This window comes from Cupressus sempervirens, chromosome 10 (genome assembly GCF_028749045.1).
Source record: "Cupressus sempervirens isolate cs-2001-9-10 chromosome 10, ASM2874904v1, whole genome shotgun sequence".
NCBI classification, from domain to species: domain Eukaryota; kingdom Viridiplantae; phylum Streptophyta; class Pinopsida; order Cupressales; family Cupressaceae; genus Cupressus; species Cupressus sempervirens.
In genome coordinates this window covers 869,794,175-870,082,532 of record NC_143127.1, presented here as the reverse complement: position 1 = coordinate 870,082,532, position 288,358 = coordinate 869,794,175, and the positions used below count along the sequence as shown (strand labels likewise).

Here is a 288,358-nt window from a genome sequence, read left to right as displayed (position 1 = left end):
CTTGCATAAAATCTACCTTTGAATTTATTCCTTACTTCTTTAGGTGATTCAGCTTGCTCAAGTTGCTTAGATATAAATACTAGCTCAACTTGCTTAGGTATTACTTTAGATTGACTTGACTCGTTCTTGTTTTGATTATCTTCCTTGTGTTTAGGTTGATGAATCACAAGATATGGTTCCTTTCTAGCTTTAGATTTTTTTAGCTAACTTTTCTCCAATCAAATATCCAAGACCATTTTTATCGTAAGAGGGTCTCTGTATAAAGAATTTATCATCAAGATTTCGAGTAGTAGAATACAACTTCTCAAGTTATAGCTTGGACTGATTTAACTCTCCTTTCACAATAGTATTGTACTTTTCAATTTTTGCATACTCCAACTTTGTAAACTTAAGATCAAATGTTACTTTGGTAAGGTTGGATCTCATATCTGTATTTTTAGCTTTCAAATATGATTCAATCTTTCTATCACCATCCTTTAATCTCAACCTTAGATCTATAATATTAAGTTCATGCTTTAGGAGCTCTCTTTTTTTTCTTCAATCTTGAAACTTAATCACTTGCCTGGATCTAATATTTAGGCTCTTTCTCAGACTTAAGATAATCTATATTATCTTTCAACTTCCCAATGTAGTCTTTGTTGGAACTACAATTGGAACAATTATTATGTTGTCATTGATGTCAAACCTTATTGGTGAGATAGTTTATACCTAAGTAGAGTTTCATATTAATATGATTGATAAAGAGGATTTGAGAAGAAGAGATAACAAGAGAACCTAGTGAAAAGGTTGAGTTATGTGAAATTACAATAGGCACTTGATTAGTTAGACTATGGCAAGGTAATGTGTTGTTTAACCATAGCACTAAGTGGAAAAGATAGTTGTTTTAAAGCCTAGAAGATATTATCAATAAAGAAAAAATTCTTAGGCTTAACTAAGCTTCAAATTAGAAGATTGGGGAACTTATAGTTGAAGCTAATCTATGTTAGTGTTGATCGAGTAAATAGTAGAAATCAAGAAAATTTAGTGTTGATCGAGTGCCAGTAAGAAATAGAGTAACAGAGAAGTTGGACCGATTGCTAGAAAATGGACCAAGTGAAGGTAATATAAATTTACTGAGAGAAGATAGTGATGATCAAGTGATCTAGTGATGACCAAGGTCGAGGAACATTGTGTTGGCCAGGTGACAAAATTTTATAGTTTGTGAAGGAATCTCAATTCCTGACTGACATAGTTGAATTCTTAGAATATGGAAAGCATATTAATTCAAGGGAAATCATGTTTGAGAATTTTTTTAACGCCCTGCCAGGGAACCCAAAAGAAGTTAACCTAAAGTTTTACTAAGTTTTCCAAACTTTTTTTTTGAAAGATAATAACTTAAGATAAAGATACAACAACAGTTATGGACTAGTGAAAGCAATTAACATACACTCATACATCAACAACACATAAATAGGTTACAACTCTTAAGGGTCCCATGATGATGAATCATGTTTAATTTTAATTAACACTAGACCCAATATATAATAAATCCACATAAAATAATAATATACATGTATGAATAATATACAGTCATCTTGAATGCCACCTGGCAATAATCATAATGCACCATCATCCACTGTATAGGTCACAGGGTATGAAGGGTTGAAAGAATATACAACATAAAAATAGATCACAACAACATCTCATAAGATTCATGAAAAGAATATAATGCAACAGGTATAACCATCCATCATAGTATACAAGAATAGAATGAAAGAGATATAGAATAGGGAACCCCAGCCATAGTAATCGAAGTGTCAGATCTCAATGGTAAAAGTAAATAGCACTACCGCCTGATCTCATGGTAACCCAAAAAGGTCCACTCCCGCTGCGCTAAGGAGATAGTCTCAAGTCCCAAATAGGATAACAAACTCAAAAGTCAAATTCAACATCTAAGTCAAGGAAAACCTAAAAGAAATCTAACTCTAAAGGTACCAAGATACAAATAACATCTAAACCTAGAGGCAATAATGACACATAGGAAATCTATTATGCAAGTGGACAAGTGTCATGACAAGAGCCAACTCTAAGGTTACCTTGCTAGTCTTTTAATCCTTCGGCTCCCTAGTGACTCTATGTAGCACTAGTATCCTTTTGTATTGACAAGGCATGCTAACAATGCAAGGTCACAACCAAGCATCCTCTCTACTCCCATCCTAGCTTGTACTAGCACTCGAGGCATGGGTGAGGAAAGACAAATACTTTTGTTAATTCATTTTACTCTCATTTAATGTAGTGTTATCACTTATTAAAAAACTTACAATGGGTTACCCACACAACCACTTAGGGCTCTAACCTCCATTGCAAGCCACTTCCCGACATCACATATAGATTACCTACCCTAGGCTCATCAAATTACAAATCAAAGAATCACAATTTTCACCAATACAATCATTCTAACATGGTTGATTGAAAATCAAGTACACATAAACCAATCCACATCATAACATGACATCACCAAGAAAAAATCATACAAAAATCTCAGTCCTATACAAGTGACTCGAAAGACATCCAAAAATAACTAATCAAAGACTCAAAGGTTAAATCAAATAGGTCACACCATTCACCTCAATTTCATACAAGAACACTAGAAAGCAATAACAATCAATAGATCAAAACTCCTCAGAGAGCATACAAGACACATTGCCATGGTTGAGTATAAAAGATTGAGATCAAAACATCATCATGACATCACAAAATAGAACTCTTGAACCTCTGGTAAACATCATGATTTGGTCAAAGTACTAAGTCAACCCAAAACCCAACATAGAAGTAAACATACAATAGACAGTGTAGTTTCATAGTTATGTTTGGTTTTGATAGCACATAGTTCGATTTAATAGTAAGGTTGATGTTGTTGTTTCTAAGTTTTTGACATTTATAAATTCCCCTTACAACTTAACCCATTTCACTTTTAAAAACTTTCGCAGATCTACCACTAACTCACAAAATTATCGTCTCTACTAGGATCATCTATATTAAATAATAAAATGAATTTATTAAAAATAATTCCCATTAATATCCAATTAACAAATTAATTAATTAATAATAATATCAATTCATTTAATTACTACTAATTTAAACTTTAATTAAGAGTATTTAATAAATTATAACACTTTAATAATAATAACTATTAATAAAAATATTAATAATTAAATTAAAATTTAAACATATAAAAAAATTAAATTTTAAATCAAACAAAATTTAAATAAACTTTTTTTAAAAATTATTAAATTCCCATGTGTTTTAAGGGTCGTCCGCCTATCACTCTTGACAACCACCATAGCAGCTTCATTTTTATCGTAGTAGAGTACTGTTGCATCAACAATAGTACTTGTTGCTATCATAGCAGATTTTGCTGCATGCGCAATAAGGCATCGGCGGCAGGAGTAAAGAGAGGAGGGGGAGGTGGGCTGTGGTGACCCACCTCCCACTCACAAAATTAAATTCTTTTTTATTAATTTAATTTGCTTATAAAAATAATAAATTCACCCCTTCCCCCAATAATTTTTTTTTTTATATTTTTTTAATAAAAATTTTGGATTTAATTTGATAGGCAATATCCAATAAACGAATCAATTTTTTTTTCATTCTATAAATTAATTTCTTTTGAAAACCCTTTTCGATTAAAACATGCAACTAATTAAAATTCATAGAACGAGGGTTCTAAAGACTCAATTTCTTAAATACAAATAAATTCGATACAAATATCAATAAAAATATACAGTGAAATATTCATCTTAAATAAAACTCTGAAAATAGATTTATCAGACACGAAGAAGACAAGAATTCGAAGAACAAAAATCACTATGCCAATAAACCACAAGATTCTACCTGAACCTTATGCTAATATGCAAATGCACGAAGCACACGAGAAATCATCTTTCTTCTAAAACCCTTCTTCCCAAAAATTGCTCCTTTAAAACCCAGTAGTTGAAAAATGAACTCCCCATCTCTAGTAAAGAGTTCTCCCCTAAATTTTGGGCTCTAATTGTGCAATCTCGAGAGGAAATTCATTGATCAATATCTTTTAATATTTTATTACTTTTTAAATATTCATGCACACTTTTTGCAATTTAAAATATCTTTATTAAATTAATTTCTCTTTCTTTCTTTAATTAATCTTCAAAGTGTTTTTCATAAAAATATTTATTAAGTAATAATATTTAGCATTTATTTAAAAATAATCTCCTAGATATATTATTATTAAATTACATAAATATTACCATGCTCCAAAATTTGAACTATAACTTTATCTTTAGATTTAATTCTTTTATTTAATTAATTTCTCAATTAATTAAATATTGAATTATCTTAATAATTTTCCATTAAATATTCTTTTAATTTGATTTAATTAATAAAGAAATCACCATAGACCCACAAGATGAACTATGAAAACACATAATAAATATACAACATACAAGATCAAACTCAAGGGTTATAATCATGAATTTATGTCATATGAAAAATTTGAAAGGTAGACAACTCATATTCTTGCCCTACTTTTTAGGACAAATGGTTTAAGGATAGGATTCAGAATCAAGAGTTATCTACTCTTTCTTACCATTGAGATATTGTGATAGGGTATGCTCATCCTGGCAATTCAGGGAAGTCGATACCTGGTACTTGCAATCTGCATAAAATCCATGCATGTACAAACACATGTATTCTATACTAAATAGGCAATGGCAAGAAGTGGTGCATCGTGTAGATTTCTACTAGCAGGTGACTACGACTCCCTTCCTCAACCACATCAGAAATGTCAAACAAAGAAAACATACACATACACCATAGACATGCAATTATTGGGTAAGTATCCATAAAAAATGCATATAAATCATTCATCTAACTAACATCATTAAATAACTAAAAGTCACTACATGAACATATATATCATCATCGAACAACCATGAGATAACTGAAATAACTAAGTAACTCGATATATTTATTTATTTATTTATTAACTAAATGTGAAACAATATCCAACAATCTAGAAAATAAATGTCACTGATCATCAAGCATAAACATAAAGCTGGCCTAAAAGAGTTTGGCAATAAAATCAAAATAGTTAGCTAGGGGTAGGCATTACAATTTCTACACATGGATATAAAGACAATTTTGGAGAAGTTTCTAGAAGAGGGGGGAGGAATTGAGAAAAATGGAAGGATCCAATGAATCTGACCTAACCCTAAGATCTATAGTGGTGTTTAAGAAATAAAAGATCAAAGCTGCCTATTTAAGGAGGCATAAGGGTAACCTTGAAAATTTTGGGGTGTTTTTTGATGCTATCGACTAGAGAACTTGAATAGGAGGTTGAGAAGAGATGTGAAGAGGTGAAGTGTGATTGGTTGAAGGGTTGCCAAGCATATCAGAGACAAAGATGATAATGGAGATCAGTTAGTGGATTAGAATATGAGCTACATTATTATCTATATTTTCAAAGTGAGTTGTATTTATTTAGGCCAACTTGTTGTTACTTTCGAACCATTTTATCAATTTGAAATCCTTTAATCAAGTTTTATCTAACAATCATTTGTAAATCCTTTAATCAAGGTGATATTCTAATGGAATGTTATTAAGTCATCTAATAAGGCCACTCCTAATAGGGTGATTAAATCCTTTAACAGTGTCACACCTAACAGTGTATATTGTAACCTTTAACAGGGTTGGCTCCCAATAGAGCTCACTTTAGAAGAGTGAAAATATTGCTGACATGTTTCTAATGACTTTTTCCAAATTAGGTTTCTACATTAAATCATGGTGTCATACTTGTGTGGATGTTATTTGAGATATTTTACTATTAATGTTTTACATTTTGTAAGTTTCAAAGATTACTTTAGCAACGAATCTTCATCATTTGGCGATCTTATCTCATGGGTTGATTGTAATTTGGTGAATAGCACATGTAACATAAGGCAACTAAATCACTAGATATTTATCAAATTTGGGTCGAACGCTCGTGGTAGTCGCCTATCACATGATTGGTCAAAAATATCGGTCTAATTGCCAATGCAATATACATTTTGGACACATTTATTTTAAACATTTCCCCATCCTTTGCATGTTGTTTCATATTGGACAACGTTCTTTCACCATTACTACAACCAAATAATTTTCCCTTAGCTTGGGCATCGCCTACCATTTCCCCAATGTGTGTCAACCACCAGCCTTGTTTAGCCAACTATTTCCTATTGTGGGCTTGCATAGGAAGGTGCATGTTGCCTACATTTGACATTCCCACTTGTTAATCCTGCGTAATTCACCAACCTAGATTAGACTATAAGATATTATTATTCTACACAATTCACTCTTTTCTAGTCTGGAGACTGACATTTCTTATTGTTGTCAAAGTTTCAGAGTGTTGAGTGCATTGCCCATTAACTCATGGATTGTGGTTTTCATAAATGGCAAGTTATTTTTAAGTTATTTTTTATGTGGATAGTGGTACTGGTATTGATTTTTTTTTTTTTTTACTATCCAGTGTCCACTAGTGACTGGACATCTCACATGCTAAGATAGCCTATAGGTTTGCAAATTTTATTAGATAGTACCGTAGACTATAGTACTATAGTAGTAGTGCTCTTTTTATGAGAATGAATCATATTATTGTTATTATATGTAGTCTAAGTAATCTATTGTCACTGTTCACAATTTTTGACTCATCACTATTTGAGTCTTTTGTTTAACAAATAAGTTGATTTATTTTTTGTGGCCTTTATCAGTTTGCAATGTCAAACAAGAGGGGTAACAGGGGTTCCGGTAGGATCCCTGAAAGCCAAGAGAGGCCACCATTACCAAAATGTAGAACCATATTGGCAGATTTTGGTGGTAGAAATGTTGGCAACTTACAAGATTCGCAAGTTAGATCTCCAGCACTTATTGAAAAATGAGATTCATCACAAGTTGGAGACCATATTAAAGAAGTTCAAGTTGGTGAACCAGATATCTCAGTCGAGGACAGACTTGAACATGATTTGGAGGCACTTCCTTTGAGTAGGGAGTCACAAATTGGTATTATAGAGTTGGAGTCAGTTAATGACCAGTTGGGTGAGAAAACCAAAAGTAAATCCATAAATCATGTTCATACATAAAAGGGGAAAAGAAAATTGGAATTAAAAAAAGATCAATCTTGCTAGGATCTGTCCAAAAGGAAATTTCAATTAGAATGGGTAGAAAAGTACTAGTTCATTGAACTAGTGGCCAATCTAATTGATGGTGAGCCTCCTATAGAATGCAGATGTAAGATTTGCATAAAGATAACAAAGAAGGAGGAGAGGTTGCAGCTTAAACTTGATACCATAGAAAAGCATGTTGGTAAAGTTTACAAAAAGGAAACTATAGATGGAGTTGAAAAACTTGTGCTAACTTGAAAAATAAAGGACAATTTTTTGCATATCAAGAATGCCAAAATATACAAGTTACACAAGCAATTATGGGAGAAGTGTTTTGTAGTAAAAGGTTCCATTGAAAATTTCATTGGGAAAGCAATGGAAGTGCAAAATATGGAAAAGGTAGTTCAATTAAGTGTGGTCTTTTATATTTTGAGTAGAGGACATCCTATGATGGACTACCCTTCAATTACTACCTTATTGCACTTTTTAAAGTTCAAAACTATTTGAATAATCACTAGTCAATAAACAGCAGGTGGAAATGAGCTAGTTGTCTTGGACAGGTTGAAAAAGAAGATATGAAGGAAAAAATAAAACACTCAAATTTCATTGCATTGTCTCTACCTAAAGTTACAGCAATTGATATTACTTCCTGGGTGTGCATGCATGTTTATACTGTAAACAATCTTTGTCATCAACCCTTTCTACTATTTGTTGCTAAATTGAATTGTACTGTGACAGCTGAAAATTTATATGATTTATTAAAGAGTACTCTAATTGAATGTGGAGGTTTGGATAACATGGAGATTGCAAAAAAAATTGGTGTGTGTTGGAGTGGATGGAGCTTCGATTATGCAAGGTCATAAAGGTGGTCTTTGCAAAAAGATTAAGGATGATTTGACACCCTATGCTATTCTCATTCATTGCATGACCATTGAATGAATCTAGCTTTTGGAATTGTTAGTGATTTTGGTTGTGTAAATAAAGTGCAATCTCTAATCGAAGAGATTTACCAATTCTTTTGTCGAAGTCCAAAACGAGCCTGGGAGTTTCAACACTTTGCTCAAGGACTTACTGATGGGAAGAAGCTTCTTAAAGACAATGATACCAAATGGATCTCTTTGGATGGACCAGTGCATCGAGTATTCTCTAAATATCCATCATTGCTTGGACTAATCCACTCTGTGAAAGACAGATTCCTTTAGCTATATTCAAGTCTAACTAACATTAAGATACTTTTAACTTTAGCAGCTATTCTCCCCATGCTATAGGACATGAGAAATATTATAAAAAATGTTCAACAAAGAGCTATGTACATTGCAGAATATAATAAGTTGCGTAAAATGACAAGTAGTAGCCTAGATACTTTGTATTGATTACTACCATTAGATGAATCAAAGTTTGCAAAGTGGATAGAGATCATAGATTTCAACAATCTTGGTAACTTTTTATGTATTGGTGCAAATGATGAGGCATGTTCCATGGTATGTAGAGTTGACATACCTATGCAGTACTATGCTCGCATCAACCCTAACTCCAACCCTAATGAAGCAAGAAGTGAAGTAGAATTAGAACCAGAAAAGGTACTTTCACATGTTACAAGTGAAGACTTCAAGAAGACTAAAGACTCTGTGATTGACTTTGTCAGGCCAGATTGCTACAATCTTTCGTCACAAATTAGATTCAAATTCCCTCTAGAGGAATTGCTCGAAGCAATGTCTATTGTTTTTCCTCAATATTGGTCTCTAAGCTATTCGACTGATTTTTGAAGAAGGATGAGGACTTTGATTTAGCATTTTTGTAAACCTAAAGTAATCAATGGAGTAACTATATATGGAATTTTAAATGAATCTCAACTGAGAGATCAATTATATTCTTTTGCAAACATAATGAGGGAACAATATGATCTTATGGAGAATCCAAATGAAGAGTGAGCAGTAATAAAGCTTTGGAAAAACCTTGGTCAGAGAAATCAGTTGAGAGAGTCAATACCAAAATACATCAAGCTTACCAGTTTATGTTTGACAATGATTTTGAGTTTAGTGGAGAATGAGAGAGTTTTCAGTACTTTGGGTTTCCTGAAGTCAAAGGATAGAAACAATGATCCAGGTGGATCCAGAAGGCCTAAATATTTTATAGTCTCATAATCTCTCAAATCTAGCATCACTACAAAGAGCTCAGAGAATGGAACCCGATGCAACTCGAACGAGTGAAAAAGGATCTCACATGCAGAAGTTATGCTCAGTCAAAGGTTTGGTGAAATTGGCAAATCAGAGGGCTCAGAAAAAGGTTTAAAAAAATATAAAGTTATGAAAAATAGTCCATATTGGTATCATTGCAAAGAGTTTTTTAAGAGCTTTCCAATGGTGTTTATTTCATCAAAATCTAAGATAAAATGTGGAAGATATTGTAGAATTACTTTTACCTCAAAAAAAGGAGCTCCCTATTTTCAAGTGCCCCTATTTTTGTGAGTTTATATTTTCTAACAAAATGGCCACAAAATTATTAGAAAACAAAAATCAAAACATATGTTGTTTAGTAAAGGCTTATGAATAAACCCCTATAAAATAGCAAGATCTCTCAAAATATATCTTCCCTATAATTAAGGATGCAAATGCTAATGCTAAGTAGAGCCAAATAATATTAAAATTATAGATCATTCATTTTTGGGAACTATATTATTTTGTAAGAATTTGTTGTAACGGAGGGATTGTTGTGTAAAAATAGGAGATTTGTCAAATATTATGGTTTTAACCATAATAGGCAAATAAGCTTGTATAAAAGGGGGTTATTTCTCTCTTGTAAGGACAATGAGTATTAGAGAATTTTTTGTAAGTTCTTGGGGAGAAATTTTGTAATTCTTGAGATGGAAATTAGTCCTTGAGAAAAAAAAAAAGTCTTGGAGAATTTTTGTAGAGAGAGTTTTGTAAAGGAAGGAATAGTTTTTCCTTGTGAGAGAATTTGTAAGCACGAAAGCGTTGTCTGGTGCATTCAAGTGCATAGAAGAGACTATGAATGTTCAAAGCTTGGATTCTATAAAAAAGTGTTTTGCTTGGTAGAATTAATAGAACGGTCCCCCGATTGAGAAGTAGACCCGAAGACGTAGTCCTACCCAGATGAACTCCATATCAAATTGTTTGTGTCTCTTTATTCTCTTTCTTATTCTCTCAATTCTTTAAGTTTTTATTGTTATTAAACACATAGTTGATTAATTGTATTTAAAGCATAAATTTTCTTGTAATTTCAACGGTTTAAAATACATACCATGTAATTACTGCCTAGATCGAGAAAGTATATCTAATTTTTGGGATTAAGTCATAAATTTATAGATCCTAAATCAGATAAAACAAATTAGACAAAAATTTGGATAATTGTTTGAGGCTCTATAATTATAGGTATGAGGTAGATGGTTTCACTTGTGATAGAGCTCTCAAAATTTGAGGAAACAAATGTGGAAGAAGAGGGATGGCCAACATTTCAAACCCAAGTGGCAGTAGCAGTGGTGGTGGCAGTGGTTCATGTCCTAATATTGGAAGCAATGAAGATGATGTTGACTTTGGCATGAATACTGACACTGATAGTAAATCTAAAGAAAACACAATGAACAATGAAATTTTATATGTAATAAATGAAGAGGATTCTGATGATAGTGATGCTAAGTCAGTCCAAGTAGAGTGGCAACTATAGCAGCTTCTCAACTTCAAGTTCTAACTTCTACGTGAATCAAGTAGCAGGCTAGTGGCTCTGATCTAAGAGTTTATCTACTAATTAATTATGTTTGTAGAAGTTTATTTATATCCTTCATTCACTATCCTTTTATAGATGATTAAAAAAAAAATTAAACATGTTGATGTTACAAACTTACATGTTGAGATTTTCATTGAAACTGGTTTTTACTTTATAGTCTACACATGTTGAGATTTTCATTGAAACTGGTTTTTACTTTATAGTTTACACATGTTGAGATTTTCATTGATTGTATTTTTTAAACATGTTTAGATTTTCATTAATTCTAGTTTTAATACAATAATACATGTTGAACTTAAGATTTTCATTCATTCTAGTTTTTAGACATTTTTACTTTTAGATTTTCATTGATTTTAGTTTCTTTAAGAAATTGTAACATAATGCATTTAACAGAATAAGCTTTATATATATATATATATATATATATATATATATATATATATATATATATATATATATATATATATATATATATATATATATATATATATATATATATATATATATATATATATATATATATATATATATATATATATATATATATATATATATCAGCATGTAACATAATACATTTAACAATTACAAACAATTGCAATCCTTTGCAAATGACTCAATGTCAAATGACCCTAAATTCTCTTTTATAGATACAAGGGAGAAACAATAGTTGTAGGTCAGTTTGTAATTGTATATAGAATCAGATTATTACTACATAATACATTATGTGTGTACAATCACATTGTCAATTGTACAAATTTTTCAAATAGGAGTAGGGAATTTTTTTCCAACTACTCTATGTAGTAATAGTAAGCCAATGCCTAGCTATCCAGCTATCCTAATATGCTAGCTCTTGATTCCTATAACAATTAACATTAAAAAAAGTTGAAATTAAATCCAAATTTTGAAATTAAAGAGCAACAAGTAACACAATGATTATAGTACTATCACTTACTAAGTTGTTACTTCTTAGTGCTATCGGCTATGACTATCACTAACAGTAATAGTAACAGTTTGAGAAGATGACACAGCTCCAATGATGTTCTTTAGGGTGCTCTATTCAGCATCATTTCGAAGCCTTTTTTTTTGAGGTTGTAGCTAAATAGTTATAACCTTGTCAAAAATGAATACTTTAAAGAAATATTTTTACATGAATTGAAGAATTTATCTATAACTACATTCATTGTTGATAGTGGTTTGATGCAACTTGCAATTCTTTCTAGAGTGGTTTCCTAAGGCAAGTTGCCTAAATCAAAATTCATGGTGTTGTGCAACTTTTTCATGTAATATTCTTTTCCAATGAATTTTTCATCTGAGTATGTTGGATTTGGTAATCCAACATTTAGCAAGTTCAGTATGTTGTGATTCATCTTCATCAAGTCTATGGAAGCAGATTTGAGAGCTTCATCTATTTCCATTACTTTTTCACAATTGTGACAGATAGCAAAGGTCATTACAGAGGCATCCTAGCGGTTATTTATTCCTTGGTTTGCCAAATCCCTGTCACTAAATCTCTATACTTTATTCAAAAAAAATTAGTAAGATTTTTAATGAATTGGTGAAGATACTTCTTTTACCCTCAACATCTTTTTTTACATTTTCAAAGACAAGTCTGAGATTGCTATTTAAATCAAGCCATTCAAACAAACTATCATTGTTCTTTATTATTTTGTTCCAATTTTCTTGTTTGATAAGCTTAACCATGTTTATTATAGTATCCTTGAAATGATGATCTTTGGAAGATGTCATCATATTTTGTGCAATTACATTCTCCATCTTTTTCTTCATTTCAGACATCTCTATTTCACTTGTTTTCTGTATTTCCTCTAGCTGCCCTTACCAATTAGTTGCTCTCTTCCTCTCATCCTCCAATTTCTTCTTCAAATCTTGGATTATCTTTGTAGTAGTTACCTCTTTTTTCTTCTCATCCTCGAGTTCCCTTTTCAAATCATGCATTGCCTTCACAGTGGACTCATCCTTTTTCTTCACATTGTCCAATTCCTTCTTCAAATCATGGAGTGTTTGAGTAGACTCCTGCCTCATCACGTTCTCCACTTCCTTCTTCAAATCTAGGATTTTCTTTGCAGTTGACTCCTCTTTTTTCTTTGCATTCTCCAATTCCTTCTTCATATGGTGGATTGTGTTACTATTTGCAGTAGCACTAGACTCTATTTTCTTTGCATTCTCCAATTCCTTATTTAAATCAAGGATTGTTTTTGCAGTTGACTCTTCTTTTTTCTTCATATTCTCCAAATGTTTCTTGAAATTATGGATTATATTTGTACTAGACTCATCTTTTTTCTTCTCATTCCCTAATTTCTTCTGTAAATTATCAATCATCCTTTCCTTAGACTCCTCTTTTTTCTTTTCATTCTCCAATTCAATCTTCAAATTATTATTTTTCTTGAAAGCAGAGTCCAGGTTGGTTTTCAATTTATTGTTGACCTGTGCACTACTCTCTACAGACTTGAACAACTATGTAGTAGAGGATTTTTCATGTTGAATTCTTTTTTTGTACGCATCTAATTCTTTAGTCAAATTTTTCAATTGTTCATTCATCTTTTCATGCTAGACAATTGCCTCTGTAGGAGAAGAATTCTTTATCCTATTTTGCAATTCTTTGAACCTATTGTCTGTTGCTTTCTCCTTGGCCTTTCCAATATCAAGGCATGCCTGTAACTTTTCTATTTTCTTTGTAAGCCTTTTTTTCCCTCTCTACTTTCAGAAGTGTAGAGTAGAACATTTTGTCAGTCTCTTTTGGTATATTGATTTTGTCAATATTTTTTACTTTTGAGAAATCCATTTGAAGACTAGTAACTTGTACATCGTTACAATTTATTACATTTTCTGATGGATTATCATCTCTAGCCAGGGGCATAATAGCCATAAAGTTCATCATTTTGTTATTTGGATCATATGTTGGAAATACACCGTTAGTAGATCCCTTCAAAGTCTTCATAATTTGCCTATTTCTTTTACTTGTCTAATCAAACTTTGATGCAAACTCCTTCAAACTAAAATTTGGGTTTTTTAACACAATTGAGTGTTTGAAAGGTGAATTATCAGTTGTATTGTTGTATGTTCCTCCAACTCCTATTAAACTTACTCCACCTACAATTGTATTTTGAGGATTGCCAACATACTGAAGATGGACCATTCCAAATCCTAGCATTTTAGGACTATTTTCAGGGTTTTGTATAGAAGCTACTAGTGCATACATTGGTGAAGTAACTACTGACATTGCTTGTGGTGTAATTGTCATAACTTTTTGTTTTTTTTCACAATATTCATCCATGCTAGTGCCAGTGCCAATGGGATCAACTACAACTGGATTTGAATATTTAGCAAATAATGTGTTGAGATGACCTTCAAAAGAAAAAGTATAATGTTTTTTGTCTTTTCTAGATGAATCATCTTCAATCCTATTGGAGAGTCCAATAATTGGTTTACTTCCTCTTTTGGGTGGGTCTGTACTAGAATTGAATTTCAAATCCCTTCACTACTTGCACCAATGGGCCCTATACCTGCATAACCCATTTTTTATATCATAGTTTCCCCTTTACAATATGTTTGTTTAATAAAATCACTCATTTTAAAATTAATGATATTTTTGCTCCTAGTTGACCCAGAATCTTGAATACCTTGAATTTCTCCATCAAACTCAAGGTCATTCTATCTTTGAATATTGCTATCATTGTAACTGCCAAAATCATATAGTACAGTTGGATGCTCTTTATTCCAATAATTGCTAAAAAGTTCATCCTCCTCAATTTCCTCAAAACTTGCTGATGTCTTTGGTTCACCCAAATTTTGCCTCATTTTTCAAAAATCAATCATCTTGGTTTGACACCACAATTCGAATGTGCATGCCTCTTTAATTTCTTTCAACATAGACCTCTTAGAAGGTTGAGATGATTTCATGTAGAAATTTAAGTATGTCAAAAGATTTGATTTGTGTGACTCTGATATGTGCAATATCATAATTTGGGATGACAATTCTTGCATTGAAATATTATTCTCTATTGCATGTTTCTCCATCTCTTTCTTAACCTCATCCCACAAATTCTTGTTTTTAACTTTTCTATCAATGGCATCTCCTGATGTTTATATTTTCTCACAGAGTTCCCATTGGCAATTAGTCTTGTTTTTATTATGTTCATTGGATCATAATTCTAGTAACTGACAAAATCAAAGACAAAAAAATTACCAAGTCATTTTCCACTTTGAAAGCCTTTCTCTCAAATGTGAGGCCTCCAATTACAAAAGGTAAGGAAGGAAATATTGTTTTATTTTGTTGTCTATTGAAAAGTTCATCTGTGCTCTTCATCTATCGTACATATTCCAGTGCAAAAACCCTTTCTATAATATGCATTGGAAGTTTGCATGGTTCAACCGTTGAACTGTAAAATTTTAAGACAATGTACTCTTCGATGAAGAACTAGTTAGCCAATTGAATTTGACTTCCTAATTGAATGCAATCTTTACAAGACATGGGCAATCTAGGCATTGAAGTACCTATGATTTTTTGATAAATAGGTGCCAAAAAGAAGTCTACAAAATGGTTGTAGTTATTATTGTTAGCATTCATCCTCATCTTATGTTTTCACTCATATATTGGACTTGGAGTCTCTAATTTCTTCTAGGTTTTCTCATCAAACTTATAGGCCTCGATATCAAGCTTGTTGTTCTCTATCTCAAATATTGGGCAATTCTTTGCTAAAAGAAGTTAGCACAAATAACTTGTGAACCTAAATGTCTTTGTCTCACATGTAGTTGTACTTTGTTTAATCATTAGTAATTGTTGTTCCATAGATTCAACAATGTGCTGAACAAAATTATATCTTACATCTGTTGGTATCAAATTGGTTTTGACAATTGAGTGTCAACACACTTAACCAATTTTCATATAAAAGTCGAGTACACTATATATGTCGAGCCATAGTATGTGCTGAGCTAGAATTCCAATAGGTGCCAAGTGACTTCAGGTGTCGAGCATGATACAGGTGCTGAGTAACTTTAGGTGTTGAGTGATCTATATGTGTCAAGTCACAATTGATGTCGAGAAAGCTAGAATGCTACATGTGTCGAGCAAGCCAGAATGCTCCATGTGTTGAGCAAGCCAGAATGCTACATGTGCTAAGCAAGCTAGAATGCTACATTTTTCGAGCAAGCCAGAATGCTACATGTGTCGAGCAAGCCAAAATCATACATGTGTCAAGCACCAGTAATCCAGTATGTGCCCGAGTAACACAAATTGGACATAGTTGTTTGTAATTGCATAAACTCCTATGTAAACCATTTTTTGAGCTAACATAGAAGAATCTTGAAGGATATTAAGGATAAGAATGAATCTTTTGCATTACCTATGCAATCAGCATGCAACCAATAAGAAAAATGGAGAAGGCATGCAACCAATAAGAAAAGTGCATGAATTGAGCGAGAAATAAAGATTTAATATGGATCATAGATTCATACCTAACCCTAAGTCTTCAAAATTGTATGTATAGATGAATGAAGTATATGGGTGAACTATAGAAAAATTCAGAGGGAAGTGTGAAAAGACTTAGAGGAACAGAGTAGCATTGCAGTATTCAGTTGATCAGAATAGAGCAAGGGCATCGAACAAATATCAGATCTCAGAGGATCAAGATCAGAGAGCAGATCAAGTGCCTAAATTCAAAAATCAAGGATAGTAAGCTATCAGGTTTATTAATCTAATACTCTCAAGAAATTGTATTAGAAAGAAAATTCTATGTTGATAGGTTAGCTTAACAGCTAGGTTGTAGAACCTTTGACAAGGTGATAAAATCCTTTAACAGGGTGACACTTCATGTAAAGTGTTTGTAAATCCTTCAAATAGGTCACTATTGATATAGTGTAAAGCCTTTAACAGGGTAGAGCATCAGAAGTGGTCAAACATTATTGTTGCAGCGATATTTTGTGGGTATCATCCCCACCCCAGTTTTACCTTCTCATTTTTGAGGGTTTTTGGGCTACCAAATTTGGTGTTATGTGTTTACTTTATGCTTAACTGGTATGTTTACATACATGCAATTTATATTTAGTTAAAAAGTTTTTAAGGTTAAAGTGTGATACTTCTGATTCACACACCCCCCCCCCCCCCCCCCCTTCTCAAAAATATTCTTCCCATTTGATTATTCCAAAAACATCTACCTTCTCAACTGACTAACCTCAAAAATGGACATTATAAATCATTTCAAGAAAACTAGCCCCCACTTCCTTGTTACTCTCCAATCCCAAACAAAATGATAACAAAGAAATAGTATTCTGAACCCATAGCACAAAAATATCATACTGATAAGGAGGCTTATGGTCTATGTCCAATGTAATGCTAGCAGACGACTCTAAGTTTATTAAACTCTTAATATATGAATCTTGAAAAACTCTTTCCAGTTTGTCATAAGCATGTGCTAGTTTATCCAAGTCAATGCACTCGTTAAAGTTTTCTAGTTTAAACCTAGCCCTAGGTCTAACAGAGTGAAAAATTCACTCTCAATTATGGATAAAATTTCCTCCTAAGTGTTTTGGTTTACAATTGTCTTTCTATTTTCATCATAATTTTGAGCATATAGTATTACAATTTCAAGACAAGAAAATACTTCGGGTACAACAAGATTTGTTGATCCAATAACTAAAGCAGCTAGTTTATTTGTATGTGCACAAATATTGTTGTTATATTTGTAATAAATTCTCCCCTTTTGTGCATCTTTCCACTTATTAAACAATGAATGTCTAATTCCCATAATTCCCAAATCTCCATGGGTAACAGGATAAAAAAAATATCATGACATTCATCAATGAAACTTAGGGTTTGTAGCACTTGCCTGAGTTCTATAATGTCTTTCTTTTCCTTTATGCTTGCACTTGTACTAGAGGTTTTTGACTTTTTTTTTGCCCATGCCTACTACTGGTTATTACACAAAATTCTTCTTCAAACTCTATTTAAAAAAATTGTAAAGTGTAAACCTAAGACAATAAGAATCAAGATTTCTATTGTTGCAAATTGCACTAAATTTTTAAAATTTAAAAAAAAAAAAAAAAAATTTAAAATCGAGATTCAAGATTCGACAATACTAGTGCTAGCAGATACTCAGATAATTGGTGTTGTCCTGTGATACTCAAGTTTCACACTTTCAGTCTTTAGAACACAAAATGGAATTCAAATAGTCTTTGAAAAGTTGAAATTTGAAAACCCTATTGTATTGGACTCTCAGCTTGGAGAACTCTAAACTTCATACTCTAAAAACATAAAAGGTTAATAGTTAAAAGTTAAAATATAAGTATTAAGTAATTAATGGTTTTAGGTACTTTACTAATATTATGTACAATGTACATGTAAATGAAATAAAGACTCAATAATGTGCATAACTATAATAATAAAAAGTAAAAATTTATTACATTAATATACATTTGAATTTTGAAATTTGTTCATTTTAAATAAATTAATTAATAAAAATTGAAATTAATAATCGATATGATTTTTGGGTCAATTTGTGGAATGCTATCATTGTTGTCAAGAGTCATCTAGAATCGTGACATTTGTGAAGGACACGTGTCATGATTCTGGATGACTCTTTGACAAGTGTCATGATTTCGGATGACACTTGACAACAGTGATAGCATTTCCAAAATTTACCCAAAATTCATCTCGAGCCGTTGATCTGTCTTTTACTTACCAATCACGGCATCGTCGAGTCAAGATTAAGTAATAAAAATTTTAAAAGACTAAACATAATTATTATTAATTATTAATTAGCTATCATTAAAAGACTAATTTTCGTTTCATTCCACTTTTAACTTTTTTTAATATATTTATTTTATTTAATTAGCTATCATCTACACTATTAACTATTGTTTTTTTCTTATTTATTTGACTTAGTTAGCTATTGTTAACTCTTATTTTTAAATTTAGTTATTTAACTTTAAAAATTATTAGTAATTTTTTAACTTTTTAAATAAATATTATTTAATTTTAATTATAAATTATTTATAATTTAATTTATTGAGATGTGATTTTATTTTATTTATAATTTATAATTTATCTCTAATTTTAACTCTTTCTTTTTTTCTTATTTATTTAGAAACTTAATTCACTGTTATATCCACTTTTAACTTACATTTTTCTTCCTTTTATTTAACATTTGATTTTTAAAATTGATTTAAACTTCAGATTTTTAATTTATTTAATTTATTTTTAAAATCAATTTAGCTAATAGGATATTTGTGGGAGGAGTTACTTTTTTTAATATATTTTTTATATTTCTCATATTAATTTTTCATAATAATTTTTTGATGGAGATTTTTTTAATTATTATTTTATTTATATATTTAAGTTAAAGACTTTAAAAGTTCAGTTTTTAATTTTTATAATTATTTTAGTTTATCTTTTTACTATTCACTTTATATGTGCTATTTTTTTAGATGATAATTTATTAGTATATGATGAATTCAATAAATAAATAATATTTATTTTGTTTATTAAAAAAATCTTATTTTACTTAAATTAAAAATTAATTTTAATTTAATTTATGCACATTAAATTATAGTTTTAAAAAATATTTATAAAAATATATCAGTTGATCGTTGCAAGCACAAAAGCTTGGAACTACTAGTATTAACTGAGTCCTAACACTTAATTGAGCTTTGCAATGATCGAAAACGTGTCATGATTCTAGATGGATCTGAACACATGGGAAAATATTCCCCTAGTTGGCCCGAAATTCATCTTGGGTTGTCAATCTTTCTTTTAGTCAACAATCGGGAGTCGGGAGTCGAACATAAATATAATTTATAAAAAAGAATCTTTGACTACACATGTCCCAATTTTAGGTAGAAATAGAATTTAACTTCAATCTTTTAAAATTTGGCCTAAAATAGAGCTGCGGGTGTTGATCTATTGTTCATTGAACGGTCCAGATCTAATTGTGAATCGTTAAACCTTTCGCATAACTAATATTAATTATTTAAACAAGGTTGCATAGAAAATAAGTTCGTGCCAAAAAAATTGATAAAATTAGTAAACGTTTTGATTTTTTTTTAAAATTAGCATGAAAAGAATTTAAATAGCATATTAATTAATATAGAGAAAAATTTTGAAATAATATTGTTAAATAAATTGTTATTAATTATTATTATTTTATTTTTAAGTTTGAGCATGTCAAAATCATGATGTTAATTTAATTATTTATATAAAATATTATATATATAATATAATTTATATTTATTATTATAATAGTTATAATATAATATAAATAAAGGATTTTCTCTTCTATTATAGAAATGATTTTCTTTTCTATCATAAACTTTTTATTGTAAAGATGGTATGAAAAATTCAATGAAGATAGATTAAATTTTATAAAATAAAATTGATGCAAGATATGAAATAATAATGACAATAGTTTAATTTAACTAAAATAATTAAAATTTAAAAATATAATTACAAATGATATATTTTTATTCATATTTATTAATTAGTTTCAAAATTGAAATATAATATGGTTTAATTATTTATAAATTATTAATATATATTGAAAATGTGCATGTGATAATTGTTTATAAACTATTCTTCATCATTTAAAATATTTCATAATAAACTAATGGTCCCTTTTGTGTTGGTTATAGGTTGTATTTTATATAATAATGTGTTATTTTTATAAGAACAAATAATATTTTTTTTGTTGAAGTATTTGTCATTTTGTGTTATATATATAACAAATATTTGTGATTAATAGTAACTATTTGGTTCATTTAAGTTACATATATGTTACATTTCATATAGTTATACAATATTATATTAACAACAAATAATAATTTTAAATTTAATTATTATGTAGTGCCTCTCGTGTTTGCATTCTGTACCTTGTTGTTTATTTTGATTCGAGAGATACTTGATACTCTTATTTTGTACCTTGTGATGACCCGAGGGTCGAATCTTATACTTTGATTCAGTACCATAGATGCATTACTGCTATGCTACTCAGTTTATCATATTTGCATGTTGACATTATTTTGAGATGACAATAGATCTATGATGATATCTGGTTATATGGTTTATTTGGACATATTTGTTGAGTATGTTATGAGATGGATTCTATGTTATAGCTATCTACTTCATTTTTGTATCTTTACGCTTTCTGCGAACGTGAGTGATGTAAATGGATTAAATAGGCATTTTAATACATTTTGGTTCAGCTATGACATTATATGCAAATTGCACTTGATCGTGTGTTTTAGTGTGCAGGAATTATATCCCTAGTAGTGGCACATGGAGTTAGTGATTCAACTGTTCATATTTTTGTCAATGTCGTCCCTATATGGTCGACGTACCCTTATTTAGTTGTTTAAATCTAAACCTTTTAGTGATTAGTAAATCCGAACTCATCTGCATTATGTGATTAGACCAATGAGTGTGTTTGTGCATTTAGAAGTTCGCATTTGTCACGAAAGTGTTGAGTGATTTTCTGTGATTTTGGGTTTTGGGGTTTTAAATCTTTTCGGATTTAATTTCTGGCAACTTTTCCTTCGGTGAATTTCCATTATAGATAATAACCTATTTTCATTTGGATTGATTTGAAGTTTAGCTACTCTAGCTGGCTAATTTCCAAAATTGACTATTCACTCGAAAAGTGAATAAGTATTGGAAAAGTGAATTCATTATTCACTTGTCACTTTTTAGAAATAGAATTTTGAGAGCAAATTTGTAAATCCTCTTCTAAAGGATTCTTGTTTTGTTCATTCTAGGAGCTGTGAGCATGGGATCTTCGCGAGGTTGGTCTCGTTGGATTCAGCTCGAGTAGTTTATACTTTTTCATCATTTTTAGCAGATTCGACAGGTGATTTATTCTATTGGGCAAGTTACTGTTTTGGCCCCTTTTTCTATTAGATAGGGCTTTCTCATTTTGTTTTTTTCGCTCTGTTTTAGCTTTCGTTTCTTGTAGCAGTATGTTAGGAGGTTGAGAATTAGTGTTCCCCTTCGTTTTTGTTTGTTGGTTCTGCCCGGTTGGTCAAGTATGAATTTTTTCTTGTTTTTAAAATGGGAGTTTGGGTTTTTGAGCCATTATACTAGTCATTCTTGCATACGGTGTCTGATTTCAATTATTTTTGGATTTTCAAGGTTTTTGCACCCAAAGGCCAAATGGTTTTAATTTTGAAATTTTTTTAAAATTTGATGTTTTGCCTCATTTTGCATGCCATCTTGTTTTCTCCAATTTTCTTGGCACAATATTTTGATATATGCAACGATTCATTTGAGATGGGTTTCAAACCTCTATGGGCTAAGATAAATATTTTAGGAAATTTCAGGGCTTTAGAAATCCAGACTTAGCCAAATTTCAAGGCTTCAGGATTTCAAACTTAGCCAGTTTTCAGGATTCAGCATTTCTCTATCAGCTTGGTTGATCCTGTATGTTTTCTTATTTATATTTTAGTTAGTAGTGGCGTTTGGAGATCCATTGGTGTTGGTTGATTGTCTGTCTTCCGTTGCAATCTTTATGATCTATGTAGGTTGTTATCATGTGCACTTACACTTGTTTAAATATATATATATTGATTGTATTTCATCCTTGTTCCAAGGATCTCTGGGCGGGGCATTACATATTAGATATTTTTAGATTAAGCTTTGGTCGAATGTTTAAAAAGTCATTTTTTGGACACATCTCATTAGGTGCACTATTTTAAAGAGTTGTGTGATAACTTATTTTAAATTTAAATAAATGTGGCATTTTTCATTTAATACAAAATATGATAAAAAGTTAAAAATATTATGATGATTATGATATTTAAATAAATTTACATTTTAAAATAGGAAGAAGTGAATAAATTAATTAATATTCAATATTTTGCATGAACATATATAAAAGATATAATTTGAACTTTTTATTTTTAAATTAAATTTCAATATTATCTATACAATTTAAATTGCATGATCATTGATCAGGATTCAGGATTCATGATTCATGATGTTACATGTATCATAAGTTTAACTTTTTTTTTAAAAAAATTATTTATTTAATATTTTTAAATTAATTAATAATAACTAAGACTATTATAACTATTAACTTGCATGGGCTTTGCCCATGCATTCATATATTATTGAATTTTATAGGTTTTCAAATTTAAATGACATGCATATACATATTATAAATTTACAAATTTTCATTGGATAATTTTCAATTGAACAAGTTTTTACTATAAATCGTTAATGAAATGTGAAACCATAAAGGGATTGTTGAAACCCTTTTTTTGTTTCTAACTTTATAACTATTAACAATTATTTTTTTATAACAGAGTCGCAAACTAACATTTCAACAATGCATTGAGATGCCAAAAACAAAGTTGTAGACTAATAGGAACAACGATTTGAGAAGCCAAAAACTATTGTTTTTATTGATAATATTTTAGAGTGTACAATGTACATAATACTAATTCTTAGCATAGATATTCAAAATAGCTGATTAAATCAGCCTAGTTTTACTGTTTTGTAATTTGCATTAAAGGGCAAGGCCCAATCCAAAGAAAAAATAGATATCTTAAAAATATTTTTTTGTCCAAAGAGCAAGGGTCAAGGAAATAGGGTTACAGGATTCCAAAAATATGGAATAGGGAACCAGGGAATAAGGAGGCTAGAAGCATCAGCGGACTGAGGGGTCAAGGGCTTGAAGCCTTCAATCAGAAAGGTCTTCAAGTCCCTCTAATCTATTGGAGAAGATGATGTCACTGACATTGTCCAACAACAACCACTTCCATAGAAAATCCCTTCTGAGCTACGCCCACTTCTAATGGTGAGTCAATTATCATTCACTCATGTCAAGCAGGAAGGGATATTTCTATACAATGCTCCCTATGCCTTGCTTGCAATACTTGTCTACTATGTCTACAAAAGGGATGCCAATTCTCGGCCCTAATACCTGCTCGACCAATACAATAATTTTGATGTCGTATTCTAAAAATGTTTCCTTAAAAATGTTATGCAGAAGCATCAGAATGTATACTTCATTGCCTCCAAGGTCGAGAAGAGACACGAGGAAGGGGAGGTAATATCTATGGACACACGGTACCTCTTATCATTTCTTAAGAATTCATGGCCGAGGACCATGAATTGAGCATGGTGAATAAAAGGACCTTGGGCATTTTCCTTGCAAACCATGGCTAGGACATCATCAGGTTATGCCCAAAAAGGGCTTTTACAGAGCCATTATAGTGCATTTTAGGTGAATTAGCATATCCATGACTAAAAAACTCTACAAACTAAATTCAGATTCAAGAATTTGAGAAATGATAATGAAAGAGGAATTGAAGAGGCTATTTAATGGTAGTTGCATTAAATTTTTTGGTGTTCACGATCTTTCATATCTTTTTTTTTCATATTCCTATTAATTTTCAAGTGTGCAAAATGTACGTGCATTAATGTTGGACAATCGAAAGTGCCTGCCAAGGTCACTGTAAATAGAATGCAACAATTGTAACTGTCAGTACCACATTTATGATTTTAATCTTGATGTGATGTTCACTACATTGAGTACATTCCAGTTAATGGTTTTCGTGCAAAACTTTCCACGTGTCTCCATTCTAGATAATTTCATGTGACTCCAAGTCTTTTCAATCGACTAGGCCTAAAATGCATCTTCTGTCATTATTCTCTAATTAATCAACGGTCAATAAAACTATTGTATTAACAATACAAAAGTGATGGTAGCTGGCTTGGAAATAGTGACAATGACGTAACAACACTATTAATAATAGACCTAAGATAGTACACAAGTTGAAACTTGAAGTGACTACTCAGTAGTTAGTACAATCACTAGCCAATACATGTGCAAATCAGCTTTCAGATTAAACAATTTTTCAGTTTACCACTAAAGATTAGCCAAGACCATTATTATTCATTTTCTTATAAAACAAGTAATTCACTTCTAACATTAGTAATTCATTTTTGGCAAGGGAAAAAATAGCCATCATTTATTTATCTATCAGCAAGGGAAAACATTAATTCACCACATTTAAAATGATTTTTGCTAGGGAAAGAAAAAAATTGCCAACATATAATATTTTATTTCCCTATATGGAACAAAAAAATCACCCTCGACATTAAAATTTTCCCACCCACAAAATGTTGGATTCGCTAACATTTTAAACATTTTTTTCAAGAGGGTTTTCTTAAAGTTATCCCTGGTAAGTTTTTTATTATTGGGATAGTGGACTCCAAGTTTTATGTTATTGATATATTGCTTGATAGTTTTGTAAGTATAACTACCAATATTTTATCTTCATGATCTGCCCACTTTATATGATTGATATGTTTCTATAAAGGATAACATCAAAATTTCTGACCTAACCAAATTATCAACAATCTCCCCCTTTGGCATTGATGGCAACATATGGGAAATTGGCTAAGTACCAAAATGACAAACTTCAAAATTTGACCTTTCCAAAAAATCAAAATTGTGGATCATTACATGTTAACAATATTTCCTTATATCTCCTAATTACTATAACTCCCCCTTTGATTATGACTCTAACTATTAAATTACTCCTCCTTACTTGTACTATATCTTTCCTCTTTTACATATCTATATACAATTCTCCTTATTACTCCCCCTTTAAGATCAATAATAAAGGTGTCAAAACTTGTGTACAAGTCAAAATTTGTTGCATTACCTTCAAGGTTGTTACAAGCTAGTGATTTTCAAGATACAATTATCAAATTTCTATATTAACATTGTAAATTACATGTCCCACTTGTCTTTTTCTACATTTTCTACACTCAAAATTGTACATGGAGCATAAGATGTTATCTCTACTAAATCTAAATCTATATAGGAAAACTTGTCATAACATACCTTCACTGCCAAGAATTCTTCCAATTGTCTATGTACTAGATCAATATTTAATGCAAGGTGTTCTCTTAGCAATGAAAATCCTTTTAGCTTCATTTCCTTCTGAAGCTCTAAAACCTTGATATCACCATTCACTTTGTTGACTCTGTTTTCAAGATATACAATCTTGATTAATGGATCATACACTTCATTCATCGATGCTTCTAGTTCTCTAACTTTTTCGTTTAATTCATTTATGATATCCCTAATTTTTGTGTGTGTGTATAGACACACTTTCCATAGACTATCTCTCCTTTAGTTAGAAAGTGTCTCAATTCCTTCATCTTCTCATCAACGTTCTTCAAGTCATTTATGATATTGTCACATATCTTTTTGAATATATCTGCATCATGTAGAGTTTGTGCCTTTACTATTTCTATATCAGACAAATCTATAAACTCAACATCAAAAGCTTAAACAACATCTTTTTCTCTATCTTGAGGATCTGCCTTTGTCATTTGTACGAATATTGTGTTATGTAGTATATTAGTCACTTCCATCAGTGAACTCTATAGACTCTTAAATTTTCCAGTTCTTCTCAATTATTTTGTTGAGTAATGAGATCAATTTAGTCTGATCATCATCATCATATGCTATTAGCGTTGCTAGTGTAAGGGGTCTCCTAGAAGAACTAGGTACACTTTCCTTCTTTTCTTCTTCCTGCTTTTTCTTCTTATCTTCTTCCTCATTTTTCTTTTTATCTTCTTCTCCTCTTCCTCCTTTCTCATATTTTCTTCTACAATCTTTTTATCCTCTTCTTCCTTCTTCTTGATTTCTTCCTCTTTCTTCTTCATTTCTTCTTCTCTTCTTTTAATTTGTTCTTCTTCTTTCCTCTTTTTTTCTTTTTCTTCTAATTTATTATTCTTTTCATCTTCTTTTAAATTCTTAGCTACCTCTTCATTTCTTTTATTTTCTTCTTCTAACTTTCTTTTATTTTCTACTTATTTTCTTTTCTTTTGTTGCACTCTTATTCTCTTCTTCTTCCTTTCTTTTCTCTTCCTTGTCATCAAAACTTGTATAAGTAGACAAATTGTCAACATTTGTACCATAATCCTTAAATGGATCTTCTATTGTTAGTGATGGAACATACATGATATCTTGTTGACCACTTTGCTTCATTCCAACAATTGTTTGTTTAACTGCTACTACTTCTGGGATCATTTGTTCTTCCTCCATGATCTTTCTCATGGTTGTCTCTACATTTTTCTTTGATGACTTCTCAAGATGAGCTTGATTATTCATTTTAATAATCTCTTCATAGGTTTCAAACCTATTGAATTCTCCATATTGGGCTGATTTGAGTATGACTTCTACATATCTTTCAATTTTCTCCTCAGTGACTTCATAACCAAGAGGTTCAACATACAACATTCTAGGTTCAACTAGCTCTAAGTAAGTAAAGTTAGTTTCCACCATAAAACATATGCCATTTCTATACTTTCTTAAAATTATAGGTGGGATCATGTACCTCTATTTCATTTCACCTTGAAAGATCTTCACAACTAGGCCCACACTACTCCCAATCTTGTCAATAGGATATCTTTTGTACAAATCATTTATCTTTTCAATAGTGTACTTATCATTGTTAAGCAATTCAATCACAGATAAGAATAAAAATCTATTAATCAAGAGGAAAAACAAGTAAGTTATTAGTGTCCTAAATCTGAATTTTAAAGTTTTTAACTTTATTGTTGTCATTTATGGTAACATATCAGTCATATAAAGTGGGCAGATCATGAAGATGAAGTATTGGTAGTTATACTTAGAAAATTGTCTAAGTATCATATAGTTTATCTGGAAAAACATATAGAGTTTTGGTTGGCAAGCTTTATATGCATATCATGAACACGTGCAAAGTTAGGTATAGATACTTGATACTATGATGATGATGTATGCAAGAGCATAGGTTAGTATGAACAAGACAGATAGAGTTATGGGTATATTAGAGAAATGAGTATTTTGGGTTAAGGAATTTTTCTTTTACGAAATAATTACTTAACTAATTAGGGATGACATCCTAGATGTTAAACCTAAGTCAATGAAAGATAATTTTGTATTTTTTAAAGTGTATAAAGACATGAAGGCTGATTGGGAAGTAATTTTTAAATTAGCAAGGTATAAAGGAAAGATTGTTAATGTGAAGTTTTGTGTAGTAGTATTATATATCACGTGATATGCAAATTATGATATATGATCAAAGGAATGTACACTCAGATAAAAGTTTTTTGATGAGCAGCATGTTGGAATTCTTTAGAATAACTAAGAGGGAGGGTGAATCAGTTATCCAAGGTCCAAATGTACAATTAAATTTTTTCTTAACTTAGTGAACCCATATCCATAAATCATGTTCATCATGCATGCATCCATTAGATCATACAATCACTTAAACTTGTAGGTTACTGTCAAATCAACTTTACAGAAATGTAAGCATGAAACATAACAAGTTCAATAAAACATTTGACACCATGATTTAATGTGGAAACCCAATTTGGCAAAAAACCACCAGTAACATGCTACTCATTCTCACTCTTTTGAAGTGATGCCCTATGAAAGGCCAACCATTTTAAAGGTTACAATGCACACTGTAAAATGTGACCTAGTTAAAGGATTTCAATCACCCTATTAGGAGTAAACCTTGTTAGAAGACTTTAGATCATTCACTTGGAACATCACCTGGTTAAATGATTTACAAATGCCTGTTAGGTCAACCTTAATCAAAAGGATTTATCCTAGACCAGTACAATAATTTGAAATTAATGGTAAGGTTTGATCTAATAACAACTTACAACACACTTACAGATTATAGATCTTTGTTTTAGTCCTCCATTCTACTTGACTTTCACACACTTCAACTCTCACAACTTGTTCACCCTTCAAGAATCCATACCCTTAAGCCTTCGTTCTTTTCTTTCCAATGAAGTCTCTTCTCTTAGGTCACTGAATGAAGCAATACCCTAGACTCCTTGTCTTCCTTAGGTTCTTGCACATGGAAACCTTTGCTTTTGACTAGCCATCTCTATTAATAGAAAATTAATATCTTTTCTCATTCATCCTCCTTCATCCATTTTAGGGTTAGGTTGGATTAGGTAGGATTCAATGAATCTACCCATCATTTCATTTCATTCCCTTCTAGTAACTTCTCCTTTAATTCTCTTTGAATTCACCTCAAAATGGTTCATCTTGAATTTTGTGCCACCAGCTCATCAAGCTTATCTTCTATATGGTTCACACAATCCAAGAAATCAAACTTGTCAACTCAAATTCATCAAATTCATGATCTTTCTCATAATGTTGACACTTGCCATTAACTTTCTTCTAATTCTTGGCACATACTATGTTGCTCAGTATCCACTATCAAAATGCTCGGCATGAACTAAAATTTACTGGTACTCAGCATCAGCTAAACTTTACTATGTTTATATTGTATCACTTGGCTTACACTAAAATTGACTTTTCTCAACTTCAACTAATTCTCTTCTTGGCTTACACTAACTTTGATCAGCACTTGTTGTACAGATTGTTAAGCTTAGCAGACATACTTTGTTTAACTTGTTCTTCTGAACTTAGTCAGTGTATCCATCCTTTGCAACCTTAAGTAGATTATCAATGCACTATAATATCACTATCTTCACTGATCCTTGTACTCATTTTCCATATCACAACTCAACCTTTCCTCTAGGTGCTATTTTTAGCTCATTTGATCAAATCCTCTCCATCAATCAAACAAATGATAGTGCTCAAATCATCTAAAAAATTGTCTTACCAGCAAGTAGCAAGTTTGACATCAGTGACAAAACAATGATTGAAACACTTGTATCAATCTGTTTTCAATAGTCTCCCTCTTTAGCATTAATGGAAAACCAAATTGGCCAAACTTAATTAGTATAACTAACAAAATACCAAAAAGAAAATAGTTCTTTGTATTGAAATCTCTCCCTCTATCAGCAACTTTTCATCTTCTGAATAGGTTATAAAATTTTGTTATGATCAACAAGCAATCAATCAACTCATCCTTATGACTCCCTTTGGATCATTTCTTATATCTTCTTTGACATTAGGTCCCTCTTACTAGGTATATTATGTTTCTTCTATGTTTTCTTTCATCTCCCTCTTGGACAATAATATCTCATATCTCCCTCAGCAGTCAGGATTTCTCCCTCAACAAGATTTCTCCCTTCAACAAGATTTCTCCCTCTTTGACAATAATGCCAAAGACTTGTCATCTTAATATTCAAATATGAACATTTTCAGTTTCTCCTTTGGTCGCCTAGCTTGTGACTGATTTGTAACTCCAGCTTTTTTATTACTTTAGGCAACTCCTAAAGTAGGATCCACTACATCAATGTGTTGTTGGAAATATAGGATAGGCTAGGTTTCTGAGAGGGGAGGGGTGAATCAAGAATGAATAAAACTTATTCTTATTTCACCAATTAATCCTTCATATATATTTTGATTTAATTGCATGCATGAAAAACTAAAAGCATTAAAACATTCATAACACTTTGACACAAGATATGGTGATCTAGCAACCTTCCAAATAGAAAGTAAAACTGGGGTGAGGATGATGCCCACAAGCTTTGGTATTGTAGTATAAAGTTGGTCAGTTAAGGCTTACAATGGATCACTTCTAATGATCTACCCTATTAAGAGCAATAAGGACTACTAGGTCCACCTTGCTAAATGATTTACAAAACATACAATGAAGTATGCACTCGGTAAAGAGATTTGCAAAAGACTATTAAGTCTACCTTGTGAAAGGATTTAACTATTCTGCCTATTAGGATGAACTAGTGGTTGATCTCTTAGCTACAACTTTGATTTGTTGGTTGAGATTCTTATGGAGTGTAATGATCACCTTGTTGTGATAGATAAATCTTTGTTGCTCCTTATACAGCTTGTAGCCTTATTACTTCTCACTTCTACTCTTATTATATTTGCATCATATGTTCTTCTATATCATACTTAGATGTGATACAATACATTATATATATACCAATCTAAATCACAATTCATCAAAGTCAGCTATAATACAAGTTTCACCAAAATATACAAAGTTGACCCAATTGTTGGTACTCGAGTTCTGAAGACAAACTTGGTGAGGTTCTAATACTTAGAAACCATTATCAATACTTGTCATCATCATGCTCTTGATAGACATAGAAATTTGGTTCATACTAATCACTTCCAAGAAGTCAAAACTCAGTTAGCATTGATGACTCAGTGAACACTATGAAACTCGACATATAAACTAAATCACTTAGTTGACATTGCATGACTCAGTCAAGACTAATACTGTGAGTTTGGTATAAACTAAATCACTTAGTTGACACTTCATAGCTCAGTCAACACTAGATTCACATCACTGATGTTGTCAACAAGATAAACACTGGAGACCATAGTTTGTACTATTCAACTCGATAAATACTATGAAGCTTAGTTTGTACTAATATTCAACTCGATATATACTACTTGGTGTGAACTAAATACTGATTCTAGAACTTAGTAGCAACTATAGAACCTGGTAGAACTAGTATTACTCAATTAACACTGTAAACTGCAAGATAAGCTCGATAGTTGCTAACCATTTGACTAATTGTGAGTCACTAATAAACAAACTTGACCATAATGTCAACATGTGTAACATATGTCAATCAACTTGCTTGATGTAGGGCACTTCTCATGCTTCTTAGATAGCCTTTAATAGGGGTATCACCCTTAGTTTACCTCTAAGATACTCATGAGCATCCTTAGGTAATGATTTTAAGAAGATATCAACTATTTTCTCTTTTATGTTAACATATTCCATCTTCATCTCTTTATCTTGAACTAACTCTCACAATTAGTGATACTTGATTACAATGTGCTTAGTCTTTGTATGCATCACAAGATTCTTTGATATATTTATAGCACTTGTATTATCACAATAAAGTATCATAGTTTTAGTGATTTGCTCCTTCATATGTTTGAGTAGTTGTTTGATCATAAAATGTTTGTACAATTTACTACAGCAGCAACATCTTCAGCTTTAGTAGTAAATTGAGAGATACAGTTTTGTTTCTTGCTAGTCCATGTACCCAGCCTTTTGCCTTAAAAAAAAGCTCCTCCACTAGTGCTCTTTCTATCATCAATATTTCCATCCCAATCAACATCAATGTAGGGTCTCAATTCAAATTTTTCATTTTTCTTATAGTATAGATCATAGTCTTATGTTCCTTTCAGATATCTCATTATTCTCTTAATAGCCATCAAATGATTCTCCCTAGGATTAGTAGAGAATCTTGAAACTATCCCAACATATAATGCAATATTAGTTATGTTTTGTACTACATATTATACTTTGCCAATCATAGACCTATATAATGTTTGATTCACCTCATCTAAATCATCATCCTTTTACAATGTATGGCCTATCACCATAGGTGTGCTTACTGGCTTTGAATGCTCCAATCCAAAAGTTTTCAATATCTCATTTACATACTTTGACTAAGTGATGTATATATCATATTTGATATGATGTACTTGCAAACCCACAAAAAAACTCGACCTCTCCAAACATAGACATTTCAAATTCTTTCTTCATTTCATTTGCAAAAACCTTACATAAAGTATCTTAACCTCCAAATATGATATCATCAACAAAAATTTTAGGTAATAAAATACCTTTTCCTTTCTCTATCTTCAAGTATAGATTGTTGTTATCATCATTCCTTTCAAATCCAATCTTTACAAGATAATTATGAAGCCTTTCATACCATACTCTTGGTGCTTTCTTAAAACCATATAAAGCTTTTTGTAGTCTACATACCATGTTTTGTTGTTAGCATCAACAAATCCTTCTAGTTGTTCTATATAAACCTCTTCCTCCAATATACCATTTAAAAATGTAGACTTAACATCCATTTGATAAACTTTGAAACCTTTGTATGCAAAGTAAGCAAGAAAAGTTCTTGCTCCTTCCAATCTTGCAATAGGAGCAAATGTTTCTCCATAGTCTATCTCTTCTTCTTGTGCATATCCTTTACAAAGTAATCTTTCCTTGTTCCTTGTGACTTCACCATTTTCATCTAACTTGTTTTTGTATACCCACTTGGTGTCAATCATATTTTTATCTTTTGGTCTAGGAACTAGAGTCCATGTCTTATTTTTCTCAATTTTTTCAATCTATTTTTTCATGGCTTTACTCCAGTCCACATCTTCTAAGGCATCTTTCATTGTTTTAGGTTCTTACATGCTAATCACACATGTATCATTTCTCAACTTGTTCCTTGTCATTGGTCTAGCATTTTTATCTATAATAATTTGTGCATCAGGGTGATGTCTCTTGACATACTTAGACAATCTTGGTTCTACTTTATTTTCCTCATTTGGTCTCTCAACTTCTAAATCACTATGTACATCTCTATTAGGTAGTTCAGCATCTCTTTCATGTACACTAATCTTAGAATCAAAATGTGCCTCAACTTCATTCTGTAACTAGGCACCTAAATATAGCTTGGTTCATGAATGCAACTTGGCATTCATAGTATGTGACTTGGTAGTCACTAAAACTTGTTGTTGATTTGCAACTTGATTTACAACATCTTCATCCATAGGCATACTTTCATAAAATTATACAAATGATCTGTATTCTTCTAGTTCCTTCATTGGTTTAGCCTCATGTACTTTTGTATATTTATCAACTTTCACATTTGCACTTTCCACGACTTTGTTAGTGTTAGTATTTAAACACTTATAAGCTTTACTTCTTGTGGAATAACCAAGGAATATACCTTCTTCACTTTTTGCATCTAATTTACCATTCCTAAAATCTTTGAGAATATAACACTTGCTTCCAAATACCTTAGAATATTTTACTTTGGGTGAGTATCCATACCATAGTTCAAAAGATAAATGAGTACCTTTCTTGACTTGTACATGGTTTGAGGTATAGACAATTGTACTTACAGCTTCTCTCCAATATTTTAAAGCAAAAAATTTCTACATCATGAGTGTCCTAGCACAATCCATTATAGATTTGTTCTTCCTTTCAGCAATTCCATTTTGTGGAGGGGTCCTAGGAGCAAATGTCTATCTTTTAATTCCTATGTCATTACAAAACATCTTAAACTCATTTGATGTAAATTCTCCTCCTCTGTTAGATCTCAAACATTTTAGACTTTTACCTATTTTCTTCTCAACTCTTGCTAAGTATCACTTAAACATTTGGAAAGCATCATATTTCTATTTCAGAAACATAACTATCGTCATTCTAGAATAATCATCAACAAATAGCATAATGTACTTATCTTCTTTATATCTTTGCACATTAGTTGGTCCACACAAGTCAGTATGAACAATCTATAATATTCCTTTAGAGGTATGAGTCTTACTCTTAAAACTTGACTTCGGCATTTTGTCTAACTATCATTGTTTGCAAATTATATTGTCAGGCTTCTTCAATTTAGGAAAACCTCTGACTCTTTCATGTTATTGATACTAACCAAGTTATCAAAATTAGCATGACATAACCTCTTGTTCCATAGCCACACATCGTCAAATTCAACAACAAAACAAGTAGCAGCCTCTATATCAAGGTAGAATAGATAACCTCTAGTTTGATCACCTTTTCCAATTAGTTTTCCATCAATATCATATATATTAGTAATCTTGTTCTCAAACTCAACCTTACAACTTGAATTATTTAGTTGTGACACACTCAACAAATTATAGTTAAGTTCTTCAACATAATAATCATTGCCACATAAGATCTTGTTTGTGAGTTTGATAGAACCTTTTCCTTTTATCAGACAAGGTACATTATTACCAAACCTTACATTATTTCCACCATAATAATTCAAGGTAATGAACTTACTTTTATCTCCAGTCATGATGTGAACACCCACTGTCAATGATCCATCTGTCATTTTTGTTCACACAAGACACTAGTGCAATTGCATCATCCTCGTTAGATTCATCCTTCATTTCAACATACACCACTTCATCATCATGATCATCAAATCCATCTTTTGTTTCTTCTTCAACAATGTAGCAAGACTTCTTGCCTTTGACTTTGTAATATTTGTTGTCTTCATCTCTTCTACTTTTTCTCTTGTCTCCACCTTTGTAATTATTCTTCTCTAGACATCTAGCAACAATATGACCAACCTCATTGCAATTGAAACATATGATAGGTGACTTACCTTTGAACTTGCCTTTACCTCTGTGAAATCTCCTTGCTTGTAGTGCTTCAAGTTGTTCTATATCCTCCTCATTTGTATCACTATCACTAGACACATATTTTACCTTTTTATTCTTCTTCTCATTAGGGTTCTTCAATGATATCTTGGCTTTGAAAGAAGATTCAACATTTTCAGGTTTGAAATTATCAAAATTAGATAGCTTAAAAGTAGTGAGCCTACCTAGCAAACCTTCAAGACTCAGATTAGAACCTGGTACACATCTCAGTTCTTGTATTGCAGAAACTCTAATAGCATAAATGGGTAGCAATGTTCTCAAAAAAATTCTTACTATAGTTTAATCATCTATTTTACTATTAGCTCCTCTTATTGCATTAACATCGTTTATCCTAGAGCAATATTGAGCAATATTCTCACCTTCTCACATTCTCATATCATCAAACTTACCTCTAAGACTTTTAGATTTGGCTCTTAGAACATTTGTGTCTCCTCCATAGATAGTGTGAAAAGCATCCCACATTTTTTTTGCATTGTCATACCCCTTGATATCATCAAACTGGGCATAACTTAGGGCAGAGGCAATCCCCAAAATCGCCTGGTTGTGTTCTTTCTTCTTTTTCAAATCTTCAGCAGTTAGGGCTCCAGTAGGATCAACATGCTCAATGGTGATGGTAGATTATGCATGATCTCCAAGACCTCTTAGGTGTAGCTTCATCAGAAATTTCCATTCAGGAAAGTTATCTCTATTAAACTTGGGTACCTCTCGTTTTGACATCTTCATCTTTTTGTTTCTATTACCTTCAAACTAGTCATCTTAAGCAGATGGCTCTGATACCAATTGTTGAAATTTTTTAGAATAACTGAGAGGGGGGTTGAATAAATTATCCAAGGTCTAGATGTAAAATTAATACTTCTCACAACTTAGTAAACCCATATCCATAAATCATTTTCATCATGCATGCATGCATCCATTAGATCATACAATCATTTAAACTTGTAGGTTACAAGTCAAATCAACTTTGAATAAATGTAAGCATGAAACATAACAGATTCAATAACACATTTGACACCATGATTTAACATGGAAACCTAATTTGGAGAAAACCACTAGTAACATGCTACTCATTCTCACTCTTCTAAAGTGATGCCCTGTGAAAGGCCAACCCTGTTAAAGGTTACAATGCACACTGTTAAATGTGACATGGTTAAAGGATTTCAATCACCCTGTTAGGAGTGAGCCTTGTTAGAAAACTTTAGATCATTCCCTTGGAATGTCACCTAGTTAAAGGATTTACAAATTATCGTTGGGTCAACCTTAATCCAAAGGATTTATCTTAGACTAGTACAATGATTAGAAAGTAACAGTAAGATTTGATCTGATAACAACTTACAACACACTTGTAGATTACAGATCTCTATTTTAGTCCTCCATTTTGCTTGGCTTTCACACACTTCAGCTCTAACAGCATGTTCACCCTTCAAGCATCCATACCCTTAATCCTTCTAGCTTTGCTTGCTAATGCAATCTCTTCTCTTAGGTCACTAAATGAAGCAATACCCTAAACTCCATGTCTTCCTTAGGTTCTCGCACATGACAACCTTTGCTTCTGACCAACCATCTCTATGAATAGAAAATAAAGATCTTTTTTCATTAATCCTCCTTCATCCATTTTAGGGTTAGGCTGGATTTAGTAGGATTCAATGAATCTGCCCATCATTTCATTTCGTTCCCTTATATTAAATTCTCCTTTAATCATTTTTGAATTCACCTCAAAATGATTCATCTTCAATTCTATGCCACCAACTCATCAATCTTATCTTCCACACGGTTCACACAATCCAAGAAATCAAACTTGTCGGCTCAAATTTATTGAATTCATGATCTTTATCATAATGCTGACACTTGGCATTAACTTTCTTCTGATGCTCGACACATACTGTGTTGCTCGGCATCCACTATCAAAACACTAGGCATGAACTAAAGTTTACTAGTGCTCGGCATCAACTAAACTTTACTTGGCTTACACTATATCACTCAACTTACACTAAAATTGACTTTGCTCAACTCCAACTAATTTTCTGCTTGGCTTACACTAACTTTGCTCAGCACCTACTGTGCAGATTGTTAAGCTTGGTAACCATACTTCATTCAACTTGTTCTTCTGAACTTAATGAATGTATCCATCCTTTGCAACATTAAGTAGATTATCAATGCACTATAATATCATTGTCTTAATAGATTCTTGTACTCCTTTTCCATATCATAACTCAGCCTTTCCTCTAGGTACTATTGTTACCTCATTTGATAAAATCCTCTTCATTAATCAAACAAATGATAATACTCAAATCATCTAAGCAATTATCTTACCAACAAGTAGTAGGTTTGACATCAGTGACAAAACAATGATTGAAACTCATATTCATACTTGTATCAATCTATTTTCAACATAGCAAAGACAAAATCAAATTTTGAAGATATCAACAATTGTGTAAAAGAGGTTTTTGTATCTATCTCTTTATATTGAAGAACTACATTGTATATTGCATGTTTAGGCAGTGGGCTCATCTTGCATACATTTTTTATTTGTATATTACAACTTGTAAGAGGTTTGAGGCTTCTAACAAGGCCTAGTCCTCTAACAAGGACCAGGATACTATACAGATGTAATAGACTCTTAACAAGGTCAATATATTTCATAATATACTTCTGGTTAGTGGATCATTTTGTGGGTACCATCCCCATTGGGGTTTTCCCATGGTCAAGGTTTCCATAGTTTTAAAAATATGGTGTTATGAGTTCTCTTATTGCATGGTTATGTTTACTATTCAACATAGTTAGTTTACTTTCATTTGCAAGTTACAAGATTGTTAATGATATCCAATTTTGGGCTAAAATTTGTAAAATATTGATTCACCCCCTCTCCCTCTTAGTATTTCCTATTTCTAACATTTCCATAGAGACTGGGCTCCTTAATTAATAGAGTTAAGTTGGTTGAAGTGTCTAAAGGTTTAATTGGTACATCCAGACCTGAGGATAATTGATTCATTACCCCCCCTCTCAATTATTGTAAATCATTCTAACAATTGGTATCAGAGCATTGGTGCTTGTAGAAGGAAAATTTTGAAGGGATTTAGAGCTAAAGATCAAGATGTATAGTAGTGTTAGTGAATAGATTGTCCTTTGAATAAATGTGTGCAAATCTGACCTTGAATGCCCAAGTGAGAGGACAAACTAACACCAACAGTTGGATAGGTTATCATGGGATTGATAACCTTCCTCTAAATTTTATCAGGTATAGCTCCACGTACAAGATATTCAATCAATTAAACATGGGTACTTTTACCAGAAAGCACGAAAGGATATCAAGCATCTACCTGTAAACAAAGAGTAGACACGTAGACTTAATAATTGAAAAGAAAGAAAACATAATAAAGCATATTACACAAAGTTAATTTGTTGTACACTGCATTACATACTATAAATGAAAATATATCCTCCATCCTCTTGAGAGGATTAAAAACTCAGAGCTTTAAAAGATGTTTTGAAAAGATGGTGCAACAAGAAAATAGTGACATTAGTACGTATTTCAGAGAAAACTAAATGCCAAGATCATGATCAATGGAAGGAAAATACACCATAATCACAATTATGATATAATTACCTCTAGTCTCCCTTCTCTGAATGTAAAAGACTACAAAGACCCTTTTACATATTACAACCAAATCACTATTTTTTAAGAAGGACGGAAACTTGTCTCACAATATTACATCAACCATCAAAATCCTATCTCTAACTCAGACACACAGTTCTGAAAAGAAAGAAAGTTTGCTAATGCTCTGCCTTTATTGTATTCATAGTTCTCCAATCTTACTGTCACTCAAAGTCTCCCAAAAAACTCAGAAAAGTGGAACCCCTGATTACTTTGTTGTTGGCTTATTTATTCCTTCTCCCATCAGTTTTGATTCAATTTTGATAACTGATCCTTTGCAAAAATTCTTCTTTTTATCTTCCTCCAGGGCATAAGATTATTTACATTCCCTATGACTTAACATCTTCTTTCCATTTTTTAGGAAGGTTGCTTTTCAGCTAAGCAAATTGTATATGTCAATATATAAAGATAAGACATCTTTATAAGAAAATATTTATACTAAGACCGATGGTGCCTAATATACTTGCACGGGGATGAAAGATTCTCCTATATTGGACACGTGCAACCCAAATATGTTTGAGCTCCTTCAAAATTATATGTAACCAAATGGTATAGCCTTTGGGTAGCTTGGTTTGAATGTGGATTCGACACAACTACAAGCTTAGCATGATTGTATTTGAATATTTGCATAAGGATAGTGTATATTACTTATATTCTATCTAATACATGTAGATATGAATATAACTAAAGGGAGCTCCTTACTCACTCAAGGCCACATGGATCCAAACTTAGATACCAGTTCCTTACCATCATACCTTCTTCAACTAAATGTAATGTGTACCACATGTTGAATGCATATCCATTATGATATTATATGGTGTTATGTATATTCACACCTATTCCATGATGAAGCCAATTACTCCTTCCTGTCGTTTGTCACCAAACCATTAACCTCCATACACATGGCACTCAAATTTTACAACCTGCTCAATGACCGCTCGGATTGGCACCATTGTCTTAGAAGGCTACACCATCTAAAGATCATCTATAAGATAGAAAGCAAGAAGAGCCTGTGACTTTGATGACTCTCGGCACTTCCACCTGAAAATATTTTCTTTGTAATTATGAATTTTGCTATGGGGAGCATGTGGGTTCCAAGGTGACCAAGCCTCTCAGCCTTTTGACTAGAATTTATCCCTTATCATTGCCTTCCAGGGATCAACTAGTTACATCACATATGACCATTGCCACTTAATGAAGATCTAACAAGAATCGATTCATGTTCCTTTATCAAACTATTATCGAGCTTGGAGAGAATGTAGGACCTCTATTTGCGATTTATATTACTATTCTTGTTATCATTTTACCAAATAGACATGTGGACTACCACAGCTCACCATTTTCTTTGATATAAACCTTCCACACATATATATCTACACCTCATGTATCCTATTGTTATCGGCATCTATCATTATACTTTGTAAATTTTTTACCAAATGAGTGGAGTATCCCTTCAACATATATATTGCGCCTATCCGAGATACACTGGGTACTCCCATACACACCTCCTTGCTATAATTTTATCAATGTTTCCATGCCAAAGGATGTCTAATGTGAATGTGCAAGCATGGGTATTAATATCCTTAGTTTCATCTGAACTGTTGCTATGTGACTGTAGATAGACCTGCGGCCTTCCAAACTTATCATAATGCTATTGCCTATGAAAAGCTAATAGGTTGCACATCTGACATATTGGATTCTCCATTGGTGGTTTTCCCTAGGCAGTGCTTTCTCTTCCATTGGTCATCGAGCTGCCTTCATGACAATAGGATGGGTCTTCACTTTGATCTACAGCTCGAGCATCTTCAACAAACAACAAATCCATAGTTTACACATTAGGCATCAACTTCCTCCATATTCAGTTTCTCCCTACTTTGCACTCGACTGCTCTATTTCCACTATCGGCTTTCTCCATGCACAATATTTTGTATTGCGCCAGCTTATATCCCATCTGCATTTTTTCCTTTGGAGTATTATAACCATGATACTGACTTCTCATGTTGTTAGCTACAGTGAGTTCTCAAGGAATTCGATGGTCTTGAAGGTCTACAAGCTTCAAATATAGCCTCCGTTGGTGCTTCAAACTGCATCATATATTAAAAACTAAATCTTCACATTTGTGCTTTGACTCAACATTTGTGAGAACTGATGAAGCTCGATTGCCTTCGATCTCTTCCCCTTTGATGAATAGATTTTCTTGAATGTAATGCCTCAACATTGCAAATCTGACAACTCCATGGGAAAAATCCAAATTAGGCTTTTTTACTAGAGTAATGATACATTGAGCTAATTGTGAATTCCCATATCATGTGTGAGGGCTCTACACTTTTAATGGTGTATCTTGATATTACCAAACATCCAAACTGAATTCTGAGTCTGTGGAACCTCCCATGTAGATTGACGTTAAATATAATATTTTTTGCACTTTTAAAGTTTTGCAATTGAATCCATCAAACTAGGTCTTCATCTTGATCTGCACTTTTGCATCTTCTAAAACTGTTGAACTGACTGAGATTGAATCATGAGCAAAGACTCGGTTTGGGTACTGAGCTGAACACAAATTTTGAACTATTCTGAATTAACCAATTTGCATCTTTGAACCTATTTAAACCACTTTGAACTACTTTGAACTTCAGTTTGAAGTGGTTCAAGAACTCTACACTTGAAGTTTTAAAATTGTGTCCATATCAGGTGCTAATAGGGGCTCTAACTGCGGGACTGATTTTGATACAAAATCAGAGAACTCCAACAATCTCTAGGAAAGAACAGTGCCTTATCCATTGGGAAAATAGAGTCAGCAAGAAAGGAAGACCGGGAGCTACTTGCAGAGAGGGTGGAGGGGAGCAAGGCAAAACCAACAAACTCAAACCAACAACACACACCTAAACTACCAGCAAGCACGAGGCTTGCACATTATTCAGACTACACTATGCACAACAAAAACTTATTTACAATATTTACAAAGGTAGGAAAGAACCTACCATAAGAATCGGAAGAAAGAAGAAGTCATACAAATCCATTTATTGGTTGAGAGAAATAGGAGCCTTTCCGAATCAACAAAGCGTACCTCAATGGAACAGCTCCAAACCATTGTTTGATGAAAACTCTTTTAATACCCCACTTCAGACTGACAGTGTGCATGCACATGCTGATCCAACTCTCTTTTCCAAATAGCCATAACTCATCACAGTATTCATCTCCACTTAAGAATTGATCCTTCACACTGTCAAAAGTAGACTCCACTTCAAACTGAAAAATATAAAATGAAAATGCCTCACCAAATGATGATGAGTAATCTTTAAGGATGTTGTCATGTAGGTTCAATTCTTGTGCCTGGTCATGATCATTTTGCAGCCATAATGATGCCTCCTTCAGCATAGGATCAACTTTCAGATATATGTCTTCTTCATTTCTTTCAAGGAACCAATTGTCATCAAATATATCATAAATTCCATTCCCTTCTCTTCTCAGAGTGTCATCACACATCTTAGCATTACTTTCACAATCCAAATCAACAAGATTATGCATAGGTGGATGAGAAGAAAAGTTTTCAATAAAGGTCTCATTCTGAAATTGATTTGAATAGGTGTCTAAGGCAATGTCAAAGAAATGATCCAGCTTGAGTGATGACAAAAATGTACCTATGATTTCTTCTTCTTCATTGAAAAATTCTTTCCCCAACTCATCAGCTAAATCACCAATAGATTGGAAGATAGCTTCATATTTCTTTGTCTCAACTAGGAATTCAGCAGGGGCATCTTTGTCTAGAGGCATCTTTGTCTCACCTCCATTAAGGAATGAATCACCATCAAAAGGCCTATTTTGAGAGAGATCCTTAGGCTGAAAACATAGCAAAAATTCAGCAATGACCTTTTGTTGTTGATCAAATGATATTTCCTTCCATGCTTCAGCTGGACAATTTACAGCTGAGTGTTGATTTCATCATTTCCAGAATGAGAAAGGAACTCTTCTTCATGCACTTTCACCTTGTCATAGTTACATATTTCATCATCAAATGTAAAAAGTCTTTGCAAGGGCTCGTCACTAGTTTGTAAGAATAAGGAATCATCTTCGTTCTTCATGTCAATGGGAAATTCATCTTTAGATTGCATGTTATTCTGAATCTTACCATGAAGAAGATTTTCCAAAGAAATATGATCTATATCAAAGGTGAAAAATTAGAAATCTAGAGGTGAGTTGTTTACTTTCTCATCAATAAGAACTTTTGAAACAGGGAGACTATCAACATAGTTAAAACTAAAACTCTTAGGATGTGTAGAAAAAGATTTGAATACACCTCCATTAAAATCAGCATCATCTACAAGGTTTGTTGTTGCAACATATTCAGGATGAAAAGATTCAAGTAAAGACTCTTTTTCTACATTCTCCTTCAAAGGATTAATACCCTCACAATCTTTTGTGGTATTTATTTCAAACAAGGCACCCGAAGAAAGTATCTCAACAAAATCTTCAGGAAAAGAACAATCACCATGACTTTCTAATGTACACATTTTTATATGAGATGAAAAAAGATCTTGGGACAAGATTTCACCATTATCGCTTACCCTTACTCCAGTGTTGTCACGAATATTCTCTTTTTATAAAACAGGATCAGCATGATGCTGGAGTAACTCTGGGTGGATTTCATCTTCACTAAAGACTAAATAATTGCATGATATAAAATGAGATGGAATCACCAGGGCTTCCTTGTTGCCAACATCCAATTCTTCTTCAAGCTGCTGAACTTTTCTCTTGTGTATTCCCAAATCTTTCAGTTTATGATACCTAGCACAAAGGTTTTTCCATAATAGCCAAGGCAAGTCATCATCTTCGATGGGTATATTGTTCTGGACACCCCAAGAAATGCTTTCTTTAAAGCTGTCCACAAACTCATGCAATACTTTATCATCCATTTGATAAAGTTCTGGGAGAGAAGGGTTTGGCCTTAATCTCTTCATGACTTTTATGGTCGGCATGGTCTTTGCAATAGAGTCGCCAATCTCCTACACATGGAGATAATCAAAAAATTTAGGAAACCAATGCTAATACTAATCCTCACTTTCGATCCCCAGCAGAGTCACCAAAAATTTGTTAGTGAATAGACTGTCCTTTGAATAAATGTGTGCAAATCTAACCCTGAATGCCCAAATGAGAGGACAAACTAACACCAATAGTTGGATAGGTTATCATGGGATTGATAACCTTTCTCTGAATTTTATCAGGTATAGCTCCCCGTACATGATATTCAATGAATTAAACGTGGGTACTTTTACCAGAAAGCACAAAAGGATATCAAGCATCTACCCGTAAACAAAGAGTAGACACATAGACTTAATAATTGAAAATAAAGGAAACAGAATAAAGCAAATTACACAAAGTTAATTTATTGTACACTGCATTACATACTGTAAATGAAAATATATCCTCCATCCTCTTGAGAGGATTAAAAACTCAGAGCTTTAAAAGATGTTTTCAAAAGATGGTGCAACAAGAAAACAGTGACATTAGCACGTATTTCAAAGAAAACTAAAAATGATATAGACCATAATCACAATTCTTATATAATTACCTCCAATTTCCCTTCTCTAAATGTAAAAGACTACAAAGACCCTTTTACACATTACAACCAAATCACTATTTTTTAAGAAAGACGGAAACTTCTCTCATAGTATTACATCAACCATCAAAATCCTATCTCTAACTCAAACACACAGTTCTGAAAAGAAAGAAAGTCTGCTCATGCTCTACCTTTACTGTATTCATAGTTCTCCAATCTTACTATAGCTCAAAGTCTCCCAGCAAAACCCAAAAAATTGGAACCCTCAATTACTCTGTTGTTGGCTTATTTATTCCTTCCCCCATCGATTTCAATTCAATTTTGATAACTGATCCTTTGCAAAAAAAGACTCTTCTTTTTATCTTCCTCTAGGGCATAAGATTATTTGTATTCCCTATGACTTAACATCTTCTTTCCATTTTTTAGGAAGGTTGTTTTTCAGCTAAGCAAATTGTATATGTCGATATATAAAGATAAGACATCTTTATAAGAAAACATTTATACTAAGACCGATGGTGCCTAATATACTTGCACGAGGATGAAAGATTCTCCTATATTGGACACGTGCAACCCAAATATGTTTGAGCTCCTTCAAAACTATATGTAACCAATTGGTATAGCAGTGGGTAGCTTGGTTTGAATGTGGATTCGACACAACTGCAAGCTTAGCATGATTGTATTTGAATATTTGCATAGGGATAGTGTATATTACTTATATTCTATCCAATACATATAGATATGAATATAACTAAAGGGAGCTCCTTACTCACTTGAGGCCACGTGGATCCAAACTTAGATACCAGTGCCTTACCATCATACCTTCTTCAATTGAATGTAATGTGTACCACGTGTTGAATGCATATCCATTATGATATTATGTGGTGTTATGTATATTCACACATGTTCCATGATGAAGCCAATTACTCCTTCCTGCCGTTTGTCACCAAACCATTAACCTCCATACACATGGCACTCAGATTTTACAACCTGCTCAATGACCACACATTTCTTCAAAGGACAATCTGTTCACTAACAAGTAGGAAGGAGATACTCAAGTTGAACAAGGAGAACTTCCTTGCATGGTAGATTCTGATGAAGCTACACATTGCTAGTATTGGAGATTCAACAATAACTAGAGAATGAGTATGTGGTTGTACATGCACCTATGAAAACCTAGTAGATAAAGCAAAAACAAGAATAGAATCATGCAATGTTGGAGATTGCATCTATCCTAAGCTACTCAGAGTTTGATGGCATAAAGGAATGTGATTTTGCATAGAAGATGTGGAACAATTCTACAAAGATCCATGGAGGAGATAAGAATACACTTAGAGCCAAATCAAAAAGCTTGAAAGAAAAGTTTGATGACATGAAAATGACAAAAGGTGAGAACATTGTTCAATATGGTGGAAGAATCAAAGAAGTTGTGAATGTTATCTGAGAAGCTAATGGAAATATTAGTGATGACACTATAACTAGCGAGATACTGAGAACTTTACTTCTTATTCATGTTATTAGAGTTTCTGCAATACAAGAACTAAGATGTACTCGTGGTAATGACCTTACTTTGGATAGTCTAGTTGGTTGACTTGTTGCTTTTGAATTGTCAAATTTTGATAACTTTAATGCTTCTGTTATTGAATTTGCTTTCAAGTAACAATTGGTTTTTCATAAGTCTAAGAAAAAGAAGGGAAAGCATGAGGCCAATGAGAGTGAATCTTCTGATGATGATCTTGAGGATCTTGAAGCATTGATGGCTAGGAGACCACATAGAGAAAAAGGAAAGTACAAAGGTAAACTCCATGTAATATGTTTTTCATGCAATAAGGTTGGTCATATTGTTGCAAGATGTCCTAATAGCGATGGCAAGGATGAAAGGAAAGATAGAAAGTTCAAAGAAAGAAGAGATGGAAAAGGCAATAGAGGATACAAGGATTACAAAGGAAAATGTAAGAAGTCTTGTTACTATTACTAAAATTTTGCACATGTGTAAAATTTTAAGTATACATACAGTGAAAATACAAAAGTGCTTTTCATTTCATTCAAACAATAGAAATGTCTTTGTATTTATTTACTTTCAATTATACGTTGATGTTTTCGAACAACGAAATGAAATGATATACTGAACAGAAAAAAATCTCACACAAGCCGTGAGTATAGCTCACTGTATTAAATTTCTTTCATAAGGAGATATAAATAGATACATATGAATGAAAGAAAAGAGAAGTAGAGATAACCAATCATTGCATGTTGCTTTGACTCATTATAAACCCTCTTTTCTGGCACACTCATCCAGCTCCGAGCTCCATGATATCCAGCATCTGCAAAAAACATGGAAGCAACTGATGTTAGATCTCGAAGGATCTAAGCAATGACTACCTATCTCTACAACTATAAACTCTATATGTTGATGCATCTCATTATGAAAGACAAGAAAGCTGAAAGAAATAAAAATTATTTATGGGTGTCACAAGCCCGTGCTTGAACCTCGTAAATAATATGCCATAGGGTACAAAAGATTACAACAAAAGAATTAATGATTGATAGCATTGAAATGTATAGCTTACTATAGAAAAGCATGGACATGATTGTTTCCTTTGATGAAGACAATAGTTGACACAGAGATTTAAATTACACTTTCAGAGAAATTAGTATGTAACAGCAGTAAATTCAGTTTCAAATAATACAAAATGTAACTGGAATCTATATATGCAGTAGATACAGCCTATCAACGAGTACCCATAGCGAAGGAGGAAGTGTAACATGGTAATCAAGAACTGTGTCAACCAGATCTTTGCCTTCGAAAAAGTTGTCACAGACTACATCAAGAGACAAGGAAGAGTATTGTTTACTTTAGATGCAGTATTGGATGTGAGTGATTTTTATAATCAAGAGGAGGACTGATATGATCACCATCAGAAAAGGGTTGAATCATGATTTTGGAAATGGTTTTAAAACAAAATTGAGTTCAGCAGGCCTTGTTTATAAGTGTTATGGAAGGGAGATAGTAGCTAAAGAACTTGGGTTAAGCCCAGATCATTTGGATGTTGAGAGTGTTTATCTTGCTTCATACAAAGGTTTTATGGAGGAAATTGACATTGTTGACAATGGCATCAATCAGTATGATACTAAAAGTCAGCTAGGTATATTAGTGATACATATTTGTCGACAAAGGTTTCATGTATCAACCCTGATTAGATGAAGGAAAATACAGCTGAGAAGGACGACCACTTTTGTCATTGTACTATGATGGTTGTTGGTAAAGACTTTGGATATGTTGCACCATTATGCCAAATCTTGGTTACCTGGACACTCAATAGTTGCAGACTGTATGAAGTTGCGGAATGACATTGATCCAAATGGAGAGATAATATTACTAAAGAGATATTGCCCATGGAAACAACATTATTTTCAGCTTGAGCCAAAATTAAATGAAGATAATGAAAAATGTCATTGAGTTAAGCCATTATATAGCAACAAAACGTTTCCAGCAAATTAAAAAAAATTGCAGATTTGAACCTCTACTTGTAGGCAGCAATGAACAAGAAAAAATTGGTAATGGGTTTTAATAGTGCCTCATTTTTTTTAACATTGGAGGGAACAAATTTTGAAAATAACAAGAATAGCAATAGGCAACAGCAAGAATGAGAAGCATATGCAAAGAGGTTCCATCTGTGGATATGGAATCAACCATTGGATCATCTACATTTCTCAACATGTCTAAGGGCTCATTCAAGCAGAATCAGTTTGTGCCATTTACCTCTTCATTTTTCCCCATCACTTTCAAAAAAATAATTGATGAGTAAAGAGCTCGATTCAAGAGCAACAAGTGAAGGCAACATAGATTTGCAAGATAGTTCCAAGAAAAGTATCTAAAAGCAAAAATAAAACAAAATTCCCTGTCGATGTGATGAGTTAAGAAATGAAAATCCATTTACGGTAATCACAATGGTGCTATGCGACAAACAAAGTATGTACAGATCTGATATCAAGGAAGAGAGAAACATTTTTTTATACCTCTCTATGGATGCAACAAATGCTCTAGGTCATTATCTTCAAACGACAGTGAAGCATTAAGAGAAGATGCAGCAACAACAAATGCTAGCAAACTCCAACGATAAATCACCAAGGTGGCATGTATAGAACCCTAGCTGAAGCTCTTCTCCTATTCCAAAGTGCAAATGCAAAGAATGGATATGTCTTTATGGTATAATAGCTTTGAAACCCTAGCCGCAGCCCTAAGTCACAATTCATAACATTTGGAATCTGATGGAAGTGGAGTGTATCGGGTTTTATTAACCCATACCAATATTCATAAACTCATGTAATATTATTTGTTACTTTACTTAATATTAAGTAATATAAGAATATATCCCTTGAAGCTTAAATGATATATTATTATTTTACTTAATATTAATGAGTTTATTTTTTATTTTTATTTTTTTTGAATTTGCAAACATTGTAAATAATAATAATTAGTTGATGTCATTATAAATCAATTAATTATTATTAATTTGTGCAAATTTAAATTCAAATGATGAAGTCCATTTTCGGATTTGGAGAAATAAGGAGTTGAAAAGTCAAAATATGACCAAGTCTATGAAGGTGAGGTGTCTTTTTGACAGTTGAAGGGTATTTATTGACTGTTGGAGCATTTTTAGGGCAGTTATGAGTGAGTTATTGGATTCATTATGAGGTAGGGGAGTTTTCTCAGGGGTAGGACTTAATTTTGTGAGTTATTGAGTCCTTGTTTTTATGATATCCTTCTGCATTCGACCCAAGGAGGTAGGAAATTGTACTTAATGAGTTTTCTAACTCAATTGGAGGGGTTTTGATTTTGATGACTGAGTTTTGAGACATCTTTGGAGTCTTGAGCTTTGTTACAGAGTCTGTAATTCAACATTTTGAAGAAATAATGCTAGTGACAACAGTGTGATTATGCCTTATAAAGTAAACTATCAAGTTCTTTTTCCTTTCTACAAATTTTGTGTGTGTTTTGAATGATTTGATAAGTTAACCTGTGAATGTTTGCATTATTACTTGTTTTCTGTCTCATTCCAGCACCTTTTTGTGAAAAACTAAGTCTTCTTGCAAGTTATGATATGTGTTATAAGTGAAATTAGTCAAAGTGAGATAATAATTTATCCTCTTTTGTAGTTTCAGTTTTGAAACCTTATCATAAATCACTTGTGCAAGCCTTTACAGGAAAATGTGCTTCATATGTATTTCATAGAACTATAATCCTCTTTGTTACATGTGTGTTACATCTTCATAGTAACTTCTGGTGTATCACCTCTTTTCTTAGTTTAAGTTTTAGGGTTTAGGTTTATTTTTTGCACTTTCTTACCTTTTCCCTCCAAGTTTTCATTAAGTTTTAGAGTGTTTCACTGAAAGATATAATAGGAGCCAGCCTAGAATTCGGAGGTTTCATTTCATTATCCAGTCTCATGTAATGAAATGACTCCCATGTTAAGTAAGGATTACTAAACATTGCCAGTTCAGTAGGGTGCAAATCCTGAAACTTAACAGTTACATTGTTGAAGAAGAAAGTGCTAGTGATTCTAATAGTAATGGTAAAGAATTAGTTTATGTTGCTATGAAAGGTGATTCTAATGAAGATGAAAAAACTGCACTTATTTCATATGTAAATAAATGTGATAGATGGATAATTGATAGTGGTTGCTCACATCACATGACTGGTGATAAAAGTAAGTTTGAAAACCTAGAACATTATAAAGGAGAGAATGTTAAGTTTGGCAATGATGTACCATGTTTTGTAAAAGATAAAGGACCAATAAAATTAACTAATAACATCATATGTGAAAATGCTTATAGGGTTGAAGGACTTAACTATGATTTTTTGGGTGTGGCATAGTTGGACAATTCAAGATACAAAGTTGAGTTTGAGAATAAGAAGGCAAAGATCTATAATGGTGTAGGAGAATTCATGGAAGTGGAGACTGAACTAGAGTTAATTTGTTCTATCTAGACCTATCTAATGACACTTATTTGTTTGTACAATATGAAGATATATGGTTATGACATAAGAGGCTATGTTATGTGAACTTTGATCATTTGGTAACCATTAATGAGATGAAGAAAGTAAGAGGGCTACCAAAATTGAAGAAACCTAATAATGTGATGTGTTAAAAAATTTAGTTGGGAAAAATGACAAGTCTAGTTTCAAGAGTAAAACCTATACTTCTAATGTTATTTTAGAATTGGTCCATAGTGACCTTTGTGGACCTATTGGTGTGCAAAGCTACTATGGTGAAAAATATTTTATTCCATTTTTTGATGACTACACTAGAATGATGATTGTAATGTTTCTAAAAGACAAATATGATGCATTTCAAATATTTGAGTGGTATTTGGACAGAGTTGAGAAAGAGATAGGTAAAAGCTTGAAGTGTCTGAGATCTAATAGAGGAGATTAGTTCATATCTGGAGAATTCAACACATTCTTCAATGATAAAGGAATTAAAAGACATATGTCTGCACCTAGACCCCTCCATAGAATGGTATAGATGAAAGGAGGAATAGATCAATCATGGACTCTGCTAAGAAATTGATGATGGAGAAGCATATTACACCTAAGTACTTGAGAGAAGATATAAGTATAGTTGTTAATACCTTGAATAAAGTACAACTCAAGAAAGGTGCAATCCTTACACCTTTTGAGCTATGGTATAGTTATGCACCTAATGTGAACTATTTCAAAGTTTTTGGAAGCCAATGTTATATATTGAAAGACAATGGGAATGGAAAACTTGATGCTAAAAGTAATGAAGGCATATTCTTAGGTTATTTCACTAAGAGCAAAGCATATAAGTGTTGGAACTCTAACACTAACAAAGTTGATAAATAGGAGATAATTTTTGTAGCAAGTCAAATTGTGATATTGCTATTAGGACCTTCCAAGAAGTCCTAGTGCTTCACCCCTATGAGCATCACCTAGATCCAATGAGTACTAAGTGTTCCATTTATTCTCATGAGAGATAGATTCATGTTGAATCACTACTCATGAAACATGGGTCAATGAGTTTGACTCAAAAATCACATAGTTAAATCTTGATAGCAATATCACAAATTAACAAAGTAGCGAAAAGTGTAAATGTTAAAGTTGATGAATATGCAGAAAAGAACGAAGTTGAATGTAAAAAGGAACTTAAAGATTATATAAGATTTATATAAATCGGTGAAGGTGAGCTGAATACCTTACTTGAACCTCAGAAGAAAGTTGTCAATCACCAATAGCCAGTACATGCTAAGTTACAGCTAGAACATGTTGAGTATTAGGCAATTGGTGTTGAGCATCAGGAAGTTCATGTCAAGCGTTAAGCAGAACCTACTAAGTAGTAGCAAGTGATTTTTGAATAGCTAGAAGAGTAAGAAAAAATACATGAAGAACTACCTGAAGTCAAAATGCAAGATGGACCTAAAGAAGAAGAAAGAAGATGAGAACCTACATTAGCAAATTATTTAAGAAGACATCATGCACTTGATTAAATCATTGGAGACAAAGATTTTGGAGTTATGACAAGAAAAAGACAGAGAAGTAACACATGTTTACTATGTGAATTTGAGAACAAATTAGTGAAAGATGCCTTGGATAATGAAGATTGGATCCAAGAAAAGAATGAAGAGATTGGGAAAATAGAGAAGAACAAAATTGGTCACTTGTTCGTAGACCAAAAGACAAGAATGCTATTAGAACAAAGTGGGCATTCAGAAACAAGTTGAATGAGAAAGGATGAAGTAACAAGAAACAAAGTAGTGCTAGTTTTTAAGGGATATGCACAAGAAGAAGGAATTGGGTATGGGGAGATATTTGTCCCTATTGCAAGATTGGAAGGATTAAGAACACTTCTTGCATATGCTTCTTACAAAGGATTCAAAGTATACTAGATGGATGTCAAGTCTACATTTCTAAATGGGATTCTAGAAATGTAAGTCTATATTGAACAACATGAATGATTTGTTAAGCCAAACAATAGAGATATGGTATGTAAGTTGCACAAAGCTTTGGATGGATTGAAACAATCCCCTAGAGAATGGTAGGAAAGATTGCATACATATTTGGTGAAGATTAGTTTTTCAAGGATAGATGACAATGGAAATTTGAACTTGAAGATTAAGTCTGGAAAAGAGATAATATTAGCTGAGATATTTGTTGATGATATCATATTTGAAGGAAAGGACCCATTGTGTAAGTCATTTGCAGATCAAGTGAGATAAGAGTTTGAAATGTCTATGTTTGGAGTAATCAAATCTTTTGTTGGCTTACAAGTGTATCAAATGAAGAAAGGTATCTACATTACACAATCAAAATATATCAAGGAGATATTGAATTATTTTGGCATAAAATATTCAAGACTAGTTGGAATACCCATGCCTTTTGGACACAAACTTTCAAAAAATGATGATTCCACTGACGTGAACCAAACCTTGTATAGATCAATGATTGGCAAGTTGTAATATGTTATTCATAGAAAACTAGATATTGCACTAATAGTTGGGATTATTGCTTTATTGTTTGCAAATCCTAAGGAGAAACATATGACGTATGTGAAAAGAATATTGAGATATCTAAAAGGAATAAAGGATTATGGACTATATTACAAGAAGAATGACAAGTTTGAGTTGAAAATGTATAATGATGCAGATTGGGCTAGTAATGTTGATGACAAAAAGAGTACAAGTGGAGAGATTTATTTCTAGGAAAGAGACTAGTTTCATGGACAAGTAAGAATCAAAATTGTATTTCCCAATCCACAACAAAAGTTGAATATGAAGTTGCTGCAATTAATTATTCTAACATATTGTAGATCAATAAATTGTTGACAAGAATGAAGGAAGAGATTACTGAACCTGTTGTTATATTCTATGATAATACAAGTGTTATAAACATATCTAAAAATCATATAATGAATACCAAGAACATTCATATTTATATCAAGTATCATTACCTAAGAGAGTTGGTACAAGAAAAAGACATAAGATTGGAATATGTGAATACAAAGAAACAATTTTTTAATATATTCACAAAAGCTTTATCTAAGGATGTACATGAATATATAAGAGGTAAACTAGGGGTGATTCTCCTAAATGAGGCTACTTAAGCTAAGATGAAGCTCTACATCAAAAGAATTGATCTGAAAATCTGACAAGTTGATGCATAAGGACACGCTTTAAGACTTGCCTAAAGTTGTGAAAAGAGAAAAGAAATGATGGTAGAAGAAGAAACCAGTTCAAAGAACAGACCAAATATGTTGAAGTTGTGATGGTATTGGAGTGTCTTTGGCATTTTTTTCAAAGAGGGAGAATTTTACACAATTACAATATGAAGAATCAAACAAAAAGAGATGTTGCAAAGTGGGAGAGTGCATAAAGAGTTAAATCGGTGAAAGGTGTTGTCATCAATCAAAAACTATTGATACTTAGAAGTTTAGGAGTTGTATATCAAAGAGGGAGGTGATTGATTTCATGGTATGATATGATAGAGGGAGTCTATGTCTTGTATACCTAGAGGTGTTGCATATCAGAGTTGCATGGATGTGAATATGAATGAAACTAAAAGGGGAGATTGTTGGACACCGACATGAGAATCATAATGAAACAAAGAATATTAATGAAGATATGATACTAAACACAGAAGGATCTTTTTGAAGCAACTAATTTTTTTGGATTGCATGGTAACTAGAGGTGTTTTCATCAATGTCAAAAAGGGACATTGTTGGAACTACAATTGGAACAATTGTTATGTTATCATTGATGTCAAACCTTATTGGTGAGACAGTTGCTACCTAAGTAGAGTGTCATATCAATATGATTGATGAAGAGGATTTAACAAGAAGATCTAATAAGAGAACCTGGTGGAAAGGTTGTGTTATGTGAAATTACAATGGGCACTTGATCATTTGGACTTCAACAAGATAATGTGCTATTTAATCATAACACTAAGTAGAAAAGATAGTTGTGTTAAAGCCTAGAAGCGATGATCAATAAAAAAAAAAATTAGGCTTATCTAGGCTTCAAAGTAGAAGATTAAGGAATGTATACTTGAAGTTAATTGATGCTAGTGGTAGTTGAGTAAACAGTAGAAGCCGAGAAAATTCAGTGTCGATCAAGCACTAGTAAGAAATAGAGTAATAGAGAAGTTGGACCGAGCACCAATAAATATACCAAGTGAAAATAATATAAATTAATCAAGAGAAGATAGTGGTGACCAAGTTATCTAGTGATGACTGAGGCAGAGGAACACAGTGTTGGCCAAGTGACAATATTTTACAGTTTGTGAAGGAATCTCAATTCCTGGCCGACATAGTTAAATTCTTGGAATATGGAAAGCATGTTGAAGATAAGAATTGATGAGCTAGAACATTTAATTCAAGGGAACTCATGTTTGAGTATTTATATGCATGGATTTAAAGAGAAGTTAGGAGAAGTTTCTAGAAGAGGAAGAAGGAAATAAAAAGATGGAAGGATTCAATGAATCTAACCTAACCCTAAGATCTACGGTGATGTTTAAGTGAAAAAAGATCAAAGCTACATGTTTAAGGAGGTATTAGGGTTGTTGGAATAACCATCAACATTCCCCTTCAGGATTTGTGACATGGTTTAATCGCCTCCTATGTTGTATAAGTTTAGTGGCCATATCGAGCATTGATAGGTCAATCTTTTGGTACAATGACAACTCTACTTGTAACAAGTGGTATCAAAGCTTGGTCATAGGTTCAAATCTCCTTGGGTAACACTGAGGAGGGGCTTGTTGGACTAACCACCAATGTTACCCTTCGAGATCCGTGACATGGCTTAACCACCTCATGTGTTCTATAAGTCTAGTGGTTGTATCGAGCATTGACAGGTCAATCTTTTGGTGCAACAACAACTCTAGCTTGTAACAAGGGTAACCTAAAAAATTTGAGGAATTTGTTGATGCTATTAACTAGTAAACTTGAATGAGGTTGAGAAGAGTTGTGAAGAGGTGAAGTGTGATTTCTTGAAGAGTTACCAAGTAGGTCAAAGACAATGACGGTGATGGAGGTCAATCACTAGATCAACATATGAGTTGCATTGTGAGCTGTATTTGCAAAGTTAATCGTATTTATTCAAATCAACCTACTGCTATTTCTAACCATTGTATTAGTTTGAAATGTTTTAATCACCTAACATGCATTTGTAAATCCTTTAATAATTTTTGACATAACTATCATTTGTGAATTTTTTAATCAAGGTTACATTCTAATGGAATTTTCTTAAGTCCTCTAATAAGGCCACTCCTACCAAGGTGATTAAATCATTTAATGGGGTCACACCAAAAAATGGGTATTGTAAGCTTTAACAAGGTTGGCTCCTAATAGAGCTCACTTCATAAGAGTGAAAATATTGGTGACATGTTGCTGGTGGTTTTTTCAAAATTGGGTTTCCATGTTAAATCCTAGTGTCATACTTGAGTAGATATTATTTGAGATGTTTTACTATTAATGTCTTACATTCTACAAGTTTTTTATTATTGTAACATTAGACTATAAGTTTTGTGTTACTGATATATTTCTATAGAGATCGAGTTACTTAATAATTATATCTAAGTTGGTTGAAGTATCTAAAGGTTTAATTGTTACATCTAGAACTAAGGATAACCAATTCCCCCCAACCCCTCTCAATTATTCTAAATCATTCTAATAGTCTTTTGAATCTTCATATTTGTCTTTCAAAGTATCTCTTTCTTCAGTAAGAATATCAATCTACTCAAGAGCTTCTTCTAGGTTCTTATGTAACTATTCCATATTCATAAAGATATTACTTAAGTTGTTTAAGCCTTCTTTAAGTAATTGTTCTTTCATACTAATTTTTAGAAATAGGAAATACTAAGGGGGGGTGAACTAGTATTTCACAAACTTTTTCCCAAAATTGAATATCTTTAACAACTTTATAACTTGCATATGAAAGTAAGTTGGCTATGTTGAACAGTAAGCATAATCATAAAACATAGTTACTCATAACACCATATTTTATTAACTAGGGAAACCCTGGCGAAGGGAAAACCCCAATGGGGATGGTACCTACAAAATGATCCACTAATCAAAAATATCTGGTTAAAGATATTGACCCTGTTAAGAGATCATTACATCTGTATAGTGTCTCGATCCTTGTTAGAAGACTTAGGCCTTATCATAAGCCTCAATCTTGTTAGGAGTTGTTATATAAAATTTAAAAATGTATGCAAGATGATCTCACTACCCAAATATGCAATGTACAATCAAGTTCTCCAATAAAAAAGATAGATACAAAAACCTTTGCACTAGTGATGATATCTCTAATATCTGATATTGCCTTTGCTCCTCTTTACAAAAATTTATCACAAATCTCATTCCTCTGATCATACATCAAAATTTTCATCATATAAAAAGAATTTCATACTCAAAATTTCACACTTAACCTCTCATTTGCAATCTTCCTTTATACCTTGCTATTTCACAAATATCTTCTCTATTGGCCTTCATTCCTTTATACACTTATTAAAATACAAAACTAACTCTTTCCCACTTAGTTTTAACATCTAGGATGTCATTCCTAATTAGTTAAGTAATTATTTTGGTAAAATAAACAATTTCTTAACCCAAAATACTTATTTCCTCATCATGCTTTGTTCTACCTGTACAATGTTGCAACTGGTAAAATCATTATAGCTTTGTCTATACTAATCATATTGTCTTGCAAAATTACACACATCATTATCATATTCTTTGTTAGCCATAACTAACTCTACACATGTCCATAGCATGCCTACGAAACTTTCCAATCAAAACTATAACTATTTTATGAGATAAACTACATATTACTTAGACAATTTTCTAATTCTAATTGTCAGAACTTCATCTTCATGCTCTAATCACTTCACATGATAGATATGTTTTCATTAATGACAACATCATAATGTCTAACCTAGCCAAATTTTTAACACATTAAGCCTACTCAAGGAAAACATATTATAAAGAGGAAGTTTACTATTGGAGAAGAGGCTAAGTCCAGTAAACCATCAAAGAGGCCTAAAAGAAAGGTGGTAATAGAAAAGGATGAAGATGATGATGATGATAGAAAAAAGTTTGATGATATTAGTCACTTTAGAGTTGTAATGCACAAGCCTCCTAAAACCATTGATGAGGTATGTGAAAACATTAGAGCAAGTGCAAATTTATCGGTATTCAAATTTGTCAAGCATGAAAAGCTAATTAAGATAGATAAGGCCAAGATTAAACAAGCATTAGTTGACATAATGAAAAATTCCAAGACTACCCCATTAGAGGTAGGGAATATTTGGATTGAATGTTGATGGTAATGCTTCCTATATGGGGGAGAATATGTAATGATCAGAGTCATCAAGGACTCTTGGTAGTTGGTATAGAATAGTGTCTTTGGACTGTAATGCCCCACTAGGGAACCCAAAAGAAATTAACCTAAATTTTCACTAAGTTTCTTAAACATTTTTTAAAGATAATAAACAACAACAAATAATACAATGGAAGCAATAACAAGAGATAAAATATAGCTGAAGCAATAACTCACATACATACAACCATCATAAACAAATTACATCTCTTAAGGGTCCTATGACGTTGAATCACATTTAATTTTCATTATTACTAAATCCTATACATAAAAAATCCACCATCAAAGAATAACTACAAGTACAATTCCAATTAAACAATATACAATATTATAAGATACCACCTGGCAATTATCAGAAATGCTTAATCATCCACTGTACAAGTCACAGGGTATGATAAGCTCAAAGAATATATAACATATACAAAATACATCATCTTAGATCATCTAAGAAAAATCAAGTACAATATAACAGAGAATAAACATCTACTAGGAATGCAAGATCAAAAAGAAAGGATCAATTGCATAGATACATCCAGAAATGACATTTAGCTGTCAGATCTCAAGGGCATAAGAAAAATGCACTACCACCCCACCTTGTGGAACCTAAATGGCCCACTCCCACTGCACTGAGGAGATAAACTCAATTCCCAAATAGATATAGAAACACAAGTCAAAACCAACATCTAGGTCAAGAAAACGCCTAAAAGAAAACTATCTCAAAGGGTATCAACACACAAGTATCATCTAATCCCAGAGGCAACAAGACATGTAGGAAATCTACTATGCAAGTGGGCAAGTGTCATCGCATGAGCCAACTCTAAGATTACCTTGGCAACCTAACTGGACTTTGGCCCCCTAGTGTTTTTATGTGGCATCAGATTCCTTTTGTACAAACAAGGCATACTAATGAGTCAACTCTAAGGTTACCTTGACAGTCTTTAAAGACTCCAACTCAATAGTGAATTTATGTGGTACCAATATCTTATTAATTCTTTTTAAACCTATTTAATGAAATGTTATCACTTATTAAAACAATGTACAATGGGTTACCCAGCCAGCTACTTAGAGCTTTGGCCTCCATTGCAAGCCACTTCCCAACATGACATACATATAACCTACCCTAAGCTCAACAAAAGAAGAAGGTCTCATATGACCATAAAATACCCATCAATTCTTAAACAAGCAACTAGAAAGTATTGAAATATCACTGATCAAAATCACAGATTTCACCAATACAATCATCTTAACAAGATTGATCCAAAATCAAGTACACATGTACAAATCCATGACATCACATGAAATCACCAAAAACAAATCACATAATCACCTTACTCCTATACAAGCAACTAGGAAGCAATCCAAAGATAACTGATCGAAGACTCAAGGTTACACTAGAAAAGCCACAGCATTCACTTCAGTTCTACACAAGAGAAACTGAAGAACATAAAAAAACATCTAATCAAACTCATCTTAGAACACACATGACACATCACCATAGTCAGGTATAAAATATTGTAACCATAACAACATTTTAGAACAAAACCCCCAAGGCTCTAGTAAACATCTCGATTGGTCAAAGCTAAGTCAACCCTGAAACCCATAACAGTAAATCACACATCATAAAGAGTACATAAAAAAGTTATTTTCATAATTCATTGGGTTTAAAAACATAAACATTCAATTTTCACTATGGTTTCAAGTTTCTATTTCGTTTTTAAGTATTGCAATTTGATAAAGTTCTCTAATCCACACGAGTCTCAACACTCAACAAATCATAAAAAATGTTTAAACATAAGACCCCAAATGTAAAACCACACACATCTCATCAAAGTATTTTAAACATTTTTTTTCACAATTTTTTAGGTTTTCTTCAAACATAAGAGTTCAGTCTACAAACAAGGTTATAGTTCTTGTTTCCAAGTTCTCATTTTCATTTTCAAAACACAAAGATCCAATAACAACTAGGGTTTCAGTTTTCTTTTTCAAGTATTACTATTTACAGAGTTTTTCTTTTTCAAACTAGGGTTCACATTTTCATCCACTCAAAGTATTATAATTACTAAGGTTGCAAGTCATAAAATTTTCCTAGTAATATAAATCATTTTCATATAAAATTGTACCATTAAGCAAAAATCAAGTTTGTCAATTTTCCCATTTTTATAATATAATAATTATTTAATTAAATCAACATTAGACTTAAATAAATAATTTCAAAAAAAAATTAGCTATTTGAAAATTTGGAGTAGATGATTGACATAATGAAGTCTTTTTCATTGATGTCAATGGGGGAGAAATCGTATGAAAAAAATTTCTAGCATAATGGGGGAGAAAGAGTACATGATAACATCTTATGAGGGAGATGTATGCATGTACGAGGGAGAATTGTTTATGTCTTTATTGATGTCAATGAGGATAAACATTGAATAGGGGACAAGTGTGAAAATTGATGACCATCCATGAAAGAATGAGATTTGTTCTTGAGAGTCAGAGTGCAAACAATTGACGTTGATCCCAAGAGTGATAAAGCATAAACAAAGCAATGTTCTTATGAGTTTTAGATTTGATTGATAAAGAGGATTTGAAAAGAAAAGAACAACAACAACAACAGAGTTTGATTTGGTATTCTTGGAACTTAGATATTTTTCATCTATGTTGCCATCAATGCCAAAGGGGTAATATTGTTAGCATGAATGCTTATGGTATTCTTTTGGGGGAGTATCCTAAGAATTGGAGAGATTTTTTATTATTGACATGTTGTATTCATGAATGTGTTTGTCATTGATGTCAACATAGCATTGTTTCTATGAAGATTGGCAGAGTAGTAAACATAGAACGAGGTCATATAGGCTGAGTATTGATGATCAGTTTAAGTGCAGTTAAGGATGTGTTCTACATTGTGTCATAATAAAGTGTTTAACTATGCATGGAGAAAGTTAAAGACATGCAAAAGATATTCAAGATTTACAGAAGATAGTAACTAGATAGAGTCCCTGATAAGTGGTTTCTGATCATTGATTTGTATCTCTTTAATATGATAGAATCATGATATGCATAGTTAGACTATGATAGTAAACAACCTAATGATGATGCCAGGGAGTGTGCAAGGTCTGAGGTCACACATGTGGAAAGTTGTAAAGACTGTGAGCTAACACTAATTTGTAATTACGAAAAGATGTAAAGTATTGTAATATCTTAATGAGGTCCTATTAAAATTAATTGGGAATGCCTCAAGGATGACTCAAGGAATTATCTTGAGGATATGGTATAAAGGAATGTATTTTCCTGGTTTGTAATGGTATCAAGGAAGGTATTTGGTAATTGCATGTAAGTGATCCAAGGGATTATTAGATGTGAAGTTACTGATCTTATATCAAGATCATAAGAGGATAAGTCTAGTCAATAGGAAAAAGGAGCTAAAGTCATTTGATTTCTATTATTCTAAATGGAATAATACAGAGACCAATTGGACATTGAGTTCAGTGGTCTTGCCCCTAAAGGTGTTTGGACAGTTGGTCTATTTGCCTTCTACAACTCCCAACGGGTTGGCACAACTCTTAATAGGGTTGGAATCTCCTAACAAGGATTCAAAGTATCCTAATAGGGATTGATATGTACTAAATGCATTTCATTACTCCTAACAAAGTCCATCCTCTAACAAGGAATATTCATATTAGTACATCATTTTGTGGGTACCATCCCCATTGAGGTTTTCCCTCTGATCAATGGTTTCCCTAGTTAACATATCTGGTGTTATTTTGTATGCATATCTTCTTGTGGTTTTTGATTACATTATTCACATGCTTAAAGGTTAATAAGGTTTATAGTGTTTTAATAGTTGGATAACTCATTCACCCCCCCCCCCCCCCCCCAAGTTGTCTTAGTGGACTTTACTTTCTAACAATTGGTATCAGAGCTTTAGGTCCTTGAAGAAAAAGCTTGACAACTTTGAGAGATCAGTGGTCAGTTACTTCAAAATAGAGAGTTTGAAGTCTGATGGAGTAAATTTTGACATTCAAAAGATGGAATTTCTTGGAGAGATATCATAATTATGTATAGAATAGAACATTGAGTTTCTAGATCTAGAAATTGTTTGTTACATACAAAAGAATAAACCTACTACTGTAAGAACAAGTAAAGACAAGTCTCAATCTGAAGAAGACAATAAAATCAAAGAATGAATTTCTCTTCTTATGACAAGAGAGTCAAAAGGTATGAAATTTTTTGCTTGTTATACATGTAAAGGATTTGATCATTTTTCATCCAAATGTCCTAATAGAGCAAGGAAAACTAAAAAGGATTCACTTTCTGATGATGAAGAAGAAATTAAAGCAAGTATGGAAAGATTCTTGAATGATAGTAATGATGATGAGCATAAAATGATTGAGAGAAAAGAAGTAATGGAAGAAATAACTTTGGTAACTATTATTGATGATGAAGAAGATAATCTTAAACCTGTTAGAGAAAATATTGAAATTTTTTTTAGACTAGCAATGACTTGCAAAATGATGTTCAAATTGTTGAATAAAGAGAAGAAATAAGAATTAAAACGACAACTCCTACACTGAACATGAATTTGACAAAGAACCACCCTGAGAATTAGATTATTGGAAGCAAAGACAAAGGAGTTATGAAACGAAGCAAAGTGAATGAGGAATTATGTTTGATTTCTCAAGTTGAACCAAAAAGTATAGACGAAGCATGCAAGAATTCTTGTTGGATTCAAGAAACAAAAGAAGAACTGAATTAGATTGTGAAGAATGAGACATGGGAATTGGTTCCTAGACCTAAAGGCAAGAATGCTATAGGAACTAAATGGGTATTCATAAATAAGAAGAATGAATAAGGTGAAGTGATGAATAAAGCAAGATTGGTATGAAAAGGATATTCATGACAAGAAGGCATAGATTATGAAGAAAAATGTGCCCCTGTTGCCAGAATGGAAGCAATAAGAATGTTCTTGGCTGCAACAAGCAAGAAGTTTAAAGTGTATCAGATGGATGTAAAGTCAACATTTCTGAATGGAGAATTTGAAGAAGAAGTCTACATTAAGCAGCCTAAAAGATTTCCTTTAACATAAGAAAAGGAAATGGTACGAAAATTAAAGAAAGCACTATATGGCCTAAAGAAAGCACCTAGAACCTAGTACGCAAGATTGAACAAATATTTGGAAAAATTGGGATTTAATAAAGGTATGACGAATAGTAACCTATATTTGAAAGAAATTGAAAATCAATTATTGATCATTGTAATATTTTTTGATGACATAATCTTTGGAAGTAATGATGAAGTAGGTGATAAATTTGCTGATGAGATGAAGAATGAGTTTGAGATGAGTATGATTGGTGAGTTGAATTTTTTCCTAGGTTTACACATTGTACAAAATAGTGATGGTATTTTCTTATCCTAAGCAAAGTATTTGAAAGACTTATAAAAAATCTTTTCCTTAGAAAGTTGCAAGCCAATTAGCACACATATGATATCTGGTCATAAGTTATCTAGCAAAAATGCGACACCTACGCAGAAGAAGTATAGATCTATGATTGGAGGTTTGCAATATCTAACTCACACTATATCAGATATAGCAAATGTAGTTGGGATAGTAGGAAGATTTCAAGTTGATCCTAAGGAATCACATTATGTAGTAGTAAAGAGGATATTCAAATATCTAAAGGGTACACTTGATTTTGGACTATGGTATGACAAATCAAGTGATTTTACTTTGAGTGCATATACTGATGTGGATTGGGTAGGAAGTATGGATGGAAGAAAGAGCACCATTGGTGGCATTTTTTCTTGGAGGAAGATTGGTTTCTTGGATAAGCAAGAAACAAGATTGTATTTTATAGAGTACAACAAAAGAAAAGTATGTAGTAGTAGCAAACAATTGTAATCAGATCATGTGGATGAAGAAAATCCTAAAGGATATTGGGATAGAATTTTTAGAACCTATTATCATAAATTGTGATAACAAAAGTACAATGAGTATGTCTAAGAATCTTATGGTGTATTCTAAGTCTAAGCATACATCAATTAAGTATCATATTTTGAGAGAGAAAGTTGTAGAGAAAGAAATCAAATTAGAGTATGTAAGTACAAAAGATCATATTGTAGATATCTTTATGAAGCCCTTGCCTAAAGACACATTTAATTATTTGTGAGGTATGGTTGGGGTTATGCCCCAACCTACTTCTGAGTAGATGATGCAGAAATTGCATTAGTCTAGTGGTACAGAGCACTATTATTTATCTGGACTAAATGCTAATGCTTCCTATATGGGGGAGTATATGTGATGAGCAGAGTCATCAAGGATTCTTGGTAGTTGGTAAAGAGTAGTGTCTTTAGACACTTGAGATGATTGAAAACTTGGACCAAATGATTGATATAATGAAGCCTTTTTCATTGATGTCAATGGGGGAGAAATTGCATGAAAAAAAATCATCTAGCACAATGGGGGAGAAAGAGTACATGATAACATCTAAGGGAGAAGTGTGTATGTATGAGGGAGAATTGTTCATGTATTTATTGATATCAATGAGAAGAAACGTTGAATGGGGGAGAAGTGTGAAAATTGATGACCATTCATGAAAGAATTAGAGTTGTTACTAAGAGTCAGACTGTAAACAACTAGTGTCAATCCTAAGAGTGAGAAAGGACAGTGAGTTTCAGATTTGATTAATGAAGAGGATTTGAAAAGAAAAGAACAACAGTAGCATAGTTTGATTTGGTATTCTTGGAACTTAGATGTTTTTTATATATGTTGCCATCAATGCCAAAGGGGGAGATTTTTAGCATGAATTCTTATGGTATTCCTTTGGGGGAGTATCCTAAGCATTGGAGAGATTATTTATTATTGACATGTTGCATTCATGATTGTGTTGTCATTGATGTCAACACAAGATTTTTTCTATGAAGATTGGCAGAGTAGAAAATAGAGAACGAGGTCGTATGGACTAAGTATTGATTATCAGTTCAAGTTTTGTTAAGGATGTGTTCTACATTATTTTCTAATGAAGTTTTCAAGTGCGCATGGACAAAGTCAAAGACATGCAGAAGATATTCAAGATTAACAAAAGATAATAAGCAAACAGAGTACCTGATAAGTGGTTTCTGATTATTGATTTGTATCTCTTTACTATGGTAGAATCATGATGCACATAGTTAGGCTATGATAGTAAAAAACTTGTTGATGACGTCAATGAGTGCACAAGGTTTGAGGTCTCACATGTGGAAAGTTATAAAGATTGTAAGCTGACATTAATTTGTAATTACAAAAAGATATAAAGTTTTGTAATATGTTAATGAGGTCCTATTATAATTAATTAGGAAAGTCTCAAGGCCTACTGAAGGAATTATTTTGAGGATATGGTATAAAAGAAGGTATTTTCCTTGTTTGTAATGTAGTATTGAAGTTGATATCAAGCGAGAAAGAGCAGAGTATTTGGTAAATGCATGTAAGTGATCCAAGGGATTATTGGATGTAAAGTTGGTGATCTAGTATCAAAATTAGAAGAGGATAAATTTGGTCAAGAGGATAGAGGAGCTACAGTTATTTCATATGTATTATTCTACAAGGAATAATATAGAGACTAGTTGGATAGTGAATTCAGTGGTCTTGCCCCTGAAGTTGTTTGGATAGTGGGTCCATCTACCTTCTACAACTCCCAACAAAGTTGACACAATTCCTAACAGGGTTGGGATCTCCTAACAAGCATTTAACAAGCATTTATATACACTAAATGTATTTCATTGGCTTCTAACAAAGTCCATCCTCTAACAAGCAATACTTATATTAGTACATCATTTTGTGGGCACCACCCCACCCGGGCTTTTCCTCTAATGAAGGGTTTCCCTAGTTAACATATATGGTGTTATTGTGTATGTACATCTTCTTATGGTTGTTGATTACATTGTTTACATGCTTAAAGTTAATAAGGTTGATAAGTATTTTAATAGTTTGATAACTAATTCATGTTAGAGTAATAAGATATTGCCTTATTAATTAAATCATTTTGATTTGATTATTAAGTCACTTATTATCTCTAGTTTACTTAAGTTAAACTTTAGGCATATAATAAATAATTATTTTATTGATTATTATCATGCAACCTAGGTTTTCTCTGTTAGGGTTTTGATCTCTTTTTATAAAGATTAATCTCTTTGTAATTAATTCATTCACTTTTAATAATAATAATTTCTCTTTTTGTTCATCAAGAATGTCTCATCTACGGATCTGGCAATTTTAGCCTCCATTGATTTTACTTCTCTCTTTCTATGATAGGTGTTTGCATGTAGGTGATTCTTGGGAGCTATGGGGTTGATCTTTCATCAACTTCAACATGGTATTAGAGCTCCATATCTTCATGCCCCTATTCTATTTATCAGAAGTTTGGCTTGGCTTTTAGATTTGTGTTTTTTCTTTCAGAGGGTTTCAGTCTTCAAAGTTTTTTTGTATTGAATTTGGGGGGTCACCATTTTTCAGTGCACTTTGAGCCCAAATAGACATCGTCGTTGAGCTCAGAGCACCTGTAATGTCCACCCCTACTTGACTTTTCTATTGTATTGCCAAATTATTTTAGGCTACTTTTATGATTGTGTTTTATGATCATCAATACTTGGTTATTAGATTTGCTTATGTGTTATTTTAGACTCAATTAATTTATGGGATGAGTTACTTGATTATTTCATGTGTTCAGAATAATTTTGATGATGATGATAGTATACATTAATTTCAGATATTGCATGGTGTTAGTTAGATGGATTATTTAAATGTGGTTATATGGTTGCTTACCCCATACTTGCATGTGTAAGGTGTACTTGTATGTTTTACTTTATGTATGACATTTCTAATGTGGTTGAGGAAGGGAGTCGTAGTCACCTACTAGTCAGGATCTACATAATGTACCACTTCCTATCATTGCCTATTTAGTTTAGAATATATGATTTTTTACATGCATGGATTTTATGCAGATTACAGGTACCAGGTATCAACTTCCTTGAATTGCCAAGATGAGTGTACCCTACTGCAGTATTTCAATGGTATGAGTGGGGAGATAACTCTTGAGTCCAAATCCTAACCTAAGCCAATTGTCTTAGAAAATAGGACAGGTATATGAGTTAGCTTCACCTTTTCGAATTCATCAAATGACATGAATTCATGACTTTGACCCTAGAGCTAACTTTGTTCTTTGACTTTTAGTTGAGTTGTCATATTTGGTTTTATAGGTCTGTTGTGATTTGTTGTTATAATTAAATCAAGTTAAAAGATAATTTAATGATTTAATTGAATGAAAATTTTATAAAGAAAAATCAATATTTAATTATATTTAATTAATTGAAAAAATAATTAAATAAAGAAATTAAATTTAAAGATTTTATTAAAGTTCTAATTTTGGCATTTTATATTTATTTAATTTAATAATAAACTCTAAATAACATTATTAGTTAAATTAATAAATATATGAATAAAACATCTCGCAAATTAATAAGAGAGAATAAGCAATAATTTAATAAAGTTTATTTTAATTAAATTGCATAAAGCTTATGCATCAAATTAAAACATAATAAATTAATTAAAGAAAGAAAACTAATTAATTTAATAAAGATATTTTAAATTGCTAAAAGGGTGCATGAAAATGTAAAAAGATAATAAAATATTAAAAGAAATTGATCGTTGAGTTCCCTCTCATGATTGCACAATCAAAACCCCAAATTTAGGGGAGAACTCTTTATCAAAGATCAGGAGTACATTTTTCAATAACCAGGTTTTCGAGAAGTGATTTTAAGAGAAGGAAGCTTTTCAGAAGGAAGGGGTTTTCTCATGTACCTCATGTGTTTATGTGTTAATATCAGAGCCAGGTAGGATATTGTGGTTTAAAATTTATAGTATATTTTTGTCCTTTGAGTTCTTGTCTTCTCCATGTCTATGGTATTTCTATTTTCAAAATTCTTCTAGGTTAAAACCCTTGTTTTCATATTTATTGTTTTTCGTTTTCAGAAACTTTTATAAGCAATTTGATGATTGAAAACCTTGTGTGTGGATTTGGTTGTTCATCTTTCTCAAGAAACATCTGTATACAAATTGGAAATTAGAAAACCCTTGTTTATGTTTTATCACTCTTCATATTAAAAAACATTTGTAATTATATGGAAGAATTAGAAACCCTTGTTTGGTAGATGTTATAAATTTGCAATTTGATCGGTAAAAATCAAAAGTTGGGTTTTGAAAAGAAACAAACTTTATTTTTTTAGAATTTGACTAGTTGGTTCAGATTTCTCTACCAAAACCCTATTGGAAAATTTATCAAAAGATATATATGTATAATTATAGTAATTTGGTGTGGGTGGGGCCCACCAACCCCCCATCCCCCTTCTTCTCCTACCATCAGCAATGGTACAATTGCTACGACAACACTACCGCAAGGTCGATGAGCCTTTAAATAAACGTAAGTTTTTTTATTTGTTATTTGATTTTTTTTAAAATTATTTATTAAAAATTTTTAATTAATAAATACTTTTTATAGTTTTTAATATATTTAAAATTATTAACTTTTAAATAATTAATAAATATTTTATTATATTTGTTGTTAATTTATTTATTTAATATAATTTGTTATTTACATTATTATTAATGTTAATTATTATTTTTATAATAGATTAGTAGTTATTTTATTAATAATAAATTATTAATAGGTAATTATAATCATTAGTAATCTAATGATTTTTGGTTGAAGTTTAATAATATTTAATTGAAGTTTTTAATTAATTTATTATTAAAATGTATTTGTCAACATACTTTGAATTGTGATTTGGGGAGATTGGTAAACCTGGGTTTTGTTTAATGATTTGATTTTATATTGTTGGTGTAAATAAGTATTTACTATTTACACTTACTTAAGTTTACTTAGGTTAATGCATATATTTCATTATTTTAATATTTATTTATTAGTCACCTAGGAGTATGTGCACTCTTGTGAGTTGTCATGTTGACAACATAGGAGTCTGCACCTCTATGGTGTCTACAACACAGGAGTTAGCACAATAATTAAGCACATGGTGTCTACAACCTTCTCATTCTTATCCACTCATCTAGAATGTTGGATAAGGTGTATGCTTAGTTGTCATGATGCTTATCTTATCTCCTAGTTGTTTCTAGAGACATTCTAGGTGCTTCCTGAGAGGCCTTTATACTGTCTTTGTACATCATATACTGAACAGAGCAATGTATTAGGACATACTGTAAGTAATAGATCATATCCTTTTTTGGTCTATAGTTGTGCTTGTGTTTGAGTTCTTAGTTCATGGGTGAATTTTGCCCTTAGGCAAATTCTTACATGGTATCAGAGCTATACCAAATTCTTACATGGTATCAGAGCTCTTGGAGATTTTCTCATCACATAGCTATTTGAGACTATGCTTGCTTTAGTACCTTAGCCTAAATCTGGAGTACTACAGAAATTGGGAGTGTCTAGAGCCAAATCTGACCTCGCCATTGTGTTCAGAACGCTGATTCGATGCAAATCAACTATAAAGACACCTACCCTAGGCCAAAGTGGATTGTGAGGAAATTTTTTTGCAAATCGTCACTTAAAGGACAGATTTGAAATTTTGGTATGATCATTTCAGATCTGATTATTTAATTTTCAAATCTGTATTTTTTTTCATCTGCATCTCTGCTATTTTTTTCGCATTTGCATTATTTTCTGGAAAAAATTTGGGCATCGGACCATAGGAGAGATTTTTTGTAGGTGAAGATTGGTACTTTCTGATGCAAATTAGATATTTGCATCACATTCGAAAGGTCCAAAAACCCCTAGATTAATTTTTTTTTCATCCAAATCGGACATCTGAGACAAAATCTAGAGCCATTTATTTTTTGGAGGCACGGCGGCGATTCAAAAAAAATAACAGTAGCAGCGATTTTCAAATAGTGATATCTTTCTCATACAAACTCCTTTTTGTGAGCAATTTTTTTTGTTTTGGGGTAGGATTTCATGATCTACACACTGGTGTAGGTGGTTTGGGATCTTTGTTTCTTAATTTGTCTGCAACTCACAAATCCCAAATTTTGCCACTTAAAATGCTTAGTACGAGCTCATCTGGACTCCAAATCAGGTTCCATTTTTTATTTAAAGTGCTTTTTTTTAATCTATTTTTTAGATCTGCAATAATATTATAAATTTTTTGGACAAAAATACTACTTTCAAAAATAGGCCCTACATTGGCAAGTGGCTACCAAGTGCTTAAATCATACATTGGGGGGGTTCTTTGTTCTTTAATTCTTTGGGGGTTCATTGATTGATCTCATGGAGTCTTGTTAGATTTGTTAGTCTGGTATTAGACCATAGTTGACAACAAGGAACTATCACAAATGGAGTACTTTGATATTTGATCATCTAAGAGAACATCTAGAATTGTTTCCTTATCTCTGTATATTGCCACCACATTTTAATTAGACATATGTTGTCAACCTTCATTGCTTTCTATCTAAAAGTATGAGTAAGGAATCTTTTACTCCTCTTAGATTGGCACATTTTCTTTATGATATTTGTCTATCTATTTGAGAAGCATATGGAGATCCTTGTGTTCCTCCATCTCCAGAGGACATTCTACATCCAGTCACTCCAACTACAGTTTCTTCAACTCTAGATGAGATCACACCTCCAGTTCATGTTGCTCCTACTGATCCTATTCTAGCCATAGATGCTTTAGAATTAGTGTAGCAAGACCATTTATGTCTTCCTACATTACCTTCATGAGAAGACTTCCTTCTCGCCCTTGCAAGCCTATTCATGGAGTCTCACATTGAAGATGTGGGAGACATTCTTGATGACATTCGTCTTCTTTTTGAGGTGGATTTTTCTTCTTCTTCCGTAGTGATAAATTCATGTACTTCAACACTATAGGGTACACATGGTCTTCTAGGTGATGATTTCTTGCCAAACATTTTAGCTCTGTTCTTGGAGTCACACACAGCAAATATGGGAGACTTTTATGATGATCTATCACTTCTCTTTGTTGAGGATTCTTCTATAGTTGTTGCGAGGGCCCACTCTGACCCTCAAGTCCATTCTGTACATGATCAATCTTTCCAGGCTAGTGTGATTGTGGATTCTTCTTTACAACATTTACAGGAGGTCTCTTTCACATTTGAGAAGACTGTTGGTTTCTTGAAGTAGGTTCTACCACACTCCTTGTTTGATATGCACTTCTCTTCAGCAGTTTTGGAGGAAGCCATCATTAGTATCGACACAGGGATTTTTGAGTAGGTTTCAGAGATATCGTTCATCATAGAGATTCCTTCTCCATACAAGGGACACATCTCATAGGTACATGTGCATTTGTTTCTTCCAAAGGGGAGGAACATCATTACACAGTCATAGATCAGCTTCTACATTGGAGAATTTCTCACTGATCGACACACTACTTTTAGAGGAGGGGGACTACCTCGTCTCCTTCTTCTCCTTTTTTCTCTTGTATATACTGAATGTATCTCATAATGGGGGGTTTTGATTACTTCATTCATCCATGCATCCCTTTTCATCTCTCTTTTTGGGAGAGGATTTTTCCCATGAGGTTTTCCCTCTTTCCTCGCTTTATGAGAGATTGCATCTTCTTTTGTACATGTGTACCTAAAATGGCCTAGTAGTCGGGACCCATTCTGCATTTTCATCCTAGTTTTCACAAGCTTAAGGGCATTCCCCTAAGTTGCACTTAAGGGGGGGTGTTGGTGTAAATAAGTATTTACTATTTACACTTACTTAAGTTTACTTAGGTTAATGCATATATTTCATTATTTTAGTATTTATTTATTAGTCACCTAGGAGTATGTGCACTCTTCTGAGTTGTCATGTTAACAACACAGAAGTCTACACCTCTTTTATGCACATGGTGCCTACAACACAAGAGTTAGCACACTAATTAAGCACATGATGTCTACAACCTTCTCATTCTTATCCACTCATCTAGAATGTTGGATAAGGTGTGTGCTTAATTTTCATGATGCTTATCTTATCTCTTGGTTGTTTCTAGAGACATTCTAGGTGCTTCTTGAGAGGCCTTTATATACAAGCACTCCTAGTGTGTTTGTACATCATATACTGAATAGAGCAATGTATTAGGACATACTCTGAGTAATAGATCATATCTTTTTTTGGTCTACAGTTATGCTTGTGTTTGAGTTCTTAGTTCCTGGGCGAATTTTGCCCTTAGGCAAATTCTTACATGGTATCAGAGCTAATAGATCGTATCCTTTTTTGGTCTACAGCTGTGCTTGTGTTCAAGTTCTTAGTTCTTGGGTGAATTTTTCCCTTAGGCAAATTCTTACATGGTATTAGAGCTATACCAAATTCTTACATATATGAAAATGATTTTTTTACTATTAGGGAAAATTGATTACATCTTTCGATAATTTGAGAACCTTAGTAGTTTTGATACTTTGGTAATGAAAACTGAAACCCTAGTTTTGAACATCAAATCTTGGGTTTGTTTGGTAATAAATTGAACTATGAAACTATGTTTAAACAACTTTATGTGATTTGTTAAATCATCTAGAATTCTAGTGAACTCAAAAACCTTACAAAATTTGGTAACTAGAGAAATGGAAACTAAAACCTTATTTGAGATTGCAAATATTATGACTGTAATATTTGAAAAACAAAAATTAAAACTTGAAAACCTTTAATGAAAATTAAACCATTGTGTTTCCTAAACCTAATATTTTGTGAAAGTTACTTTTGTATGCACTCTTTTTATAACGTGTGATTTTACTATTGGGTTTCGAGTTGACTTAGTACTTTGACCAAATCATGATGTTTACTAGAGGCTCATGAGTTCTATTTCATGACATCATGATGATGTTTTGGTCGTGATCTTTTATACTCAACCACGATAATGTGTCTTGTATGCTCTATGAGGTGTTTTGATCTATTGATTGTTATTGTTTTCCAGTGTTCTTGTGTGAAACTGAGGTGAATGGTGTGACCTATCTAATATAACCTTTGAGTTTTCAATCAATTGTATTTGGATTGCTTTTTAGTCATTTATATAGGACTGAGGTGTTTGTATGATTTGTTCTTGGTGATGTCATGTTATGATGTGGATTGGTTTATGTGTACTTGATTTTTTATCAGTCATGTTAGGATGATTGTAGTGGTGGAATGTGCAATTTTGATCATTCATATTTCAATGCTTGTCAATTGCTTGTTTATGAACTGATGTATGGTATGTGGTCTTTTGAGATCTTTTTGCTTTACTGAGCTTAGGGTAAGTAATATGTATGTCATGTTCGGAAGTGGCTTGCAATGGAGGTCGAGGCCCTAAAGAGGCTGACGAGAACCCATTGTAGGTTATTTTAATAAGTGATAACATTTTATTATATGGGTTTAAAATGAATTAATAAGATATTGGTACCATAGAAAGTCACTAGGGGGCCGGAAGATTAAAAGACTAGTTGAGTAACCTTAGATATGACTAATTAGTATTCATTGTCAATACGAAAGGATACTAGTGCCACATAGAGTCACTAGGGGGGCAGAGGATTAAAAGACTAGCTAAGTAACCTTAGAGTTGGCTTGTGTGATCACACTTGCCCACATGCATAATAGATTCCCTACATGTCATTGTTGTCTCTGGGTTTAGATGTCTTTTGTGTCTTGGTACCTTTGAGTTAGATTGCTTTTAGGTTTTCGTTGACTTAGATCTTGGATTTGACTTTGTGTTTGTAATCGTATTTGGAAGTTGAGACTATCTCCTCAGCATGGTGGGAATGGACCTTTTTGGATTACCATGAGGTCAGGTGGTAGTGCTTTTTCTTGTACCTGTATCACCTAGTTTAGTAGTGTAAAATGAACACTAATCTATAAAAAGCATTCTAAATACTAAAAATAAGTAAACACTTAAGATGGGACCAAAGAAGACAAAATTGAGGAAAGTAGACCAAAGATGGTAAACTCCTCAAGTGCTTCTCATGATGATGAAGCTATGTCCCTGATGAGAGGGGATGTATGCTCACAAGTTTATGCTCAAGCTTTAGATGGATAGATGGAGTGAATGAAGCAAGGTTTCAACAATGGATTCATGGAGTGATTCCAACATTATAATGGTATTTTGATAGTTTATGAGATCTCAAAATAGCATTATAACTTTGCATGGAAGTGGATGATTTTTTTAAGGGAGGAGGTTCAATTTATAGGCCAAGGGTTGGAGGAATGGAGGGTCAAGATGCAAAGATGATGAGATGGTGAGGGAGGGTCAGGATGCAATCAAAAGGGAGCACAAGGATTGTGCTTATTTAGCACCAATAGGGAGGTGACACTTGTCATAAGGAGGATGAGTGTGAGAAGATAGGATAAGGGCTGGTCAAAGGCTTGATGAGGGTGGTTGAGTATATAAGAGTCATGTAAGAGATGTAAGAGAGGATGGGAGAGGTGTAAGAGATGTGTAAGGGTCATTTATGTTGGAGGGTGAGGGGAGAAGATATTTGTTGACTTTAGCTTAGGTTAGCAAGTCTTAACCCATGTTTATGATTGTGCACATGATTAGAAAGGGGATTAGGATTAGCTTAGAAGGGGGTTTAGGGGGTAAGTGATTTAGCTTTGATGGGATGGTTTAGTTAGGAGGCTAAGTGAGGTTAGTATGGGTGAATGGGTTGGATTAGGGGTTAGGATAGGGTTTAGGAAGGCTTTTTGGATTTTAGATATTTTATTAAATGTTTTAATAAAATGGGAGTATGGAATTAAATTGAATAGATTTGAGGATTTATTCAATTTAGTAGAGGAATAGGGATTTGATTAATAAATTGATTTTGGGTGATCATTTGATTTTATCAATTGGACTATAGTTAATTAAATTAATTAATTAACTAGGGGATGACGATTAATTAATTAAATAGTAAATATTTAATCAATAATGTCTTGGGAGATGACTAAATATGATTACCTATTGATGTAATTAGATTTAAGTGTCCACAGTGCCATTGAGATCCGACAGTTCGATGCCATGGTTTGAGTTACCTATCTATATTCCTTTCATTCTATTCTTGTGTACTATGATGGATGGTTATACCTTTTGTATTGTATTTGATTTTGTGAATCTTATGAGATGTTATTGTAATCTATTTTTATGTTGTACATTCTTTCATCCCTTCATACCTTGTGACTTGTACAGTGGATGATGATGCATTATGGTTATTGCCAAGTGGCATTCGAGATGACTATATATTATTTAAATGGATTCATACTTGTATATTATTATTTGATGTAGATTTATTATATATTAGATTTAGTGTTAATTAAAGTTAAATGTGATTCATTGTCATGGGACCTTAAGAATTGTAATTTGTTTTATGGTATGTGTTTATGTGTATGTTATTGCTTCCGCTATTTTATATTTGTTATTGTTATCTTATTATCTTCTTCTTTTTTTAGAGTTTGTCAAACTTAGGAAAACTTTAGGTCAACTTCTTTTGGGTTCCTTGGCAGGGCGTTATAGCGCCCAAAAACCCCTATTTTCATATAAAATTTGTCCAATTTGGACACAGTTAGAATTTAAGGCTAAAAAATATTGCTCCTAGATTGGGTATATTTCCTGAGGTGATGATTTTTAATTTTTTTTGACATGTTTCTTGAGGTGGTAATTTTGTGATTTTTGGTACAAAAAATGACAGATTTTGGCACGCAAATTAAGATTTTTGGGGTACACAAATTGAGATAGATTTGGTACAAAATTAACATGCTTCCCAATGCAATTTATAGTACTTGTGGGCATATTTTTCAAGACATTTTGGCATGGATCCTGAGGTGATATATTTTTTTCTTTTCTTTCACTTTTTTGACCTACATGTGGTTTTTTGACCATAAATTGCTCATCTGGACTTCATTTTTTGATCTGAAAGAAGCATTGAAAAGATGATTCTGAGCCTATCCTAATGGTGTAGTTTATTTTGAATTTTGATTCTATTTGGTTTTCATTTTATGTAGTCAAAGTTAGAGGTTCTATTTTGCACTCTAGGAGACATATCTTGAGACAGTCTATTTTCCAGATTCTGCTCCAAGCACATCTCATTCAGTTTTTTGCTTTTCTGCATTTTGATAGATATCTTTATTGATCCAAGTCTGGATATTGATTTTATTGATTTAGATGATTTTTCATGGGTTGTACTATCTCTTGTATCATCCTTATTTCTCCTTCATCTTTGCTAACATACTTTTGTAGTATTTTTACAAACACACTGAGATAAAGTATCACTCTATTACATTTTGAGATCTTGCACATCTTTGTGTTTTGTTGTACTAGCACTAAATTATAAAGTACCTTGGTGGGTTTCATGTTGGCCATATTAGCCATCTTCCTTTGTCAAGTGATTTTTCCTTCCACGAAATTAGCCTGATGATGTGTCGATGACACGTGTCATTATAAGTGTTTGTATTTCTTTTGCACTCTCGATGTTCTAGTTCTTCTTTTAATAGAAGATATTGCATTTAGTTTTAGTGTTCATGTCTTACCTCTCAGGATTATAAGGGGATTATGTCAATTCTATTTCTTTCTTGGTTCAATGGAATGAGCTATGTATTTAGTATTTGAGTCTATGTACTAGGCGATTGCAGTGATTGGATACCTATGCATTTTGGTGAGATGGATCATTTACCATATAGACATTCTTTCATTCCTATTTTTAGAGGCCATAAAGATAACTTTCAATTTTGATTGATAATCTCTTTAGACTTAGTCTTGTCTACCTGGTCATATTCTATATAGTGGAGGTTCTTCAGATTAGTCATTTGGCAATGTTTGCAACTTCAAGCTTCAATGGTGTTCTTCATGATCATCCTTTTGTTCCTACCTTCTGGAACATTTTATTTCCATCTTTTTTTAGAGTGGGGTTTTTTCCATGTGGTTTTCTCCATTTCTCCTCTTTATAGAAATTTGGTTGTGCTTGGGTACTTTTATCTTTAGAAGTTGCACCAAGATTGAAAACTACAATTCTAGGATTCAGTCACTTCAAGTAACATGGAAACACTCCTTGGTAGTGGGAAGTACTAGGGTTAAGAGTGAATCTCTAGGTTTAGGCCAGTTCCTCATGATATTTCACCTATTTACTTCTTTAGATAGGAAAAATAAACTTGAGAGGGAAAGGGATAGAAAGATTGCTTGAAAGTAAATGTTGGAAGGTAAACTAAGGTGATACACTGAAAATTAAGATGAAAGTATTATTGTCTTAACATGATGAAACACTTCTAAATAGTTAAGATGAGCACACTATTGACCTCAAGACATTCATACATAAAATTTTTACAAGAACAATATGTTTCAAACAACATGCTAAATGGAATGATAACGTTCACAATTCCACAAAACTTGAAAGAAAGCAAAACATCACAACTTGCAACCTATATGAATACTCCAAACCTCACTTACAAATAAAAATTGAAACACAAAACTCAGGGATTAAAGATCAATCACAAAAGTTATATTAGATTAGTGTTTTAAACCGCAAAATGAGACAACAAGAAGGGCTTCTAAACTATTCCTTTATTTAAGCTTCAAAGGTAGTTCCATGACATTCATCCAAACTGACTGTAAGTAAAGTAATCTGCAGAGAAAGCATAAGGATTCTTAAGAAATCTTGATGACACTATTTTGCATGAGAACTTCAAAATTCCAGCCCCTTTTTCACATCTTGGAAATTCTTATATAGAGAAGGACTGCAACAACCCTCCAATGTGAGGGCAAATGTCAAAAACTTATTGGAAGAATCAAAGATATTTTAGGAAGTTACATTCTACATTTTCACTCTACATTCTCTGCATTTGAGTAAAAACAAGAAGATGATCATGAAGTTCGTCAGGTGGTACTTGTTGCAGGAGGACCCTTTACTAATTTTGCTTTTTGTTACCTTTAATTATCAATTCTTAAATTGCCTCCATCGGCGCAGTCTTAACATCTACAACTACCATTAAAGAATTTACATCTTTCTTGGTGATTGTTCCGTGAAACTAATTTTATCTAATTTCTGCCATACCCTTACTCCAACTGAAAACTCAATCTCCATTAAAACTATGTTGCTCAAGCCACCAACTCATTTCTCTGTTTGATGCCGACTTGTGTCTTACTCCATTTTTTTCCTTTACATCAATATTTATGCCGCCCTAGAGTCAAAACTCAGCTGACTACCAAATGGGATCTACAAGCCATTATTTAATAGGATGGACTCGCCACCTTTTATGTCCTTGAAGCTATATTTCCATTATAACCAACTTGAGTCTTGATGACCTCAAACTTGCTTAAAAGTGGGCCATCTACACCACATGTCCCCCTCTCATTATGTTGCATTGGGTAACCTTCTTGCTTCTTTGGTTAGTGACATAATGACAACCCTCAATCAACCTTCAATCTAATGGTGGAAACTAATAATGACATCATAACCATGCTAGGCCCAGTAGGACACTTGTCCTATTGTCACTATGCCACTATGAGTATTTGTTGTGCATCTTTTGTTAGTGAAAAAGCAATAACCATACATCTCCCTTTAATCTGATGGTCCTAACACAACATCTTGTTTGCAATATGTTTATACTCATGGCAAATAAAAACTTGACAGCTTGAACTTTGTACTAACAACAATCTATGGAAACTCCCTACGAAGGCTACTCCTACCACTTTCCATGTGTCACATTGTTGCTTTGTCTCTGTGGATAATGACCTTGCTTCTTTGGATAGCAACCAAGTGATAACTTTAGATTCTCCTTTGATTTGATAGTCTTGATGATGCACCTATCCTTGTCAGTACCTTAACCAATCAAAACATTGCCTTATGCCAACTCATTCTGACACCCCTTCATTTGCAGCCCATGGTTGAAATAGGTTCCACATGTCCATGTGTCACATCATCAATTTGTCGCTATGGATAATGACCTTACAATTCTACAAAGTGACATAACAACAACCCTTGATCTACTAAAAGATCAAGGGCCTTCATGATTTCTGACTTCGTGACATAAAATATAACTCAAATAAGCTTAAAGATTTTAATAAAAATTTGGACATAAACATAAGACATGTGGATTCAAAAAGGTTAGAAAACCTAGGGATATAAAAGATAATACATGGTCAACATTTTATGTATCGCCCTCATGCATGCATGGCATTTAATGAACCAATAAGAGAATGTGAAATATGGCCACCACCCTAAAGAAAAGATTGGTCAACATTTCTACCCATTTTTGCACAGTGATAAAATGGTAACAGGTACCTCATCAGGCCTTGTTGTTAGGACCCAAATTTGCTTTCAACAGTTTAAGCTAAACTTTAGGCATATAATAATTAATTGTCTTATTATTTATTATCATGCAACCTAGGTTTTCTCTATTAGATTTTTGATCTCCTTTGATAAGGATTCATCTCTTTGTAATTAATTCATTCAACTTTGATAATCGCAAATTCTCTTTTTGCTCATCAAGAATGTCTCATCTATGGATCTAACAATTTCAACCTCTGTAGTTTTTGCTTCTCTCTTACTATGATAGGTGTTCGCATACAGGTGATTCTTGGGAGCTGTGTGGTTGATCTTTCAATAATTCACCCCCATCCCCCCCACCCCCCACCCCTCCCCTCTTAGTTATCTTGGTAGACTTTACTTTCTAACAAAGATGATGAGATAGATTATCCTTATGAGGACAATGACTTAGGTCCAATTAAGGTTTGGCCCTTAATGCTACCTCTTCTCTTCCACCATCAACATGTATATAAGGGCACATTTAATTGTATCAATTCAAGGGAGAGAATGCCTAATACCTACAAGCCTACATCACAAAGCTAAGAATGTACATATCTAGTCATAACAAATAATGATGGGGATCGAGAAATCATATATATCTTATTAAAAATTTGACTATGACTTCATTCCATATCATATAGGCATGTCAGAAAAAACATAAACATATATCCATAATCAAAGTATGTGAAAATATAATGTATTAGTAGCTTAGTGTAAACATAAGGAAATGTAATATCATCATACGCCCTAACATAAATAAGTAAACACCATATAAATCTAAACATTCAAGATGTAGCCTAAATAATAGCTGTATTAGTGTAAATGTATCATCCAAAGCATAGTAAAAGTCTGACACATGCACAAAAGGTCCTAACAAAGTTTAGACACAAACTAAAATAACATCATACAAATGGATATTACACCCTCAATAGACTATTCCATTTGAAAACAGAGGATTGTGAGGTATTTGGACCAATGTGTAATTTTCTTGAAGCTAAAACTTTTTGCAAAGATAAATAATATAAAGCTATGGAGGATACATTTGACAATATGGAGATGGAAAATACAAAACAAAAAATAATGAGGAATATATAGAAGCCATTGGTTGGCTCATGTACTATCACATCAGAAAATATATAAAAATGATTCTTGATGAGGGAGTGGTTATTTTTACAAATTTTGAATTTAGAAAATAAAACATATTGTCATGTCCCCTTTTCAAATAATTAAAAATAATAATCTTTGCTAAGGCAAGCAGGCCCAAAAAGGTGAAGTTTCGGCAAAAGGGGCTAATCTTTGGAAACCAATGGACTAATAAATAAAAATTATTATTAAAATATGTTTTATTAACCCCTCTTGGACGTGAGTTAGGTTTATGCCCTCTTTTAAGGGATTTGGAGGCATTTTGGGCTCATTCCAAAACTTGATTTTCGCTTATTGCTTTGTTGTTCTTCAGAGGCTGCCAAACCTGTGGAGAAGGAGACCCAAGGATGAGAATTTGCAGATTTCTAAGAAGTCTAAGGATGGGAGTTTAAAGCCATTCCATGTACAAGCTCATGCAGAGTTTGCCTTTGTGGTGAATAGTGCAAATTGGTGGGGTTTCGGGTGTGTTTTTTGTAAGATTTTGGTGTTTCCGGTTGAGTATTTCATATTAGTTTGGGTTGCTACTATATTTCAGACATTTATATGTTAAAATAGAGCTAAATATATGTATTAGGTCATGGTTACACTTCTATAATAGATTATTAGTATTTTGTGGTGTTTCCGAACTATTTTGTGTTATTTTCGGGAGCTCGATGAGCATTGTTTTTGCCCTCCGTTTGGGAGTTGTTGTGTAAATGTTATACAGATCTGGAAATGTCATTTCATGGGCTATTATGCTGCTAAAATTTTTGTAAAAATTTCCACTTTCAGATTTATTAATAATATGTGAAGCTGTGAATTTTTTAGCACTATTTCGGGCATACCTGATTTGGGGTTTATTGAGAAATTGGTGGATCTTGGAAATATTGGTTGTTTGATTTTAAAAATCTGATTAGAGGCTTGAAATATTATATAAAATTAGAAAAAGGGACATTTCAATGGTATCAGAGCTATGATCTTGCCAGCCTGAGGGTTTGTAGAAGTTTGCATGCAACTAAGTGAAAGAGAAAAGAGATATTTGCAGCGAGAAAAGAATTTAAAAAAATTGATCAAACCTCCAGTTGAAAGTAAAAGTACAAAATCCAAGGAAGGAAAAAGTATGGCTAATCCAGATGAGATGGCAAAGAAATTCTTCCAAGACATCCAAAATATTTAGAAGCAAACAATGGATAGTTTGGCAGAAACTAGAGAGGCTTTGCGAATATTGACAGAAAAATTGCAAGGAGTTGCATCTATTAATGAGAAAGGGAGCACTTCAGAAGAACCAAGAAATATGAAACCCACACCCTCTAAATGAACAAAAACTATTTTTCTGCTTGCAGATGAGCCACCAGTGCCAAATCCAACCCTTAATACCATGGAAGAGGTTACAGGTAACTTGATTGCATTAAGAGCTACTTACAATGGCTTAGATGATGACTTTTGCAGTTCAGTTCCTTTTAGAGAATATGTGGATATGATGAACACTTTGATGCCCAAGAAAAAGTACAGGAGGGAGCATGACATAAGTGGAAGAGAGCTCAAAAATAAAATAAGCAAGTTTATAGCACCTACTTTTGATGGAACAAATAAAATTTCAGCTAGAGCATGGCTACTAAAATTACAGACCTTCTTCACTCTTATTCCCATGAAGGAGAGTGATGTTGTTCAATTTGCAAGTCTACACTTGGAAGATGCAGCCTATGATTGGTGGTCTCATGGAATGACTACTCAAGGTCATGATCAAGTAACTACATTTGATGATTTCAGTCAAAGAGTGATATATAGATTTGACCTCAAGGATGATGAAGAGTATTTTAAAGAATTGTCAAAGTTGAAGCAAACCAAATCAATTAATGAGTCTACAGAAGAGTTTCAAAAAGTGGCTGTTATGGTACCTGATATGAGTGAAAAGAGGATTTTTTATCTTTTTCTTGATGGTTTAGAAGATTTTGTTAAGGGTTTGGTTAAGGCTTTCTCACCCTCAACCTTACAAGAAGCTATCAAAAGAAGCTTGCAACTTGAAACTTGCATGCCTATGAGACCAGTCACTAATCAAAAACACCCAAATCTTTGGCAACATAAGGAGAATTTTTAGAAAAAGACTTTTCCAACACTACCACCAAAAGATGTGATAAATGTGGCAAAAAAGAAGGTAGATGAAGAGACTAGGAGTGAATTACAAAGGAAAAAGCTTTGTTTCACTTGTAGAGAACCATGGGTTCCAAGATACAGATGTTTGGGGAAAGGTCAAGTGCACTATATTGAAGTTGCTTCAGAATCTGATTCAGATGAGCATGAGGAATTTTATGACACTAAGGAGGAGGTAGAAGAAGAGAAAGAAAAAAAAATCAGCAAGGATGGCACTTTAGCAGCATTATCAGGAGTCCCAAGATACCATCCCTTTCAAATTTGAGGGGTACTAGCAGGGCAAAGGTTGACAGTTCTTCTTGATAGTGGGGCAACTCACAATTTTATTGATGAGGGATTTGTCATGAAAAGAGGGCTTAAAGCAACAGATTTTGAGGGATTCAATGTTACTGTAGCTAATGGATTCACTATGCCTTGCACACGGGTGGTGAAACAACTCAAGATGACCTTAGGAGATTATGAGTTATGTGATGACTTCTATGTTGTTGGCATTGGGGAGACAGATCTTGTATTGGGTGTTCAATGGTTGCACTCTATTGGAGGCTATTACATGAACCATCAAACTATGGAGTTTAAATTTCATTCCAATGGGAAAGAAGTCTTATTGAGAGGCTTATCGAATGGACCACCTAAGGCGATCTCTGCAAAGAGGATGGAGAGGTCTTTTCGAAGAGAACAAGTAGCATGGGTAGTAGGAGTCATAATCCATCCAACAAGCTCTCCAAAGAATCAAGGTAATTTTCATTTTGAAATTCAAAATATTCTTGATAAGCATAGTATAGTTTTCAATGACTTGCCTCTAGGATTACCACCAGATAGAAGTTTTGGACATGTTATAGAGTTAGAACAGGGTGCCAAACCAGTTATAACAACCCCATACCACCATCCAAGAGGTTATGAGGAAGAAATTGAAAAAACTATTAAGGAACTCCTGGACATGGGATTCATAAGGCCTAGCTCTAGTTCATTTGCATCATCTGTGGTACTTGTCAAGAAAAAGGATGGCACAATGAGAATGTGTATAGATACAGGGCTCTAAACAAGAAGACCATAAAAAATAGGTATCCCATACCACGCATAGATGAACTCATTGATGAGTTAGATGGTGTTGTATACTTCTCAAAAATTGACTTAAGATCAGGGTACCATCAAATCTGAATGAGGAGTGAAGATGTGGAAAAGACTGCTTTCAATGTCACTATGGGCACTTTGAATTTCTTGTTATGCCATTTGGCCTCACTAATGCACCTGCAACATTCCAATCTTGTATGAATAAGGTATTCAGCTAGCATCTTCGAAAATTTGTTTTGGTATTTTTTGATGATATCTTGATTTATAGTAAAACATGGGAAGAGCATCTAAAGCACATAGACACTATTTTGGGAATCTTGGAGCAGCAATCCTTCTATGCTAAGCTATCTAAATGTGAGTTTGGTTTGACAGAGATCCTATATTTGGGACATATTATAAGTTCTAAAGGAGTACAGGTTGATCAACAAAAAATCCAGGCAATTTTGGATTGGTCTCCACCCACTAATCTTACACAGTTGAGAGGTTTCTTCGGGTTGTGTAGCTACTATAGGAGATTTGACAAGGGATTTTCTCAACTTGCTACCCCCTTGATTGATTTGACAAAGAAAGGAGCTTTTGTTTGGACAGAAGAGGCACAAAAAACATTTGATAAGCTTAAGGAGGTAATGAGTTCATGCCTTGTGCTTGCAATTCCAGATTTCTCTTTACCTTTTGTTGTTGAATGTGATGCTTATGGAGAAGGTATAGGGGCTGTCCTAACTCAAAGGGGACATCTAATAACATTTGAGAGTAGAAAACTAAATCAATCAGAGAAAGGTTACTCCATCTATGATAAGGAAATGTTGGCAATCATGCATGCACTTCATAAGTTTAGACAATATTTGGTATGTGGGAGATTCATTGTAAAGACAGACCATAATAGCCTCAAGTTCTTCTTGAACCAAAGGGATTTGAATGATCATCAACAAAAATGGGTAAGAAAATTGCAAGCTTATGATTTTGATATTGAATACATGAAAGGAAAGAATAATGTGGTTGCTGATGCTCTCTCAAGAAAGCCCACTCTGTGTTCCTTAACATCTATCTCTGGTGATTGGAAAGTCTCCATAATTTTAGAGTATGCTAAAGATTCCTTTGCCACCAAGATTTTGGATAAGTTAGTGGATGATAACAGGTACAAGGTTGTTGATGAATTGATTTATTACAAGAACAGGATCTTCTTAGTGCTGGGATCAAAAACTAAGGAGAGGATATTGAGGGCCTTTCATGAGACACCTTTGGCTGGTCATCAGGGATACTTCAAGACATACAGGCAAATTTGAGAGCGGGTTTCATGGAAGGGTATGAAATAGGATGTCCTTAAACACATTAAGGAATGCATGGTATGCCAACAAAGCAAGAGTGAGCAAAATTTTCCTATAGGGTTGTTGCAGCCACTTCCTATTCTTGAACAAAAATGGGAAAGTATTTCCATGGACTTCATCATTGGGTTGCCCAAGGTTCAAGGTAAGGATTGTATATATGTGGTGGTAGATAGACTAACTAAGTATGCACATTTCTTTCCTATCACATCTGATTCCAAGGCATCACAAGTGGCTGAATTGTTCTTCAAGAAATTTTTTAGATTACATGGCTTGCCTAGAAACATTGTCAGTGACTGGGACAGTAGATTCCTCAGCTCTTTTTGGAAGGAGCTCTTTCATTTGGCAGGAACTGAACTCACTCCCAGTACTAGCTATCACCCTCAAACAGATGGACAAACAGAGATAGTTAATAAATGGATAGAGGGATATTTGAGGAACTATGTTTCAAATCAACAACATGCTTGGGTGAAATGGTTGCACCTAGGGGAGTGTTGTTACAATACATCTCATCACATGTCTATTAGTATGCCTCCTTTTCGTGCTCTTTATGGTTATGATGCCCTTTCCTTTGTTGATCTAGTACTTTCAGATAGCAGAGTACCTGCAGCAAGTGATTTCCTCAAGCAAAGCCAAGACATAATAAGGTCCCTCAAGGATAATCTACAACATGCATAGAACCAACATAAGTTGTATGCTGATAGGAAAAGGACTGAAAGATCTTTTGAGGTGGGAGATTTGGTATTTGTCAGGTTGTAGCCATATAAGCAAAGCACCTTGAAGAAGAGTGGGGCAGAGAAACTCAAGCCAAGGTTCTATGGCCTTTATAAGATCACTAAGAAGGTAGGAAAGGTAGCTTATGAATTGGAGCTCCACCAAACAGCAAAATACATAATATTTTCCATGCATCTTGCCTTAAGAAGGTTCTAGGCTAGAAAACCATAGTATCTACAGAATTACCACCTCTTGATGATGAAGGAAAATTAGTTTTGATACCAAAAGAGATTTTGGATACAAGAGAGAAAAGATTGAAAAATAGGAGCATCACAGAGCATTTGGTCAAATGGAAAGGATTACCACTGGAGGATACAACTTGGGAAGGAGCACATATTCTTGAGCATTCCAATCTTCATTGCTTGAGGACAAGCAATATTTTGGAGGGGAGGACTTGTCATGTCTCCTTTTCAAATAATTAAAAATAATAATCTTTGCTAAGGCAGGCAGGCCCAAAAAGGTGAAGTTTCGGCAAAAGGGGCTAATCTTTCGAAACCAATGGACTAATAAATAAAAATTATTATTAAAATATGTTTTATTAACCCCTCTTGGACGTGAGGTAGGTTTATGCCCTCTTTTAAGGGATTTGGAGGTATTTTGAGCTCATTCCAGAACTTGATTTTCGCTTATTGCTTTGTTGTTCTTCAGAGGCTGCCAAACCTATGGAGAAGGAGACCCAAAGATGGGAGTTTGTAGGTTTTTAGGAGGGCTAAGGACAGGAGTTTAAATCCATTCCATGTGCAAGCTCATGCAAAGTTTTCCCTTGTGCTGAATAGTGCAAATTGGTGGAGTTTCGGGTGTGTTTTTTGTAAGATTTTTGTGTTTCCGGTTGATTATTTTATATCAGTTTAGTTTTCTGCTATATTTTAGACATTTAGATGTTAAAGTAGAGCTAAATATATGTATTATCTTGTGGTTAAACTTTTGTAATAGATTATTAGTGTTTTGTGGTGTTTCCGGGTTATTTTGTGTTATTTTCGAGAGCCCGATGAGCATTGTTTTTGCCCTCCATTTGGGAGCTATTGTATAAATGTTATATAGATCTAGAAATGTCATTTCGTGGGCTGTTATGCTGCTAAAATTATTGTAAAAATTTCCACTTTCAGATTTATTAATAATATGTGAAGCTGTGAAGTTTTTGGCACTATTTTGGGCATACCCGATTTGGGGTTTATTGAGAAATTGGCGGATTTTTGAAATATTGGTTGTTTGATTTTAAAAATATGATTAGAGGCTTGAAATATCATATAAAATCAGAAAAAGGGACATTTCACATATGTATGGGTAAAATCGACCAATTAAGAATTAAGAGTTTGGTAGACAAATTGGAAAGTGTAGGGTCTAGAGAAGGAGCCATTCCTAAAACACAAGAAGCAATCCATACAACAACATGAACATGTACAAATCCAACACTTTGTTCCATTCGCCTCACAAATACCCAATTTTAATCCTATCATAGAACATTGTACAATAGTGGTATACAATACTTAATGATGCATGCACTCGTACGACAACTCCAAGCATTACCTAGTGAAGCTTTCTCTTGTACGACACTCATATGACACCTTTGTAAAACACATGGAAAAGCATACTCTCATACAAAATTAATACACTACCACTGTGTCCCCCACATCATCTTGTACACCATGCGTTTCATCATATATATGCAACACAATTTTGTACACAAACACAACAATTCCTTCATGTACCAAAACACTAACACGTTCATCATGTAGCACAATTCCATCCTACAAAAACCTTCAAAACAATCGTATGTTCCTTGATATTATACATCTTATGAGCACTCTAATCAATCATATGACATCAATAATGATCAACATAGAGGAGTTTTATTATGCAATAGACCACATGGCCAGTCCAAAATCATTCTTTAGTATGGGAAAATAATGATAATTGGTTCCATATGTATTATGACCATTCTTACATACGTAAAAGGAAAAATAAATATTCTAGTTCCATATGTCATAAGTTCAGCTAAGCACCATCTATTCATATAAGCAAACCAAATTTTTAATATTGCACAATTCTCTTGTCATTTGTTTGGGCATGAAACATAAAATATTAGCATTGCATAATTCTTTACTCACATATGGATATAGGCCCACCCAAATGAAGACTGATATGGATGAAGCATAACTTAGTTCAATAACTTCTAGTACGATAATTGGTCCTAAAATAAGGAGTACAGTTTGATTAAATTTTCTGCCATTATACACAAGTTAGACACAATAAAACTTCTATTTTTGGGATTTCTAAGTATTCTTCTCTACAATGTATTTATGACCTAATAAAAATACATTTTACTCCAATATTTGGTACAGACTGCCATCTATATTATTATTTGACGCAAGGAGGGATTTAAGAGCTAGGGCTAGAGGCACACCTAACTATCCAATCACCTTGTTGAGCAACACAACAAAAGCAAACAACACCAAGAAGAGAAGGAACTTTAAAATGCTTTATTAATTCATCAAATTATTTGGATACATGCCCAGCTATAAAGCCTTCTAGGTTATGGCCAACAAAATACAACTTCAAAATCCATGATCTAGCTTCAAATTTGTTATTCCAGGAGCATTTGCACTCTACTCTCAAAGTAATGCCTAACCTAAACCTAAACACCCTTATTTATACTTGCAAAAATAGCTTACAAAAGATTCTAGATCATTACATAATAGAAAAGGTTGACCTTAAAATAGTTTGCACAAATCCCAAGGCAAGATCTGAACATTAAACTCATGATCCAAATTATTTACATAAGTTGGCTCAAACTAAGAACCAATTACATACAAACTTAGTCAAAGAAGGAACCAAGCATCAATAAATAGTAGGCTCACTAGCACATAAACGAACACTCAGCCAACACTAGATAGCTACAATAACTTGGCCAACACAATCAATGGTAACTCAACCAACATTGAACAACTCGACGACAACAACAACTTGGAAACCACTGGCACTCGGTTCCAACAAGAAGAATGAGCAAAGATGAGCAAGATAGCAAGACAATCCAAGATGCTCCTACATCAAACAATCAGGCTTGAAAGAAATGATTTTCCTGAATCATTGAGATGTCACAACCAAAGCTAAACTCAACTCAAATTGAGAAATCCATGATGAATCTTCAATAGGTTTATTTTTTCATTTTACAAAATATTCATGGTAATCCTTTCCTCCCATCCTTTTACCAACTCCTTGATCTAATATCTATTCAACCTCTTCAATCTACTTCTTAAGATAATCATCAGGTACAACAACTTCATCATTTGACTCATGATATTTTTGTAAATCAGCAACATTGAATACAAGAGATATATCCATGTCATCAAGTAACTCAACTTCACGAGCATTACCATTGTCAAACTTCCTCAATATCTTGCAATGTCCAAACTTCTTCATTTTTAGCTTACTATATGTTCCAATAGGAAATCTACCTCTCTTCAAATGAACCATCACCTCATCACCAACTTCAAAAACATGATGTCTCCTAGACTTATCAACATTCTCCTTATACTTCTAACTACTTCGTTCCAACTTCTACTTCACTTCCTCATGCAAAGACTTCATAAAACTAAAAAATTCTTCCCCTTCAACACTTCTCTTCTCTTCACCAACAACATCCCTCAAATTTCATACTCCTCTAGGCTGCATTCCAATAACAATCTTAAAAAGTGTTTTTCCTATACTCCTATTCACAAAATTATTATACGCAAACTCATATTGTGCCAATACCATATCCTAATTACTCAGCTTAGCTCCAACTAAACATCTCAACAAATTACCCAAGCTTCTATTCACAACCTCTACTTGTCCATATGTTTGTGGATGGAATGTAGAACTAAATTTGAATTCAGTAACCATGTTCTTCCATGAAGTCCTCCAAAAATAACCAACAAACTTATTGTCTCTATCAGATATAGTACTTTTTAGTAATCCATGCAATATAACAATCTCTTTGAAGAAAATCTTAGCAACATGCACATCATCTGATATCTTCTTACATGGTATAAAATGTGTCATCTTAGAAAATCTATCCATAACAACAAATATGGAATCATACCCTCTTGTTGTCTTAGGTAAGGCAAGAAAATCTATATTGTTGTCACTCCTAGGTTTCTCAAGAACAAAAATAAGTGCATACAATCCAATATTCTGACTTACTCCTTTTGCAACTTGACAAATTTCACAACTCCTTACAAACTTCTGAACATCCTTATACATTTGTGGCCAATGATACTTATCCATAAGAAAGCTCAATGTGTTATCAATTCCAAAATGTCCAACCAAACCACCACAATGCTTTTCCTTAATCAAATTAACTCTCATAGAACCTTTTAGCATACACAATTTAATTTCTTTGAACAACATACCTTCTTGAATGAAGTACTCATCTAGCTTACTCATTTGATCTGATAGATTTGGTGCTCTGCACTCTCTCCATGCCTAAAAAAAAAAAGGGTCTATATCATACAATTCCTTTCTTTCATCAAAACCAAAAAAATCAACCTTCATCTCGATCAACAAAGAATGTCGTCTACTCAATGCATTAGCAACTCCGTCAGTAACTCCACTTTTATGCTTGATCACAAGTGTGAAACTCTACAAGTACTCAACTCACTTCATATGTCTTTGATTCAACTTATGTTGACTTCCCAAATACTGTAAAGCTATATGATCAGTAAACAATACAAACTCCTTAGGAATCAAATAATGTCTCCACTTCTTTAAGACTTGAACAATATCTTAAAACTCCTGATTATACATAGAATACTTCCTTTTAGCATCGTTCAACTTTTCACTAAAGAAACAAACAAGTTTACCTTCTTCACTCAACACAAGTCCTATTGCACTACCACTTGCATCACATTCAACTTGAAACACCATATTGAAATCAGGTAAAGCCAATACAGGTAACTCAACAACTTTTTGTCTCAGAGTCTCAAAACTCTTATTAGCCCCATGTGTCCACTTAAAATCCTTTTTATCTCCTCTCATTGTCTCAGTCATACCATTACAAAAAAAACTAAAATTCTTTATAAACTTTATGTAGAAACTAATCAAACCATGAAATGATCTTGCCTCACCCACATTCTTAGATGTAGGACATTCCAAAATTGCTTTAACCTTCTTAGGATCCATTCCCAAACCATAAACTTAAATCACAAATCCCAAATACACAATTCCCACTTGCATAAAGGAACACTTTTTCAAATTAATCAGTGACTTCCCCTCTTTCAATCTCTACATACTTGTTTTACATAATCAAGATGTTCTTCCTTAGTCTTACTAAATATTAGAATATCGTCTAAATAAATAATCACAAACTTACCCAAAAGTCTCTTGAGAAATTCATTCATCAACCTTGTGAAAGTACTAGATGCATTAGTCAAACCAAAAGGCATAAACAACCATTCAAACAAACCATATTTTGTCTTAAAAGGAGTCTTCTATTCATCACCTTCTCTGATCCCGATCTAATGATAACCACTCTTCAAATCAATCTTGGTAGAATATTTTGCTCCACTCAAACAATCCATTATATCATCCATCCTTGGCATATCAAACCTATATTTCACTGTGATTTTGTTAATAGCTCTAGAATCAATACATATCCTCCATTATCCATTATTCTTAGCTGCTAATACAATAGATACAACACACATACTCAAACTTTCTCTGATCAAACCTTTATGCAACAACTCTTGCACTTGTTTGTTAAGCTCTTCATTTTCTATAGGTGTCAATCTATATGGTGCTTTGTTCAGTAAACTAGCTCCAAGAATCAGGTCAATACAGTGACTTATACGTCTTACTGGTGGTAAACCATCGAGTATATCTTGAGCAACAATCTCTTTGTACTCATTCAACAACCTTAAAAAATTTGTTGGCACTCAACCTCCATTAGCTTCTATCACTCAGTCATTACTATTTGCTCTCGCTTGGTCTCTACTACCACAACTTGGTCCCTTAGGGATTACAACAAAATACACTTGGTTCTTCTTCAATCCCCTTTCAAATTATTTCCCATTGACCACACAAACTCGAACACCTACATGCAAACACTTGTCATAGAAAGAGAGGAGCAAAAAGCTAGGGAGGCTAGAATTGCCAGATCCACAAATGAGACATTCTTGATGAGCAAAAAGAGAAATTGTTATCATCAAAAGTGAATGAATAAAATTACAAAGAGATAAGTCCTTATAAAAGGAAATCAAACCCCTAATAGGTAAAACCTAGGTTGCATGATAATAATTAATAAAATAATTAATTATTATATGCCTAAAGTTTAGCTTAAGTAAACTAGATATAACAAGTGACTTAATAATTAAATAAAAATGATTTAATTAATAAGGCAATATCTTATTACTCTAGCAAGTAGTACAATTAACCTCATCTGAACTTTCAATCAAAGGCAACAATACTTGCTTTCTTCGATTCACCCAAAGAGTATATTGATTCAATCTTCCATCATGCATAACATATGTATTATATTTCCAAGGTTTGCCCAACATAATATGACAACAATCCATGGGCATAACATCGCACAAAACTTCATCAAAGTAATTTCCAATCTTGAACTTCACCACACATTGTTCACTTATCAGCAACTTATGTTCATCCTTGATCCATGAAACATGATAGTGTTTAGGGTGTCTCAACCCTGCAATTGCAACTTTGTAACCAACTCCTTTGATGCTAAATTTTTTGAACTTCCACTGTCAATAATCACTATACAACATTTTCTAGCCATCTTACATTTGGTCTTGAAAAGACTTCTCCTTAGGATAGGTTCCTTGTCAATTCTTTTATTACACAAAGTTCTCCTTACCATCATATTTTCTCCAACCTCGGGTCCACTTGGTTAACCCTCAAGATTTTCTTGAATTACAACATTTTTATTACCTTGTTCATTACCATTGGAATATCTATACTCAAATGATCTATGCCCTTCTTTGCCCATCCAAAACAATTACCATGAAAACCACCTCTAGAATAAGAATCACCTCTTCCTCACTAAGAACTTGTAAGAATTTTCCCTAGGGTAGAGTTCACCCAAGACCAAGGAACTCAAACACAAGCACAACTATAGACCAAAGAGAGAGTATGATCAGAATGATGATATATTCATTCAGTATGCCATATGCAAGTACACTAGGAGTGCCTATATATAAAGGCCTCTGGAGAGCTTCTAGAATGCATAGAAGTCAGCAACATAATAAGTCATACAACTAGGCACATGTCCACCAGATATGGGTTATCCTCCATTAAGCACAGAAGTAAGTGTGATAATGCGAGGATAAGCCTACAATGGTGTAGCACACAAATTAGTGGTGTAGACAACATGTGCTAAAAAGGGAGTGCGAATAACTGTATTGTCTACATGACAACTCAGTGAATGATGCAAACTCCAGTGTTGTAGACACCATGTGCTAAAACAGAGTTGCATACTTCTATGTTGTCAACATGACAACTCGTGAGAATATACAAACTCCTAAGTGTCTCACCTAAATAAATAATAAAATAATGAAAAATAATGCATTAACCTAAGTAAACTTAAGTAAGTGTAAATAGTAAATACTTATTTACACCAACACCCCCCCCCCCCCCCCCCCTAAGTGCAACTTAGGGGAATGCCCTTAAGCTTACAAAATCTAGTATGAAATGCATGATGGGTCCCGGCTACTAGGCCCTGTTAGGTACCCATGTACATAATGAAATGTGATTTCTCATAAAGTGGAGAAAGAGGGAAAATCTCATGGGAAAAACCCTCCCCCAAAAAGAGATATGAAAAACACACATGATGTATGGATGGATGGAGTAATCAAGACCCACCCCCCCTCCCTCCCCCACCCCCCCATTATGACATACATCCAATATATACATAAGAGAATAATGAGAAGAGGAAGAGAGATAGGATAGGCTCCCCCCCACAAGGAAGAATGCCTGCCAGTGACTACTCCAATGAATAAGCTAATCCAAGACTACAGAATGGTATTCCTCCCCTTAGGAAAAAACAAGGCCAAGGGTACAAATGAGATGCTTCTATTGTGCGTGGAAAGAATCCCATTAAGAAGTGATGTCTCTAAAACCTGCTCAACTAGTTAAAGAACCTGTCTCAAAGAACTATCTGTCTGCTCAACCGATGAAGAACCCTTTTGCAATTGCTGATCATAAGTATCTATAATCACTTCAACATGTGTCGATCGATCATGTAGAGAATGAACAAGAGGGTTGGATGGAGCCCTTGTGACAACTGAAGAAGGTGTTGCTACATCAAGAAGAAGAGGCAGATCATCAATACTGTCCCCCAAATCTATCACTGATGCTAGACCTGGAAGACTGAATGTACCCTACTGTGTTGGACCTATCATTGTGGCTATGTATGCATGTGGACTAAACTGATGTAGTGACCTCTTGTTGCAACTATCGATAAAACTCCACGTGTCTGAATCTATTGAAGCACTATCGCTAGTGTCACTATTAGTTTCCACATGGTATGATGTGTAGAGAGGACAAGCTAGGTGAACTTTCCTCAAAGTGTACATCCTTCTCCACAAAAATCTGACGGGTCTCTAGATTCATTAGCTTGTATGCCTTCACATCGTCTTCATAACCAATGAAAGTACGAGGCCGAAGTGATTGTGCCTTGCATCCCCTAGGAGATATCTTTGCCCATGCAGGACAACTGAAGACTTTGAAGTGTGTCACAATAGGTTTTCTACTGTACCATGCCTCAAAAGGAGTCTTACCATCTAAGGCTAGATGAGGAGACCTGTTAAGAATGTGAGTGGCACTACTAATTGCTTCAACTTCAAGTGATGGATCTAGAGACTTGGCTTGTATCATGCAACTTGCCATAGACTTAAGAGTTTGAATCCTCAATGCTGCAACATCTATCTTATGCGGACTGAATGCTGGCAAATTCTAAAGATCAATTCCCTCAAGTTTGTAAAAGTCTATAAGTCTTTTGTTCACGTATCTACTTCCATTGTCCATTCATAGAACTTTGATGGCTTTTCTAGATTTCTTTTCAACATGAGTCTTGAAGGCTAGAAGCTTGTCCAACACTTCATGCTTACGATGAAGAAAATAGACCCAAGTGTATCCTAAAAACTCATCAATGAAAGTCAGTATGTAGCGACCTTGGCTGACTACAAAAAGACCTGTTAATACCATGTGAACCAATTGTAGAACACTTGGTGCTCTTGAAGACTTCCCTTTTTGTAACTTCCCCTCTAGATGCATATCCATTGAATCTGTTGAACATTCACCTTGGGAAAAGTTGATTTGGGGTAGACCTTTGACCATTTTATTTGAGAAAAGTTGCTAAAGGTAGCAGAAGGCAAGATGACCAAACTACTCATGCCATAATTGCATTTGAGAATTTGATTGTGATAACGAGGCCTGTGAAGGAGATTTGGGCACAAAATGGGAGAAAAAGTATAACCGTTTGTCATGATTCACTTTCCCCACTGCAACCAAGGAGTCATCTTTAAGACTATGCACATTTACTGAGTTTGGAAGGAATTCAACTCCATGTCCATCTCCAAGGTGAGTGATTTGGTAGATTGATAGGAGATTAGAACTTAGGTTTGGAACATAGAGAACATCTTGAAACTCTCCATTGTCCATCTCCATGATTCCTTTCCCTTCCACTTCCATTTTAGTATCATCTCCCATGAAGATGTGTAGTACCTTTGACTGCTTCATTGAAGAAAAATCCTCCTTTGAAGAACCCATGTGATAAGAGGCACCTAAGTCAAGGATCCATTCCTTTGAAGAATTTGTATTTGCCATGAGTGCTTGCCCTTTTCTCTTTGAATCTGAAGAAGATCCTTTCTCCTTGTAAGCATTAGGCAGTGGAACATTATGTTTCTTCATGATGTTTGTCAACTCATCAATCTTTTTATGATAACACTCATGTTCTTCATGACCCATTTTCTTGCAATAAGCACACTTTTTCTTCTCCTTATTGTTTTCCCCCTTGTTGGAATTTGAGGAAGACTTGCCTTGTTGATTGGATTATGGCATTGTCTTTTCTGCATCGATTTGTTCTTCCACTTCTTTTTCTTACCCTTTCCTTTATTTGAAGACCATCCAACTGAATTTTGAGAACCCTCATTATTGGCCACCAATGCTTTAGACTTAGGTGAATTGAGAATCCCTATTGATTTCAACTTCTTTTCTTCGGTATTCAGCATATCAACATATTCATCAAAGGAGACTTTCTTATAGGTTGACCCTAATGTAGTCTTTGAGGTGTTAAAAGAAGAAACAAATGTGGAATACTCTGATGGCTACTTGTCATGTATGAGATAGATCAATCTATCATCTTTGATAGAACTCCCACAATCAGTAAGCTTTGTCCTTAGTTCATTCACTTTAATGATGAAATCCTATATAGAATCAAATGACTTAGGATCTAAGGAGACAAGCTCATCTTCAATTTTGAAAACATTCTCTTAAGACACTTTACCATATAGGTTTTTGAGGGTATCCCAAGCATCCTTGGATGTAGAACACTTCTCAATTTGATACATGATCTTGTCATCAACCCCCAAACATATATCACCTAGGGCTTTCCTATCCATTGCCACCCAAGTTGAAATATCACTTGTTGGTACTTTATCACCTGCTGGTTTAGGAAGAGTACCATCTACATATTGAGAAACTCCATTGTGCATTAAGTGATACCACATTTTGATGGACCATGTAGCATAGTTATGTGGAGTTAATTTTGGAAACTTAAAATTTTCCATAATGAAGAAAATGAAAGAAAAGTGCAAAAAAGAAGAAATACAACACCAAGAACACCCCCCCCTTTACTAAATCAAAAAATCCCCCCAAAATAGATGCTTTTGGTACTTTATAAGTAAGGTGATTACAACAACCACTTGCCAATTTTGGCTTTCATGGACTTCTAATTTTGCTTGTTACAACCTCTTAATAGATTACAAATCTGGAACTTTACAATGTACAATAATTTGAAGTAATGCAAAGAAAAGAAAATCCCTGTTTCTGAAAGTCACACTTTTGTCCACACAACCCTATAATCTGACCAGAGATCTGGAAAGTAGATGAAAAGTAATGCACTTTCAAAAAAAATGGAACTTGTTTTCAAGTCGAGATGTGCCCATTAGGAGCATTTGAAGTTGCAAAATGCAGGATTAAGTAGGTATAGTAGCCAAAAAATGCAATTTTAGAAAACTCGTTGCACCAAAACCAGAAAAGGGCTACACCACTGAAAAGTTCAAGAAATTCTACCCAATTACAAAAAAAATTGCACCTGATTTGGAGTCCGGATGACTGAGATATGGCCTCCCAAAGTTGGACTGCAAAATCAAAAATCAATTTGGACAAGGGTTGCATCAACAAAAGATGGGGTTAAATTTGATGGTCATACAACTGTTGCAATAGTTTAATTTTGTCCTAGAATGATGGTCAGATGACTGTCAAATTTAGGCTCACAAAATGATGATGTCAGCAACTTCCACCCATGTAATGACGTTGACATGATGTCATGATGACATTAGTGTTGTACAGATGGTACAAGTAGCCACATGTTATGTACAGGATTGGATGATGTGGCAAGGTACAGCTACTGACTAGACTGGTGAGTCAATGCCACGTGGGCTAACATGTTCTCTATCCACTGTGGACTACTGATTGTGCTCACAGTTTGGAGTGTCTGCATGGCCAAATTAAAAGATGTCGCATGGCGGCCTGGGTGCAGACGTAGTGGAAAACTGTTGTACTTAGGCCAAACAAATGAGTAAATGTCACGTGTCACCTTCAGTTCGTAGTATTGGGCAGGGAACGGTGTACACGTGGACACCGGATTCGAAGTTTAGGGTTGCCAAAAAAATTGTGCCAGAGATTGGATTTTGAGACCGTCGAAAAGTGTGGCAACGAGCATCGAAATATGAAAGACGACACTGGATCTTCGTCGTTTAGTCCCACATTTGTGGGATGGGTGCTAAGGTAAGTTTTTAAAAGACTATGCCTGCACAGTTGAAAATAAACATGCGAGATGCCAGTTGGAGTTGAGATCCACTGATTTATGGTAGATTTGATTGCTGATATTTAGATATGACCACCAATGTGCAAGTGGTTATTGCCAGATTTATGAAAATATTTGCTGAAACCTGGGAATATTTGATCACTGATGAATATACCCTGCGATTAAAAAAAGCATTCCTTTGAAATTGCAAACCCGGGGTGTGACTGCCCGATTCCTCAATTTTTTTTCTCTGCTAGCCTAATTGGGCACGGATTTTTTTTGTAAAATACCCAATTTGAAAAAAATTGCAAAGATGAAATTAAATTCAGATCTGAAAAACAAATAATCAGATCAATTAAATGACCATACCTGGTTGGCAAATCGATGCCTTCGGGTGCTGGTTTGCAAAATGTTTTTGCCTCAGGATCAACTTTAGCTCAACATGGAAAAATTTATAGTCAATCTTCACCAAATCGACATTCCAGATGCAATGGTGAGGTTAGATCTGGCTCTAGATGCTCCCAATTTCTGTAAATTCTTTGGATTTGGGTCAAGGTGGTGAAGCATGAATGGTCTTGAATGGCTATGTGTAAAGAATCTCCCCAAGCTTTGATACTATGTAAGAATTTGCCTTAGGGAAGAATTCACCCAAGACCAAGGAGCTCAAACACAAGCACAATTGTAGACCAAAGAGAGAGTATGATCAGAATCACGATATATTTATTCAATATGCCATGTGCAAGTACACTAGGAGTACCTATATATAAAGGCCTCTAGAGAGCTTCTAGAATGCATATAAGTTAGCAACATGATAAGTCATACAACCAAGCACATGTCCACCAGATATGGGTTATCCTCCATTGAACACGAAAGTAAATGTGATGATGAGAGGATAAGCCTACAATGGTATAGCACACAAATCAGTGGTGTAGACAACATGTGCTAAAAAGGGAGTGTGAATAACTATGTTGTCTACATGACAACTTAGTGAATGATGCAAACTCTAGTGTTGTAGACACCATGTGCTAAAATAGAGTTGCGTACTTCTGTGTTGTCAACATGACAACTCATGAGAGTACACAAACTCCTAAGTGTCTCACCTAAATAAATAATAAAATAATGCATTAATCTAAGCAAACTTAAGTAAGTATAAATAGTAATTACTTATTTACACCAACAGAACTAGTACCTCTTGGGTAAGAATTACCACCTCTCCTTTCGATCTTTCCTTTGTCATCATTTTCCACTTAGATTTGCCCTTATCTTGCACATAATTGTCAAATTTGCCACCTCCATAAGATCTATCTTTGTCTCTTTGGAATCTACCACCTCTACCTCTTTATCTTTGTTCATGCTTCATTGTCAAGATCTCCTCAGATTTCAAGACATATTAATATGCTTCTTCTACACTTTCCAATTTCAGAAAACTTATCTAATCTTGAATTCCAAATCTCAACCCATTTAGATACCTAGCAACTTTATCAACCTCATCATCTACATGTCTAGATGTGATGTCCAATCTATAGAATTCCTCACTACACTCTTTCACAATCATGTCCTTTTGTCTCAAAATTTTCATCTTTCTCGACAAGTTAACTTGGTAAACATCAAGAAGGAATTTCTTCTTTAACTTGTTCACCATTTTCAGCTAGGTCATGATCTTTGCTTTTCTTCTTCTTAGTCTATTAGTTTGCAAATGCTCCCACCATAGTGAGGCATAACCTTTCAACCTAGTGATTGCAATCTTCACCTTCTAATGTGCCTTTAAACTCAAAGAACTTCTCTGCATCAGATATCCAATCCAACACAATGTTGGTGTCCAATTTTCCATCATAAGGAACAACTTTCACAACTAGCTTTGAATGTGCCCTAAGCAATACTCTCAACAATCTTTCCTCATCCTGATCTTCCTTAGGTTTTGGATTAGGGTTTGGTGCTATTGCTTCATCATCACTCACATCATCAAGATGTGCTCCTCTCATTTGGGCTATCTCCACAACATCTAATCTGGCTACAATTTGTCTCAACATGTCCATAATAGTAGAGTCAACACTTCCTCTACTGTGAACCATCTTTACAAACAAGTTCTTGCAAGATCATAACCCTCTGCAAGTTATAGGTCAAATCTGTAGATCTACCACCTTGCAACCAAATCCAACTTAGGGTTCTAGACGATCCAATGTCCATAAGAACAAACCTCAAGCTTTGATACCACCTGATGCAAGGAGTGATTAAAGAGCTAGGGCCAGATGCACACCTAACTATCCAATCACCTTGTTGAGTAACACAACAGAAGCAAACAACATAGAGAACAACACCAAGAAGAGAAGCAACTTTAACATGCTTTATTAGTTCATCAAATTATTTGCATACATGCCTAACTATAAGGCCTTCTGGGTTATGACCAACAAAATACAACTTCCAAATCTATGATGTAGCTTCAAATTTGTTATTCCAAGAACATTTTCCCTCTACTGTCTAAGTAATGCCTAACCTAAACCTAAACACCCTTATTTATATTTGTCAAAATGACTTATAAAAGATTCTAGATCATTACATAATAAAAAGGTCGACCTTAAAATGGTCTACACACATCCCTATATAATATCCAAACATTAAATTCATGATCCAAATTAATTACATAAATCAGCTCAAACTAAGAACCAATCAAAGACAAACTCGATCAAAGAAGGAACTGAGCATCAATAAATATCAGGCTCAGTCGGCACATGAAGGAACACTTAACCAACACTGGATAGTGTTGATGCGAGTTTTGTATCACTTACATAACATATTAGTAATTGAATATTTGATACATAGTATCAAACATACAATTACTCTCTTGAAAAGTTATTGCTCATGGGATATGAGAATAACTCCAATGTTCCTTACACTTGTGGATACTCACTCAGTTTTATTGATGTGATTCATTGGTAATCACGCAGGCGACCTTATGCTGTTCATTCAAAGATGCCTTGGACTTTGGTGGAATGATGGTGATGGTGATGGGTTTGTGAAAGCTAAATGATGTTGATGGAAAGTGATGTTGGTGGAGGGTGAATGGTTCTTTTGATTGGTGTTTTTCTAACTTTCTTCTCCTAAGTTCTAAGTCCTAAATTACTTGTTATCCTACTTTTACTCCTATGGATGGAAGACTAGCAAATGGACTAGGATCGAACCTAATGAAAGCTGACCAGCAACCTCACTTCCATAAGTACACTGATTCAAAGGAATAATAAACTAGTTTGCCACGCAAGGCTTCCCAACAAGTTGCTAGGATGCTAGTGGTCTAGCAGTGATCCCTATCAAACACCTACCAATGCTACCATGCAGCTATCCATCTACTTTACTCTTGCTTAAACAACTTGAAATGCAACCAACTTTAATAACTTGAAAATAAATCTACTATGTGGAAGTAGAAACCATGCAATAACACCCAATGTTTTTAATCACCATGCAAGTCACAACAATGAAAAAGAGAGCAATTTTGGTATTATCTTAGCAACAATTCCTCTGACACTTTACAAATGAGAGAAAATGGCCTTATATAGGGGCCAAAAATACAATGGACGGTGGAGATCAAAACAAGATCAACGATCCAAATTGGATCTTAAAAACCCTAATTAGTGTTGCCACCCCAATGAGAAGCTGCCACCTCATTAATGAACCAATGAAAAAAGTGCAAAAAGTGGCAACCAATGAGAAGGCACCAAAATGGTGGCCAATAAAAAATAGACACTTGTCCTATTCTAAAAGAAAGAGAAATTGCCACTTGGGCTTACATTGAATGATCTTCTAATATAATTCTCCCTTTTTCTTTCATTCTTTTAGCTAAGGTAATGAACTTAGCTAGCCTTTCATTGACTTCCTCCATGGGAGGCCAATGTGTATACTTCATTTTGAATTCAGTTGATTTCACCAAGTTATTTGCTGCTTGTAGTATCTTTTCATGATCCTTCTCATATTCTTTCGCAAATCCAATAAAAGCATTGAGAGAGGAAAGGGTGTCCAAATGCTTCTTTTTTATAACAACCTTTCCTAACTCATCCAATCTCAATCCAAGTCTTGCCTCATTGATATCCTCCTCTGATGTCTTCTAAATCAAGCGCCACCCAACATCACTCATCATGGTTGATATGGAAGTGTCGATGCTTGGGCTATGATGTGCAACCGCCTTCTATATCTTCTTTACCAAGGGGAATTGTCCTTCCTTTAGTCTGTCCTTCGCCCGTATCATGTCTATTGTACTGATATTGGTGTCAATTATTCGCTTAATTTTCGAGAAGAAAGTTGTTTTGGGCATCATATCCTCTTTGTCTGTCTTAGTGTTTGTCCGCTTGGGATTCTTAGTTGAACTAACATCCTCTAACTCGTCGCCCTATTACAGGATGGTAGAGTGGTGGACCAGAAGGCTCGCAGAACCAAGGGAAGCAATCCTTAGACTAGAACGAAAGAAGGATGTCAGCTTAAGGACCCCTTTCAACTCTAAATGATTAAAATTCACCTTAACCAATAGCCGAACAATGGCTTTTTGGGATTTAGGATCAAACCTCAAGAACTTCAAATCCACTTGCAAATCATAAATTTATTATGTAATTCACCTTCAAATAAAATTGCCCAACCTAGGGCAAAAATCATAGCTCCTTGCAAAAAAATTAGAATTTGCAAAAAAAATTGCCAATACCATGAAAAAATCTGCCTTTCAACCAAAAATTGTCCAAGACAAGGGCCAAATCTACCCTCAAGAAAAATCGCCAATGGAAGGGAAATCTACCCTCAAGACCAAAATTGCCAAAAATGGAGAAAAAACTACCTTGCAAGGAAAATCGCCCAACACCAAAGAGCCGCTCCAAGAAGAAAATTCACCTAACAATGGAGAAATATGCCCTCAAATAAAAATCACCCAAAAGCAAGGAGGAGAAGATGAGAAGTGAGGAAAGAAGAGGAAGGAGTTTCCTCTTATAGCCAACTCTACAAACCCTCCTTAACTGGCCAACTTGGACCCTGGGAGAAAGAAAAACAAATAATTAATGCAAAATTATGGCCCACAATTAAATACTTAACCAAAATTAATTTTGCCATGATGAAAATTAACTTTTAAATTGCCAATTAGACCAAAATTGCTAAAAGAAAGTAAATAATGCCTTAGAGATACTAAATGTTTCCACTTAATGACGATTTAGTAATTAATACGTCATTAAAATTGGATTTTGGCTAGCCAAAAGCTATTTTTCAATATTAAATTACTAATTTCATTAAAGACTAAAAGTTTTCAAGGCAATTTCAATCCATTTAAAGCCAATTTTTGCAATTTTAATTCCAATTGATTTTGCTACGCCATTAATTTTTTTTGATAAAAATCAAATTACCTCTAGAGTCCAAAAATTGATTTTGCAATTTGATTTCACCATCACAAAAATTAATTTTTCCTTCACCAAATTAAAAAAAAAGATTTTCCAAGAACCTAAATTTAACAAAAATTTCTTTTTTTGAAAATCACTCAAGTTTTGTAATTACATCCAAATTTTCAAAAGAAATCGTCTAAGTACAAAATTCACAATTTTATCCTGCCAAGTTGAAATTAACTTTGAAATTTGTTCGGCATAAGGATAGAATTGGTGGCTTTGGAAAATCAAGTTGAAACAGGGTGAAAATAAATCTAACCTTCTCCCCATTGGCCCTAAAGGCGTCCATGACTTAAAATTTTCAAAACTCAATTTTTTTTGGACAACTCATAAAATTGCCCAGGCAATTAAAAAATGAAGAAGAGGGGGTCCCCAAGATTTGAGGCGATGGTGTGAAAACCTCACAACAGATAGCGTGGCCAACACTGGATAACTATAATAAATTGATGACTACAATAACTCTACCAACACTAGTTACAGTAACTTGACTAACACTAGCTACAATAATTCGGCCAACACTAGCTACAATAACTCAACCAACATTGAACAACTTGACAACAACAACAACTTGGAAACCATTGGCACTCGGCTCTAATAGGTAGAATGAACAAAGATGAACATGATAGCAAGACAACCCATAATGCTCTTGCATCATTATTTCACATATGTAAATCATTTAGTATAATAGTAAATAATTCTATATAAAAGTTTCAAAAAAATTGAAAATAATTATTTTTAACATCATATCGATTCAAATTGAAACTACATATTTGCACAAATTATATGGATATTTAGATAGAATAAAATCTCAAGATTTTGTTTAATATTTGAATGCAATTTCATTAACTTAAATATTAAAAAAACCTCAAGATAAACTTGATGAAAAATATTTGTCATCTTCAAGATCACCCAGTTTATAAATATCCACTTTAACTATTAGAACCACATATTTACACAAGTTAAAAATGAATGTTTGAATTTAGAATAAAATCTCAAAATTTTGTGTGAAATCATTAATTTCTTTTGTTTGATTAAAACACACCACCTTCAATCTTTTTTGAACTAAACAACTATGAATATCTGAAGTCTTTGTTTAACTTACAATTTTTTAAGGTTGGTTGATGACGTTTTCATAAATTATCTCTTTTGGTCTTCTCTCTTATAATAATTTTAATCTTTGTTTTCTTCTCTTTAAATATTTATTATGTTTTATATATAGATGGTTTCTCTTATCTTCAACTTTATAATCATTTTAAAGGTTAGGTATGTTGTTTGAATTGACAAATATATCTTTTTTTCTTCTTGATTTTATAATCATTGTATTTTATTTTCAATATTGCATTACTAATGTGAAAAAATAAAGATTTATATCATCACTTAATCTTTAATTTCTTAGGCATTTATCAAAGTCCCTTTCCTAACCAATTCTAAGATGTAGATGGGTTAAGCATGAGCAAGGGTCAAACATAATGTTTGAGTGCCTTTTTTATAAAGAGAACCAATCATCTTTCTACATTATAAAAGTCTATGAATAAAAGAAAAGATAATCAATATTATATATGTGAACAATACAATCTTTGTCAAAAATTTAATACTTTTTCAATAAATTCTTTTGTAGTAGATATAATATTAAAAAGTAAAATGAGAAAATACAAGTTTGGTCTATGTATAAAATTGTAAACATGATCATATAACCATTCAAATTAATCCTTATACACAAATATTAATAAAAAGTCTATTCAAACATAATGTATGCTAAATACAATCTCTATTCTCCATGCAAAATGATACAAATTGGAGAACATAAATCAACATAACTCATGATCATATGACCATTCAAACTAACCTCTACGCACAAACATTACTAAAAAACTTATTCAAACATTTGTACATTACAAAGGCAGATTACGAAGACCAAACCAAGCCGACTTTCATGAAAGTCCATCATGATACGTGAAAACAAGTTTTCTTACGACTACATAAACAAAAACGACACAATTTGTTTTCGTTTTACATTTCTACATTAGAAAGGCCGATTATGAAGATTGAACTAGCCTAAAATCCATCACAACATTTGAAAGTGAGTTTTCTTATAGCAACATATGGATTATGAAGACCAAACTAGTCTATCCTTCGTAAAAATCCATCATGGTATGTGAAAACAAATTTTCTTACAATTAAATAAATAAATAATAAATAAAAATCGACATAACTTATTTTCGTTTTACATTTCTACATTACAGAAATAGCTTGTGAAGATAAAACCAATCTAACTAGTTTTCTTACAACTACATAAACAAGTGCTGCTTTGTATGAAGAAAAATCACTTTTTTTTTTTTGATAAATAGATGTGTATACTTGTAGACCCTTGCTCACTCCATGGGACCATGTCCTTCATATTGTGTGAAGAAACGCCCTTATCTCCAAACGAGGAGAATTCAACCAAAGTGAAATGCCAACAAACACGACTAATTCAGTCATGGTAATCAACTGGTCGGAAGTGACCCACTACCCACAAACGTTGACTAGTAAAAGAGCACGAGACAAGAGGATGCTTACCTCTACAATGGCTACGGATGAGCTCATCACAAAATCCACCCGATATCCCGACCAATCATTACTCATTTTAGACATCTCCTGCTAAAACAGCTCCTCCACCACTTAATTAATTTGGCGGGTTTCACCTAAATTCCCCCCGCCAAATTTAGAGCCCATTCATCTCTTTTTTCCTCTTCGCTCGCTTTAATCGATGAGAATGTTGAACAGTCTGTACGAGTCCTCCATCGGAACACACTTTTAACAAAACATACAGTTATTACTGATATTATTATTCTTCTTCTAGTGTGAATTTGCTCCCCGAGGATTTCGAACCCTGGACCTGCTGCTTGCCGACGTGTTAGGGCTTTGTGAATGAAATACAGTGTTTTAGGGTTCATGTGACAGATAAGAGGTGGTGTTGCAATCGGTGGCAGCTGACGGGATTATTTACGTCACTTGCTGCTGAACTCGGCCGTTATGTGAGGTCACTGCCTTAGCTTTTATGTTAATTTTATTTTTTATCGCTTTTCGTTTTTTAAAGCATTTCCAGAGTTATATGTTTTTGTTTTATTATGCCGAAAATTTTAGTATTTCTTTTCAATTTTGCATACGTTTGAAAATAAACGTATAATAATTCATAGAAACATTTCTGTTGAGATGTAATAAACTTCTGGTTTGAACTGTCTATGACACTTTGCTCGACGTTCCGATCACACTGAGTTGGCTTTTTGCTGTATTTTAGGTCTCTGTGTCAAATTTATTGTTGTTAGCTACTGAAGTTCATTTTTTTGCAGCTGAATTTAATGACATTCGTTCTCGCTAAGTGTCAAAAGTAAAATAAAAATTGCGTCTTTGCATTTGTTCTGGACAGTCTACGATGACTTTCAAACTATTGTTTTAGGTTCGAAATTGGAAGCTCTTGTAAAATTCCACTTCATGTTTTTTTTTGATTATGTGTCATACAATTTAAGCCTTTGCAAGTTTAGGGTTTGAGATGGCTTTGGTGCCCTTTTAATGGAGTGCGTTTTGTAAGAACTTAAAATCAATGTTTGTAGGGTAAGAGACAGGTGATCTTTACGTTGAATATCAAGTGGAATTGCTAGCTAGAGGAGGCACAAATCTTCAACCTCCGAACAATGAAACTCAAGACAAAGGCGATGGTTTGCTATTTTTCTTTGCATGATACATACTTAAAAGCTCCACTGTAATAACTGAATGGTAAATATGAATAGTCATGTTCGAAATGCCAGAGTTTTTCGTATGAAATATAAATGAACATTTGAAAATATATTTAGCTCTGCAACTTGAACAGAAGTGGGTAACAAAATATGGTGGGCCTAGTTATAATTTGATAGAAAGTTTGTGGTTATATTGTATTATAGTTCTTTTTCAAATGATTTTTTTTGAATCATTGTTCTTTTAAATTTTCCAAATCATTATTTTAAATGGAGTCATGAGACCGGAAATCATAACATTAACTGTATTAGGTATAAACCATGTATATTCGCAAACCATGAGACATTGTAATTTTCCCAAGTTGGTTAGTTACATTGGATGCGTGCTTGAGAGTTGAGACAATTTTGTTGAGAGTGCCTAGTTGGGTTGCTTGGCATGAATGACTTTATTTTGAACAAACTTTCGATATTATGTGTGTTATTATGTCTTGTTTTGCTCTGTCTGTTAAGCTTGGGGTGGATTCACAGAACTTATTCACATTAAACAAACTTCTATTACAATTTGTGATTGTGGTATCCAAGTTAGCTCAGTCTGTCATCTAACTTTGTCTATATGTTCTTCTTTTGCTATGGTTTCCCTGTTGATGGTTGTTTTCACTTAGTGTGGGTAATGGTGTGATGATGGAGTGAAATCATTCACTCATTAGATTCTTTTGTAGCACAGAATTGTGTAATTGAAAAATGTAGTTTGCAAGTATTGGACAAGGTTGAAGCATATATTCTTTGTCTAGAAAAGTGTCAACTATTATTCCAGTTCCACTCAAATGTTACCATTTTAAAGTAAAATGTTCCAGAAAGTAGTGGATATTATCTTATGACTCTAATTATTTTGTCATGATGAGTGTTTTGTTAAGGAGTAGCCAAAGCATATCAAATCTTTCTCTTGAGCTTTTTTTCTTTTCAGACTTTGGTCTTTTCTTCATGACCAAAGTACCTCATTTTACGGCCACATTTGTTTTTCGGGAGGTCTGAAATGCAAAATTTGATGGTGTTTATCTTGATGAAATACTTTGGTTGATGCTATAGTCTGAAACTCTATCTAAATTTCTTATTTATCAAGGAGAATCCATTTTTAGAACTAGAAAACTTTTTTAATGTAACCAACTGCTGAGAATCTGCCTTGCATCTTTTCCAAGGAATAAATCCTCGATGATTTTATTTGAATATAACTAGTTTCCATGGATTTGCCCTTATTGTCATCTGTATATTTCTGATCATCAGAATTATTGTTGCTTCTTTTGACCTTATGTCTATGTAATTGTTCACATTCTATTCAGTATGCTTCACATGTTGAGAGTTGTTTTTCTAGATGTGACATGCCACTTAAAGCAATGCAGACTCCTTCGATTCATTATTATTTGACTGACACACGGAGGTCTGAGAAGCGAATCTAACACTGCATAGCAGCCTTACACGGATACTTGGGGTGTACCATTTCTATTGGAATTTAATTTTATAAGTACCTTGACTTTTGTCATCTTGTTTCCTGGCTTTGTCGGGCATTATTTCCACCACCTCCCTTTGCCAGTTGCTCATTTCTATTTAGAATGCTTAGTCACTATATTTCATAGTTTTCTTCCATATGCACAGACCATCTAAATAGCTCACACTGATCTCATTGGTTAAGAATATTTGTTTATCATTTTCTTTTTATGCTAACTGGTTAAGAAAATTAAGCCCAGACTACTCTCTCCAAACACATTTTGTCTTTTTGTTGATCATGTATCCGGCGAGTTGTGTATTTTTATTTTTCAGGTTACAAAAATCAATTCTTATCTGCATGGAAGATACTTCTTTATCTGTCTAATGTGCAATTAAGCCACAAGAGGTGGACACATTTGCTCTCTACTTGGATTTTGGATTTTGCCTTGGCCATCTGGTCTGCTCATTCTTTTTTTATTTATGTCTACCACTTAAAGGTCCTTTCATATATAAAGGAGTAATCTTGTTCAAATCTTCCTTTATATAAAGGGCTAGCAAGCTGCATAATCTGAATATCACCTTTTGCAGTGTGCTGGGTACATGGTGACACATTCCACCATGCCTATAAAATCTGGGACAACCCTTGAGCTGCACACAGACAATGACAAACATAGAGGAGAAGGCTTTACAATAAGTAAAAGTGGGGGAAGAAGGACAACTACTGACTGTTGTTGGGAAATTAGAAGACAGATTCAACGATAGAATTTCCGTCTGGGTTTATTTAACTATCCTTTTAGAAAACATGGAAAAAAAATCTATTTTAAAATCACAGTGATGCTTCCAATTTATACAAACATTTTTTTCCAAATCCCAGTGCAGTCACTGGGCAGGGAACAGTTATGAAATCCACAAACATGAATTCCAAGATCTATATTTATTGTTAATATTTTTTCGCTCACCAGCTTTTTTCTGCTTGTTTGTTTTGGCATACATGCTTGAATAAATACTAGGAGACTAAAAAATGATAACAATAACGGACCAAGTCCAACTGATGAGATCAACATGATTGAATAGGTACAATGTATAGGAAAAATCAGGTCTCTGTTGCATGTTTGAAAGGGAATCTCTTAGCAACCTGTTATGTTATGCTCTATGACAGATCAGACGGCCAAGTTTTTTGAGACTGGGATGAAGTAATGGAAACAAATAGTCATAAATAACCCTGTCCTTATGAAGTACATTCTTGAAACAGAACCAACTGCTAAATGAGACATAGTCGAATGGGCTGTTGTAGTCAATGTATAATATGTATCATTATGTTTTGATAATATTGGTTATTTAAGTATTTGTTAAATTTTTGTTGGCTTCAGGTAGTTAAAACTAAAAGTATTGGTTGGTTGACTGTTATGTTCCATCGGTTTTTTTAATAGATTTTGTATCATTAAAAAGGTCAGCATGATCTAGTTGGGTTGACTCTGATCCTTTGCTGACTATCTTTGGTCTTTTTTTGTAATAATTTCATGTCTGGATAAAGATATATTTTACTCGATGGATATAGAATGTGTCCTCACATAGTTAAAAAAAAATAGAGGAAGATGGGAATTCAGACAAGAATAGTGACAATGAAATGGACACAAGCGCTTTAGAGGGACATGCTCCAAATGATGAAATTATTGAAGGTGGGGAACAAACCAACAAACAATCTAATAAACTATGATCCCATATTAGACAAATGGTGAAATTGTCTCACCACGGTACAGACTTAACAAATTCACCCCATCACTTATCAACAATTCCCTTCATCAGTGACTAGGGAAGCATTGGGAATTAAGACAAGGAACACCATACCGAGATGTAGTATTAATAAAGTCTTATAGACTATTATGTACCTGTCTAAGGAGACACACAACAGTGCGAAGGACAGCAATACAGTGATTTATGACTCAGCAGCTGTTGATAGGTGGCAGCAATGATATGCATTATTTGGTTAATAAGACAGACAAGAATCAATATAAATAATTATTAATTAATTAATATTCAAGGAGGTGCGATTGTCTTAGATATAATTCATTCATTAGAAAAGAACATACAATCATTAGAAAACCAATCGATTCCTTGTAAATAAACGTGAACTGTTGAAAAGACATCACTCTCAGCCAAAGGGAAGAAGAAACATATATATGGCAGGTAGAATCAATGGAAGGAGGCACTGAATGATTTTGGATATCGTGCAACCTAAGGGAAACATCAGAGAGAACATAGAGACATCGCTGTGTACTGTAAATCATCAGCGACTAAAGACGAAGCATATAATAATTCATAACAGTATGCTGCGACCTCTGGTATGAGTGTGTATTAATATGTATACATAGCAGTATCTTATGACTGTCACCACCAAATTTATGCATTCAATTCTGTGACTGTTTATGTTACAACATACATTCTAAATTAGCATATTTCTGAAATGAAATACAATATTGTCTACGTTCAGATGTTTTGTTAAATAATTGTCTATGAACAGGCCTAATATATGATAAATGGAATAAATGATTTAGGAAGCATATTTAATTGCTGCAACAACCCATGGTATGGGAAATGAGTCAGTTACAGAGAGGGAAAATGCTGATGAGGTCGTCTTCTAAGCATGCCACCTCATGGTGGACAAAAAAGTCCCAAGGGGCCAAAGGGCACAAGGGGACTGCCTTTGGGCTTAGGAGGACGGACTCTCTGGGCACCCTGCTGCATACTTCTCTTGACCTTTACCATGTTGAACAAATGCTTTGGGAGGTTGACCCATTGGAGACAAAGTAACAGTGACAAGGATGAGGAAAATGGTGGTAGGGCAGCACACTAATGCCTCCTCATTTGTATGGTAAGGATCACATGAGGCCAAGGGGGATGGTACATTCGCTCTTGGGCCTAAGGTCGGGGGTCCTTTGTGCATCTCATCAAATCACCATACCTTATTCTCTACATGACTGTGACATCATAAATCTGATTTAAGAATCCTATTTATCTGATATATATCTATTTCTAATGCATGCATGTCTACTTATAAATTATGATTATAGTGTTTCCTAACTTGTTTGTAGGAATCCTCGTCAAGATACAAAGGTATGCCTGAACATTGATTATTTTTGCAATCTAGGAAAAAATTGAATACTGGTAACTATTGGACATTACATCTTACTAAGTGCAACAATAAAGGGCACAACACACAAAATTGACTGTCCTTGAAAAATGTTTTGTGAGATTCCTTTCAATAAAAAAAAGTGCCCACATAATTTGAAGACTAGAAGTACACAAGTACTCTTTGTACAGGGAGAGCAGTCCAAAACCATAGAATGCATCCACCGATAGGTATTGAAATAAAAAAGGAGGGTGCAATAAACTATAGTATGATTGAAAGGGACATTAGATCATAGAATGTTGAGAGTGTAATGAATAGGGGCACTTTGCCAAAGACTACCAGAACAAGTGGGACAAATTGCGATTGTTGTGCAAATGGTGTGGACCTGGAAACCATGAAGACATTAGATGCTTGAAGCTAGAGCCTAGCATCAACCTAGTTTATGTGGATATGCAAATGAAGTACTAGCCATTATTCCTGCCCAAGCAAAGAAGGCAATTTACCTGGGCCCATGTACAGAAAATGAAAGGCTTGGTGAAGCAAGGGTTGAAGCGGAGAATACTATGGCCCATGTACAGAAAATGAAAGGCTTGGTGAAGCAAGGGTTGAAGCGGAGAATACCATGGCCAATGAACAATGCCAGTCAAATGCAAATGCAAGTATGGTAACACATCAATTATTGTTCAGTAAATATTACAAAGCAAGTACTTCAAATTACCGTTGCAAGTACTTTATTACGAAGCATTCTTGAACTAAGAATTGTATTATATTGGGGTAGAATGAGATGGTGCATGCTATGAACCAATTGGGATCTGGTGAGAAGGAAGATTCATGAACTGGACTCATTTGAATTGCCAAGTATTCTGATGCCAACTTTGTGGACACTGTACCAGAGGCTCCTGTACTTGTACACCAATGACAAAGGAAAATGGCAGACTCTACCCACCAGTCCATTATCACTATTGGATAAAATGATGAAAAGTAAATCTTCACAATCTACCTACTGGTACATGAAGTATCTCAGTGTGCGTTCATGGCTCATACCAATTTTCAGTACAACAAACACAATAAATCAGTCTTTTAAATGACTGAGATAGGTGAGGACAAACCATGATTTATGGCTACACATACTTCATGTCATTCAGTTCCATGGTCTCCTCACACATGCATTCCTTTGAACAAACACAATAAATCAGTCTTTTGGATGACTGAGGTAGGTGAGGACAAACTATGATTTATGGCTACAAATACTCAATGTCATTCAGTTCCATGGTCTCCTCACACATGCATTACTTTGCCTTGCTCACAGCAAGGGCAATCAAGACTCCTTACAGAAAAATCTATAACAAGCAATATTCCTGAAACCTCAAGATGCATATTTTATGGTCTTATATAATTCTCAGATTACTAGTCTTGAAAATGTTGACATGACTCTTATGCTGCTCAGGAGAAGTCCAAGGTTAAGGGCACTCACTATGAAAAGGTTCTTTCTCTTCTTAAATGTCAATGGACAACATCTAACATACCAAGTACCATCAAGGTCAATAAGAGGAGATCCAAAGGTTAGGGAAATACGCTGGTGTGTTTTGATCCTGAGGCCAATGTCATGTGGAACACTGTTGGTATTGGTTAGAAACAAGGGTCTATTTAAGTAGAGAATCATGAAGGTCCTCGTTCAGTGATGCCAACTAGAAGTCTTAGATGACTCTATGTCACCTTGTGGTTGACCTTGTTGGTTCCCAAAACAACAGATTGGAATCCTACGAGCCTTGCCAACTCAATGCTGGGATTCCAACGGGTTGAAGGCCAACTTGATAGGACTGATCGATTCAATCCAAGTCCTCTGCACTTCTGGCTCTGCAGGGCCAAGGTGGGTGCACCTAATCTGGAACCACGCTCTTAGATTCTGAAGATCGTAAAGCAGATGATCTGATCACAAGTACAACAAAAGTTTTCCAGGAGGTAAGAGATTAAGAAAACTTTTAATTTGTACTTCTTAAGTAAATAGTCGAAATATGCTGAAATTATATTAGCTTCAAAATTTCATTGATAACTTCAGAATATAAATGCTTCAAACTTGTAAATTTCTGAATTGGAAACAATAATAAACAAATGTAATAATGTTTTAAAATAAGAATAATTGTGAATTATTGTAATGAATGAATATACTAATTCTTCAAAGGAAAAATATGAAATAATTGCTAGTGAGCAGATTATGAATCACAAGTAACATAAAGACCAGTGCCAAAATTTAAAAGGGCAAATAGAGTCGATATTATAAATTTATTACGTACAACTTTATAAGGTTCTATGCACATAAACTATAAACAATTTAGTAATCAAGATGTGACAGATCAAATATATATATGCAGTTTTAAACTAGTCCAGATTGCGCTTTAACTCCTAAGTTATGGAGACAAACTAGACACAAATATGGGAACAATTCAATATTTCACTATATCGACGATGATCGAATTTAAAATGCTATAAATGACCCTGTCCACTTATCTGACTTTTAAATTGTTCACAGAATTTAAAAATATTTATAAAGGACAAAACTTAATAATATTCTCCAACACTAATGCTTCATGCAAATAAATAAAATAAATACGCTTACTGGTTATGCCAGAAACAAAAAAATGCAATGAAGACACTCATTGCTGATGATCGATCCATTGCAATTCGTTCCGAAAATTGCATATAATTTTTTTCTCAGTGATTCACCATCCACAAACTTGTTCAAAATTCAATCTTTCCCAATGAGAGTATAACATATTTGAAAGGCTTGAGTATGCAAATAGTTTCCTTTTAAAAGAATGTATCAATTGTGTCCTTCGCTCAATTTACATCTGATACTTATAGATGACAAAAAGGTATAAAGCTTTTCTCAAAAACAAAGTGCCTCTTAGTAACTATTAACTAATCGGGTGTATGAGCTTGGTTATTTGCTATGAACATAACTCACAAACCGCTCACTATACATTTAGTACATTAGCCAATTAATTCAGGCACTTATGCGCAACTCATATCCGTAAATCTTCTCATCAAACATATGAACAAAAGGTCGGTAAAAGCTCAAGACAAATTGCGCCAGGGATATTCGTTTTTCATCTTCTTCTTCAAAAAAAATCATATTATACCCGCAGTCTCCACACTCGAGGCCCGCATGTAATCCTTCAACCTGCAACAAATACAAAATGTCATTAAATATATAAAATATTAATCAAAGTTCCTTAACAATTGGTAACAATTGATACAAAACTCCTTGCTTCAGCGGCTCTGTTCTTTCCATTGCCATGGAGAAATACGATATCAGCTACTTGATTATGTGGTCTTCGTCCATGAAGGTCATTACATTAAAGAACGGAACAATGATGCTGTCAGATTTCCTTTCGAATTTGCCTCAGGCTAATACCATCGATGTGAGCCTTCAAACATCGGCTGTCTTGTTGATTGTATGTGTATGCGATAACTCTGTGTATGTTTGTCTGCTCAATGTTGCTTCCCGTACTGACTCAGCTTGGACTGATATTTCCTCTTTGCCTGATGTATTACTGTTCTATTCATGCTTTTAAAGCTTGTTAACATTAGCAAACCAATGTGTTCATTGTGTTTAATTGCTTCCACTATGGCATACTTATTCGGCTCAGTAACTCAAAAGTTTCAGAATAGAGTGTGCCCATCATCTGATTTATGAAATGGCTCTTGAGACGAAACCGCAGTGTGCAATATATTGTGATCTTGTGTCCTTTTAATACCTCTGAACCATGGGTGCGCCAATCACACACCATGCCATTGTCTTTCTTTACCAAAAATTCAGGTGCCATATAATCAGTTGTGCTGATGGTCAAATAAGCCAGTATTTGCCAATTTGATCTTTTCCAGTGTTGCATCTATTTTCTTTTATATTTTATCGGGCCTTTACAAAAATTATCACTGACTTATTAATAGAACCTCACTCCTTCATAATTGCTTATATTGCAAGTTTGTCTTCATTTGTGTGATTGCTTTTTGATAATATGTGCCTCCATACTATGTAACTCCATTTTCCTTAATATCACTGGTACTGATGTGATCCTCCTCCAGAGCCAAATTCTAATTCTTAACATTTGATTGTGATCTAAGAAGGATGCTCATAAATACGATTTCTAGATGTATTAGCGTTCAACTTAAGTTCTCTGTACAAATATGCTGGGCAGTGTGTCACTTCTGGGCAAGCATATTCATTCATGCTAAATTCACAGGACCCCTTAACCATTTCCGTTTATTCTCAGACATCATTTCTTGTCTGAACTTGAAAATTCAGGCTGTGTTTTCTGAATCTTTTTGGCTTTGAAGGTATTCACGCACCATATATGATGGTCTTCAGAAATACGTACTTCCAGACTGCTTAAGAAAAGACTCCAGAAAATGCAAACTACGCCTACATAGCAACCTGCTGTGATCCTCAAAACAGAGCCAGGGCATCTGTCATTTTCAACCGTAACAAAAAAATAAATTCAGGTGCTTGTGTTTGGCTGGTTGTATCAGACATGCTTTCAGTCCTCCTATTTGAATGGCCAATAGCATCTCCAGGCTGTTATCAACTATCTATGAATTTATCATTTTTCTATATGGATACTGCTATCTTTGAATCATGGCAGTGTCTTACTCTTTATTTCTTAATGTATTCTAGCATCTGATGGCTTTTGATTCAATATCTTCAAATTCCATTCCTTCCGCTGGAAGAAATGCCAAGATCTGTGTTAAAAATATATATCACAAATGGAAGCCCCGCTTTTATAAATAAAGGCTCCATCAGACCCTTCTGGTTCAAACCATTTGGCAGCTAACTCTTCAGATTCCCTCTGCATTTCAACATGCTGCAGCAACAAGTTCATATACTAGAATTATTGTGCCATAGGGTCCCCTACTTTGCCAATCCCAGAAAAAAACTGCCTCTCAATCTTACATATGCCCTCTCACACCAAGCAGCTGTTTGATGTCTCAATTTTCCTATACCGCCTATTATTAGGACAAGGAGGTCTTGTAGAATTCTTAAGGGTGGGCCCCTACTCAATGGGTTTTACTCCTGCTACATCTTCACTTGGGCTGTTTAATCCTTCCTCTACTGAGGGAAGTTTCCTGCCACAGCCAATACCTGACCATTGCTTCTCTGAATCTGCTATGTAGCACCTGTACAGAAATTCAGCATGGTCCATAGGTTCCTTTGCTGCAATATTATATCCTGCAGTTAACTGATCATAATGGTCCCATTGTGGGTAGTGGTAGGCTCCTGGAGGTTAAAAAACAATATCAGTAACTCAGAATCTCTGTTCTCTAGGAGGTGGTCTTTATGGAACCCATCAAGTGCAGTTTTAGAGGAATTATTGCAGAGATAAATCAGCTGCACGCTCTCCTTACTTAAATTGAAGACTTTCTGAGGGGAAGAACAATGTGGACCTAGTAGCACATACCAAGATCAGGTGTAATGCCCCACCCAGAGATCCTTGGAATCAAGGATAAACAGAGACGGACATATTTTTTTAAAGATAAAGCATAGGGATGGGCAACAACAAACATAAAATCACAAAGATCGCAACGGAAGACTAAAACTAACCACCAAAGATCCCCAAGTGGTCATCACTAACAACACGTTCATTTCCATCTACATGAGTTAAATATACAAGGTTCATTCCATTAATACACTAATGAGGTTATGATGTTCATTTTAAAATGATTAAACCATACAAGTTCATCTACCATGACTAGAGCATAAACAAATTTGTGAATAGCCATCCTTCAAATTTGCGGAGTCTGAAATCCTGTCAACTCTAAGAATCTGGAATTTTTATCCCAACTCCTAGAGAGCTGGGACCTATTTCGAATGAATCGGCATATATATAAACCATATCATTAGTTACCGGATTCATGCCCTAAAGGTTGGATCTGGATTTGGATCTGTGCTAGGATCTGTCCAGTTTTTTTTTTTTTTTTTGCCTTTTTTTTCAATTTTTTAAAAAAGTTTTTAATTTTTAATTTTTAATTTTTTTCCAATTATTTTCTTATTATCGTAATGGCTTTGATCTATAGATTCATACCAGAATCACAAATTCATATTATGAAATGATTTAGTTTTAGAATGATTTATATTTCTCTCATTTTTTAGTATATATAATGCATATATCTATATATATTTATATAGATACACACACACACGAATCCTCCATGAATCATAATTGGGGGAAAAAAATCACGAATCTACAGATCCGATTCACGTGCCTGAATCAGATTCGTTTCACGAATTGGTAACTAAGAATATATCTTAAGTATAAGTGGCATACTCTTCTTCTTTCCTTCTTCTTGAAGAAGGAAAGACGTGTATGCCACTTATACTTTATACACGACCCAAGTTCCCAAAGAAGTAGTATGATACTTCCCATAACTGTAGTACGATACTTTACACTACTGCAGTATGATACTTTACACTACTGCAGTACGATACTTTAGTAGTCGTACGACATACAATAGGTCTATAGTACGATACTTAAACAGTATCGTATGAGATTCCATATAATTATAGTATGATACTTCACCAGTATTGTACAAGATGTTGTCCCAGTGTTGTACAAGAACAACAAGGTTTAAAGGCTAAACTAGGAAGCAAATAGGGTTAGAACCTCCACATCCGGGAGTACTGTAACCACCAAACTCGAGGAACAAACACTCGAGAGCATCAAAAGCATAGACAAGATCTAGAGAACTCACATAAACAAAATGCTACTCTAAATCATGATAAATAACATTGCAATGAAGTAAATCAACATCCTCACAAGATACATGTACATAAGCAACATCTCAAGAAGGAAAGTGCAAGCATAATGCAACCAAATCCAATCAACCGTGCTTGTTTTCTCCCTACCATAATGGCATCATGAGATCTCACGGATCCTAGCCATACCCCCGAGCATGAATCTCAAGTTGCCAACAAGATCGTTGGAGTTGTCTCATGATATCTTTCTTACCAATAACCATCAATTAACATCATAAGAACAAGTACATACGACATGCTAATCTACCAATAGCATCACTAATCCAAACAGTGGTAAGAGGCATGAACTAAGTTATAAGCTACGTCATCATGATAAAGGAATGCATCAAGTAACATACTAAACATCGTCTAAACATGATATCAAATGCATCAAAAGTAAAACATAAACCAGACGGGAACATACTCCAAATACACCGAAGTACCAAGTGAACATCCAACATTGGCCTCAAACTGGAAGTAAATTGTCTCTGTACATCAATCCCTAGCAGTGGTATAGGTAGCTACGCCTCCCAACCACGTAGTACCTGCAGACCCACACTCGTCATGCTCATGGAGATAGTGACCCAATCACAATCACAAAGGACAATCATCCATGGCTAACACACACAAAAATCAAGTATGATACCAACATCTATATGATCATGAAGACAATGCAGTACATTAGGTCACTGGTTAGACCCACTAAGGATAGCTATGTAGGGACTCAAGTGTATTGTAAGTCACGTGGCATCAAAAAGTGCAAGCTAAACTAGTGTGGTAAATCAACTCCCTCGGGAGGCCACATACCTAGTGCAGTAACATCAACTCCAATAGGAGGCTATGCACCCTGTGTAGTAAATCAACTCCGTCGAGAGGCCATGAACTATGACTTCATATAGTATGGTAAATCAACTCCCTCAGGAGGCCACATACAATACAAGTATTCTCTTATCTTATCATTAAGTTTTATTCCCACTAATTAATTTTGGTTATCACTTGTTAGAACCTCTTCAAATTACCTTGCCGGTCACTTTTGGGCCGGGGTACACGAAAGAAGCCACTCCATCGCTTACCCTACATACCCATGGTCATCATATGATGAGTGTTTGTAGGCAATGCAAGTTCCCAACCCAACCTTCAAATGAACAATCCCTCAACTAGCCTAAAATCCAGGAGTTTGGGTCTTGCAAGATCCCATCATACGCACACGCATGTGCTCGTGTGTGGGCACAACCATCTTCATGAATGTAATCACATAATACCAATGCAAGGGTTGGATTTGAGAAATGCAACAAAAGAAACAATCTCACTCAAACGGCCTAAATTTGAGAGTAGGGATTCGACATGAATCCCAATAAGACAATAAATCACCAAGCATCAGGAACTCACTCAACCGGCCTAAATTCGGGAGCATGGAGCATGGATTCTACATGAATCCCAATGTCCATGAAGTAGAAGTGCAACAAGAAAGGAAGCATGGAATACAATCCATTTTCATGATCCAAGAAGACACTGCCCAAACCCCAACCAAATATGGGTGGCACACAAAACGAGTCACGAATAAAAGGCCCAAAATTCAAACTTCTCAAAGAACAACGAAATTGAAACCCCAACTCTATAATAGGGTAAAAAGACCAAGGGTCCAATAAAATTCACTAAACAGGCTCAAACTTACAATCCGCCAAATCTGCTAAAAGACACAAGTCCACAAAATCCAATATGGAAACACGAGTTTGGATCGGGAAATAAAATAGTTCAAAATGTCTAATAACCATTCCAATTCCAAGATCCTAATCGTTGAGGCAAAGACTATAAGATCCAACCTCTAATTAGGCCAAACAAAGAAATGGGCAAAAACCAGATGGCATGCAAAACGAGAGGATGCTAAAAACCCCCAAAATTCAAACATCAAATAAATCGACGAAATAAAAACCATTGGTGTAAATCTGCCCAACATCACACTTTTCAAATAAAATCTTGGACCTAGACACTCCACGGAAGTTCAATAGCATAACAATAGTGAAAACTTACAAACCCTTATGCAGAAAACTTAAAACACTCACCCCCGTCCAACCGGGTGGTGGAATTGCATGAAAATGGAGGGGAACACTAGTTATTCACTCCTTAACATTTAACAATTGAAAGAATTGATTAAAACGGGCTAAAATTAATTAAACCAGAAAGCCCTACCTTACGCATTTGGTAAAAACCAAAAACAGGGAGAATTAAACGAATGCTGCACCAAATTAGTTGAAACCTTTGGCAAAGTGGAGCAATCCTGATATAAATCCAACGAAACCAATCTCACGAAGATCCGCCAAGCCAAACTCGTGCAACGAACAAATCTTCGTTTCAGCCCAAAGAGGCTTTGAGCATTTTGCTCTTCAAAACATGAAATTTTGAGTGAGAAGTGAACAATAATTTTCCTTTTTGCCAATATAAGCACTTTTCCAAAGTGACTTATAAATTAGATTATCAAAATAACTTAATAACCAATTGCCCCTTTCCCAAATAAAATCAGGCAATTCCAATTACATTGGAATTTAACTACGACAGATTTACCAATTACCGGAGGGTTAAAATAACATAATAAGGATACATCACCCATATAGGGACGATATTGGCTTAACATGAAAGGTCCGATCACCAACTCCATGTGCCACTGGTGGAGATATAAGTCTTGCACAGTAAACAACCCGATCAATTGTAGATGCACAATATATCATAGCCGAAGCAACAAGTGTGTATAATTACATAAAGCATCTAACTAATTCTATTTAAATAATCATTAAACATGCTATTCTGCATAATTTACTGAAGAGACAAGATAATTATCCGTAGCACAATAAACCAATGAATCTGACAGAAGGCATAAACAACCTACTGAAACCATAAGATAAATCCAATCACACCAAGGGTGTAGACCACTCATGGGTCCTAACAAGATCACCCAAAAACAAGATCATCAAGGTTGCATCCATTAGGATGACATATATAAATCAAATGGGAGAGGCACTGCATCAGGGACATGTTGGCCCATGCTCACAGCATTTCTTGGCAGCTGAAACTGTGCTGCACCACTTCCCACTCTATCTATGTATATTTGCCAATGAAGTATGGCAACAAAAGCTCCTCCTACTCTCTCGTGGTTATCTCTGCATGCATGGTATACCTAGGTAGCCAATTCTGTAAATCTGACAGTCTTTCAGAGGAATAAACTAGTTATTGTTAATGTTTAGCATCAGAAGAAACAAAACATGAATCTTTTGTGTAACCACTGTTTGCTATGCATCACAGAGATATAAGCATCTGTATTATGTTACTGCTATCTGCTATGCATCACAGAGATATAAGCATCAGAATTATGCTACCAATGTCTGCTATGCATCACAGAGATATAAGTATACGTACATATATCCATATTAATGTATGCATACATATACGTATGCTTACACCTCTGTCATGCAACAGGATTATTGACAGTAAAGAAAGCATATTGTTGACCAACTTATATTGGTTGGGCTTCATGTTATCAGCGACTTTAATGTCTTGCTTGTATCGGGTTTCATGCCCTGTGCTTTGCCTTTATCATGTGTTGATTACTATTGAGCCCTTGATGTATTATCGGGCGGTGGATTATAAACTTGTTTTGGGCAGTTATTAGTAACTAACATGCCTCGGAAGAGGCATGTCCCCACGTGGCTCTTGGGCCACGTAGGGACATGACTCTTCAGAGTCATGTCCTTCACTGCCTATATATACATACTTGCTCACTGCCGCAGGGAAAAGCATCAATCCAAGGCATCCAAGTACCTGCAGAGAAATATCAGTATTATTTAATATTATTGTTATCACCTTCTCCTCTGTTGTTTCACAGCGATCCAGTACATTAATCATTGCTGAAGGAGGAAGACTGTCAAAGATTTTGCTGCAAGTCACAGTTAGAGATAAATACTTATATTCTGCATAATTTAATTCAGAACTTATCTACAAGCATTATTTTCTAATTGTTTATCTATCAGAGATCCACTATACTTAACAGTTATGTCTTTCTCTTAAGTGATCATTGTTGTTTTCGTGTCTGCATATGCTGTTTTCTTATTTCTTAGTTCCATTCTCTTTTGAGCAATTATTTTGAAAGCCCAAGTGGTGTTTCACAAATCTGTCTGCCGTTCAGTTTACTGTTAACCTCTTTGCTTCTTCTGCAGTTATTTTCAGGTGCCTGCTTTTTATTTTGTAGACCCCTTTTGCTGTGTTGTTTTTCAATTCTGATATATATTGGTATCTCTGATTAAAAAAAAGTGAAAACCAAAGTAGAAAGAAAAAAAGATACAATTCAGAATGAAAAGGATTTGAAAATCAACAGAAGGTTAGGGTTTATTTTGATTTAGGGGATTCTAAATATGAAGTAAAGGTTCAAGGAGGGTTTCCAACATATGGGATAATTGTGTAAGGACAAGCTGATGATGGCTTGCTGGTCCATCAGATAAGGAATTGAGACAACCTTAAACAGGTTTTACTGGTGAGAATGGAATGGATATCCAACTATTGTTTTTTCTCCCTAACAGTCCAGTTGTGAGAAAGATGAATGGTTGAAGTGAACTTATGAGGTAAAAGAGATGGGGCATAATTGGCACACCACTGATACCAATCAGTTGCGGGTAGTTTGAATATTAAAGTGCTTGGGGTTGTGGCACAGGCTAATTGGATAAGTTGTTTTACAGTTGATTGGTCAAATTCACCATTGCAACTAGGTCCTAATTATATCAGGAAATTGTGTAATCATGGATCTCTAGTATATACCCCCTGCCAGGGTCCTGATGGTACACATTACATTTAGCCAATCTGATTTGTCCAGTATTCTCTTAATTTCTCATGGTCTCAAACATCCGTTTCAATCCCTATCCTCAAAGCAGTTTTTATGCTATCACATGAGAATGTTTCAATTTCTGGACTGTAATTCTATTGTTTAAATATAAAGGTAATGTTCATTTGTAATATTTTATTCTACATATTGTAATTCTAACATGATCATTGCATGTACATCTTTGGAAGATGGTAGTTTCATTAGATTAAGTCTAAATGTTCCATCCTGTAGCACTTGTGTGGAACTAATCTATGTATTCTACAAGCAAGTGCAAGATATTAATGATGATAGATTCTTCCCTTCTTTCTTTATCTGCAGGGCCACCTATTAAGACTTAACCAACAGACAGCTTCAATCGACAACTCTATCCAAGAGCCATTGCCATAACAAGGAATGCCATGAATTGAGTGTATGCATGTGCGTACCTCGAGAAGTGTAAGCCTTTTTAATTGCCAGTTGAGAATGTGTTCTTTCCTCTCTTTCTTGCTTTGTTTTTGAAGTCAATGAAACTATGTAACATGTCAAACTCAATAAAAGTATGCACTGATGACAAAACCAAGGAAGAGAAAGATGGATTGATTATTATCTTCCTTCTAAGACTTGGTTTATTGGTTCACTCTTTTTTTTGGTTTGCTTTGTTCTTGCTTTAATAGAGCTTCCTTGGGCTTCAACTGTAATGATGTCAGGTTAGCTACCATTTGAAACAAGCATGGATTCTCAGTCAGCACAATATCCTGCTTCGAGGAGGACAGGAGGTAGTTTTGATTCACCATCAACCCGCCAACTTGATATGTGGGGTGATTCCTTTCGAGCGGAAAATAGTCCGCGAACGGGAACATCTACAAGCATGGAGGCAGATGTAAAAATTGATAGCAAGGTAAGCAATCAGTTTTATTCTAGTGAACACCTATTTTACTCTGATAAATATATGGAATTTTGGTACCCTAATTATTGGTTAATACCCTTAATAATCTTTTTTCAGTCTGAAGATGCACAAAGAGGTACAGTTGTGGTATCAAGGAGTTCTGACCAAGAAGCAAATAAACCAAATGACAAGGTATGGGTTTTCCAATATAATATGCATAACTTTATGGAGTTGCACCACCTCTTTATAGTATAGAATCAGTGAATCTCTTATCTTCAGACATTGTTTTGTATTTCTGATCATTCACTTAATTTGCGGCTTTATTATTTTCCTTGTTTGAGTACGGCTCTCCGTTGCCTTCTGTGATTTCTGAGTTTCTCCTAGTTTCTAAATTATGATACATAAATATGGCAGGGAGATTATTTTCTTAATAAAATACAATTTGATATTGGGTAAAGACAAGTATTCTCTTGCCTGGTAACAAATGATACTTCCTGAAATAACTACTAAGGTACTTAGTTTTTCTGTTTGAATTTAGATGTTTTCTTTTGAAGTATTTATTTTTTATTAAATATTACAGTTAGTATTTTACATGATAAAGCAAGATGGAGGGCAAGTGTCAGTCCACAGCCCAACCAAGCTCAACAGACAGTTTAAAAAAACTGCACTGTGCAAAAAAAAAGCTTCAATCAGAGTCCAAGCAGCCAGATCAGAGTTGGGTACTTTTTGTGATTACCAGGTTAGGATGTCTCTGCTGGTGGTATTATTCAGAACAGCATTTCACAGATTTCTGGCTGCACAGGTCATTTTTGAAATGACCAGCAGGACATGAGGGGTGAAAGAGTCTGTATGAAAGATATTACCATAAACGACAAAACAAACTAAACCAAACAAAAAAATTAACAGAGGTCTAACCAATCTATACCTGGGCTTAGGTAACCCCCAATGTGTGCCAGCTGGTGGATCTCTTTTGGTAGGGTTTCCCTAGTTGTCTAATTGCACTAGACTCATAGAGAGGTAGAATCCATTACTTTCTCAGTAAGGAGTGTGGATATTTGCAAAATGGGCTCATCGAAGAAATGCAAACAAGTAAGGTGGCAGCTACCATTTAATAGATGGATTGTTGACCCTGGCTCGCCCTTTAGCAAGGCTAGAGTGGCTTCCACTAGGCTTTTGACCTTACATTGATCCTCTTCAGCCAAATCTTGGATAATGTGAAGTCCATTGCCCCAACAAGCAATAAGAGTCTGAATATGTTTCGACTCCAAAGTCACATTCTCCACTTGACATTCCCATGATTAACATCATGACAGATTAGCAGTGTTCCACCACTTTTTAGGGAGGGGCCTAACTTTAGGGACAATGGTGGGGGCAGGGGGTGGGGGCAGGGGAGGGGTGGTGTGGATATACACATAGTACTTGAAATGCTAGTTATGAAAAGATGTACAAGAATTGTATTTTAAATGAGACTTTGGCAAATTATTAAAATAGCAAAATTGCAAGTACTAAATAAAATTTCAATTTGACAAATGAAATTGTCGAATTGGAGATTCCTATTACATCAAAAAATCATAAAGACGATTATGATAAGTAGCACGATATCAAAAGAAGTACAAAATGCCAGAATAGTGATGGGAGGCCTTTAATCATCCCCCAAGGAAAAATCCTTATCATTGGAACTACTAGGCTCCTCATGTTACGATTCCCCAAACTAACACTAACCATCTCTGCATCTAAAGTCACAACATCTTGATCCTCATTAGTTTGTGATGGCTCCTTTGGTTCTACATCCCATCATGTTGTTGTACTCTCCCTGTAGACATGTGTCTTGTAGTCAATGAGATGCAAAACACTATGTACAACCACAAGCTTCTCTGCTCTCCTAGAGGTAAGTCTATTCCTCTTAAAAGAGTGGATCAAGCTATAAGTAGACCAATTCTTATTTGTAGTTGAAGAACTAGAAACTCGATAGAGAAGACGAATGGCTAATGTGGTAGTCTTTGAGTTTTGACCATGACAATTCGACCACAAAATCAGGTCCTCTTGTGCCACAATTCTTATATCCATCTTTGCCTCATCAGATAAACCCTAAAAGTGGCAATTTGTGAATTGTCCAACAGTAGTAGTATCATACATCTTATTAATGCACCTGAAGAACCTTGCCTTCAACTCATCATCTCGAATTAGTGTATTTCTACCAGGTCTAGGCATGTACTGCCTTGGATTCAATGGATAAAAAACCATATATAAGGGAGGGGTCATCTTGTTCCATCTATGCCAAATGATTAGCTGAATATGTGTATTGTAGAATGCTAAAGTGGGTCCTCTCGCATAGAAACTCTCATTTGCTCAAGCATAGAATCCATGCACTCGTACATTTCTCCAAGGGCAGGTGCATCCCCATTCTCACATCTTACGAGTTGGAAAAGTGGAGCAATGATAGAGACACTGTATTGCTTCACTCCAAAATATATCACTCTTCATTATATCCTTAACCCTCTTCCCTTGGTCTTTCTTGGCCTTGGCCTTGGCTCATTGATTCCGCTCTATAGTCATAGTCATGATTTATAGTGCCTTTTGCAATTCAATCATTTTCTCCAAGAGAATGAAATAGGGTGTATATTTGGTCTCAAGTGGTTTGAAGAATTCCTTCATTTATTTTTTGAAGAGTGCATCAAGTGTGGTGGCTACAGATGAATATGTGCACATCTCTCGTATCGCTGACTGCTTCTTTAATCTTGTTAATCTATCCCATGTCCCTGATTGCATTGTTTATTGCATGCAGACATGGAGTCCGCCAAATAGGTCTGTAGGTTGCCTCAATAAGCTTCCTTGTAGCTCTGCACATATGGGCTGCAATTGTCACTACTTGGACTGCATTTTTTGGTCCAACCTCGTTAATAGCCTTCCCTATGTCCTCAAACTGAAAATTGACATCTTTGTGATGCCCCGAACAATCAACTGCCTCGAGAAGTAGGGATTCTCTGCATAGTAACCATGATGCTGATGAGTGGATGATGCCTAATGTCCATCTACCCATCCATAGCTATGCTTCATATGAACTCCACCCAACACGCCTTCATCTTCTCCATCAAAACATTAATTTTGGAATAGTTCTTATCCAAGATTGTGGTCCCCAATTTGTGCTCACCTAGTCGCACATAAGATGGTCTTACCCTTGCCACCATCGATACCATCTCCTTATACTAAGGAGATTGAGCTATATGAAATGAGATTCCATTGGCAAAGAACTTGCCAATGTCAAGGTCTTGACATTGATATTGCACTTTGATGCAATGTACAAGTACAAACATGTGGCTAGCTTTGACATTGCTGAACAATTTGAAGCTGCATACTACAAGACAAAGTAGTAGGCATTGCAACTTTAGTGTTGTCAAAAACACCCCAAAGCTTGTTGATCTCAATACTGTAATGGGCATTTGCAGCATGTTTCAAAAATCTAAATGGATTCACACCTTTTCCTTAAATAAAGAGGAAGTGTGCATTAACTCTAGTAATGTTGCTAAAGCATTCCATGCTGCATATGTTGCATCTCCATATTCTTGTGCAAGCACTCATCTCCGATGTGCTTGGTATTCTTGTTGCAAACTGTTTGAGAGGAAACTTAGGATCATAAGGACCCTTAGCAAACATTGCCAAAATATCGAGGGACAATAAATAGTAACTAGTGCACTTGCCATGGAACTAGTTTGGCCTTCTCAATCAGCCCTATGGTCACCCCTCTCAACCTCATACTTAGGTTCATATTTTGATTCACTTTTACCATGAGAATGAATTTTTATCTCCTCCTCACTCATATCACGACTATGAGAGCTCATTGTGACACCACATTTCACAAAATAAATTCAATAAGCACCTAGTTTCAGCCTACATTAAAAAACTAACTCTAGCTTTTATGTTAACAAATTAAAAATTCAAAAATGAAATTTAAATTTAATGAATCTTGAGGGCAAAGTGAAGAATGATTCCAATGTTATGTAGCATTGGAATGATTCTTCATATTACACTAAAGATTCAATATCGAGTTTGATTTAGAAAATGAAACAAGAAAAAACAACAAAAAAATTGAAATTTAGAAAATGATACAAACAAAAACCCTACTTTGTGCTTGTAAAATCTCTTCATGAAGGTCTAGAATCTTCCCCATCTTCTTCTTGCTCCTTGCCCCTCTTCTTTCATTTGCACTTTTGACTCCTTCAATTGCTATTTCCTCTCCTTTTCACTCTTCTCTATCAGTGGTAGCAAAATTTGAAAAACAGAGTTTTGAGTGAAAATCACTTCTCTATCTGTGATAGCAAAATTTGAGAAATGAAGTTTTGAGTGAAAATCACTCTTCTCAATCGGTGGTAGTGAAAATTGAGAAATGAAATTTTGAGTAAAAATGAGGCCTGGTGGGGGATAGATGGGGCCCACCATAAATTAGGATTCGTATCTAATTTTAAAACAAAAAAAATGCTTTTTGCAGGCTCGGAATGTGAGATGTGCAGACGACCTTGAGAGGTTGAGGATGTCCGGGGTCCACGAGCTGTCCTAGAGATGCTGAGTTGTCTCTCCGTCTTTGTACATCCCAATAGTAGTGTTGGGGTAGTGGGGGTAGCACCATCCCTGTCCTTATGTCTTGGGGATGTCCTTCTGTCTGGAACACAAGTCCAGGGGCAGAAACAAATCCTTGTGTTTCATTGCACATTAGTAATTTTCTGTTGAATATAGATCTTGAATTTGAATTTTAGTTTATATTTGTATTTTATTTTATTTCCAATTTGCATACAGAATCTCTATCTTGAGAAGTTGTCAAGAGGGCTTAAAATATAAGGGCCAACACTAAGTTGTTAGTTTTCAAGGATTGCTCCAAGCGTAATGGTACTTAGTGTTAAGAGTATGTGTTTTCCAAATGGCGGCGACCTCTTATATTTATAAAGAGCATAAGCTATGAAGGGATATGTCTATTCATTAATTAGATTATTAACATAATAACAATTATATATATATATATATATATATATATATATATATATATATATATATATATATATATATATATATATATATATATATATATATATATATATATCATTATTGTACTAATTTCTCTCATAATTATAAACTCATATTTTTATATAATGAACACACACATATATATAAATTATATCTCATATATAATTATATATATTCATAGGTTTATCCGACCGAATCTACCAAACATCAACACTCCCTCATAGCTAGGGAGGATAAACACAAAACAAATATTACACCATTGGTAGTATTAGTAAGGACACATACAAGGAAATCCTTGATCAGAAGATTTCCACCATTTTGATATCACAATTGACATTATGAGTATTGGCCTTTAGAGTATCAACATATGATATTTACCAAATACTCTGAATAATGGCCTGCAGAATATCAACACATGATATTCACCATTTTGATATCACATTTGATATCATGATTATCTGGCCTCTAGAATATCAACGTATGATATTCACCATATACTCTTTGAGTAATGGCCTCCAGAATGTCGAGATGCAAGATATTAACCTAGTACTGTGAGTAATGGCCTCCTGAACATCAAGTCGCATGATATTCACCAAGTACTTTGTTTAATGGCCTCTAGAACATCAATTTGCATAACATTCACTATGTACTCAAAATGTTTATAAGGTACGTGCACACACATTCTCATAATGTATACCATATAAACATCCACCATGCGAAGTATAATCTATCATGATATGCATAAACATCCTAAGATACCCATCATAATAGAAAATTAAATTGTTGTAAGATTGTCACCTTTCAATAACTTCGGAAAATACAAGTGATAATCATTCGGAAGTCGGCACCTCCTCATGATCTACACAGGGGGTAGGCCCATCAAAATGTGGTCACTCATATGGATATTCAGACTCCCTCTGAATAGCAATGTAACCTCCGGTTTCCTGGGTCTAACTTAACATCTATCATACTCAAAGAATTTCGTTATTACTTCGTTTCGTAGGAAGACAGTTATATCATTCATGTTGATGTGAATAAGATTTACCATTAGAATCAGTTAGGCAAAATTTCTTAACTATAAATTTTAAATACCATCAAATGAAATTACTACAGAAATTGAAAACCACATACCTCGGAAAACTGAGATCGAAATCAAACTAGGGATGCTTCACTAAAATCATTAGGGCATTGATTACCATTGGAGTCTTTTAGGGCTTCTGTTACTGTTGTATCACATAGGGCTTCCGATACCACTGATTCAAATAGGGCTTCCAATACCATTGATTCAAATAGGGCTTCCAATACCATGGATTCAATTAGGGCTTCCGATGCCATTGATTCAAATAGGGCTTCTGATACCACTGATTCAATTAGGGCTTTTGATACCGTTGGATTCAATTAGGGCTTCCGATACTGATTCAAATAGGGCTTCCAATACCACTGATTCAAATAGGGCTTCCAATACCATGGATTCAATTAGGGCTTCCGATGCCATTGATTCAAATAGGGCTTCGGATACCACTGATTCAATTAGGGCTTTCGATACCGTTGGATTCAATTAGGGCTTCCGATATTGCTGTATCATTTAGAGTTCCAACTTTCACTCAATCAATTAGGGCTTCAGATTCCTTTCCTTCCAATTACTTAACTATGACAATATCTCAAGATTAGAAATATACTTATATTCGATATTTCATATAAATGAAAAGCAATCCATGAATCTATCTCTTATATCTAGGTGTAAAATAAGTTATAACAGTAACAATGAAATAACTCAATTTGATCTTACCTCATAAATAAAAGTGATATTACCTGTTTCTGTGAAACAATTGATTGCATAGCTTATCTCTGTCTAACTCATGACCGACATTTAGGAAAGAGGTGAAACATTGTCAGGGGCTTAACTACCCAACCTTGGACCATAACTTATCCCCACACGATCTTTAACAAGAAAGGCCCTCCCTACCCAGAACAGACAAGGGTCATCTTGCCATCCTCTGGGCTTTTTGGTATATATCAGACCTTACGACTTGGTAGCAGGAGAATACATTGAACGGAATCATGCATGAGCTATTAAATAATTCATATTAAAATGATAATCATTGACATGTCATATCTGATTACTGTTTCATGTTATTGCACATTCCTTTCTCTCACCTCATCACCCATTTCCTTGGTTACACAACCGGGTGAGTCCCAGGTGTTTGGAAATTCTCAGAACAACCGGTTTTGTCAATTATACAAAAGGATTATATGCATCTGACATTTCACAATCCGTGTTTACATGATTATGATCTTAAGAGATTTCAGAATTGATTATTTTCTACTATCCAGTGACATGAGACAGAAAACGTTTATTATTATTTTAAAAAAAAAAGAGAAAATGCTGAGACACAACAACCTTATACTCAGACAAATATCAAGAAGGAAGATCTAAACAACAATCAAAATACTTCTGGATCAATCAAACTGAAGACTTAATGAGTTCGAGCATGCAGTAGTTGTCAATTACAGAATATAGATAAAAAATAGAAGAAAACCTTCTCACGAGTATTATTCTAAACTCCCTTCAAGCCACTGTCACAAGATAAGCATTCAAACAATAATCGTTTTCTTTAATCGAAGCAATGATTAGAGCAAGTCCTGAAGCATATGGTGAAACAATAGTTACCATCACTGCATGGCGACACACTTTCCAATAAGCCATAACAAAGATTAACAGCACACTTAATTAATCATGAGCCAACAATTCTACTTCCACATAGGATTCCTGGGCCAGATCATATGACCAAGTTATTACATGCTTCAATAAAACTTTAGACATGAACAACCACTAGAGAAAATCTTTATTAATAAAGCTGATGCATAATTTATCTTTATCAATACAAAATTCCAGTGAGTACATCGACTCAGTCAGAGCCAGGATCATGATATCATTTGCAGTAATTATATCATAATATCAAACACAACATCATATATTATTGCGAGAACATTAATTAATAATCAAGGACAAGAATCATACAAATTCATATTGTATTCAGAAACTTTCTTTATGGATTACTACTTGACTGGATGTGAAGGTATTAAGAAGAAGAAGTTCTCTATAATCTTTAAGGTTTATTCAGCAAGTTTAAGAAACATGAGCATAGACACAATAGGAAGTTCTGATACTAACCGACTGCTATAGAATTGCATTTAAAAACTTAGAAAGATAAACTCATAATCTGTTAAGTATTTGATATAATATTGAAGGATTCGAACTCTGTCTGGTTCTCTCTTGTAGCGTTGAGTTGTTACTTGCCAATGTTTGATCACAGATCTTTAGCCGAATTCTAACCTGAACTAGGAAGGTCACAGCCATGCCAGCTTGAGCTCGATTTCCGCATCTTGATATTCTTGGTGGAACAAACGTACTGGTTAATTTTTTTGAAAAAAAATGTCACTTAGATTGAGAGAGAAGATGGAACTTTGGCTCACGAAGTTATATGAAACCGGGTGCTGTAGATGGCAAAACGATAAAGGAGAAAACACAGTAAAAGGAATTGAAAAAGTAGAGGCCTTGCTATTACGGAATACTAATATATATCTTTTGCCCCACGGCTACGGTTACAAGGAAGATCCGTGTCTTTTTGGCTACCGCCAATTACCAAAAGATTATAAACTATTCAAATTCCAAGGTGACCATTCAAATTCCAATTATTAAATCGACTATGAAGAGAGAAAAGAATAAAAGAAAAATAAGAAGTTGGAAAGAAGAATTGGAAGATTATAATTTGAAAATTATAATAATTTGAACATTATTATAATGTACAACTAAACATCACTCTATTAAATTATTAAATGATAATGGTGCCACAACATTTTTACACGTGCATAAATATTTATTAAAAATAATATGATAAAAGATAAATTAAAATCCTTTAAGATACGTTCTATATTTTAACTCAATTATTTTAATTAGATTAATTATTTAAATAACTCATGCGGTTCCACAGATGTATCCTGTTTCAAGTCGCTAGATCCTCTGCCTTGTGATGGTGATGCTCCTGCTTAATTCTTTTTTGACAATGCATCCACCCCCTTTGACATGTTTCCTGCAAGGAAATTCCCCGCAGTTAAATTATATTATCATAATGAATTATTTAATCATAATTAATCATAATGGTTAACCATCTTCTCAATTCCATTAATTCGTGATTAACGATCAACTAGCATGTTATATTCACTTGAAATCATAATGACTATCTATCTTACCATTTTGCCAGACTATGACAAATTAAACAGCCGACTGACTTCATGTGAACCTCAACAGCTATATTTCAAATTAGGTAAAAAATTGGGATGTAACAACCAATCTTCTGAGCTCCTCATCCAAAGTTGCCTTTGAAGAAGTGTTAGAATCCCTCTAATTCTGATATCAATCTCCCTCTTCCTGCAAGAATATACTCAAAGGATTAGATCAAGGTAATTAGCTCTTATGCTATGTATTAAAATAAGATAAGAGAGAAACTAATATAATAATCAAAGACTACTTATCTCTCTAAATATCCTTTAGAGGTAGTATCTCTAGAAATGGTTTCTCTTCATGAGATACATGGATCACTCATACTAATTTTCACATTGTCTTTGTGTCTGCTTGACTATATATGTTGCCACTCGAACAAATGACTCTTGGATCAATTTCATATCTTGAAGTTTTGCACAAGATAAACTCATCTCACATCTGATCTGTATAATTTTGTATGCTCGCTTCTTTATTTTCAGAATCCTTTCCAAATGCATCTATCCATTATTATCTCTTTTCATATTCTTATATTACACCAGATTATATTCACTGTGACACATCTGCTCTGCCTTTTAGACATCAGTATAGTTTATATACTTATCACTCATCTTGAACATCCTCTATAAGTTTGTTAAACCGCACAATTACTGGTATGCTCATTTATGAACGAACTGACTTGTTAATGCATCGTTAGGCATCGCTTTATTTCATCAATCGATTCTAACAAATATTTAATTCATCACATAAGACAAAATTGCCTTTTCTTTAGACTTGGCAAAGAGTTCTGTCGTTCCATAACAAACATAAAATGACTCTATGTTCTATTTGCTATGCTCATTCCTTTGTTTGTTCATGTCTCCATTCTACTGCGCAATGCTGCAATGGATCTTCACTTTTCATATACTGGCAGGGCCTTCAAGACCATATTGTCCTATAATTCTGTGAGCAACAAATTATTGAATATGGATGTTTTTATCCATGTATTTGAAATGATGGTGGCAATGTTTATTTTAAACTCATTGTTCAAATGCATTCCGACAAAAACTCTTTCAAATTCAAAGCCCTCCTGAAATGGAGATTTGGGCGTGAGGAGTAATGGCGAGACAATTTGGGAGGTCCTTTGCTGTGTGTGGGAGATCTGTTGTTCGATCTCTCCCTCCAAGATAATGTTACAGCTACAATGATTGGCAATAATGCTCTTCTTTAACCACTTGGTTGTTGGTGGGTCCCTAGAGCCCGGGACCTGCACTTACCTCTTCCAAGTGGCATTCAGTGGCATGTACGTCATCCTTTCAATGGAACTTCGAAGTGTTAACCGATTTCCGTGGGAGGCTTTTTGAAATGCCCACTCTTCTGACGTGTTCCTTTCATCGTGCTTCATTGGTCTGATCGTCCTGTATTCAAAGGCTTTATATATTTCACCCTCAACGACGATGCAAGCGAATACCATTCGTTAATTTATCTGCCACCAACTTGTGGAAATGAGTATTTGGTATGTGACATGGGCTGTTGCAATATAATACACCATAGCTAATTCATAACCTCCACATCAAGTTCGCTGCTCATCTTTCTTAATTATTTCCCTTTTGTCAATTTTAGAAACACAGATCAACTGATCAGGAGGATTCTCTGTAGTTAAATTGGCTACTGCCCGACGGTTTAAAGTTCTCCTTCGGGTTGCACGCCTATTGATTTTCGCCTTCAATGTCCTAAGTCAATATTTGCCTTGATATGTAGGTTGATATTGATATTTGATATAGAGGTTGTCAATCAGTGATCCCGATCAATTATATCCTCTCCTTCAGTTACTATCCATTTGGTTGGCTACTATTATCCAATCTGATTATAGACTTGTCCTGTGGATTTCCATTTTGAGAGATGACCCTCTGTCTAGTCAATAGCAAGGATTATACTGTCAATACGTGGCAATATTGATTTATCTCTCCATTGGTACATAAAAGGATTGATATAATTATGAGTCACTGTTGTTAAAGATCTGCTACTTGGGTCGACAGGAAAACATAATCCCCGTCACAGTTGTAATAGACACTAGTGATTTGATCTTCCAGATTCCCATCTTTCTACTCAAAATTCTATTCCCTTCACTGCCCATGTTTCAGATGAGAATTCTTTGATGTCAGGAAGTTCAAAAACTATCAGTGGCTGTGCCTGAACCTGGCTCTGATACCATGTTAGTTTTCAAGGATTGCTCCGAGTGTAATGGCACTGCCTGTTAGTTTTAAGGGTATGTGTTTTCCAAATGGCAGTGACCTCTTATATTTATAAAGAGCATAAGCTATGAAGAGACATGTCCCTTCACGGGACATGTCTATTCATATATATATATATATATATCATTATTATATTAATTTCTCTCATATGATAATAAACTTATATCACATATATAATGAACACACACACATATATATATAAATTATATCTCATATATAATTATGTATATTCATAGGTTTATCCGAGTGAAGCTACCAAACATCATTATAAGTATCTCCAAGTAGGATGGATTTTTTAAGACTATACCCGCAATGAAACTGGCTGCCAAAATTTGCTGTCCAATCTTGATATTGTCTGGCTCTTTCATGTCCAACCAGATGGATCACAAATTCATCTTCTTTGCAAATGAGTGCAGATATCTGACTATTCCTTACTAGTAAAAAAATAACCTTTGTGTGTAGGAGAATTCTAAATCCTATCAAGCTTACCATTGATATCTCTGCCTTTGCAAATCTAAGAATAACCTTCGCTTGTGGCATATTAAACAGTTTGTTGTGTCCAATTCCCTCGCAGTCTTATTATACTTATTTTAGAAAATATCCTGAACTCATGACTGTGTGTCAAGAATCAAGAATTTAATTTCTTTTTAGTCAGTTGACAACTCACTGTCTGAATTTGGCTTTGACCTTCTTGGGATCCAAATTTTATCCTTGGGATATAAGATAGTAAAAAATAGTTTAAAAGCCATTATCAGAAAATGTAACGCTTTGTTTTTGTCTGTAGGCCTCGAACAAGATTGTTTTGTGCGAGGAAAATATTTGATCAATTTTTGTTTTGAGAAGACTTTTAATATTTCATTAACACTCACTTTTTTGTGTGCTTTCTTTACTTTACCTCCCGAACCGCCTAGACATTCTTGATAGCAAGATGTCCACCATTTTCTCTTTAATTGGTTCAAGAATTTTTAGTGTTGCTGTGATAAGGCTTTCCAGCTTGCATTACCATGGGGCATCAATTGATTTTGCAGCTTGGACGAGAACTTCAGGATTATATTACAGTCTGGATGGTATACTTAGCATAGGGGGCTTGGCCATGTCAGAAGATATTAGTGATGCCTAAAATTTGTTATTAATCCAAATGAGGTGGTTACAGATAAAACTTCAGCCAGTAAATCACACAGGTTTTAAACTAAGTTGTCAAATTGGGTATGGGAACAGATATGTGGGAATGAAATGTTGGTACAGCTGAATTTTTTGGGGGTTTTGTTATGTTTTCGGTATGTTCATTAAAAAAGAAAACTATATATATATATATATATATATATATGTATGTATGTATGTATGTATGTATGTATATAAAGCCAAATTAAGTTTAGAATCTCATATACCAATACATATGCCAAATTAAAACATTAAAACATCAAATTTTGAGACATTAAATTCTAATTTAAATTCAGGTTTCAATATCAAAATGATCAAAGTAGAATCTCATAATAGATAAGTTCACAGTTTGCTAATCAGCAATGTAGGTCTTAAGATATCCGAAAGGTCAAGCTAGAATCACTATCATTTCAGGATTTATAAAGACAAACTGTGGACCTCACACACAGATGATACATTTCAGAATCTGATTCTGGTACGTTTCATACCCAGAATCACCTGAAAAATTCTATGATTTAGCAACTTAGGTTTTAAACAAAAGAGTGACATCCAATTTGTCATCATTTTGATTAAATCTCATCTCAATTGTTTTGTATTCTCAATCTAATTACAGTTTGTGTGATGTCCTCGTTTTGAAGTATGATTTAATAATAAATATTAAGATTTAATTAAATAAATAACAATGAAAGATAATTTAAAAAATAAATAATATTATTAAAATATAAAAAATAGATAAATAAATAATTAATCCAATATAATTATAATATTGTTGCCGTGGTATCTGTCCATTCAATTTTTTAAATTTTTTTTATGTATGTGGCATTTCCTGTAAACTCATTGTCTTTTTCATTTCTTTGACTTCAATTTCCCTGGCCTTTCTGCACCTTGTCTCAAGAATTTGTCATTTTTGGTACTTGTCAAGAGTTAGAACATCAAATTTCCGCCTCTAAAATGCTTTAACGTTTGTCAAAACTTCGTGAGTTTTATGATTTAAATGTGTCCGGTTGCTTTCTAGTGCCATTCTGCATTTCAAATTTTCAAAAAGGGATATCTGAGTTGAAAGTTATCCTTGATTAAGTGGACCTGACTATTTACACATTTCTCCAGGATTCATTAACCAAAAACCAAAGAGAGTTTAATGAATCTTGCCAAAACATGAAAAATCCAAGGATTGATTAACCTCTTCTAAAATTCAAATAATTTGAAATAAAATTAAGGTTAATTAACTCTTTAGAAATGCATGAAATAAGAAGATTCATTAACCTTCCTTTGATTAAGCAATTTTCCTAAGTTACGTGTTCTAAAAAAATCCATTAACCTTAAAATTCATAACTACCTTTGAACTGCAAAGTGAAAAGATTCAAGACAATATATAGGGAAGCCATGGAGCCATGAACATGTCAGTTTGGATATTTCCCAAAGCGCTATCATAAAGAATAAAAAGAAATGGAATGATTGCACAGTGTACACAAATTGGAGTCTTGAAACAGGGTACCAGAATTCTTCGAAGTACAGAAGATATAGAAATTGTGTTGGTCATTTTACATGTAGTCTACTCGTGTGGCTTGTAAAAGAGGAAAGGATATATGTATGAATTGTTTGACCAAATGCTCAAGCTATCGTCTACTCTTTCCATTGAAAACAACTATGACACAAGGTTTCCACATGGACAGATGAGTCCAAGCTCTTTATTCGACGCCTCCCTGAGCTTAAATTTTGGCGCTCTATAACAAAGATACTGCACATGATGAAGTATAGATGTATACCATTTTCGGTAGGAAATAGCGATATGTGGAGCAAGTGTTGGAAAAACTTTGAAGACTTTCATGCAATTGGTTGCGATGAAGCCAAGATCTATTACCTTCTCCAGCCAACCACAAAAAAATACACTCAGCTGCTCTCTTGGTGCCCGTGACTTTCTATGAAGACCAGATACATCACCATGGTCTTGTTTGATGAAATCCCAAATAATCAGACTTCCGTCATAATGCATGAGAGCATGTGCACATTTCCTCCAAGAAGCTGAGTCTGTGAAGTTGAGAATAGAAACAATAGGTCTCGAAAATCTAGTTAAATGCCTCAACAATATCACCCCATGTCATGCAATGATTGCTCGATACTGTCAACATGTATGGTCAGAAGGTTTTAGAATTTTCCAAGAGCAAATTCACGGTTGATGGTTGGTCTTTGCCACCCTAGGCATGTATCAGTCAATGTCATTTCATGGAATGATTAAATAGATGAGGTTGCGAATTGTTTAACAATATGCCTTCAAAAGACGTATCGCTTTATCAAATGCATGTGTAAGATGGCAGAATTGATGCCTCCCAACCACATTACAATGAAAGCACCTGACAAAAATCGTTGATCATAGATATTGCAGCTGAATGGTTCATTGTTGTGTCTCAATGACATGTTATCACAGTGGACAGTCATGTAAAACCCAAAAGCATAGATGCCTCATGAACTGTTTTACAAAATGCTTCACAAGTTGCTATCTCATTGCCCAATGCTGATCTAGAATTGCATAAATACAAATTGATGGTAAAAGCTAATTGGCCAGGTGTAAAACTAGAACATATGATCACTGCCAGCATTCTAGCATACGCATGCTATAGTATGAGCTTTTGAAACAATGTATGACCACCCTTCCAAGCATAAAGAAAAGGATTTAAGCCAATTGTTGTAGTCAAAAAGCATGGAACATTGACTTTTTGACTAAATGCTTTGAAGAATTAACATTTCATGGGATACACCAATTACAAAAGCAGTGGAAACTTTGAAACAAATGACAATAGAGAGGGCAATGTTGAACACCGCAACCCTTAAAATTTCTCTCATGTAGGAATAATGAAACAAGAGTTTGGAATGATCAAGATAAGATAAGATAATAATATTAATGTCCACTAAAAACCAATAAGGTTTATGGGATTGAGCATACAAACAGAAGAGCCGGCCAAAGCAGAAGCACCAAACGGTGACTGAGAAGCAACAAAAGCAATAATCAAAACAAGAGAGAAGACAAGGTAAGGACTAAGGGTCCTTCCTTGTCACAAAGAAATTAGTAATAGAGGGGTAAACCTGTGAACGATCCAAAGTCTTAGAATGCTGTGTAGAACCACTGTAGGATTGTCGTTGCCTGGAGAGACTGGTGCAGTGTCTAACCGATCTGGAATGAGTACTGGAAGGCCTTTTAAAAACCCTGTGAAGGAGACAGGGGAGAGAAAAAGGTAGTAATGAGCTGGTCTGAAGTACACCCCTAAGGTATAAAAGACTGTAGGGTAATCTCCCAAAGGTGGGTGGCCTCCTAAAGATAAAGTGCAGGACACCGCTGATCAATATAGCTAAAGAACATCGAAAAAGAAAAAGTCTCTGAAAAGGTAGTAAAATCTCCCTCTGATCTCATAATAAAGGGCACATTGAAAAATGAAGTGGATCTTATTCTCAATCTTTGCCAAAGCACACAACTGACATATCTGATCAAGCTCAATCCATATGGTGATCGGTCCGAGCCTTGAGGCGGTGAGAGCCAACTCTGAAAGAGCTTAAAGAAAACAACAAGGTATGATTCCAACGACAACAGAGATAAGCAAGGCGAACAATAATACCATCCTAAATCTTAAGAAAATGCTCAGCATAGAAGGCCATCTTAGGTCGCAACCCTCCCGAGGGATTACTCTAGGTAGTGATAATGTACTGTCTATAAATATCCCGTCTGACATGCTCATTCAACACCTGACGTGAGGGGAGAAGATGAGCAGGAGCATCAAGTTAAAACTGGTAAGGAGGAAGACGATCTATCTCAATACCAATTGAACCCAACAAAGAAGTGGCTTGGGCGTACCAACAACAAGACCTCGTAGAAGCGTCGGATCTTATAATCTCAACAGAGGAACAATATGCCAGATGAGAGTATATGTGCCGGTCAAAACCTGAATCCATAAAACCACAAAGCCAATGAAGAAACCAAATCAAGTAAAAAATGGTGGCAAGTTTGAGACGATGAGCTCCAAACTCAGCTAAGACAATGCTGTGAGGGGTGAGTCTGTGACATCTTATGATACGCTGTAACATCAACGTTTGAACCCGCTCAATAGAAGCCCAATCAGAAGCAATAAGAGAAGGTCCCCAAACAACTGAGCCATAGAGAGCAGTCGGACGGACCAAGGAGTCAAAAAGGGACAACTTGGATGAAATATCCTGGAAGTGATGCCTGAAGCATTGTCTTTCTAGCAAAGCAAGGGAATCCATGCCCTTACTAACTCTGGAATGAATAGTTGGTCTCAATTTGAAGCGAGGTCCTAAGAACTTCACATCGAGATACATATAAGAGGGGGTAATCTCAACCTCATGACCTTGAAAGAAGAAATGAAGATGAGAGGTCTTTAAATAATTAAAGACCATAACCCGATTCTTAGACAAATTGACTACGAGCTGCTGCTGATCACAAAAAGAAGCCAGACCATCAAGGAGTCTTTGTAAGCTATCGAGAGAAGAGGCCAAGAGAACCACATCATTAGCAAAAAGGAGAATGGAGATCAAAATGTGATGCAAATAACACCCATCCTCTGGTTGAGAGGAGTTCACAAGGAAATCCTCCAACTCATCAATATATAAGCCAAATAGAGTAGGAGAAAGAGGACAACCTTGTTTCACCCCAATGGTTATCTGAATTGGAATAGAAAAGCCTTCTGGAGTCCTAAGCCTACTGGTTACCTTCTCATAAAGCCTCATAATAGCAGTTTGCAACATATATGAGATCCCAATCTCACGAAGTCTCTGAAATAAGGCCAACTTAGGTACAAAATCGAAAGCCTTATGAAAGTCCACAAAACAACAATATACCTTCTGAGAGTGGTGCCTAGCCTCGTCAATGATAGCCCGTAGCATGAAAACATGATCCATAGTTTGATAGTTTGCCTGAAAACCAGCCTGCCCTTTAGCCCTACAACCTCTTCTATCAAGCTCACTAGATAACATGGTATTCAGAGCAGTGGCATAAAGTTTGGCAAAAGTATGTCCGATCATAATAGTCTTGTAGTTACCCAGATTAGAAGCAGGCCCAGAATAGGGTAAACCACATGTCTAGACCAGGATTCAGGAAACCCAGTGCAAACCACTCTATTAAAGAGTGTAGGAAGGTAAGATCTGAGAACCAAAGCACCACGCTTGAAAAGTTTTGCCTAAAAACCATCTTCATCTGCTGCTTTGCTGCATCTCAACAATATGATGGCCTCAATAATAATAGAGTAGGTGAACAAATGAATAATGGAGGTGGAGTGGAGTGAAGAGGTGGCTGCCCAGGAATGTCGTAAAGCGTAATGATATGAGAGCTTAGAGAGTGGTAGTCGAGAGTGGAGGAGAGGGGGGAGCACCGAGGAAAAAGGGTACGCCAAAAGATCTGGGGATTTTGAATAAGCGTGGAGCAAAGGGTTCTGCACTGAAAGGAAGCAAAAGAACATTTCTTGTGACAAAAAAACGAAGGTATGAAAGGCGTAGATGGGTGAAGGTAGGAGACTGAGTCTCGAAAGCAGTGCGAACAAAGTGATGGAAAGCTTTGCAATTAGTACTAAACCATTTATTCATAGGACAAGTATTTTGACGCTTAGCTCTAAGAGAGGGAGGGGAACAATGAGGAATAGAAAGAAGAGTAGAATCGCTGATGGAAAAGGCAAGTGAATCAAACATGTTAGAGGCCGCAAGCGACTCACCAAAACTAGCAGGTGTCAGAAGTCTCCTAAGGTGGAAAGTAAAGAGCTCACCATCACTCTTGGGGTAATGAAAGCGAGTAGGAAAGGAGACGGTATTAGTTGGGCAGTGAGAAGGCTGGAATGAATGGTACGGGCGGGGTGAAATGTAAGCGGAAATGCTAAAAAGAGCATGATCAGCCAAGGGGAAGCGTGAAATGGTGAAATTGCGAATGGAAGAAATGAAGGAAGGAGAGGAAATGACATAGTCAACAACACTTGCACCACCACAGTGCGGCCAATAGGTAAAGAGGTCCGATCCAGGAAGGAAGGGTAAACCGTTCAGAATCAACAACTTAGAAGACTCACAGAGTTGGAGGAGGTGACGGCCATAATCTGAGAGCAGTCCAAGAACATCCTCTGAGGTGTGCTGAAGTCCCATACTAGTCGGGTCTAGCTCAAAAGTGCAGTTTGAATTAGAACCACCATCATGCAAAGGAGTCTGAATATTCTTGGTTCAAGCGATGAAGTCTCCAAGAATAATAATATCACCCAAAGCCACAAACTGTGAAATACTCTCCTGAAGGTCACAAAAAGGATCTCCATTCTCTGGGTCATTAATGGCATAAGTAGAGGAGGCCGGTGGAAAATAACAAATAACAATAAAAATATCTCTTTGTTGGTATTTCCGCTAACCAATCTGGACCCACATAAATTTGGCAAAGGCGTCAGAGTGAACAACTGAAGTGAAGCTGAAATATCATCATGTATCAAGCAAGCCACACCCCCAGACCCATGGACCCTGCCAGAAGTTTGGACCTCATCTTTGCAAACTGACAACCACTGATAACCAAGATATCTTGGAAGAGGGCGCATGGGGCTCTTGTGAGTCTCAGTAACGACCAAAATATTTGAGGACCCCACTGCATCATGAAGAAGAAGACCGGGTAATGACCATAAAGAGCCATTACCATTCCAGTAGTTGACAAGAAGAGAAGGGGGCTTCCTTTTGTCAGATTGCTGTCGAAATCGTCATGCCGATTTGGAGGTTGTCCTCCCTACCCAGCCAGTAGGAGGAGAATCACGAACCGCAACTTTAAGATTCCTAATAATAGCCCATTTCCTAGCATGCCTAGCATCTGCCACATTTCCCCGAGCATGTTTGAGTTCTGTAACCTGTGCCTTAGTAAGTTCTTCATCCAGATAAATTTTAGAGGGTAGAGAAAACAACTTTCTCTTCACTCTAAGTGCATGAAGCCTATTGGAAAAAGAGAAGAATCTGATGAAAAGGATAACATCCGTACCAAACCAACACCTGTCCAAGATAATATCAAAGATACCAAGGTGATCTGAGAGAAAAGAATGCCTCATAGCCATAGGATTGGGAGTGGGTAAGAGACCTCGGACCCGTAGATTCAACTCACTTGCACGCCACACACATTCATCATCAATCTTACCCTGGACAATCTTTTCTATACTTAGCCTGGGTGTAGTAGTATCCGTGTTAGTACAAATTGAAGCCCATGGTTTCTCTTTCTGTTCGGTCTCCACAATCAGAGAAAAGTGTATTGAAGCCATTTCGGTTTGTTGTTCCTTGATTTTGTCCAACCTGTCTAATTGTTCAATAATAGCCTCGAGATTGGATGGATTTCAGCCCTGCCGTTTTGGAGATGAAGGTGTTTGAGAAACGTTTGATATTCAATTCCGTCGACTGTTTGAGGTCTGAATGTTTCGCTATCAAAGTCACAAGCTGTTCTCTCAGCAAGGTATTGTCATTCTCCAACTTGATCACTCTATCACACAGTCTCTGATATGTCAGAGTTTGAATCTAGGGAGGGCAGTTATCTCCCGTGGTCATTGTAATGTCTATAAAAAATGAGCTGAGAAAAACCTTAACACAGATACATGTAAGACTAACATAATTTGCTGTGAAAGCCGAGCCACTAGATAGACCAAGGAAAGGCCCTGTGAACAATAGAAAACCCCGTGAAGAGCAAGCGCAACAAGGTAAGCAACCTGAGAAAGAAATCCGTGTGCAACTCAGGTAGAAACTGCTGGCAGATAGGGAAACCAGGACCTATCTTAGATGGAAGTAGGGCAAGAATGCACAGCCGTTCAAACAAAAAATGAAACCAGTGCCTGTAATCCATCCGAAGCAAACCTCGACGGAAAAGATCAGTGCGAGGCTTGAGCAAGCACTAGAGAAAATATCGACAGAAAGAACACCAAACATTGAAGGCAAGCGAAGGTTGACGAAGGAAGAAGAAGGGCACACGAACAAATGAGCACAAGCAGAAATCAATGCCATGGTGAGAAGGCACTTGAGATCAGGCAACGAAGATAGTAACGTCGTAGGAGTTAATCTTTGTCACGGCAGGGGCCTTCATCGTAGTGATGTTAGAGGAGAATACATATCAAATCAGATCAATAACTTATGTGAAAACAATGGAATCAGAAAACAACTGTCAACTCCTAAAACACCACACTAGTCAACTATGATAAACAAACTAGTGTGTACTCCTGTCTACAATGTCTACAAAAATCGGAAGTGGCAACACACATGCATAACATAGAAGCAGAAATCTTTGCATAAGGTTATAGTTGTCCAACAAAGTACAATCATATAGGAAATTTCATCAAATTTATAATCAGAAACGGTCTAATAACGTTTATGCAAAATGTGAAATCATAGAAAATGTGCCTACGATTTTCAAAGAGATGTCAACTCAAGGAATAAAATAAACATCTCATGGACGATAGTATTGGTCCGATAGGTGGGAGACTTATATCAAAGCGTAATGGTTGGTGGATTTTCATTAGAATTGCTTTCATAGACATGCTTGCCAGATATGGAGTCATCAACACAAGTATGATGAGTTGTTGCATGAAATACCTTGAGTGGTATCATTTTTAGAAGCTTAAAGGAGATATATATGTGAAATATGGAAACACGTGCATGCTTGTAGAATGTGGAATTGGGTCCAAAGAAGGCATCGAGTTGTTTGACTAAATACCTTAAGGAAGAATCAACTCATAGCTCTTGATGACTAAATGGTACATGATGGATTTGTTGAAAAGACTATAAATATTCATCAAAACATAATGCTCTACCAAAATGAAGGATTTGAAGTAAGGTAATGAGATGATTATAGAATGTAGAAAACAAAATCATTGAAAGGTTCTTGTAACAACCACTTTTCCTGGGTCTTAATTTACAACTAACATGTCAAAGAAATATAGATATTATTTCATTTTATAGGGAAAACAGTTAAATCAGTTTCATTCATATGAATGAGATTAATGGTTAAAAATAGTTAAACAAAATTTCACAACTAAGAATTGAAAACACCATCAATGAATTTACCATGGAAATTAAAATCTACATACCATGGAATTCGAGATCGAATCATTCTAGGGATGCTTCTGCAACCACCCAGGTTAGTCCACAAATATCAATATTAAATAACAATTGACAACTACCATCCAATGCCACTATATCAAATTCAAATGACGATTATCATCAAATACTACTGTATTGTTTAGGGCATCACATACCACTGTATCAATTAGGGCATTGATTACCATTGGATCATTTAGGGCATTCGATATCATTGTATCACATAGGGCTTCAAATACCATTGTATCATTTAGTGCTTTAGATACCATTGTATCATTTAGGGCTTCAGATACCACTGTATCAATCCTTTCCTTCCAATTTCTAAACTGTGGCATTAACTTAGGATTAGAAAAAGATGCTCATAATCATTATTCTTATATGTGAAAAACTAAAATACAATCCATATTCAATTAGTAGATCAACCGATCTTACTGGTTACTAATTATATTGACGATAAGAATTGCTTTCATTTTAAGAAATAACTGTAACGATGATACAACTCAATTTATCTTACCTTCTACTTGAATGTACATCATAAAAGTAAAAAATACCTCTTTCCGACAAGTGTTTGAATGCATAGCTTATCTTTATCTGTTGCATGTCCGACAACTCGTGGAGAGGTGAAGCATTGTCAGGGGCTTAACCACCCAACCTCGGACCACAACTTATCCCCATACAATCTCTAATGAGAAAGACCTTCCCTACTCGGAATTAAACATGGAACATCTGGTCATTCATTGAGTATCCTGGTATCTAATTACACCACTCGACTCGACAACGGAGAATACAATAAACATAATCATGCATGAACTATTAAATGATTCCTTTTAAAAATGATAAACAATGATATGTCATAACTAATTCTATTTCATGTTATCGCAGATTCCTTTCGCTCACCTCTTCACCCTTTTCCTTGGCTGTAGAGCCAAGTGAGTCCCAGGTGTTGATTCTCAGAGCAAACCGCTCTTTCTATTGATCCTTAACTGGTAAAAGAATATTATATGTTTCCAGTTTATCACAAACTATGACTTGGAAGAATATGTTCTTTAAAACTAGCAGAAATATCATTAACTCTTATTTCCAAATTGTATATTTAAATCATAATTTTATTGCATCCTCAATAACTCTTTCTCCAGAGGTTTTATTTGATGATCATAACTACAGTTTAGCTGTTGTGGAAATCAGAAACCAATAGGAAATGATAAGAAGTATACAACTATGCATGAAACATGATTGATTATATACTTCCAGCTATTCACAATCTGTGATTTGAGAGATTATATTCTTTATAACTTGCAGAATTAAATATCATCCGATTCCAAAGTCTATTGGTAAAGATAACTTATCATTCCATGTTATGGACACTTCTCTAAGCTTATTGGTAAGCAACTCCCTAGAGTTATTTAGTTATAAATGAGGATAATCTTCAGCTGCAGATATAGAAATCGATTTGTAATTAAAACTATTGGAATAACATTAACTGGAAAATGATTATCACATGACCTGAGATATATTTGGAACTGATTGGAGTCTTGTAAATTAGTTGGCAATCAGCTCTTCTTCAGTTGTTGTAGACGTAACCGAAGTGCAATGAAGACTTAAATCCACAGCTTGAACAGAACATATACAGCAGGTATTGGAATGGCACTGTTATGAAATGGAAAAATGATTTCAATGGTCTGTCCTGAAGTATTGCAAATTGACTTGGTAACCAACTCTCCTTCAATTGCTGTGGACGGATTACAATGCAGAGATACTGAACCCTTGTGAGATCGAACACCTACGGCAGAATTTATATCGCTGCTTGTGTATTTAAAGTGCAGATTGGAGAGGACAAAGAATCGACTTAGGAGAAAATAATGAAGGTTGGATGTTATGGGGAGGCGGTAATAATACTGGAAAAGAAAACGTAACAAGGAAAATAGTTGGGTGCATGAATTATATATCCGTCTCTTCTCACGGCTTCCATATAATAAGAATAAAATTGAATATGTGACTAATAAAAGGAAGTCGGGTATGTTTGAATATATAATTCGGGTGAATGCAAGAAGTCGGATAATAGGAAAATAATATATATATATCTCTACCTCTCTCTCAACTCATGATATAAAAAGGTTTAAAGAAGACTCTTTGGCTTCTGTAACTTAAAGAATATCTTGCCAATTAAAATCTCCAAGTGTTTAATTGGTTACAAACAAGGAAAAGAATAAAGATGGAAAAAGAGTTGGAAGGTTATAATTTGAATATTATTATAATTTAAATTTATATATGTACATGTAAATATATTGGTGAAGTGGCATTATTTTATTATAATAAAATAATATGATGGTATCACTTCATTTTTATATCTGTGTACGTACATAGATATATATTATAATAATATGGTAAAAGATCATTTAAAATCCTTTGAGGTACATATTATATTTTAACTCAATTATTTTGTGTTTCTCAAATTATTTATTTAAATAGCTCATGCAGTTTTATTGATTGTATCCTGATGTTCAAGTCGCTAGGTTCTCAACCCATTTGCTCAATGATGGTGATGCTCCTGCGCCTAATTCTTGTCTGACAATGCTTCCACCCCTTCGAATTAAATCATATTATCATAATAAGTTATAAATAATCATAATGGCTAGCTGTCTTTTCAATTCCATGAATTCGTGATAAATAATCATCTAACATGTTATCTTCACATGAAATTATAATGACTAACCATCTTGCCATTTCACAGGATCATAACAAATTTAACTGTCAACTGACTTCATGTGAGCCTCAACAGCTATATTTTAAATTAGGTCAAAAATTGGGATGTAACAATTCTTGAAACCTTCATAAATTCAATTGGCATGTGCAATTCCAGTTTTCTCTATGGCACACGACCTTCCAAGGAGCATAGACAATCTAAGTGAATTGTCTTAAAGAAATATCATTTCATAAAAAAAAAAAATCTTTAATTGTTAAAGGAGAGTGGTAGAAACTTTAGGTGAAAAGGGGTGGCGAAGTTTATTTTGTTTGATTCATGGACAACCTTGTAGTTTTTATTGGAGCAGTGTTCACGAATCCTAGTGTAGTGAAGTTGTGGATGTTTCTTAATATTCCCACAACTTGTGTTTGAAGAGGTTTAATGCAAATAATAACAGGTTGATGGAATACTACATTGTGCCATGATGTGTATGCCTAAATTCAAAGGAGGTGGTGATTGGTATGGGACACCTATGCAATAAAAGTGTTCCTTCTCCAATTTCATATTTGTGCTAACAATATTTCAAGGAGGCATAAGCAAAATATAGAAACTTTTATGACGAGGTTATGCAAGATGCCAACCAAGAATGTCAAGTTGACTCTAGTACAGTTGAAGAACATCTTTCTTAAAGATAAGTTGGTGGTGAATGAATGATTTTGGGATTGAGAGAAAAGAAAAAACTTAGGAAGTGTTTCATCAAGATCAGTTATTCAACCTTTTCAAATATATTTCACGTTTGTAAATAGTGACTTAGCTTATAAATAAAAGGCACCTTGTAAAGTGGGGAGGAGACTTTGCAAGGAGAAAACTTCGGAGAAATTTTTAGAGAAACTTTCAGTGACTTATGATTTCACAAGAGATGGATCTAGTCCTGGGTGGTTTTTCTTGCTTCTTGTGGAGTGGTTGCTCCAAGAGATGGATCTAGTCTTGGTTGGACGTTCCTGCCTCTTGTGGATTGGTTGCTCCAAGAGATGTTTTTGGTCTTGGTTGGATGCTCCCACCTCTTGTGAGCCAATTGAAGTATGTATACATATATTCATGTGTCTGGTTCATGTTTTCATGTGTATGCTTTGTGTCTACATATATTAACATGTCTACTTTGTGTCTGCATGCATTAATGTGCATACTCTGTGCATGCTTTGTGTCATGCATCCAAGTTTATACTTAATGTTTTCATTATATATGCCTCATGTTTGACTCTATTTTCTTTGTGATTTGAAATATGAAAATAAGCTAGAGTGAATCAAAGATATGACTTTATGTTGGGGATCATGAATAGAGACAAGCTATTGTGTACATCAGGTTAATCCAAATCAATTTGATAATACAACCTTCTTCCTTCTCTTGTAGTGAAGAGATAAAACTAGTTCAAGGTTACAAACCTTGCAATTCATAAACTTGAGTTATTGGATTCAAATTTGCTAGTTGAGATGGTAATCTCATTTGTAGGACCTTATTTGATAATGGGTCTGGGATTAGTGTTTGTAGTATGGATATGCTCAAAGCGATTAACGCCGATTTTCCAACTATTAAACCTAATAATGTTCTTGTACATGCCTTTGATAATGTTTCTAAGAAAACCTTAGGCATCATCACTTATTAAATTAGGTCCGACCATTTTGGATACTCCCATTTATGTGATGTCTAGACCTCTTAATTTCAACCTTATTTTGGGTAGACCTTGGTTACATAATATGCATGCTATTTCTTCAACTCTTTCTTGAAAAGTCAATTTTATCTACAATAATGAGATGTGCTCTCTTAACAATGATGATAGACCAAATAGTGTTTTGAATGATGAATCAATCAATACTCGTGTCTATTGAGGAAAAATAAGCTCAAGAATCTAAAAATTATTCTCCCTCTAGTTCTCTTTCAATTATTATAGAGTAGGGCTTTAGTTCTAGGGGTGATCCTTCCAGACCACCTTTGCACGCATGTATCGGAAGAGTTACAAAAGTTGTATAGAGAAGCCACTCACATTCAAAAGTGTGCATGAAATTGTCATTGCTTGACGATAAATAGTTTTGTTGGGAAGGGCATATGGGTGATGTCTCCGTTTTGAAATAAGATTTAATAATAAAACATAATAAAATTTTACTAAATAATAATAATAATGAAAAATAAGATTTTTGATATGCTTAGAAAAATTTATTATATGCTTAGAAAAATTTATTAATGTTTAACAAAAGATCACAAAGGGGGTCCAAGGGATTGCCGAAACAAAAAGAGAGGCTAACACACAACAGGTACACCAAATGACACCTGAGAAGATAAAAAACTACAACCAAAAGTAAGAGACAACAAACCATAAGCTACTAGTTCGGAGAAACCATGAATAAATCCAAAATTGACGAATAAGCCAAAGCACGAGAAGAGACCCCATGCTGACCTCGACGACCTCTGGAATTGGAAGAAAACTGTTGTTGAGTAAAATAATTGTGAGGCCTCATAGATTTGGTATAACCAAAAGGGGGCCCAAGCTATCGCTTGTTACCATGTGTCGGAGAAAGCATTGGGAAGAGAGAGATTATAAGTTGATTGGAAGGCTGACTTGAAGGGAACTAACATTGAAGTGAATGGTCCCGAAGTGTCAAGACTTCCTAAAGACAAAGAGCTAGGCCGTGCTAGTCAATGATTTCGAAGAAGGCAAAGAGATAATGAGTCTCCTTGAATAGGTAATAGAATCTCCCTTTGGTCTCTTTGTAGGCAGGATACTAGAATATGAAGTGTGTTTCTGACTCAACCTCCCCCATATAGCAAAGCTAGCAAATTTTGTCCTTGCTAACTAGCTGATGGTTGGTCTGGATTTGCAATTGTTGTGATCCCACTCTGAAAGAGCCAAGGGAGATACAGAGAGAATGTGATTGACGATGAGAAAGGTAAGGATGAACAATGATCCCATCCTTAATCTTGAGAAAATGCATAGTGTAGAAAGCCATCTTGGGACGAAGCCTCCCATGGGGGTTAACCCAAGTAGTATGGATACATTGCCTATATATGTTTTTCATGATGTGCATATTCAACTCTTGTGCAGAAGGAAGGAGATGATGGGGGGGCATCCAATGAGTATGAGAAAGGAGGAAGACAATCAATCTCAATCTCGATCAAACCCAAAAGAGGCAAGGCTTGATATAAATAACCGTGCATGCGACCTAAGGGTTCAAAAACCACAATAGCCTTCGAAGAGCAGTAGTAAGGTAGGATTATCTATGAGGCTCCTTAGGAGAGTCCGCAAACTCCCAAAAATGAGACAAGAAATAAGTCAGGTCAAATATGGTACCAAGTTTGAAGGGGTGGGCACCAAAATCAACAAGAATAATACTATAAGGAGTGGATTGCTTACATTTGATGATGCATTAAAGAAGAGTTTTGATCTGCTCTACTGAGGTCCAATCCTACTTCAGTAAAGAGGGCCCCCAAATGACTAAGCCATAGATTACGACCAGTCTAATCAAAATGTCCATAAGAATCAACTTGGATGTGGTGTCTTAGAAATGGTGTTGGAAACATTGTCTCTCAAGAAGGGCTAAAGAACCATACACTTTGTTGATGCGTTATTGTAGGGTGGGTCTCTTGCTAAAGTGAGGTCCAAAGAACATGATCCTTGTATATGTGTAGTGCGAAGAGATCTCCACCTCAACACCTTGGTAAAGAAGTGGAGGTGAGAAGTCTTAAGACTATCACTTTAGTTTTACCTAGGTTAACTGTCAATAGTTATGAATCACAAAAAGAAGCAAGACCGTCACAAAGTCCTTGTAATCCCTCCAGGGAGGTAGCAAGGAGGACCACATTGTCAACAAAGAGCAAAATAGAGATCATAACTTGGTGAAGAACACATCCGTCCCTAGGAAGAGAGTGCACCTAAAGAAAAGCCTCCAACTCATCAATATAGATCCCAAATAACGTGGGGGACAAAGGACAACCTTGATTCACCCTAATGGTGCTCTTGAATCTTGATAAAGTCTAAGAGCCCATAAGGGGTCTTGATGTGACCCACAAATGTCTCGGAGTGTCATGATGGCTTCCAAAAGAGTCTCATAGATACCAATGTCATAAAGTCTTTGGAAAACGGCCGTCCTAGGCACTTAATCAAAAGGAACACTAGACCTTCGAGGAGAAATAGCGAGCCTCATCAATAATAGCTATGAGAGTCAAAATGTGGTCTATGGTTTGATTGTTTGATTTGAACCTTGTTTGTCCTCCAGCTCGAACGGGATGCTAATGTGACTCACGAGAAAGAAGAGTTTCCAAGACTGTAGCATGTAATTTAGATAAATTGTGGCCAATCATGATGGACTTGTAGTTATTGGGTTTAAATGTTAGGCTCACCTTGTGGATTGGATGGATGCTATGACGTAACCAAGAGGGGGAACCTTGTGCAAACTACATAGTTAAAGAGCTCAGCAAGGAAGGAGCCCAACATAGTGATACCATGCTTGAAGAGTTCTTCTTGGAACCCTTTCTCATTTGCTGCCTTGGTACTGTTCATGGATCTAATTGCCTCCTTGATGCTAGTGTAGGTGAAAATATGGCAGCAGGGGGAAGGGGTGACAAGGATGGGAGGCTGATTGGGAATATCACAGAGAGTGGACGTGTGGGAGACTAGTGAACTATGGTCCAACTCGGGGGAGGGGGGAGTGGTGAGGGAAAAGGGTGTGCCATAAAGACTTGGGGAAGTGGGCGAGTGAGGTGTGAAGGACAACATTGTGCTGCAAAATGAAGAGACACTTCTTGTGGCAGAGGAAATGGTAGTAGGAATTTTTTAGGTGTATGAATTAAGGTGATGGATGAAGGTGGAGTGCAAGTTGTGGTGGAAGGATTTGCAATCATTATTGTATTGCTTATTCATCGGGTAGGTGTTCTTACGCTTGGTGAGGGGAATCATAGTGTAATGAGGGAACGAGAGAAGTGCAACTTCCTAGATGGAAGTGCAGAGGCAATCAAACAAGGCAGAGGCACACAAAAGGGTGGAGAAGGAATCTTGGGGGAGTAGTTGTTTGAGATGGTTGGTGAAGAGGTTCAATCTTCGTTGTTGAAGCAAAGGGAGGTATTAGGGGAAGGGCAGGCAAGGCAGGGGGAAGGGAAGTGGAGAAGGGGGAAGGGGACAATTAGATGGTAAGGCTAAGAAGACAATGATCAACTAGGGGAAGGGGGTGATGGAGGAGACTAAGGAAGGATTGGGAAGGGCATAATCTAGAACGCTCACACCCTTGCAGTGAGGCCAACAAGTAAAGAACTAGGAGCCAGGAAAGTAGGGAAGACCATTCAATATCACCAAGTCTAAAGACTTTCTCAATTGGAGAAAGTGGCAGGCATATTTGTTAGGGGCCCCAACATGTTGTCGGAGGATCTCTGAAGTCCCAAAACAATAGGATACATCTTGTCAATGTCGACCGCAACTTAGTTGTGGAGGGGGGTTTGTAAATCCCTAGTCCGTGCATTGAAATCGTAGTAAATAAGAATATCCCCAACTATGGAAGAATTGAGAGATCCCGTCAAATAGGTTCGCATAGGGGTCACCATCTTGTCCATTATGTATAGTAGAGGAAGAAGCCGAAGGGGTTTAGCACACAACAATGAAAGTATCCATGAGGTGTGAAGTCATTTGCCCAAGACAAACACACAAAAATCTAGCAAAAATGTCAGAATAAACAATCGATGTTAGATCTTGAAGTTAGTTATTGAACCTAACACCCTATAATGTCCTGTTTTTGGGTCCATCATGATTCATGACTTTAAATCAAGTATAATATTCATAATAATCACTTATGGGGATGTTTATTGTTTAGATTTATGATTGAATTAGGGTACAAATGTTATCCAAGTTACCTAGACACCATCTATGGACTCCCTCAAAGTTTACAGATCCAAGCTTATTACTCAAAAATTGGAAAAAGATCCACTAGATTGAATTTATACAAGTCCCTCCTTGATAACAATATACGTGTTTTAATGTTTATCAAATAAACATATATATATATATATATATATATATATATATATATATTGGTATATATTATTATCCCATATATCAATGAAATTCATTTCACATCAATTATATATATAAACATACTAATAATTTATTTTCCATTTAAATTATTTCAAATTTATTATAAATAATTACTTACTAAGCCTTTCATTTATTATGGCCCAATTTATATTTTCTTACCTTTGTTCATTTTCATATATATATAACATCAAAAGAGAAGATAATTTCTAATACTTTTATGATATTAAATCATTTAATTTATTATGGCCTTTTAGCCACTTCCCACTAATGGACATAATATTATTTTTTAAGAATGTCTTTATTACTTTTCTAAATATATCCTTTTGTATGAATTTCTATTACTTTTCTAAATATATCCTTTTGTATGAATTTTCATTACCTTTTTATAACTAAGATAATATTTAGCTCCATAATAAGGCATGTCCTACTCTTTTAATATACTCCTCTTATAATACATCAATACAAATGGCACTCCATTCGGTTCTTGTCTTATTATTCCAAATTTTTGTTCCTTCCCCTTTCATTAGAATTGATCGGGCATATATCTACCTCTCATAACATGTGTAAGGGTGTGACACTTGACATAACCCCTTTGGTTGATTTTTCGTTGACCAACATGTATGTGGATAAAATCTTACTCAAGGATTTATTAATTTTATCTATTAATTTTAGGAATTTAGTTATTACTAATTTGACTAATTTAGTTAGCATTCGCTATTAACTTTGTTGATGATAAAGGTTGGTATTTATTCACTGATAATTAATTAGTTGATTATCTAATTATTATTTATTTAACTATATAATTAGCATCTTTAATCAATATATATTTATATATTGATTTATTATCATTTATCTAATTTTTAATTAGTTATAAATTTATTTATTAATTATTATTTTAAATCAGGATATCTATTTAATTTTTATAATTATTAGAGGGGGTATTGCTAGAGCTACCGCCTCATCCCTAAATGCTGATAATCAATGAAAGTTGGCGACACTTGGCAGAGGAGCGAGGCTCTCATGAGTCTCCGTAACGAAAACATCAATTGAATCCCAAAGCATCCTAAAGTAAACTTGGCATTGACCACAACATCCCATTACCATTCCAATAGTTGACCTACAGTGGATCCCGAAATTCCTCACACCCAACCATGCACATAATTGTCATTGAATAGCCGCAATAGACCAAAGTTCCCACCCAGAAGGGAAGGAGTCCCTAATAACTGCTTTCAGGCGATGACTGCCCATTTGCCTTTTTGTCTGACCTGCACAACCAATTTTGGAGAATGCTTCAATTCTGCAACCTGTGACTTGGTAAGATCTTCATCTAGAAAATTCTTTATGGGAAGTGGGAACAATTTCCTCCTAGCTCTAAGAACATGAAGATGATCAGTAGAGGATAGAAAGTGAAGGAAAATAATGCTGTCATAGCCAATCCAAGTTCTATCAAGAGTGATATTTGTAATGTTCAGTTGGTCACTGAGGAGTAGATAGCCTGCCGAGAGTGGGTCAGAGGAGGAAGGAGAAAGGTCGCAAACCTTCAAGTTAAGCTCACACAAAAGCCTAGTTTGTTCCTCAATGAACTTAGAATGCACCAGTTCTCAACCCTAGACAAAGGCGCATTGTTGTTGTTGTAGATCGTGGCCCAAGATTTTAGCTGTTGTTTTGTTTCAATTCTCAAGGAGGACCATTTGTTATCTAGTTTAGTCTTTTTATCTTAAATGACCTTGATTTTTGAGACCTATGCAATGCTGAAATTGAGCAGGTGCTTGAGATCAACATTCTTAGCCACTTCTGATGACAGCTTGCCCGAGCAGTCAATAACATGCTCCATGTTGGAGTTGATCTGTAGTTTGAAACTATCACATTGTGCAAGTATGGATGAGAAAAGAACAACAAATGCTTGCATCGTATCTTTGAGAGTCTGGTTTTCTAGCCTAGGTCTCTCCATTTGCTTTATTAGTTCAGCTAAGGAGGCCCTCATGGGGTTGTAAGAAGAGTAGTACTGGGATGGGTGACCTCTCAGGAAGTCTCGACGCTATGTTCCATTCATTCTCATGAGATGGGTTTTGGTGAATTACTACTTGTGCAACATGAGTCAATGAGTTTGACTCAAAAAGCTACACAGTTGAATCTTGATAGCAATATCAGAATTTGAATTGTTGTGGAAAATATCTCCTACTTTAATTTTGTTGGTAGGTTTGCAATGGAGTTAGAAGGTACGGGTCACTAGAGGTAGAATCCATGCCTTTATTTTATTGTTTATAATTTGTGTATTTAGAAGGATGGACTTAGATTATAAATTATGTTTTATAAGTAATGTAGGAACTAGTGTTACATTAGAAATAGATTTGACAGATTGTCCAAGGCATATCAAATTAGCACTTGTACCAAGAAGGTGCATGGGCTACATTGATAGTAAGATATGTTATATGTAATGTATTAGAAAAAGTGAGAAGGAATGTCGGAAGAAACAAATATTGCCTTTGTTGTGAAAAATCATTTTGAAAATAGTCAAGTCAGTGTTGAAATGTGGGGAAAAACTGAACATGAATGGATGCAACAAGCTTTGTAAATTGCTTCTGCAGTAGAATGCATATTTACAGGTTATTTAAAAAAAATTATTCATAGTCTTAAAAATGAAGGTAGAAAAACCTTTTGAAGCCTAGATTAGGTGTAAAAAATGGAGACTATTCATATAGGCCGAATCAATAAGTAAGATGGAAAATTGTGTATGAGGAAAAGTAGGGAGGTTTCAAACATTAGCCTTTGCAGCACCTTAAACTAAATCATATCTGCAGCCTTTATCAACTACATTTATTTTGTGATATTGCTATCAGGATTTAACTGTGTGATTTTGGAGTTAAACTCATTGACCCATGTTTCATGAGTAGTGATTCGACATGAATCCATCTATCATGAGAACAAGGGGCTTTCTAATGAATGCGTTTGACTCCAAAATCACACAGTTAAATCCTGATAGCAATATCACAATTTGACTTGCTGTGGAAATTATCTCCTACTTATCAATGGATGAGCTTAAGGGGCTTTCTAATGAATGGTTCATAAAGCACAACACTTGGTGAAGGTTTTGCAAAATGGGGTTGCAAGCTTTGGGTTTAACCATGGAGGAAACTCCGTAGTTAAGTACGCTTAGGCTGGAGTAGTACTAGGATGGGTGACCTCTCGAGAAGTCCCGATGCTTCATCCCTGTGAGCATCACCTAGATCCAATGAGTGCTAAGTGTTCCATTTATTCTCGTGAGAGATGGATTCATGTTGAATCACTACTTATGAAACATAGGCCAATGAGTTTGACTCCAAAATCACACAGTTAAATCCTGATAGCAATATCACAATTTGACTTGCTGTGGAAATTATCTCCTACTTACATTTATTTTGAAAATAGTGCAGCCAAATTAGTAAACAAAAATTGAATGGTGTCAAATTTTTTTTAAATAGTCTTCGTAAAATCTAAATTTTCTTTTTGAGCGAAAATTAAACAAAAAAAATATATTAATGATATTTTTTTGGAAGTAACTTTTATATCTGCATAAAAAAATAAAAATAAACAACATTATAACTGTGATATTAAATATCAGGATTTAACTGTGTGATTTTGAGTCAAACTCATTGACCCATGTTTCATGAGTAGTGATTCAACATGAATCCATCTCTCATGAGAATAAATGGAACACTTGGCACTCATTGGATCTAGGTGATGCTCACAGGGGTGAAGCATCGGGACTTCCTGGGAGGTCACCTATCCCATACTACTCTAGCCTGAGCGCGCTTAGCTAGGAGTTTCCTCCATGGTTAAACCCAAAGCTTGCAACCCCATTTGCTTAACTACGGAGTTTTCTCATAAGAGATGGATTCATGTTGAATCACTACTCATGAAACATGGGTCAATGAGTTTGACTCAAAATCATACAGTTAAATCTTGATATTAATATCGCAATTTGACTTGATGTGGAAATTATCTCCAGCTTATCAACATTATAACTATCAAGTAAAATAAAATAAAACAATCTTTTAAATAAAAAAAAATAAAAAAATAAAATTGTGTAAGCAAAATAAACTTTACTTTCCAAATAAGTAAAAAGAAGTTGAATAATGTTGAAAAATTTGTTAGTCTTAATAATATTAAAATTTACAAAATAAATATAATACTATTGTACAATATGTCATTTAGTTTCAAAATTTAAAATCATTTATAATTTCATTTAAAAATAATGATATTGATTTCAATAACTTGAGTGAAAATAAGTGGATATTGTTAGCAAATTGTTGAGTATATACCAAAGGAAGAGATTTTTGAGAGATGGTTGAGGGGTTGGTAGTTGGATTGATTACTTATGTGTTGCATTCATGACTTGGTTGTCATTGATGTCAACATATATGTATTCTGGTATGTGACAGACAAAGTTTCAAGGTATCGCAGAGTTAGATTTGATCAACAAGGTTTGGGTATAGCGACTTTAGCTATGTGGGCTTAGATTCGTGTTCATGGATGTCTTCAGAGGCTACATCTGTGCTCAATCAAGTTGGCATGAAGATTTGGTCGAGTTACAATTGATTTACTGAAGATTGGTTGCAAGTTAGTGTGCTAAAAACAATTTACTGGTACTTCAGTTGTATCTATTAAGTGAGATAGAATAAGGTTAAGCGAGCTTAGATAGTGGTTGAAGATGTGTTCGTGATGCTATGTTCGTGGTAGTAGATGTTGGAGTTCATTTTGTGGAGGTCGTTGATGTGTAACATTCGATATGTTCACTAGCAACCGACTGTGCAATTGAGATTTGTTTTGGAAGTTGTAAAATGTATTGTAGCATATGGAACTTAATCTAATATCATTTTGAGGTCTATTAGGAAAGCCCTCAAGGCCGATCCAATTAGTTATTAAGACAAGGTATAAAGTAAAGGTTGTTTCTGTTGGATGTGAAGTCCAACTTTCGTGACTGTTCATTTCAAATTGTTCATTTCAAATTCTTCTTATTTGTCTCTTCATCTTCTCTTGAAGACTAATGTATAAATATAAGGGCAAAGTCCTGTGTATGTTAAGCTGCAATGATTGAATAATATATTTGCTCTGCTTTCAGTGTGGACATAGCCACAGTTGTGGTGAACCACGATATATCCTGTCTCTTGTCTCTATTTGTGTATTCTTAGTTTATCTCTTAGATTAACAGTTTCCTTGGTTGTGAGTGTGATTTTTGTGTGTATGGTATTGTATTGATGCCAAGGATGCAAATTTGATTAGAGTAGAGCCGAAGATGATAAGATTGTTTTGAGAATTTCAAAGGAACTATATTGGCAAAAAGTTGTATTGGTCAGTTCACTACTTGGGATATGTTATCCTAGAGATCTATTTTGTGCAACATTTCTAAAGCAATTTGGACAATGGGTTCAGTTGTCTTCCTTGTGCTCCTAACAGGGCTAGAATCTTTTGACAAGGATTCAAAGTTTCCTAACAGGGACTCATATGTACTGATTGTATGTAATTGGCTCCTAATAGGTCATATCCTCTTACAAGAAACTTTTATATTAGTACATCATTTCCCACTGGAGTTTTCCCTCTGATCAAGGGTGTCCCTAGTTAACAAATCATTATGTCATTGTGTATGTTCTATCTCTTAGCATTGTTCACTTTGTTGGTTATTGAAGTTGGATTTGATAAAGTTAAGTTGTATTAAGCATACAACTGATTCTCCTCCCTCCTCCTAGTTGTATTGGTGGACTTTACTTTCTAACACCCAATGCATCCCCGTCTTTGAGATGTGGGGCAAAAAGAGGGGGACACGTCTTCCTGTTACTATGCCTTGGAGGCTCTCCACAAGTCTCCATCCTTGAACAACGTCTTGTGTCACTTTCCAGCCCGACAAGCTCCACAAACTCATCGATTTTGATTTTGAATTTTAGGTAGGCTAAGTACTAAATCATCCCAAACAAGTTGAGCAAGGTAATGAATGTTCAGGTGACCATATCACTGATGCTAGAGATTGCTGATAGAAGCTGATGTTTTTGAGAAAGCATGCTCAATAGAATCAGCAGTATCCACATGTCTATATAGACCATGATTTTTAGTACCAACAACAACAATAATGTGTATCGCACTGTCAAGAATCAAGCACTTGTGTGAACCGAATATCACATCAATTTGAGGAGAATGCCGCATGATCTGACTCACTGAGAGTAGGTTAAGTTCCAAGCCAGGAATGTAGTATACATTGACGAAAATGAGATTCCTCCCACCAGCCTGTATTTGTATGTTGCCCATGCAGACAATGATATGCTCTTCACCTTAAAAAATAACTGAATCAGTAAAGGGTGAAAAATCTGTAAACCAATCACACTTGTGAGTGAAATGCTGAGAAGCACTAGAATCTATATACCAAGCGATAGATTTCACATGGTCTGCAGGTCTTTTAGCCATGAAGGTGTATAAGGCAAACTCTTTTTGCTCTGTGTGCCATGAAGATCTCTAATTGCCTTCCAACATTAAGCTGGTCAATGACACCATTTTGCATGTTTTCCAATGCACAAAAAAGAGGAATAAAGAAGAGGTGATAGCATGGATTCAAAATTACAAATCCCAATGCAGAAACAAAGGAAAAGGTAAGAACAAACTTCAGAAAAATGATGAAGTATGACTGGCATGGATTTCGAGAAAATTCTCTGGCTGACCTAGAAAAAACCCAAAAACAACCCAGAAAGAATCTGAAGGTGGAATTTAAATCTGTTGGCACAAAATTTGAGGCACAGAAAACGAAGTGCCCAAATTTTTTAGAGACTGGCCCAGTTAAGCTTCCTACTTTAACTGAAGGGTCAAAACCCTAGTCAAAACTGCAAAAACCCTAGGTGGCCATGGATGAACCAGAACTTTTGTGCAAGAAAAAATTGGGTTACCCGCAGCAAAAAACGACCACAATGATGGTCAAAAAATACCAGAAAAGGCCACACGATCCAGTAATGGCCGTTATTGGCCCTAAATGTGCTGAGGATTAGGGAAAAGATGCGGTTTTAAAGGGATCAAAATAAGTCAAATATCACATCAAATACAGAAAACTAGGAAACAGGTTGTGTAAAAACTGGCATTTGGAGTTGCAGACGACATTACTGTAGAGGGCAAAATGCAAGCTGCAGGAAAAAAGTCACGCACGGAAGATGAAGAAAACTTATGTAAAAAATGCTCCATGACCCTGTAAAATGGCACCTGCTTTGATAAGAAATCTACAAACAAATACCTTAATGAGGCCAGGCAGAAGAAATTAATTTCTAAAAATCTAATGCAAATAATTTCATAAGAGAAATTGTAATTTAAAAAAAAAAAAAAAGCTCGCTCTGCTACCATATTACGTGAATTAATTGGTAAAATATTTGATGTATTAACAAATGATTGAAAGGATCATTATAAAGAATTTACATATGTACCAAACAGAAAGTTTCTAATAAGAAACTTAAGAAGATCGTAAAGACGATCTTATCTACAAAGAACTAAATATATTACATAATTGACCATTAAAGTAATAATATAGCAATATTTTAATATGTATAGCTTTGGACTTTATTAGGAAGTAATGTCTTTTTGGTAAGATGCTAGGGTAGTTATTAAAAATAATATACTGCAAAAATGTTGGATGTATCATCTCAATGAGAACAAATTGAAGCTTTGTAAGGTTGCATAATTGGACTTAATGTTCCCTTGTTCTGTTTAAATCATGCATATTTACTACTCCTGGTTTACCCCAGTGGCAGCAGACAATGGGGCGATGAAGTAGTTGTAAGTTCCAATACAGGCTTTCAGTTATAATCGTATTTTGATGTCTGGATTTCAATTTCATTGTGAAAGCTTGGGAAGATTAAAAACCGAAATGAATAATTGCATTACCAATGCACAAATAAGTAGAGTTCTACAAATGCTAATAATAGCGTGAATCAAAAAGCAAGTTGTCTAAATGAACACAAGCATGTCTAAAGATAGACAAAATTAAGACAATTGAAAAAGAAAACCTGAATGACCATTATCTAAATTCTAGAACATTTAGCTAAAAATAGCAAGGAGACTAAAAATCTAAAAAATATTCTAAAGCTTTATGCGTAGAATATACTTGGAGATTCTTTTGTATTATTCAAAAGGCTTTTATAGTTTTATGCATAGTAACACGGGGACGCATCCCCCCCCCTTTTGCCCCACATCTTGGAGACTTCAATGCATCGTGGACTTGGGGACTCTGTCTCCTCATCCCTAGGGGCACCACCAGATTCCGCCACCTCCATTGAGAATGGGGGACATCCCGATGTTGACTATTTGCATATTCTACTATTTATGTTTAATGTTCAATGTTCCAATTCAATGCAATGTTCAAGTATTTACTCTTTTACATCTTTATATCTTATATTGCAATACATATTTTCATAGCTAGCATTTTAAGTACCATATGCATATATATATACCCCCCCTCCTGTCCCCTACTGCCGTCCCCCCGCCATCCCCAAATTAAGGCCCCTTTGCCTCCTCATCCTGGAAACTTGTCTCGTTGTTCTGCTGCCCCCCCGTTTCCTAGGGTGGTGTAAGTATGGTTTTATGTGAATCTCTTTGCATTATTGATACTTTGTGAAAAGGAAATTATGATGGAAGAATTGTTATTGATGTCAACGGAACTCAGTATGAACAGACATTCAAAAAAGACAACTAATTACGAACATCATCAATGTCAAAGTGATAAACATGTAAGTTTAATAGTAAGATGTTTGAAGTGAGAAATAAATTGCCAATATAAGGGGATTATGATCAGACAAGACAAGCCTATTCCAAATTTATAATGGCTCTCACTATAGCATGGCAAGAACAGTAAGAGATAAGAAAGCATATAATCAGATCTATTGATCTGATGTATATAGGATATACATAAGTATCAGATTTATATTGAGTGAAGGAAAGTAATCAGTATGTGAATAAGAACATATGACATTATATATATACAGGTTGATAGGTTCAAAGAAGAGCAAGTTAAAATGAAAGCCATAAGATTAGGGTAATGTACCAACATCTCCATTGTATGGAAGTGATTGTAGAAGACAGCATGGGATGAATATATATATATATATATATATATATATATATATATTCATTGATGGTAAGTGTAAAGAACAACAATTCTATAAACATATCACAGGAGCATTTAATGATAGTCAACACTGAAGAAAAATGATACGAGCAGTCTGGACACTCATGGAAAAAGCATCCGCGAGAAGAGTATGATGACATTGAAATTAACATGGACCAAGCAGCATTGAAAATACAATGATAAAAAATTAAAATTAGAATATGTTGTGGCATACAGTCATGATAATGATTGAAGGTTTCAAACAAAAGTTTGTATCTGTGTGTTGAATTGGAACGTGGCACTAGAAGCAATCATATTGAAAATGACATCATACAGCAATAGCTAAGATGCCATGTCACCTAAAGCAGCGGCAACAATTGAGTCTTGCATATCACAAAGACAATGAGCGATTTCAGGAATTCATGTTGAAGCATACAGCGATATATTGAAGGAGTTGAACTTGGTAAGAAATATTTGCCAAGTCATTATGAGGTAGCCATCGTGTCACAAAGGCAGTGTTGAGATGCATAAGATAAGACCTGATCAAGTATGTTGGCAGCTATAATAAATATCCATAGATGGTAATACTGAAATATGTTATGAAGTATGGTATATACAACATACACAGGAGATATACAGAATACAGAAAGTGTGCAGGGATAGAAGAATAATAAGAAGTGAGACAGCAGAATAATAAAAAGAAAGAGTGAGAAATAAGTGAATGATAAGTGATGTGAAGTGTGAAAGGAGCATAGAGCATAAAGAAGAACTATAAAAGGGTGAAAGAAAAGTACAGATTATATATCTATCTATCTATCTATCTATATGTATATATGCGGATTTTGTACATCCTGATTTGAAAATAAACAAAGGAGGAACTATTGTTCCTCTAGTGAAGACAATATAAAAGAAGGAAATTTGCAGATATGAATGTGTATTCAAAGCAGATCTAAGTATTGTTTTACAGAGAAGAAATTGGAAATTAAAGTATCCATCATCAGTTCAATATGCAACATCGCCAAGGTGGAAGAGTAGTTTGTGTGCAGTGGGTTGGTGCTCACGAAGACAGCAGTGGGGGTTGGTGCTCCCAGTAGGTTGGTGCCTACAAAGTGTGGAAGTTGGGTCTTCCAGTGAGTTGGTGCTCATAAACATAAAGGTTGCAGCCTACAAAACATTGTAAAAGATCAAGTTTATATAAAAAAAATATTATTTGTCATGGTTTTCTCTTGCATTAGGTTTCCATGTAAATTTTGTGTCACTGTGTTCATGTGCACAATTATTGATTTCAGCATTAAAAGTTATTAAAGAAAGTGTTTGGATAAAAAGTTATAAATTGGAAAAGTTGTTATTATACTAATTCACACCCCCTCTCAGTATAATCGGGTGCTCTTCAAATTATTGGGGTTTATCGCCATGGCGAAGTTCATTTTCTTATTTTAAAATGCTATTTTCTAAGTACATCCTAAGCAAATATTTTTCATCTGAGATGCTATTTAAGAATGTTTTTTATGTCACACAACATTAGATTTTTTTAATGTTGTATTGATCAGACAAGTCCCATTCAATTTAAGTGGGGAAAATGTTTTACTTTTATATTGTAAATTTTCTGCAAATTTTATGACTGAATAGACTAGATTCGACCTTCTTCCTCTCCTTATCTTGCTGTGAATAACTTCAGTTTATTGTCTTGAATTAAATTAAGATATATAATTCAGAAATCTGTCTTTTGTTCTGCAATTCGTATGTGGGCAGTGTTGACTAAGGAGCAGACTTATCTTTGTTCTTGTGTGCTCTTAGACTTCAACCTTACCCTCTATAAATATAAGAATCAAGGGACATGTCCTTAGAAAGGACATTTCTCTTCGAAAGTTAATTTGCCTAACCTCTAGAAGTTGGTGACTTTCCGTGAATTAATTAAGTTTAAATACAAACATAAACAAAGAAGTTTAGATTAGTTTTAAACTAAAACACAAGGATAGACGCCGATATCATAAAGAGAACAATGCAAAGACTTAGTTCTATATTTATCATGCCATATCAGATCAAATCGATCTGTTATCAGATCAGTATGCTAACAAGTTACAGAATTAACATATATAGCCCACAGAAATAATATTCATGCATTAGTAGCTCTATGGTTTTCTGTTTTAAGTCATGGATGGGTCAATGATGTTTGTATAAACAATTATTTTAGCTTCTATGGCATTTTATGTAGCTATAATGTCAATTTTGGCTTTGATAGTTGCTTATACTATAATTTAAATTTTGATTCATTTTAGGTCCTAAGACGACTTGCACAAAACCGCGAGGCTGCCAGGAAAAGTCGTCTGCGGAAAAAGGTATCCTGTGACAAAATTGCTATAGGAAAGAAGCAGTTGTTTAATCAATTAAGTTTTCATATTTCAATTTATCGTCCCTCTCATTAATAAATTGTTTGAATGATAGGCTTATGTTCAACAACTTGAAACAAGTCGCGTGAAGCTGAATCAACTAGAACAAGAACTTGAACGAGCAAGGCAACAGGTGAAGCCCAGATGATGCTTGAACACATGTTCTTTTATTGAATATTAAATGATTATTGCGATTGACATTTTATAAACTAGCGGCAGGGTATATATATTGGAGGAAATTCGGGAGACCATAGCAATTCAACTATAAATGGAGCTGGTAATACAGGTAGACTCATTGGAGTTGCATTGTTTTAGTGTTGTTAAATTCTTAAATCATTGAACATAATGGTTTTTTAACTTTTTCAGTTTTTTGTCATACTGTAAATTAATATGAGACGTTGGAATGGATTAAATCATGCTGGGGTAGTAATTTATATGGAGGAGTTATTATCTTTTTTGCAATTATGCAGCTAATATCATTTATTAATTATTATACAATACTTTTAATTTTTCAATATACTTTACTGACATGAATAAACAATTTGAACATTTTAATTTTAGATCAAGACACGAGTTTTGTAAATGATTGAAATAGAAAGCTAATTATGTCCTTGCAAAACACTTTTTAGTAAATGCGCAAATAGCAGAGATAGACAGCAGATTCCTACCAAAATAATGTACACTGTTTGTTAGCATGGTCAAATAGATTTACAAAGATGGGATGAGTTCTTGCTGGAGAAGGCAAAGCATATTCAACATGCCTGAGAACTGTGTAGGCAAAGACATCCAAGCAATTCATCTTGCTACACACAGTTACAGTTCAGGCAAACTGAGCCAAGTTTCATGCAGTTATTTACAATGGAGGTGATATTTTTGGTTTAGACAACTGTAGCCTCGTTCTTTGTATGGTACTAATTAGGTCAGTTGTCTTCATAAATAATTCCAATATTATCATATTCTACAAGTCAACATATCCAACTCTTGAAGTAGCAAGAACTCTGCATTGGTAAGGTTTTTTCTTTCCTTATACGAACTTTGTCAAAGGGTCAATGACTCATAACTGATAAGAGTTAGAAAAATGAACTATATAGATATATATGTGAATAGCTACCAAGCGGGCAGCTTCCATTATGTTATCATCACAAAGACTATTAAATTGTTTTCCTTACATTGCATTTCCTATTCCAGAACAAAGAATAGGATTACTAAGGCATCAAAAAAGTCATATAAGTGTTTATTTTGTGGATGGGTGAAGAGGTTTTCATGATACTGCATAATGAAAACATAGGTTCCATGTTGTTTCTATCTAGGCCATACCACATCAGCATTATTGCTTGTTTCATAAACTTCATTCCTCCTTGCCATGGCAATGCATATTGCATCACTGGCAACCTGTTCTTGCAGATCTTTGCTCAAGGTTTTTCCAGCATTGATGGCGTTTGCTTGGTACCTTAGGATAATGTATTTTTTGATCGCTTTGTTTTCCCAGTTGATGTTCCCTGAGGTTCAAATGATGATACATAGTAAAAGCTGCATCGGCATGTCATGAACATAGGCATGAGCCAAGTGTATCTGTCAGGACATCTTGCAGCAATATGACCAACTTTGTTACATGTAAAACATATAATAGGGAGTTTACCTTTGTACTTGCCTTTTCCTCTTGGTAGCCTTCTTGCCAATAATGCTTCAAGACCATCATCTGATTCACTATCACTGTCGATGTCTTCTTTTCTTCTTTCTCTTAGATCCATCAAGGGTTAGTTGAGACTTGAAAGCACATTCAATACTAGCAGGGGGATAATTATCAAAGTTTGATAACTCAAATGCAATCAATCTACTATTTAGACTATTCAAGGTCAGATCATTATCGGGTGTACATTTCAGTTCTTGAATTGTAGTTACTCTAATTGCATAGATAGGAAGTGAAGTCCTCAATACCTTACTTATCATTGTCTCATTAGATATGATGCCTCCAGCTCTTCTAATAGCATTCACAACCTCGTTGATTCGGTCACAATACTATGCAACAGTTTCACCTTCTTTCATTCTAATGTCGTCACATTTGCTTCTCAAACTTTCAGCTTTAACTCTCAACACATTTTTGTCTCCTTTGTGGATTTGTGCCAACTTGTCCCACATTTGCTTCGCAATAGTACATTCCTTCACATCATCAAATTCAGCATAACTCAGAGAAGATGTCAGATCTATCGTCATTTGATTATGCTCTTGCTTCTCTTTCATTTGTTTAATAGTCATGGGTCTAGGAACCTCAATGTATTCATTTTTCAGATAGTACAATGCAAAATCTCCAACTCTAAATAGATGTAGTTTCATCAGTCGTTGCCATGCTGGGAAGTTTTCTTTGTTCAACTTAGGTACCTCTCTCTTGTACATCTTGATCTTTAGCTTAAGTCCTTCTATCTTTCCTTACAAGCACCAAAAGCTCTGATACCAATTGTTAGAATATTTAGAATAACTGAGTGGGAAGGGGTGGTGGTGAATCAGTTATCCTTAGGTCTAGATGTACCAATTCAACTTTCACTAACTTCAAACAACTTAAACAATCTCATTAAAACACTCGGTCCATATAGCAACTCATCAACAACTTAATATTCTGTTCAGTACTCAACTCTCTGTTTAGTATATGCCAACCAACAATAAAATAAACAATAGTAAATAGCATGCATCACACATATGTGACACCAGGATTTAACGTGGAAACCCAATTTGGGAAAAACTACCAAGTAACATGCTACCACTTTTCACTGTTTTGAAGTGAGATCGGTTAAGAGCCAACCCCGTTAAAGGTTACAAAACACACTCCCCGTTAAAGGTTACAAAACACACTGTTAGGTGCGACTCTGTTAGAGGATTTAATCACCGTGTTAGGAGTGGCTTGGTTAGAGAACTTTGGATCATTCCATTAGATTGTTACCTTGATTAAAGGATTTTGACTGCCACAATTTTGATCCGTAAGATATAACTCACTCTGCAAATTCAAATCTCCATTTGACTCATTAGTTGGTTCATTGATTGGACATCATTAACATCTTCATTACTGATCTGTTTGGCAACCCTTGAAGCAATCACACTTCACCAATCACTTCACTTCTCCTCTGCTACTTTGTTCTTCACAGGTTCTCCTTAAGATCGCCAATGAACAATGAACGAACCTTAGAAAACATCTCTTATGCCTCCTTAAATAGGTAATTTTGATCTTTTGCCGCTTAAACATCACCGTAGATCTTAGTGTTAGGTTAGATCCATTGAATCTATCCATCATTTTGTCCTCCTTTGTTGATACTTTTAGAAACTTCTCTTTAAATCCTTGCCTTTGATCGCATAACAAACTCAATTCATGCATGAAATATGCCAGCTCATCAATCCTTGTCATCCATGCGTTTTGACTAATCCAAAAATTCAACTATGTTGGCCTCAAACTCAATTCTTTCACAATTTGTAACTTTTGCTGACACTCGGCCATCACTATGTAGCTCAGCCTCTATTGCTCTGTCTCGCTTGGCCTATAGTAGGTCGCTCAGTCATCACTACGCTTGGTTGCTACTATACTTCGCTTCTTCATCTTGCTTGACCATAACTAGCACTTGGTTAATATTGTTTGCTCGGCTAATTCTTAAGTTCCTTAATCTTTTGTGTCAACTCCTTTATTGACCGACCACATTTTACAAAGCTTTGCTTGTGTTTAACTCCACAAATCCATTCTTCATATGATGTTTGAACAATACACCATCTTGTCAAGGACTATATGATCAAGTGCCTGTTGTAATTCCATCATACTTGCTCCTTTTCACTCAACAACATCACTAGTGCATCTAGTTATCTCTCTTTTCAAATCCTCTTCATCAATCAACAAATATGATACTCTAGATTGTTAGTAAATGTCTTTTCAGTAGGTTTGACATTAATGACAACATAATAGTTGTTCCAATTGTAGTTTCCAACACTCACTTCCTCCACGAACAGAACCTGGAAACTCTAGTCATCATGATAAAGACAAACAAGCTTTGATAACACCCCTTGATAAACAAAAGAAGCAGGAAATAGTTAACAATCTTTCCAATGATATTAAGAAGATTAAATCTCCTAGGTTCTCAGGCTTTGAGTCTGGATAAGATGTTGAGGCATGGCTAATTAAGATGGAGCAGTATTTCAAAATTTAGGAGTTCTTCAGAAAAATCTAAAGTAGTTTGGGGAATATACCACATTTCAGGAGAAGCAACCACTTGGTGGCGAAACACCAAAATAGAACTCAATATCGAAACCACCTAAATCACATGGGACAGGTTCGTCTCTATCTTCAAAAATCGATGGCTTCCTCAAACCTTCTATGATTAGAAATTGCTAGACTTCCAAAATCTTTGAGCAGGAAGATTTGATTGTGCATAAGTACTAGGAGAAGTTCACTTGATTATTAAAGTACACCCCCCCTTACCAGCAAGACAAAAATTTGTAAGTTAGAAAATTTATCATGGGTCTAAATAACATAATTGAAGGAGCTGTAGATGTCCTCACTCCACGAACCATGGAGGAAGCTCTTGAGAGAGCCATTCGGCAAGAACATAAAATCAAAAGGGATGATTGCATTTGAGACAATAAGAGGAAATCTAGTTGGAATTCTGATAACATAGATTCAAGAACTCATAAAAGAAGTTTAAAAAACTTTAGACCCAACAAACCAAAATTCAAGGGGAACAACGGAAAACAGGTTAAAGGAAATCCCCCTAGTAATGACAATAATAAAAAGGATGCTTCACTTGTGGTGGGGATCATTACGCCAATCAATGCCCCAACAAGTTCTTCACTAATCAGCAGCCACGACCCCCACTACCCCCTCAACAAGTTGTTTATCAACAACGAATTCATGCTGTAGTGGACAATTGGCAAGTAGAACATCAATTGGGTCCTGTGGAAACTCTGGGTAAGATTTATGGTAACCCTATCTCTAAATTGATCGACACAGTAGCAACATAATGTTTTATTTCTCCAAAATTGTTGATTAAATTCCATAAGGGCCCATTTGGTTGTAGGAATTGTTGAATGCAGCAATCAATTGTGTTGGAATAAGCTCACTTCTGGAATTTGTGGATTCTTAAAATAATTTTTAGAATATCACTTAGACTTGTTTGGTTGACCTGGAAGATGAGTGGGAAGATGTGTTTTCCGTGTTTGGTTACAAGAACTGGAATTGGAATTGGAATTGGATGATAGCGCACTTCAGGTACCATGCTAAATAATAGATTCGACATTGAGAACACTTGGCGGTTTTCATGAAAAAAGCTTATACAGAAAATTGTAATTTTCTCATAGAAATTGAGAGACCAAAAAACTTCAAATCTGAAGTATAGAGCCCACTTGCGTTGATTTATCAGGCCAATATATAATGCAATGTGGTGTCCAAGACTGCGTATTCATACCCCTCCTTAACATCACTTTTCTGTGATGAATCTATACATACTCGAGATAGGTTCCCCTGCTTCAAGAAATCAAGTGAATTTCTCCTAAGTCTTGTGTTTTATTTTTCCTTCTAAAGCTCATGGGTTCCTTTCAATTGAATTTTTTTATGGTCGTTATTGTTGGTATGTTTGCCGTTGCGCCAAAAGATCAAGCTATCAACGAATGTCACAAACACCAGACTTACCCAGATCCGCGAGAGGTTGTTAAGCCATGTCACGAAACCCAAAGGAGATGCTGACCACCAAGTCAATAATCTCCTCCTCAGCGCCAATTGAGGGTTCCACACCGACGAAATGGAGACCTCCCGAGATTTGAACCCGTGACCCAAGGCTCTAATACCAATTGTTGGTATGTTTGCCGTTGCACCAAAAGCTCGAGCTATTAGCGAACGTCACAAACACTAGACTTACCCAGATCCACGAGAGGCGGTTAAGCCATGTCATGAACCCCGAAGGAGATGCTGACCACCAAGTCAATAGTTATTGCTTGAGGCAGAATGAATTCATGGTCATTATTGTTTGAGGTAGAATGTTTGTAATAGCTTATATGGGGTTGGAAGAAGCTGAAAATGGCAAATGAAAATCATGGTCTCTGTCCTCTGCAAACACGATAATTTTTTTCCCTCCAACCAATAATGAGAAGACTCATCAATACATAAGTCGGGGTTTACAAAAAGGTGCGGGCTTGAGAGTGGATCTAATTGAGTCTATAAAAAAAGTGGAATAGGAATTCATTTCCTATTCCACCTATTAGGAGGGAAGAGTGGCCTGCCCATTTTGGGCTAAAATAAGCATAGTAGAATTCTAATTCCATTTTTGCATATTACAAACAAACATCGAATTTGCGCATTCGGGTATTTGAATTTTCTAATTCTCATCTAATTCTTGCTACCAAGCGGAGTCTAAAAGAACTAGATTTATGGCAAAACCATGGACTGTTGAAAATGCAAATAAGACAAGGGTTAGAGTAGAGCAGTGTCTGTTTGACACCCAGGTAGATTTTCCAAACTTCTCAACTAAGGTGAATTTGGATGTAGCACCTTTAGGGTCTTACGATATCATGATGGGAATGAATTGGCTCAGTGAGCACAAGGCCAAAGTAGACTGTCTTGCCAAAACAGTAAAGTGTTTGGGCAATTAGGGAAACACTGTAAGCATTCAAGGGATAATGCATGAAGTAAGACCTCACCAGATTTCAGCTATGCAGCTCAAAAGATGTAGGAGGAAATGGTGTGAAATCTTCGTTGTGAAAATAGAAGACTTGCGAGAATCCCTAGAAAACACTTATCAAGATGACTATCTCATCGAAGATGGGGAAATTAGAGAAAAACAAAAGGAATCTTTTGAAGAAAAATATCCATACCTAAAGTACTTTCAGGATGTATTCCCAGAAGAACTTCCAGGCTTATCTCTCTCTATAGTGTTTGATTTCGCTATAGATTTGGTGCCTGGGGCGCAACCCATATAAAGAGCACCCTATCAAATGACCACAACCGAATTGATGGAATTGCAAGTACATGCAAGATTTATTGGATAAGAAACTCATTTGATTGAGTGTTTCACCATGGGGAGCTCCCGTTTTGTTCGTCAAAAAGAAAGATGGAACTAGGAACTAGGAGTTTGTCTATAGATTATAGGATGCTTAATAAGGTTACTATAAAAATAGATATCCACTTGCCAAGAATGATGAGCTGTTTGATTAGATGAGGGGAGCAACAATGTTTTCTAAGATTGACTTAAGATTAGGATATCATCAGCTTCGAATTAAGGAAGAACACATTCACAAGACTGCTTTCAGAACCTGCTATGGACATTATGAGCTTATAGTATTATCTTTTGGGCTAACCAACGCCCCAAAACCTTCATGAATCTTATGAATAGTATCTTCCAGAACTGTTTGGATAAATTTGTGTTAGTATTTATTGATGACATTCTTATCTATTTCCAAAATGAAGAACACCAGACAACTAGAGATAGTTCTTCAGAAGCTAGGAGAACATAAGCTGTACGAGAAACTTTCCAAGTGCTCTTTTTACCAAAAGGAAATTCAATATTTAGGGCACGTTATATCAGCCCAAGTAATAGCTGTAGATCCTGCCAAGATTAAGGCAATCAAGGATTGGCCAATAACCAAAAATGTATCAGAAGTCAGAAGTTTCATGGGTTTAGCCAGATTTTATAGGAAATTTGTTAGAGATTTCTCTAGAACTGCTTATCCCATCACATCACTCCAAAGGAAAGGGAAGAAATTTATATGGACAGAAAAATGTCAAACAACTTTGAATTACCTAAAGGAAAAGCTAACTACCACTCCCATACGTATAGTGCCTGGCCCAAAAGGTCAGTTCGTGGTTATAATAGATACATCATGAGAAGGATTAGGAGGTGTATTGATGCCAGAAGATTAAGTCATTGCCTATGAATCCAGAAAACTGAAGATGCACAATCACACTCACAGCTCAAGAAGATAAGTCTTCTTTTCATGTTTGTTTTTGATGCCCATGCAACTCTCTTCGACTCCATTTATACAAGATTGTGGTCAATTCCGAGTAGTATTTGGACATTCTACTTGATCCAATATGGTTCCATACCTTTTTGTTGCTTTTAAAATATTTTCTGCACTCAGTCAGTGCACCATCATTACAGAAGATATTTGACAAGGCAACCCATTTATGGAAATCTTGAGAAAGGTTTTTTCTTTCCTGCTTTACTCGTCTTTTGGACAACAGGTCTCCTGATTTCTTTGCCTCTCGATAAACATGCTTGAGCATATATTCTTTCATCTGTTTGTGGTGCTTATGGTTCCGCTCAATCCACATTATTGCTTTCCACTGAAAGCCTTCCGCATATTGGTAGCATAAATCACTGTTAAAGAGTCACCTTCTTTGCCTCTTGGTCATGGTTCCTCTGATTGCATACTTTGATACCTGCTAAAAGGGCCAAGAATAAAGAGTCGTTCAGTCTGTTAGGAAATCTCTTGATCCAACATATCTTCCCCTTTTCATTTCTAATAATGTACTAAGCCCCCGAGGGCTTGAGATTTTCATGTGCTGCTCTGTCAAAATTTAGTTTCAAGCCTGCTACTAGGAGGGGTTGTCCATCTTGCATTGGCTTGGCGGACTTGTGTGTTTAAGGGTGTAACGGGTGGGACTTGCCCAGAAAAGCAGATAAGAAGCTCATGACTCGCAGAAATAAAGGTCAGGTCTTCAATACTATATTATCAGCTTCCAGATGGCTTAATTTTCAGTACCAAATTCCATTTAAGGTCCGAATCCAAGTCAAGCATGCTCATAAAATCTCAAGTCTGTTGACTGTCTGTTTCCTTAATGCCAAGCCCAAGCATATTCCATTCGTCCCTCTCTGACTTAGTTTACCTGCATCAATGAACATGTCCTGCAAGTGCAAGGTGCAACAGCAACGTTCAGATTTTTTGTAATATTTGACGGTAATGTGTTTCTGAATATATCTCCCTAATTGCCATATACAATGCCCCCATCATTTATTTTTGGTAAATATTTTTCTACACATATGCAAGTGCTCAAATTAAGGAAATAGTAATCACTTCACATCAATTATTAATATTAATCTTCCCTTGAATATTCAACAGGCACCTAATTAATGTGCCCTAGTGAAGGCAGTTATAATCTCTGATAAAATGATATAATTGCTGTTCTGAATAATATATCTGTAACTCTTGAAAATAAACTTCTTTTGGAAAATGAAAAAGTATTTCTGAAATTTGTTTCGTGCGATGCATTAACTTTTATTTCCATCAAAATATATATTTTCAAGCTTTTAGCCTCCTGATTTAAAAAATTAATTAAATATTAGTTTCCATAAAAAAATTTAGACAGCATTTTAATTTAATTAATTGATTAATTAATTATTTTCTCAACCTTGTTAAATACGGGATATTACAGGAGGGGTGGGCTCTCAAAAGAGTCTTGACTCTTGGTAATCTTGTCATTCCATGTACTGAAGGTTGACTTTTTCTTGTTTTTGGCTTTGATATTGAGTAGCTCAGTAATTGTCACCTTGATTTTATTTATTAATCATGATAGTGCTCACCCTGGAAGTTTTCTTAAAAGTTCATATTGGCCTCTCTCCATGGGTCCTATGCATTAAAATAAAGCTAAACTGTAGAGTTCCCTTGTTTGCACGAGGGGGCATGTGAAGCATGCTTACTCATCTGTGACCTGAAAAAGTTACTTAGGTTAATTTAATAAATTGTGATTTTGTATTTTTCGATTTATTCCATTTTTTATATTATTACAGGAATTTAGTCATTTTTGCTAATGCTAAAAAAGATATTGTATTTTTTGTAATTTTTTTATGAATGTTTGTTTTTGGCGCATAATAATAGATCATGTTTAATTTATTTGTATCAAAATTGATCAAACAATATATGTAATGCAATTTATCAAATATATTCTTCTTTTATCTGTTTGTGGTGCTTATGGTTCTGCTTAATCTACATTATTGCTTTCCACTGGAAGCCTTCCACATATTGGTAGTATAAATCACTGTTAAAGAGTCACCTTCTTTGCCTTTTGGTCATGGTTCCTCTGATTGCATACTTTGATACCTGCTAAACGGGCCAAGAATTCAGAGTTGTTCAGTCTGTTAGGAAATCTCTTGATCCAACATATCTTCCCCTGTTCATTTCTAATAATGTCCTAAGCCCCTGAGGTCTTGAGATTTTCATGTGCTGCTCTGTCAAAATTTAGTTTCAAGCCTGCTACTAGGAGGGGTTGTCCATCTTGCATTGGCTTGGCAGACTTGCGTGTTTAAGGGTGTACCAGGTGGGACTCGCCCTGCTAAACGGGCCAAGAATTCAGAGTCGTTCAGTCTGTTAGGAAATCTCTTGATCCAACATATCTTTCCCTGTTCATTTCTAATAATGTCCTAAGCCCCCGAGGTCTTGAGATTTTCATGTACTGCTCTGTCAAAATTTAGTTTCAAGCCTGCTACTAGGAGGGGTTGTCCATCTTGCATTGGCTTGGCAGACTTGCGTGTTTAAGGGTGTACCAGGTGGGACTCGCCCAGAAAAGCAGATAAGAAGCTCATGACTCGCAGAAGTGAAAGGTCAGGTCTTCAATACTATATTATCAGCTTCCAGATGGCTTAATTTCCAGTCCCAAATTCCATTCAAGGTCCGCATCCAGGTCAAGCATGAATCGGTCCCATAAAATCTCAAGTCTGTTGCCTGCCTGTTTCCTTAAATGCCAATCCCAAGCAGATTCCATTCGTTTCTCTCCGACTCAGTTTACCTGCATCAATGAACATGTCCTGCAAGTGCAAGGTATAACAGCAGTGTTCAGATTTTGTAATATTTGACGCTAATGTGTTTCTGAAGATATCTCCCTAATTGCCATATACAATGCCCCCATCATTTATTTTTGGTAAATATTTTTCTACACATATGCAAGTGCTCAAATTAAGGAAATAGTAATCACTTCACATCAATTATTAATATTAATCTTTCCTTGAATATTCAACAGGCACCTAATTAATGTGCCCTAGTGAAGGCAGTTATAATCTCTGATAAAATGATATAATTGCTGTTCTGAATAATATATCTGTAACTCTTGAAAATAAACTTCTTTTGGAAAATGAAAAAGTTATCTCTGAATTTTTTTTCATGTGATTTATTAACTTTTATTTCCATCAAAATATATATATTCAAGCTTTTAGCCTCTTACTGATTTAAAAAATTAATTAAATATTAGTTTACATAAAAAAATTTAGACAGCATTTTAATTAAATTAATTGATTAATTAATTATTTTCTCAACCTTGTTAAATACAGGATATTACAGGAGGGTTGGGCTCTCAAAAGAGTCCGACTCTTGGTAATCTTGTCATTCCATGTGCTGAAGGTTGATTTTTTCTTGTTTTTTGCTTTGTTATTGAGTAACTCGGTAATTGTCACCTCAATTTTATTTACGAATCATGATAGTGCTCACGCAGGAAGTTTTCTTAAAAGTTCATATTGGCCTCTCTCCATGGGTCCTATGCATTAAAATAAAGCTAAACTGTAGAGTTCCCTTGTTTGCATGAGGGGGCATGTGAAGCATGCTCACTCATCTGTGACCCGAAAAAGTTATTTTGGTTGGTTTAATAAATTGTGATTTTGTATTTTTAGATTTATTCCATTTTTTATATTATTACAGGAATTTAGTCATTTTTGCTAATGTTAAATAAGATATTGTTTTTTTTGTAATTTTTTTATGAATGTTTATTTTTGGCGCATAATATAGATCATGTTTAATTTATTTGTATCAAAATTGATCAAACAATATATGTAATGCAATTTATCAAATAATATTAGATGATTTTTTAATATAATAAAAATCTATTAAATTATATAAAATTGTAATTAAAATTTTATTTGCATCTTACAAAAGGGTTCAAGGTAGAGAGTAGTTGCAGAAAGATTGAAGCCGAAAAGGTTCAGATGCGTGTTACTGAAGAAGGGGTGCCCGAAATTGGAGAAATTGATATGGGGGGGGACATGAATAGGTTGGAACCTACAAAAATTGAGAATTTTAAGGATAGAATGGCTACCTGGTTCCTACTGAAGGAAGGGGGTTTTTTACCCTACATGCAGTCGATGGCTGGGTATGATGAGAACTGCATGCTCCAGTTTGTTAATGGCTGGAATGATAGAAAGGTTACCATTAATGGAATCACCTTCCAAGTCACTAAGTGATTGCAATAGCGATTGGCCTCTCTATGAAGGGGAAAAAAATGGAGGAAGGTAACCAAAATTACTGATGAGGCCAGCATGAATAGCTTCTTCGTGGAGGATGAGGAGCCGATTCTTTACAGAGGAGGGTTTAAAAGAGACAAGCTACCCGCCCCCTGGGATGATGTGTGCTTGGTCCTTATGAGGTATCTGACGTTGGAGGGTAGGTTTGGTTTATGCTATTACTATCACTTCCCTTTGTTGAATCATTTTAGGAATAGGGATTTCATTTCTATCCCTTTTTATCTTCTACATTCTCTTGAGGACATGGTTGCGGATGTTAGGGAAAAAAGGAGTAAAGGTTTAAATTTCACCATAATTCATCAAGGCTTAATCTTCCGCCTTTATCAGTTTCACCTCACCTTGTGCCCCCCTAGAGTGGTGGGAGTGGAAAACCCAAGCCATGGCCAGAACTCCCCCCGAGCTCCAGTATGGGCACAAAAATTCACAGCCCCAGGCCATCCCCTAGTAAGGAAAATAAGAAAAAGAAAAAATCTGATATAGTGGAACAAAAGGGAAACAAGAAGATGAAAATTGAAAAACCGGTTGAGGTTGTTGGAGAGGACTCATAGGAGGATACCGGGGGTAAGGCTAGGAGGAGATCCGGTAGGCTTGCTCAATCTCAGGCTAGGAGCAAACAAAAGTCCATTTGATATCCGGTTGAGGAGGTTGAGGAAGATAATTCTGAAAATAATAGTGATAGACGGGAGGAGGAAGATAATTCCAACTCCAAAAAGGATGATTGTAATGAGGATGTGGAGAAAAGTTTTAACTCGGGAGACAATTCAGTGGATAATGCTCAGACCTAGGCATCTGCTGGAAATGTTGAGAAAACGGAGATCACCCATGTGTCTGCCAACTTTTCCCTCAAACCCATTACCTTTTGTGAGGAGAGCAGCAAGATGGATAATTCCCCCATAACCATTTCATCCCCTACTAAGGATAATTCTAAGGTTTCCTCTAACCCACTGGTTTTGCAGGATGATTTACAGGTGCAGAAAATTAAGGAGGATGCATCAAAGGTTGAAGCGGGGTCTAAGGAAGGGACCAAGGTGTTGGAGGAGCGGTATATGAATTTGGAAAGAAGGGTTAAAGCTTTGGAGGAGGGGTTCTTTACCTTCTCCAAATTCGGCCTTAAAGTTACTCATGCTGCTGCCACCACCCTTCAATTGCTGGCACAGGAAAAGGAGTACGCGGGTATGGATATGGAGGACCACAGGTTGCTCTTCAAGTTCCTTGCTGATGACTGGGCCTGGATCCTACTGCAAGCGAAGGGGAAAGGAAAAAATGAAAACTAAGTTTTTTGAGTGTTTTCAGTTTACTGGGATCTTTGGATCCAAGACTTTTAATGTTTTATTGGTAGTTTGGTTTTGCTGGTTTACAGCTGTAATTATGACTCGGGTTGGCCTGGTTGCCATTTTTGATTATGTGGAACTTTCGTAGTTAGCTTGTTTCCTTTATTTGGTTTTAGCTTAGCTGCTGGTCTCTGGTTATTTCTGCAGACATTTGGAAAGTTAATGCTGTTTAGTTAGTCTTTTGTTTGTTGGTGGTTTCGGCTGGTAATGTGCTGGTTACCAGCTTTTTGCTTGTATATGGGCCGACCCCCTTGCTTTGGTCACTTTTAATTTCAAAACCATTGTAATTAAAATATATTGTACAGGTTAAAACTTTAGTTGGATGTTAGCAAATGTTGTTTGCAGGCCATGGCAAACATAAGAATACCTGATACAGCTATTACTATTTCAAGTGATTTGCTAGAGTAGTATACGTCAAACGACTTAGTTGTATCAGAAATAGGGTCAATATCTATGAATTGGTTGGGCTTTTATCAGAATAGTGTTGAAATGCTCACAAACAACATTCTTACAAATTGCCAGGAGACTCTTCAACAAGATAGCCAATTGATTCAAGATCCACATGGTGTGCAAAATTATGAAGTTGAAATGGTGGGTAAAATTGCGTAGAAATATCATTCAACACTTGATTCAAGATGCACATGAGGTGCAAAATTATGAAGTTGAAATGGTTGGTAAAATTGCATAGAAATATCATTCAACATGTGGGGTGTTCCAGTTTTACAATGATTTCCTCTGAGAGCTAAGATATGCTAAACATTATCAAGAGAAAATTACTGCAGTTTTGAAGGAAGAATACCAGGGCATTTTGCGTGACATATGGAAGAACTTTAGCTAGATTAGTAGGAATTGCTATTTTTGTTGTATCAAAGGACATAGTGATAAATGTTTATCCTTTTTTGTGCCCCCAATTAGCTTATTACAATCATGGATATTTTATCAGATAATATACTTTTTGTAATGGGCATAGTGTTGGAACACTTACATGATATCTTTTCAACATTGTTCATAGTGCCATTGTACATGTTATTCCTTACAATAATAGTCTTACTGATTATTCCTTGGTGTAATATTTGTGTTGTTATTTGAAAGGAAAATGAAAGGTCCTTTTATAGTCTATATTATATAATACCAGCCATATTTCTTTGGGTCTACATATGGTGACATCAATCTTTGACTACCCTGTTCTTGTGGGAGACACCCAACTGCGCTACAAATGAGGTGTACATACCCTACCCCCTTGTGGGATTTGAACTTGTGACCTCTCTTTCAAGAGCACAAGTTCTCTAGCACTAGCCCAACATAGACTTCATTATATGAACTTGTGAGCATTATGTAAAATGTTTCTCAATGTGGTTGAGTTGTATGTTTTCCTTCTATAAAACCTACATTGAAGATAGTTTACAAGAACAATTGTAAGAATATTATAAATTTATCTTTTGATGTATGGCTATGCACACTTCATTTCTCTCAATGTTGCATTTAATAGTCATATTAAATTGGTTTCATGTATATTTATTGTATTCCTCTGCTCTTGTCCCAAGTAGTTATTTGGTTTGCCATTTCGAAAATGCAGAACATGGGCCCCTTGAAAAGAATCTAGATGATGCCCAACTAATAGATCCTAGAAAACTGCAAAGCCAAAAAAATAATTTTAGCTTATTATGCATGAAATAAAGAGGAAGTAGATGCTCATAGATATGCTTGGAAATTAGACAAAAGACAATCTGCTCTAGAACAAGTAGAAGCGTCGAGATTACAAACAAACCAGAATTTTCACCCTCGACGTGAAGATGAAACAAATGCACAAAAGGATGTCATGAACTAAGAAAGTGAAATCTTGCAGGTTGAATATACTTTAACAAAACGACAAATAGGCCAACCAATGATATTCAACAACTATTTTAACTTAATGAGAGCATTAAAAAGATTTAGAGAACGAATGGAGTCAATAGATGCCTTGGCTAAGCTAAAAATATGCATTGTTTGCAAGGAATGTTGCTTGGGCATCCTTCAAATACTCAAACAAGATGCGAAAGATGCTTCAATTAAAAATGCACCCATTGATTCTCATTAGTCAACAACATCGACCAAGGAGAGCAACCTATAGTATTGATAAGATTGACCCAAGTATAAGAAATGACCATTGCCGGAGTAAGTCTAGTATTGCAACCCATGCTATTGGAGGCCAATGCAAATGTAGCAGCTACACCACCAGCTTTGCACATGACATATAGAGTATTGGGAATGTACTATGTAGAATACAAGAGCTAGGTGCCCTTATAGTTCAAAGACTGCAGGGAGGACATTATTATTACTGTTATGGAGTACAAATCACATTAGAGATTTGTTGGAATACAAAGTCAAATATGAACCATATCATTATGATGGCTATAAGCGTTGAACATTCAATATAAATCCCTAAAAAAGAATTGGCATTTTGAGCATGCTTCACATTATTGAGATTGATGAAGAGATAGTGTTAGCAAATAATGAAATGCACGATGAAGAAGGCCAAATTGAAAGGGCACAACTTATACTTCACCATTTTTGGGGAAAATGCCAAGCAAACGTTTGGAACTGCAAACTATTAAGGAAACACTAAACCTTGAGAAAGCTACAACAAATATTATCGACTGGCCTAAAATAATTAATAGACTTGCTCTATTAAATAATTACAATACCAAGGGATTGCTTGATATGGCATTTCCAACTCTCTTTCCAAATGGATCTGCACTCTAAATGCAACAACAACTTAGAGAAGTAATAATCCAGGAGTATGTGTTGCAGTTGATGAGATTCCACGAACATATAGTTAGCTCAAGAGGTTATGCATTTTGGATTGTCCATTAGGGGTACGAGACCTTGTTGGAGCAAGTGTTGTGTTGAGTTGACTAGCATGATCAAATAAATAAGATCTCCTATTCTATTCTTCACATTAAGTGCAACAAACACAAAGTGGTTGGATTTTCAATGTTTGTTGTCAAATAGCATGCTTGTACAAATGCGATAAAACAAACAATGATTGGATAATGTAATTAATAATCACCGCATTACATAATTGTTCTTGCATGAACAATTCACAATTTTCATGAAGTAATTGAATAGCTGCCTACAAAAGAGTATTGGTATAGAGTGGCAACATCTACTGGTCATGTACATAGGTTCCTTTTGTTAGAAAATGCACACAATATGGATAAACTTGATTTGAAAAGCACGCATGATCATTTATCAACTTGTATGTTAGCGGTTGGAACCACCGTGATGCGTTGTGCAGGAACAACATAGTTTTTTTGATCCCCATTTTATGATCCATGCTTGTCTGACGCTACTCAGGTTTTTGCTACAATTTCATCACATGACTATGAAGACATACATAATTGTGTCTATAATATGGGCACAATTTTACTGAATCTTGCAAAATACGCAAAATTAAAAAGCTACACAAGAAGATTGCCAACTCTTGGTGTTATGCACAAACAAAGAACTTACACCAAGTGAAAAGGAATGATTTAACAATTTGATACACTTGTTTGTGACCAACGATTTAGTGAAGTTTCACAACAAAAGAATGTTAAAATTGTTGAATTGCCCAATTCCATTAAGTACTGCAACAAGCATCGAGAACAAAATAGAGAATGCAAGTAGTGATGATTCTTTGTAGAGGTCAACATATAATGCTCACAACTAACATATGGACAAAAGAAAGCTTTATAGGTGGAGCTCTAGGTAAAGTAATTGATATCATTTAGCCGTTGTTCCAAACCTTTGATGTCCTAATGTATGTTGTAGCGAGGATCGATACTTGTAGCAACTTGCCTTGGGACCCAGCTGATCCCTATAGTACTCCAATAGTTTCCTTGCCTCTTGGCAATAGAAGGTAGATACCCCTGAGAATACACTAATCACAAGGCCTAATGCTACAAAAAGAAACAATTAATAGTGGCAAAACGAAGAGGCAAGGGCTAGCATTCACAACCATCTCTACAGTCACGTCATTAGATGACCTTTTCATCCAACCTAGATTTTCCTTTGAGAGGTTTTAAAAATGGAAAACAATCCATATACAATTATGAGGAAGCTTGATTATGACAACTCAATCTTCAAGGAATCAAGGTACTCAACTCTTAGCTTTATATCTTTCATATTTCTCCTAATCATTTGCAGCACATTGACTTGAGTTCTACACATTCCTCTTTTACAGAAATGTACTCTAGGGCATCACAATATCGACTTTAAGTGGACAGTTTTGAATCAAAACAATCGACCTTCCAAGCTAATGATGTTAATACATTGAACACATTTTGATGGACGATATCTCTTTTTTTTGGAGGTTATTGGAGATCATTCTATACTAAGTTTGTTAGGGGTACTGGCATGCCCATTATTACCTAATATCCCATTGCTTTATTGACCTTTATCTTTGATCACTATTACATGTTGCATTTATTGAAACCATACAAAATATTGTTGTCACATTAGTTTTTAGTGATTTTTTTATTAGCCCTCCAATTACCAATACATTACACTGTGCATATGCTACGCCTTTAATATTGGTGTATATAAGGTTATGAATATTCAACTTGCGGCTATCTTAATCCTTAATTAAGTCATGTTATCATTATTATATTATTATTTAGGTAGGTAGGTCGGCCTAGGTGTTATGTAGGGTTGCGTCTATTCAACCTAAGCATAATTAGGTAAATATAGGAGGTTGTGAGTCTTATTTCAACATCATATTGTGAAGGGTGTTCTCACTGGAGATATTTGGAGGTTGCCTCCTTGAAGTGGCCTATTGCTCTCAATTATTATCAAGTATTTATATAATATTTCATATTATTTCTTCTATTGTGCAAGTTATTTCATTAGAAGTGGTATCAGAGCATGATCTTGGCACCATGGAGGCAAGATTTTTTCTCAACATTGGGGCGATTTTGGGAAGAGCATAACTTTCAGATTTTAGCGATTTTTTCAAAGATTTTAAAACGTTTTTTGAAGACTATATTAAAGAAGCTATGGTCCAAAATTTAGAGGAATTGGAGCAAATTTGAGCAAATTATTGCAGAATTACTATTTCTACACAATTTATTGAGATCTACATATCTATCACATCCTGCCGAATTGGAGTATAACTTGTATTGGGTTTTTGAATACATAGTAGAGGAACCTACATTTCAAAGCTTGGAGAAATTGAAGCAAAAATGAGCAAGTTATTACAAAATTAGGGAAATTCGCTTTCAAGGCAGCAAATTTGCCAATTTTTTGGATTTTTCCTAAGTAAGGGTATCTTGGCCCTAGTAAGTTACAGTGAAAAATAAATAAAAAAATTAGAGAATTTATACTTCATTTGTGTGATTTATTTCAAAAATATTGGTTTCCATCATGACAGGGCCTCCAACAAGAGGAAAAAAGAATGCTACTACACCAAGGAAATCTTTTGATCAAGATTGGGAAACAACAGAGGATAGTAATCCCAATGAGGAAATAAGTAAGTTCAAGGAAGGGGTTAAGAGGGATATTTGTAACCTACAAAGAGATATATCAGATATACGAAGTGTGTTAAGCACCTATATGAATGAAACAAGGAAGGAGTTGTCAAGCAATCAAGGTGAAACCTTCAATTTGACTAATAATGACACAAATTTTAATACTCCTATGGGATCTAGGAATTTTTTTTTCCAAAGGTGGATATGCGCAAATTTGATGGCAGGGATCTTCTAACATGGATAAATCAAATGGAGATTTTTTTTGAAGTACATCAAATCCCATATGGACAAAAGGTCATGATTGCTTCCTTATATCTAGAACCAGATCAATTCATTTGGTACCATTGGCTTTGTACTCATAGGAGGAAAAAGGGTCTCACTATATCATGGTCAGTTTTTACAAAAGAACTCCAAGCACAATATAGGAATAGTGTGACAGAGAACTTCTTTAGCCAACTTGCCAAGCTTCAACAAACAAAATTAGTTAAGGATTATATTTAAAAATTCCAAAATCTATCCTTAAGAGTAGATACAACTACAGATAACTTGAATGATTTATTCTTGGGTGGTCTCAAGGATCACATTCAACATGAGGTACACATGTTTTGTCCCAGCTCAGTAAATGAGTCTTTTATATTAGCACACAGGGTAGAGGAGAAGTTCTTGATTCCTAGAAAGCAAGGGGCTAATGTGACAAGAGAAAAAGGATATTCAACACCTTCTCTTCCTCAACCTACTAGGTTGACTCCACAACAAATTGAGGAGAAAAGAGCAAAAGGGTTGTGTTTCAATTGTGATAGCAAATATAGTCGAGGACATAAATGTAGTGAAAATAAATTGTTCTATATTGAAGGTCCAAGTGAGGCAGAAGAGGATGAGCCCATATCAGAGGAGGATAGGGAGTCAGGTGAGGAATCACATGATTCTCAATCAATCATTTCTTGTCATGCACTTTTAGGTTTCAGTGCACTATAAACTCTCAAGGTAGTGGGTTTCTTAAAGAAGTAGAAAGTAACAATATTGATCGACTTAGGTAGTATTCATAATTTCATCAACAAAAAGTTGGCAACTCTTCTAAATTGTTTTATATATCCAACCCCAGAGTTTCAGGTTTTGATTGCAGATGGGGGCATAGTTAGTTGTTTAGGGAAGTTTCATAGCATCAAATTATCCGTGGGAGATTGTCAACTTGGTACCCCAATGTATGCGATATCCATGGGTGCAACGGATATTGTCTTGGGAGTACAATGGCTTACTACATTGGGAACAATTAAGATGAACTTCCAAGAACTATTCATGTGATTTCAATCACAAGGAAAGATAGTGGAGCTAAGGGGATTGAAGGCAAAATCCCCACAGATAGTAAGCTCTCATCAAATGCAAAAGTTTCTTAAGAAAGGTGTGGATGGATTTGTGGCAATCTAATGCTCTTACTCATCTAGATTTACAAGCAATAATTGATCGTCACTCAGTGATTCTTGGAGATATGCCTAAATGAGTTCCTCCTAAGAGGGATCATGACCATGCCATACAACTAGTTCTAGGGAGCCAACCACCAAACATTAGGCCTTATAGGTAACCACACATACAAAAAAGTGAGATAGAAAAAATTGTTGAGGAAATGCTAGAGGTAGGAATTATCAGGCATAGCCATAGTGCTTACTCCTTACCTCTTGTGGTGGTGTGTAAGAAGGATGAAACTTGGCGCATGTGTCCAGATTATAGAGTGCTCAACAAGTACACCTTTAAAGATAAGTTTCCTATTCTAGTCATCGATGATCTTCTAGATGAATTAAATGGAGCTATGTATTTTACCAAGTTAGATCCTAGTTTGGGTTATCACCAAATTTGGATTAAGGAGGAAGATATTTGTAAGACATCATTTCAAACTCATGAGGGTCATGAATTTTTGGTGATGCCATTCGGTCTTACCAATGCACCATCTACATTCCAAAGTTTGATGAATTCCATTTTTAAGAAGTTCTTGAGAAAGATTGTGTTAGTGTTTTTTGATGATATACTAATTTATAGTAAGACTTAGGAAGAACATTTGCAGCATGTAGATCAAGCATTACAATTACTCGAAGATCATCAACTCTATGCTAAGCCATCCAAGTGTGCTTTTGGTTTTAAGGAGGTGGAGTGTTTGGGACACATAGTTTCACATGGAGTAAAGGTGAACCCTAACTAAATCAAGCCTATCATGGAATGGCCTATTCCAAAAACTATTAAGAAGCTGGGGGGTTTCTTGGGATTGACAGGATACTATAGAAGATTTGTGAAGAATTATGGTCATATAGCAGCAACCCTTAGCACTCTATTGAATAAGGATTCTTTTCATTGGAATGAATCTGCTAATGTATCATTTGAGCAATCGAAGAAGGCTATGTGTACAACTCCAGTGCTTGCCACTCTAGACTTCACCAAGGAATTCATTGTGGAATGTGATGCTTTTGGAAATGGGTTAGGAGCAATTCTCATGCAAGAAGGTCGTCCAATTGCTTTTGAGAGTCGTCAATTAAAAGGTAAAAATCAACTCAAACCTATTTACGAGAAGGAAATGCTAGCAATCCTTCATGTAGTTAAAAAATGGAGGCCTTATTTAGTTGGTTGACACTTCAAGGTTAAGACAAATCATGATAGCCTGAAATATTTTTTGGAACAAAGACTATTGTCAGAAGAGCAGAAAAAATGGGTCACTATGATGTTGGGATATGACTTTGAAATTGTATACAAGAAAGGGAAGGAGAATATTGTGGCTGATGCACTTTCCAAGAAGGATGAAAAAGATGAAGCCTTATTGTGTGCCCTTTCAATATTACAAAAAAATTGGGTGGTATAAGCCAAAGAAGAGTGGCAAAATAATGTTGCAACAAGTAATCTCATCCAGTAAATAAAAAGTGACCCTAGTAGTTTAGATAAGTTTTGTTTAAAGGGGGATATTCTTTGGTATAAAGAACGCTTGTATCTTTGCAATAATTCCACTATTAAACACAATATTCTCAAAGAACTACATGAGTCCCCAATTGGTGGTCATTTAGGACTTTTGAAGACATATCATCAGGTCAAGCAAGATTTTTTTGGGAAGGGCTAAAAGGCGATGTTCAAAAATTTGTGGTTGAATGTTTGGTTTGTCAAAGAAATAAGGGGGAAACAATTAAGACACCAGGTCTCCTGTAGCCTTTATCTATTCCTAGCCAAAGTTGGGAAGAGGTATCCATGGACTTCATCATAGGGCTTCCCAAATCTAAAGGTCAAAATGTCATCATGGTAGTAGTTGATTGCCTCACTAAATATGCACATTCATTGCATTATCACATCCTTTTACAACAAGTATAGTGGCAAAAGTTTTCTTGAAGAATATCCAAAAGCTACATGGTACACCTAAGGTTATTGTTAGTGATCTTAGAAAGATTTATTCTCATGTTTGGGTACTCAATTGGCTCATAGTTCTTCATACCATCCTCAATTAGATGGGCAAATTGAGGTTGTTAATAAATGTTTGGAAAGATATCTACGTTGTTTCACTTCAGAAAAACAATCTCAATGGGTAGATTGGCTACCTCTTGCGGAATGGTGGTAAAATACTAATTTTCATAGCTCATCAAAAATGTCTCCATTTTTCGCACTTTATGGATATCATCCTCCTTCCATCACATCATCATTAAAGGTGTCACCAAGAGTTCAGGCAATAGAGGAGCACTTGCTTCATCAACAATAGGTACTTTTAGGACTCAAGGAGAATTTAGCTATGGCACAAAATCGAATGAAAAAACAAGCAGACCAACATTTTAGTGAAAGAAATTTTGAAGTTGGGGACTGGGTCTTCTTGAGATTGCAGCCTTATAAACAAATCTCAATGAAGCAACAAAAAAAGAATAATATGTTGTCTCCAAGATATTATGGACCATACCAAATCATGCAAAAGATTGGTTGTGTTGCCTACAAGCTTGAGTTGCCACCGACAACAAAGATACATCTAGTTTTTCATGTTTCTTGTTTGAAGAAGCTAATTGGGCAGAATATTCTTACTCAAACAATACTACTAGAACTTGATGAAGAAGGAAGTATAATTTTGGAACCAGAGTGCATTCTTCAAACACGCACAAAAAAGCTGAGGAACAAAACCTTGACTTAGTATCTCATCCAATGGAAGAACTTACTAGTTGAAGAGGCCACATGGGAGGATGAGGAGTTCATTCAAAAGAATCCACACTTGGTTAGCATTGAGGACAATGCTTCTTTCTAGAGAGAGGTCATGCTACGCCCTTAATATTGGTGTATATAGGGTTATGAATAGTCGACTTGTGGCTATCTTAATCGTTAATTAAGTCATGTTATCATTATTATATTATTATTTAGGTAGGTAGGTCGGCCTAGGTGTTATGTAGGGTTGCGTCTATTCAACCTAAGCATAATTAGGTATATATAGGAGGTTGTGAGTCTTATTTCAACATCATATTGTGAAGGGTGTTCTCATTGGAGATATTTGGAGGTTGCCCCCTCGAAGTGACCTATTACTCTCGGTTATTATCAAGTATTAATGTAATATTTCATATTATTTCTTCTATTGTGCAAGTTATTTCATTACAGCATATCTTGCCATTGGCATAACCATTGCACCTCATTGGGGGTGCAAGTGCTAGTATATTCTTTCTTTTCAATTTGTTTGCATTATTTTGACAACAAAAGACTATCAGTTAAGCCTATGGTGGGTGCTAGCTTTTGAAGCTTTGGTGAAAAAATAGAGTTTAAGATCAGTTATTGCAACTCATCTTTGTCTCTTTTGATATTGTCTTATTGTCATGTTATCCAGATTAAACTAAGACACTACAGATATCCAACTAAAGTCAAATACACATTCTGTCGCCACTGTTGTTTTCTCCTGTTGGTACCTTGGCTGAATTGCATGTACTAAACTGTCAGAAGTTAGTCAGTATTTTCAAATATCATCAGATAACTAAGTTGAAGGCAGTTAGTACTCACAACACCAGATAGTTGAGCTTGAATCTTATGTTATCCTAGATAAACAGCTGGATTTCCCACACTATTCAACTACAAATTATGACGATGTGGATTATAGTTTAGAGTTTACGAGACTTTATGATGTTACATGTAGCTCCCACAGCATACTTGTAGAATTATGTATGAGGTGGAGGTTCCAGATGAAATGATAGATTTATTTAAGTGCAAACAAATTGCTTGAGGTAGGTCAGTGTTTGATTCATCTGGTGTCATAGCAGGTCATAATCAATATTTCTCTTGTTTAAAGTTTGTTGGACTTATGTATTCTGGAACTCTTCTACACCTTGAAGATATTTGCTACTTTTGCCAAACACATTTTGAGTTCATGTCAATACTCATCATAGAATTGTTGGCCTTTCTGACCTGAATTTCTATGCAATGTTTAATAGGGGCAGCAGCATTTGATATGGAATATTCACATTGGGTTGAGGAACAAAACCGACAACTTTGTGAGCTCAGGACCGCATTGCAAGCGCATGTGACTGATATTGAACTCCGCATTCTTGTGGAGGGTAGCATGGCTCATTATGAAGAGCTTTTTCGAATGAAGAGTGTTGCTGCAAAGGCTGATGTTTTTCATCTTGTTTCTGGCATGTGGAAAACACCAGCTGAGCGTTGTTTTATGTGGATGGGAGGTGTTCGACCATCTGAAATCCTAAATGTAAGTTGAATTCAGTTATAAGCAGAAATAGAAGTCATACACTATATGGTTAGAAATGACACACACATTCAAATTTGAATTGCATTTGTTTATCGCATTGGTTTGTAGATCACATCATTTCCTTTGTCAGCTTGATAATTTCTTGCACCAAAGATTCGTCCTGTATTGTTGTCTACATCTGGCTGTGCACTTATCCTTCTTGGTGTTTCCCTTTTCTTGTTTGGTGATTAATATGAAAATTGTTGGTTTGGGTTGTATATCTTGTTTGATTGTATGGCATATGTATTGTCAACAATTTGGTTATGGTGAAAATGTTCGCTTTTCTGTGTGTGTGTACATGCACCTGTACATTTTTCTCTTGCGACACTTAAGATCTATGATGTATCCCCTGGTCAAGTGATTTGTAAAGTTACCTAATAGAACATTTCTAAAGATTTGGACTGCGTTGACCTTTGATGTTATTCAGATTTGGTGAAGAGCTTAGCGACGGATGTGCACGTCTGCAGCTCCTTTCCTTTCATCTTCATTTTAATCTCTGTGATGTTCTATTTGTTTATTTATTTTAGCAGGTCAGCCTGGTAAAATATTTTTAAGAACCAAATGGGTCATTTCTTTAATGAGTTTTGATATTGTTCTGACAACATGAGGTATTTAGGCTGTTGTTCTTCTGTATAATCTGAAAATACTCTCTTGAGTTTTTATGTTATTAAAAAATGGCTCTTCCATTGCATTCCTTGGTTGCAACATATAAATTGAAACATAAGTTCTTTCATTTCACTATTACATATTTGTCTTATTTCAATAAAAAATTATATTTGTCTTGCTCTTACGATCGTATCGTCAGTTACCATTAAGATTTCATGACTCAAGCTCAGATAAAGTGAAAATGTGACTCAGAAAGTTGAAGTTCTTAGGTTGTCACATCCTTTTAATCCCCAAGTAAAAAAATTGAAACGAAAAGTAATTGATTGATTATTTAATATAAAGTCCTTATGTTAATATCCAATGCTCTTCCAAGTGAATTATTTAATATTTATATAAATAATAAACCTATTTGCTTCTAAGTGAAATTTGTATTTAAGAAAAGTTTAAAACATAGTAAATAACATTTGTGCAGCAATAATTTATTCAATCAACATTTATAGCGTTAACTGCAAAATAAATAAACACACATGCATATGAAACCATAGTTGGAAAACTCTCACTCGGCAACAACTAGCCAAGCCCCCCAAAAATATCGAGAACCTAAAAGACAGCTTAAATTTAATTAAAAATACACTTTTTTTATACAAAATTCAATGAGAAGATGCATTTAATGAGTTAATTAAAGAGAACACAAAAGAAACAAGCATAGTTTAGATATATATAAATGCATAGTGTGTTCCTCATGTGGAATGCTGATGGCGAGAAGCAAAATAGTAAATAGTTTCTGTCAAACTAGAAGTAAATACATAATTACAATCACATCTTCCTCTTCCCAGCTCTACTAGCATAAAAGGGAGAGGGTCTAGTCCTAGAAGAGGAACCCTGAACTGGGCGTGACTATGAAGTTTGTGGCTGTGCCTCCTCACTTGGTATCCCTACTGACTCGTTCTCTATCCTAGTTGTATCTCCTCTTGCCTGTGGCATTGGTACTGACTCCTAATCTAATGCCTCATTGTCGTCCTCCTCAATGTCATCCAATGTGAAATCCAATCCAACCCCCTCCTCCATGGCATGCCTCTCTGTTTCAGCGATGTCATCCTTTGAAAGCAATGAACCTGGCTCTTGTGTCATCCAATTAGAATAAGGATCTATATCATCCAGATCAAGTGGATTAGGTATTGAACATTTTGCCTTTTTCATGTGCAACTTAAGATTATATTGCACATAAACAAGGTCATTGAGCCATTTTTGAGTCATTTTGTTTCTTTTCTCTGTGTGGATGGACTCAAATAAGCTCCAATTGCGATCACAATGGGATGCACTACAAGGCTGGCACAAGATTTTGAGAGCAAATTGCTTCAGATTGAGGGTATTGCCAACCCAAGTTTGCTACCAGGCATCTGCAAAATAAAATATTAGTAAGTTATAAAGCAATGTAAAATGAGAAAACATAACTTATCAAATTGGAAATGTTTTATAGTTTTAAAAATTTAAACTTTTACGGTTTACTTGGGGTTTGAGTGCCTCTTGCTCTTTTTGCTAGCTTCGAAGAGAACAAATTACCCTTTGATTCCACAGAGATTTTTTGTTTGGTCATAATAAGGTCTCCACAACATCGAATATCATCCTCTCAATGCTTATAGGGAGGCCTTCCATGACCTCTCCATTAGGATCTGAAAAGGAATCATCATGGTTAAAACAATCAGAAAGTGAAATCAAGTCTACAACCTAAAATAACAAAGTAAAATGAATTCTTATTAATATTTGAAGAAGAATCATAGTACTTGAAATGGGGGTTGAGGAAGTAGCATGCTGCATGAGTAGGTTGGTGGAGTATATTGTTCCACCTCCTATCAATTGTTTCCCAAATGGAATCAAATTTGAACTTGCCCCCGTCGTAGAAATTTCTAATAGGCTCGTTGGTCCTATCCATGGCCTCATAAAGACATCCCATTGGGGATTGTTGCCTATCATCTAAGCACAAGATTCTAACCAAGGGCTTAGACATCGACAATTGAAATTTGAAAAATACAAATTTGTTCACAAAAAGATCATTTAATGAAGTTACTAACATAGTAAGTTACAAATTAATAACGAGACTTGAATCAACTTTTAAGAACAATTAAAAAATCAATGTTACCTTCACAATCTCAATTGCCTTTTCCAAAAGTCTTTGGTCAAAGACTATCTATTCCACAATCTCTTCTTCAGCCTTCTTTAAGTAAGGTGAAGCAACCTAATTAGGACACAAACATTTGCTTCAAAAGCAATTTTTTGTTGATAATACTTTGCAATGTCAAGAAAACCGTTGCAAACTTTGTGACAACGGGTCTCACCAAATTTTTGCCTTTAGTGAACTTTTTCATCAAATTTAGAACTCATGTGTAGAGTGGAAATATCACTCAAGTTCACAGAGATATGCTAATCATATAGAACAACGTAATTGAGATACATATGAAGTAGAACACAAAATGTACCATTCATACCATAATACCAGTAGGAGAGGAAATGATTTCTTTATTAATACCAAAATGAACATGCGTACATTTTGACAATATTCTAAGTACTTATAGAAGGTTCGGTTGGTTGGAAACCAACCGATGCATTCCCTCACCTCCTAACTACCCAACCCGACTAGCTTTAACTAGTACTAAACGTAATAGTTACTTTATTTCAAATACATCTATCCCCTCCAAAAAAGAAGTTGTCTTCCAGATGACTGCCAAACAAGAAAACAACAAAAAGAACTTTGACTTCAAGAAGAAGAAGGATGGGAGGACATCCTTGTGCTCAGAGCTCCCCGTAGCCGTTGTAGATCCCTTTCAGCTATTTTTTGTTTTGCCTGAACACCCTACAATACCCTTAAAGCATCCATCTTCTTGGCTGCCGGTGTGGCGATCTTGCTTTCCAATTCAAGTTTCTCTATTTTTCAAGTTTCTTGCATTGCAACTTTCTCAGCTTCTCATTGACGTTGAAGATTCCGCTGCCCCCATGCTTTAGGTAGGTTTTTTTTTGTGCCATTTTCCCTTTTCTTTTTGTCATCTTCCTTATCTCCTCCTTCCTAATCTCCTTCTTTGCTTGCAGTACCCCAAGTTTCTTCTTTTTGGAATCAATAATGTTTCCTTTTCTTGGGTTTCCTATGCTTAATTTCACCACTGTGTATTGGTGAGTCAATTCCAATTTTTTAAAAACTAATTGTATATGCCACCTGTACCAACCGTTCCTGTGATGTGACTGTTTATAACAAACTTCCATGTGTGGGAATGTGGTACGAACTGAGTGTGTGTAGTATGGCCTTGAACTTCCTCTTGTCTTGGAATTGATAGTTATGAGCTTTTTGTAATGGCTCCTGCCGTTGTATAAACTCCACACGTATGGATGAACTCTCTCGTACGAGATTTTGTACGAATGCTACTTCCACTTGCATGGGTTTTTCCTCTCGTACAAATGATGTCTTAGGTGTTTTTTCCCTTGCCTATGGTATGGATGCCTCTCGTACTCCCTTTATTGCCTGTTGTACGAACGCCTCATGTACTAATAATGCCTGTCTGAAAATGTCTTGCCATACTTCTCCTTTTGCTTTTGGTACGGATGCCTAGTGTACTCCTCTATTGCCTGCCGTACAGAAATCCCATGCACTAGCCTCCGTCGTACAGATGCCTACTGTACTAGTGTCTGTTGTACTAGTGCATGCCATACGGATGTGTTCCATATGGATGTCTTCCATATCTTCGCCTGTATTGTCTTCTTCCTTCGTACAATGCCACTCTGAAAAGTTCCCATGCTTTCCTCTTGCTGTACGGATGTCTATACGACTGTTCCCTCTTCAAGATGTATGGCTGGTGCTTCCTCTGGTATGGTCATTCGTACGACTGTCTCCTTCTGTACGACCTCAACTTCCTTGGCTCGTACGGCTCTTCGTACGGCCTTTAGTATCCTCCTCTTGCTAGCTCCATCCATACTTATTCCCCTCATACAGTTGTTGGTCTCCCTCCATATGGCTGTGATTCCAACATGTGTTGATATGGCTTTATAAGACTTAGGGTGGAGATTTATTTCTTCGCCATTACTTTCTCGTTCTGTACTTATGAAATAACTAGGGACGTGTTCTTTCCTTTCTTCGTATGTTTTTAATTTAGACCCACTAATGAGGTCTTTTATCGGTTTATTATCTAGAGTAGATAACTTTATTGCCCCATTCTCTTTATACTCCGTGTACTCCTTCGGGTACCTTCCTTTCGGCTGAGATTCTTGTATTTTCAACATATTACATTCTGCATGGAAAATTTTAGTCTCCCATTTGCCAGTGGAATAATCCATTAAGGAAACTTGTGTTGTCCTCTGAGCATTTCCCTAATCTAAGCACCCCTTCCTCATTTGGTTCCATCCCTTCATAGTTTTCTCCTTCAAAGTTTGGTGCCAAGTCCTGACTTACTGATTGGTTCTTGAGATCTATGATGTGCTTTCTTCCTTCAATCTCAATAGATAGTGTGTTTCGTTTCCAGTTATGGGTAGCTTTTGCTGCGACCAACCATCCCCTGCCTAATAAAGCATTGTACCCTTTCTTCTTTAAAGTGATAACCACAAAATCCAGAAAAAATTGTTGCGTACTGACTATGACTTTTTGTCCCATCAAGATTCCTATACTCTTCATGCCATGTTGGTTGGCTTCCACTAGTTGAAATGTCGATGGCCAAAGTGTAGGTTTCCGTATTTCCTTCTATGTTGCTTCTGATAAAACATTTATGCTGGAACCTCCATCAACAATGGTATTTGAAAGCTTGCACCTTAATATCTCCATCTCTACTATCACTGGTGTTCTCCCCATTCCTATAGTGAATAGGGTATTGTTTTTTGTTCGTACTTCTCCTTCTCTTTCTTTGAAGTTGTCCCTTTCAGGTTTGCCCCTTGAGTTAGCGCTACCTGTAATTGGGGTAGTGTTTCTAACAAATTAGAGATTCTTACTAGGATAGTGGTTTCCAGTGCTTGCCTCACAATATTTGGTACACCCCTATTGGAAGTAGGTTTTTCTGGCCTTGTCTTTCCTTCCTTTCCCATGCTATCTTGAATGTCCTTCTTTGCTTCCTGAAATCTTTCCATCTCCGTGGTAGCATATGGATAGGTTAATTTTCTAGCTTGCATCATGGTAACTGCAAGAATCTCGCCTTCTGGATGTTCAATATCTAACATATTTACCCACTTCTATCTTGGGCAATTTGCATCCTCGTGATTGCTTGGCCCACACCATTTACAAAGCATCCCTCCATTTCCGCTTTGGCAATCTTGTGCAAAATGTCCCCATTCATTACATCTACATTGGATCATAGGCCTCCTCTTGGAATCATACTAAATTGGACATCGAGGCGTGTTGTTAGTGCTGTTGTTGTTGCGATTATTATTACTTGCTCTTCTGTTATTTCTGTATCCCCCTAGTGAGGCTTCCGTATTTGCTTTCTTTGGAGGGGTGGAGGGTAGTGTAGATTGCTCCCCTTGGGTAAGGAATATTTGAGCGCTTCGTGCTTTTAAATTGTAGGGACAATCTTTAATTGCGTGCCCCGGTACTTGACAACTCTCACAAAATGCTTTCTTTGGGCATGCTGCTATTGTATGGCCTTCTTTTTCACAGTCAGTGCACCAAAGTTCCCTCCCTTCTTTACTTTCTTCCTTACTCCTTGCCACTTCCTTCATCAATCAGCTCAGGTCTTTTCTCAAGGCTTAGATGGTTTTGGATTCTTCTTCGCTTTCTTCGGAACTTTCACTCATGCTTCTATGCCTTCTTTCCTTGGAAGTTTTGTTCTCGCTTTCTATGTCCATTGCACGAGTACGCGCATCCCCAAAATTGTTGGTGGAACTATTTTCATCTTTTTCCTAAGGGATGGTGTTAATCCTTCAGTGAACCATCTTTTCTTTATTCCATCCGCAGGCTTGTTGTCAAGTTTCCTTATTAGCTCTTTTAGCCTTCTACTATAGGTTTTAACGGATTCACTCTTCACTTGTCTTGTGTTATAAATCTCCGTTACTATTTCAACATCTTCCTTTAGGAGTTTGAATTCTTCCTCAAAGGCTTTGTGAGTATTACTCCATGTGTTTTTCTTTGCTACCTCCACATCGGTATACTAGTCAATGGCTATACCCCTTAGTGTGGTATGGAAAGCTTTTAGCCACTCAACTGGGTCATTTTCTCCGTTGGCTTGCCATATTGTTATGCATGTTTTACAGTGGCGGGCGGGGTCCTTCGAGCCATCCCCTGTGAACCTTGGCAATTTTTCTTTGTCTATTGCCATTATGTGGGTCTTTTTCCTCCTTGGTGGAACACTTCTTCCCGATGGTACTCTTCCTCTTGATGGAACACTCCCTCCCGGTGGAACTTTGCCTCCCGATGGAATACTCCCTCCTGATGGAATACTTCCTCCTAATGGAACTCTTCCTCCTGATGGAACACCTTCCGACTGGAAGTTCGTTCTCAAGGAGGAACTACTGAAAGTATCCTCTTCTTCTTGACTCTGCTCCTGTTGAAGATCTCTCTCTGCAGGTGTCTCTGGATTTCTGTATCCCAACTTCCTTGTTGGTGTCTCTGAGATGACCAAATTTGCTATACCTTCGATTGCATACTCAATCAACCCTTCTTGGATTCTTGTGGAATCCCCTTGTCCTCTCCTCAAGTTACGACGTCTCTCCTGCTGCTGCTGGAGATGTAGTGCTCTCAAGGTGACTTCTTCCTTAGTTTCTTCTCCTTGTACCCACTTAGGATATATGTTTGGAATCAGGGGCATGAATTAGTTTTATTGTCTTTTCTCTTTTACTTGCAACAAATTGCTTGCTAACGGGTGAGGAATCTCTCCTAGGAGGTCGTACATTGCTGGTGGCATTGGAAGTTCGTCGCGTACTGTACCTTTGGGGACTGTTCTCTCACGGGCTTCCCTTCATATGTACTGATCGACAACAACTTCCTAGCTGTCACGTGTCAATTGATCTTCCCTAGTTATTTCCTCCTCTTCCCGTCACTATTTGTTACTTGGATGAGCAGTACAAAAGCCCTTCCCATTACTCCATCCTGCTGACCTCTAGGTTCGGACTTAGGCAATGGTGCCAAAAATGTAGAGTGGAAATATCACTCAAGTTCACAAAGATATGCTAATCATATAGAACAACGTAATTGAGATACATATGAAGTAGAACATAGAGTGTACCATTCATACCATAATACTAGTAGGCGAGGAAATGATTTCTTTTATTAATATGAAAATCAACATGCGTACATTGACAATATTCCAAGTACTTATAGAAGGGTCGGTTGGTTGGAAACCAACCGATGCATTCCATCACCTCCTAACTACCCAGCCCGACTAGCTTTAACAAGTACTAAACATAATAGTTACTTTATTTCAACTACATCATGGGTTATTATAGATGAACTTGGTGACTTGCCTTCATCTTCCACAGTTGGAGTCACCTTGGAAAAAATAGAGAAATGCAAGCATACTAGTTCAAAATGAAGATGAAAAAGTTATAACAACAAATTGAACTTTTTTTCTTAAAAGATTATTTAAAAAATTAATTTTGAAAACAATCATCACAAAATTCGAAAAAAGTTGTTAAAATTAAAAAAACTAAAAAATAGGTTAAGTTGTTAAAGCATGTAGCTTCGGTCTGACAATAATTGTGATCAAGATCCATATATACATATGTATAAATATACTAGTGTGATTTACATACTGTTATACATACATACATACATACATATATATGGGTGTGTGTGTGTGTCTATATATATATATATATATATAGTCTTAGTATATGTAATTCTGCATATAATCGATACAGTTGAACCAATGAACATATATATTATCTGAGATCACATCTCAGCCATGATCGAAACTTATTCTGATTCCTTTGATTTAAAGATCATTATTGATCTATATAAATATCAGGCTACATATGAATCGAGTTCATTATGGTCAGTTATACATGTTTAGACGTGTTAAGTCTAACTAAAATCGGGAATGATAAATTAACACTGAACCGGTATGATGATGAATGGTCATGTCTCCATTTAGAGACATGCCCATTCACCCTCACACCCCTCCATGTAATATATATACTCGATCTACCCGACATAACAAGGCATTGAGATCAATTAATGCAAGTATATCAAAGGATCAATAGCATCTCAAGTTCGAGAACATCTTTTTTATCTCTGTTATTTCTGTACTAACATTTATAGATTTTGGAGTAAATCAAATTCAGCGACATCAGTGTTCAAACCTGCAATTGAAGTTGTGCATTTGTCAGCCTCACATTGAAATCTAGTAAGAAAATTTACATGGTATCAGAGCCTTGTTAAGGAGAGATCTCATTAAGTTTAAGAGATCAGATTTCACATTAAGTTGTAGTCTCTCATTACTCTTCAAGATGACAAACATGTTAAGATTCAAACACCACCATACAAGTGTTGATAACTTTGAATCTTGGAAACTTCGTATGATGATACTACTAAAAGAAAACAAATTAGAATCCTTTGTAAAAGAAGAAAAGGAAGAACCTAAAGATGATCCATAGAAAACTTTATGGATCGAGAATAATCAGAAGGCCATGAAGATAATTGTGGATGTCATTCGAGATCACATAGTGCCTATTGTGGCAAAACATGTAACAATATATCGCATGTTTAAAGCTCTTGAAAAGCATTCATAGTAAATAATACTGGTAGAAAACTTGCTCTTAAAAGACAAATGAATAATATCTGCATGAATAAAGGAGAAACAATAAATGCCTTCTTCATGAGAATCACAGAATTGAGAGATCAATTATCTTCAGTCAGTTATGAGATTGACAACCAAGAGTTATCCCTAATAGCGTTGGGAGGACTACCAAATTCCTCGGAGTCCTTTGTACAAGGTATAAATGCAAGATCTAAAATCCCAAAGCTAGATCGATTGAGATCTGATTGTCTTCAAGAAGAGTCTAGATTAATGATTAAAGGAAAACATAAAACCTTAGATGAAGACATTCATGTTCTTCACACCAACTTTCATAAGAAGGGTAAGAAGAAGAACACTAAAAGGAAAGGAAACTTTTATGGAAAGGATAGTCAAAATAGAAGAAAGACTTGTCCAAAATTCAATGTTCCAGATGTGATCAATATGGACATTATGCACTAAATTGTCTTGATCGATCGAAACTTCAAGCATCATTTGCCAAAATTGATAAATCAATCAAAGCTCAAGATTTTGAGAAATATGCCTTCTACTCAGCCTTGTCTAGTCAAATATCAACCAAGTCCAACATTTGGATAATTGAAATGGATCTTCAAGACACATCACTGGATATCAAGATAACCTAGAAAGCATGCAAATAGAAATAGAGGAAGAAGTTACAATTGGAGATGTTTTTGCACATTCCGTAAAAGGAATTGGGACTTGCACCTTCAAATTGAAATCCGGAAAATCTATTCAGCTTTCTGGAGTCCTATATGTACCAGGTATTAAAAGAAATTTAATATCTATATCAGTACTTGAAGATGATGGTTATAGAATTAAATTCGTGGAAGGCAAAGTACTAGCATGGGCTAAGATTTCAACTATAAAAAAGGCTCAAACAATAGGAGTAGTATGACACGGACTATTATATGAGCTTTGCATTACGACAAATCTTGCACTTGTTCATGAGACTTCAGATTCAAATGAAATCTATCATAGAAGATTAGGTCATATCAACTTTTGTGCTCTAACATCTGTGGAGAAGTTGGTAACTGGAATGCCCAAATTTAAGTCAAATTCACAACGAATCCTGCAAAAGTTGTGCCTTGGGAAAAAACACTAAAAAGTCATTTCCTCATACTTTGAGCAAAACTGAAGATGTGTTAGAACTAGTACACTCTGACCTATGTGGACCCATGTATACACCATCTATAGGAGGGTTCTTGTACTGTGTGATATTTGTTGATGATTTTTCAAGGAAGACATGGATTTACTTCCCTAAGTGCAAAGAATCTGAACAGATTCTTTCTAAACTTAAAGAATTCAAAACTATCATTGAAAACTCCTCAGAAAAGAAAATTAAAGTTCTAAGAGCAGATAATGGGAAAGAACACAGTTCTGAAATATTTAAAGAAATCTGCAAACTTACTAGGATTATGAGAGAGTTTAGAGCTCCTTACAATCCTCAACAAAAATGGAGTTGTTGAAAGGAAAATAGCACCATTGTAGAAGTTGCTAGGATATATGATAAAAACTTGAGCATGTCATTTTGGGCTGAAGCCTCTAATACAATAGTCTATATTTAGAATAATGTCCTCACTTACATTTGGACAACAAAACTCCTAAATAAGTATTTTCAGAAATGAAACCTGACATTAGCCATTTAAGGATATTTGGATGTCTTGTGTATGTTCATGTACCTAGGAGAAAAGGACAAAGTTTGAACCTACTGGAAAAAAATGAATTCTTATTGGTTTTAGTGAAACAATAAAAGGGTACAAAATTTACATACCTGGATAGAAACAAATAGAACTCAACAGAGATGTCATATTTGAAGAAGATATTGCTTTCAAAAGAGCCAAAATTTCAGATAAACTAGATACAAATGACTTATCCTGTTCCCTAGAAGAGGCTTCTGCTCCTAAGATTCATTGGGAGTACCCTAAATAGGCTTCAAATGAAAATGAGATCCTTCCAGAGACTCAAGAAGAGAGTCTTGATAATAATTCTAAAAGGCCACTTTGAGCAAGGAAAATTATAGAGGAAGGAGATGAATTTGCAGCACCTTCAGGGACATTCAAAGAAAGCAAAAGACCTTGATGATTAACATACAATGCATTCATGTGTAAGATTCCAAACTCTGAACCTTCTAATGCTTCTGAAGCACTTAAATATCAAGTTTGGAAAGATGCAATGGTGGAAGAGTATTAGTCCATACTAAAAAATGATGTTTGGGACATAGTTCCTAGACATAGAAGGAAAATCTGTTGTTTGATCCCAATGACTCTTCAAAGTTAAGTATGTTGCAGATGTTAGCATTGAAAAACATAAAGCTCGTTTTGTGGCTAGAGGATTCTCTCAAAAGGAAGGAATTGACTTTGAAGAAACTTTTGTGCTAGTTGCTAGGTATACCTCAGTTAGAACTGTAATAGCCATTGTAGCAACTAAAGGTTGAAAAATTCATCAAATGGATGTAAAAATTGCTTTTCTAAATGGAACAATTGAGGAAGAAGTATACTTGGAACAACCCAAAGGATTTGTGACTCATGATGCTGCAAGGGCTCTATATGGACTCAAACAGGGTCCTTGAGCCTGGTATGAAAGGTTTGATAAATACCTTCTAAGTCTTGGATTCACCAAGAATGATGTTGATCTAGATATTTACTTTAAAGTAACTAAAGGTGATATGTTGATTCTAATTCTTTATGTTGATGACCTTTAATATAGGAGAAGACCATCTTATTAATCAGTGTAAGAAAGATTTGACTTTTGAATTTGACATGAAGGACTTAGGGACTCTTCATTACTTCCTTAGATTGGAAGTTCGTCAGAAGTATGGGAATATCTTCCTACATCAAAAGAAGAGTACTATCGATATTCTGAAAAGATTTGGAATGTGGAACTGTTTACCTATGTCAACACCTATGGAAACCAACTTACACAAGCTAAAGGAAGCAAGTGCTGAATCCATACTAATTGATTTGATATCTACTATACTGTGAATGAATTAAGTTAGTTCATGTGTGAACCTTGTGAAATACATCTTGTTGCATTGAAGCATATATTAAGGTACCTTTAAGGCACTATTGGGTATGAACTTAAATATGAGAATACTAGCTTGGAGTTATATGGATATACTGATTCTGATTAGGCCGGAAGTGCAAAAAACCAAAAGAGCACATTAGGATGTTGTTTCAGTGTAGGATTAGCTATGATCTCATGGATTTGTAGGAAGCAAGCTTCAGTTGCTCAGAGTTCTACTGAGGCAGAGTATATTGCAGTAGCTATGGGAGCTAGAGAAGCAGTGTGGGTTTGAAAATTGCTTTCTAGTTTATTCAGTGAGCCTTTGAAACCTACCACTATTCACTGTGATAACCAAAGTTGCATCAAGTTATCTGTGATTCCGATATTTCATGATAGATCCAAGCATATAGAAATTCCTTACTACTATGTAAGAGACATGGTGAAAGAAGAGCTATTTAGTTGGAATATTTTAATACAGGTGATCAAACAACTGACATTCTCACCAAGGCTCTTCCTAAAGTGAAGGTCATTCATTTCAGAAAGAAACTTGGTATGGTTGAAATGTAAGTTTATGAGATTGAGTCTCAACTTTGTAAATTTGTATTATTTTTAATAAAGATGTTTAAAGTGTAAACTCTTTTGTCATATGTGTGACTCTATGACTTATGGGCCTACCCTATGTACATTATTAAAAGGTGACAATCTTTTACAATGAAATGTTGACTCTAATATTATAAGGTGATGACTTTATAATTATTAGATTAATATCATGATGAATATCATGTGATTTGATATTCATGGACAAGTCATGATAGTTAAAAGGATATGTTGATAGATATCATGAGACGTGATATCTGTAGAAGATCAGTATGTTCATTTTTATCATGGTGGATATTATGTGAGATAATATCTATGGATATACCATGATCTCTTATGGTAGATATCATGAGACTTGATATTTGTGTACACACCATAACTAGAAAGAATATCATGAGAATTGATTAACTAGAAAGAATATCATGAGAATTGATTTTCTTAAGTATATCAGTATCTAGGTGATATGACTTTTTAAATAAGGAGAACTTATATATATGCACTTTGTCTTCCCTAGCTAAGAGGGAGTGTTAAAACATGTAGCTTCGGCATATATATATATATATATATATATATATATATATATATATATATATATATATATATAAAATCTCAGTATATATATAATTCTGCATATGATCGATATAATTGAACCGATGAACATATATATATATATATATATATATATATAATCTGAGATCACATCTCAGCCATGATTGAAACTTATTCTGATTCCTTTGATTTAAAGATCATTATCGATCTATATAAATATCGGGCTGCATATGAGTCGAGTTCATTAGGGTCAGTTATACATGTTTAGACTTGTGTTAAGTCTAACTAAAATCGGGTATGATAAACTAACATTGAACCAGTATGACAATGAATGGTCATGTCTCCATTCAAAGACATACCCCTTCACCCTTACACCCCTCTGTGTAGTATGTATACCCGATCTCCCGGACATAACAAGGCATTGAAATCAATTAATGCAAGTATATCAAAGGATTGATAGCATCTCAAGTTCAAGAACATCTTTGTTATCTCTGTTATTTCTGTACTAACATATACAGATTTTGGAGCAAATCAAATTCAGCAACATCAGTGTTCAAACCTGCAATCAAAGTTGTGCATCAGTCAGCCTCACATTGAAATCTGGTAAGAAACTTTACATAAATGCTTACCTTTGTTTCTTAAATCTCCTTTGTGCAAGCTATCTTGCACTTGTTGATCAATCCCCTTCATAAAAAAATCAGCAGCTCTTCAAAAAGCCGAAATAAGACAAAGATGGTAGAGTGAAATGAGTTACTTTTAGGTCAAAATGGCCTCATATGGGCTGTTTTAGGGTTCAAAAAAAGTATTTAACATATTTTTTTATGTCTTGGGTGCTTTTTGTTTTCCTCCCTCTTGGAAAATGCTTTCCTGCAACCATTCTTATATGGTCATGATCATTCCTAGATCCCAAGTGAATACATAGAATGTTTCATTATGTTTCCATTGTTTCATGTTGATGCCACTAAACTCATTATGCAGTTGCCTCATCATGTAGACTTCTAGGTCCCAAAAGTTAAAGCGCTAATGGTTCTTAATGCAGTTAGGTGATTATTAAGGGGAATAATCCTATGGTGTTTATCCATAATGTGAGTCATCCAATGTTGCATGGATTCTTAACGAGGATGTCTTTTGATTATCTTACACTTATATCCATTATTGAACGTTTGATATTCATCAACCGTTGAGCTCCAATTGGAAATTGAACTCCACTTCATTTTCATGAGGGCACCCTCATGTTGCCGCTGCATTATTCTAATTTTGGTAATTTGTTGATCATTCCTCCAATCAAAATACCTGTAAACTCGTGGCTGGCTTCATTCTTAACTAACGGGATGATTGGTTCAACCATAGAGTCAAAATCTTGACTTCTTTCCTCAAGAATTCAAAATGTCAACTTCAATGGTTCCAACTTATCATGATCATGAAGGACCTAGGACGTTGGTAGGAATCATTGTCTCTTGTGGTGGAGGTAAAGATCCGGACAATTAATCACCATTAACTTAGAGATATTACAATGTCAGTAGATCCTCCATTGATGTTATCTTAATCAGAATACTTATTAGAGCCTTTGCATCCTGCAAGCCTCTGTTTGTAATTCAGATTCATGAGTTTGAGTGAGAGAGATCTAAGGTATCAGTGAAAGAAGAAGAAAGAGGCAGCAATGGGTGATAGAAATGAAGACAACTCTCAAGAATTCATTAGGGAAAGCAAAAAATTTCAGACTAATATGTGGGGTACCATGGCAGGGATGGTTAGTGAAAACAAAGAGTTTTAGGCTAATATAAGGAACACTATGGCTGAGATGGTTTAACTCCTAAGAGGCTTGAATTCCAATTGAATGCTTTTAGGCATATTCGAAATAGTATTGAAGGGAGTAGCTCTTGCGATGACAAGGTTTTAGGTAATCTAACCTGAATGACTTTTAGAACCAAATTTCTGGAAAGTTAATGGGTAACACCTACGGAAGAGGAACAACCTACTCAAGGAGACGAAATGACAAGAGTTCATGATAAATGCAATGCTCTAAGTGCTGCCATACATCAAAACATGTCTATTGTGGAGTACTATGTGATGAAGACAAGAAGTGGTCATAGGAGGAGAAGGTATGGTATTTAGATGCAATTCACAATATGGTTTGGGAGGCCTTTGTTTAGATACCCAACCACAGCTTGGAGAATAAAGATGCTACTCACAAAAAAGCTAATATAATGATGAGAAGAGAGAAATTGAAATCCTTTTATAGCTTGTAGTTTATTCTGAATTCTCATTCTCAGAAGAGGTTACAAGGGAGTTTTGTTGGGAGTCCATTCATTGAGTTACAAGTGGGTATGTGATGCTCAACATTAAATTGAAAATTCTTGAGGGTCAAGTTTAAGTAATTGGTTCTAAATGAATGATGATGTTAGACAGGTGAATATTACCATTTTGATTATGTGATTGGTTAGTGTAGCCTTTTAACAGTTATCAACATCATGCATTGCAAAATTAACAGAATGAGTGAACATAATGGATCTCTCTCTAAGTACCCAGCTTGGAATTATTATCTAACAAAGAGGACCATTAATAGAAGATTTCTTTTAGAATTGGCCACAGTCCAGATTAATATTTTTTTATTTCATGGTTTTGTTTGTAAATTATTGTCCAGTAAAACTCAAAGTATTATTGTGCTCATTAATTGTTTTTCAGTATACATTTGCTACTTAAGGATTTGTAGTATGCACCTGAAGGTTCATGATAAAAAGTTCTAACAATATTTGTCTGTTATCAATATTCATTGGCATAAAATAATAATATTTTATTTATCAGATTCTTACTCCTCAACTTGAGCCATTAACGGAGCAGCAGGTATTATCAGTTTGTAATTTGCGACAGTCATCACAACAGGCAGAAGACGCACTATCACAAGGCATGGAAGCACTTCAGCAGGCTCTTGCTGATACTTTGGCAGGAGGTTCTCTAGGTACACCAAATGTAGCCAATTATATGGGTCAAATGGCTATGGCAATGGGAAAGCTTGAAACGCTTGAGAGCTTTGTGCATCAGGTTGTCTGCGAATATTTTCTCTTTTATTTCTTTGAACATAAGAATTACTAGTTTTTTCTATTATATGTCAGCATTGAGTTGGGATTGGCTTCTCCTGATTGTTTAATGATCTTTTCAATGCATCTAATGGAAGTTAGGCACTGCTTTTCTTAATTAACATAGTTTTCAAACCTATGCAAATAATTTTCTCAAATTAAGTATAATTTTCTTAATGAGAAAAGTAGGTCAGTATTTAATATAGTTACTAGGTCCTCTAGCGAAATTTTCTGTTCCATCTCAAATATCTCGTTTACATGATATGATCTCATGCTGAGTAGAAAATATAGATGATTCAGTTTGCCATGTTTGATAGTTATTCATTATTTCCAGTGATGAGTAAGACTTTAACAAATGAAGTACTATATTCTGAATTCCACTTGAACTACTCTAGGGTAGAAACAGTTGTAACCAAGAAAAGTTACCAACCTTTTATCTTGCTTGTTGTAGCTCAGACCATATTTTAGATGACAAAGGGAAAAGTTTTCAGCTAATATGAGAATAATACTTTCGTAAACAGATTTTAGCCATTGATTCCCTTTATCTGTTAGATTAGTGCTTGGGCTGTTGTGAAAAATATAATTTTGCTTTTAATAAAATATTCTATGTAGCCAAGTTTGCCGGCTCACAGGCCGGATCTAGGTTTGGTTCAAACCAGATGTAGGTACTGGTTTGGTACACCTATGGGCACCTTGCAATTATGACTTCATTGGTGACGTCCAAAACAAAATCTGCTACTGTGATCTATTTGTAGAAAATTGAGTGATTTTTATTTGCAACCAAATAGCAATCTCACCATTCTACTAACAGGAATCTAATCAGCATTGAAAATGAGTTTTATGTCAAATATAAATTAAATGTAATTGTATGATATATCAATATTCAAGTAAAATTTATTAGGAACAATTAGTTGTATTGCATGGTTTACTATCAGAAGGAAATTGGATTGTTGAAAGAACTTGACTAAAAGATTTCATATTAACTGAATCAACAATGTGTCAACAGAATAGTGACCCCAACACACAGAGACGGGCAGACACACACACACCTCTCTCTCTCCCCCCCCCCGTTCTAATGTTAGTTCAGGCCCCCCTCTCTCTCTAATATATACCCAAACGTCAATTTTATTTAGCTTATTGGCATGCATGTGTTATACTCTGTATCAAATTATTGAGTCTCTTTGTAGGTTGGCAAGAAGCAAGAACACAACTCCGGTACCACTATAGTCCCAAATTAGAATATGTGATCTTTAAATATAAGTGCATAGATTCTAACAACTATGTATCATAGACAAGGTTGCCAGGAGATGGGGAAACTTGGAGGTCTCCGGTACTGGTATGCCTTTTTTTCAAAAATAGGAGACGGGGGTAGTTGGAGACGGCAATTTTTTTAATAGTTTAAGAGTCTAATACTAAATACAAAATAGTAAAACTGTAAAAATAAAAGATTAAATTAAACACTAATAGTAATGTCACATTAATATAGAGTCAAATAGTTCAAAACTCACATAATCACATTACTGTATCTCATAGTCATCTGATTTCTGAATATTGCATATGATCATCATCATATCAGATTAATAATTGCTGATATTATCATTACATATTCAAACTTTAAATTCAAAAAAATATAGTTTGATGTTAAATTGCTGATATGCAAACAGAACTAAAAAACTTAGTACTGTAAATAAAAGTCAGTAATCTATCTTGTATCTAGTATGACAATGATACTATTATCTACTCCACAAGGTTGTGATCATCCATCTCAAGGTTTTCAGCTACCATGCTCTCCAAAAAATCATCACTCTCCATGTTGGATTTCATGTTATTATCTAAATAAAATTTTAAATATTTCTGATTATTGCTGGTTGGGTTGGATTTTGGAATAAAAATAAATAATTCTAATGTTTTTTAAGTTATTAAATAAAATATTAAAATGATTAAAATAATTAAATCATTTAGATTGTCATTGGTTTTAATTTTTCTATTAAAAAACATTAAAATGAGGGCCAAAATATATAAAATAATTCAATATTATATTTTACATTAATTTTTTTATTTGGAGACTTTGGGGAAATTTTATTTTTTGGAGACTTGGAGACTCTAGGAGACTTTGTCATGAAGTCCCCAACCTTTTTTGAGGTCTCTGGAGACACAAAAGGTCTCCGAGACGTGTCTCCTAGAGGTGGAAACGAGTCTCCCCGTAACATTTTCATAGAGATCCCAAAGTGGGTCAATTTTTGCATTTCTAATTTTTTTGTATGGATAAACCCAAACTTATGAACCGCTCTCTGAACCCAAACCCAAACCGGTACCAAATCTGGCAACTTAGAAAATATTTTTTCTTTCTGATGCACTAACTCCCTTCTAATGTTAATTCATGCATCCCTCTCTCTCTCTCTCTCTCTCTCTCATAGAACCCAAACCTCAATTTTGTTTATCTCATTGGCATACGTGTTATAAACTTATACTCAATATCAAATTATTGACTCTCTTTGTAGGTTGGCAAGAATCAAGATCACAACTCTGATACCACTTTAGTCCCAAATTAGAATATGTGATCTTTAAATATAAGTTATAAGTGCACAGTTCTAACAACTTTTTATCATAGAGATCCCAAAGTGAGTAGGGTGGGATCCCAAAGTGGGTAGGGTGGGTGGAACCATAAATATTATGGTGACTATAGAATATGATCAATATTTAAATCTATTATTGTTTATTGGCAGTACATTGCTTAGCATTGCAATATATAAATGCAAAATTTGGATCATTAATATATGGGTTTGGCAACTAAGCTCTCTAGACTCCGATACAAATGCCAATGTATGATTCACCAGAGAACCACACAATAAGGAAACAATCAATCAATATTTATAGGAAACACAAATTCTGAATTTATGTTCTATACAGTGCCTTCAATTTTTGGCGGAAAATCAAATCACGGACTTGAATCGATATTGTGATAATAATGGCTACAATAATATAGTGGGCAGCAGTCGATGCTTCCCATTGCGTATAGCTGTATGACAGAAATCTAAAAGATATACATTCCCTAAAAATATGGTATGAGATCTCCAAGATGGGTATGGAAGCCTGAAAATGGAATTAGCAGGTGCAATGGTCATCAACAGCATCTTTGCCATGTCAAGATGCTGTTTGGACAGGATATTGTAACAGAAACTGTGGGAAATGGTCATGAAAACTCCATGCACTGTACAGCATCCCAGATAGCTGCATTTCCAGTCATAACAATACTAATAACAACCTTGTATGGACTGGTTAGAGAGTGTAGACTGCTGTGTACACCGTTGTATCTCGATGGTATAACAGGCATAAAGGGTTTAAATCTGTAGTGTTCCTTCAAGTAATGGCACTATACCTTTGTATTGTATGACAGTCTTTGAGATACTAGTCAGCTTTATTTTTAAAACAAGCTTTGAGTTCTCATGGTACGATGATAAAACTGTATGTGCAGCTAAAATTCTGAGAACAGATATTACTCTAAATTCAAATTAATTAAGATTTGGTATGAATGGCAAATAGATATTGATAGTTCCCAACAAAATTGAAACTAAACTGCAACAAACCCAATAGTCTAAAAACCTTCAACATAAATAAAAAGTTAGAAATACTTCTGGTACTTTCTTCACACTGTGCTTCCTTGGCGGAACTATGACGAAGGGTTTTGGGTTTTGTCTCCAAATCCAAAATATCTATAGGGTTTTTATCCTCAAGCAAGAAGATAAACAAATGTTCGGAGAAAAGGATTTTTGATTTCATAAAATGGATACTTTTTTTGTGCATCCGGACTGTCCTTTTTGAACATCTATTTTAGTTTAGAAATCATTTCTTGTTTTTTTCTGGAAGTATATAGGGAATACCTTTTTAATAGAACATTACATTAACCCCTTTTTCCAGAAGCATTTTTTAATATTGAACCCTCTTATATTAAATATTAATAAAGCATGTTACCTCTTATAAATATAACTTGAAGTTCCAACTATTTGAGTTATATTATTAAATTATCTCCCTGATCTTACCCTCTAGACTACCCCTCAACGTACCAAAATTAATATAATAGGCTCGGGGAAATCCCAATTACTTATGTCTGAAAAAGGCAAATGACAATATTTTTACAAAATTGTGTTTAAACTTCAGTTAATCACCAAAGAACCATGCAACAGAGATCAGAAGGTCCTGCTTATGCTTCTTATTTATACGATATTCCTTTTGGAGGATGCTTGTTTTAGTGCTTCTATTATTTTCCAGAGAGAGGGCTTTAGAGAACTGTCATTGTTTTGGGTTCTCATGATATTTTTATATAGCGAGCACTATCCAAGTCTTAATATTTTGAGTATCCTGAGCTATTTCTGGCCAGTAGGATATTAGTGGTTTCTAGATTCTTGTGTCTGGAATGTGAATCTGATTATGTGGTGGTGGTGTCATCATTCTTTGGAATAAATTTGAATTGAATATGCTAGTGATTAATATTAGAAAATATTACTAATGAGAGTTTAATTAATGATGTATTAAACAGGCAGACAATCTACGGCAACAGACCCTGCAGCAGATGTATCGAATTCTTACAACTCGTCAAGCAGCCAGGGGCTTGCTTGCAATGGGGGATTATTTCAATCGTCTCCGAGCACTCAGTTCTCTATGGGCTGCTCGTCCTCGTGAACCAGCATAATATTTTGTAGCTTTTTGATTGCTATTCTTCTACAAGATTCAGCAAGTGCTTCCAAACTGCTGACCTTGAATGACAGATGCTAATGGTAGATTCCGATGGTATAGCAGTCAGAATACTTGCAGTTATCAAGAAGAGTTTGACCACTGATGATTATAAAGAATGAAGAGTGACAAATATCTTAATGGCACCCATATTCAGCAGAAATCTGCAGAAGTTAGTGAGATGCTGCTCTAATTATTCAGGAGTTGGAACTCTACTTTCAGTAATTATTGAATACTTGGATCCTCTGAAGTCTGAACTATACATGTAAAGTTTAGGTCGCGGATTCAGCTGTCAAAGGAGAGTGTCAGATTTTATAAAATTCTGTGAATATATTCTGATACTCTTCTCTAGTTTGTAACAGTCCAGGTTGATAATTTATGTGAATTATTTTGAATGTAATTTCTCAGAAACAAATCAGTTGCACATGTTCTATGCCAGTAACTGTTGAAAGCAGATGGAAGTGCTTCATGAATGGCTGCATTTATTTATAAAGTGGGGATGGCAGAAGTCACCAGAGGCTATTCCTAGATGCAAATCAGGAGTAAGTATTATCAAAGAATCAAAGGTTCAAGATCGTAACTGTTAAATTTAATCATTAATTGGGTTTAGGTAAGATTGACTGTAACATGTCTAAGGCAGTAGGTGTCACATAAGATTTTATGGTTTGCGATCAACTCTTGGAACTTGCCACCATTATTGCTTTTTGATGGCTGTCATGGAGGTACAACCAAGGAGTGTATCAGAAGTTCATTGAATTATCAAAGCCAGCAGTAGTTAACTGACGAACGCTTTGTGGTGAGGTAAAAACAGCAGTAGTTAATTAACAACCATATTGTATTTGAGGTAAATTTTGAAGATGAAAGATTAACAAAAAATTGAAATAGAATACACCTCCCATTTTCTTCGAGGGAGTAGTACTTGTTAACTTTGAGACATTGAAACTAAATAAACCCCGTTGAGAGCACTTGAAAGATGCAGGATAAACATTAGGTATTGAAATATGTGCAGAGGAGTGTCGTTTCAATGCAAAAGATTGTCAAGAAGAAACCGATTCATGTTACCATTTATATCTTGGATATGGATGTGGTTTAGGGACAGGGAATTGCTGAAATTCTGAAATGTGACATTAATGTTTTGAGAATAAGATAAATTTTTATTTGTGAATGAAATGCCATACAAAACAGAGGAGGGTCCCTCAATGAACAGCAGTGCCAGCTGAAGGAAATGCTATAAGGAACGCAGTATAGGTCATTTTAGAATATCATATATTATCATCTGAATTGATGTTCTAGAAGATATATGTTCACCCAGGTATGCTGGTGCCACTGGCTGCCCTATTTTCTCTTCAAATGATAAATTGAGGATGTTTGCAGACAATTTGCGATGAGACGGCTGGGCTGTGTTTGCTTTTTCATCTCGTTCTAACATCAAAACTCAAATATTATGAATAGTATCTACGAGAAATCTTATTAAGCTCCATACATGGCCAGTGTAAAAGTCCATACATTCCATGTGTTGTATAGAGATAGATGCAGGAAGTTCAAGTAGGCAATTTGGTGGTTCAATGTTTTTAGGCTAGTCAACTAGAAATTCACGAGGGATTGAGTTTTTACATACTGTGGGTCCAGCCAATGCAATTTAATGTCAGTAAAGAAAAGTTACTTACAGTAGATTTCTTTTACAATATAATATTTTCAAGTTAAAATGAATCCAATATTGTAGAAAGTTGTTTTTATTTTCCCAACTTAGCGATTTGTTTTCATGATCAAGATTCTATGTAATCTTTTGTGGGGTGAGAATATCATGATAAGGAAACCTGAGAATGAAGTTTTCTAACACAACTCTAACACAATGCCTCTTTTTGGTGTTGGTTCATGACAAATGAGATTGGTGGGTATATTAATTCCTCGCTGAATCATTTGAATTGTGTAGCTAAATAGGATTCCATCCAGTGTTTGCACTTTTATGATTTGAACTAATTGTATAGTTTAATGCCTACATGTAGTACATATTATATCAACAGTTTTTTCTATTGTGATTATTTTAATATTAAATAATTAAATACTTATGTTTTTATTAATGAAAGTTTTTCTAATCTATAAAGACATTTTTAGCTTTTAGAAGCACACGGTCCTAAGCTGAATCTTTTTGACTAAGAATCAAAGGCTGATGGTATCCGTTCCATCAAATTTGTTCAGGGTATGATTCTTGCTTCATCTCTTATAATGGTGGAGTTTTGTACTCAGCTAGATTTTCTTTAAAACACTTTTAACTTTAAAGAGATCAGATTTCCACAATCCATTGCATAATATATTTGTTTCTGGATTTGATTGTGTAGAGATTTTTACCATCAACGTTTCGAATCACACTATGCGATCCATCATCAGGATGAAAAGAGAGCAAGAGATGCAAAACAAAATGAGTTGCAGAGGTTGACTGATCCAAAAGATAAAGGTACCAAGAGGAAGAGAGATTGCATGCTAACCAAAGGAGGAAAGGAGGTTGGACAAGGAACCAACAAGGACACACTCCACACACAAGAAGAAAGAAAGAACAAAAAAGTCAAAAGGAAAAAGACCAAGAAATCAATCAAATGTAGGAAAAGTAATGACACAACTAACGAATTCTTAGAACATAAAAACTATGCACGGACAAACAAATATATAATAAAAAGAAAACCTATGGAAAATAACAATAAATATAAGCAAATGAAGCAAGCGAGTAATATTACCAAGATGTAAAATCATAGAAGGAGACTATGTAAGAAAAAAGGGCATCCACCACTAAGAAACACAGAAATAGTAATAAATAAGAATAAGATAAAAATCATAATAAGATACAAATAAAAATGAAAAGAAAGTTCAAAAATACATATAACCAAATAAAAACAACAATCACTATATATATATATAGTTCAATAAGACATGTGCACACATAATATAACAAGTGTATGTGTGTGGGTGTATTTTATTTAACATTATTAATAGATAAACATTGAAAGAAACTGAAACTAAACAACCAGAAAACTCCATAAAAATAAAAAGATTATTTAACTTTACCAACAGACCAAAAGTCTATCAAAAAATGATTTTTTAATGTTTATCCCACGTTGCTAAGTACTTTCTGATGCATTTTAAAGTTATTAAAAAACAGTTTTTCATTTTTCAGACACAAATTAACTTTTTATCCATTTTCCAAGTTCACACGGTATTATGGGTTCAACAAAATATTATTCACTGCCCATTTTCAATTGCTATTTGAGGATCTCGCCATTGCATTCCTTACGTTGAACATTCCCTTCCATTTCCTTTCCTCCGATTTCTAAGAGAACACTATTAGCAGTAGCAGAAGACTTACATTTCTTATCAAGTATCAGATAGAATAAAAATACAAGCGGCATCGGAGGAGGAAAAAGAGGGTGGATGGCAAATAATAGTTATATATCGTGTCATGAGAAAGGTAATCAGTCGAGTTGTATTTAAGAGATCTCTATCCAGACAAGCAATTGAATCCCCGAATTTGCATATTCTTCATCTTGTTTGATTTTTTTTTTTCGTCGTTTCAAAATTGCATTTTACTTCCATTAATTCCAAATTCATAAAATGGTAGTTGAATAGACGTCTCCTATAAACTTCTACAATTTTGTTCACCAGCCATAAAGGCTTTGTGAAAAAATCATAGAAATTCATTCAATAGTCTTCATGGTGCAGTTTAAATGTGTTAGCATTGTCTAACTCCGATTTATAGGTTTTAAGGAGAAAAGAAGGAAAGGAAAATTAAATTTACAGGCTAAAGATACTTTATGGGACAGACTCCAACTTGATGGTTTATGTCTCCTGGCCCTTAATTGAATAAATTAACCTAATTATGGTTAAGATGAATATCAAGCCTATTTTATTATTAGGAAAGCTAATGAATAGATCTTGAAAACATGGGAGAGTTGTACAATTTGTTAATTTTTAATTAAAATAATTGTTATTTCTCAACTCAAATTGAGAGATATGATAAACCGTAACTTTATTATCTGCACGAGGTAGGTTGGCTGGCCATTTGTATGAAATGGTTAATTGATTATATGGATGAGTCAACTCGAAAGTGTGAGCCAATCGATCAGAGTAAGTATCAATTGAGTTAGATTCTTAATGGTTTATTATTAGTTAAATGAGTTGTAGGTGTAGATTGGATGGAAATAAATACTGAAATAAATGGATAATATGATTGATATAAAAAAATTAATGAATAAGTAATGGATAATGATCTATTAAATTAATTAATAGTATTAATTAATTAATATTTTATAAAATTAATTAATAGTATTAATCCAATTTATTTAAATAATTAATTTAAAAATAAATAAATTATCATGCATTGTGATTGTAAGTAATAAATGGGTGATTTAGTAATATTTAATGTTGATGCATTAATGTGAGATGAGGTGAAATTATTATTATTATTTTTTAATGGTTTCTTTATCTTTGAAATGTTGTGTAATGTATCGATGTTTCAAAGATAAGAAATAAAGTTATGAAGAAACAAGATGCCCATTATCATATGTTGGGTCAACCTTTGCTAACCAAAAAGTCTAAGAACTTTGTGTTCTAATTTGTAATAAGAGCAAGTAATAACCAAAAGTAAAAATGTCATTAGACTAATATATTGTTAACCAAACTAAAAATGTCATTAGAGTAATATATTGATAGCTGTTGTCACAAAGTTTGCATCCTCGAAGTTTTTTACCTAAAGGCAACCTTGTGAAACATGGAAACAACCTCCAAGTTGTGAGACTTGAACAATGAGGTCGAGTCTTTGGAGAAGGTTGACTTCCTTTGCTATCAAAGTGCACCTAAACTACACTTGGGAGGAAAAGAAGAAAAAACGTGCATGAAACATCTACTTAATCTATCATAAGGAGGTGATGCACCAAAATAGAGTGTTCAAATCAATATCTGTCCATACATGCATGGTTAAACAATTATGACATAAAAAAAATATAGATTTAGACTTGTTTTAATCCAATAACCACATGTAGATCAGATAACCAAATGGATGACACAAGGAAGATAAATACACTATATACCATTCATTGGTCAAAAGGAGATACAATCATGCAAATGATAGATATCCACAATACATTGATGAGAAGCAGATAAATCTTACACGATACATCAATGGCTGAAAGGGATAATGCAGAATATCATGAAGTTTAGAGGCAAAGAGAATTTACAATAAGCATGCCAAAGAAATGCCAAAGAAAACAGAGAAAGATCGACTGTTACAAGGGTTTTGAAATGTGTCCTTATAACTCAGACATAGCCCTTGGATTGCTTCACAACTTAACCAATGCATTCAAGACTGTCGGAGAACGATTGGATGCGATCTAGACAATAGGTTTAATTTGGTACAACTTTAGAGGTGAGAGGATCATCAAACCTTGACTTGGAAGAAATGCTAAAGTGATAGAAACGACACTATTAACGCTTTGACTAGGTAGATGGATAACCAGGTGGTGATCGAATGTCCTTTGCATTGTTTCTAGCCCCTGCATTCATATGGAGTGGTTGAGATCTATCATGGAGATCAAATCGCCTAAGAAAACTAACTTCTTTGCTTCTTGGCTTGATAGAACATCAAAATCAATAGTCAACTAAGTCAAGTAACCAGAATGCACCACATGGACCAATGGTTTTATTTATTTCCACCAACTCGCAAAGGTCTTCACAAGTTTGACCACCCTATCACCTTAATCACACCACCTTTACGACTTAAGACTTAACCATAACTGCTCTGTGAAACTGTAACTTAACCGCGATGTTATTGCATTTCTTAACTTAAAAATTGGGCACACTGTGTACATGTGTCAACCTCTCACTTGGTCGCATGAATTAAAGATTGAGCAACTCTATATAGCGACAAAGTGATTGTCGTGGATCTACCTCCATCTAATAGTCTCGAAGATACGTTAACCCTGATAACACTTTGTCCAATAGAATTGCTACCTTTTGCCAGTTCATCTGACAACTTGTCCACCTCACCTATGACCCACAAAGAAAAAAAGAACCATATCCACGTATTGTGTCGCCACTATCTTGCATGAAATAAAATTCACACATCTTTGCAGAGTGACAAAGCAACAACCATGGATGATCTTTGATTTGACGGTGAGTAAAATACATTGAAGAAACTGACCCACCCTCGTATGGCACAAATGGAATCCTACCAGTTGTAATTTGTCTGATAACTTGACTAGTCACAGAGAGAGAGAGCCTCATCTGGTACACGTGGCATGTTGTTGCTTTATCGCATAAAATATAGTTCATGCTTTTTTGCAAAGCGACGACCATAGGTCTAGGGAGAGTAGACAATGGACAAAAAACATGTTAACGACTGTGCTAACTGAAGAGAAAGGGGCCCATGGTGCTATGTGGCAATTTGTCGCTTTGTCACTATGACAAAAGGGTCTGCAATTTTTGACAGTGACAAAGCGACAATTGTCAATCTCTTTTGATCTAACGATGAACATAATATGGGCCTGTAGAAATATTAAATGCGCAATCACTTAGGAAATAAGATATAACCTAAGGTATTTAAAATAGGTATTTTTGCATGCCCTAACATTTTAATATTCAAATATATGAATGTTGACTGGGTTTAAATTCAAATCTTTCAATTTGAAGGGAAGGCAAAAATAGCTAACAATTCTAGCGACTCAAGGGGGATGCAAGCCTGCTATGCACACGACCAGTGACCTTCAACATCCATTGGGCTATAGAGTCGTGAAAAACATGAAGATCCACCCTACAAGAACTAGAAACACTGAAGAATTACAACCTCCGTGACTACAAAAAACTTAGGAAATTCTGCCTCTGCACAACTTTGCAAAAACTCTTCAAAACTGGTCATTCCAAAGGAACAACACCATGTGCACCTTGCACTTTTTGGAAAACAAGAAAGAACTGAAGGGAAAACTACTCTAACTATATACATGAAAATTTATCTTCATCAGAAGCAAGCGTTTAAGATATATCCCATTGATTGGAATAGGCAAGATTTCACCATTAGGCCTACTTAATTGGAAAGCATTGGTATGCTTGCAATTGATTATCACATAGAGACCACTCCATAATGCATCAATCTTTGAATGTCTCCCTGATTTTTCTCTGTCTATGTCCCATTTTAGCATAAGATCACCTTCCTTGAAATTCCCGACTTTAGCCTTCTTGTCAAAGGACCTTTTCATTTGCTGCTGATGTGTCACCAAGGTTTGCATGACTTGGTGTCTCTTTTCCTCAAACTCTATCAAATTTGCTGTCCTTACTGTCATAGCATCATCTTCAACTAACTCATGTTGATGAGCCAATTCAAGAGTAGGAAATGTTGGAAGCATGAATTCTGATCATATGGGAGAGTATTGTAGAAACATGATTAGATCATTATCATGATGCTATGTTACATTCATGAATGTGTTTGTCATTGATGTCAACATTACAGTTTTCTGTGGTATCTAACAGAAGAACAACATAAAGATCAAGTTGGTACAGATAGACAATTGAGTACTTTCACTAAGCGAGGTTAAAGGGAGATACTACTAAGTGTTTAGTATATGCAGCTAACCTCAGAAGCATAAGATATTAAGTTTGGAAGAAGTTATGCAAGTTTTGGTGAAGACTATTCTGAGATAGAGTTTGCAGAGGCATGTTCTGGTAAACTTGTTATATCTCAGCATAGTTATTAGTCTGAGAAGCCAAAGTTAACGATGTATAGAAGACATGTTGGTGATGACATGGCTAAGCTCGCTCATCATAATATTACATGTACAAAAAGTTATTCAAGTTATAAGGTGAAAGATTAATGTTATCGCTAAGTATAACGTGTTCATAATGTGGTCCTATACTAATTAATTAAGAAGGTGTAATAGCTGGCTCAAGGAATTGTTTTATGGATTCGGTATATAGGAAGGGCATTTTCCTTTATCATGTATGGATGGAAGTGAATGATTATAAGCATGACGAAGAGTGGAATGCAAAGATAAGTAGAGTAGAGCAAAGGTGAAGGAAACTTCATTGCCAAGGTTTTATTGTGTGATCCGAAGTTTGATACTTGGATCCAAGGTTCATGACCTAGTCTACAAGGTCTAACAGTGATTGGTTTGGTGGTCAGGACAGAGGAAAAAAGTTAAAGTATAGTACATATAGTTATTTTGTAAGGATTATTTGAGAGATTAGTTGGACAATGAGTTTGGTGATCTTGCCCTAGAAGCTATTTGGACATTGAGTCCTTCTGTCTTTTACAACTCCTATCAGGGTTGACACAACTCCTAAAAGGGTTGGAATCTTCTAATAAAGATTCAAAGTCTCCTAACAGGGACTCTTATGTACCAAATCTTGTAATAGACTCCTAACAGGGTCCATCCTCTAACAAGGAATATTTATATCAGTATATCATCTTGTGGGCATCATTCCCACTAAGGTTTTCCCTCTAATCAAGGGTTTCCCTAGTTAACATATCTTATGTAATTGTCTATGTGCATTTTGTTATGGTTGCTGTTTACTTTGGTTGAATGGTTAAGATGATTTAAGGTGGATAAATGTTTTAATTATTGGATAACTGATTCCCCCCCTCTCTCAGTTATCTTAGTGGACTATTGTTTCTAACAATTGATATCAGAGCATCAAGTCATTGAAGATAAAGTTTTACAACTTTGGGAGATCCATGGTGAACATATTCAAAAAGGATAGCCCGTAGTTTGATGGAACAAATTATGATAGTTGGAAGGAAGAGATGAAGACACATTTGTTGTGTATGGGTCTAAGATATTGGATCTTGACAAAATCAGCAAATACAATCATTGCTAAAAAAGATTTGGAAACTTGTATCGAGGAAGAAAGGGAACTTTTCATGTGCGACATGAGAGCTAGAGGAGCACTATTGTCTGTACTTCCTGAAATTGAGTATAACCATGTAAAATCACTTGATACTTCTTATTTGATTTGGAAAGCTTTCGAAAATAGTTTTGAAGGTGATGAACATTCTAAGAGATTGAGGCTACAAAGTTGGATTTGTGGATTTCAAGATGCTAAAATGATGGAAGATGAATCTATAAGAACATATGTAGGTAGGATATCAGAAATTACTGCAGGTATTAGATCTCAAGGAGGAACCAAAGAAGATGATGAGGTGATCTGGAAGATATTGAAGAGCTTAACACCACCATTTAAGCCAATAGTTCAAATGATATAGTTGTTAATATCTTGTACCAAAGATTTCAAAAAGGAAACATTACTTGGGAACTTGAAGTAGTTTAGAATGAGCTTAGACTGTTCGGAGAATTAACAAAAACAAAAAAAACTTTTTGTGCCTTGAATATTCAACCTAGTTTATCAAGGAGCACAAGTGCTAGAGGAGACTTTGCTAGTAGTAGCAGATCTGATGAAGATAGAAGGATTGAAGGAGTAGCCCTTCTGGTAAGAAGAGAAAATGATGGTAAGAAAATCTTTAAATGTTGGACTTGTAATAAATTTGGTCATTATGCATCTAAGTTTCCTAAACGAGAGAAAAAGTATAGAAAAAATTTCAAACCTAGAAGAGATAGAGAGTGTTTGTATGCAAATGAAGAAGATGATTATGATGAACAAGCAGTAAGTGCTAGTGATGATGAAATAGGATTTGTAGCTACTAAAGAAGAAAGTCCAGAGAAAATAGCTCCGATATAACCGATTGAAAAGAAATTTGATTGAATAATTGACAGTGATTGTTCACATCATATGATTAGTGATATGAACAAGTTTGTTGACTTCAAAAGTCATGATAGAGGCATTGTCAGAGTTGGAAATAATGCAACATGCCATGTTAAAGGAATTGGATCTATAACTCTTGATGGTAAAACTAATATTGAGGATGTATATCTTGTTGATGGTTTGAAACACAATCTTCTGAGTGTTTGGCAACTAGTGGATAAAGGTTATCAATTGCAGTTCATAGAGAGAACATGTATGATTAGAGACAAAGATGGAAAGGTAATTGGAATATGAACCAGATCTAGAGGTAATGTAATTTAGTTGAATCCCGTTGAAATGACATGTTTGGTTGCAAAGGTAGATGATAGTTGGTTATGGCATAAGAGATTTTGTCATATAAACTTTGACAACATTGTGAAGACTAGTAGTATGTTTGCAGTTAGAGATTTTCTTAAGATTGTAAAGCCTACTAACACAATTTGCAAGGAGTGTGTTTTGACAAAGCATAACAAAACTTCTTTTCCCAATAAGAAGTTTACTACTACAACAAAATTTGAGATTGTACATACAAATCTTATTGGTCATACGAAGACAAAAAGATTCTATGGTGAAAGGTATTTCATGATTTTAGTTTATGACTTTTCTAGAATGACGTGGGTTGCATTTCTTAAAGAAAAATTAGAGGCATTTTATAAGTTCAAGATATTCGAGAATAGAGTTGAGAATGAACTAGGTATGAAGATTAAATGTTTAAGATCAGATAGAGGAGGAGAATTTACTTCAAATGATTTAAAATCTTTTGTGAAGCTAATGGAATTAAAAGACAGTTATCAGCTCCAAAAACCCCTGAACAAAATGACATTGTAGAGAGAAGAAATAAGTCAGTAACATAAGCAACACGAGCTATGTTAGCTAAGAATGATGTATCCAAGATGTTTTGGAGAGAAGTTGTGAATACAGGAGTATACACTATGAATAGAGTGTAAGTTAGGAAAGACACAAATAAGACCCCTGATGAAATATGGTTTGGTCACTCACCTATAGTTAAGTATTTTAGAATTTTTGGTAGCAAGTGTTATATCAAAAAGGATGATAATATTGGTAAGTTTGATGCTAGAAGTGATTAAGGTATGTTTCTTGGTTATTCATTGAAAAGAAAGGCTTATAATTGTTATAATTTGAGAACTAAGACTATTATGGAAAGTGCAAATGTAAGAGTTGATGAGAAATTCAGGATACAAGAAATAATAGTTGACTACAATTCAGATGGTGAGAATGCTATTGCTAAACCAAGGAATGATGAAGTATTCTTTGAGACTAACAATGATTTGTAGAATGAAAGAGAGCTAAGGTAGGAACAAAGCTCAAAACCTTCAACAGAGCTAAGAGTTGAGATAACAACTCCTACTTTGGGTAAGAATATGACAAATGATCATCCACATGAGTAGATCATCAAAAGCAAAGATAAAGTTATGATGACAAGAAACATAATCAATGAAAAACTATGTTTGATATCTTAAGTTGAACCAAATAATGCAAATGAAGCATGTAAAGATGACTATTGGAAGCAAGCTATGAAAGAGGAATTGGATTAGATGGTAAAGAATGAGATATGGGAATTGGTCCCCAGACCAGTAGACAAGAATGTGATAGGAACTAAATGGGTATTTGGGAATAACATGAATGAACAAGGTGACGTTGTAAGGAACAAGATAGGATTGATATGTAAAGATTACTCATAGAAAGAAGGAATAGACTATGACAAAACCTATGCTCTTGTGGCAAGAATAGAAGTAGCAAGGTTATTCTTAGCATATGTAGCATATAAGAAACTCAAAAGTATGTCAAGTCAGCATTTCTGAATGGAGAACTTGAAGAAGAGGTATACATAGAACAACCTGAAGGTTGTCCTTTAACAGATGACAAGGACATAGTATGCAGCTTGAAGAAAGCATTGTATGGCTTGAAGCAAGCACCTAGAACTTGGTATGCAAGGTTGGACAAGCATTTTAGAAAGCTTGGATATAGACAAGAAGAAATGAAGAAGGAATTTGAAATGAGCATGATAGGAGAAATGAAATAGTTTCTAGGATTACAGATTGTGCAGGACAAAGAAGGAATCTTTATTTCTCAGACTAAGTATTTGAAAGATCTATTGAAATTTTTTGGTTTGGAAACATATAACTGATTGGAACACCTATGGTAATCAGATACAAGTTATCTACAAAGGACGAGACACCTACTACTGAGCAGAGAAAGTATAGATCTATGATCTGAGAATTGTAATATTTGACTCACACAAGACCAGATATAAGAATGCCGTTGAAATTGTTGCGAGATTTCAAGCTGACCCCATAGAAGCACATTATGCAACAGTCAAAAGGATATTTAGATACATGAAAGGAACACCAGAGTTTAGATTGTGGTATGATAGACCTAATGATTTCACTCTATATGCTTATACTGATGCTGATTAGGTAGGCAATATGGATAACATAAAGAGCACCAGTGATGGAGCATTCTTTCTTGGAGGAAGATTGGTTTCTTGGCTAAGCAAGAAGTAGGATTGCACCTCACAAAGTACAACAAAAGTGGAATATGTTGCAGCAAAAAACAATTGTAATCAGGTTGTTTGGATGAAGAAGATGCTGAAGGATATAAGGATAAAATTCAATGAACTTGTTTTCATACATTGTGACAACACAACCACAATAAATATGTTAAAGAATCCAGTATTTCATTCTAAAACTAAGCACATTTCTCTCAAGTATCACATGTTGAGAGAGAAAGTTGTAGAAAAGGAAATTAGATTGGAGTATGTAAGCACCAAAGAGTAGATTGGAGATGTTTTCACTAAACCTCTTTCCAAAGAGACTTTTGAGTATTTGTGAGGTATGCTAGGTGTTATACCCCTTCCTACATTAGAATAGATGATGCAAAAGTACATCAGTCCATTGTAATATAGCACTATTGTTTGTCTAGACTGAATGCTGATGCTTCTTGTATTGGGGAGTATATATGATGGACAGAGTCAGCTAGGACTCTTGTTGGATGTTTTTTTTAATAGAGTCTTTGGACACTTGAGAAAGTTAGAGATAATTTTTATAGAGATTGATGGTTGCTCAAACCTTTGACATTGATGTCAATGGGGGAGAAGTACAACATGAAAAATAGTTTGGCAGAAGAAAAAAAGTTGAGAAAAAGTACAATAGGAGAAGTACAAAAGAAAAACAATTTGGCAGAAGTAATAGTTTGGAAGAAGTAAAACATGGAAGAATGATTAATGAAAAGGATTTGAAAAGAAAAATTAACAGTCTTTTGTAGTTGATATTTTTGGAACTAGATGTTTTTCATCTATGTTGCCATCAAGGCCAAAGGGGGAGATTTTTGGAAGCACGAATGTTGATGATATTGCTTTGAGTAGTATTGTAGAAACATGATTAGATCATTATCATGATGATATGTTACTTTCATAATTGTGTTTGTCATTGATGTCAACATAGCAGTTTTCTGTGGTATCTAACAGAAGAATAGTGGAAAGATCAAGTTGGTACAGATAGACAGTTGAGTACTTTCACCAAGAAAGGTTAAAAGGAGATTCTGTGAAGTGTCTAGTATATGTAGCTAACCTCAGAAGCATAAGATATTAAGTCTAGAAGAAGTTATACAAGTTTTAGTGAAGACTATTATGAGATAGAGTTTATAGAGGCATGTTCTTGTAAACTTGTTATATCTCTTAGCAGATTTATTATTCTTAGAAGCCAAAGTTAAAGATGTATAGAAGACATGTTGGTGATGATATGGATAATTTCATTAATCATAATATCACATATACATAAAGTTTTTGATTAAGGAAAACAAGATTTAACAGGGTCCTGAAACCCATACAAAAAAAAGAATAGTTATAAAAGATCACTTAAAGTAGCAATAGTAACTAAAAGCATACCAAAGAAACATCTTTTTACAAAAAGACAAGAACCAGTGAAAAGCCAGGGAGAAAGGACAAAATGCTAGGCCATCCCAAAAAATCCAGGGCGCTCAGGAAATCTCTCTTAACATTTCTGCTACATTAATTTTGAGCTCCGAAAGTCTACCTCCTCCTTCGTTTCTGAATGCTCTTTATTAAGATCTAGAGTTTCCTTCTTCCTTGTGCTAGATCTTGTGCACTTCCTAGAGCAATCCTCAAGGGTCTTTACCTTGGTGCTTTGGGAGATCGGGTCCTCATCCTTATTAGTTTTCTGATCCTCCATATTGTTGTTAAGGATCTTGATGTTTTCATTAGCTTCCTTAAGGATATTGTATCTTTGTTCTACAATGATCCTTATGGAGCTTTCCATAATTTCAACCCTTTTCATGAGTTCCTGCACCATCTCATCCTTGTTCTTTTCTTCCTTAGCAATTCTTTTCTTTAGGCTATAGTTTTCTCTTTCAAGGCTGCACACCCTCTACTTTAGGTCTTGGAGTTCATGGTAGATCCATAACTGGGTGGTCCATTAGTATTTTTCCTTCATCATCCTCTTTAACTTGAGTTCTAATTAGTTGTCTATTTAAACCCATCTTGGACAAAGTAGTGTTGAAATTTCTCCATACCACCTTTCTATCTCTGCCAATAATTGAGCACTTGTATCAGTTGGTACCAAAATCCTCAAAGCCTTGGTTTTGATTATCCCTCTCACTTCCTTTCGACACATCCCCCTCAACCCCTTTTTTCTCCTTCTTGGCTTCAAGATGTTTTCTTTTTTGATCCCTGACAATATTCTCATAATCCTCTTTGTTTTTTGACATTTTTATAGTGATGGTATTCTTTCCCTTTTTCCTCTCCAAAACACCCTCTTCTTTATTTTCCTCCGCGCCTTTAGCACTCTCTTCCCCCGTGTCCATTCCTTCAACCCCTTCATTATACTCCCTATCAAAGGAGGAATCAAGGTCATGCTTGGGTTGAGGAGTATTGTGTTTCCTAGAGCCTCTATGTGGAGTATCATCCTTATCTGATTTAGTGTGCATATCTTGGCTATCTTCTGTGTTCGAAGGCAAATAGTTTTCTTCCGATTCTTCTGAGTCCTCTCTATCCTTCTTCCCATCCTTTTTAGGTTTAATTTGTTTATCCATTGCCCTAGCTTTGAAGAATTCATAAATTAAAAGTAAAAGCTCCTCATGGAGTGCCAAACCCTAGTGTGCTTCTCCTGATATTCATTTATATTCTCATTCATTGAAGAGTAAAGATAAAAGGGAATAGGAATTTTGGCCCCATACCTAAAGTGACTCTAAATCATGAAGTGGTAGATGCACAACTGATCGAATTTGGTATCAAGGGTGATATACTTCATAATAGGACTTAAAAAAAACCTCCATAAACGCTTTATGGAACTTGGGAGATAATAGGTACCTTTCTTCACAAGAGCTTTCTTCTCCTCTTGATCCTTGGTGAATTACACCACCACTTGGCTCAAGATTTTCTAGTCTTTGTAAAATTTCTTCCCCATGGTGGGAATACCAGTGACTGTAGAAATAACATCCTCAGTCACAATAAAATTAACTCCATCAATTTTCACAATGCCCTCATTCCAACTTTTCACCATAGCCTTTGTGACAGAGGGCTTCCAACCATGTAGCCTTTCTATAAAGGTCACAAGATCCCCTTTTTTGAAAATTTCCCAGACCTTTGACCTCCTGCACCATTTCTAGGCTTCATCCTCTAGTTCCCTCCTGCACCTTTCCCCAACCATTTTACCCTTGATGCTAACCTGAAACCCAGTATCACAACCCCTCAGAGTAAAAGAGTCTCTTCTCATTTTCTTTAGCCTGTTATCAGTCTTATTGTCCAACAATCTGAAGTTTATCATTAAATTAAGAGGATAGAGATGATTGATGTGAGAAGTACGGGTGATATCGTACTTCCACATCACATTTCTACATATTCCCATAAAGCACTAACTATCATAATAAATTTATACATCAAATTTATGACCCTCCTCCAAGTCGTATTATCTATCATAATTATTTTAAATTATGCCCAATCTTCTCGAGATCCTTTCTCGTTCAATCATATCTTTAATTTTGACAGGAGAATATTGCCTTCTATCCACTTGGCCATCTCATTGTACTTGATGGCCCAATTAGCCAAGCTGTTAGCCACTTGGTTGGCCTCTCAGTACTCATGTGCCATATAGATTTCTTCAACAGATTTGAGAAAAAGAATGCATTCTTCTATAATGTTCTTTTTTGTCCAGGTAGGTTTATTCTTCTTCTTAAGGCAATCTATAATGTTTTTTGAATCGCCTTCCAACCAAAGTTCTCTCACACCCATATCTTTAGCTAGCTTAATGATATAATTGAGCTGGTATAGCCTCCGTATAATGGTTGGTTTGAGTTCCAAGGGGAGTAGCCACCGCAACAATACCTTTTCCGAAGTTGTTTCTAATAATACCTCTGGCTCTAGCCTTTCTCGGGTTGCCTTTGGCCACCCCATCAAAGTTAGCTTTACACCATCCCTCAAGCGGTATCAACCATATACACCATTCCCTCTTATTATTATTATTTTTGTTGGTGCCAATAGAGGGGATAGGACCTTTGATAGTAGAATAATTCTCCATCAGTGAATTAAAGCATTTGTGGAAAACAACCTCAACCTGAGTTTCCTTGTCCCCGAAAATTACATTGTTACGCTCCTTCCAAACCCCCCTAGCAAACATAAGGTCCAATTCCACAAAACTGTATCATCACTCCCAAATCTACCAAGGTTCCACTGCTCACACACATATAGGATGTTGGAAGTAAAACACTAGGATATATTAAAAAAAGACAGGAAAAGAGACCATATAATGTTAATGAGAGAGCAATGGATGAAAAGGTGATCAACACATATACGTAAAGTTATTCAAGTTACAAGGAAAACGATTAATGTTATCGCTAGGTGTAACATGTTTTTAATGTGGTCCTATAATAATTAATTGAGAAGGTGTAATAGACAACTCAGGGAATTATTTTATGGATTAAGTATAAAGGAAGGACATTCCTTTATCATGTATGGATGGAAGTGAATGATTGTAAGCAATATGAAGAGAAGAATGTGTAATTGTCTATGTGCATCTTGTTATGGGTGTTGTTTACTTTGGTTGAATAGTTGAGATTGTTGGTTTAAAGAATAATTTTGACAGCTGAGTGTCAATACACTTAACCATTTTTCACTATACATGCCGAGCAAAGAGTAGGTGCCGAGTAATAACAAGTGCTGAGTAACATGAGGTGCCGAGTAATAACAAGTGCCAAGTAACATAAGGTGCCGAGTAATGACAAGTGCCAAGCAACATAAGGTGCCGAGTGTTAATATGTTCCGAGTAGCATAAAGTGCCGAGTGATACAATTTTGTTAAGGTGCCGAGCTATCCAAGAAACAACATGTGCCGAGTATCAGTAATGCTTCAGGAGCCGAGTAACTCAAGATATCAGCATAAGAGTTTGTGATTGCAAAAACTATGATGTAAACCATTTTTGTAGCCGACATAAGATAAATCTCGAAAGATATAGAGATAAGAACGAATCTTTTACATTTTCTACGCAATCTGCATGCAGCCAATTGGAAAATTGGAAAGGCATGCAACCAATCAGCAAAAGGCAAGTATTGAGCGGGAAATTAAGAATCAATGTGGATCATAGATTCATATCAAACCCTAAGTCTTCAAAGTCTTTTTAAGGAAGACAAAAGTTTCATTGAAAGAGAGATGAGAGAAGTAGAGCAGTGTTAAAGGAAAAACATAATGGAATTCAGTGAAAGGAGACATAGAAAATAAGAGTAGCAATTCAATAATCAGTTGATTAGAACAAAGCAAAGAAGAAAATCAGAAATCAAATCTTAGAGGATCGAAATCAAAGAAAGAGCCAAAACAAGTACCTGCATTCAGCAAACAAGGATTGCAAACAATCAGGTTTATAATATCTAATACTCTCTTACCAGTGTATTAGAAAGGAAATCCTATGTAGCTAGGTTGGCTTAACAACTATCTGTAGATCTTTATCAAAAGGTGAATAAATCCTTTAACAGGGTGACACTTCATGTTGAGTGTTTGAAATCCTTTAACCAGGTCACTATTGACACAGTGTAAAGCCTTTAACAGGGCAGACCATCAGAAGTGGTTGAACAATATTGCTGCAGTAATTTTTGTGGGTATCATCCCCACCCCAGTTTTACCTTCTTATTCCTCGAGAGTTTTTGGGTTACCAAATCCCAGTGTTATGTGTTGTGTATGCATGTTTTAGTTTCATATTTTCTTGATGTATTTACATGCATGCAATTTACTTTTAGTTAAAAGGTTTTATTGGTTAAAGTACAGTACTTCTGATTCACCCCCCCTCTCATCAGTATTCTTTTCATATTTGAATATTCCAACAATTGGTATCAGAGCCTAGTTAGGTTCTCACAAGAAAAAGTCTAACAGCTTGGAGGAAAAGATCTAAAGATGGAAGCTTTCAAACTTGGAAAGATCATTGAAAATAAGGTGATATATGTGCAACTTGCTCTGCATAGCTTGGAGGAATTTAGAAACAAGTTGAGAAACTCATTAAAAAAGAGGAAGGATCTAGCCATAGCCAAAAATGAGATAAACTACAAGGAGATTGATACCAAAAATATATTTTCCAATTAAGAATGATGATTTGAAAAGTTTAAAGAACCTAAAATTTTCTAAAATCACCAAAGAAGAGAAAAATAAATTAGAGGAATCTGTGTATGCTATGATGACTGAATATAAGCACACACCTCTTGAATTAGATGAATCAATGCCTAAAGAATTGTACAAAATTGTAGAGGATAAATGGCTTTTTTGTTTACAAATGGAAAGAGAGATAAGGGAGTCAACATTAGCTAGATTGTTGCCTGATTTGTCTAGAGATCAAGTAGCAAATGCAGTAAAAAGGCATAACAATAGATTCACTCCCAAGCATAGAGCATTCAACATTCTACAAAACAAAATTGAAGAGGTAGTTACAAAATCCACAAGATTGTGGAAAATAGTTTACAAGAAAATAGATGATGTGTATGATGAAGAATATAAGGTAGAGGCAAGTGCCAAGATAAAGGAAAAGAAGGCATCAGGCATCAAAGAAAAAGAGAAGGAACAAGTGGAGAAGAAGGTTGAAGAAGAAAAGAAAGAAAAGGCACATACTGAGGAGAAAGAGGAAGAGAAAGATACAGTTGAGCCACAAGATCAAAGTGTGCAAGACACATAGGTATCCCCTCCTAGTCCTCCTCATGCCACCATCACACCTGCAGAGATTATAAAAATCAAGGATGTTAGAGACACTTCAAACCCAAACATCAATCTATTAATTGCAGAGGATATATAAATCCTTGACCAATCATCACTAGTAGAAAAATTAATTTCAAATCCTGTATTGGTCAGTGTTGATGAATTACAAAATCCAGAAGTTAAAACAAAGATAGTCAAGGTGAAAACAAAAGTGCCACCTTCGACCATACAAACTACTGGTATTCTATTTCTTCCACCACCACCTCCACCAAGTGTAGTCTCCTATACACTTCATATGTCGAGTACAGTAGCAGGGGAAATAAAAGAAACATCTGAACAACCAACAAGTTCAACCCCAACTTGTGATCATCAAAAGGATACACAAGCTGAAGACAAAGATGAGACAAAGAAGGAGGAGTCTACAATACAAACACTGGTTACATTACCAAAACTGGTACTCCAACACAGACTCTTCAACAACCGAGCACTGATGGGTTGCAATTACAAATCAAGACACCAGGCTTGAGCTCATCAAAGGTAGTCAGGAAACTTCACTATGGAGTTCCTGAACTTGATGAAGAAATAAAGATTCCATATTATGAATCCAACACTCTCACTGAAGAGAAGATCAATGAAATTCAGAGTGCATTGGACAGAAGAAGGAGACAAGAAGCACTAAGAAGAGAACACAAGCATAAGCTCACCTTGAATGAAATCAAAGACATATTCACAGAAGCATTTTGCTTACAGTCTCCAGATGAGTCAAGACCAATTATAGAGCAACTATCTGATATAGTTGACCAGGTGACTAGTGAAGACCAGGAAACAAACACCAAATTGCTAGAATGGTCAGAAAGAAAGTTCCAAGGAAAGGTAAATAATAAAATATCCGGTGATATAGCACTATCACAAGTGGAACTGGCAAAGAAAATTGAAATAGTTAAAATTGTACTAGGAAACATCTTTTCCTTGTACAACAAGTTGTGTGATTTTTCCACATTCACATAGGACACTAGCCAGAAGATACTGAGCTTGGAGAAAAATCTGAAGATTTCTAGCATGCAACTCCCCACAAATCCAGTTCAAAGTGAGAAGCATTTTGCCCAATCGCTTCACACACAAAGAGAGTTAGCTATATTAGCAGCAGAGGAGGCAACCACAAAAGCTAAATTGATGCAAATTCAATCTTCAATTACTCCTCATTTGGAATTACTTCACAAGGAGCAGATAAATGCAAAGACAGTCCTCAAGAAAGACCCCAATCTTTGTACATCTGATGGACTTTTACACCTAGCAGCAGAGATTGCCATCCAACATAAGTCATTGGATGTTGCACTAGCAAATTGGGATGCAACTCTGAAGGTACTCCTTGAAGTAAATATTACATTTTTGGCTAAGTATGGAATTTCCCTCTAGAACCTTTGACATAAGTGTCAAAAAGGGGGAGAATAAGTATGGGGGAGTGATAAGAAAAGATTAAGTATGGGTGAGTTAAGTACATGAATGAAATAATAAGTATGATAAAAGGGGGAGATAGCAAATTTTTTGACAAATTTTGATTAGTTATAATGTAGAAACATGACAGAAATCACTGAGTGTACATATAGGATCAACTAACAAGGAGTCATAAGGTATATTGTTATTTGCTCCTAAAACTTTTGTAGCAAATAAAAAGATACATGCAATAATGACAAAGATACCAAGATCTTAGTTAAGTGTTTTTGCCACTCATGTCAAAGGGGGAGATTATTGGTTTAAAGAATAATTTTGACAGCTGAGTGTCAATACACTTAACCATTTTTCACTATACATGCCGAGCAAAGAGTGGGTGCCAAGTAATAACAAGTGCTGAGTAACATGAGGTGCCGAGTAATAACAAATGCCGAGTAACATAAGGTGCCAAGTAATGACAAGTGCTGAGCAACATAAGGTGCCAAGTGTTAATAAGTGCCAAGTAGCATAAAGTGCCGAGTGATACAGTTTTGTTAAGGTGCCGAGCTATCCAGGAAATAGCATGTTCCGAGTACAGTAATGCTTTAGGAGCCGAGTAACTCAGGATATCAGCATAAGAGTTTGTGATTGCACAAACTATGATGTAAACCATTTTTGTAGCCAACATAAGATAAATCTTGAAAGATATAGAGATAAGAACAAATTTTTTACATTTTCTATGCAATCTACATGCAGCCAATTGGAAAATTGGAAAGGCATGCAACCAATCAGCAAAAGGCAAGTATTGAGCGAGAAATTAAGAATCAATGTGGATCATAGATTCATATCAAACCCTAAGTCTTCAAAGTCTTTTTAAGGAAGACGAAAGTTTCATTGAAAGAGAGATGAGAGAAGTAGAGCAGTGTTAAAGGAAAAACATAATGGAATTCAGTGAAAGGAGACATAGAAAATAAGAGAAGCAATTCAATAATCAGTTGATCAGAACAAAGCAAAGAAGAAAACTAGAAATTAGATCTTAGAGGATCGAAATCAAAGAAAGAGCTAGAACAAGTACCTGCATTCAAAAAACAAGGATTGCAAACAATCAGGTTTATAATATCTAATACTCTCTTACCAGTGTATTAGAAAGGAAATCCTATGTAGATAGGTTGGCTTAACAACTATCTGTAGATCCTTATCAAAAGGTGAATAAATCCTTTAATAGGGTGACACTTCATGTTGAGTGTTTGAAATCCTTTAACCAGGTCACTATTGACACAGTGTAAAGCCTTTAATAGGGCAGACCATCAGAAGTGGTTGAACAATATTGCTGCAGTAATTTTTGTGGGTATCATCCCCACCCCAGTTTTACTTTCTTATTCCTGGAGGGTTTCTGGGTTACCAAATCCTAGTGTTATGTGTTGTGTATGCATGTTTTAGTTTCATATTTTCTTGATGTATTTACATGAATGCAATTTACTTTCAGTTAAAAGGTTTTATTGGTTAAAGTACAATACTTCTGATTCACCCCCCCTCTCATAAGTATTCTTTCCATATTTGAATATTCCAAAAAAGATTATTTAAGGTGGATAAATGTTTTCATTATTGGATAACTAATTCACCCCCCGTCCCCCCCCTCTCAATTATCTTGGTGGACTATTCTTTCTAGCATGAAACTCTAATGAAATGGGAAACCTAGCTTCTCTGCCACATACAAACATGAAAGGAGAATTTCCCATGGCTCTCTTGGATGTAATCCTATCAACCCATAGAGCTGTTCTCAATTTTTGATACCAATACCTCTGATTATCCTCTATTGTTCTTTTTAGTATCCTAATCAGATTCTTGTTGGATGACTCAACTAATCTGTTACCTTGGGGATGGTAATTAGAAGATGAACTAAAGTAAATACCATGATTGAAGATACTTCCCATGCACATATCTGACCCTCTAAAAATGATTTTCAAACCTTGTGATGATTCCATCTAAGAAATTGACAACAAAATTCTCAATAGCATCCTTTAATGCAATTTCCTAGGATTTGTCCACTTGGGGAAATAATTTGTAGCAGCTAGAATCCATTTATGGCCAAAAATAGAAGGAGGATTAATAGGACCTATGCAATATAATCCTGATTGAGAGAAATGTTGATCCACTTGAATAAGATGAAGTGAAAGGGGTGCAAGTCTTTGTTTACTTGAAAATAAGGCACATTTTTTCACACCTCTTAACATACCCATGAAAAGTGTAGAACAAGAATGGTTAATTAAAACCTTCCCTCATTATCTTCATGGTAGTGGTTCTTATTGAAAAGTGTCCACCATTAGGACCATCATGCAATTCTTTAACCATCCTTCCTACTTGATCTGTATCAATACATCTTAACAAAGCTTCATTAAAGTCTTTCCTAAAAAGAACACAATCAACTATGGCATAAGGAATTGATTGCAATCTGAACTGTCTTATTTTAGCTCTATCCAATACCTGAGGATATTCATTTCCTGATAAGAAATCCATCATGTCATTTATCCAATTCTTTGGATTATCATTTCTCACCTCTTACTGTTCTGTCAATACCAAGGCAAGTCCTTCATCTAATTCTTGAGATGATACCATCTGCTTGAATAGTCCTTTCCCTCTTACCAACTTGGTGATCTAGATGTCCACATCATACTCCATTAATCTAGTAATCCAACCTACTCTTTTCTCATTAATATCCTTTCTCAATAGGAAGTCTTTGACATTGGCATGCGACACTAGCAAATGGATCCTATTGTGGGATAAAAAATGTCTAAACTTCTTCAGAGATTTGATACCTACAAGTGCTTATTTCTCCACATAACTATACTTGTCTTCATACTCCTTAAGCCATTCACTAAAAAATACAACAGACTATTCTTCATTCTTATCATTTGATTGAGTCAAAATAGCAGAAATACTTTACTCGCCTCCTAAGGTATAAAGAATGAAATCCTTCTCAAAATTTGGATTAATGAGAGTAGGAATCGAGGCTATGACTACTTTGATCTCTTCAAAAATTGCTTTCCCTTCCTTGGTCTAGGCAAAGACCATGTTCTTCTTGAGCATAGTTGTAAGAGGTTTCACCATGTTAGCTAAATTAGGAGTGAATCTCCTCACAAAATTAATCCTACCAAGGAAACTTTGTAGCCCTTTCTTGTGATTAAGAAGAGAGAGAGCAAGTATTATTTTTTTCCTCTCTAGATCAATAGTCAGACCATCCTTGGATACAATGTGTCCTAACAAATTTCCTTGGTTAGTGGAAAAGATACACTTACTTGGATTCAAAGATACCCCATACTCTCTACATCTGATAAACACCTCTATTAGATGGTTGAAATGATCTATCAAATTCTTTGAGTCTACTGTAATGTGATCAAGAAAGACCAATAAAATTTTTTCTATCATGTTTTTGAAGGCCATCTTTATTGCATTTTGGAAAGTGGTACCTGCATTTTTTTAGCTCAAATGGTATCTTATTATAAGCATAGGTGCTGCACTTTGTGGTAAATGTAGTCTTGTATCTATCAACTTCTTTTACTAACACTTGATTTTAGCTTGAAAATCCATCTAGAAATTGAACCTTTCTGAACCACTGACCTTGGATAAGATTTTCTCCATGGAAGGATGGGGATGATGATCTTTAAGGAAGGCTTGTTTAAGATCCCTAAAGTCTACACATAATCTGATTTCTCCACTCGTCTTCCTAATAGGGACAAGGTTTGATACCCAAGAGGAATTCTTAATAAGGAAAATGATGTTGGCCTTTATTAGCTTGGATAACTCCTTTCTCATCAAGGGTTCAATTCTAGGATTCACTAGCCTTTTCTTTTGTCTTACTAGTCTGGCATTGTCATTTAAGTCTATGGTATGCCAAAATAGACTTGGATCAAAACCATTTAGATCATTATATGTCCATGCAATCACATCACTAGATTCTTGACATAGATGAATAAAATTTTCTTGCTCAACTTTAGTACATACCTTTCCCATGTTTAGGGTTCTTCCATCAACAACCATGATTGGTATGTGGTCATCTTTACTTGTAGCAAGGTTCATGCCTCTATCTCTTGCTTGATCATCAAGGGTAAAAATGTAAGGAAACTCAGGTGCGGAAACAACTTCCTACACTAATCTCTTAAGAGAAGTATGGTGCAAATCCTATTAAAATCTTTTCACTTATAGATTCAATATCATGCAAATAGTAATATTTCAGCCAAGCAAGCATAAAGAAAATAGATAGAGAAAGAAACACATAACACAAAGATTTTCTGGTGGGGAAAAACCTTTCGGTAAAACAACCCCACGCCTCCAGAACCTGCACAATTTATTATCTTCAACACAAGGTTACAATACACTTGCAATGAAAGTTCAACAATGACAACAGAAGACTCCAATAGAAACTCATAGTACCAACAATACACTTTCTCGCAATGCATTTCTTCGTAACCCTAAAAATGCTTATAACATGCGCTTCACTTTTAGGGTTACTCCCAAAGATAACCATATTAGGGTTTTACCATTCTACGAGAAAATAGGAACCCTAAAAAATTAAACCCCACTATTGGGGTAGAGTGTACAATACTCAAATTTATCAGTTGCCTCATGTCTTCACCTGTCATTGAATCTTCCTAACATAGCTCTTACGTGTCATAGGAATCTGTCATAACTGTTTTAGTGATGATCTCCTTATACACAATTCAAGATGTCGACACATCAACATTATTTGCAAGAAATTTATTTTACAAAAAAAATAATAACAATAGGAATTATCCAAGGTTGAGAAACCTTATTCCTAACAAAAAACACTTTCTAAGGTAATTAGACCCTTAGGTAACCTATTGGAACTGATAGTAATGATCTAATCCCCATAATGATCTTGTAATATTAATGATTTCTATCTGAGAACTCTGCTTCATTCTACAAGAAACTCACAATTTGAATATCATATTCAAAAAATTTCCAATTGATATTATTATTAGGGATAAAAAGTGTCACCACCATTTAATCTGTTGCTTCTTTTCATCTTCAAGGCTTCTCAACACGTCATAAGATGCACCCACTATTGCAAGTTTATCAACATGCCTATTTTCTTTCCTAGGGATACTTTGAATATTAAATGCATTGAAACCTTCAAGAAAATCTCATACTCTATGTTTATAAGACTTAAGTAGACCATTCTTGGTGACATTTTGGTTTCTCACTTGACAGACAATAAACTCACTATCTCCATATATACATAAGGCTCAGATTCCTCTTTTTTGAGAAAGTAAAAGACTTTGAATCAATGCCTCATACTTTGCTAGGTTATTATTACAACTGAATTGAAGCCTAAATGAGAAGTAGTACCTTTCTAGTGTAGGAGAAACCAACATCACACTAGCCCCTAATCCATTTTTATTTCTTGATTCATTAAAGTACATGCTCCATATCCCATTTGTATCTTCTTTGTTCTTCATAAGGTTAAGGACAAGAGTATCCTTCTCTGATATATAATAAGTACTAAGGCTTGTCTCAAGAGTTTTTGATATAGGATCGAACTGGTATGTATTAGCCCATTCATCCAAGAGAAAATTAGGCATTTCTACTAAAGAAGTGGCAGACTCATTTATTATGTCATTTTCATCTATCTCTAGGATAGGACAATTCATATTGATGGGATTCATAATGGTTGAGGGCTAAGGGCTCTGCTCTGATTGAGGCCTTAGTTCCATATCTTGTTCTAAAAAACATGTATGACAAATCAGAGGATATGTAGCCATCTATTTGGGTAGTGAAATCTCTTGATAGATAGATGAAAAAGTGTGGCTTAACTTCAACAACTAATATATCTTGAACTACAGTATAACAAGGGCATGCATGTAGGGCCATTTCAAAATTCCCATGGATTCCTATAGTCTTGACAAGTACTACCATCCAACTATAATACATTCCTAACAATGGGATCATATTTCATTTCTAAGACATCAACAACACACTTGGGCATCACTGAACTGCTAGCCCCTAAATCAATCATGCAATTGTGGAGTAGCTTATCCCCTATAATCAAAGAAAAGTAAAATGGAGGAGGTCTAAGATTTTTACTTGTTTCTACCTCCTTTGATGGTTGTACAAAACTTTGTGCACTCTCTATGCTAGGTGGATGATCCTTTGGCTCAATTCTCTCCAAATACTGCTGTAGCAACCTCTTTTGCATGGGTATAGTAGAGACAACATCCCACATGGAGATGTTCACATTTATTTTCTTCATCTGTTCCACCACACTAAATGATGTGTTAGGTGCTTTGGTAGAAAAATTGGGAGCTTTATGTGTAGTAAGTTGAGATGGAACAACTTGAGGATCATTCACATCTCTTTTACTATTATTTTGCCTTTGTTGCTAAGGGACATTTGATTGATCATTTACTACTTGTACATTAGGTATTTCACTCAATGTTGAGGCCTAATTGGGAAGGGGAGGAATATCATCATCAGTAGTTCTCCTCTTGCTCCTAGTGTTGTGAGCAATGGGATCTTGATTCACATGACAATGCTCTTCTACTTGATGATTCATGAAGGAACAATCACCCTTCCATTGTGGATGAGAAGCATCAATAGGTTGATTAGGACTGTGTTGTTGCTCTAATTCTTGTTCTTATGTAGTTAATTCCAAATAAGACTCTTCCCTCTAACACATACAATATTCATAGGAGTAGTTACAAGAAGGACAAAAGTCTTGATGTTGAGCAAGACTATTTTGAGGGACTAAAGCCCTATTTAGGTTGGTATTCATAGTTTGGGTGTTCTCGATAGGTCTATTCTAGTTGTAGGGAACATAAATTTGGTTTGGGGGTCTATTATGTATGGGACCTTGATACTGAAGTTGGGGAGGCTAATTATTTTGAGCTAGTTGCCTCTTCATAGTCACCAACTCATTACTCATCTTTTGCATCACCACACTGTTGTCCTCCATCTTATTTTCTTTATCCAACATCCTCTTATCCATATTCTGCATCAATGTTTGCATCATGGCCTCAATCTTATCAACTCCATTAGAAGATGTGGAAGCTATAAGGACCATAACAAGGGACTAACTTGCTGAGGAAGTAGGCACAGGGGCTATAATAGGCTAATGATTGGGCATGTCAGGAAAGAAGGGAATTGGAGGCCTTGGAGCTAAATTCCCTCCTTGTATCAAGATATTTTCTACTCTTATGGTAATCTCATAAGCATTTGGTAAAGTGTTAGAGGTTATAGGTAATGCAAGAATGCTTTACCAGGAGAAGGCTTTATTGCAGTGAGTATTCTTTCCCATGTCTTTTGAAATCTATAATTAAAATATGTCATATATTCATGGGGTGTTCTATTGATGGTTTTTAGCTGCTCTAAAGGTGATAGGTGGTCACTTTTGTCCTCAAAATGCTTACACAATCTTGCTCTTATGATGGGGACACAACCCAAGAACCAAAATGGACACAACAGAAAGGGAAAATTATATTAACTGAGAAAATAAGCTACTACAAATAGTACAGGAAAATAAACTTTGAAACATGCCCTAAGGGCTTACAATAGCATAAATTTGGAGATAATTTCTCCTTTCAGTACCTCCTCTCAAACTCCACTCTAAACTGCCTTTTACAATGCCAGAAATCTCCTTAAATAGACCCCGAAGGGTTAAGGACTAGGAGTACATTCTAGAAAGTGCTAGTAGGCATCCACCGACCAAATAGAAGGTTCCAAAAGCTGCATTGGAAGTCAGTGCAAATCTAGAAGAATCTAGAAATGGTAACCGAACTTCCAGGAGGCATAACTTTTGAACCGTAGCTCCGATTGATGAACTGTTTACATTTTCGGAAAGCTCTCGAAGCGCTCTATAGCCCTATGGAATAGCTTCGCTTGTCCCCCATTTTTTGACCCTTTTTGAGGTCATTTAATGCCCCTAAATTGACTTTGAAGCATTCTTAGGAGGTCTCCAAAACCTGAAAAAAATGTAATAACTTTCAAACCGTGGGGCCTTTTGACCTGATTCTTTTTTTGGAATGCTCTAAATCACAATTACATTCATCTGGCCAATTCACACCTTCTAGGTCACCAAAATGATGGCCAAATTGCATGCTCCTATTTTTTTCAAGATTTTCTAACACACTAATAGTGGAACCGTGAGAGTTGGAACCTTTATTTGGCCAAAAAGGGTATCCAAAAATGAAAACACATGAAACAGAAACTAAGTCTAAGTACTTTTTTTTTTTTTCTTTTTTCGGGTGACACAGGATTGTCCTTATACCTCTAGAAGCTCCTGCATCAGACACCCAAGGTAGATTGAAAAGTGACCCTGTCACTTTATGGATGGTAGAGGAAATCTCAAATGGGAAACCTCAGCTGCTGAAATCCAAGTTGAGTCCTCGATCGGTCATCATTTCCATTTGACCAAATACTCTTCATACTGCTTGTTTCTGGTACTCCTACCCACACGATGATCTAGAATGTCTTCTATCTCCTCCTTCTTAGAAGTAGGAATTGGACATGGCTCTAACACCAGCTCCTCATATGCACCATCATCATGATACTTTGTTAAATCTGCAATGTTGAAAATGGGAGAAATGTGAATACCATCTGGCAGCTCCACTTCATATGCATTTCCTGAGTCATGTTTCTTCAAAATTTTGCAGGGGCCAAATTTCTTCATTTTTAGCTTGTTGTAAGTATCGGCTAGAAATCTTCCTTTTCGTAGGTGCACCATGACTAGATCCCCTACTTGGAATTCCTTATGTCTTCTCCTTTGATCAGCCCTAGCTTTATACTCTTGATTCATCTTGGTAATGTGTGCTTGAACCTCCTCATGTAGACACTTGATATGTTCAGCAAATTCTTCTGCTTCAGCACTTGTCCTCTCCCCTTGCTCTATCTTCCTCAATTCTAGTGCAGTCCTTGGGCTATTTCCATATACAATTTGGAATGGTGATTTTCCAGTACTCCTATTTATAGAGTTATTGTAAGAAAACTCTGCTTGTGGTAGAATCAAATCCCATGCCTTGGGCTTATCCCCAACTAAACATCTCAGCAAATTGCTCAGATTTCTGTTTACCACTTTTGTTTGGCCGTCAGTTTGAAGGTGATGCGTGGAACTGAATTTCAAGTTTGTTCTCAACTTTTTCCACAATGTCCTCTAGAAATACCCCACAAATTTAGTATCTCTGTCAGAAACTATACTCCTTGGAAGACTATGTAGTCTTACCACCTCTTTGAAAAACAAGTCTGCAATATGGACAGCATCATGAGTTTTGTGGCATGGAATGAAATGTGCCATTTTGGAGAACCTATCAACCACCACGAATACTGAGTCATTACCCCTTTGTATCCTTGACAATCCAAGAACAAAATCCATACTTATCTCCTCCCATGACCTTGATGGAATAGGCAATGGCTGATATAGGCCAGTATTGTGACTAAACCCCTTGGCAACTTGACAAACCTGGCAACTCTGTACAAACTTCTTCACATCCTGTGAAATTTGAGGCCAAAAATAATGTTCTCTAAGAATGGAAATGGTCTTATCTCGACCAAAATGTCCTGCCATCCCTCCACTATGTTTTTCCTTAATTAGATCTTCCCTCATGGAACTTCTTGGAATGCACAATTGACTACCCTTGAACAACATGCCATCTTGAATCAAATAGTCTAACCACTTGGTTCTATCTATAGCAACAGGTTCTTTACAAGCTTTCCATGCTTCAGCAAAATCAGGATCCTCGGGGTACAAATTCTTGAGTTCATCAAACCCAACTACTTCAACTTGCATTACTGTAAGCAACAACTGTCTCCTACTTAGTGCATCTGCAACCCTATTAGATTTTCCACTTCTATGCTTCAACACAAATGTATAACTCTGCAAGAACTCTACCCACTTCATATGCCTCTAATTCAATTTACCTTGGCTATTTAGGTACTATAATGCCTGATGATCAGTATACAAAAAAAATTCCTTTGGCAATAAATAATGCCTCCATTTCTTTAAGGCCTGAACTATTGCATAGAACTCTTGATCATAAACATAATACTTCTTCTTTGCATCATTTAATTTTTCACTAAAATATGCAATAGGCTTACCTTCTTGGCTTAATACAGCCCCAATAGTGCTGCCACTAGCATCACAATCCACCTGGAAAACCTTTCTAAAATCTGGAAGTGCCAACACTGGTTGTTCTATTACCTTCTTCTTCAACAATTCAAAACTTCTCGCAGCTGCTGCAGTCCATTTGAACTCTTTTCTATCCCCTCTTATTGTATCAGTTAGGGGTGCACATATGCCACTGAAATTCTTAATAAACTTCCTGTAAAAACTAACCAAACCATGAAATGATCTTACCTCAGTAGCAGACCTTGGAGTAGGCCATTCCAAGATGGCTTTTACCTTCTCCAGATCTATTTTGAGACCTTCAGGTGATATAACAAACCCCAAATAGACTAACTCCCTTTTTGCAAAGATACATTTCTTCAGATTAATTAATAGTTTCTCTTCCCTTAGCCTTTCAAGGACACTACGAATATGCAGTAAATGTTCTTCCAAAATCTTGCTGAAAATTAAAATATCATCCAAATAGACAATAACAAATTTTCCCAAGAGCTTATTAAGTACCTCATTCATGAGCTGCATGAAGGTGCTTGGGGCATTCATCAATCCAAAGGGCATGACTAACCACTCATAAAGACCTTCCTTGGTCTTGAAGGCTATTTTCCACTCATCTCCTTCTTGAATCCATATCTGATGATAACCACTCTTCAGATCTATCTTTGTGAAGTACTAAGCTCCACTCAAGCAGTCCATAAGGTCATCCATCCTTGGCAAAGGAAATCGGTACTTGATGGTTATCCTATTTATAGCTCGAGAATCTGTACACATCCTTCACTCTCCATCCTTCTTTGGTGCAAGTATTGTAGGTACTGCACATGGACTCAGGCTCTCTCGAATCAAGCCCTTCCTCAACAGCTCCTGCACCTATCTATTTAGCTCCTCTGTTTCAGTAGGAATCATCCTATGAGCAGCCTTGTTAGGCAAACTAGCTCCTGGAATCAGATCTATCTAATGACTGATTTGCCTTATTGGTGGGAATCCATCTGGAACATTATTAGAGATAATATCTTCAAACTCCCATAGTAAATCTAAAACTTCAAGTGGTATTTCACTACTACCTTCTTTATCTTTCCTAGGAATCAAAGCATAGCACATATGCTGATGTTTCATGCCATCTAAAAACTTTCTTCCATCAACAAGACAAATCCTAGCACTACTACATACCTTTTCACCTTCCTTTTTCATGGGCTTCAATTTGAGGTGAACTCCATCCTTTGTCAGAGAGTATGTGTTTGCATGTCCATCATGCACTGCATGTCTATCAAACTGCCATGGTCTACACAACAATAGATGGCAAACATCCATCGAAATAACATCACAGAGAACTTCATCATGGTAACTTCCAATTTTGAATTTTACTAAACATTGTTCACTTACCAGGACCTTATCATCATCTTTTACCCAAGCAATCCGATAGGGTTGGGGATGTTTCTCCCTCTTGAGCTTCAACTTAGAGACCATCTCTTCTGATACCAAGTTATCAGTGCTACCACCATCAATGATCACGTCACAAAATTTATCCTCACACTTGCATTTGGTACAGAACAAAATCCTCCATTGTCTTGGTTCAATCTCACCACTTAGTAGGACTCTTTCATTTACCAAGGTCTCTCCTCTTTCGACATCCTCTAAATGTGATGATTGTGCATCCTCATCCACATGAGCAACCCTAGCTTTGTCCTTAGTTCTCATATCTGTCCTTCCTTGTCATTGAGGGAATTCAAAGGCATGATGACCTTCTTCATTGAAATTCAAAAAAGTACCACAGAAGCCTCCTCTTCCTTGTCCACGTCCTCTACCAAAGTCTTGGTCATGCGAGTGGTTGAAACCCTCATTCCTCTGGTTCCTGCTAGCACCCTCATCTTCATTTTTATTTTGGGTTTCATTGTGGCCTCCAGATGACCTACCGCTTCCCCTTCCTCCTTGACCATGCCCTCTTTTTCTTCCTTCAAACCTTTTATTCAGCTTCTCTTCAACTCGTAGGGAAAACTAGTATACCTCTTCAACGCTGGTCATTCTTACTAGACTTAATTCCTCCTAGATGCTAGGTCGCAACCCACTGATATAATGAGCAACCTTCTCCTTATTTGCTTCTGCATGTCTCGCTCTAATCAAGATTCGGTAAAATTCCTCTATATATTCTTGGACTGATCTTCCTGCTTGCTTTAACCCATGCATCTTCTTAAACAAATCAAGCTTGTAGTCCACAGGACTGAACTGCTTCTTCAATTTGTCCACCATGCGATCCCATCTTGTGATCTTCTCCTTTCCTCTTCTATTTCTTTCTAATTGAACCTCTTGCCACCAGATTTTGGCATGACCTTTTAGTTTGGCCTTGGAAAACTTAACCCTATCTGGGTCCCTTATATCCTCATACTTAAAGTATTCTTCCAGTTCATTGATCCAATCGATCAAATCATCTGGTTTCAGATTTCCTGAAAATACACCCACTTTAATTGTAGGTCTTTTCCCAAACTTAGTAATGGCCCTAAAAAGCCTTTCCTCTGCATGATTCAAAACTTCCCCGTCAAATTCCCCTTATGGTTCCATTCCTTCTTCTTCATTGTCATCCTCACTGTTGTCACCTGCGGCAACATTTGCTCCTCTACGAAGCTCCTCTTGCAATGCCTACACCTGCCTTTGGAGGGCTCTAAAATCCTCAAGATTAATAGCTCTGGCCCTTCCACCATGCTCTCTTCATGGAGGCATCTTCTTAACTCAAACCCACAACCACACAGTCCTGGTGCAAACTGCCTCACAGTCGGCATTCTGTCTACACACTCAGGAAAACCAGCTCTGATACCACTTGATGGGGACACAACCCAAGAACCAAAATGGACACAACAGAAAGGGAAAATTATATTAACTGAGAAAATAAGCTAGTACAAATAGTATAGGAAAATAAACTTCGAAACATGCCCTAAGGGCTTACAATAGCATAAATCTGGAGATAATTTCTCCTTTCAGTACCACCTCTCAAACTCCACTCTGAACTACCTTTTACAATGCCATAAATCTCCTTAAATAGACCTCGGAGGGTTAAGGACTAGGAGTAAATTCTAGAAAGTGCTAGTAGGCATCCATCGACCAAATAGAAGGTTCCAAAAGCTGCATTGGAAGTCAGTGCAAATCTAGAAGAATCTAGAAACGGTAACCGAACTTCCGGGAGGCATAACTTTTGAACTGTAGCTCTGATTGACAAACCGTTTACATTTTCAGAAAGCTCTCAAAGCGTTCTATAGCCCTATGGACAAGCTTCACTCGTCCCCCATTTTTTGACCCTTTTTGAGGTCATTTAATGCCCCTAACTTGACTTTGAAGCATTCTTAGGAGGTCTCCAAAGCTTGAAAAAAATGTAATAACTTTCAAACCGTGGGGCCTTTTGATCTGATTCTTTTTCTAGAATGCTCTAAATCACAGTTACACTCATATGGCCAATTCACACCTTCTAGGTCACCAAAATGATGGCCAAATTGCATGCTCCTATTTTTTTTTGAGATTTTCTAACACACTGATAGTTGAACCATGAGAGTTGGAACCTTTATTTGGCCCAAAAGGGTATCCAAAAATGAAAACACATGAAATAGAAACTAAGTCTAAGTATATTTTTTTTTGGGTGACACAGGATTGCCCTTATACCTCTAGATGCTCCTGCATCATCTTAACCCTTCCCAATTAGTAATAGAGTTATATGGAAAACCTCTATACCATTGTAATTCTTTTTCTTTCAAGGATGAAGCTAGAAGCCTGACAACAACAACATCCCCTGTAATACCATGTATGTTATAGACATTTCAAATCTCTTAAATATGTTCCATAGGGGAGATGCAAGTTTCACTAGTGAAATTAGATATATTTTTGAGAGCTTACATTGGAATATCATGTCTTTGAGCTAAAAGGAGGGGACTCCCACCATTAAAGGTGGAAAATGCATGTGCCCTAGGCTGAGCCATATGGAATAATGACCTATGTATATGAAAATATGGTAACCTAGGATGTGATCTATCAATAGGAGTAGAAAGAGATCTTTTAGGTGTATGCGCTACTACTGTACCTCTGACTAGTGATAGAGACAATCTATTTCTCATTCTTCTAGGGTTTTCAAATGAAAGCTTAGTCTATTGAAAATTACCTCTAGAAGATTCCCTTGTATGAGCCTTGGGCATGAATCACAACAACTTGATCAAGAAACCATATATATTGTAGGATGGAGTCACCATGTACTTCAAAATGAACCTCTTAAAGGCCTAAAAATACTGAGAGCAACACTACCTTCTCATCACCTATTAGAAATTTTCCTCTTTGACACCAATGAACTTATAAAGCTTCAAGAGTTAGTCCCACCAAGTGTCCAAACATTGTTGTCAAAAAAGTTTGCACCCTTGCCTAGAGTTTTTAACCTAAAGGCAACTTTGTGAAACATGGAAACAACCTCCAAGTTGTGGGACTTGAAAAATAAGGTTGAGTCTCTAGAGAAGGCCGACTTTGTTTGCTATCAGGGTGTACCTAAACTACACTTAGGGAGGAAAAGATGAGAAAGCATGCATGAAACATCTACTTAATCTATCTTAAGGAGGTGATGCACCAAAATAGAGTGTTCAAACCAATATCTACCCATACATGCACAATTAAACGACCATGACATAAAAAATGTATAGGTTCATACTTGTTTTAACCCAATAACCACATGCAGATTAGATAACCAAATTGATGATGCAAGTAAGAAGAATTCACTGTATACCATTCATTGGTCAAAAGGAGATACAAACATGCAGATTATAGATTTCCACAATACATTGACAAGAGGCAAATGAATCTCACATGGTACATCAATCACTGAAAGGGATAAGGCATAATATCATGAAGTTCAGAGGCAAAGGGAATTTATAATAAGAATTCCAGAGGAATGCCAAAGAAAATAGAGAAAGATCAATTGTTACAAGTGTTTTGAAATGTGTCCTTATAGCTTAGACATAGCCCTTGGATTGCTTCACAACTTAACCAATGTATTCAAGACTGTCAGATAATGATTGGATGTGATCTAGGCAATAGATTTGATTTGGTACATCTTTGGAGGTGAGAGGATCATTAAACCCTAACCTGGAAGAAACCCTAAAGTGATAGAAATGATGCCATTAACACTTTGACCAAGTAGATGGATAACCAGGTGGTGATCAAATGTCTTTTGCATTATTTCTAGCCCCTGCATTCATCTCTAGTGGTTGAGATTGATCATGGAGATCAAATCACATAGGAAAACCAACTTCAACTTTCCTTCCTAGCTCAATTGTTAATCAAAATCAGCAGTCAATTGAGTCAAGCAACCAAAATGCACCATGTGGACCAATGATTTTGTTTCTTTTTGCTAGCTCGCAAAGGTCTTCACAAGTTTGACCACCCCATCACCTTAATCACACCACCTTTAAGACTTAACCGTAACTACTTTGTGTAACTATAACTCAACCAAGATGTTATTGTGTTTATTAACTTAAAAATTGGGCCCACAATGTATACGTGTCAACCTGGAACTTTGTAGCATGAATTAAAGTTTAAGAAACTCTACATAGTGACAAAACAATGACTGTGGATCTACCTCCATTTGACGGTCCCAAAGATACATTAACCCTATCAGCACTTCATCCAATAGAATCCATGCCTTTTTCTACTGTATCTAACAACTTGTCCACCTCACCCATGACCCACAAAGAAAATAGGACCCACATCCACGTGTCATGTCGTCACTATCTCACATGAAATAAAATCTGCACATCTTCGTAAAGTGATAAAGCGACAACCATGGATGATCTTTGATCTAACAGTGAGTAAAATACATTGAAGAAACTGACCCACCCTCATAAGGCACAAATAGAATCCTGCCAACTATAACTCATCTAACAACTTGACCAGTTGCAAAGAGAGAGAGGCCCACCTGGTACACATGACATACTATCACTTTGTCACATAAAATATTGTTCATGCTTTTCTGCAAAGCGACAAAGTGATAGCCATAGATCTGGGGAGATCAAACGATAGAAAAAATACTTGTTGATGACTATGCTAATTGAAGAGAAAAAGGCCCATGGCGCTACATGGCAATTTTTCACTTTGTCACTATGACAAAAGGGTCTGCAGTTTCTAACAGGGACAAATTGACAATCATTGATCTCTTTTGTTCTAACGGTGAACATAATATGGACTAGTGGAAGTATTAAACACACAATAACTTAGGAAATAAGATACAACTTAGGGTATTTAAAATAAGTATTTTTGCGTTCCATAACATTTGAATATTCAAATATATGAACATTGACTGGGTTTAAATTCAAATCTTTCAATTTGGCAGGAAAGTAAAAATAACTAACAATAACCAAAATAGAGACATGATTATTCACCACTTGAATCTTGGAACCCTTAACCCACTTAGGATAAGTAATGAAAATGGATAAAATACCTTTGCAACTCATCACATGGCTAAGAATTAACAAATTCATTTTTATTCTATTTGCATGTTGTACACCATTCTAGTCATCATGAATATTAGCTTTTTTGTACATTTGATGGACATTGATGAATTTTGTGCACAATGCTTATGCATAAACAACAAGGATTTTGATTTCAATAAAAAATTCAATAGATGAATTTTTGTACTTGGATGGTGGAGGTGCATATGGTTGCAATTGTAGACTTGTTCCCATTTGACACAATTATAGATAACTGACAACTTCAAACATAAATAGTTAGATGCAAAATAGGAAATAAATGGAGCAACTTAGTTCTACAAAGAGGAGATGGACAAGAGCTTGTAGCAACAATTTGGATAAAAGATGTTGGGCATGGTTCATAGTTCCCTAATTTGAGGATGTCTAAGCCAATTGTAAAAATTACAGATATTGTTCAAGGAAGGTTTCATAGATCCATCTCTTTGAAAATCAATTGAAAAGTTCCCTCTCACCTTAGTCTAATGGTTTGTGCTTGTTCAAATTTTGAGATAATCAATTGTTAGCTCCACACACTTGAAGCACTTTCTAGGGTTAAATTTTAACTCACATAAATAAAAAATAAGAAAAAATGGTGTGATGTATAAGGGCTTATCTAAGTCAAACTTTATGTTAGTGTTTCCACTTTGGCTATAACAATAACTGATGAAAAAGAGAGATAATCATCAAAAAGTATAAAGGTTGAAAGCTTAATGGAAATGATTGATACGATCAATGTTACCTTTGATATGAAACACTTGGTTTGATGTGTAATGAAAAATACAATAGTGTATAAAATTACAGAGAAGATAAAACACACATAACACAACATTTATGTGGAAAAACCTAGTAAAAATATAATAGTAAAAAACCATGGACCAATCTCTCAACTTTATTTCTTAGGAATTTTTACGATTACAAAATGACATAAAATGTATGAACAATCATGACTTTGAGTTGCATAAAACAACCAAGTTTCAAAGTTCAAATTAGAGACCACTTACTAAAATTTAGCATGACTTGTACAACTACATGTTAAACACTTGTCAAAATTACTATTTTTGGAAAGTCACCAAAATGATTACTATTTACAATAATTTGACTCATACAAACTTTCTACTTAATGACACATTACATGAGCATCTCTGATGACTCAACCCCTTTTGATGACTCCACCATAACTTGATGATGAATATGATGACTTCACATTGTAACATGAAGTCCCACATAAGATGTGATGCTACATAAGTAGTGTTTATGCACACCTTCAACATGGAGAAACATATAAAAATTGACTATAAATGTTGAAATACAGAAGTAACTTGAATTCTTGAGTCCTCACTTGAAATTCGAAGCTCAATATTTAAATTTAATGCTCATAAAAAACTTGGTCATTGTGGTCAAAGTGCAAGAGGCAGTTGTAGATATATGCAACTTATACATTTTTAAATTTGATTCTAGTGAAATTCTGACATCAAGGAGCCATGTCTTTCTACTTATGAAATGTACTTTTAAATTTGGGGACAAACAAATTGGACATTGGTATTGGGTGTCCTAGCCTTAGGATAGGGGAATTGAAAGCTCCAATCTTAGCAATTTAGGCTAGATTAAAGGTCATTAACAAAGGATCACACCTAGTTTCTAGAAATTGTATTAAAATAAATCATAAATAAACATAAACCATTCATAACCACCTAAGTGAGTCCAAAGTGAGTGTGATATTGTAAAGGTATGCAATTTATTGCACTACATTCAATCCCCAATTAGAGTATGAGTTATACTCTCAATAAAGTACAAAGAAGATAAGATTACTTTTGACAATCAACACCAAACATGGAAATTCGGTAGCTCCTAATACTTAGGATCTCATCAACTATAATATCAAGATAAAAGGAAAATAAAAAGTGAGAAATATGATCAAGATTTGTAATAGACATGGAGCGTGCAAAAAAAAAAAAGTGACATCTAGGGCTACAAAGATATGCAAAAGATAGATAAATGCCATATCAAAAAACAAGCATAACTTGTATGGCTATAAAAAATTCTTGGATACTTACTCAACATCATGTCACAAACATAAAGTATGAAATCTAGGTCTAGTAGGATCCTTAGATATTAGGAGCTATGCACAGAAGGAGTCACTTCCTGATACACTATGTAACTCATACACAACTGAAGGCCTCACAATGGTTAGAGAATTATATTATGTAGGTGAGCTTCACAAAAATTAAGATTACAAGGCCAAGTAGAACTCCTTTCCTAGTTGGGTAATCATAGATAAGAATTTTTGAAATGAGTGCTACAATGGTAGCAATAAAAATTAAGGATATGGTACTACAAAATGGGTGTTGGATTGATACAATTTTTTTTGTTTATGATTAAAATTGTACAAACCAGTCTCATTGTGTAAACACAAAGTGAAAAACATAACAAACTATATGCTCCAACCTTGAAGTGATTGCATATGCCAACATAAATTAATTTCTTTTAGGTAGTATATGTCCAAAGAAACACATGCCGCACTAGTGGGATGCCCCCAAACATTGGCAAATAAAAGGTGAAACCCACATGCAAAACATGTAAGATTAGATAAGGGATTCACAAATTTGGGGTTAGTATGTGCATAAGTTAAATAATGTGTAAAAACATGGCTTTTTGAAATTGATCGCATCCCCCAAATGTAATAGAACTAAAAATACAAAGGAGGAAGAGCACATGAGGTGAACAAATGGCTCTTTTAGATCAACCTAGAAGAGACCAAAAAACTTCAATGCTTTGCATGTTCTCCCAAAGACACCACAAAAGTACATTTACAACATGTGTGTATGAAAAATAGAAAAATGAGAAACAAATAAAGGATTGTTACAGCAAGACCTATCTCTTTGTATCCTTGCAATAGAGCATCAAGGAACATCTAAGGACAACCTAAGAAACAAAAGAATCATGGACAATACTATTGGATATAATCATTTGATTTTATGTTGTTTTTGATGTTACACAAATGTCAAGTGTATGGCAAGCTCACTTAGGATTCAAAGGAAATTCTAGTGTATGACAAGCATTTCAATGTTAACCAAGTTCAAAGTGAGTGTCTACTGATCTCACTTAGTCACTTAAGGAAAGTCTGCATGGAACCAATGTTAATTGAGCTCACTCAGTTTCTAAAGGGAGTTTGCAGGAAGACAATTATAACTGAGTTCACTTAGTTACCAAAGAAAAGTTGGCATGGAATGAGTGTTAATCGAGATCACTCAGTTAGCAAAGTCAGTCTGAAGGAAAGTTATTTCTAAGTTAGTGTTGACCAAGTTGGGTTGGCTAAAGAAGGATTTTCTTGTATCAGTATATTTGATTTGATAGTTTTGTTGGTTAGTTTGAGCCGACTCATGAGATGAATTTCATTTGTTTGAAATTGTATTCAAGCTGACTTGACAAGGTAAAACATAGAAATATAAGGTCAAGTTGAGGATTGAATTGGAGAAGAAGCATGAGATTGAAAAGATAAATCAAGGAAGTGAATTGGAAGGATATTATATTTTTTGAGTTGACCAAGCTATAGAGAACATTCTGATAAAGAAGGTTCAAGTATTCAAGACAGATAGGGATCTAAGATTAGCAAATGTGGTTGCATCAACAATCAGGTCATATCATTGTTACTCTCTAATAATTTTAGCAATGAACCAAATGCCCTAATAGAGTTAGCTTAACAACTATTTTCCAAACTCTTACAAGGTGTCATTTCTAGATTGAAGTGTCTAGAGAGCTCTAACAAGGCCACTCCTAATAGGGTGAACTAAATCCTTTAACAAGGTCACACCTAACAATGTATTTTGTAACCTTTAACATGGTTGTCTCTTAACAAGGCTCACATTAGAAGAGTGAAAAACAGTAACTGCAATAATGCAAAATTGGTCACATCTCTAAATGTAGAATTACATTCTAAGAAATAGGTCCAAAAAAATCAAAAAAATCAATTAATTTGAACCCATTCAAAAATGACACATGAATATTAATTTTCAAATAAAAGGAAATGAGTCATTAGCCTTGAAATCAATTTTATATTGATAAGGGGCCCTCTATCCATTAATGAATATTCTATTCATAGTGGGATCCATAATATCATTGTTTATTCATAGTGGGATCGTCACTTTGAATTATAAAATCCCTAATGGGATCTCTACTATGACTATTTTATTCAAAGTGGGATCCCCACTTTGAATTATAAAATCCCTAATGGGATTTCCACTATGACTATTTTATTCAAAGTGGGATCCCCAATTTGAATTATAAAACTCTAATGGGCTCTCCACTATGAATTTGATATTCTGAATAGTCATAATGGGATCTCCACTATAACTATTTTATTCAAAGTGGGATCCCCAATTTGAATTATAAAATCTATTGGATTCCCCACTATGAATATTCTATTCAAAATATGTCTCATACAAATGATTTTTGATTCATCTAAACCTCACCATAGTAAGTCTTAAACTCTACCCCAAACTCTTTGAAAAAAATCTATAAATAGGAGGCATTCCAAGAGGGAAGGAGAGGAATTTTGAGTGTTATGTTGCAGGTTTATTTTTAGGATTTCTTGGAGCTTTCTTGTGGAGAACTTCGATTTTCTTGTCCCATTCTTACATCCACTCTTTTTCTACCGTTATGCTACTTGATTTCTCATAGACCTTCTTGGTGCTTATGAGGAGAACTTATATTCCTCCTCTCTCATTCTTCTATCTTGTCTAAATTCTCTCATTTATTTTAAGGAGAACTAGTAGTGAATTACAGTCAAAATCATTAGATCATTCATATTCATACTTACATTGCACTTGCATGCTTAATATCTAGACTAATTGCATACATTCTAGTTTACTTGTTCATCTTGTTCTTATATTAACATGTATGTCATCTAGATAAAATGCATTTTTATTCATCTCTCTCATTTAAATCCTTCATACTAGTATAGGTCTATGGTTATTGGCCTCTTGATTCTGAGAGCACCCAATCACCTTGTCTAGTTAGAAGACAATAGATTGTCTTGTGTATGCATATCAGATGAATGACCTCATGTTCATTCTAGTGTAAAAATTCACAAATAAGGATCATATTGAAGCATGTGTGGATTGAGAGGCCATATTTCACGCTCACAGTAACTAGTTGTAATTGGCAATTTTTCCCAAAATTGGATTTCCACGTTAAATCTTGGTGTCTCTTGTGTTCATGTTATTTGCTTTATGATTTTGAAACTAAGTTAATTATAGTTAATCACACTAAATATATTAAGAATCAATTATTTCAATGCTTTTTGAGTGACAACAATTCTTAGTGTTAACCAAGTTTTCCTGTGTTTACTCGTTACATCAGCATTTCAGTTTCAACAGAGAATTGGTTTTGAATTATATTGACATCTTAAGGGATATTGGATTTGTTTTTGTGGTAAGTAATTCAACCCTCCCCTCTCAGTTACTCCTCTTATATTTCCAACATAATACATCATGAGGAATCACATTAGTTGCAAGTGAATATATAAAAATAAAGATGTGTTGCATGAATGATCTAGCGATAAAATCACTTGCCTCCCAATATTAACTAGTCATTATAAAGAGATGAAAATGAAGAAGCTCAAGGAAGTACAAATTTATAGTACAAGTAGCTATGTATAGTGGTCTATCAAGTGATTTCATTAAGATATTACTTAGGTAGAGGTGATATTAAATTCATGTTTAGGATTAGGTTTTTCTTGCTCATGACAAGGTTCAATCTTCAACTTGGCTAGTTTGGAAATAAATTGCTATGTAACCATAAACACTAAAATCAACAATATTCGTAGCATAAAAAGGAAAATGATTCGTAAATATTTTCAAGTTTTGATCAAGTGGTGTGTGGATGTATTCCATTTATCTTCACACTCTACACTTGTATACTATTAGAGTCAATGAGGTCTTGAATTTTCATTTATTTTAGATGCACACATATCTCCATATCATGTCCAAGCTTAGATGATATTGACAAAAGGCCCTAGGTTAATCAAAAGAGACAATGGTTTGAGGCATCTATAATATTAATTAGGGGAGGCTTATTTAAATTATTTTTTAAAAGTTGAAGCATAGTGCAATATAAGAAATAAAAAATCCATGTAAGGTTATGATTCTCTGGTTTAGAAGAGAAGTAAGCTATCATAGGAAGTGTTATTATTGCAACTTGAACTTCAATATTATTAGAGGAGTGAGTATTTATATTAATAAAGATTTTTTGTTTTGTTTCTTAAAGTCCTTGTAATTTTATTAAGCCTCTTTATTTATTTTTAATTGAGTCACAAATGAAACTTCATATCGACTAACCAAAAGTTGATTATCACAAAATTTTGAGCACAAGTTTGTTAATGATAGAAATCTCATAAACACAATCTTATCTCTAATATGTGGTTGCATAATTACCAACAAAAATTACTTGGAAAAAAAAATCAGAAAGAAAATAAGAAATTTGGGAATCCAAGGTTTATCTAACAATAAAATTAGTCACTTTTTTATCAACATGTTTTTAATGTACCAAATCAATTAATTTAACTTGGGGACCAATATTACTTTAAAAAATGTTGAAATATTTGATTTACCAACTATTGAAAATTTATAGCTAAATTATCACGATAAAGGAAATTCCAATCCAAAGTGGTTTCTCTCAAGGATACTTGGATAGGTTCTACAAGGATGACATCCTAAAAGTTTAAATTGTTGCATAAGGTAGTACATGTCAACCCACAAGTACTAGGATCACCTTTCCTATTCTAATTCTCAAAGCACGTTATCTCCAAGTCATGGGATGAGTCTTAAGAATGTATATTGAAAGTGGATTACTTGTGCAATATGATGGGAACACTAATTAGGGTCAGGTTGTGTTGACCAATTGGTGTAAGGATGACACATTTATCAACAATTATTTTATGGTGGCATCAATAGGTGAATTATTTTGATAAAAATTAGACTATAATGGTGCAATTGAATGGATATTAAATTATGTCGAACACCATGGTAAGTGTGAGGTGGATATGGTTGATGAGTGTTGAGATTAATTAAAGATGGTATATAAGTATATTGATTTATAGGATGGTATCCATTACTAATATGGATAACATCAACATTTTGTGTAGTGGTTGAAATAATAGAAGAGGTGTATGTAGAAACAGTTGGCATTATTGTAAGCGTGGGCATTGATATCTCAATTTGATTTTTAGCAGTGACATATGCAAGTACTTCTTCAACTAGTCATTTTCTAGTGGGTTCATTCATTTCTAGGTTATGTTATACAAAATATAGACACAATGTACATCCTCTTGTATTAAATTCCTTAGATTCCTAATTAAAGGGGAAACCTCTTCAACCAAATGTTCTTCACTTAGAAATTGTTGAGAATCTTCCAATTCTTGGTCAATATCCCATCGTTGTTCATAAGAAACTTATATTTGAGGTTCATCCTCAGTACAAGAACCATAATGAGAATGATTTTTAGGTATGTTAGTCAATACATGTGTGTTGTATTGTGGGAAGATTTCTATCCTAAGCTTCTAGGAGGAAATAGTTGGCATGCAACTCAAGCTCAAAACTATTACTATTTAAAGTATGGAAAGCCATGAAATGAAAAATTCTTCTCTTATTCTAGAAACACAAACTAAGATATCAAATATTCATTCCAAATTGTGAAACTAAGGACATTTTTGGTTGCATTTTGTGGTACTTAAGAGGTATTTTGTGCCAGATTGAGAATTTGGGTTTGTCCCAAATTTGGAGAAGTTTCTTCCAAGTATAATTATTTTCTATTAGGACTCTTGGATGACCCTTTTAGCAGTGTATTTAGGAAAATATTGGTTTTTCTCCAGAGTTTTTTAATCATTTGGGGGAGATATTTGCAAGTTTTTTGAAGAAAATGATGGGGATTTAACATTCCGTTCGAGAATGATGAGAGATGAAATAGTTTTGCAACAAGTGGAGGAAGATTCAAGTGGTCAAATTCCATACACAGATTAGATCCACATTTTTCTTTATTTTATATCTTCTTCTTCTCTTTGATTCTTCTGGTTAGTTCTAGATTGTTGGACAAGTTTCCACTTCCATGTTTCCAACATTTTCTTGTGTATGAGAAACAATTGTATAGTTTTATTTTGAGCAACTAAATAAATTTGTGTTGAGTCTTTGTTATGATTTGAGTTTTTGATTCATATTTCAATCTAAATAAAAGATTACATGAAATATCAATGAGAATGAGGGTTTCATTCAGATCTCTCCATATGTAAATCAACAAAGTTTTGATGGAAATGGAACAATTTTTTATATTCTTTCAGTATCTTGTTTTGAGATGTATATTTCTTCTTTCATGCTTCAATCTAAGGGATTCACTAAGTTTTTTGTGGGAGAACATAAATTTACTGGTATTATAAATGAATTTGATAAGTAGGCTAGATTAAAATTACTGATATGGAATATTGTGAGGCAACACTTCAAATATCTTGAGCTATTTCGTAAGTTTATGTTACTTTTTTGTATTTCTTGTGACTTAAATGCCCAATGGGCTAGGTAGTGATCTCACCTATGGGGAATTTATATTTTCTTGTCATCTCATTCATGTTTCTTGCTACAACTTAAAATTAAATATTCACATCCTATTTCCCTTTCATGTTTGTAGTGTTAGGGGGTTCTACATATCATGCCCCTTGAAGATGTGAGTTCAATGAGTAATTAACCATCATGTAGAATCTCTCTTCATAACTGATGCCCTTGATATAAGATGATTTTTTTAATGGGTTCAAGAATATGTTATAGCACTAGTTTTATTTAGTGAATCCAAGGTCCACCTACCTAGGTCTCGTGGAGCATGAAGTGCAGAAGGATTTATCCTTGTTGGTTGGTCCAACCCTTCTTAGATTTGAGCACTAGAGTTGGATTTCTCCTTAGAATTTGTGTTGAAGTGTGTTGGTAATAAACCTTCCATTTTGGGAACCAATATACTACTTCACCTTGCTTATTCATCTTGTTTTTGAATACCCATTTAGTACCAATAACATTCTTATTTTAGGGACTAATTCCCAAGTCATGTTCTTTACTACCTGATTGAGTTCTTCTCTCATATATTTTATCCATTTATCATCTTTTCTTTCTTGTTCTGTAGTCTTTTCTCAATCTGTGATATCAAACATATCTCTTCTCTTACCTTGTTTCTTGTCAACACTCCTTTTTTTATACTCCCAATTATTTATTCCTCAGGATGACTCCTTGCAACATACTTAGGTGTTATTTTCTCTTCTCTAAGTTCTTCAATCTATACATGTATATCATTATCCATCTGAAAGAAGTTTTCCTATTCTACATTCTAATTACTAGGTTACTAACTTGTACTAGCTTTATTGTCTGAATCATAATCAAGTATTCTTTTGTAAATTTTGAACTTCTCACGAACTTTTACATTTTCTCTCTCAACTATTATTCTCAATATCATATTGTAACATCTATATTATTTTTCTTCAAATAATAACCAATAAATATACCCTTATTACTTCTAGGATCAAATCTCCCTATGTAATCTTCTCTTTTGATATAGAATTTGCTTCCAAAGATTCAAAAATATATTACACTAGGTGTATGCCCTAACCAAATTTTATAAGGTGTCTTACTAGTACCTTGTCTAATTTGAACTTTTTTCATAGTGCATACTGTTGTTGTAACTACTTCTCTCCAATATACATGTGTTGCACTTCCTTCAAGCATCATTTCTCTTGCTACTTTACTTACTGACCAATTCCTTCTATTTAGTATCCTATCCTATGGTGATGTTTTAGAAGATGTAGGTTGTATTTTGATTCCATTTTCTTCATAAAAAATGTTAAATTTATTTGATGTAAATTATCCTCCTCTATCATATCTTAAACATTTGATTCTCAATCCAGATTCATTCTCAACTTTAGCCTTGAATATCTTAAACTTATCAAAAGATTCTATTTTTTCTCTTCAAAATGCTACCCACATCATTCTTATAAAATTATCAATGAAAATAGTGGAACAACTTTCACCACAGAATGCTCTTGTCTTTGTAGGTCCACACAAATCTATATGAACAATCTCCAACTTTTTTGATGTAGTGAATATCTTTCTTGGAAATGAATTCTTCTTCTGTTTAGCCATCACACATTCCTTGTACACTATGTTAGAAGGTTTCACTATCTTTTGTAAATCCTTTATTATATTACTACTACTTATTTGCATAAGGTATCAAAGTTTACATGACAACATCTTATGTGTCATAACCAACTTTCATAAATTCTAGTAACCAAACAACTCATTTTAGTATGATTCAGTTGGAAGATGTTACCTATGGTTCTTTTACCTATTCCAATCAATTTACCATTTCTATCGTTGATTATACATGTCTTCTTAGTGAATTTCATATGATATCCCTTGTCAACAATTTGACCAACACTCAACAAGTTATGTTTCAATCCATCAACAAAAAAGACATCCTAAATGCTAATTTTATCAAGTGTAATAGATCCCTTTTTCTTTATAAGATACATAGCATTATCACCGACTATGACTACTCCAACATAATAGTTTCTAGATTCAAAAAACTTTTCTCTATCACCAATCATGTGATGTGAACATCCACTATCGTTAATCCAATCAAAATTTTCCTTCTCCACATGTGATACAAGTGCTTTCCTTTCTTTAAAAGTTTTTTCTTCCTTAATAGAAAAAAATTCTATCTCATCTCCATCATCACTATCTAAGAAGTTTATCACTTTAAAATCAAACTCATCATCACTAGCATAAAATAAATCTTTTGGATTTTTTGACTTTTAAGGATTTCTAGGTTTCACTTTTATTTCTCTCTTAGGACATTGATATGAAAAAATACCAAAATTCTTTGCAATGCCAACAAGAAAGATATTTCTTACCTTAGGTTCTCTCTTCATAATTAATTATACAACTTCATCAATCTTGGTTTCTTCTTCCCATGTTTTTGCCCATTCTCTAGCATAATCACCACTGGTACTTGCACTTTTGGTTAGTATTACTTTATCCTTATGCACACTAGCTTTAAAATAAATCTCATATATAGGTAGATTAGGCTTCAATATAGATTCAAATTCTTGAAAATTTCCAATCAAAGTTTCTCTATTAAAATATGGTATATATGGAATGACTTCTTCTATTGCAATTACCTTAGTGTCATTCGAAGGGGAGAATGATCTTAGAATTTCATAACATACCTCATCTTCTGATATGGTTCCTCCACAACCTTTTATGTATGTAAAAATCTTTGTAATCCATTGAAGATATAACCCAAGTGAGTCATCTTATTGCATTCTTGTATTTTCAATCATAGTTTTTCAGTTATGTAGTCTATACTTCTTTTCTTATTATCTCCTTCATAAAGAGCTTCTAACCTTGTCCAAATATCATAAGCAAGTTGTAGAATTTTTACCTCAATAAATTGAGATTCTAGAAATGTGGAGATCAATTCTTCTCTAGCATACATGTTGTACATAAAAACCTCATTCTCCTCATTAGTACAACCAGGAAAATCCATTTCTTCCTTTACTCCTTCCAAGTCATTTTGATCATCTAGTAATCAATCCCCATGTAGATCAAGTGAGTCCTTATCTTACCCTTCCAATTTTCATAGTTATCTCCATCAAACTTTGGACTCTCCTTTTTGAATTCCATCAATTTCCTTAAGCTGCTAAGCTTCCTTATCAATGATGACTTGATGCTCTGATACCAATTGTTAGAAAGTGAAGTCCACCAATACAATTGAGAGCATAGAGAGGGGATGAATCAGTTGTATGAAATTCAACTTCTATAAAATACACACAATAACACAATAATTTGTTAACTAGGAAAACCCTTGATAAGAGGGAAAACCTTAGTGGGGATGACACCCAAAAAATGATGTACTAATATAAAAGTTACCAGTGAGAGAATGTGACCATACTAGCAATCAAATACAATACAAATAGTATATTACTCCCCTTTAGGATACTTTGAACACTTGTTAGAAGGTTCTAACACTATTAGGAGCATGAAGGAAGATAGCTGAACACATTGTCCAAAATGCTTCAACTACTATTATACAACATATCTTTAGGATAACTAGAGCTATAACATCCTAAAAGCCTCCAATGAACACATTAAGATCTTGATTAATAAGCTAGAAGGAAGGCCAGGGGAGAATACCATTTTTGTTGTGATTGAGGATGTTGGACCAAGTGCTGACAATAAGGAAGGAATGGGTAGAAGAACCAGAGGTACCACTAAGAAGATGACCACTAGAGCTTCCTCTATGATCAAAAAATCAAAGCTACCACTGAGAACATGGATGTGCTATAGGAACAAGAAAGATAAATAATTAAAAGTATGAGTTAATTCCTTGAATCCCTTTGGCTTTTTTTGTACTTTATGGTTTGTTGGATTTTTGTGTTGTCTTTCATTTGTGGGCCTTCCATTGCTAGCTCTATTGTTTGTGGGTTGTAGTTTCTTGGACTAAAATGTTAATATTTAGATCTTTTTTGTATAGGGTTTCAAGGCCCATTCAAAACCTATTTTCTTAATAAAAAACATATCTTTAGGATAACAAATCCAAGTAGCAAACTAACCAAAAAAAAAACTCAATTGCCAATATAGTTCCTTCGAAGTTCCCAACCCATTGTTAAGTTAATTCTCTGCTTTTCTATGATAAAATTTTCATCCTTTGACTACAAACATTACATACATGATACAATACCACACAATTACCCAAAGAAAATATCTTTCCTTTATACTTTGTCCTAACAACTAATTAGGTTATCCTGTTAGATTTTTCCCAATTTATAATTATTACATAGGACCTTATTAGGATACTACATTAAATTTCCACACACTATAATGCAATTTACAACTTCCAAAATAATTCCCAATGCAAGAGTTATTGCTGATGAACATACCACACATTACACTTCAATGATCTTCCTAGAATGATCTTCAAGATGTGCTAACATGAACATTTAATGAAAAATTTATCTACAACCATGATCTAAGATCACTCACCTTAGTTTTATTTCACTCACAAGATATAGCCGATTAACTACAACCTATTTTACTACACACTGGTTTGCTACCAATCTTCATAAAATGATCTGTAACTTTATGCAACACTTATCTAAAACATACAAAAATATGTATGTAGTATTTGGACACATTTTTGAACATGAATCCATGCTCTCTTAACTTAACTTATCATATTCTAACTTCTTTGATAAATCTAACATCTAGAATGCACAAAATCCTTGTTTGTCATGAACACAAACATATATATGTTTACATCGATGAAAAACCAATAATTTATAAAATATATAACTAGCATATCTATGTGCCAACCAATTCTATAATCCTAACAAGTATAACACTAGAAATATCTCGTGGAAACCCAATTAAGGAGAAAACCACAATCTGAGAATGACACTCACAATTTCTGCACTCTTCTAGAATGCACTCTATTAGGATCTTGTCTAGTTAAGGGTTAGAACAACATTGCTAGGTGCTACCTGATTAAGGGATTTCCCTAGAGACCTGTTAAAGTATTATACCCTATTAGGAGTAACCTTGTTAGAGTATTTTGAACACTCTTTTTAGAATGTCACATAGTTTGAGGATTTTAAGAGGACCTGTTGGGGCCACGTGATTAAGGGATTTTCTACTATAATAGTTAGAGAGTAACATATAAGAAATGATATGTAGTTTACAATGCCTAGTAAATTGGATTCAATAAATCTCTATCTCACATTGAAATATACCATACTTGATCCTATTTTTTGACCGCACTCAACTTTGCATCTTCCTATGTGATTGCAACCTTCTACAACCTTTTTTTTTTGACACAACAACAAGTTTCTTCATTTTATCTTCTTTAAGTTTAACCACTTCAATAGAAAACTTGAAACCTAAATCTAACGATCCAGATTAATCATAAAAAATCTAACCATTCATATTTATTTTCCTCTAACTATGTTGACCTTACATTAAATCATGCCTTGAAATTCTTTCCAATTTAATAATCTATTTTGACCCTGTAGAAAAATTCTTGAAGAACCTTCTTGAAATGCATTGCCTCGATCTTTGTGTAGTCATCTCTTTCCTTCAATTATGCCTCATATTTCCAACTATCCAATACAAATCACACTTTTTAATAATCATTCAAACTTTATGACTATGCTACAAATCTCTACTAACTATTCTTCGTCCACTTATAAGAGTTAAATGTGTTCATGTTTACCTATCGTTCCTTTGTACTAACAAGATTTAAATTTATCCTTTGTACCTATTCATTCAAGTTACCTATTTAGTTTCCATCTTACGAATAATATTTCTTCTTTTAGTTCACTGATAAGACTTTCCCTGTACCTATCCATTGTCTTTTTGCCCTATTTAACTTTTTCTCTATGCATCCCTTACAACTGATCAAATAACCTTTCCCTGTACTCATTATAGGGTGCTATCTTAGTCATATCTTCAAAATATTCAAGAATCACATACAACAATAAAATCAATTAATTCCTTTATAGATTTGACAAACCATTCAAATCATTCAACTATTCATCATTGACTATCTCAACCATTACCCAAATTGATTCTTGTCTTCACAACTTACTCAAATATTTATATAAATAGGTGCTATCATAGAAATAATATATATACTCATCACTTAACATCATTGTATGATAGCAACACTTAAATTATTCTATAACTCGCTCTTTCTTCTCATGAATAGGTGGTAACAAGTAAAAGCATTTAGTCAAATAACTTGACATCAATCTCAACAATATGATTGATTATCCTATTATGAAATCATATTCCAATATGTACCAAATCATCATAGACATCATTACAATAAACTCCATCATCTAGTCAACATCATTAATTAGTTATGCCAACAAAATGATCTCCTTGAATGCACTTGAAGATGACTTGAATGCTTGAAGGCTTGGGCTAAAGTATGTTATCAATCATGGATTATGTATTATTAATGTAGATTACCAAATAAAGAGGGAGGGCCTCCTTTTATATCAAATATTGAGTGTACATGTGAGAGAGCCAACCTAGGAAAGTATTTTTTTTGTTTTCCAAGACTTGGGTCTGGGACCCAAGAGTTTTGTCTCCTTGGGAACAAAGCTAAAGTCAACTATCTTCACTAGGAAAGGGCTCACCTCATCCATTTCCTAGGACAAGGCTGACCTCATCCCTTTAATAAAAGGACAAGACCTTAAGAAATATTTTGTGGTCTTGGGAAAAGTGAGTAAAAAGGCAAGAAAGTGTAGAATTAGGGCCGAAAAAATGTATAAAAGAAGAAACAGATCGATTGATCTAATCAAGACATTTAGGTCAGGTTGAAAACATCTTGTAAAGGGGTATTAAAAAATAATAATATAGAGTGCATCCATTTAAAGATGATAGATTTACCACCCCCACATAGTCCCCCCCCCCCCCCCCCCAACTTTAGCAAGAGTATGGATGACCCCAAACTATTGGTAAAGTAGAGCATAAGGAATAAAACAATATTATCACAATCAAGGAGACAAAGAATCCATTAAGCCCCCAAATGATTGAGTCTTTTCTAACTCCAAGATTGTAATAATAGAGAAATAACTGATGTATGGAACCTCAAAAGAAGTGTAATTAGTTCTCCCAATGAGAAGTTTACAACACACTATGAACTGCACAAAAAGATAAATTAAAAATGCATTACCCATGCATGGGATTGAACATGTTTGAATTTTGAATGTATTACCTATGTATGTGATTTAGCATACTGATTTTGAATGGGTTAAACATATATGGGATTTAGCATACTGTAATTACAAAAGTAAAAAAGGGAGACCCAATCCTTGAGATACTCACATCCTTAGGGGATCAAAGGTGTGTATGCAGAATATAGTCTTTAGAATTGTACATAATCCATAAAGGGATGCACAAATGTATGTGTAGGCTATCAAGTAAGTGTTTGTATGCAAAAGGTGAGTGTAGTGTATGCCTCCATATTAAGACCATTGCAAACACTTTAATAAGAGTAATGGATTTAACTAAGTACACATCTATATGCTTAGATATGTTTCACTATGAAATTCCCCAAGCCAAGATAAGTCAAGGGAAATAAACACATAATATATAGAGAGCACAAAAGGGATCTACTAACTTCGGGGTTAGTATGATCATAAGATAATATGTGAATATTACTGAAAATGAAATGCCATAATTCCCAAAGTAAGTATAACTAAAACACAATGGAAGAAAGACATGTAAGAGTTACGAAGAAGAGTCTTTCTAGATCACCATCATGGAGATAAAAAATAATTAGTGCTACCATGCTATAAATTGAAGTAGAAAAGTAAAAAAACACATTTACGAATATTGACATATATACAACATAGTAAATAACAACATATTGAAGAATTAAGATACAAAATTTTGACTCCTTTATCACCTTGTGCCAATAGAGAAACATGGGTTATTTAAAAAAATTTATACAAACATGTAGCAAACACAATATGAGGGAAGCACATCATGATAGGAAAACATATTAAAATCTACCATGCTAGAGAAACCATTGAAGCACATCTCCCTCCTCCCCAATGTTGGTCTGTATCATTTAGGGAAGGTGGAAAGCTTGCAAGAGGAGTAACATCCAACACAACATGAATAACAACTAGTTCAAAAATAAAGACACTCTTGAGAGTCACTACATTAAAGTCTAGATGTAATTGAAATTTATTTTGAAAAAATGTTAGGAAAATAATTATCAAGATCAATAGTGTCATATTTATCATTATTATCTCTAGGATCATATAATGTATATTATTCATCAAGATTAACAACAATAGAATCCAAGATGAAAAATATCATTTTTATATATCTCATTAGTATGATTTTTATTAACTTCTTCCATAGACATAGGTTGGTCAAAGGAAGGAAAAGAAAAATGAGAAACATATGCAAATTAGATTTATCTATATCTTGATGCTTCTTTTGACGATCGTGAGCACGTCACTTGCATTTGGTCTTGCTAGAAATTGGTTGAGAAGAAGGATATAAATAGACATAGGGTACTTTCCACCTTGTACCAAGAGAATAGAAAGAAATTTAATAGGTTTAGATATAGGAGGTGGAAGAACCACAAGAGATGAGGCATTTGATATAGGCGATGTTGTCTCATGATAGAGTTAACTCAAGAAAATATTTTTGATTTTACAAGATGTGAGCCTAAGATCTAAGAGGTCTATTTCCTCAGGGATAGAGTTGAAGTCAACTTTATTTACCAAGATAGGGCTTACTTCATCATTGTCCTAGGATAAGTCCAACCTCATTCCTATCCTATAAGGATAGAACTTTAGGAAATCTTCTAGAGTAGAGTATTTGGGAAAGTGAAAAGAAATATGGGAAAATGCATAATCGATGCCTGAAAAGATGCAAAAGAAGATACACATCCATTAACCTAATCAAGGCATTTAGGTGGGGAGTTGTGACCTTATACCTCAAAGGGGAATTAAGGAGATAGATTCTTTCAATTCTATTTCTAAGGTTATTAGATCCAAGTAAATCGATGCAATCCAAATGGTGAAGGGACACTAAGGTAATTAAAGATCTAATATTTATAGAATTAGAGAAAGAATGCAAGATCCTTAAAACCCTAATTGTAGAAAATACAAGAAAAGAAATAGAAGGAAGCTACGATTTACAATCAAAGGTGAAAAAGTAGATGATTTTCATGTCTTGGAAAGTATTTTTGACGTATAAGGTTTGATTTATTGAATGCTTAGATGCAAGTCAGCTATCAATCATGGATTATGGACTGGATATGGATTAAAAAACATGGAAGGCCTTCTTTTGTACTAAATCTCAAGTGCATATGCGAGAGAGCAGTACCAAAAAAGTATTTTAAATGATTTAACCTTAGTCATCAAAAACTTCTTATATGAATGTTTATATGTGTGTTATCTTCCTTTGATGTGAGTTATTGTGGGTGATTATGTTGGCTATAGGGTTGTACAAAAAGTCTTCGGAAGCATTTGATTTTTATGATGTCTAAAGTGATTTATGTGGTGTTTCAATCACAATTATTCTTTTCCCACCCAATCTTATAATCTCACCTGTTATTAGATAGTTTATTTATGAGACTTTATATTTTATGAGCTTATGGTAGGTTATCTAGGTATATGGATGGGAGTGACTTTCAACAAGCATTGAGGCCCACAAGTGGTTGCCAGGATCACTTATTGAAAATAACTTAATAAAATTTATTAAGATAGAAATATTAATAAGACATGCTCCTTGCCCATGCCTGAGTACTTGATGGAAGTCTTGACTAGTATGGGAGTGGTAGAAGATGCTTGATTGAGGTCTTGCATGGTTACTAGCCTTGTATGTACAAGAGAATAACTAATGTCTTATATGGTTACTTAAGTGCTAGGGTCCAAAGAGGATGCTAGGATGAAACTCAAGGGTTAGACATATGTGATGCACTTCCCTGTATGCATCCTAAGTTTCTTACATGTGTTGTTGACTTTGGTTTAATGTGTATCACCTATATAGTTGAGTATTAAGCTCAATATTAGATGGTGTTTTAGGGTTTAATCTTTTGTTCTATGAAATTGGTTGGTGGTTGATTATTTATATGGAGTCCATTGTTATCTCCTTAGCATAGAGAGAGTGGGCCTTGTTTGGGTTCCATGAGGTTGGGTGGTAGTGTAACCTTTACTTTTGAGATATGTTCCAACTATAAGGAAACTTGCAACAAAGAATATAACTATTTCCACATAACCCATAATAGATCTAAAATAAATATGAAATTAAAATCCACATGCAAGAGAATAGACAACATACCCACAAAATTGTGAAACAAGATATATCTTGGGAAACCCTCATTGAGGGAAAAACCCACCCTCCAAAAGCATCTATCACCATGTATTATTGAAAAAAAACACCATTGCAATAAAATTATGGAAGCCTTCAAATCCATAGCCACAACCAAGCAATCCATGTGAACAAGCATGAATTCACACATCCCATGTCATGCTTCCAACCTTCACAAATGCTCCCTTTGCCAACCTGTCAAGCCTTGTCCTACTTGACTCTTTCCCTTTTTGCCTTCTATCTTTCTCATACCAACAACTACCCTTGTGGCTTTATATAGTAGCAAGTCCCACAAAAACACCAAGTGGTATTACATAAACCATGTGCTACCTAACCCACTGACCCCACATTTAATATTGGAAATTTAATTATTTTTTCCAATATTAAATAATTACATGAAATATTATAAAATTTTACAATATAACTCATCAAGTATATCCCATGGGAATCTTTACATCTTGCACGTCCATCTAGGTTCAACATTACATAATAAAATGAAATAATACAATAATATTATGCAATGTGTGAAACACCCATTATCTCAACAATCTCCCACTTGTATATATTGCATAGGATTAATCTGTAGCCACATAAATAAACAAGGGAACACTCCTTCCTAGCACATCCACCATCATGGATCAAAGTATACCATGTGCTCCATCTTAGTACTAGCAACAAAATCAAAGTATCCAACATCTTAAACACAAATGATTTCACCTCCTATTATGCCACTGCCACTGGACATACATAGAAGCCATCCAAAGAGAAAGCCACCCACCCTGTCACATTAGAAGATCATAAATCATGTACCAATTGAAATGCCAGGCACAAAAACCTATTCCAAAGGTAATCACATGTATTTGTATTGTCAAAATATCCATAGCTAAAATAACATCCACAATGAGTGCCAAACCCATCCAACTATCTATACCTCCAAAGGTATACCAAGTGAATCTCACATCAACATATCCAATCTGTAACTTGCAATCAAAGGCCTTAAGAGTAATAACTGCCACCACAAATATACTAAGAAGCTCCCACTGAAAAAGATAATGTCAAATCTATAACTAATCCACTCACAAAATCTCAAAGAAGTGAATCCATGTAGTATCAAGGACATCAACAACACATAAAACAATAACCTACAAGAATAACTCTCATAAAAAGTCTCCAACAGTCTCCTAAGCTCTCCAAAACCAATAGAGGAAAGAGATAATGGAATAACCTAGTCATCTCTCATATGACATACATGAGCACAAACCAGTGATCACAATCTCTAACCAATCTCAAATTCAATGTAAGTGAAACTGAACATCTAGGAAGATAACCAAGACCAAAGAGAAACCATGCAAGTCATAACCTATATCATGTCCTTCTCCACACAACTCTAGATGTAAATTGTGCAAGTATGATCTTCTCCATAGAACCCCAACCAAGAAGCCACAAAAACACCCAAACCATACCATATAACTAATCATGGATGCAAGCCTCTCACAAGAAGATCAAACTCATAAACCATTCCTAAACCAAGGAATATGCCCACTATAAAACCATCTCCAAAACTCAACTAGCATAATGAAATATGCAAATGGAAATAATCAATACTAAACCATCTTTTAAATGAACCCTCCACAACTAACTCATGTACCATAGCTCAAGATCCATATCCATGAAAGACAAGCGTAAACATAATGTGCTTGAGAGAAACAATGGGCTATACCTCTCAAGTAACAAACTGCCAAGTAGACCAAGAGTGGGGAATGAGAATTCTCATAAAGATATCTAAGTCTCCAACCAAGACTCATCTAAGAACAATCTCCTCTCTAGTTCATATCAGGTGAATGCCACTTGAACTCTTCTATTGAAACCATCAACTGTCCCAACAAATAATTCTTTAATCCAAGAGGAATAAACATCACCATCGTCTCTAAGTATCCATGAGCACCTATAACCAATCAATCAATGCCAACTCCAAATGCAACATAGAAATACCATGAAGTATCTAGCTTATGATCAATGTACTCAATACTAAGAAACTAAACCAAGATCAATGTCAAAGTTCCAACCATGGCCTTAGGAACATAAACATGACAACATGATCTAAACCATCTCAACCAAAGAAATAACATGCTCCATACGAACATACTGTAACATGTCAAAACTCTAAACATGTATCAAGAGTACATCATGACATAATAATAAAACCATCCTCACACCAAGGATAACATGTCAAATGAAAGTATAAACCACACCTTTACCAAGAACTTCATTTGTCCTTAAGATGCAACCATCTCCACACACCATGAAGAAAACCATCTCCCCATACCATGAAGAACCATCTCCATACACCATGAAGATAACCAAGAACCCCATGACTCCTCATCTTCACACACCATGAAGATAACAAGTGCACCATGCAAATGTCAAAGATAAACCTTCAACATCTGCAAACACTCAATAAATATATCAATGCCAAAAAAAAATCCCACTCAACTATGGTGTCAAATCACCTATGGAATCATAAAATCCATCTCCTACATGAAGATCTTCTAGGTCTATACACACACAACCAAAGTTTCAATATTGAGTGAAACCAAGATCTCCAAACCAAGAAGATACAAATTAAACTAGGAACTAATCTTGTACTATCACCTCATCACTATGACAAGCTCCCACTAAACCATGTATCCAAGCTATCCATGACATCACGATGAAAAAAAACCATCCTCTAACCATAAGAATCAACCAAGGCATCAAACCATTAAAGAACTCAAAGTGCACATCATGAGCTCCTCAAAAGAAACCAAATAACCATGATCCTCAACCAAGAAGATATACCACCATAACCAAATCAATAATCTAAGCCAATGAAGATCAAGGATGTATAGGCATATTTAATCATGTCATGCCAAAATCTATGGCACCATGATCACATCCATGAACCAAGCAACTAACACTCAATATGTCCAACCTGTCAGCATAAAATAGTCAACCGTAATCCTCCACCATGATTGTACCTAGTAACAACATCTTATCCCTTCTACATGAAGAAAAAATAGAAAATCATGTGACTTAGGACATAGACAACCCAAATCCAAGCCACCAATCTGAATATGCATCAATATTGAAAGATCAATGGGCAAAGACAACTCATAACCAAGCTATAAATGCAACCTATAAGTATAGATTGCTTACAACACTTCACAACTTGTAGACCCAACAAGTCATTTACATACCGAAACCAAACATTGATAACTATATCATCATGAGTCCAATCTAAAATATGAACTGAGTATACAATGATATCAAACCTTAAATCTCCAAACATACAATGTCATAAACTCACAATGTTACCATAGTAAATATATACCATAAACTATTGAGATTAAAATATCACCAAATAAACCATACCAAAGCTATGCTAAATCTAAACTAATGTGTAGAGCTTTCCAATAGCTTTTTGTTGACTACTCAAAGTCTAAAATTTGACTCTGTATGCCCAAGTCATGCCCTAATTTGTGTTCAAAATAAATAACATCTAACTTTCAGATTCTTAAAACCTGACAAAATATGAAAATCATAGAACCAAACCTACACCTAGTTTTAGTGCTTTGAATTACCTTTCCAACACCTATAAGAAGTTTGAAATCTGATACCCTGTGAAAAAGTTATGGCCATTTTACTAAGATATCTTTTTACAATTTTCATTGCGATTTTTTTTTGTGTTAAAAATTCTGACGGGATTAAATCTGATGGCCATCACGGGCTGAAACTAAAAAACTCTTTCATTTCCTCTAAACATGGCCAAACTAGGGCATATTATATATCAAAATTTATGAAAATTTTGACACGAATCCAATGGTGAGGTTTGTTTTTACCTAGGAGGTCATTTCTGCAAGCTCTCCCTAAAACCATCATTTAAATGAAATATGCAAAAAATCATTTTATCCAACAATTTCACATGCCCAAAATCTATCAACATCCCATCATAAAAACAAACCCAAAAGCCTCAGATCTGTAATAAAAGCTCATATATCTTTCCCTTTCTATTATCCTCTCATGCATTTCCATGGATTCAATCGAAGGTTACAATAATAAAACCATAGCTCTGATACCACTTGTAAGAAAACTTGCAACAAATTATATAACCATTTCCACATAACCCATAATAAATTTGAAATAAATACAGAATTAAAATCCACATGTAAGAGAATAGACAACATACTCACAAAAATTGTGATACAAGATATACCCTAGGATACCCTCATTGAGGGAAAAATCCACCCTCCACAAACATCCATCACCATGTATTATTCAACAAAAGCACCATTGTAATACAACCATGGAAACCTTTAAAGCTATAGCTACAACCAAGCAATCCATGTGAACAAGCATGAATCTACACATCCCATGCCATGCTTCCAATCTTCACAAATACTCCCTTGGCTAACCTGTCAAGCCTTGTCTTGCTCGACTCTTTCCCTTTTACCTTCTATCTTTCTCACATCAACAACTACCCTTGCAATTGCTTATATAGTAGCAAGTCCCACAAAACTACCAAGTGGTATTACATAAACCATGTGCTACCTAACCCATTGACCCCACATTTAATATTGTAAATTTAATTATTTTTCCCAATATTAAATAATTACATGAAATATTATCACAATGTTACAATATAACTCATAACATATATCCCATGGGAATCTTTACATGTTGCACATCCATCTAGGTACAACATTACATAATAAAATAAAATAATACAATATAATAATATTATGCAATGTGTGTAACACCCATTATCTCAACACCAACTTCTCAGTTTAGTGTTGGATGATCCGTGTTGCAGTTATATTATCATGATTCATCTTGGAGATTTGTTCTATCTTCTTATCTTATTCTTTTATATTAATTAGTGTGTTGGTTATGATACCTTTGTGAGATGTATATGTACTTTGATTTGTATCTCACACCCTATGACATATGCAATAGATGTAGAGTACAATGTATTTAAATATTATATATCAGTTGGATTTATGATTCTCATATGTAATGATGTTCTCAATCATTCATCTATGTTATGTGAGTTGTGTTTATTGTTTGCACTTTTTGGATTTAAGTATATATATGTAATTCTATGTTATGAAACCCTTGATATTTATAATCTATGTTTTGAGTTGTACTGTATACATGTGTTATCTTATTGTTACTTGCTTCCACTTTGTTGTTACATTGTCATTACATTATTGTTTGTAACCTCTTAAGAAAAAAATATTTAGTAAATTTAGTTTCATTATTTAGGTTCATCTCTCTTGGGTTCTATAGCAGTGGGGTATAATTACATTAATTAGTAATCTAATATTAATTAAGTATCATTAATTTTAATAATACTATTAATTGTGTATTGACTAGTATTAATGATATATTGATTAGTATGGTTAAGAGAGACCCCACAATCATTCAACTTTTCATATATGTCTCCAAATATATCAATATTATGCATTGATTTCAGCTCATGACAGTATGGATCTTTGGTTTTATTAAAAAATACATGCAATAATCTAGTATGAGAATCACTATTGATGTCATCACCACAATATTAGGAAAGATAGATGTACATCTTGATATTGGGATGTTTAATAAATATAAAAGTAGAGAGGAAAGCATCATGCAAAACCAACAATAATCAAGCACAAAAATCACAATTAATGATAGAACCAAAATAATACAGAAAACATATGTAGATTTCAATCACTAGAGTATCATAATAGAAAAAATAGATGTTGATTTCCATCACTAAGGTACTTGGTAAGTAGATAGATGAAAGTGAAAAAAGACTTACAAAACTATTGCTACCTAAAGAATAAGGTTACTGTCATCATATTAAAAGTGATTGTTGTAAGTACATATAATAAAATTGTATATAAAATAAGATTTCAATACTTTCTTGATTCTTTCAGTTTTCAAATGATGCATTACATCTTAGATTCTTTATATTCTAATAGATTTGTATCATATGCACAATGAACTCAAATTTCAAATGGTGTCAATGAGCCCTTGATCTATTTGTGAAGTTGAATGGTTTAGAATGAGACTACCATGGATATAAGGGACAAGGCCAGAGTTGTGCCTCTGATTGATTTTAGCAAAATAAATATCTGCAGTCCTTGTCTCTTAACTGAAAAAGTTCTTCAAACCTTCAACCAAAATAAATAAATCAAATGACATTATTATAATAATTACATGATTTCTCTTAGAAACATATGTATCTATAGATTAACAATTTATTAAATAAATGAATATTAGAACATTCTCATTCCTTAGAATGAGAGAAATTAAAATCTTACTAAAAAACCATTGATAAAATTGATAAAATTAATATTAATTGTATAGTAAAATGACATTAAAAACTTCAAAGATAAATGCTAAGAATGAACCAATCCAATAAATTGGAGTATATTATTGATGAATCTTAGCAACACCTACATTCATAAATTCAAGATTATAAATAGAACAATACAATACGGAGGAAAGGAAGATAGAATGAAAAAAACTATGAAAAAAGAGATCATTTGCAAGAGACAGATACCACTTTACTCTGAATTAGAATTGGTTATCAATTGTTTCCCACCTAAGAAAGACTAAAATCAAATCCATTCTATTCCTCCTCTAATCAGTGAAATTTTCCTACATTATAGATAAGATTCTATGAATTCCTCAAGATAAGATAACGTTTTCCAACATAATGTCAATTATTTCATGTACGTTGTGCATTCTTTCACATAGACATTATTGATTGGAATATATGAAAAACGTGGGTCTGTTCAGATATTCTACAGAGATTTCAAGGAATTAACTGGTTGAATAGAAGGCTACTAAATTGATTGCATACAATAATGTTGCAATCAATAATGTGTTTCAGATTCTCTTAGAGATTACATTACTGACCGTGTAAAGCATTCTTTGTACATCAGCCATGAAATAATTCTTGTACATCTTTATTATTTCTTGTCTATTGTTTTGTCAAGTATGGTACATTTCTTCTTCTAGGCTCCTAATTTTTATAGTAGATTCCCTGGCAATTCGGAGGCCTCTACAATAAGTTTATGGGTGTCAAGACAAATACTTTTGAACAGGTGGAAGATCTTTATTCCAATTGCATTTGCAACGTGGATAGATCTTTCTTGTAATCATCACACCATTCACTACTTATGGGGAAGATGAGGTAGTTGTGCAGAAGTTTGAGGTAAATCACTTGTATCGTTTCAGTGAGATTTTTTTTTTTTTTTTTTGATGTGTTGGGACCATTGTGTTTTGTTCATTCAAAAAAAATTGCTGATATTGGTTATGTCTTTTTTATCTATGAGTGTAGTCATATATGAAATTATATTTTTTCTTTAAGATTGAGAAATTGGATCATTTTCTTTTTAATATGATATGTGTGTTAATACGATATATCTTTTGGAATCACATAGGTTGGAAGATATTAGATCTTGTGACCTTTTACTTTACCACATGAAACTCTTGCCAATAAAACCAATCCACAATCCATTAAATTGGCGCTTTTAGGACCAAATGTCACAAGGAAATGAATTGGTGTGACACATTAAATTTCTTAAAGATTGTGTTGAATAAGTGATAAACACTTTCATTTTCAAGATGGGTGCATCCTCCCCCATGGTTAGTTTCGTGGTTAGGATTACAAGTAGCTACCAATATGCTATTAATAGCATTAAATTATTTTATGAAACTATTAGTAAAGCTTGCAATTCCTTTTTAGCATCAATTTACAATGACACGACAACTTTTTAGAATATTTTCTAAATATGATTATGTTTGACATGCCTATACTTAAAATATTATGAAAGCAGTCTTTATCTAAAAACACCGATCTAATTCTTTTGTATGTAAAAAATTCATGATTTGGCCTCTATCTCATGTGGTCTCTAATTGTCCCAATTCCTTTTCCTAGTCTCATTTTCCATTACAAGGCACACAAAGAGTCAGTTGCATAAAATATTTTTGCTATTTTGCATTATAGAAATGTGTACATCGGTTTTCTTCTTAATGTCATTTAACATAGGTAATGTATGCTAGTCTTAGCTTCTCTAGCCTTATCTTGGTTTGCCTTGTTTTCCTAGTTGTCATCTAGGTGTATAGTAAATTAAAAATTAGAATACAAATATCAAATAGTGGTACTTTTATAGACATGTTGAGTTTACTAACTCTACTTGCATATAGATAACAAAAATTCTTAACCCTCTAGTCGAGTCTATGTTGAATATTATAGCTCTACCAATTATTGGCTCTCTCTTAAAAAATATCGAATTACTCTACAAAGTCCAAAATCCATGGTTATAAATCATGTAGCATCAATAACTACCTTGTTGGTAGTGTGCCAACATCCCTTGTAGGATCCACAACATGGTTTAACAACTTCCACTATCTTATATAAGTCTAGTAGTTGTATTGGATATTAACAGGTTGATCTTTAGTGCAACAAAAACCACTACTTCTAACAAGCAGTATCAAAGATTTGTCATAGAATTGAATCCTAAGAAAACTATGACAAGTAACATTGGAAGGTAAATTTTTAATAGTGTGTCAGTGTCCCTTTCAGGATTTACGACAAGGTTTAACAATCTATTGTGTCATCTATAAGTCTAAAGGTTGTATTGAACATTAACTTGTTGATCCTTTGGTGCAACCACAACCACTACTTCTAGCATACCTCATGAAAGGCTCAAAACCTTCCAGAGATACTCTATGCAAATGTGATCTCACTTTATTTTGAAGCATACATGATTAAAAAAATAAGGTTACATCCAGAATAACTCTTAAATCACCTAGATGCACACCCTAATAACACTCAATCTTCAATTAATTTTTTGGAACATTACATTGAGGGTTATAAACTATATGTAAATGACACAAGCAGTTGGATATAATATAGTTAAAAGAAACATATTTATGCTCTATACAAAAAACTACCCATTCAATAAGAGAAAACAAATAAAGATTTCTGATCTAGCAATAAACATTTAAAATAAAAATAATTTGAAATATCATGTAGGAGAAGCATATCAATAACTATTATATATAACTTCTTGCACCCACAAATCATTAACTTTACTTCAAATTTTGACTATTATTTGTTATTCATGTCTCCATATGCAACTTCATTACTTATAGCTATTCTTTTGGTTTGTGGACCTAATAATGACATGCGATGTGGGATCTATTTTTTCCAAAGAATAAAAAATTGGTCATTTGAAAGTGTCATTTAATGCCTACTTAAAGATGCTCCAATAATTGTGCACTATGACCACCTAAAAAAATTGTTAATACTTATGCATAAATACCCCTAGTAGTCATGCACTATGGGTACCAATAAAGTCACACAACTCCTCCAATTAAAGTCTACAAATTCTAACTATTAGAGGTATACATGGGTGTGTGGGTTGATACATGTGGAATTTATTAACGAGCTTCTATTTATCATTCTGTTTGTTTCTTTCAAGTTTATAATTGGGGCTTTGTGTGAATAAGGAGTGAATGACAATTGGAACATGGTTGGCTATTTGGCCCCTACCCCTATGTGTTAGTGCAGAAGGGCCCATAGTCTTTATTTTCTCTTTATTCTATACAAATATAATTTTTTGATATCATTTATTCATAATTTTCTTTGTTTACTTTGTTGAAATAAAGAGTGTGTGTGTGTTCATATGTTAGACACTCAAAAATACAAATAATCAATTTTAAAAATAAAAATTGTGAAATGGAGATTGCTTATAATGACTAGATTCAATCTAGTAAGTATTGGGATATTTGAAATTTGCAAAGATTGTCACATATACTCTCTATGAGACCACAAGACTTAAATAACCTTTTCCAAGAAAAAATGATATGTAAGTTCGAAAAAATGCATTCTAGATATTGGGGAAAATGGATGTAGATTTCAATCATTACGATATTTGATAAATAGACAAGTAAAAAGAGATGTACCTTGCAATACCAATAGTACTTAAGCACATAAATCACTATCAATGAGCACCAAAATATTTTCTAAGAATGCATCCTAGATATTAGGGAAAATGGATGTAGATTTCAATCATTACAACATTTGATAAATAGACATGCAAAAGGAGAGGTGCCTTGCATTACCAATAGTAATTATGTAAATAAATCACAATCAATGAAGTCACCAAAACATTCTACAAAATAAATTCAGATTTCCATCGTTGAGATACTTGAGAAATAGATGGATAAAAGGAAAAAAACCACCTATAAAACCAACACTAATTAATAAATATAATAAATATAATCTTATAGCGTTAGAAAAATGTCTATATTACTAATAAAATAAATGTACATATGAAGAATCATATATAATAGAATTTCTTATTAATTTAAAATTTAAAATTTTTATATTATAATTTATATGCATGCATAAATACAATGAGCTCAAGTTTCTTGTGATATCAGTGTAATAATATTATAATTTATTTGACTAAAGAACATATTTATAAATTAGTAATTTTTGGAGAAATAAATTTACAGAAAAGAACATTCTCGTTTCAAACAACAAAATAAAATAAATCGTATATGATTTCATAAATTATCGATCTTGTTCATTAAATCTCAGAATGAGAATAATATTAAGTTCTTAAGAAGAAAATATATAATTTGGATGGAAGAGAAATACAATAATAATGAGAATAATATTAAGTTCTTAAGAAGAAAATATATAATTTGGATGGAAGATGTTGGAGTTTTAAAACTACTAAACAAAAAGGTTAAATACCAAATATATAGTACTCACATAACCTAAGGATTAGCCAATTCCTATTAGCAATTACATGTGTAAACCATTTAGACCCAACTTCAACAAAACCAAGGGTGGTTTTCTACTCTTTAGGCTCTATAAAACTAGGGTGGGTATACCCAGGGATGATTCAAGACTGGAAGATATTGTATGAGAATTGTTTTAGTTTCATTCTGATTTTCATCTGAAATCCTCAAATACATGCATGGTTCTGGCATTTTGAATAAACACATCCCATATAACAGACTTGGCCAAATTTCTTCTATAGATTTGTAAGTGTTCATAGCAATAGTGGCTAACTAAGGCTAAAACATTCCATGCAAACAAGTGCTGACCATCATTTAAGATCTTCAAGAAATGTAATTTAAAGATGATTGTGATTTTATAATTGATGCTCCTTCACAATGTATCTATTCTACATACTGAGTAAAACCTAATCAGTGCCTATTTCATTGGGATTCAGAGTCTACTTTAATTTGTGATCTAATCTGTTGCTTTACAACAAGAATTATCAGCAATTCTTACTAAATTTCTTTCTTACAGAAACCCTTTCTATTACCATGACAACCCCATCAAATTCATCAAAAAAACTAATTTAATTCATTGAATTAATAGCATTAATAAATTGACATACAACCTAAATGAATTGCATTCAACTGAGAAAGCTTTACTCACACAATCTCAAAATAATCAGGTAACAGTTAAGGAGACAAGATTCAATAAAAACTGATATGGGGACAATTCATAACTTGTATTAATTTTCTTTGAAAATTGTATACAATTGTTGTAAACTCAGAATGATCTCAAGAAAAGACATAAAGATCAATCCATATTGACATATTCTAGGAAAACATGAAGAGAAAATACATCATAAAGTTTTGCTCAAAGATTGGACCGAAAACATCCTAAGTGTAATACTAAAAATGTGTTAGAAATCGGACCCCACTCTAGCCCTGGAATCTCACTTATATAATGTGAGATGCAACAAGCTTCAGGCTAAGAGAATTGACAACTATCTTTTACAAGAGATATTTACATACACCCATCACAAAATGGCAAAAATGTGAGTAACAAAAAGTTTTCTAGATCAAACATTCCTTTTGGTGGGTCCCCTTCTGTTACATCCTCTAATATTGTTGATTTGGTTTCTATTCTGATTCCTCCATGCATGCAACTACCAAGCTAGCCAATAATGAAGTTTTTTCTAATGATTATAGGTTAATCTCCACCCATGGGTTTTCACCATCTTTATCCTATGGGTCTGGGCTTGCAACTAAAATTGACTGATCATTCTTGTCTTCTTCTTCCTGTTGGCCTTGTGTAATGACAGTGTCAATGATTTGGATCTCAACATCCTGTGCCTCATCACTGTGAGTTTCAACTTCCTCAAACTATCCATCAGGAGCTATTTCTATCATCCACTTGTCAAACAATGTGTCATCTGAGCAATCCAACTGTAGAATATCTTATTGCTTCCTGATAATGAACTCTGCTTTATTGTCAATATCACCGAATTATTGTTTCAAAGAATCAAAGGATAATTAAACTTTTACCATTTCTTCTATAGTTGTAGCCCACCATGCATGTCCCTTTTCATTGATAACTTTATTCATTCTAAGACAAAATAAATCATCTAACTGCTTGGTCCATTCATCTTTACTTTTCAATTAATTTTTTCTATCTAGGGCATGAGGGAATAAGCTAAACCTTTGGCTCCTATATTTATCTAAGTAGCCAACAATTATTCTCTATAAATGAATTCTCTTTTCATCAAACTCTTGGAGATCAACAACCATGTCATAGGTTCTCTCAATTTGATCATGTGATGACCTTATAATAGAGTAACACAAAAAGGTCACCTCTCTCCTGCTTTGTTTCTTTCCCCATTTGTTCACGATAGGCTTTGAAGCCTCATCATTTTCTTTCAATTCATTCCAGTTGTTTACCACCCTAGCCAATTGGTCATAGACTAGAGGTCATTCAATTTTGTCCCCCAAATATGTGAGAGCCTTTCTTAATTTATCTTCATATTTTGCCTCCAACTCCACATGTAATGCCCACAACTTGCTTTATTCTTCTTCAAAGTCTTCTGTTGTGTAGTATTCTGGCCTTTGGGGTGTATTTGGTATTTCTATGAGGGGGGTGGATTTGAAAGGTTCAACTGGGGGGTGAGGGTATGTTATTCTTGGCCTTGTGGATCTCCCCAATAACTTGTTTTCAAGTTCAATTCTCCTCTTTACCTCTTTATTGTAGGCATCCACAATTACCTCATACTTGCTCTACAACTCAATCATTTCCTTTTCCTCCCTTTTTGCAGTAGCCAAGGTAAATTGAGAATAATCCACATTCATATGGGCTGCTTGTACATGTGAGGTGTCAGCAACTCTCCTTACAATGCTATTCCTTGTTAGTCCTAAATCATTAGGCTGTGATGAAACAACCTTGGATCCTCTTCTCAGTGACCACATGACAAGAGCATCTTGGTCATTACTAAATGAAGTTCCCAAGAACTCCTTTTTATTTGGATCTTGCAATCCCAAATTATTTGACACATAATTGAAAATTAATGCATCAACAATGTCCCAATTGGGAAATAATAAAATATTTGCAGCTTTTACCATCTGTCTCCCCTCTTTAGGGGTTATACTTTGAAACTCTTGAATCATCTATTCCTTTATTTTATTTTGAATGGAGGCTTCATCCATTTCTGGATGCTCTGTTTTCAAATTCTTACATCTTTCCTCAAAACTGTTCATGTTTTCCCTCCAAGCAAATTGCGGAAAGCCCTAGACTTTACAAAACTATCATTAGACAAAAATTTCTTACTGGATTGTTCCAAAATAGGATCCAATTCCCTTCCCCTATAATTTTCTACAGTCGGCTCAAAACTTGGCACAGGAGGCTCCTGGCGCTTCCCTTCATCAATCTTTGCTTGGATAACAAAAACTCCCCCTTGTGATCTAATTTTCTCATTGGTGAGCTGCTCCTCCTCAATTCTCATGGGGGTTTGGGAAGGTGAGTACCCCTCAACATGAGGTTCCTCTTCCCTTATTATCTTTCTCCTCTTAGGAGAAGGTTCAGGAGGCCTTTCATCAAGAATAACACTAGTAGATTCAACTATTTTATTTCCTTTACCTATAATGGGCCTTTGATTCTGAATGATAGTATATCCTGGCCTCCTTTGAACAATTAATGGACCTACCCCTATATTGGGAGTGAAACCCAATCTCCTCATTATTTCCCTGGCCTTATCTGGAAAATAATTAATGAAATATTGCTTCTTCTCATTCATTGCCTCCATTATTTCAGGGAATGTATTCATAAGCTTATTGATTTTATCTATAGTAGTTACAAAATTACTTAGAGGGCTGTAATCTTCATCAAAACAATTAATAAAATTCAAAACTTTTGAGTAGACTGTCCATTTTTCTTTCTTTGTCTCTTGCTCTTGCAGAGAGTACTCATTTCTTATTATATCTTTAGGAAATTAAAATTCATGCTCAACTTTACCAAGCTTGATCCTATGCCTAAGAGCCAAATGATAGAAACCCTCTGTATCACAAAAATGAGGGTGAGAGAACCCATCTTATACTGATCCAAAAATTTGTAAAGAAAAACCCACCCTTCCTTGGTTATTACAAACTGGTGGGCTACTATGCAAGTGGGAAAAATTGATCCCTTCCCCTCTTGTGCAAAAAGGCTTCCTCTACACCTCCCATTTTCCATACGAATTCAGCTACTCCTACCTTTAAAGGCACCTGGTAGGGTAGTACATGAGGTGTTCCTTTGAATCCATAGATTCTGATAACAGTTGAAACTAAATATGGGATAGTGCCTCCCCAATTATGTGAAACTTTCAAGTTATGGGGGTTATCCATAGGCCTAATAAGGTGCATTAGTGCCTTAGGGATCCTAGGATTATCACTCAATATAAGGCATCTTAGCTTGGAGGCAAAATACCTGTCAAATCTAACAAAACTGGCATTTTCTGCTTCCCCAATCATGTCTGAACTCCATAACTAAACTGGCAGTGCTTCCCCCTCTTGTTCTCTATTCAAAACCATTTCTTTACCAAAGTATGTCACCCCCTTAAATAGAACATGTGCATCAATAGAGAGTAATGGCCCCAAGTTTTCTCCACCTTGCCCTTAGCAATCCCAACCAATCCACTATGAATCTCATCAACTAAGTAAGAAGCAAAATAAAAAATTATTTCCACACCAAAAGAGTAGATTTGATTAATCATATACATGAAACTCATAGGCATAAAATCTTCTTCATCCTCTCCAAAAACTCTGCACAGGGTCTTGTATATCTCTACTACCCTAGCATTGAAGTATGCTTTCTTCAAAGGTTCTTTAGAGGATGATGTTATTGTTGGTAGGGTTCTAATTTTACCAATATGGACCTTTAGTGCACCTTGTCTAAATATATCCTTCTTAGATATATATTCTTTTTCTAAATCTTTCAAATTAATGGGCACATGATACCTAGTGAGAGGTCCCAAATGAAAAACTTCTCTAATTTCTTTTGGGCTGATGGTGATTAGAATTTCACCATCTGTTCTTCTTACTACCCTAGTGGCTTGATCATATCTTTTTGCCATGGCCTCAAGGAGATCATAATCCATAAAAACACTAGGGACCACTAGCTTTCCTAAGTCAAAATTCCATATATTGGCATGTGGGGCACACAATTTCCTCTCTGCAAACCATTTCTTGAACAAATTTAAACTAGTTTGCGAGGTATGAGCATCCTAAATGCAATTACCCTTGTCATATAATCCATCTACTAATCTCAATCTAGGGTTTAATGAGGTCAATTTCTTAACTTGTACTATATCAATAGTAGACTTTGGAAGCAACTCAAGAAAATCATCATGTACATTTCTATCCAAATAATTTTCTTGACCTGAAAATTCCTTCTTTGGAGGAATCTTTGATTATACTTTCCAAAACTAAAACACTTATAGAGATTACAATGTAATTACTTACTTGAATTCCATTCTTGTTCCTCTCTGTATTTTTGCAATTTCTTCATGAACAAGCTACTTCACAATCTTGCCAAATTCAGCACGATCTTCTTAGTAATTGCTTTTGCTAAGAAAAGACTCAAAATCTTTGTTCGTGTAAGGTGGAACTGAGAAAATCTTCTGTGTTATACTCTATTTTTTCTCACACGTGAAGCTTTCATGTCTCATTAATAAATAGAGTGGCACCACTTTCAATGTTCAAATTTGTGCTGTTGATCTTTAAAAATCCTATGATCAAGGGATGCAAAAAAAGATGACTAGCATTCCACTTGACAAGTTGGCTAGTCAATCCAATGAGAATTGACCACATATACAGCTCCTTCCTTGATGGCATTTCTATCTGGATCCACTGGTGATTGAGGATATGTGTTGATAGGTCGCTACCTCTCTATACATAAAGAACAAGCACCTTGCCATAGCGAAGTAGCAACAATTGTTGATTCGATCTTGATCTTGTGGATGACAAGTTACTGTATTGCGTAGAAGAATAGTGGTGGGTCCTTTGTCGCTATATTGTTGTACATATCCTCTAAGCAACTCTTCATAGTGAGATAGTGATGACTGTTGATCTGAGATCAATCCAAGGGTAAATAAACTACATGAAGTACCCTAAAGAGTGGTGGGTCCCATAGTCACCATGTCACATGGAATAAAAGGCTTGCATCTTTCCATAGCGACATCTATCAATTTTGTCTTGATCAAACGATCAGGAACCTTTATATGAATCATAAGTGAAAGTGGGACCAAGTTACTGGTGAGGCGCTGACATCTACACAATTGGTATATAAAAATATATTTTGGTCTTAGTTGTACTACTATGTTGCTCAAGTCCCACCGTGCCTTGAAATTTCTTGGCTGGGCCCTATGTCACTAATGACAAGGAGCATAACTTTTTTGACAGCAACATAGCGACCGTCGGTGATTGAGATTTTTTTGGTACATATCTATGATCCACTGGATGCCACATGTCTTGCAACTTGTATCTAATGAAGCATGTATATGTGACCTACTTTCCAAAAATATTTTTGCCTTATCACTTTCTGTTGAGTTGCTATGTCGTTGATGACGAGGATCATGCATTTCTTAACAATGATAATGCGACCTTAGGCAACTTGTTTTATTTTGGCACCAAAAAGTAAAAACATGTCACTTCATAATTTCCCCACTTCATGGTTCTGACACAACAATAATACCATCAGTTATTATGCCAATTGTAACTCTTAATGACCACCAGGAAGTTTGGCGGCCGTCGTGACATGGATTTCCCGGTTGGTCACTACATCGCTACTGGTAGGAGGCCTGATTATTCTGACAATGATATAGCGACCTCTAGTGTCTAAATTTTTTTCAGGATCCCTGGTTCCTTTTCCAGCTTAGGCAACAAAAACAAAGTGCACATGATTAAAACATTCAACGTAAAACCCTTTTTGGTCATCGCCTCCATCTTTTTGGGCACTGTAGCTCATTTTTTGATAGTTGCTATGTAGCGATAGATATTTCACTTGCATTTTCTTACAACAACAAAGCAACAACCTTTGATCTTGCCACAATCGAGCGGTGGTCCTTAAAAAGGAAAAGGTGATGCAGGGCGTGGAAGCTAAAGAACATAAGGGAATATTTAGAAATTTAAAATGTTTGTGCCCAAATTTAAAAAAAAACAAAGGAGACTTGGGTTTACTTAGGGTTTTCAAGGTTTTTTCAAGCTTGTAGATCAAGAACTTAGAAATCCTAATTTTTACAATGGAACTAGTTCTGATTTTTAGCACTTATAATAAGGAGAAATTTACTCTGTAAAAAACCAGACCAACAAAAGAGAAATACAATAATAAACTTGTGAAAAGAAAACTGCATTAGTAAGAATCATATCTAGTTATCAATTGTTTTACACTCATTCTATCGTTACTTCCTCATATATTTTAACATACTGTCAAATAATTTATGTGCCTTCAAGCATGAGCAAAATATATGAAAAAAACATGATATGTTGACGAATTTTTAAGATATTTCAAGAAATAATTCCACAACATTATCTATTAAATTGGTGGAATGGAATAATGTGTTCCAAACTCTTTTGGGGATTGCATTACTATGCAAAATATCCCTTTTATATCAACCATGAAATCCACTTAGAAATAATTCTTGTACATCCTTAAATCTTGTCTTTTCTTATGGTACTTTTTTTTAGGCTCAATTTATTTAAGCTATATTTCTTAAAATAAACACTTTGAATGTGTGGAAGATCTTTATTCATGTACATTTGCAATGTCCACATATATTTCTTGAAATGATCACATCATTCATTATTTATGGGAAAACTGAACTACTTGTGGAGAAGCTTGAGACAAGTCACTTTGCCTTGGTTTTAGAGAGTATTTTTTTGGGAGGATGTCGAGGAAATGGGATCATAGTTGTGTTTCATTCATTCAAAAATTTTTGGTTGTTATTATTTGATTAGATGAAGGCTTTTATGTATGTTTCAAAAAAAAATTGTATTATTTCATGTTAGATTCTTATTTTTTTCATAGATATATTGATTCTTGAAATCAATTTTATGTTTAGTTGATGATTTAATTTTTTATTTTATTTCTTGAGATTAATTTTTTTACAATTTTTTCCATATAGTTATTTGACATGGAATGGATAGCAGTTATTTTTCATGTTGGAAATAGGATAATAATTATTAGAGATTAAATTATTTTCATTCTTTAATTTATTATATCCTTCTTTACAAATTTTATACATTGTATGTATGATGCATTTCTTTATCTTTTTGTATCATTATATTAGCTCTTGCATGTATTGATCATTGTCAGAAGACAAGGGATTTGCATGACACATTAAAATTTTAGAAGACTGTGTTGAATAAGTGATAAAAAAATGTTTTCAAGACAATTTTACCAACTCATTTGATTAATTACATAGTTATCACACAATGATACAATTAACTACTAATATATTTTTGATATTATCAAATTCTTTTTGAAACTGCATGTTTGCCACTTCAACAAAAATATTAGTGTTAAATTTGAAAGATCATTTTCTCATAGACAATTAGGCTAGCAATTTCACTTTTGTATAAGCTTACAATGATTGAATATATTTTTAAATCATTTTTGGGTAAGGTTGTGTTTGGCAAGTGTATAATAAAGCATTTAGTTTCTGTAAATGTAAAGAAGTATTCTCTATCTAAAAAAATGATTTAATTCTTTTGTAATAAAAAATATTTTTCACAACTTGATGATTATTTCTTGTATTCTTTAAATATCCATTTTTTTTTGTCCTAGTATTATTTTCCATTACATCATCTTATTAATTAAATCTCTGAATGAGAACATATTAAGCTCTTACAAAGAAAATTATTTAATTTGGATGAAAAGGAAAGACAATGATACAACTATGAAAAAGAACACCACATTACTAAGAATCAGAATTGGTTACCAATTGTTTTACACCCATCCTATTGTTACTTCCTCACATTTTTTAACATATTGTCAAATAATTTACATGCCTTTGACTGTGATTGGAAGATATGAAAAGAACATGATATGTTGAAGAATCTTTAAGATATTTCAAGAAATAATTCTACAACATTTTCTACAAAATTAATGGCATGAAATAATGTGTTTCAAACTCTTTTGGAGATTGCATTAATATGTAAAATATTCCTTTTACATCAGCCATGAAATCCACTTAATAATAATTCTTGTACACCCTTAGACCTTGTCTTTTCTTATGGTGCATTTTTTAGGCTCAATTTATATGAGCTAGATTTCTTAAAAAAAATGCTTTGAAAAAGTGGAAGTTCTTTATTCATGTAAATTTTTAATGTCAACATATATTTCTTCAAATGATTACATCATTCATTATTTATGGGGAAACTGAAGTACTTGCATAGAAGCTTGAGACAAGTCACTTTGCCTTGGTTTTTGGGATTATTTTTTTGGCTCAATTTATATGAGCTAGAGTTAAAAAAAAAAAAACTTTGAGCATATGGAAGATATCTATTCATGTACATTTGCAATGTTGACATATATTTCTTGAAATGATCACATCATTCATTATTTATGGGGAAGTTGAAGTGCTTGTGCAGAAGCTTGAGATAAGCCACTTTGCCTTGTTTTCAGAGAGCATTTTTTAGGCTCAATTTATATGAGCGAAATTTATTAAAACAAACACTTTGAATAGGTGGAAGATCTTTATTCATGTATATTTTCAACATCGACATATATTTATTGAAATTATCACATCATTCATTATTTATGGGGAAGCTAAAGTACTTGTGCAGAAGCTTAACATAAGTAACTTTGCCTTGGTTTCAAGGAGTATTATTTTGGGAGGATGTCTATGAAATAGGATTATAGTTGATCTAATTAGATGAAGGCTTTTATCTATGTTAAAAAAAAGAATGTATTATTTGATGTTAGATTCTTATTTCCCTTTCATATAGAGATATCTTGATTCTTGAAATCAATTTTTTTGATAAGCAAGAGGCCGAAGCCATTGATTAGAATAGTAAAATATAGAATCCAACTCGAGAGGCATTGGAAGGACAAAGTTTGGTAGAAGTCCTTCAATTTTTTCTAATATTTTCAAAATTACAATATAGAGATATAATATGAAAATCATAAATTTGTTCTAGCATTTTGTTGCCCTTTCAATTACCCCTCATCTAGTTCTATCCTAAAATATCACAACTAATCAACCAAAAAAATCCTAATCTAATTGTTAGTCTTTTACTACATAATATAATAAAAAATAAGCTTGGATATTGTTATTGATTCTAATCCATATAAATAGATTAAAAGGAGAAAATAAGTTTTAAAATGTCAATCAAAGAAGATGTAAAGGAAATAAA

The 288,358-nt window shown here is 34.5% G+C and overlaps 1 protein-coding gene and 1 pseudogene across 20 annotated transcripts; both read left to right on the top strand.

Moving 5' to 3' along the window:
* Nucleotides 1–46,992: 46,992 nt before the first annotated feature.
* LOC149536782 (uncharacterized) lies at nt 46,993–47,686 on the top strand (annotated as a pseudogene).
* A 57,552-nt stretch (nt 47,687–105,238) lies between these two features.
* On the top strand, nt 105,239–212,162 carry LOC149536781 (transcription factor TGA2.2-like). Of its 20 annotated transcripts, none has more exons than XM_089804032.1 (11): nt 105,239–105,776; nt 106,353–106,457; nt 123,060–123,176; nt 123,428–123,618; nt 123,724–123,798; nt 165,528–165,587; nt 165,694–165,771; nt 165,852–165,924; nt 190,115–190,386; nt 206,706–206,942; nt 211,515–212,162. In XM_089804032.1, the coding sequence occupies exons 4-11, from the start codon at nt 123,451–123,453 to the stop codon at nt 211,665–211,667; spliced, it is 1,116 nt and encodes a 371-aa protein (XP_089660158.1). In that variant the 5' UTR covers nt 105,239–105,776; nt 106,353–106,457; nt 123,060–123,176; nt 123,428–123,450; the 3' UTR covers nt 211,668–212,162. The 20 variants fall into 20 exon arrangements, with proteins under 20 accessions (XP_089660158.1, XP_089660168.1, XP_089660155.1 ...); XM_089804042.1 differs by having other exon boundaries at nt 105,332–105,776; nt 165,858–165,924; XM_089804038.1 differs by having other exon boundaries at nt 105,473–105,776; nt 123,060–123,158.
* Nucleotides 212,163–288,358: the final 76,196 nt, after the last annotated feature.

Bases quoted from the DNA above. Each gene is read 5' to 3' on its own strand.
- LOC149536781 (XM_089804027.1), top strand. From the start codon at position 123,153: ATGCATGTGCGTACCTCGAGAAGT. The intron at 165,772-165,851 runs GTGAAGCCCAGA...TTTATAAACTAG, and splicing joins TTGAACGAGCAAGGCAACAG to CGGCAGGGTATATATATTGG. The intron at 206,943-211,514 runs GTTGTCTGCGAA...TGTATTAAACAG, and splicing joins TTGAGAGCTTTGTGCATCAG to GCAGACAATCTACGGCAACA.